This window comes from Melozone crissalis, unplaced genomic scaffold, assembly GCF_028551555.1.
Source record: "Melozone crissalis strain CALT ecotype California unplaced genomic scaffold, PUWL_Pcris_2 ptg000254l_1, whole genome shotgun sequence".
Taxonomy (NCBI): domain Eukaryota; kingdom Metazoa; phylum Chordata; class Aves; order Passeriformes; family Passerellidae; genus Melozone; species Melozone crissalis.
In genome coordinates this window covers 738,636-1,023,098 of record NW_026536012.1, presented here as the reverse complement: position 1 = coordinate 1,023,098, position 284,463 = coordinate 738,636, and the positions used below count along the sequence as shown (strand labels likewise).

Genomic DNA, 284,463 nt, shown 5'->3' with positions numbered 1-284,463 from the left:
GTGGATGCTTTGTACAAGAGGGTCATGATAGATAAAAATGGTAATGGGCACTGTAGTGCCATAATCAAAGTCTAATTGTCTCATTAATTAAGAACAATATTCGGTTATGTATTGGGTCCTGAAGTGATTATGACTCAAATGCCTACTAGAACTCATGGATTTATCCTCTGCCTTGCAGTCTGCAGCCAAGCAAAGCCTTTGGTGGAGGTCAAACAGTTCAATTGCTCTCTAGCATGCAGTTGAACTTTGGGCATGAATAATCCCAGCCTCCGGGCAGGGACACCTCCACGCTCCCCAAATGCTCCTGCAGTGCCAGAGTCCTGCACTGGGGATGAGCAGAGGAGGCACCTCGGGGTCCTGGGGCACTGGATGCTCATTGACCCACCAGGGGCTCACAGGGCAAACAGCCCCAGGTCTCCTTCCCCTCCCCTTTTACACCAATCTCATCCTCACATGTCTCCTGCCAAACTTGAGCCACTGCTAACAGTGGCTGGTCTGGGGTAATTAGATCAAGATTCGAGCAATTTGCTCTAGGGTCTGATCTCAGACCATCCTTCACACATGTCTGTGTTAGATCTGTCTTTAAATTATAATGTAATGAGCTTGGCAGCGCTATTAATAATCCAGCAAATCATGGCAGAGTGTGGTTTGATTTCATTGCTGTAATGCGTGCAATTGAAGGCAAGGAGGTGATTGCCACAAGTTTCTGCCCTGTTTAATCATAAGAATCAAATAGGAGGATATATGAGCTTCTAAAATTAAAAATACTTGAGCTCCTTTACAGCAATAAAATGGATTTAACACTGGAACTTTAATAATTTATTTTGAGGTGGCACAACTTTGTAAAATATCATTAGGGTCCTACCTTTGGGGGTTATTTTATTTAAACGCTGTCGTTTCTGGTTTTAATAAATGAGCATTTACCTCCCTCCATGTGGGTGAGATGGGCTGGGGCCACCTCCCTGCAGGCAGGAGAAGGGGCTGGGTTGGCATTTTCTGTGTTTTAGTGGGGTTTCCTCTGCTGCAGGGTGACAGGGGAGAGAGGAACAAAGAGAATAAAGCCTCAGCTCCATGGTTGTGGGGCTGCCCCACACTCAGGGGCAGTGGGGTGAGTGCCCAGGGAAGGAGCAGGCAGGATGGGACAGTGGAGGAGGCTCAAGGAAAGGTGTGGGGCACAGAATTGGGCATCACCCACAGGTTCCCACAGGTCCCCCTCAGCCCCACCAAAACACAGAAGATGTCAATCCAGCCCTTTGTCTCACACGCTGTATTCTGCAGACAGAGAGGAAACATAAATGACATTGATTCTTCTTTCCTTGCTTTACTTTCATTTAAAAATTAAAAAGGTGTGAAGTTTCATTGAATTTCAGCTTCCTGGAGCTGCTGAGCAGACACTACCCTTTCACAATCTGTGTGTTTCAGCCTGTATCCACATTGTTGCTGCAGACCCAATCCTGCTTCCAAGTCCTTTTGGAGCACGCCCATTTCTCACTGCTTTTCTTCTAATAAAAATGTCAGAAAAGAGAAATAGAACAGGAGCAGAAATGTTCTTGGCTCTATCGTCTGTGCAGAACAAATGTAAATTGTAGAGCAAGGGTTTGGATGCAGCGGAAGGCAGGATGGAGCTGGCTCCTGTGGGTGCTGAGCAGTGGATCGGGGCTGGGAGGGTGCCTGGGCTGGGAACCCCGGCAGGAGGAGCCGCCCCAGGTCAGAGAGGATGGGAGGGACGGTCACTGGGCAATGCCCTGCTTCCAGGGATCCCCAGCGCTCAGGAAGGGCACCCAGCCCTCCCCGCCTCCCTGGGCCATTCCAGGCTCTGCAATCCCCAACATCTCCTGAGCAGTGGGAGCACACAAACACCAGCGTAAGAGAGCTTGTTGTTTCCCTCTTCTCACATACAGGGATAAATATAGATTCGCTGAGGGTGAGAGACAGCAAATTAAAATTCTGAAGAAAATGTTTCTTTGCAAGTTCTGCAGCTCATTGCAATGAGAAAGCAGCGAGGGTTTCCAGGACCAGAGGGAGGATTCTGGGACAGACAGGGCCAGGAGCAGCTCAGGAGCCAGGGCTGGTGGGGGAACAGAAAACTGTTCCCTGAGGCAGTTCTGGGCCAGAGCAGGGGGCAACCAGCAGTGACCCTCCCCTCTGAGGGCTGAGGGGCCTGGGCTACACCGGGGTCCAGCTGGCACCACTGCCGGCTCACAGCCCTGGGTGGGCATGGAGAGAGCCTGGCAGGGTTCAGGTGGCACCACTGCCGGCTCACAGCCCTGGGTGGGCATGGGCAGAGCCTGACAGGGTTCAGGTGGCACCACTGCCGGCTCACAGCCCTGGGTGGGCATGGGCAGAGCCTGGCAGGGTTCAGGTGGCACCACTGCCGGCTCACAGCCCTGGGTGGGCATGGGCAGAGCCTGACAGGGTCTGGGTGGCACCACTGCTGGCTCACAGCCCTGGGTGGGCATGGGCAGAGCCTGACAGGGTCCGGCTGGCATCACTGCCGGCTCACAGCCCTGGGTGGGCATGGGCAGAGCCTGACAGGGTTCAGGTGGCACCACTGCCGGCTCACAGCCCTGGGTGGGCATGGGCAGAGCCTGACAGGGTCCGGGTGGCACCACTGCCGGCTCACAGCCCTGGGTGGGCATGGGCAGAGCCTGACAGGGTCCAGCTGGCATCACTGCCGGCTCACAGCCCTGGGTGGGCATGGGCAGAGCCTGACAGGGTTCAGGTGGCACCACTGCCGGCTCACAGCCCTGGGTGGGCATGGGCAGAGCCTGACACACACACAGGGAGCTTTCAGCTGCATCCCCGCTCTGCTTTTATCTTACCTTTGATCAGGCAGCCAGTGAAAAGATAACTTGGTCTTTCACAGCTTGACCTGAATCGGCAAGACTGGCAGGAGTAAACATCTCCTGCTTCCCCCCCGAACAATTTGATATGCGGCTCTGAGACAGGCTAAAAAAAGAACCCTTTCATCTTCGTTTCCTGGAGTCATTTTTTTATCATATTCTAAATTCATAGATAAAACCCCAGGCAATTTTATTGGATTAAGGATGACCACAAACATCACAGAGTGTCTCCCCACGACATTAATATGCTCGTAATTGATATATTCGCTCTGCGCCTTCCTCCTGAGGTTGAGATCACTGTCGTTGCCCTGGCGCAGTCTATCTCCTCAGATCTCCCTCCACACACATGGGCACAGGTGTGTGCTTATCTCCAGAGCCAAAATCCAGCAGAACACTGAATTATTCTGCCTACCCGGGGACAAATCTGCCCGCAGTGCTGCGTTCCCTGATTGCTTTCCTGGAAAAGCAAGAGGTGGCCCCAGTCCAGGTACCCAGGAGGGTGTGAGAGCCCAGCCCAGGTGAGCAGGAGGTGTGAGAGCCCCAGCCCAGGTGAGCAGGAGGTGTGAGAGCCCCAGCCCTGGAGCATTTTTCTGACAGTGCCAGACTCCTTGTCTACCCAAAATGGTCCCTTAAAGGCCAGTGGTCTCCTGCCCAGCTAAAAGAGTCACGCCCAGTCCTCTGAAAATAAATAAATTGACTATCTGGGGCAAAAGTAAAACCCTGGATAAAAGGGAAAGTATGATAAAAAGGAGGAAAGTGATAAAAAAAGCATGACAAAAATAATATTATAAAATCAGGATAAGAAGTTCTTAATTCAACTCTACCAGGCAGGAGGTGGATCTAATTTTCACTTTAAATAGGCTCTGGCTCTAGGTTTTATTCTGCTGTTTAAGAACAAGGATAATTACTAGGGGAGCCTGTAGTAAGTGTGACACTCCTGCAGGATGAGGAATCACCCTGCAGCTGGCTCTGGACAGCCTGGATCCATGGGCCAAGGCCAGCTGTGTGATGTCCAGCAAGGCCAAGTGCCGGGTCCTGTGTCACAAGAACCCTGTGGAATGCTCCAGGTTTGGAGCAGCAGGAAAGGACTCAGGGTGCTGGTCGACAGGAGCTGTATATCAGCCCAGGTGTGCGCAGGTGGGCAAGAAGGCCATTGGCACCTGTACCAGCCACAGTGTGGTCACTGCACCAGGGCAGGTGGTATCCCTTGTGCTGGCACTGGTGGGGCAGTGCTGGGGCAGTGCTGGGGTCAGTTCTGGGGCAGGTCTGGATCAATTCTGGGTCAGTTTTGGGTCAGTTCTGGATCAGTTGTGGGTCAGTTCTGGGTCTGTTCTGGGGCATTTCTGGATCAGCTCTGGGTCAGTTCTGGATCAGCTCTGGGGTCAGTTCTGGGGTCAGTTCTGGGTCAGCTCTGGGTCAGTTCTGGATCAGTTCTTCTCAGGACAAGAAGGACGCTGAGGGGCTGGAGCATGTCCAGGGCAGGGAACAGGGCTGGCAAGGGCTGGAGCCCCACTCTCAATCCGGAGTTCCTCAGGACGGACAGGAACACCTTGGCCACAAGGAGACTCCGGGTCCTTGTTTGCCGTCCCCGAGCAGGGATGGATCTGGGGATTAATCACAGTGCCCTCCTCCCTTGTCAGCTGTGGAAACAAGGCCTGGGGGGAGGGAGGGAAGGGCTCCGTGCTGACCTTTGCTGGTAATTAATCACCAAGTGTGAGAATCTGTTTGCTCACAGCCTGGAACAGGGTTTGCAAATGATCACCCAGAGATAGGCTCAGGGCTTGGGGGTTTTATTCCTCCTTTTTTTGCTCGGTAACAATTTTCCTGCCCAGCTCTGGAAGCTGAAATTGCATTTGACTCGAGCTTCTTGGATCTTCACAGCACAGAAAACCAAAGAAAATTAAAGGACAGTGATTTTTACATAATTTCATTCATACTAAGAATTTCCAATTAGGAAGGCATAAATTGATCCTCTTTGCTTTAATATCTTGGGCTTTTTTCCCCTGCACAGATAACAGCTGAGTTTTAATTCATTTTAATTCTATTACCATCCATAACGCCATGCACTGTGATAAGTATCTCTCCTGTACACAAATGCCTTTGAGAACTACCCATCAAGTACTTATTTAACCTCATTGTCGAGGGAATAATGGCATTTCCTGGATGTGTTTATTTTGCCTCATTTGTGGAGCAAATTAACTTTTTTACAGAAACTCACCGGTGTCTTTTTCTCCACTGACATTGTTCCCAGCAAGGCTCCACTTTCTGGCTCGTGTTCCCTAAAGGTTCCCTACATCTCTGTTAGTGCAGCACTCAGTGCGTGCAACCAGACTTTTATTCTCAGCATTGTTATTAAATATGATTGCAATGTGACACAACTTTCACTGAGATGGGTGGGATCGAGTTCTTACAGGAACCGCAGCATATTTAAATTATGATGTGGATGAAAATTTGGTCTTTCAGAAAAGAAAGGCCAAGCTGTTACACAGAAACATGTGCTGCATTGTATATGCTGCATAATACTAAAGAGAATAAAGGATCTTTTTATCGTTGTTATCCAACTCCTCACGAGGGCCTTTGCGGGGAAAATTATGTAAGTGAATCCAAAGTGCTCTAAAAACTCCTTCAGTGAGATGGATATTTTTTGCTGTGGGAATAAAGCTGCTGCAGTCGATCATAATTACAGACTTGCTGGAAACAAAACCCAGTTTCTCAGGGAAGGCACATTGTGGCAGGGCTTGGAGTCCTCTGGGCTGCAGGAGGGCAGCACCCACAGCTGAGCAGCTGGGATTATTGGCACCACTCTGTGCCCAAGGGTCCTGGGCAGTGTCCTGGGGGCCTGGCACTGACCAGCTGTGGCACTGACCAGCTGTGGCACTGACCAGATGTGGCACTGCCAGTGACCACCAGACTCCCATCTGAGGCACTGCCCCTTCAGCTGGGACAGGAGAGAACTGAGATCTGAGCAGAAATGGGAAGAACCAGGAACCTGACCAGGAATGGAGAGAACTGGGATCTGAGCATTCCCTCACAGCCAGCAAAGTTTGTGCTGCTGTTTGGGGAGCTTGTCACCCTCTGTGTGATTAATGCCTTGCAATCACAGCACTGGCCTTTCCTGCCTGCCACAGGAGCTGACGACAGCAAATCAGTTAATTATAGGCCTAATTAAAATATTAATGTGCTCTGTATTGGCAGTGGTGCGCTTGTGTTTTGTCTCCCCCGTTATTGCCCCTGGGCCATGTGCAGCCCCCAAATCCTCTGGGTGCCACCGACAGCCCCTGGGAGCTCAGGGCTGGGGCAGACACACCTGGGCATGGCTCACACAGAGGTTGGGAAAGGACATTGTCCCCACAGAGCTGGAATTTGCAGAATTAGCCCCCTGTGAGCTCAGGAATCCAGAGATGGGGCAGACACACCTGGCCATGGCTCACACAGGGATTGGGACCTGCTGGGAAGGGACATTGTCCCCACAGAGCTGGAATTTGCAGTTTGGCTGGTGGGATAAAAAGTTCCCCTCTGGGATTTGGGCTGGGAAGAGAAAAGTGTTGCCAATGAAAAGCAGATTGCAGCTGTGCCCCAGATGACACCCATGAAGGCTGCAGGCAGGGGAAGGGAAGCAGCACGAGTGCACTGCTGGAGCAGCCACAATGCACACACTGGGGCTGAGCCCACTGGCAGCTCCCTGGGATGAGAGAGCTCATAGAAATGGAGGGATGGGCCATCTGTGAGGGCTCATCCTGGAGACCAAACCCCTGAGCTTGGCCTTGGCACAGGAGGGGTCCCAGGGGCTGGTGCTGGAGCTGGACTCGGCGATGCTCAGCTCTCCCATGATTCTGTGATTCTGTGGTGGTGCTGTTCCTTTATCTCAGCTTCCTCTCCGTGTTCTCACCCAGGGAAGTGACCAGCAGGAGCTGGATTCAGTTACCCTCAGCTCTCCCATCATTCTGAGATTCTGTGGTGGTGCTGTTCCTTTATCTCAGCTTCCTCTCCGTGTTCTCACCCAGGGAAGTGACTGGCAGGTAGGTAAGAAGGAGCCCCACCGTTCTGCAATGTGTGTTCTCACCTCTTTTGTTTCCCTTCCCACTCTCCCTCGCTCCTCACACTGAGTGGGCTTTTCCCCCTTTCCATTTAAAATGTAAAAGTTTGAGAAGTTGTTTTCCTGCAAATAATTAATCATGTTCATGCATTCCTGGGTCTTCACCTCTTGTCACAGAAAAAACAAAATGGAAAATATAACCATATGGAGGAGGCAGTAATAACAGCATAAAATACCGCTGACCTCTTCATGCCTTCACTTGAAATTAGCATTTATTTTTTTCCTTGTTTGATGCTCTGTCATTACAGGCTATGTGTGTGTTTTAGTTTTTTCATTAATAAACATGGCAATTTAACAAGCAGGTTAATGGCGGTTTTAATGAGAGAGAATATTAATTGGACAGGCTGGGGGGATCTTGGGGCAGCTGCAGCTTTTTCCTTTGAATCCCGCTCACCCCATCCCTGAAAATACCCAGCATATGTGCCAGGGGCTGGGGGTTGTTTCCATGTTGACAGTTAATGCCCACAGCTTGTACTATTTTGTTTCGTTTCACAGAGCCTCTTGCACAAATGGGGTTTTGGGCTGCCCCAGCCTGGGATTTGCACATTGCCAAATCTTCAAAGGTTTGCATAAACAGGAGCCTTGCTCTGGGTAAGGCAGACAATGCAGCCATCTGCCTTTCTTCTGCAGCCAAATGGAAATCACAGGAACTGTGGGGCTTGTCAGTTAAAGCAGAGCCCTGGGTCCCTCTCCTCTCCCTCTCCTGTCCGGAACAGGGGTCAGAGGTGGCTTTGGGGACAGGGCTCAGTGTTGGGACAGAGCTCAGTGGTGGCTTTGGGGACAGGGGTCAGAGGTGGCTTTGGGGACAGGGGTCAGAGGTGGCTTTGGGGACAGGGCTCAGTGTTGGGGCAGGGGTCAGAGGTGGCTTTGGGGACAGGGGTCAGAGGTGGCTTTGGGGACAGGGGTCAGCGGTGGGACAGGGGTCAGTGGTGGCCCTGGCAGTGCTGGGGGATATTTGTACTCCATGGGGGCAGTTCCAAAATGAACAATTTCCTGGTTCCTCGATTCTCTGTTGGCTCAGTGTGAGCCAGGGCAGGGCGTGGGACAGTGACCGCTTGGAGCAGGCGAGCTCAGGGCTGGGGCTGTGTCTGTCTGTCCCTGTCTGTGGTCCTGCTGCTCCACAGACACCTCGGGCTCCTTCTCTGCCTCTCTCCTTGTGCCCCTTGTCTTACCCTGGCCCTGGCTGCATCCCTGCTCCACGCTGGTCCCTAAAGGGGACAACCCCTGCCTTGCTTTGCACCAGTTCACTCCAGAAAGCTCTGTGTTCAAATGGAAATAAAACCAAACCCCTCCCTCCACAGCAGATTTATGGAGCTGTTTGCTTTCCAGGGGTGCTGAACAGACAGCAACAAGTCAGACCTACATGGAGATACTCCTGCAGAAAACGAGCTTTCTGCAGTGGAACAGGGAATCACCATCTCCTAAAAGCAGCGTGCAAAATGAGCAGATTTATGGTGATTGTGTGATAACAGCGCACAGTTTACTCTGTACAGCGGTTTTACAATATTGCCCTAATGCTGCCATCAGCATGCCACAGCCCCTGATGGGCTCCCCGGCTCTCCATGAATCTCCCAGGGCTAATAGAGCTGGGGCTGGAGATTCACCACACACAGCAATTCCTGGGGAGGGCTGGTTCATTATCCCAGGATTGCTGTGCACGGGAAACACCCAGGGCCTGTGTGCACAATTCCTGTCACCACACAGGGGACGTGGAGAGGCCACGGCCTCCTCCCCTCTCCCCATCATTACCTGATTGTCAGTTCTTGGTGTGCTACTCCAGCAGGTGCCTTGTGCTGGCAGCTCACCCAGACACGGACTGCATCATTGCTGAGATATCAGGACTCTTCAAATCATTAATAACAACAATAATAATACTGTATATATATATATATTATTATATATATAATTATACATATCAGGATATCAGATAGCAGGACTCTTCAAATCATTAATAACAAGAATAATACAATATATATATTATAATATATATAATTATATATCAGGACTCTTAAAATAATTAATATCAAGAATTAGACAATATATATAATATATATAATTATATGTATCAGGACATCAGATATCAGGACTCTTAAAATAATTAATAACAAGAATAATACAATATAAATGATAATATAGAATTATATATAACAATAGAGAATGGTTGATAATGATAATGATAATGATAATGATGATAATGATGATGATGATGAATGATGATGATGATGATGATGATGATGATGATAATAATAATAATAATAATAATAATAGCAGCTATCTCCAGGTCCTCTCATTCCCACTCACGGTGCCAGTGCTGCTGGGTGAGCAGGCCCCACCTGAGTTTAACCCCACCTGCACTGAGCACCTGCAGCCCTGGGCACTTCAGGGAGGCAGAACTGCCTGGTTTTGTTATCCCCAGCTCCCCTGCTGCCTGTGGCCACTGCCTGTGCCCACGTCCAGTCCCACTGGTCTGGTGTGGACAGGGTTCTGCAGCCCTGGCACAGAGAGCTGTGGCTGCCCTGGACCCCTGGAATTGTCCCCGGCCAGGCTGGATGGGGCTGGAGCAGCCTGGGACAGTGGGAGGGGTCCCTCCCATGGCAGGGGTGGGATGGGATGAGATCTAAGGTCTGTTTCAATCCCAACCATTGCAGGGTTCATGGCATGCTCCTCCACGTGAAGAGCTCTTGAGTGCAGCAGCAGGGCACCTGCCTGCAATCAGGTCATCTCCCAGGTGTTGTGAGACAAGGGAATCTTTCTTTTCCATCACCCAAGTGTTTGTGCTGACATTTTGCTGTGAAATACAGAGAAAATTATGTAATGAAACAGTAAATAATGCAAAGTCTTCTGAATTCATCCAAAGCAGATCTATTTCACTTCAGCCTAACCCAGGTTTTCTCATTTGCTTTCAGAGCTGGAAAAACCCTCCAGTTTGCTGCAGACCACTTCAGATGTGTTCCTGTTTCCCACCTGTGCTGAAGATGGTCTCTGTAGCACCCTACACATCTCCCAGGCAACCCAGCCCTGCGAGGGAAGTGTGGAGAGGGAAACAGGAGCTGGCTTCTCCAGGACCGTTCACAGCAGCCCATTGTGGGAATTTACAAAATTCGAGGGAAAATCAGAGGGTTTTAGGAAAAGCTGCAAAAGGCAGGTTTCAGAGGCAGCAGAACTGTGATTGGAGCTAAGCAGCAGGCATGAGATTGGTCAGCAGAAAAATTATTTAAACTGTAGAAAAGCAAGGGCAAATAGAACAATGGTCTGTGTATTAACGCTCGGCTAGAATAAGTCTCTAAGCTGCAGAAAGTTTATCTAGCAAGATATTAGGGAGGTTAAAGCTTAATAATGGAGCTCTGTGCATTGTGTTTTAAGGCTCACAAGCAGGTATTGTATTTGAAATAAGCAGCCTTGTTTAACCAAAGGTACCTGTGCTTATAGTGGTTGGATAGAACTACTGTCAATACACAATATATACTATACAGATACAAGTACTGTCAGTGTGCTTTTGCTCTGTGTGATTGGTCAAGAAGCTTATAAAGTGAGTTGTGACATTGAGTTCTGTGCCTGCTGCCTGGGATGTGAGCTGCTGGCATCTTCCCGTTGTCATAGCCATGGAATGAGGCTGATGCTGGAAAATCCAACAGATCAAGGCACGTTCCTCAGCAGCCCCGTCTTGTTCACGACATCAGCCCATGGCTAAGGGGGTCCTTCTCCCCCTGCAGGTGCCCACCCACAGCCAACACCTGGGACTCTGCCCCAGCAGAGCCAGGGAGCCTGGCAGGGCACCCAGGGACCTCAGAGCAGCCAAAACTCCTGTGGAGACACAACCCTGCCGTGGTGGGGAAAGGCACTGCCAAAAGGAGCTGGCTTTCCTTTGAGCAGGGGTTCCAGTGGGACTGTCTCCGCAATCCCTGTTTTAATCCAGGAGAGGATCCCCTTCAAAGCCTGGCTGTCTCCTGAGCTCCAGAATCAAAGCAGACTCACCATTTCGGCTGATCAGAAGGCAAGGAAGCAGCTTCAAGTGAAATGCCCAGAAAATTAGATTAATCAGAGGTGATAAGAATCAAGTGAGACGATTCTGCAGTGTGAATCCGAATGAAAATTGTGCGATAACAGATAAGGTATTCCAATGGCAATATCTGATTAAAATAAACAAGTTATTATTTTCACAATAATTTGTTTGGCGCTGTCACATCATGCTCTGAATGAGGAAAGACAAAAGCAGCTTTGTGATCTAATTACTTTAAAAAATCCTATTAGCAGAACAATTTGATCCAACCCTTTTGGAGATGTCCCTGTTTAGAGCATTCATTCCTATGACAACTGAACCCTTTCTTAAATGTTTCAATTATTTTGGGGCAGGAAATCTTTTGAAGGTGATGTTCTGCTATGGTATGAAAAAAGTCTGGCAACAGCTTAGGAGAAAAATAAAGTTCATAAAATCCTCTGTAAATGGCTCTGAGTCTGGGACAAAACATGCCCAATATTCCTGCAGGTCACAGTTAGAAAATATGATAAATGTTAGGTTGATAAAAACATAGTTTTAACAAAATATCATGTGGAAATGTGGTTTAGGGCACTGCCAGGTAGCAAATAATGTTTAATTACTTATTTCTTGAATACATGCAAATTAAAGATGTCTAGCATTTTCTATTCTTACCATTTTTCTCTTAACACTTCCACGGATAGATATTCCATTGGAAATCCACAATATGATGCTTGAACACTTTATTTTGAGGATCTCTGAAGTAAAAGTTCAATTTTCGGCTGGAGATTAATCATGTCGACTCTTTTTTCCCCCAGAAAGACAGGAGAAAAGGCCAAAGCAACAAAACGTAATTTCCAGCCCTTTAAATACAAATCCTGAAGCTCATCAGCTTCGCAAAGAGGGGCCATAAAATGAGGAGAGCCTCAAGGTCAGCGAGCCCGGGCGCTCCCCCAGCAGTGCCACCCTGCCCAGGTGCCCATTGTCACACCCAGATGCTCCCAGCTGAGCGTGGTGGGGCACAGGGAGGGACAGAGACAGCTCCAGCACCCTGTTCTCCCTGGATTTGCATTCAGCTGGGGAGATCGGGCCCGTAGAAATGAAAAATAAAAAAGCCACATTTGTTCTTCAAAGCAGAGAAGGGCTTGTGAAGAAAAAAACCATAAAATGAGTGGTGAAAATGCCCGTAAAATGACCAGGGAAATTCCAGAACCTATTAGGGAAAATGTACCAAGATGATAAATTAATCTTTGTGAGCATGTCACTACGTGCTGCTTTTATTGTGAGGCTGAGGAGGGACTTTGGAGCTGTGTTTGGGAATTCAAAAAACACCAGTGACTGACCCCTCTGCCCTGTGAGCCCTGAGTGTGGGGCAGAGCCTGTGCCAGCCCTGTGGGGCACATCTGGCCCCTCTGCAGCTCTCAGGGGAGCAGCAGGAGCCTGCCCAGCTGTGCTCCAGCTGTAATTGCTGTTTGAGGAGCCTGCCCTGGCTGCTATCATAGCTCCTCTCACAGCCCCTGCACTGGACCTGCTTGCCTTGGACACTGAGGGGTCTCTCCCCTCACCTTTGGCTTTTATGGCATGGATAATTTGCCAAGAATTCCCCCTAGATGCCACATTCAAATGCAGGAAATGTGCTGTTATTTAGAAGAGCCTGCTTGCCCAGGGTGAGTGTGGCACAGTGCAGACACAGCTGGTCAGGCTGCTGTGGCAGCTCCCGTTCCCTGGGCACACAGCTCTTTGAACAAGGGTGGAAAACCAAGGGGAGAAGAGGAGGTCGGCTCGTGGGGGCTGCTCTGGCCATGGAGTCCATGAGTTCCACACGTACCTAGTGCGATGGGACCCCCACACCCCCCTGAGGGGCTGAGGGATGGGCTGAGGGCCAGGGGGCAGCCCCAGCAGTGCACATCCCTGCGCCTCCTGTGAGCCCTGCAGCCCTGAAGCAGCACCAGCAGCAGCAGCAGCCTCTGCTCTCCCCCTCTGTGGCTGAGAGCGCAGCTCCAACCCCGCTGGCTGCCCTGTGCTGGGGAGATGGGCCCGGGTGAATCCCTGCTGCAGCGCCAGGACCAGCTCTGAGCACTCACTTTTGCCAGATTAGGTTGATTTACAATGTGCTTTAATGAAGTGTGTTGCTATGGTGAGGCTGGTTTCAAGGGTGTCTGTTTAAAAAAAAACCAGCAGACGAGTAAATTGCCCAAATCAGATCAATAAGGAGCCCGTTTCCAGCACTGCAGCGTTGTTTTTGCCAGTTTGGGCTCAGCTGAAGGAGGGGCAGCCCTGCTTGCAGCAGGAGATGAGGTGCTGGGGTCAGCAGTGGGCCAGGCCAGGCTGCAGCAGTTTGGGGCCATGAGGATCCTGCCTGGTGTCCTTCCAGCCCAGCGCCCCAATTCCTGCTCCCAGGGCTGCTCTCAGTGTGCTCACCCTGTGCCAGGGCCAGGGGCCGCCTGACCCAGGGGTGGCACCTTGCACGTTCCTCACTGACCCTCCTGAGGCTCCCTGGGCCCATTCCTGGAGCTGCCCAGGCCCCTCTGGATGTGCCCATGGCCCTCTCTGGATGTGCCCATGGCCCTCTGACCATTCCCAGGACCCTCTGGATGTGCCCAGGACGTTCTGGATGTGCCCACAGCCCCCCGGCCGTGCCCAGGGCCTCTGGCTGTGACTGTCCCAGCAATTCCTCACCCACAAACAGCCCAGCCACCAAATCCCTCCGTCTGGAGTTCCCAGGGAAGGGAGCTGAGCAGGCCTGTGTTACAGCCCTGGAGAGGCCCAGAGATGGCATCTGGAGCTCTCCCCTTGCCCACTGCTGGTGTCACTCCATCCCAGAAGGCCACCAGGTCCGGGGTGCCTTAATTAACTTTGCTGTTGTGTACCTTGATTAGATTACTTTTCTGCCTCTGGGCTACTTCTCCCACTCTACAGCCTCCTTAAAATGCGGTTGCAGAGCTTACGCTAAACCATCCAGCATAATGGAAATTGGTTTTAACAGTTTCTCTGGAGCTTTATAACACCTTCCTCGCTGCACCTGATGCAGGCAGAGGAGAAATGAGACAAATGCAGGCAAATCTGGGTGTGGGCAGCCCCCTCCCTGACCCCTGGGAGATGGGAATGGGAATGGGGGCTGGACAGGTGGGCAGGAGCTGCACCTGGATGGGAGACAGAGATACAGAGCAGGCAGGTGTCTCCCTGCCACGGCCCACATTAGCTTGATAAAAAACAAAAAACAAAACAAAAAAAATCCAAAAACAAAAAACAAAACAAACAAACAAACAAAAAACCCAAAAAAGACCAAAAAAACCCCAACAAAACAAAACAAAAAACCCCCAAAAAAACAAAACAAAAAAAACCCGAAAAACTAAACCGAAACAAAAAACCCCCCAAAGCAAAACAAAAACAACCCCAAAACAAAAACGCCCAAAAAAACCAAACCAAACCCAAACAAAAAAACCCCAAACAAAAAACCAAAAAAAGGAAAATATTTGATTCAGTGTTCAAACTTCCAGCAGACCTTTGTCACCTGGTCAAACTAATCATAGAGGTCAGGATTTTGCAACATAAAAGAGCAAATATCAATGTCAGGGAAAAGGAAGGAAGGAAGGAAGGAAGGAAGGAAGGAAGGAAGGAAGGAAGGAAGGAAGGAAGGAAGGAAGGAAGGAAGGAAGGAAAACCCATCACCCAGCACTGTCTGCAATTCCAGCAGGTGCAATTGAAAATCCCACTGAGGCATTTGCTACCCTGACAATATAATTTCTCACTTTTTGGTCACAAGCTCCATCTAATTCACTCTGGCTGGGGCTGGCAGGCAGCACACCATGGCAGGACTGTTTCCAGCTGTGTCCTTCATGCTTTTTTCCCATGCTCCACTGAAGGGCTCAGACTGTTTTTTCCCTCTTGTGTTTTCTTGCATAGTGGAACCATTATAACAGAGCAGGTACCCCTTCCCTGGGTACCCCTTCCCTGGGCTCCCCACCCCAGCCCTGCACATCACACACATCCTGGGAGCATCCCGTGGTCTGTAAAGTGAGCACAACAAAGAAAAAACAATTTTAAATAAATTATAAATCCCCAAAAGTGAGTATTTGTTCAGAGTGAGAAAACAAGAGCTGGTGAATGGAGGTGTTGAAGCTCAGGAGCACAGCTGAGAGCAGGAGCTGCTTCAGAAAACTGACGTGGAGAGACAATACAGGAGTGAAAATCTGGAAACTACAGATTTGGGTCAACAAATCTCAAGTTCAGTAAGAGAGCTGGGTTTCCATAAAGCACCGTGATTCCTCCACTTAGGGATAATAATCTACATTGTTCTTAAAAGGCAGGATGTCAGCAGCACAAACCAAATAATAGACCCTTCTTAGACAGCGAGAGGATAATGGCTCCCAAGACAAAAGGAGAATTTATTTATCATAAAATACTCTTGAGAATCAGGCAGTCACCTGGTGTTTAATGCAGACATTGCAGACCCAAAGGAATTTTGCTTGAGTGTGACAGGGAGTGGGAAAGGTTTCTGTCTCATGAAAATTCATTGAAAATTACAATAATGCTGCTGGGAAGGCAACGGCATCCAGCGGGAAGGGAGGCACTGCCTCATCCATATGGATCCCCTGTGCTGAGGGCTCAGTTGTGCCCTGCTGATGGTCCCATCCCATCCAGGGCCCATGAGGAGATGGAGACCAGGGAGCAGCCCCGTGTGGGCTGGGGGGTGCTGAGCCCCCAGGATGGACCCACCCAGTGCAGGGAGCCCCATCGCCATCAGAGCACCCACAGGGGCTGTGCTGGGAGCGTCCTGGCTGCAGGGACCATGGGTGGGGCCCTTTGCTGCAGGACAGTCCCCCAGGAACTCTGCAGGCTGAAATGCCTTGGCGCTCTGTCACAGACAGCTTCTATGGAAAATCCTTTCCTTGGGATTGTTCCTCCTGAGAAGCTGGGAGGCCTCAGGAACAAAATGCAAACAATGGTTATCTGCTGCTGTGGGATGCAACAGGTGCATCTGGGATTGGTCTCATGTGGGTGTTTCTAATTCATGGCCAATCACAGTCAGCTGGCTTGGACAGAGAGCAGAGCCACAAACCTTTGTTATCATTCCTTCCTATTCTATTCTTAGCCAGCCTTCTGATGAAATCCTTTCTTCTATTCTTTTAGTATAGTTTTAATGGAATATATACCATAAAATAATCAGTCTTCTGGAACATGGAGTCAGATCCTTGTCTCTTCCCTCACCCAAGAGCCCTGTGAGCACCATCACAGTGCTTCTCCTCGATGTGCCCAGTGGGCAGCAGGGTCCTGCATCCCTGGACATCCCTGGACATCCCAGGGACTCTCAGTGGTCACTGTGGGGTGGCAGCAGGAAGCCTCCAAGAGCAGATCATCAATACCAATAAATCAGGATTGGAAAAACAGCGTGCACGTGCTGCACCCATTTCATAGGCCAATGATTTCCACTTTTGAGATGCCCATAGTGTTTGATTTGCTGTCTTTTCAGGAAAGCAGACAGGAAGGTAGGGTGCTGCTGCCATCACCCCTGCCCTGCATCACCCACACAGAGCACAGCACCAGGAAGGACATTCAAGAGCACTCCTGTTCTTCTGTCTGTTGGTTCTTTTCCTGCATTTCTTCTCAAAAGACTTGTTTATACCTGGCTTTTCTGATCAGATACAGGAAACAATGATCTATTATTTACCAATCAATCTAAACCTGTATTTGCAGGTTCTGTTGAATTCCTGGCTTTGCTCCTACCTTGAGAGAATTCCAAACACCAGCTGTGCACCTAAAGCACAATCCAGGCAGCGCTGCTGCCACGCAGCCACTGCTGATCCCTGCTGACCATTTCTGACCACTGCTGACCACTGCTGACCACTGCTGACCACTGGGCCCCTTGCCTCCCCCATGGCTGGGAAAGCAGCAGGATGTCTGCTGTGGCCTTTGTCCCTGGCCTAGTGCCACTGCTGCTGTCCCCTCTTCCTCCCACCTTGTGTCTCCTGCTCCTCTTTGTGTCACCAGAAATGTGTCACTGGCCCTTCCTGATGTCCCCATGGTACACAGTGCCAATGAGCAACAGGGCCGCAAAACTGGCCTTTTGGAGGTAATTGCTGTTTCCTCTCGAGAGGATGGACACGTGCAGAAAGGAAGGACATTCACCAAAGCTGTGTGTGCATCTCCCCACCTCACACAACCCCCTAGGTAGGTTTATTTCTTTCTGCCTTTTTAAATGAAAAAAGTGGCATATTCTACTGTGTGAAATCAGTACATATGTATATAATACATAAAGGAAAACAAAACCGGAAGGGCTGCACTGCAGATGTTGAGTAAAGCCAACCACTAACCAAACACCCCCCAAAGATGCAGTGATTGACAGTGAGAAGCACCAGCATCGTCTGATTTCTTGGCAAAGGGGGCCAATGTCCAGGAGTGGAGTCCTCCAAGCAGAGGGTTGGCCCAGCTGTGCAGCAGCTGGAGGCAGCCCCAGCTGGGCACCGGCCCCACTCAGAATCTGTCTGGTGCATGGACGCCGATAATCGATACGGATCAATAAGGATCAATACGGATCAGCACGAGGGTGCAGGGAGCTCTCAGCGCCAATGCCCAGGCATTATCCTGTCCATAAAATCCTTCCTTGTGCCCAGGAGTTTCTGTTCCACACCCGTTGTGTCTGCAAGGAGCTCCAGCCTGAGCACACAGTGGTGAGCAGCTGTGATTGCCTTCAGTGCAGCCAGCCCACCCCACAGCAGCACACAGAATAAAGGGTTGGCAAGGGGAGCCCTGACCTCCCCCTGCTCTCCAAACTCCCACCAGCGCTCTGCACTGCTTCCAAAGCACACCCTGAGCTTAGAATTCACGGTGTGTGCAGAGGCAGCGAACCCACCACCACTCAACGGCACAAATCAGCAAACACTGTGATGCATTATCAAATTAAAGATCAGAAATTGAAACGTTTCTTGTAAAGTATGATCCTCGCCTTGATCTGTGCGTTCGGAAAAATCAATAAAATAATGTGCAACAACCATGCAAGGTTTCTTTTAATGACTTGCGTCTTCATAAATACCATATTCATTACAGACCTCCATCAAAATATATTATCTGCACTTGCCCACGCTGCCGCTCCTTGATTGGAAAGCTTCACCTTGCTACGGCATGAAAAATGGATAAGAATGGAATGGAATACAAAAGGGCCACTTATTATTTGTCAGCTAGCAGTGTTTGCCCTTTTAAAGCAGATATCAAAATTTGAAATGTGATCTTGGAGCAGCAGCAGGTTTTTCCTGGAGTGCCCGTGGCAGCGTGGGGAGGTGAGGAGCCCTCGGACAGCGCCGGATTAATGTCAGAAACACCACGGCTGAGCTGGAGCGAGGAACACACTGAGGAACACAGTGAGGAACACAGTGAGGAACACACTGAGGAACACATTGAGGAACACAGTGAGGAACACAGTGAGGAACACACTGAGGAACACACTGAGGAACACAGTGAGGAACACAGTGAGGAACACACTGAGGAACACACTGAGGAACACAGTGAGGAACACAGTGAGGAACACACTGAGGAACACACTGAGGAACACATTGAGGAACACACTGAGGAACACAGTGAGGAACACAGTGAGGAACACAGTGAGGAACGCAGTGAGGAACACACTGAGGAACACACTGAGGAACACAGTGAGGAACACAGTGAGGAACACATTGAGGAACACACTGAGGAACACAGTGAGGAACACAGTGAGGAACACAGTGAGGAACACAGTGAGGAACACACTGAGGAACACAGTGAGGAACACAGTGAGGAACACACTGAGGAACACAGTGAGGAACACAGTGAGGAACACACTGAGGAACACACTGAGGAACACAGTGAGGAACACAATGAGGAACACATTGAGGAACACAGTGAGGAACGCAGTGAGGAACACACTGAGGAACGCAGTGATGAACACAGTGAGGAACACAGTGAGGAACACACTGAGGAACACAGTGAGGAACACAGTGAGGAACACACTGAGGAACACACTGAGGAACACAGTGAGGAACACATTGAAGAACACAGTGAGGAACACAGTGAGGAACACATTGAGGAACACACTGAGGAACACAGTGAGGAACACAGTGAGGAACACATTGAAGAACACATTGAGGAACACAGTGAGGAACACAGTGAGGAACACACTGAGGAACACAGTGAGGAACACAGTGAGGAACACAGTGAGGAACACACTGAGGAACACAGTGAGGAACACAGTGAGGAACACATTGAAGAACACAGTGAGGAACACAGTGAGGAACACAGTGAGGAACACACTGAGGAACACAGTGAGGAACACATTGAGGAACACAGTGAGGAACACACTGAGGAACACACTGAGGAACACATTGAGGAACACAGTGAGGAACACACTGAGGAACACAGTGAGGAACACAGTGAGGAACACACTGAGGAACACAGTGAGGAACACAGTGAGGAACACAGTGAGGAACGCAGTGAGGAACACAATGAGGAACACACTGAGGAACACACTGAGGAACACAGTGAGGAACACATTGAGGAACACACTGAGGAACACAGTGAGGAACACAGTGAGGAACACAGTGAGGAACACACTGAGGAACACATTGAAGAACACAGTGAGGAACACAGTGAGGAACACAGTGAGGAACACAGTGAGGAACACACTGAGGAACACAGTGAGGAACACATTGAAGAACACAGTGAGGAACACAGTGAGGAACACATTGAGGAACACACTGAGGAACACAGTGAGGAACACATTGAAGAACACATTGAGGAACACAGTGAGGAACACAGTGAGGAACACACTGAGGAACACAGTGAGGAACACATTGAGGAACACAGTGAGGAACACAGTGAGGAACACACTGAGGAACACAGTGAGGAACACAGTGAGGAACACATTGAAGAACACAGTGAGGAACACAGTGAGGAACACAGTGAGGAACACACTGAGGAACACAGTGAGGAACACATTGAGGAACACAGTGAGGAACACACTGAGGAACACACTGAGGAACACATTGAGGAACACAGTGAGGAACACACTGAGGAACACAGTGAGGAACGCAGTGAGGAGCACATTGAGGAACACAGTGAGGAACGCACTGAGGAACACAGTGAGGAACGCAGTGAGGAGCACATTGAGGAACACAGTGAGGAACACAGTGAGGAACACAGTGAGGAACACGTCTGCAGGAGCCAATGCCAGCGGGGCAATCAATGCTTCCCCAGAGCTCTAAAGGTGCGGGGACAGTCACTCTGCATTGCACACTCTGCGCGTTTGTGTGTCACTGGAGAGAGCCACAGCACGGCGGCTGGGATGGGACAGATGGGCTGGGAGGGACGGGGCTGTGCTCAGGGTCCCCACCATGGGAGCCCTGATCAATCCCATCACTGGGAATCTGGGGACTCCAGGGCAGAGCTTGCAGGGCTTGCTGCAAGGGGGCTCCTCCCTGCCGAGCTGCGGCTCCTCGTGCAGGTGATGGATCTCCGGGTTGTTTTCACGTTGTGCACAAGGTGTTTGTGCCTGGAGCCCTTCCTGCTCTCCTGGCACCTGGAACCAGCCCTGTGTCCTGGCTCCCTGCTGCTGTTGGTTTATTTATTTATTCACCCCATCCTTGCCCCGAAATAAACTCTCCCTGTTTGCTTACCTGGAAATCATCTGACTCTGTCTTTCTCTCCTTGATCCGTGAGCACAAACACTGGGAGCCCTAATTTCTTCAAGATATTTACCAAAAGATTTAATAATGATTGGATTGGATTTATTGTAGAGAGAGATGGCTTTTTTTATCTCAAACGGTACCAAGACCCTTCTCCCCAGCTGCCGAAGCCAATTGATCCAATATTAAATTCCACAAAATGAGCAAACTGCCAATATCGCTATGTACAAAACCCCAACTGCCCTCCCGAAATATTAGCAGCTAATTAAAATTAAACATTATTGCTACCCACATAGCGTCACTGCCTTCATCAGGAAGGTCCTTTGGGGACATTCCCCCTCCTCCCTGCCTAGGGGATGGGCTGTTTTGTGTGGAGGAGGAAAACACCCAATTTATGTTAGAGATGGAGTCACCGTGTGGCAGCTGAGCCCCACAAGGCCCGGCTGAGCTCTCTGACCCTGACCTTCACTTTGTGCCCCACGGGGATGGGATGGGCTGGGCTCTCCTCACAAGCCCTGCTGGGGTTCCCTGAGAAGCCACAACCTGCTGCTTCCCTCTGTTCCTCATCCCAGGGAGCGGAATTTAGATGTACAAATGTGAGGCTGGCCATGTGCAAGGAACGCTGTGGTGCAAATTCAGCAGGAATTGCCCAGCCCAGCCTCCAGCCTGGCTCTGTGTGAGCCCATGAGCCCTGCATGGAGCTGCTCCTGGGGCAGGTCAGCTGCAGGAGAGGGTGGGCAGCACCCACACACACCCTGGACCTGCTGCACATCGCCCTGACACCTGCCCAGACCTTTTCCAAAGCGGTTTTCGAACATCTGAACAAGTCTGTGAAAAGGAAAATGCAAATAAACAGAGTTGGTTTTTTTTTTTTTCCAAGGCGTTGAAGGGGATTAGTGAGAGTCCCACCCTCTCTGCTCCCATTTGCATTCGGTGTTCCGACAGCACTTGACTCTGAAATCATTCCAGTAAAGCGGAAAATTAATATTCTAATATGCCTGCTTCTCCAGCAGCTCCAAATAAGTAAAGTGGAAGTAGTAAAGAAAGTGTTTTAGCATTTACTCTGGGAATGAATATTTATTGTAACTTGCCCTCAGCCACCTGCCCATCCTGTCCCTGCTCGCTGGCAGGAGCCCCAGCAGGAATTATTTCCATGTTGTTTATCCAAGAGTGGAACAGCTCCTTTCTGAGAGGCCTTTGATTGGCTTTTAGAGAGGGTTCTGCTCAGGTAATTGTGGTCACTGGCCAGGATGGCAGGGGGCAGACCCGTGGCTGTCCCAGAGCGTGGGGCTGTGGGCACGGGGGGGGCCTGGGGGTCCCCAAAGCTGCACCTGGGCAGGGCAGGGGGCACTGACAGACAGGTGAGGGGTGCATTCTGGGCCGTGATGGAATCAGGGATCCATTCTGTGCTGTGCTGGAATCAGGGATCCATTCTGTGCTGTGATTGAATTAGGGACCCATTCTGTGCCATGGGATCCATTCCCTGCTCTGCTGGAATTAGGGATCCACACTGTATTCTGCTGGAATTAGGGATCCATTCATTGCCATGATGGAATTAGGGATCCATTCTGTATTGGAATCAGGGATCTGTTCCCTGCTCTGCTGGAATTAGGGATCCATTCTGTGCTCTGTTGGAATTAGAGATCTATGCTGTACTCTGCTGGAATCAGGGATCCATTCATTGTCATGATGGAATTAGGGATCCATTCTTTGCTAGAATTAGGGATCCATTCTGTGCTCTGCTGGAATTAGGGATCCATTCCCTCCTCTGCTGCAATCAGGGATCCGTTCCCTGCTCTGATGGAATTAGGGATCCATTCTGTGCCATGCTGGAATTAGGGATCATTCCCCACTGTCAGGATGCTGAAATTGTGATGCCATGCCCACTGGTTTTTTTAGTGCAGAGAGAGAACTTTACAGTAAAAATTGAGGTTCCGGGACTGTCTGGCTGACCTGCCTTCAGCCCCAAACATCCCCAGCTGGCCCCAGGCAGTGCCTGCTTGTGGCCGACACCAGCTCAGGACATAACACCTGCACTCTCAGGTATGTTATCATCAAAACATAACCTACAAAATCCCAGCGTTGTGACAACATTAAGTAATTATGGCTTATTCCCATTTTTTCCCTATTTTTGTGCCTGCAGTCTGTGATGACTGAATATACAGGAGGAGTGAATCACTCATTTCCAAGTATAAAACTTGCATACTGTAAGCCTGAATTATTCATATTATTCCTGGCCAGCCCTACCGCTATTTACATTCTTGATACTGAAAAATATTCTTCAAAGAGGAGTTTTAGCAATTAAAATTTAAAGATGGAGTTTGACAATGCCGGCGATTGAACCAAAAGTTCAGGGTGTGACAGGTGTCAGGTGGGGCACAGTTTTCTGGAGTGAATTTAGCCCAAAGTTTAATGCTCTTTTGGGTTTTGTTGGGTTTTTTTTTTGTTTTGGTTTTTTTTCTTTATTTTTGGGGGGGTTTTTTTTGTTTTTATTTGTTTTTTGGTTTTTGGTTTTTTGGGGTTTTTTTGTGGGTTTTTTTGTGGGTTTTTTGTTTGTTTGTTTGTTTTTATTTTTTGTTTGTTTGTTGGTGTTTTTTGTTGTTGTTTTGGGGTGGTTTTTTGGTTTTTTGGGGTTTTTGGGGTTTTTTTGGGGTTTTTTTTGTTTGTTTTGGTTTTTTGTTTTTGTTTTTGTTTGGTTTTTCCGTGTTTGTTTTTGTTTTGTTTTGGTTTTTTTTGTTGTTGTTGTTGTTTTGAGGTTTTTTTGGTTTTGGGGGTTTTTTGTTTGTTTGTTTTGTTTGGGGTTTTTTGTGGGTTTTTTTTTGGTTTTTTTTGTTTGTTTGTTTTTGTTGGGTTTTTTTTTGTTTGTGGTTGGTTTTTTGTTGGTTTTTTTGTTTGTTTGTTTGTTTTTTGTTTGTTTGTTTTGTTTGGGGTTTTTTGTGGGTTTTTTTTTGGTTTTGTTTGTTTGTTTGTTTTTGTTGGTTTTTTTTTGTTTGTTTGTGGTTGGTTTTTTGTTGGTTTTTTTTTTTTTTTGTTTGTTTGTTTTTTGTTTTTTGTTTTTTTAATTTTCCCTGGTATTCTCCTGAGCTGGAAGCCAAGCAGTCTCCGTGCAGCACACAGAGGGTGTTTTGGCAGCTGTGGGCATCCCTGGGTGGCAGAGCCCACAGCCCCGCATGTGCCGCGCGTGGGAAGCTGCAAACGCGCCCCTGCCTTTCCTGCTCTCCTGCTTTCCCACCCAAACAGACTCCTCTGCCTCCCCACCTGCCCATCACCAGCAGGCGTTTGCTGCTCAGGCGTTTTTACATCTCCATCACACTGTTAAGAAACACTGAAACCTCTCTATTTAAATTGCTCTGGTGGAGTACAACGCATTAATCATAAATATTTTGTAAAATCCGTCCCTTTTTTTGGGCACATCTCAGCAGTGCCTTAGTGACATCCTTTCCAGGGAACTTTAATGTGTGTTCCTATGAAGGCATAAATAGAGGGGAGAAATCTGGGTGAGTTTCGCTCCGTGTCTCCCGCTCGATGGGAACGATCCCGGGAGGTTTCCCCAGCCCGGCTGGCGATTTTGGGCTGGCTCCCATCTCGGGACACGATGGGGCTGGCTCCCATCTCGGGACACGGTGGGGCTGGCTCCCATCTCGGGACACGGTGGGGCTGGCTCCCATCTCGGGACACGATGGGGCTGGCTCCCATCTCGGGACACGGTGGGGCTGGCTCCCATCTCGGGACACGGTGGGGCTGGCTCCCATCTCGGGACATGACGGGGCTGGCTCCCATCTCGGGACATGACGGGGCTGGCTCCCATCTCGGGACACGGTGGGGCTGGCTCCCATGTCGGGACATGACGGGGCTGGCTCCCATCTCGGGACACGGTGGGGCTGGCTCCCATGTCGGGACATGACGGGGCTGGCTCCCATCTCGGGACACGACGGGGCTGGCTCCCATCTCGGGACACGGTGGGGCTGGCTCCCATCTCGGGACACGGTGGGGCTGTGCCGGCAATAATGAATAATGAATGGCAGGGAGCGCTCCCGCTCCGAGCGCAGCCCGCCCATGGAGCATTCCGCTCCGCCGCACGGGAACAGCCAGGTGTAATTTTAATTCATTTTCTGCCATTTTATCCTTTCCGCCGGATCGTTCGCAGCCCACCGCTTCCCTCCCCCTGCTCGGGCTGCTGGCGCCGCTCTGCAGCCCCGGGGAATCGGGAATCGCTGGGCCAGGCCGCGGCAGGGCACCAAAAACCTCGATGCTGATTGTCCTGGATTGTCAGCACCCATTGTTTGGTGTGACTCGTTCAACGCCTCACAGCAGGGGCGTGAAACGACATTTACCTCCCATCACCGCAGGGCACGGACTGCATCCCTGCGAGCCTCATCCCTCCATCCCTGGGAACAGCATCCCTCCATCCCTGGGATCAATATCCCTGGGATCAGCATCCCTCCATCCCTTCGTCCCTCCATCCCTGGGATCAGCATCCCTCCATCCCCGGGAACAGCATCCATCCTTAGGATCAATATCCCTGCATCCCTGGGATCAACATCCCTCCATCCCCGGGATCAACATCCCTTTATCCTTGGGATCAGCATCCCTCCATCCCCGGGAACAGCATCCATCCTTAGGATCAATATCCCTGCATCCCTGGGATCAACATCCCTCCATTCCTGGGAGCAGCATCCCTCCATCTCCCCATCCCTCCATCCCTCCATCCCTCCATTCCCCCATCCCCAGGAGCAGCATCCCTCCCTCCAAACCCATCCTTGTCCCCCAGGGCAGAGCTCCCCCAGCACACAGAGACAGAGACTCCCCAGCCTGGAAAATGGCTTTTTCCCCCCAAAAAAGTCACCAGCTATTCCCTTTCCTTCAAGTGGTATCAAAGGTTTTATTTTGGCATGGGGCATTTCCTCAGAGTGAGGACATTTCTGAAAGGCAGCCCTTCCTTCCCAGGAAATAATCCAGGTTTTGGCAAGCTGCATTGCAGAGCATCCGTGGCCTTTATGCACAAAGCCTTGGGGATGACAAGTCCCCGTGGAGAAGCCAGGGCTGGAAATTTCCAGCAGAGCTGGGGGAAGAGAGAGGTTTTTGTGCTTGTGAGTTTCTGAGGCACTTTGACAGACCCTAAGTTGGAGAGCTGAACTTTGTTTTCTTTCTATAATACCAACAGTGAAAGAACAAAAAACTAAAACAAAAAAAAAATTCCAGTCTCCAAGTCTTCAGAACTATTCTTTAGCCAGTAACAGTGGGAGTTGTGCACTGAGGTGGAGAATAGGGGGTGATCTTACAGTACATTTTAAATAGCTTCTGAAACACAGGCAACCCTAATTAACATTTTATGGTACTGGAATTATAACAAGAAAAGCAATTTAGTCTGTGAAACTCTATTTGTAACAATGGCAATGATAAACAAAGGGAGAAAACGTTCAGGGAAGAGCAGAAGATGAAATGGAGAAGAAGTAAAGGTGGAGGAGATGCAGCTCCAGCAGTTAATAAGTGACTGAAAGAGATATTTTTGGAGAATGATGGAGACACAGTAAAACCAAACGACCAGTGAAGAAGCTGGGCAAGTGGGGAATGCCTCCCTCTCTGAGCTGTTTCTCCGGAGCAATGCTTTAATTCAGGTCTGCTCCCTCCTAATCTTCACACACACTGAAACAGCTCCAGGAGCAGCAATGCAAGGAAACCAAAGCAGCTCTAATCCTCTGCTCTCTCAGTTCACGAGCAGCCCTGCATCAGCCTTGGAGCCGCAGGGCTCGCTGCAAAGCTTTCCTTCATTGGCTCTGAGCAGCTCCAGGGGCACCAGGGCCCTCCAGAGCCAGGGAATTGCATCCAAACAGGATCCCTGCATCCAAACAATTGCATCCAAACAGGATCCCTGCATCCAAATATCTGCATCCAAACAGGGATCCCTGCATCCAAACAATTGCATCCAAACAGGATCCCTGCATCCAAATATCTGCATCCAAACAGGGATCCCTGCATCCAAACAATTGCATCCAAACAGGATCCCTGCATCCAAATATCTGCATCCAAACAGGGATCCCTGCATCCAAATATCTGCATCCAAACAGGGATCCCTGCATCCAAACAATTGCATCCAAACAGGGATCCCTGCATCCAAACAATTGCATCCAAACAGGGATCCCTGCATCCAAACAATTGCATCCAAACAGGATCCCTGCATCCAAACAATTGCATCCAAACAATGCATCCAAACAGGGACCCCTGCATCCAAACAATTGCATCCAAACAATGCATCCAAACAGGGATCCCTGCATCCAAACCATTGCATCCAAACAGGGATCCCTGCCTCCGGCAGGGCTGGGAGAGGCTGCCCAGGGCTGCAGGGACCACAGCAGCCAGCACAGGGAGCCACAGCAGCTGCACGTCAATTCTTCAACCCCAAGAGGCACGAATTATGCTACCCAAACACATTTTCTTTTTACTTTGTTGGGGTTTTTTTGTTTTGTTTTGTTTTTTGTTTGATTTTTTTTCTGTGAGCGTGGCTTCAATTCCTTTTGCTCTCAGGCTCCGCTGTCCTGAATTTTTTGTCACCTGATGGCTGGACTGCAAAAAGAAAAGTGAGGATTCTTACACAGATTTTGGGACATTTCAGTTCAGTTTTAAGAATACACTGAGATAAGCTACTGGCTTGGCAGCCTTGCAACAGCAGCACAGAAAGGCAAGGAGTTATTGCAGAGCTCTATTTCAGGGGGGCCAAAATGCTCTCAGTGGGGTACAGAGAGAACAGGGCACCTGCAATAGGAGGGTCTGTCTCACAGTCTGATCTTATGGGAGCATGGGAATGAGCTGAGCTCTAGGGTCTGTCCCACCCAAACCATTCTGGGGTTCTGTGAGTCCCTCTGATGGGAACGCTGAAAGGCACAGATCCCAGCTTTTATTTTATTTTATTTTATTTTATTTTATTTTATTTTATTTTATTTTATTTTATTTTATTTTAATGTTGCAGATCCCTGCCCTCCACGGCAGGGCTGTGATCAATGGGAGCAGCTGGCCAGAGGAAGGGCTGGCTGGCCCAGTGCAGATGGATGGTGATGATGATGGTGATGGTGATGGTGATGGTGATGGTGATGGTGATGGTGATGGTGATGGAGCTGGGCTGGCACAGAGCTGCAGGGTTCATTCAAGTGATGCCTGCCTGCCCCATGCATCATCTCCAGCTACAAAACTACAGCACTCTTTAATAAATATTTTGCCTCTAATGTCGTGGTGCGAGGAGATTTATGCCCTGATTAGTTCTTTCATCGTGTTTGCTGAAGGAGCTCCTGTTTGCAGAGCCCCTGACGGAGCTGCAGGGACGCAAACTGTGCCAGGCGCGCCAGGGCTCTGTCCCCAGCAGCCACCAGCTGTGTCCCCCAGCGTCCCCCAGTGCCACAGGGCCTGGGACCCCTCCCCGGGACACTGGGGGGACAGGGGCCCTTCCCTGTGCTCAGCACAGGCGTTTCTAACACGCTGCTCCCGGTTCTGCCTCTGTCACCCAGGGAGCAGACACCGTGTTTGCTGTCTTAGACGTAATTAAATAGCAAATGCTGCACCTCGTTAGAGGACGCGAGGCAGGGGCCATGCTTGTGACACGGTGTGGAAGATGAAAGGATTTATTATCAGCATCTTTAAATGCACTATCACATTTTGAGTTTTTTTTAAAAATCCTAAATAACAGAAATAGTTTCAAGTTCCCACAAAGAGGCATCGTGGTGCTCAAACTGTAGGGACACCAATGAATTAAAATCAGTTTGCTGATCGCTTTGCTCGCCCTCAGCTCAGTTCTCCTCCCACGCTGCTTCTTCCACAGTGATGTTTGCTTCTAGAGCTATTCCAGAGTGGGAACAGGGGTGGTGGTGCCTGTTTTGTGGGAGCAGGGGGTTGTGGCACCCCTGCATTATGGGACAGAGCTGACAGGGTAAATCCCGTGCCTTTCCTTGTTTCTATTTTTTTGTTGGGTTGTTTTTTTTCTGTGAGCGTGGCTTCAATTCCTTTTGCTCTCAGGCTCCTCCGCTGTCCTGAATTTTTTGTCACCTGATGGCTGGACTGCAAAAGGAAAAGTGAGGACTCTTACACAGATTTTGGGACATTTCTCTCAGCAAGCTCCTCTGAAGTGCAGGGAGCCGCTCTGATAAGGAAACTGCCTGATAGCAGGGGAGCTGCAGCCTCAGATCCTCGGGCAAAGCCACCTCTGATTCCCCATCCCCGCGTTTCAGCAGGACACGGCTCTGGGAAGCACCAAAAGCCTCCAGCTCCATCGCTCAGAGCAGAACATCTGCCCCAAAATCACCCTGGATCTGATGTCCCACCCTGGAGAGGGTTTGGTGCTCTGGGGGCCAATTACTGAGCATCTCAGGCTTCCTTCAGTGACCATTGATTTTCCCCTCTAATTTGCATCTATAGAATAACGTTTGTCGGCGCAAACGCAGGGAAAATAAGAAATTGGGGGTATTTTTAGTTTGCCTAACGAGGCACCACAGGCATGATGAGAGCTCTGAACACGGCAGTAATCACAGGTTAATGATCTCATCCTCACCGGCGGGTTAATCACGCAGACAAATAGCAAGGCAAATCCTGGAATATTTATTCACTGCTGGAACAGTGGAAGAGACACAGAGTTGGCTTCCCAGAATGCTGCGTTCAAAATAAAGCCTGCCATCAAGGTGCCTTTTGGTTGGGTTCTATGATTCCTGTTTTACTGTGGAATTGGTATCTTAAAAGATTCCTATTTATTGTTTTGTAGGTTGGAAATTAATTTACATCTGTTACTGCAAAGAAGTCCCCATTGGTGAGGCGCTTGCTAGGTAAAGGTTATTTGTAATGACCAAATTTGTCACTGTTTGGGATCTCATAAAGGTCACCGTGGAAGGTTTTCTCTTGCTTTAAATAAAAATCTGTATTTTAAAAAGAAATGCGCTTAACTTTCATTTCATAGAAATATCAAACCTGTTTGCACTATAATTTACTTTTGGAGCTCTTGACATTTACGCAGCTGCCTGTCTTTGGAGAACAATCTCTTGATTTGGCTGGGAGTGCTCGCAGGGAAACAGGGAGGGACGGGAATGGAGAGTGCCCAGGGACCCTGCCCTGGCCCAGGGGCACCACCCGGGCACAGCCGGGGCACAGGGTGGGCACTGCCCTGCTGGGAACTGCCACGGGCGCAGGGCTGGCACTGCCACCCGGGCACAGCCGGGGCACAGGGCGGGCACTGCCCTGCTGGGAACTGCCACGGGCACAGGGCTGGCACTGCCACCCGGGCACAGCCGGGGCGCAGGGCGGGCACTGCCATGGTGGGCACAGCCGGGGCGCAGGACGGGCACTGCCCTGCTGGGAACTGCCACGGGCACAGGACTGGCACTGCCACCCGGGCACAGCCGGGGCACAGGGCGGGCACTGCCCTGCTGGGAACTGCCACGGGCACAGGACTGGCACTGCCACCCGGGCACAGCCGGGGCACAGGGCGGGCACTGCCCTGCTGGGAACTGCCACGGGCACAGGGCTGGCACTGCCACCCGGGCACAGCCGGGGCACAGGGTGGGCACTGCCCTGCTGGGAACTGCCACGGGCACAGGGCGGGCACTGCCATGGTGGGCACAGCCGGGGCACAGGGCTGGCACTGCCACCCGGGCACAGCCGGGGCACAGGGCGGGCACTGCCCTGCTGGGAACTGCCACGGGCACAGGGCTGGCACTGCCACCCGGGCACAGCCACGGGCACAGGGCGGGTACTGCCATGGTGGGCACAGCCGGGGCACAGGGCTGGCACTGCCATGGTGGGCACAGCCGGGGCGCAGGGCTGGCACTGCCACCCGGGCACAGCCGGGGCACAGGGCGGGCACTGCCATGGTGGGCACAGCCGGGGCGCAGGGCGGGCACTGCCATGGTGGGCACAGCCGGGGCACAGGGCGGGCACTGCCACCCGGGCACAGCCGGGGCACAGGGCGGGCACTGCCATGGTGGGCACAGCCGGGGCACAGGGCGGGCACTGCCCTGCTGGGAACTGCCACGGGCACAGGGCTGGCACTGCCACCCGGGCACAGTCACGGGCACAGGGTGGGCACTGCCCTGCTGGGAACTGCCACGGGCACAGGGCTGGCACTGCCATGGTGGGCACAGCCGGGGCACAGGGTGGGCACTGCCCTGCTGGGAACTGCCACGGGCACAGGGCTGGCACTGCCCTCTGGGAGCTGGCAGTGCCACCCAGCAGCTGGAAGAGGGGTGGGAAGCCTGGAAAGCCTCGTGGGCATTGCACCCAGGGAGCAGCAGCTTCTGTCCCTCTGCCTGTACAGCATCACCGGCTGCTCACACACACACAGCCTGTGCCCAGGGACATCCCTGGCAGGGACAGCGGCCACTGGCACCTCCTGATGCCTGGCAAGGAGCCCTTGGGCCAGGGGGGATGGTAAATCCTGAATTTCTTTTCCTTGCAGACACAAAACCCCACAGGTTGTACCAGCGAGAGCTCAACCCTCTGCAGGTTATCCCACTGTTTGCTCCTTTCCTTATCCAGCTGCTGGGGTCCATTTAAAGTGCAGCTTTTTGGGGTAACCAAGGGCTTTACAGCAGATGGAGCATTTCATTTCACTTTATTTGCAGGCCATCTCTGTCTCAGCAGGACACTCAGACCATTTGGGGGGCCTTGCTTTGGGCACTCCTGGTACCAGAGCTGGGTGCCTTGGGGACACAGCATCCCACAGAGGGGACAGGAGCAGCCCTGGGGAGGGCACTGAGCTGCTCTGGGTGGGAAGGGATTCCTCTCCCTCTGTGGGGTGAGTTATTTCTTGGGGAACCTGGGTCCTTCAGGCTGCCTGTGGGGTTCAGGGTTGGATGTGCCAGGGCTCAAACCCCATCACCCGTGTGGGACTGCCCAGGTCACTCACCCCACAGTCCTGTCAGGGCCAAGGAGGCAGCTGAGTTAATGGAGAATTATTGAAATGGCAAAGGCAGCAGAGAGAACGGGATCAGTCCAGTTAATGCCAGACACACCTGTGTGAGGTCTCCATTTGCTAACGAGGGGGGAACAGAAGGGTTCCGTCACCACCTGCACCTTCAGTGCCAAAACTCCAGTGCGTTTGGGAAGGGAGCTGGGAGCAGCTGCTGGTTAACCCTTGCAGGGCTGTGTGCTCAGGCTCTGCTCCTGCCCTGCTCTCCAGGCTGTGCTGAGCTGCTGCTGCTGCCTGGACGGGCACAGAACACTGTGCTGCCCTTCACATCTGCAGAGAATGGGCTGGAAAGGGCAGCAGGACGGGCATGGGCTGTGCCTGGCCCTGGCCCTGTCCCTGGCCCTGTCCCTGTCTCTGTCCCTGACACGGCCAGCAGCCTTGGCCCCAGGTGGAGCCCCCAGCCCAGGTGAAAATCAGCAATCCAGGTGAAAATCAGCAATCCAGGTGAAAATCAGCATCCCAGGTGGAGCTCCCAGCCCCAGGTGGGGCCCCTTCCCAGCCCAGGTGTTGTGCATTATCAGGAGCACTCCCTGCCCCAGCCCTGCTCTGCTCCTCAGCTCTCTGCCCCAAACCCGAGTCAGCTGTGGGTCATTAGGGCTGATTGGAGAGGCCATAAATTGGCTGTGGGGAGGGCTGGGGGCAGGAGCTCTCTGTGACTGGGGGAAGTGTGGGGTGTGCTGTGTGCTCCAGACATCTGCAGGGTGAGTACTGTGTCTTCTTATTTGTTAATTTGTGGTTTGCCAGAGTGATGAGGGGGCTCAGAAGGATTCTGATAAATGTTTTAATTGCTCTTTCCTTGCTTAAAAGAAACCTTTGTCACTGTGCGTGCATGAAAGGTGTCAGTACAATGACAACCATTGTCTGGGTTTGAGGTTGTGTTTTGGGCTATAACTGTGTTTTATGAACACGTGGGGCTGTGTGTGCTGGCTGCAGCCCTGCTCTCTTTGCTGCAGAGTTTGTGAAGCAATGGCACCTTCCTGTCCTGGTTTAACCCTGTGAGGGAGGGATTGGTCTGAGTTTGGGTGATGCAATGCTGGGAAGTGGCACACAAGGTGCTGTAATCTCAGTTCAGCCTTTGCCAGTGTCCCAAAGGATAAATGAGGATTGTGGAGCACACGGAGCAGGCAAAGGGAGCTCCAGCCTGTTGTTATCAGTGGCTGAGGGAGCTCAGGGAAAGCAGGGCCAGCCTGGGCGTGGGGATTAAACAGAGGCAGATTTTGTGCTCGTACTGCCATTGCCTCAAGCCATATTAGATTCGTGTGCTTTGATAAAAATGGCTTTGCTGGTTTGTTTTAATGTTTACTGGCGTGAGTAAAATCCCCCAAGCTCTGTGCAGAATTTCTGTGTGAGCGTGAGCTGGGATGCTCTGAATTTCCGTGTGAGGCTGAGTTGGGATGCTTTGAGTTTCCATGCGAGCTCAGGGTGCTGGGATGCTCTGACTTTCTGCCCCACTCAGTGTGAGTGTGTTCCTGCAGCTCTTGCCCTGCCCATAAGAGGCTCTGAGATTTGGGTTCTAACCAGGCACCCAGAAACTTCTTATAAACATAATTCTTCAGCAAACAAACCAATGCAGGCTCTCGGCTCTAAAGTCTGCGTGTGTGTCTCTGTAATGTACATCTTGTGTGTTTGTGTGCATTAAAATCACAGCCCCGAAGCTGTTCAGGCGCTCGGGAATTCCAATATAAATATTTATCGAGAATTTCTCTGCTTTGAGGTGAAGCACGAGACAGCTCCTGCTGCATCCTGCCTTGCATGTGCTTTTATTTTGTTGTACACGAGTTGTTGAGCAGAACTTTGTGTTTGCAGCTGTGGAATGCTGTTTGGGAAGGTGGAAAAATACTGTTGACAGAGAGGGAAGGGATGGATGGGATATTGGGAATTGGGAATTGTTCCAGGCAGGGTGGGATGGGATATTGGGAATTAGTAATTGTTACTGGGAGATTGGGAATTAGAAATTGTTCCTGGCAGGGTGGGGCTGCCCTGGAATAGAATGTGCTGAGGAGAGGGAGAGCAGAGCCCAAGCCCCTGCGTGTCACCAGGCTGTTCCCCTGAGCTCCTCCATGCACAAAAAGCAGCAATTTTAATGCCATGCAGCAGGGCCATCAAATGCTGAGTGCATTATCCCCCCCACCCTTCTAAATGGATGTGAAAATCTGGTCGGTTCATAACCACCAAGCTACAGCTGCAAAAAAAGTCCTGACAAGTTTGTAATGACATCCTCAATCTAATAATTGCAGGAACAAAGCCAATAAAAAAGGGGCTTGTCATTGTTTTGAACAACACAAATTTAATATACTGGGAATTAAAGTTTGAGCTTAATGAGAAAAAGTAATTTAGATGTAAACAACTGGTCTGAGTCAAAAGCCTGGGGATTTCTGCAGGCCATTATGCAGCACAGAGTGCTTTTAGAGCTGGCTGGGCTGTCAGAGGCTTTCCTGCATCTTCAGGCTGTGAGTGCCCCAGCATGGGCAGGGGAGATCAGCCTGGGCTGGGCACGTGGGGCATGGGAATGGCACAGGGACAGGGGGACACACAGATGATGGGACAGGGACACACAGCTGGTGTGATGGGGACACACAGGGACACAGAGCTGGTCCATCCCCACCTCCCAGATTCATGACCAGCAGCCTGACCCAGCTCATCCAGGGCCTCTTTGCTCTCCTTCCTCTCAGTCCAGCAGTTTGTTCATCCCTCTATCTCATTATTTTAGAACAGGAAGTTTAGGGGAAATGATGAGCTAATTATAGCTCTGCTTCGCATCTCCATCTTGAGACTGTTACGCTCAGGAATAAGAGTGTCAAAATTATGTTGAAGGATGAGAATGTGTCACAGGAAAAGAGCTCTTCCTCGCACACTTTTTATATAAAATGTGTGTTTCCTAAGTCATCGTTCTGGCTGAGAAAATGATTCCTTAATGCTTTGCCTCAAGGGGAAATAAGTGAAGGTTTATGGGTGAGGCAATGACAAAAGCCTGGGTGCCAGGGTGGGATGAGTTGTTTCATCAATGCAGAAATTCCTCAATGCAGGAGTGGCCACCAAAAGCCCTTGAAGGAATGGCTGCAGGAAGGAAGGCACAAAAATGTTGTGTTGGGAGTTAAATGAGCTGGTGGTCAGGGTGGGCTCTTCTCCATGGGCACAGTTAGTGGGGCCAGGGGACTCTGCCTGGTTCCTGGGTGCTGACAGTTCTATTCCTTGGTATGGAGGCGTTCTCCTCATCTGCTCAGTGGTTTGCGTGTTAGAGTGGAATCCAGGGAAGAGTTTCTCAGAGATCTTATGTTCAGAGCCAGTTAACCTTTTATTGCAGTGTTTGGGCACACATGCTCAGCTGGGAGGTGGGCTGGGATGGGTGCTGTGTGGTGGTTTGTGTTAGAGCCTAACTGAGAGATGTGAGACTGCTGGTGTCTATCCAAAATGCAGTTTATTGTATCCAAAATGCAGTTTATGGTCTCCAAGACGTTCCAGCAGTCCAGGGTGACAGAGCTGTGCCTACAGCTGTCAGCTCCAGCTGCAGGCAGGCCTGGAGACCCTTTGTGCATTCTATACTTTTCTTTTGGTTCCAATGCATTCTATACTTTTCTTCTGGTTGCATTGTATTCTATACTTTTCTTTGGTTACAATCCATTATACACTTTTCCTTGCTGAGCACCTTCATACAGCAGAACCAATCTATACCTTCACTTTTACCTACAGCCCATCATAACTACTGTAATTTCCATATTCATGTTACTGTTCTCCAGTCACTAACAGTCAGTACATCACAGTTTAAGCTAGAAGTTGGTTTTCAGTTTTCCTGCAGTGGAAAATTCGGAGACCTTTTTTCTGCTTGCCACATTTGCTGCCTTGTTTGCCTGTGCTGTCTGCTATCTTCTTGTTTGGGGTGGGTTTATCCTTTGCTCTAAGCCATAAAAACCTTTCTAACTAACACACCCTTTGGCTGCTTGGTTATCCAGTGAGACTGGCTCAGCAATTCTTTTCTTCTATATCAAAACCTGCTTCCATCACTATTCCTTCATTTATCGATCTTTCTGCCAAGCACACACGTCTGTGAGACTTTCCTGCCAAACTTTCATCCTTCCCAACAGGCTTGGGTTGGGAGGGAGCTCAAATCCCACCCTAAAGTGCCCCCCAGCCATGGCAGGGACCCCTCCCGCTGTCCCAGGTGCTCCGGCCCCACTGCCCGCCCTGGCCTTGGGTGGGAGCTCACCGCTTGTCTGAGCTCGTAGTGGAGTTTGGTTTGTCCTCTCCATGAAATGTCTGAGTGTTTGTAACTCCTCCTCCTGCAAACCGAGCACTTGACCAAGAGTGGGTCAGTTCCTCTAAACTTCTGCTGGTATTCGAGAGAATAGCACTGGGTTGCATAAACTTTGCATGATAAACACTGGGAATGAGCCTGGAGTCACCTGGTCTTGCCCTAAGGCACAAGTACAATGAGGCTGATGTGGTGTCTCTTAAAGAGCTCCAGACACTCCAGAAAACCCTTCAGCCCTGATCCTTGCGGTTCCTGCTGCTCAAGGGGGCTTGGCAAGGCAGGGATGTGATTTGGCACTTTTCTGTACTCTCGGGGCTGGTTTTGTAAATATTTCTTTGGTATAAAACACTTACAATTTGCACCCATTATCAGTGTTCTCTGCAAATCCATATCTGCTATTCATCTCTGCTGGGGTAATTCCCACACTGCTGCGGGGAGCCCGGGGCTCCAATTCCCGTTTTTATGTTTATGCGTTGCTGTATGGCTTTCCAGCCGCATGTTTTTATGGAAGTGGAATAAATAGGTACAGCTGAGAGCTCTAAATACTTGAAAGGCTGAAGTACCTGACTCCTGCTCTGGTGAGAGCAGCTTCTGCCTGAGTAAATGCATTTTGTTCTCCGGGCTGTGGCAGAGGAGGAGAGGGGCTAACACCCTGAAACTGCTGCATAATGCACAGGGGACACCACTCAGGATGGCTTTGGGCTGCTTCCAAGGTAAAGTGCTGCAAAAAGAGGCTTTTATGGCTCCATCCCCGGCCCAGACACCGCCTGGAGCTCTCTGAGAGGGTTCCCAGGCTGCCAGCAGGGCTGAAGGCAGAGCCAGCGGGAGCTGTGCTAGTCCAGGGGGAGGGAGAGAGCCCAAAGCACCCTCGGAGCCCTGGGAGGGCTGCCCGGGACAGGCAGAGCCTGTGAGGCATTCCTGTTGAAGGGTGCTCCTGAGCCCCTGCCCTCCTCTGAATGGGTGTGGGACACGGGCAGGGCTGGGGAGGGCACGGCTCCTTCCTCTGCTGGGAAAATGGGGCTGCAGCTCAGATCCTGCCCCTGTGACAGGGACAGGGCCCAGGCAGCTGGGCCAGGGGGGTTCAGGTGGGTTTGGGGACAGGTTCTTCCCCAGAGGGTGCTGGCACTGCCCAGATCCCCGGGGAATGGGCACGGCCCTGAGGCTGCCAGAGCAGCTCCAGGGGGTTTGGGCAGCCAGGGATGCCCAGGGTGGGATTTGGGGTGTGTGCAGGGCCAGGGGCTGGATCCATGATCCTTGCATGCATCCTCATGGGCTGGGTGTTTCTCAGGTTGTTTTCCCAACTCAGGATGTTTTCTATATCTCTCTTTTTTCTTTTTTTTTTTTATTTTTTTTATTTTTTTTTTAATGTAGTGATAACAAACTTATTCAAATCAGTTCCAGGGAACAATTGCAGCAATCCATCGCTCATGTTGTAAGGTGGGGCTTTGGCAACCTTGGGTTTGGTGCTCTCGGCCTTCAGCCAGGCAGAAAAGGCTCTTGCACAATTCCTTTGCACCCACCTGCCAAAAGGATGATGAATAAACAACCCCAGTCTTTTAAATTGCGTCTATTTGTGTGGGGCTGCCCTGTGGTTAGTGCCCAGCTCCATCCTTCTCCTGCTGCAGTGCCTTGCAGGGAGTGGGGTAAATCCAAAGGGATTCAGGTCCACCCTTTAAATACCCTTGTGTGCCCCAAAACAAGGAGTGGGAGCTGTTGGCAGGTTCCCTTCTGCATCTGCATCACCAACACTGGCACTGCAGCAAAGTTTAAAATACAACCAGCACCCAGGTGTGATGGTGTTCACAGGGGTTCTTGGATGAGGAAAGATGAGGATCTGACTCCATGTTTCAGAAGGCTGGTTTATTTTTTTATGATATATTTTATATTAAAACTATACTAAAAGAATAGAAGAAAGTATTTCATCAGAAGGCTGGCTAAGAATAGAAAACGAAAGAATGATAACAAAGGTTTGTGGCTCAGCTCTCTGTGTGAGCCAGCTGACTGTGATTGGCCATTAATTAGAAACAACCCCATGAGCCCAATCCCAGGTGCACCTGTTGCATTCCACAGCAGCAGATAACCATTGCTTGCATTTTGTCCCTGAGGCCTCCCAGCTTCTCAGGAGGAAAACTCCTAAGGAAAGGATTTTCATAAAAAGATGTCTGCGACACAGATGTTCTCCTCATCTGCTCAGTTGGTTTATATGTTAGAATGGAGTATAGGGAAGAGTTTCTTAAAGTTCCAGGAGGCAGGGCTGGCCTCTCCCTGTCACTATAGGACACGAAATAAAATAACACAGACACTGCAATCTCCAAGGTAAAAAGAAGGTTTAATTTCTGACTCCAGCATTTATAGATTTCCAAAAGTGACAGTGGATTGGTGACAGTGCCACCTCTCCAATGATGCTGGACAAACCAACAGCCCATCAGATTTCTTTTCTTCTATAAAAGAATGCAAAACAATCAGTTATTTAGGGAAAAGTGTGTGAAAATCTTCGTTACAAGAATGCAAACATCAGAAGGCTTGGAAGGACTTGTGGCGTCTCCCCAGCACTGGGGGTGCTCAGCACTGTCTCTGACGGGACAGGTGTCCCTCCTTGTGTTTGGGGACACTGCAGAGCCAGGAGGGGATGGTGCCTGAATGGTTTGGGCTGTTCTCACAGGCGGATCATGAAAATAATCTCATTTGTGGGAGGCTGGGCCCTGCAGCTCAGCCGGGGCCTGCTCAGGGTGTGAGGATGCTGATCTCAGTGCCCTCCTCCCCAGCCTGCAAGAGGAACAAACTCCTCTGTGATTGCAAGGTTTGTGTGATAAAAGCACTCCTGTTGCTGTTTCAGTGCAGTTTCTGTGGGAAAGCTCTTTGTTCTGCACCATCCTGAAACGTGTGGAGGAGCCCCAGCAGCCTCAGCCCTCCTCCCCTGTCTGAGGGGTTTGCTCAGTGCAGGGGGAGATGAACAAAGGGGTTTGAAAAAGTGATTGGGGATGGGGGAGTTGTTTCTTGTTATCCCAGCATCACTGGTCAGAAGGAATTTTCCTCCTTCGTTAGAGCTGCTCCAGATGCTGAAAGAGGCCACAGGTGAGGGACTCGGTGTGTGCTGCTGGGCCAGAGACTGGAGCCCAAGGTGGGCAAAAGGACCAAAACTGGGACTTTAATTTGATTCGTTGTTTTAATGGTCACGCTACTTCTTTTGAAATCCAAGTATGAAAATAAGCCATTCCAAAATCATTATTTAATAGGAAAAGCAAACATCATTTTTCTTGTAACATCTTCCACCCTCGTGCGGCAGCTTTGACTTTAATCTTGCTATTTTCCAGCAGTTGTGAGAATGGTGTGAGGAGTGCAGCAAGCACCTCAGATCTCTGCTCAGGTTAAACTCAATTTTCAGGCAGGAGTGGTGTGAAATACCTGCAGTCCCAAGCCTCTCCTTCCCGTGTGTTCATTTTAGAGCTGATTTGTGCTGAGTTTAATCGTTGTGATGAGCCCATCCCTGCTCCTGAAGGTCAGGCGCAGCAGCTGTGTGACAAAACAGGGCCCATAATTATAGTGAGGGCTTTGCACACTCTGCAAACACAAAACCAGCTCTGGGTGTGTTTCACAAGGGCCCTGGTGCTTCCAGAGGCAGCCACAGCTCCGTGGGTAACTCTGCGTAACCCGGGAGCGTGGGCTTGTTCAGCCACCTCCTCATCATCGTTCACTTATCCAGCAAACTTCGACTTATCTTGGATTTAATGACTCGGGAGCAATCAGGATAATCTGCATCTTTGGCATAGAGAAATGAAGATGAGAGTTTTTTCTTTTTTTATTTTAAATCCAGGGCGTGTTCTCAGCGGTGTACCTGAGGTGTTTGTGGTTCCCCTCTCCCTGCAGCTGAGATGAGGCAGGTGTGGTGTGCATTTGGCAGGATCTCACCTGTCAGGGTGCAATCCTGGGCTGGGCTGGCTTGGGGGACCCCAAACCCACCCAGTGCCACCCCTGCCACAGCAGGGACACCTCCCCTGGCCCTGGGCAGTGCCAGCCAGCCCCACAGCTCGGGGTGGTTTCAGTGGTGGGATATCCACCCCCAGGCACGAGAGTGTTTAGTGCAACCAACACCACCTCTTCAGAGGGTCCGTGAAGTAATAAATTGCATTAATCCCAGGCTGTTATGACACTTGGAAGTGCCCTGCAATTACTCATGCTGTTAATTGACTGCGAGGAGTGTGCTTTGGCAATCAGTTACCAGCACGTGCCCACTGCTGGAGAGGGCAGGCAGTGAGCTGTGCTGATGGGACAGAGGAGAGGGGAGCGGGGTCGCCCTGGGCTGGCAGCACAAGGAGCCCCAAGGAGACACTGCAGGGTGAAGGCTGCTCCTCATCCTCCTCCTGAGTGCCTGCATGGGGTCTGGGGGGTGACCATGCTCACAGGGGTCTCAATTGGGGATCTGACTCCATGTTTCAGAAGGCTGATTTATTATTTTATGATATATTAAATTTTTGTATTAAATATAATTTCTTATATTAAAAGAAAATTTATATATTAAAACTAGACCAAAAGAAATAGAAGAACAGGATTTCATCAGAAAGCTAGCAAAGAAAAGAATGGTAACAAAACCTTGTGGCTGCTCACAGCCTGGACACAGGTGGCTGTCACTGGTCATCAAATAAAAATAATTCACATAATGGGTAAGCAATTCTCCAGATCGCATTCCAGAGCAGCAAAACATGGAGAGGCTGAAGCTTCCCAGCTTCTCAAGAGAAAAGATCCTAAGAAAAGTATTTTACAGCAAATATGTGTGTGCCACCCTTGCTCAGGGCTGTGCTCACAGTGCCACAGCCATGGGGACACTTTGATGTCTGCACCAGTGATTAATGGCTGTAACCTCTGCTTTAAAGTGCAAAGGCAATTAAATAAATCTTTTTATGCTTGCTCCCTTTCCTATGAACCAATAGATGTAAGAGTGTCTCCAAAGCCTTATTTATCTTGCATTAAATCAGCTGTAATTGTAAAAATATTCCCGGGCATCTGTGATCCAAATGCTGCTGCTGCTGGTTTGATCCTTTCCAGCGCCAGGCTCTGCCAGGCTCAGCTTTTCTCCTGAGCCCTGCTGGCCCTGGGAGTGACCATTACCCAAAAACTGCAGAACGGGACAGAGGGAAGCATGAAATGTGCTGTTTATGTGGCGATTTTAAGGCCTCATGAAATGAGATGTAATTAGTGTGGGCTGTTGATCCAAGGTGTGAGGCTGGCGTTGAGGCCCTCCTGGTTTAGGGCACACGGTGCTGCCCCCAGGGCAGATGTGCCAGACTCCAGAGAGGCTGGAAAAGCCCCCCCAGAGCCAGCCCAGCAGCTCCAGCCCTGCTCTGTGTCCCCGCTGGACGGCTCCTCTTCATGTCCCAGCCCTGGGCTGGACCCCCAAGTTAAATGGTTTGCATTGTGCACAGTATCAGCTCTTTTCAGAAATGTCCCATTAAAAATTACAGGTTGTTTTAACCCTCTCTGGGCCACAGTCTAGGAAGGATGGACATTGAGTTTGCTGCATCGTTCTCCTCTGAGATGTCCATGGCTCTGAAATGAGTTCAGGCACCACAAGCCCCTGGAGATCAGGACTGGTGCTGCTATTGAAAATAATACCACTCATATGTTTATTTTAGGGGAAAATGTTCTGAAATAAGAGATATCCAGCTCAATTTAGGTTGTGGTGGTAACTGACTTTCTTCTGTGGCACCCACAAATTGAAGCACTGCAGGTTTTATGGGGATGAGACACAAACTGGGGCCTTGAGGAGAAAGCTGGTGGGTTTATCTCATGGAAGGCTTTGAGCAGAGGTTGCTCCCCACCTCTCTGCCTGCCCACAGCACTTTGGGCAGCAGGTTTGGGTTTCTGGGCTCCAGGGCAGAGGCTGCAGGCTGGAATAGAGATCCACAATTTAATGTGCTCAGTGAACACCTTCAGATGTCCCAGGAATGAGGTTATTGGGTTATTGCTTCTGCCTCTCCTGGCAGTGCTCTCCAGTGCAGGCATGTGGGAAGCTCAGTGAATGAATTACAGAAAAACCTCTCACATTTGTGTGGGCTGGCTCACCAAATGCTTCATTTCTGTACTAGCAAAACCACTTTGTTTCCATGAAAAACCCTCCAGCCCTGCTCAGCTGGGAGCTCCATGGGCTTGGTGTGGAGCAGGTGATGAGCAAGTATTTCATGGGTAATGGTTTAATCAATTTAGGATGAATAAAGCATGTCAGTGGAACTTACACCCCTGTGCACCACTGAAAGTTGCTCAAACCCTCCCACAGGTGAGGAGGTGACCTGGCTATGGGAAAATGCTCCTAATTCAAAGAGAACTGTTTGGGACAGTCAGAAGGGAGCCCTGTGGCTGTGCAGGGACAGTGATTGCTTGGCCAGGTGCAGTTTTGGACTTGTGGCCCTGAGAACCTGAACCCCCTTCTCCCGAGTTTGTGGGACTGGAGGGGCTCAGAAAACAAGAGAGGAAAATAAATCCCATCAGCAGGAGCCCCGTGCTGCCCTGGGGGAGCATCCTGGGGGTTGGTGATGGGGTAAATGGGGCTGGAACAGCCCAGGGGCTGCTGCAGAGCTGCCCCAGCTTCCCTGCAGCTGCTGACACCCAGGGAGCTCACTGGGTTGTGCTGCCCTGGCAGTCCCTGCATGGGAGAGAGTGTCCACAGGGTGCTTCGAAATGGCTTTGCTTTGCTGCTGGCATGGAGCTTTGATCATTATTTTTTTAATCAAAATATCAGGTAACTTTTAGTGTTTGTGGCCTCTGAGTGCTGCCAGAGAGGGCTGTGAATGGCAGGGCTGGTTGGGAATGGTGTCACTGAGCCAGGCCCAGAGAGGGCTGGGTCTGGGTGGGTTTGCTCTGGGGTGATGGGATGCTGTCTCACAGCTTCAGCAGCGGTGCTGGGCACAGAGGGCTGAGCTGCAGCACTGGGGATGGCCTGTGCCATCTCCCCATGTTTAATTTGCATGACAGCATGCCAAGATATCTGTGATTTGGCTGTGGCTTTTTAACACGTAGGTTATTCACTGGGACCATGAATTCAGCTGCAAACCCAGGGACGGCTGGTTCCTTTGGGCTCCCCTGGGAGCTTGACCTGCCCTTGGCATTGTCACCTGTGGCAGCTCAGCCCGGGCTCCCAGCACAGCAAAATCCCAAAATGGAGCTGAGGGGAATGCCAGGGCCTTGCAGCAGCCCCTCTGCCCTGCTCTGCACCCCGGGCAGGCTGGAGCTGTGGAGGGGTGGGAGGGTCCCCAGCATGAGGGCAGAGATGAGAATTGTACTCCATGTTTCAGAGGGCTGATTCATTATTTTATGATATGATATGATATTAAAAGGAAACGATATATTAAAATTGTACTAAAGAAAGAGAAAGGAGCCATCAGAAGGCTAGAAAAGAATGAAGAATAAAATCTTGCTCAAATCCATCTCAGGCTGCTGAAGCTTTTCCCTCCAAAGCTGATGTGAACTAAAAGCCTACTTTAGCTGTCTAAGGCTAAATTACATTTGGTGATCCAGATAAAATCTTTTGTCTCTTTAAACCAATTTTGGGAAATAAATAATACTTATCTATTGCTAGGTGGGGGTTTTTTTCCCCAGTTTGCTGCTGTTAGATGTGTTTTCCCTGAAAATCCTGGAGGATGCTCAGCGATTCTCCTGATTGTTTAACACTCTCGTTAAAAGCTTTTGGTTTTATAAAAGGGAAAATGAAGGTAATATTGCAAACAGGGTAATGGGAAAGGGGATAATAACAGGAAAGGAAAAGGAATGATAATAAAGTCTTGTGACTGGCCAGACAGTCTGAGCCAGCTGGCTGTGATTGGCCATTAATTAGAAACAATCAATACGAGCCAATCACAGATGCACCTGTTGCATTCCACAGATAATCATTGTCTGTGCTTCTCAGGAGAAAAATCCTGGAAAAAGGATTTTTCATAGAATATATGGCTACAATATTGAACACAGAAGATGATTTATGGTATTGTAATGGGAACTTTGCTCTCTTACCCTCTTTCTCTCTCATCTTCTTTACTTCTTTTGGGGCTTGCCCCGAGCTGTGTCTGTTGACATTCTTGTAGCAAACTTTCTCACACACTCTGTGTAAATAACTCATTGTTCTGCATTCTTTCATAGAAGAAATCTGATGGACTGTTGGTTTGTGCAGTGCCATTGGAGAGGTGGCACTGTCACCCTCCAATCCACTGTCACTTTTGGAAATCTATAAATGTTGGAGTCAGGAAATAAACTTCAATTTTCTTCACCTTGAGAGCAGCAGTGTGTGCTCATGCTGTTTTGTGTCCTACAGTGACAGGATCAGGAGCAAACAAAAGCAGGTTTGCACCTGCTCAGACAAATGTGGGTCATCACAAACCTGGTGCTCCTCACCCACGTGGGGAGAAACAAGACAGCACAACCCAGCCAGGAATGCAGGGCAATAAATCAGGGAGCAAATCACTCATTGGCTCCTCTTTGGAATGGGCTTTATTAAGAATGGCTTTTAATCTTGCTCTTGATAAGGAAAAGTAATGGCAGCTGTATATTATGTGTGCTGCCCAAAACCCAGATTTAGAGGGCACGGAGAGGGGGGAGCCCGTGGTAGCTGATATTTTCTGTCCAGTGCTTGTCCTGGTGCTGCTGGCAATCAGGCCCAATTGCTGCCTCCGTGGCTGGAGGGATGCTCTGGGGAGAGCAGCAGTCTGTGCTCTGTGCCATCCCTGGGCTGTACTGGGTACCCCGGGTAAAGCTCACCCTGGTTCCTCCTGCAGGTCGCTGTCAGCCAGCCTTGGCCTGCGTTTTCCATGGGTTTTGTACAAAATCCTGCTGCTTTGTTCTATTTCAGCATCTCCCCCCCGAGGCTGCTGTGTAGGGCAGCATTTGAACGCCAATGTGAATGGTGAGAATTAGCAGCTGTGCTCTTGCTCTGCTCCCTGGGTGTGGCAGGAAAGCAGATTGTCCTCGGCTCAGAGTGCTGCTCAAGCTTCCATGTCTTCAGCTGCTCTCGTTTGTCTGCTGTGTTAATTTTCTGTGCCCAAAGACCCAGCTTATGTTCTCATGGATCATTTCTGGGGCTGTTCCTGCGCTGCTTTGGGTCAGTAACCCCTCTTGGGTCCATCAGGAGTGGCCTGTTTGGGGTTGGTGAGGTCTGTGCCAGGTTCCCTTTGTGATTATTTTTGCTGGGCAGTATTAAACACGGGATAAAATCTGTGTGAAGCCACCCCAAAGGCACAGCTGCTGTGGCAGCCCTGGTGTGACCAAACCTGCTCAGCTCAGCAGCTCTGCAGGTGCTCCAGGCTCTAACATGGGACACAGCAATTGCTTTTCCAAGGGATTTGGTTTCTTTCCCCCCCTAATTAAAATAATTAAGTGGTATTTAATTGTAAGCCTTCATCTGTGTCTTTGTTCCATCTCATTAAGTGATTTGTTTGGATTATCACACTTGTTTCCACCTTGTGGAGCAGGAGCAGCCCCAACTCCTCTGCCATGGCAGGGACACCTTCTCCTGTCCCAGGTACTACAAACCCTGTCCAGCCTGGCCCTGGGCACTGCCAGGGATGCAGGGGCAGCCACAGCTGCTCTGGGCACCTGGGCCAGGGCTGCCCACCCTGCCAGGGAAGAGTTTATTCGTAATATCCAATCTAAACCTACTCTTTTTCAGTTTGTAGTCATTCCCCCTTGTCCTGTCACTACATGTTCTTGTGAATTTTATCCTCATGAAGAGAACCATGCTTTAAAATTCAGTGTCAGCATGGATTATGGCTTCACCAGTGAGCAAACAGCCCAATAAAGACCTGGCTGTTGTTGCACTGGTAACAGAGCAGGATGAGAGGGTCTGGAAATAAGCCTTTATATGGGTCTGATTTCAGTATACCTTGAAAAACTCCTCCTATGACAGCAAAGAGTTTCCAGCAAGAATGAAATGAATTTTTTAAATGAATTCTGGCATTTGAAAAAATTTCCTTAAAAGTTCTCCTTTTGGGCCATTATTTCTATGTCATATTGCATAAGCTTGCACTTCTCAATTTGTAAAAAAGAAATTACTTTCCAGGTGTCCATAGTTCAAATCTCTAGTAAAATCATGATACATTTATATTAAATAAACATTGATATCAATATGATTATTTTATTTTAATTGGATATTAAGAGTTTATCACCCTGGTTTGCTTTGCTGCTGTTTGGGGCTGCCCATTGAGGAGAAAATCACGAGCAGTGGGTCCAAGGCCATTCCAGGCTCTCCAGGTATCAGATTCACTGCCCAGCGCTTCCCAGGTGCTCCCAGCTGTTATTGATGACCGCTTGGAATCACACAAATAAAATGTGGGCAGGTAACAGAGGTTTCACTGGGACTCAGGTGTTTTCTTGGAGGCAGCTCCCTTAAAAAGCAGCTTTTGATGGTTGCCGCCATTGCAGGTGCTGTGTGCTCACAGGGAGGGTCCTTTGGCATCCTGGTGCTTTCCAGTGCATTCCACCTCTCTCCCTGTTGTTCCCCCCGTTTTCCTGTGCTGGGGACAATGCTGTGAGCCAAGCCATGCTCGGGGATGTCCCTCACACGTGTTGCTGCTTTTCAGGCTGGAGTTGTGGCTAAAAGAGGAAAAAAATCATCTCTGTGTTTATATGCATAGCTCTTTCTGCTGTTTTAGAGGATCAGGGGTTTTTCAGGCCTCACATTGTGTTTGGAAAAGATGAGGCTGAAGCACCTGCTGAAGGCTCAGAAGGAGCTGAGGGCTCCCAGCAAGCCTGCTGGAATTAAGAATAGCTTAAATGATGGAGTCAGGGTTAGAGACAAAGACAATTTTCCACGCAGTCTGTCCAAGTTCTTTGCAGGAAGCGGGAAAATGATAATTCTAGGTTTTTATCTCCCTGGTTGATTGGCTGTTCCTCCTGAAACAGTTCTGGCACTGAGTGGCTGCGCCTTGTTTGCTCCCCAGGACCCCAAGGCTCAGGTTTTTGGATGGGTATTTCACATTTGCTGCACCTGTGCTGCTGCTTTTGGAGCACCTCCCCAGCCAAGATGTATTTAAAGGATTATTGATGGAGCCCTGGTGACCTTTCCTGTGGTTTGCTGATGTGTTTATCTGGCTGAGAAATGGAGCCAGCATTGGATTTCCCCCATCTCTTCCACCATGGATCAGAGTCGTGGGATGGTTTGGGAGGGGCCTTAAATAAATCCCATCCAGTGCCACCCCTGCCATGGCAGGGACACCTTCCCCTGTCCCAAGGGCTCCAAACCCAATGCCCAGCCTGGCCCTGGGCACTGCAGGGATGCAGGGCAGCCACAGCTGCTCTGGCAGGTGACACGCACGGAAATGGGCGAATCCAAGTGTAAAAAACTCTCTGCGATGGATCGTGAACAAAGGCAGCTGGGGAAAGGACACGTCCTGATCCGCTCAGTCTCGTTCCCATCAGAGTTCATCTGCTGAGAAGGACTTGGAAGATGAATGTCACAGGAGAAGTGCAACAACTCCCAGGGCTTTGAATGATCAAAGGCTCCCTTGAAAAGCCTCTTGTCAACTCTTGACGCCGTGGCACAACTCTTCATGTCAGTCCTGAAGGAAAAACAAAATAGAGCTGATTTTTGGAGATGCAAGCAGAATCATCCATATCCAGTAGGTAGGAACACAGCTGCTTATTAGGAGGGGTTTTTTTCCCCCTAAAATGTCTTTTAAGTGTCTGGTTACAGTGTTATGGCTGCAGGCAACACGGGATCTGCACATATTGCATTGCCTCTGGCTAGCAAATGTTTCTGGGGTTTGTAATATTTTAAGCAGGTAGCACGGAGCGAGGCTGCGAGTCGATCTGGCTACAGCCAATCAATTATTCACAGTGCACTCCCAGCAAAATCATTTAAAGGAAAACTCTCCTGCCAGTCACTAACAGGCGTGCACACAAAGAAATGATGTCTGTAGCAAAAATAAGCAGCTTACAGTGTGATTGCCAATAAAAAAATCAAACCTAGCTCACTAGAAAGAACTCCACCTGCTTGCTAAAAAATCTGTCCGTTGAATATGTTTTTAATAAGGCGATGGATTTGATGACTCAGAGCTGTGGCTTGGAAGGAGTTTGAGTTCCAGCTGACCCAGGCTCTGCATCTGAATTTGGCCAAGGTAAGCGTTTTGCCATGGCCAGAGTGGGCCTGGGCAAAATGCTGCTCCTGTGGAGGGGTCCCAAAGGACCCTGGAGCCCCTCTCACCCCACCCTGCTGCCACGGGCAGGTCCCCTCCACCCCAAACCCCTCTGGGCTCTGTGCTCTTGATTTATTAAAAAAATATGGATATTGATCTAGTACCGATATCCAACTGTGACGGACAAAAACTCTCTAAGAGTTTAAAGCTAGAAACTGTATGTTTGTGAGATAGCTCCCAAATACACACTGCAATTTACAGGTGATTACAAAGCCCTTTTATTTACACAAATATCGAATACCTGAAATACAAATAGATATTGATAATTTTGGTACATCCCATTCCCAATATGGATATTGATCTGGTACAGATATCCAAAAACTCTCTAAGTTTAAAGTTAGAAAGTGAATGTTTATTGTGGGATAGCTCCCAAATACACACCCCAATTTACAGGTGATTAGAGTCCTTTTATCTGTACAGGTATTGAATACCCAAAATACAAACGCATATTCATAACTTTGGTACATCCCATTCCCAATATGGATATTGATCCAGTACCAATATCCTAAAACTCCCTAACAGTTTAGAGTTAGAAAGTGTTTGTTTATTGTGGGATAACTCCCAAACACACACTGCCATTTACAGGTGATTACAGAGCCCTTTTATCTATACAAGTATTGAATACCCAAAATACAAATACATATTCATAACTTTGGTACATCCCATTGCTTCGTATGGTAATTAGTTCAAAAGCCATTAAGCATGCCTGGTTTGTTCCTCAAAATGAGTCGGTGGTCCCTTTCATGGGGAGGGGTCCCAAAATGAGGAAGTAAATGAAGTCTTCCTTGTTCTGACCTTTTTAACTTTTCAATGCAAACGTGACAAATGGACCCTTGGTAGAACTCCCATTCCCATCTCCAATTGATTTCAGAACAGAGGAGGCCACAATTGTCTTACGTTCCTAAAAACAATTGTCTGATGTTCCTAAAAGCTATTTATCAGTTTATATATTCTTCATTAGAAACCCAGCTAACCAAACATTGTGCTGACAAGCAATCAATTATTAGTTAACCGCTAACTCTTGACTTCATCAAGGCCCACCCATTTATTTTAATTAACTCAAATACAGCTTATCTCTAACTAAAATCTTAGCTCCTCGAAAAATCTCTAAATTCCTTGAAGTTTGTCTCACTTTTTATTTATCTGTATGTTATTAATATCTTCTATGCTGTTTTCCCTGGTGTAGTTGCAGATTTTTCTCTTTTTTTCTCTGCAAAGATTCTCTGCATTCCCCAAAGGAATGTGACCCCTGTGCTGTTCCTGGGAAGGGCTCTCCTGTCCCTGGTGAAAATACTCAAATACAGGGAGGGTTTTGCCCAAATCAGCCAAGATCTGTGTGGGACTGTAGCCAGGAGGGGTCCCTGATCCCCAGGGGTTATTTGTGGGGTCAGAGATAAAATTACAGCTCCATATTTCAGATATAATTACAAAAAATTATATAATTACGTTTCCTTTCACTTTATTTATTGGATATTCTGGCAATGAAAATACCATCAATCAAACTGCTGAACTGAATATGGATTTGGGCTTAATTCCCCTGGTTTTAGTTTTCCTCACTGGGATCCTTCCTGAGTAAGGTGGTTCATAGTTTATTTCCATCCTTTCCCAGCTTTTCCTGAAATAACCAAAACCGCCGGATCAGATTCTTTATTACTTCTTTCTTTTAGTGAGACTTTTTTTCCTGTGTAAGTTCTCCGCCGAAAGAAAGGAAATAACTTGTCATTTAGTTTAATAAAGGGTGGATTTATTTTCTGCCACTTAATCATGTTTGAAGCGCACGTCGATGTCAAAGATCAAAATCTTTCAGGAGGTTGGGGGGGGAGAATAATCCATTTTGAGCTTCCCCTGTCAAACACTCCTACCCCGTGGGCCCTCATGAAATGTGAATTTGATGGGAACTGAGTGGCACCTGGAGAGGCAGGAGCAGCCTCCCCTGGCTCCAGGGGCTGGGCATTGATCCCTGCAGGATCAGGGGCTGATTGCTCAGATCTGGGCTTCAGCAAACAGCTTCACCTCTTCTGCACCAGGGAAACATCCCCTTGCTGCCAGCCCCACGCTAATCAATTTTTAAAAAAATTTTTAAAGTGGTTTTTTTTCTCTTTAGATGCCTAGTGCAAGACAAGAAAGGGACAGCTGGAGCATAAAGCCAGCAGCAGATAATGTTGGCAGTGTGGAAGAAAACCCCATTCACAGGTTCATAACGCAGCCCTGCCAATGAGCCAGCAGCCAGAACACCTCATTCAGGTGCAGAACAGAATGAAATAAATAAAGCGGTGCTTGTGCTGGGAGCTGATAACCTGCAGGAGGGATGGCACTGCCCTGGCCCCTCTGTGCCCGGTGCCACTGTGCCCCCAGGGTGACACACTGCACCTCCTGTGGCCTCGCCCTCCCAACTGCTCCAGTCTCTTTTTTACTTAAATTATTACTTTTTTTTTTTTCCCGTACGTGCCATTAAAATTTGTAATGATCTTCATCAAAATGTCAGTTTTTGTTAGAAATCATTTTCCCTAAAAGGGCAAGCCACCTCTATTTTATGCTGGAGCTGCCTCGTGCTCATGTAAATCGTTCCCATTGATTTACCCTCGGTGCTCCTTGGAAAAAGAGATTTTATTTTCTGAGTCTCTGTAACCCCGACTGCTGGGCAGTGTGGCTGGGTTTGTATTTCATAAATATACTGCAGGGATTATTTTGTGCTAAGGGTCAGCTACATATCCACAAATGGCAGATTTAAATGTCTCAAACGTGGCTGAGATTTATCCAGCTGAAATATTAAACAGCTAAATTTCAGCTTTTAGCTGGAATAATGGGGAAAATCAGAGGCCTGGGTTTGTGCTGGCCATAAACATCAGTGAGACCTTTTCTTCTTGTTTCCTGTTGCTTTGCTTTGGTATTTATATTTGCCTTTTCTAAAGTAGTGCAGCACCCTATATTAAGGGTTGACAACTTAATTATATGTGATTGATCTGCTTATTTTGAGTGAGTTGTTAGCAGAATGCAAATGGCAAGCGTTGTTCTTTGCCTGTGTTTGCTGTCTGTGAGGAGGGGCAGGGCAGGGAGGTGGCTCCTGCAGGGACAGCCAGCCCGGAGTGACACTGGGGGACATTTGGGTGGGAAAAGCCCTTTGGGAGCATTGTGACCCAGCCCACAGCAACCCTGCCTTTGCATCAATCAGAACTGATGGGCACCTGGACCAGCCCACAGCAACCCTGCCTTTGCATCAATCAGAACTGATGGGCACCTGGACCTTTCAGCCGGGGTGGGTCAGCACTGGGGCTCCATGTGGGAGATGGCTTGCTCCAAACTGCTGGGACTGATTGCTGGCAAATGATGGGAATTGGAGCGTCAGTTCCCAGTTCCTGCTCGGGCAGAGCCACTTCCCAGCACTGCTGGGGTTTGTTTCCTGCAGGGGTCAAACGCTGCTGGCAGTGCTTGCACTTGCTCATTCTTGTGCACAGATAAACCACAATTGGTTCTGGGGTTTCAATTAAGCATTGAAATTATGTCCCAGATTACTTCAAATCATCTCTTTTGTGTAATTTAAAATGTTTTTTCCTTGTTGATGTGTCAGACGCAAATATTTCACCCTTGTGCATGTTCACCAGTAGAATATCTCTGCCTCTACACCCAAGAGTTACATTGCTGCTTCAAGTGTATCAAGATTCCTTGCTTTATTACTTTATTATTTGCTTGATTGTTTTTATTGCTTTATCCTTGATTAGACTTGGTTTGGACTCAATTCTGGACTCAGCACACCTGCATATCAGAGTTAACTCTTTGTGCTGGAAATTCTGTCCTGATGCTTTCCAGAATCTCTGGCCATGACAGCCAGGAGCTCTTTCTGAGAGCCACAGAGGTGAATGCTGAATGTGAGTCTCCCTTCTCATTTAAATCCATAAATCTTTGGTTAAAAACCCCAAGGTGCAGCTGCTCCAGTGTGTGCCTGTGCTGGTGGGACCTGCAGCTCTGAGTGCTGGGCCATGGCAGGGGGGCTTGGACTGAAAATAGACACCAAAAAATGGAAAAACATAAATAATGATGGCACAGACTGGTTCAAGCACTGAAAGATCTGCCTTGGCAATTGCAAGCTTAAAGGGGAAGGTGATTTGATGATTATTGCCCACCAGGACCTCTGTGAAAAGATTTCTGTGGGCATCACAGTTTCTGGTGGAAAGGTGTGACAGGAGCAGGCCAGAAGACATCCCAGAGAGTTTTGGGCATGTCACACCTACCTAGGGACACCTCAGATTCTCAGACCCAGCTGTTTTTGAATTATTTACAATGCAGATTTAATGTCTTTGTTGGCCACAGCCTGTGACTCAGCGTTTCAGGGCTGAATTCTGGTGGCTGATCAAGGACAGGCTCGTGGTGCACGATTTCTCTCCAGTGGGGCACTAATGGAGTGTCCCTGGTTCCTTAATCTCACCATGTGATAGCAGCAAATTCTCATGCAGACCTTTGTGTCCAGCCTGGCTGGAGTCACCCAGGGGCTGCAGAGCTCTCCAGGGTGGGTGGGCACAAAACCAAAACAGGGCTGGGGCCAGCAGCCTCACTGGCTTAAAAACCAGGAATTAATCCTGCTGAAGGGTAATAAATAGACTTGTGCTTGATGCAAAACGTATTTTCATGCTAAGATCAGGCTTTTCATTGATATTTCAGTTTGAAAAAATAGTAATTAAAAAAATTCTAGGTAAGTCACCAGATGTTTGCTTTTGGGGCGATAATATCTGACTGACTCATTTAACATTGCTCTGATTTGGATTAGTATTTAAAAAGTGCAAATGAGTGTTCCCTGGGCAGGCCTTAGAGCTGATCTTTGAGCAGGTTTTGGAATGCCTAAAAATCAGGATTGTAAGTGGATGTTGGAAGGTTTCTCTTGCAAATGCAGCCTTGGAAGCAGATGACTCTGTCCCTGCCAGCCCCAGCCGTGTCTCTGCTGCAGGGGAAGGAGAATTGCTGGGGCTGGGTCTCTCCATCAGCGCAGGGACGTGTTTGTGTGTGCACAACACTTCATGTCCCAGAAACCACGAGTGTGTGCAGCAGCAAGGAGTGCTTCCCCGAGCAGCTGAGCTTATTTTAGAAATCTATCATCTCCCGGCAGACTGAGGGTCATCTCGTGCAGTTATTCAATTTATTTGACAGGTACAGGCTCTTTTTCAAATGCCACTCTGAGGATGGAGTGGGAATATTCAAACCTTGAGCTGCGTGGCGTTGCTCTGAGATGGGGGAGATAAATCACATTCTGAAGTGGTTGGTTTGTGTTTTTCCTGCTGTTCCACCTCCTCTCACACCAACCTTTCTGTGTTTGGGAGGATAATTGGTCTGTGATAATGTGACTGCGAAAATCCATTTCTGTCCTTGGCCAGGAGCATGGCTAAAGCTGACTTTATTTTTGTTTATTCACCCTTTTTCACTTATAATGGCCAAGCTTGGCGGACCTTTGGCTCTGCACAGCTCCTGACAGGAGGGGACAGCCAGGGGAGAGTCAGGGAGCAGGGACAGGAGGAGAGGGAACAGCCCTGAGTTGTGTTGGGGGAGAATTGGGCCGGACACCAGCAGGAATTTCCCCATGGAAAGGGGATCAGGGATTGGAACTGCCCAGGGACATTTGGAGCGCCCATCCCTGGAGGTGTCCCAGGAATTCCTGGTGGTGGCACTCAGATCTCTGGGCTGGGGACAGGGTGGGCATCGGGCACAGCTTGGTGTCAATGATCCTGCAGGGCTTTTCCAGCCTCACTGGGATCCTGCCTGCATTCTCATTTTTGGCTCCAGAAGCACAGGTGCCTTTCCCTTCCCAGCCCTGCGAGCGGCAGAGATGGATTTTGGGAGCAGGGATGAACCTCTCTCTGCTCTGCTCTCTGCCCAGCTCTCGCTGCTTCCCCAGCCCCTGTTGTTAGTCAAAGGAAATGACTGATATGCAAATGCTGTTTCCTATAAACTCCAGCAGTGCTGTGATTCCAGCATCAATTATGGAAGTGCTATAAGGCACGGCTCTGCAGCATCGCTCCGAGAGTTACAAAGGCACTGTCTGGAGATTCCTCAGGTTTTTAATCTCAGCACCCTAGGAGGAAACATGCAGTCCACACAGCCTCCCCACCTGATATTTTATTAATGAGATTAAATGAGTAAGTAAATTATACATGTAAATCAAACAGAAAACAGAACGGGATAATATGAAGTCAGCACATTAATCAATTTATCAGCTTGGTTTGTTTGATGTGCTGTGATCAGCGATCTTTGTACCCTCCAACCACTGTGCTGCATACCAAAACTAAAGAGCAAAAACCCCTCACCCCCTTCAAAAACTCCCTTCACATCAGGCAGACATTCCAGAACCATCTGGAATGTGCTCTGGGATGAGCTGGGACTGTCACAGACATCTTTCATGGAAAATTCTTTCCTTAGGATTGTTCCTCCTGAGAAGCTGGGAGGCCTCAGGAACAAAATGCAAACAATGGTTATCTGCTGCTGTGGGATGCAACAGGTGCATCTGTGATTGGTCTCATGGGGTTGTTTCTAATTAATGGCCAATCACAGTCAGCTGGCTCGGACAGAGAGCCGAGACACAAACCTTTGTTATTGTTCCTTATTATTCTATTCTTAGCTGGCCTTCTGATGAAATCCCTTCTTCTATTCTTTTAGTATAGTTTTAATGCAATATATATAATAAAATAATCAATCAGTCTTCTGGAACACGGAGTCAGATCCTCGTCTCTTCCCTCATCCAAAAACCCCTGTGAACACCATCACACTGGGACCACTGTGGGCACTTGCAGCCTCAGCCCTGCTGGGATTCCGGGATTTGACTGGGGTAGGATCTCAGTGTTCCAGGAAATCATGCTCTTTTTGGGGTGCTTTAAAAGGAAAAACCCAGGGGTGCTGTGACAATGTGCTGGAGATGACTTTGTCCCAAGGGCAGGAGTGTGTCACAGCCCAGGACAGAAAATATTCTTGTTTTCCCTTGTTGGGATGGGATGCCCTGGGGGCAGTGCTGAGGGCAGGGGAGGCTGTGCCCGGCTCTCAGCAGAAGGAGCTGGGCCTGGCTGTGCTGCTGCCCTGCCTGGCTCTGCCAGCCCTGTCCCCTCCTGCCCTGGTGGGTGCGGGATGCTTGGATAAACTGCTCCCTGGTGAGTAAATGAAACCCTGCCGGGCAGGGCTGAGCTGGGATTCACACATTGCTCACACTTGTAAAGCTCTGACACAGCACTAAACTGAGTGCGTGAGGGATCCCCACCAGGACACTGTAAATGTGGAATGACTTGGTTAGGAAGTTCTTTAAAATCCATCAGTTTTGGTAAGGACTGTTCTGCACCTCTCTGGGCACTGGAGGAACCACTGTGGTTTGGGATACACTGCATGTGTGTGTTGTAGGGAGCCTTGGAAAGCTGTTGGTGCCCTTTTCCTATTGTTTGGAGAGCATTTCTTTTAGGCAGTTCACCCCTCTCATACGGGAAGTGGTTTGGGTTGGCTCCAGGGTGCAGAGTTGCAAACTGCTGCAATTCCCTACCCTGCGGCCCCAACAGGGAGGAGGTTTGCCCACCACAGAACAGCCACCAGCACCAGATGTTGTTTCTGGGGCAGCAGGATGCTCAGCTGCTGTCACTCCCTGCCTCTTTCCCTGCATTTGCTCAAAGCCAGCCCTTGGCCAGGGCAGGGATTGTCCCCCTGTGCTGGGACACCTCCAGTGCTGGGGTCAGTTCTGGGCCAAGACAGACCCTGAAGGGCTGGAGAGTGTCCAGGGAAGGGAATGGAGTTGGGCAGGGGCTGCAGAATCCCTGAGGAGCTGGGCAGGGGCTGCAGAATCCCTGAGGGAGCTGGGCAGGGGCTGCAGAATCCCTGAGGAGCTGGGCAGGGGCTGCAGAATCCCTGAGGGGCTGGGCAGGGGCTCAGCCTGGAGCAAAGGAGGCTCAGGGGCCCTTGTGGCTCTGCACAGCTCCTGACAGGAGGGGACAGCCGGGGGACAGTCAGGGAACAGGGACAGGAGGAGAGGGAATGGCCTGGAGGAAGGGTCAGGGTGGACATCAGCAGGAATTTCCCCATGGAAAGGGGGGTCAGGCCTTGGAAGGGGCTGCCCAGGGAGGGTTGGAGTGCCCATCCCTGGAGGTGTCCCGGGAATCCCTGGAGGTGGCACTCAGAGCCCTGGGCTGGTGACAAAGTGGGCATTGGGCACAGCTGGGACCCGGTGACCTTGGAGGGCTTTTCCAAGAGGAACAATTCTGAGATTCTTTGCTCAGCAAACCCCTCCCTCTCCTCTGGATCAGAGAACAGCTCCTTTGAGCAGCGAGTCCCCCGGGCTCCCAGCCTGGGGGCTGAGTGCTGGTGCCGTTTCAGCCCGGAACTCCCGGTGGATGTTTTCAAACCACGCCCGCTCGCACCTCCTAAAATAGGGAGCGGTGGGCTGGGGGAGCTGACAGCTCTCCCTGCCTTTGGCACCAATATTAGCGAGCTGCTGCCGTTTGGCAATTATTTTCATCCCGCTCCATATGGTGAGGAAACTGTTTTCATCCTCACATAGCAGTGCAGCCTTGCTGTGCACCCTGTGCTGGGTGCAGGGCGTCCCTGCTGCAGCCACAGCCCTGCTGTGCTCCTGCCAGGACCTGGCCTGGGCTCCAGGGCTGTTCTGGGTCAGGGCAGCGTGTCCCTGCTGCTCTTGGGGGGGGAAAGCTGTTTGGGGAGGTGCTGGGGCAGCACTGCTGGTTCTGAGGCCTCTGTCAAGGCTAAAGGGGGAATTGTTCACCATTTCTCCATGGAAAGGGTGGTTGGACATTGGCTGACCAGGGCAGTGCTGCACTGATTGCCCTGGAAGGTGACCAAGGAAGGCCTGGATGTGGCACTCTGGGCTGGTGACAGGTTGGGGACCAGCCCCAGGCTGGACTCACTGGTCTGGAGCTCCTTCCTCAGTGATTCTGTGAATTTGGGTTTCCCCTGGGTGTGCTGGGCCTTGCTGCTCAGAAGGAGCTGGCTGCCAGGGCAGGGCTGGGTGCCACCCCAGAGGGGTTCAAAGGCCATGTGCACATGGCACCTGGGGACATGGGGCAGAGTGGCACTTACTTGGGGACGTGGGGCAGTGGTGGCACCTGGGGACCTGGGGCAATGTGGCGCTTACCTGGGGATGTGGGGCAGTAGTGGCACTTACCTGTGGGCATGGGGCAGTGCTGGGACATGGGGACGTGGGGCAATGGTGGGACGTGGGGCAGTGGTGGCACTTGGGGACGTGGGCCAGTGCTGGGATGTGGGGCAGTGGTGGCACTGGGGACGCAGGGCAGTGTGACCATGGCAGTGCCGGAATGGTGGGATCCATGGTCTCGGGGTTTCCCACCCTGAGGGATGTGAGTGATGGGCACGAGGTGGGAGCAGCTCTGCCTCCTGTTTCAGCACAGGCCGTGTGGCACCAGTGCCATCCTCCCAGGCAGGACAGAGCACGGTGACATTCCCAGGGCTGGAGCACAGTAATTAGAGCCTGTGCTTTATAAACAGGCACCCCTGGGCCTGTTCCTCCTGCGAGAGCTCCTTGTTATCCGTGTGCTCTGTGCCTGCTGCGGGCTGAGCTGCTCTGCGGCCTTGTCCTGTCAGGCTGAAACCTCGAACCAGACCCTCAGATCTGTGCCAGTGAGGAGCTGGTTCTGTCAGGCTGAATCCTCGAACCAGACCCCTCAGATCTGTCCCTCTAAAACCTCGAACCAGGCCCTCAGATCTGTCACTGTGAAACCTCGAACCAGGCCCTCAGATCTGTGCCCGTGAGGAGTTGGTTCTGTCAGGCTGAAACCTTGAACCACCCCTCAGACCTGTGAGGCTGAAACCTTGAACTAGGCCCTCAGATCTGTCCCTCTGAAACCTCGAACTAGACCCTCAGATCTGCCAGTGAGGAGCTGGTTCTGTCACTGTGAAACCTCGAACCAGGCCCCCAGATCTGTACCAGTGATGAGCTGATCCTGAGCTGGGAGAATTCCTGCTTACAGCTGGAGCTGCCAGCCTGGATGGGAGCACAGCAGGGCTCCCCTGGGGTTGGGAGTATGGGAAATAATTCCCTATTTCACTGCACACGTGGTTGTGTCATAGATTATGCAGGAAATGGAAAGTGCGTTTTATGGAGATTTTGGCATTTGCTTTCAATCCTGTTAGCAAGAAACCCCACCTTTGTGTCAGGAATGCTGAAGTCATTGGTGACAGAGACACTTAAAAGGAAATTTCTGTTGATTCCTTTGCTTGACAAAATCACTGTTTTCATTTTTCACATGTAAGAGATTAAAATAATAATAAGGAATATGAAAAAGGAGACAGATAAAAACTTTCCTTTTAAAATGCCAGGGTGCTGGGTCTGTGTTTTCAGAGCTTTAACCTGTGACTTATCTGCATCTTCCACCCCTTTCCCAAATGGAATTTTCAGGGAGTGCTTTTGAAAAGCCTTTTCAGGCTCTGACTGATGATCCAGTGGGATTGGCCTGGGTGAGCTCTTTTCCATAACTTCTGCAGAACCATCAGAAGTTGCTCTTTGAAAATTAAAGATGACAAATTATTAGGGTGCCCTGGGTTGTTTGTGTAAATTTTGGGCAGCTTGAGACTCTTTTGAAGAACACTGAGTGCTGGCCAGGTGCTCCTTGGAAGGGTTTGTGCTGCAGCACAGGAGGAAAGTGTTGTCCTCATTTCTGTGGTGTTTTTGCTCCAGGAGAAAAAAACAAAATGCAGCTGTATTAGAGATTATTACCTGAGAGTTCCAAGGCCAGTTGGAATTATTACCTTTTTCCTTCCCTCAAAGATATTAAAATAATATTTAAAAACTAGTTTCACCTCCAGGAGCACTTTATTGATTTCCTCTACGATTCTACTGCTCTTTGGTCATTGTGGAAACATTTAAACCTCCCAAAGTTTCTGCGAATTTGGACGTAAGCCACAACTCTTCAAATTCTGTGTAGTGTGGGTGGTTTTTTGGATTTGTTTGTTTGTTTGGTGGTTGTTGTTGTTGCTGTGTCCCCTCCCATTCCTGTCACCTCATCTGGGACCTCAAAGCCCAGGCAGGGACAGGTGTCCCATGTGGCAGGGACACCTCCCACTGTCCCAGGCTGCTCCCAGCCCCAGTGTCCAACCTGGCCTTGGGCACTGCCAGGGATCCAGGGGCAGCCACAGCTGTGTCCTGGCGGGATGGACACTGTCCTGGCGGGATGGACACTGTCCCAGTACTCGGTGCTATGTCCTGGCAGGATGGACACTGTCCTGGAGGGATGGACACTGTCCCAGTACTCGATGCTATGTCCTGGCAGGATGGACACTGTCCTGGAGGGATGGACACTGTCCTGGCAGGATGGACACTGTCCCAGTGCTTGGTGCTGTGTCCTGGTGGGATGGACACAGTCCTGGTGGGATGGACACTGTCCTGGCGGGATGGACACTGTCCTGGCGGGATGGACACTGTCCCAGTGCTTGGTGCTGTGTCCTGGCAGGATGGACACTGTCCTGGCGGGATGGACACTGTCCCAGTGCTTGGTGCTGTGTCCTGGCAGGATGGACACTGTCCTGGAGGGATGGACACTGTCCTGGCAAGATGGACACTGTCCTGGAGGGATGGACACTGTCCCAGCGAGATGGACACTGTCCTGGAGGGATGGACACTGTCCCAGTGGGATGGACACTGTCCTGGCAGGATGGACACTGTCCCAGTGCTTGGTGCTGTGTCCTGGCCGGATGGACACTGTCCTGGAGGGATGGACACTGTCCTGGAGGGATGGACACTGTCCTGGCAGGATGGACACTGTCCCAGTGCTTGGTGCTGTGTCCTGGCCGGATGGACACTGTCCTGGAGGGATGGACACTGTCCTGGCAGGATGGACACTGTCCCAGTGCTTGGTGCTGTGTCCTGGCAGGATGGACACTGTCCTGGAGGGATGGACACTGTCCTGGCAAGATGGACACTGTACCAGTGGGATGGACACTGTCCCAGTGGGATGGACACTGTACCAGTGGGATGGACACTGTCCTGGAGGGATGGACACTGTGACCAGTGCTCTGCCCCCAGGCAGGTGCCAGCGCAGGGGCACGCTGCCTCTGTTGCTGTGCCCTGTTCCCCTGTGCCGTGCTGGCTGTGGGACACAGACCCAAAGCACTCATTCTCCTGGAGTTTATTTTAGTCATCCAACTCCCATCTTGTGTCGCCAGCGGGAGGGAACGGGTGCAGGAGAGTTAAACACACAGAAGGAAACGAAGCAAAAAGCCAAGTGTGAAGTCTGGGAATCAGTCTTGAGTATTTGTGCAAACTGTTGAACGAATACTTGCAAACAACAACTAAATTTAGCTTTTTGAAATGGTTCTAAACAAAAACATGCAGCTGAATTACAGGGAATTATCATATGGCGTTAGCAGGGCTGGGTTGGGGGGCCTGGTGCTAAAGCAGCCAAACGCAGTCAGGGGAGCTGGAGGTGCCTGCCTGCCCACGGGAGTGCTCACTTGCCAGCCCCGTGCCCTGTGCAAAGGGCAGGGACAGCCTGGCATGGGGCAGCAGCACTGGGCACTGTCCCCTGTGCTGGCACTGCTGGGGGACACTGGGCTCAATGGGCTGGGAGGGCTGTTCCAACCTCAGGCATTCTGTGAAACCCTTTTTCTATGTGTGCACACATCTGGTGGCAGATTTTCCCTCTTTTATTCTTTATTTCTCCCCCCCATTACAATTCTCCCCGGGCTTGGGGAGGAGGTGGGGCAGGTTCAGATGAAAGAATTCAGTCTCCAGACCAGCCCTGACGGGCACAACTGCTCTGGCCCCTGACCTGCTCGTTTTCCCATTGATCTACAAATAACATTAAAGGCAAGATAGGAATCTAAAAATGAACGAAACAAAACAAAAAGCTTCATCTTTGCTACCGTTGATTGAGATTTATAGGATCTTTTGCAAGGTGATTAAATGGTGCTGGGGAGAGATGCCTTTTGTCCTGCTCATTCAAAGAGGAGCAAATGATTTGATTGTTCGCTAAGGTCAAGCGAGAGGAACATCACTGGACTCATTAAAGGCTCAGAGCTCTCCCTGAAACGAGATGTGCATGTTACACCCTGGATGGTCTGAGCACTGGGCGAACCAGAACACCCAAAGGGCTCCTCACACGTGACAGCTGTGTGAAGCTTGTCACATCCAGGCCCCAAATCCATGCTCTGGATGGGGTCTGCAGGGATTTGGGGTTTGCTCTGGGTGGGATTTGCCCAGAGATCAGGGTGGTGTTCCCCCAACGTCTGTGCAAGAGCACTGACGAGCACAAGCCTTGGTAAAGAAGTGGATGCGCTCGGCAGGTGTGTGATGAGCTGTTCCAGTGTGCAGGTCTGGTGGAGGAGGAACCATGTTCCACTCAGGATTTCTGCTCTGAGAGACCAGAATCCATTCTGAGGGATCAGAGCTCTCATGGGATGCACCCCTTTTTGTTAAGGAGTTGTTGTGTAAATGGAATTATCTCGTTGGGTGCATCCCACGGTGGGATGGAAGGAAGAGCAGAAAGCCCTGAGGAGCAGCTGTGGGGTTTTGCTGCTCCCCTTGCCTTGTCACAGCCCTTGTCTGGGTTCCTGAAGCCCTTCAGGACCCTTCCCTTTCCAGCTGCATGCTGTGGGGTGTGTTTGGTTGTTCCCTGGAGAGGCCCTGGGGAGTGATTGTGAATCTCTGAGTGGGTGGGTGGTGGTGCAGGCTGAGGGGTGGGACAGCTCCCCCTCTGTGAACACCTCAGTGAGGGTGAGGCCACTGATATCCTGTGTGTCAGTTCCAAATGCGTGCAGCTTTCCCAGCGATATTTTGGCACTTAGTGCTCCATGGTGCCAGCGAGCAGCTCCTGTGCCATGCTCTGCGGGCTGGGCACTGCAGGCTGTGGCACGGGAGTGTCACTGGGCACTTGTGTCTGCTCTCAAAGGAGCTCTGTGCCCTCCCTGCCACCCCGGGGAGCCAGCCCCGCTCTCCCCCTCTCCTGCCTCACCAAGGAGACTCTGCAGCCTCGCTGCTGCAGGAGAAAGGGAAGAATTCCCTTTTGTGCACGCTCGGGTTTCTCCTGGCAGCTGGGAGCATCTAATGGGATGTGGTAATGGAGGGAGCAGCTTCCAGGAACGGGGATGGGGCTTCCCGAAAGAGGCAGCCTGATTGTTACAGACCTGCTCTAACTGGAACGTTCTGCTCCCCAGTCCTGATGCAAACCGTGGGCAGGGGAGGAGGGCACGCAGGGCCACGCACGCCCTGGCAGGGCATGAGAGGGAGATGGGCAGGGACAGTGGCACAACTGGGACATTGTGTGGGCCAGATGCGCCTGAATCACTCTGGAACAGCCCCAGTGCAGCGTTCCTGCAATTCCTGTTCCACAGCAGCCCTTGTGCAACCCCTCTGGAGCCTCAGAGAGAGGAGTTCCTGCAGGGACCGGGCTGAGCAGGCAGGGTGCCCCCCCGGGTCTGGTGTGGGTGCTGAACAGGGCAGTGCCCAGCCTGGAATGTTTACCTGGAAAAGGGGACAGAGGGTGAACAAGGGCAGCAAACAGAACAGAACCCCCTGCTCTGCGTGCCTGCACAGCCTGCCAGGGCTCTGTGTGTGCTGGGGAGGACCCCAGGGGAAAAGAGGCCGCTCATTCCTGGCTGTCTGCAGCGAGTGCGGCTGCCAGGGGGTTTTGTGCTTTTTTGAAGGGCTCGAGGTGTCCCGGTAGAATTTTAGAAATAATCTGTCGGTGGATTTATGTTCCTTGGGGAAAGGCTCCTCATGGCCTGGTGGAATCTGTCAGGCAGGGTCTCCAGATGCCCTCCCTGCTGGAATCCTGGGCAGAAATGTGGGTGGTTTGTCCCTCCTTGGTGTGAAGGTCTCTGGCTGTCCCGGTGGAATTTTGGGAAATAATCTGTCAACGGATTTTTGCTCCTTGGCAAAGGCTTCTCAACATCCTGGAAGAATCTTTCAGTGGATTTTAGGTCCTTGGCAAAGGTCTGGTAGAATTGTGGGAAATAACAGAGCAGTGGGTTTTTAGCTCCTTGGTGAAGATCTCTGAATGTCTTAGGTCAATTCTAGGAAATAATCTGCTGGTGATTTTTCTTTCTCCTTGGTAAAGGTCTCTGGCTTTCCTGGTAGAATTTGGGGAAATAACCTGCCAGTGGTTTATTTGCTCTTTGGAGAAGGTCTGTAGCCCAGAATCTTTTTTTCTAGGTAGAATATTAGGAAGTGAAAGTACCAGAGTGGGCAGCCCTCCGTTCCAGAAAGGTCTGGAGCTTCCAGCGTGTCCCGGGGGCCGCTGGCCGGAGCCGCCGGTGCCGTTCCCGGCGCTGCCGCGGGCGCTCCGGCTCCTGGCAAGGCGGCCGGTTTTCACTGCGTGCTCCGGGGGGGCGGATCGCGGGGGGCTGGGGCCGCGGGGAGGGCGGAGCGGGGAGCCCGGCAAAGAGGGCCGAGCATCCTCTGCCGCCGGGCCGGTTGCCAAGGCGACGGCTGCGTGGCAACGGGCTGGCAGCGGGGACCGCCCGCCGCCGAGCGGAGCGGAGCCGAGCCGTGCCGAGCGGAGCCGAGCCGAGCCGAACCGAGCGGAGCCGTGCCGTGCCGAGCCGAGCGGAGCCGAGCCGTGCCGAGCGGAGCCGAGCGGAGCGGAGCCGAGCCGCGCCGTGCCGAGCGGAGCCGAGTCGTGCCGTACCGAGCCGAGCCGAGCCGAGCGGAGCGGGCGCGCTGCCCTCCGCCCGCGCTGGATGCTGCGGCGGCCGCCCGGGAGCAGCCGCGCTCCGCCGCCCGCCGCCAGCGCAGCCCGGGCCGCCCTCGCCGGCAGCAGCAGCAGCAGCAGCGCTCGCCCGCTCCCCGGGGCCGGCGCGGAGCGGAGATGCTGCCGCCGCCGCGGGGCTCCCGCCGGTGGCTGGCCATCGCGCTGCTCGGCCTCTGCTGGTTCCTGCCTCCCGGGAGATTGGCCGCGCCGGGCGGAGACTTCCCGGGCTCTGCCGTGGACAACCTGGTGGTCAGGAAAGGGGACACGGCCGTGCTGAGGTAGGAGGCGGCCGCGGGCGGGCGGGATGCGCTGCCGCAGCGTCCATCCATCCATCCATCCATCCATCCATCCATCCATCCGTCCATCCCGGGCTGCCCGGGGAGGCTCCGGCCGAGCCCCTGCCTGGCGGGGATGCTGCGGCCCGGGGGTGCCCCGGAATGCAGGAACTCGTCCCCAGAGCCGGCCGGTACCCGCAGCCCTGAGCCCCGGGCCGCCCGCCGGCTCCCGGCGCGGTTCGTTCCGCGCTTTGCCCTTTTCCACTCTATTGAGAAGCCCTGGCTGTTGCTGGAAGTTTAGGAATGGGCTGTTGGGGTGAAATGATGCAGTTTTGGCTTCCGGGGCTCTGCAGAGCGAGCAGCGCGGGGCTGTGGCACGGAGAGGACGATTAAGCCCTGCCAGGAGCATTACCATCGGCATTATTTATTTTGATACACAGTTCTATATTTCCCAACGATCGGAGCGCTGGCTCCGTGCCACGAGGAGGTTTTGTGCTTGCCGTGGCTCCGTTCCTGCCTCTCCTAATGGACCCCGCGCTCCCGGATCTCCTGTCTCTTGACTGGAGCAACATTTGTTTACCGGCACTCAGACACCACAATCCACTCGAACCTTTCCTCCTGGTTTGTGTTCAACAATCCTCTGCCCTGATTTAATTACCCCCAGCCCCCACTCCAACTTTTTATCCGTGTGTTGTACTTTGCCTTGATCTACTACGGTTCAAACCCCCATTTTCTCCCTCTCTGGAATACGGTTGAAGCTCCTGGCTGGTGAGAAATCTGATTTAATTAGCAGCACTTCTCAGCTATGAAGTCTCTGGCCGTATTGTTTTTTGCTGGGCTGCCACGGAAATCTCCAGGTTGCAATGCATTTTATCCATAAGCATTTTTAGTGGTCCAGGAGTCTGCTGTAAAATGCTGCGTGAGGCATTTTCGGTAGGGATTTGGAAGCGTTTTTAGGCTGCTCCTGTTGTAGTAGCTCCTGAAAATACAGTAGATGTCTATGTAGGGCAGCTGACAAGTGGTTTTTATGTGTACCTCAATTATCCTCTGTATTTTGAGACGTGCTCAGGTCCTCGTGCTTTCCGTGGCACAAATGGAGAATCAGAGGAAATAATAATTAAAAAGCGGTTTATTTGTACCGTTGCAGGGAAGGTAACTCGGTGGGTTCTCAGGCTGTCGAGGCACACTCAGGCACCATTAAACACTGTTAGTACCCAGATCCGTTCCAAAGTGCCTTTTTAGGGACGGCTGCGATTGCTCCAAGGCGGGCTGGGCTGGAGCCCATCCCGGCTGCCAGGCCTGTCCGCAGCTCGCTGGGGTTACATAAACGGGACGGAGCTGGGGCTGGAGCATCCCCGGGGAGGGCCGGGCTGCGTTCCTGCCGAGGCTGCTGCGGGAGCGCCGGCAGCGCTGCCGAGCCCCGAGCGGGGCGCTGGGATGCGGGAATGTCCGTGCTTCGGTGGGGTGGGGGAATGTCCGTGCTTCCGTGGGATGGGGGAATGTCCGTGCTTCCGTGGGATGGGGGAATGTCTGTGCTGTAATGGGATGGGGGAATGTCTGCGATTCGGTGGGATGGGGGAATATCCGTGCTGTAATGGGATGCGGGAATGTCCGTGCTTCGGTGGGACGCTGGAATGTCTGTGCTGCGGGGCGGTGGGACGCTGGAATTCTGTGCTGCAGCTGGGTCTGCTCCCCGTGCCCTCTGGGCATCTCCTCCCATTCCCTTTGCCCCCTGACCATCTCCTCTCCTTCCCGTGCCCCCTGACCATCTCCTCTCCTTCCCTGTGCCCCCTGACCATCTCCTCTCGCTCCCGTGCCCTCGGCAGGCTCGCTTTGATCGGGGTTATTCTGCTTTGAGAGGGGAAATGCGGGATGGCAGCGTGAGCAGCACCCAGGCTCTCCTGCCCTCTTCTCCTCTGGGTGTCCCTGGCTGCGGTCTGTGAACGTACCCCAAAGCACATTACAGTGGTTGCCCTAGCTGCTGGAGTATCGGGAACCGGCTCTTGTTTGAGCTCCAGGGCTGGAGATGCCGTTCGGGGCTGCAGGAACCATTCGGGGGCTGGAGATGCCGTTCGGGGCTGCAGGAACCATTCGGGGGCAGGAGATGCCGTTCGGGGCTGCAGGAGAGTTCGCTCCCGCAGCTCGGAGCTGCCCGAGCCCAGCCGTGCCCGCTCCGCCGTTCGGGGTCCCGGCAGCATGGCCGGGACTCCCCGGGCCAGCACGGGCTGGTTCCCCCTCCCTGCTCGGGGCTCAGCCTCCCTGTGCCACATCCACCACATTTACCCTAAAATTCACCACCCGTCCGTGGGTGCGAGGGCCGCAGCTCCCGCTCTGAGCTCCCGCGGGGACACGGGCGGCACTCCCCGGCTCCGAGGCGGCATTTCCAGCCCGAGGGTCATCTCCGGGCTGGGCCGGAGCCGGGCCGAGCCGGGCCTGGGGCTGCCCTCGCTGGGACACACGGCCCGGGGCTCCGGCTGCAGCTGGGCACATCTGCCCGTGCCCCGAGGGTGGGAGCACAGGGACAAACTTCCACCCCAGAGTCTCGTTCGGTGCCGATGTGCCAGGGGAGAAGGCACAGAGCCCCTCGGGATGGGCCCAGGCCAGGCTGAGCTGGTCCCGGCCCCAGCTCTCACACCGGGGTTCCATTTTCTGCCCGAAGATGGGGAGTAAAGGCTCCCTGGGCTGCTGGGCTCTCCAGGAGAAGCCTCTGTGTGCTAACACTGTAAAAAAGTTCAGCTCCCTCATTTTAGATGGCTAATTCATATCTCAGAGTAATCATTCCATTTTGCATCGAGCACACAGGGTTTTCGTGAGGATCATTCCCTCCCTGTCCCCGTGCTCCTGGAGCGTGGCTCCCTGGCTGCTGCTGCTGCTGCCCAGCCAGACCCCAGCCCTCACCCATGGCCCCGGGGGTGGTGCCCTCCCCACCCTGTGTCAGGCTGTGGGGGGGCCGGATGGTGCCCAGGTGGCACAGGGACTGTCCCCAGGTGGCACAGGGATACTGGGATTGTCCTCAAGTGGCACAGGTGGCACAGGGTGCTGGGATTGTCCCCAGGTGCCCAGGTGGCACAGGGTGCTGGGACTGTCCCCAGGTGGCACAGGGTGCTGGGATTGTCCCCAGGTGCCCAGGTGGCACAGGGTGCTGGGATTGTCCCCAGGTGGCAGAGGGTGCTGGGATTGTCCTGTGGTGCCCAGGTGGCACAGGGATACTGGGATTGTCCCCAGGTGACACAGGGTGCTGGGATTGTCCTGTGGTGCCCAGGTGGCACAGGGATACTGGGATTGTCCCCAGGTGACACAGGGTGCTGGGATTGTCCTGTGGTGCCCAGGTGACACAGGATACTGGGACTGTCCCCAGGTGGCACAGGGATACTGGGACTCTCCCTGGCCTCCCAGGCCAGCACTCCAGCAGCAGCAGTCACAGTGCCCACGTGTCCCTTCCCCAGGCTCTGACAGAAGAGAAGGTTTGCCCAGGCTGTCACTGGGCACCTGTTTTGGTGCAGAAGCCCCTCAGCACAGGATTTTAAAGGAAACCCCTCCTTAGCTGAGGAGCTGTGCTGTGATGAGTTATTTCTGCAGCCTCAGTAATTAAAGCTGCTCCCCTTTGTTTGGTTCCAATGGGTGATGGATCCCCGCAGCCCCAACTGTTTTTGTCTGTTGGAGTTAGGAGAAATTCTGTCAGCAACACAGTTGTTTTGCATGGCAGAACAATTCTGGGAAGGCGCTGATTTTCAGCAGTAGAATTCCATCCTGCATCCTTTCTGCATTCTTCCCAGGCAGCTGGTTAAGATTTTATGAGAACACACGAGGAAGGAGAGCGAGTTCTGAAGCCGTGGTTTTATTAAAAGAATAAATTGCTGCGTTGTGCACTGGTAGGAGTTCAGGAAGCAGGCTGGGTGTTCAGAACCAGAACCAGGCTTTGCTGTGGTCTCCCCAGGAGAGGGATCACGCTGTGCCCCATCACCCTGTGCCCCATCACCCTGTGCCCCATCACCCTGTTCTCCATCACCATGTGCTCCATCACCCCGTGCCCCCTCACCCTGTTCTCCTGCTCATCTGTCTCACTGACGGCACAAGGGGCAATTTCGGAAGAGGAGTGGTTTAAGAGAGGTGACAAATGCAGGGGAGCCAGCAGGGCCAGCCCTGTCACCTCCCGTGTCCCCTCCCTCCCTGCCTGAGCAGGGCTGGTACCCAGGGGAAACAGAGCCCCCCTCCAGCTGTTTCGGGGGCTGCTCCCCCTTCCTGCCAGGTGGAGGGGGATGTGGGGAGGGCAGGGAGAGCCCACCTGGGCACGGCAGCAGGAGGCATTGGGAAAAGCAGGAATCGCCCTTTTCCCGAGCTGGAGCTGCCCCAGGCAGGGCCAGCAGACCCCGCCTGCACTTTGGAACTCATATCCCCCCTTGGAGATCAGAACGTGCACGGCTGAAGATGATCAAAAGTGTTTTTCTAGCGAGTAAAGGTTTTTATTGTGTGTTTTGTTTTCCTCAAAGCTCCCGGGTAATGAAGCCAAGTGTGAGTGAGAGTACCTTTATAGTACCTGTGCGTTGTGCCAGCGCAGCAAATTGGGCTTTGGAGGCTGTCATGGCTTTTAAAGAAGCACGAGATCTTTTCAGCAGTGTGTGGTTCTCGAGGAGTTTGGGATGGTGTGCTCACAGTTTGGGCCCAGAGCCCTGCCTGGGCTTCCTCAGCCTCCAGGGGCTCAAACCAAAATCTCAGCATTAAGGTCAGCACCCAGGATTTACCCTGAGAGCTCTGGGCATCCTGCCCGAGCTGTGCATCCCATGGATCCCATGGAAACCCAAGGTCCTGGGAACAGCCAGATCTCAGGTGGGAATGGCTGGGGAGCCTGTGGGGCTGGGGCACCTCTGCCAGGCAGACCTTGCACCCAAAGCTGAGCAGCTCTCAGGAGGATGGGGGTGCCTAATTCATATTTAAATTAAATTTCTGAGGGGCCAGTGACTGTTGGAGATTGGGATTCACCAGTTTTGCCTTCTTTTCCAAGAAGAGCCATCCTTAATAGCTCAGGTCCCTTGCCCAAGGAGTGATGGTGTCCTGGGAAAGGTGTGACTTTGGGTCTGACTCCCACCCAGTGTCATTTGTGTTACTGAGAACCAGCATTTGGAAAGGAGCTCTGCAGCAGGAGGCGAGCAAGTGGGCGGTGAGTCCATGCAGCAATTGAAATTTTGGGATACTCTAATTTTTGGGTGCATCCCAGTCCCCCCAGTGCCTGTCCAGGGCATGGCTGTGAGCACAGGCACTGTTAGAGTGTAATAAATATAGTAAATATATATAAATAGTAAATATTTATAATATTTATTTATATTATAATAAATATAAATAAATAGTCTGTGCAGAGTGTAACAAATACAAAAGTCCCCTTCTTTCCTTTATGATTTCTAAAGGTTCATTTCTTGACTTCCATCCCCTTGATATTCTGGTGCAATTTGGGTCATAAATCCTTCGGCTCCGTGGGGTTTCATTGCTGAAATGTGACCGTGGGACCTGCAGGCCCCTGTGCACACCCCGGTAGATGAAGTTGTTGTTTGCATAAGAATTTCCTCTTCCCAATCCCTGCCAATTATTAAACAAGCACATTATGGCACTTGCCTCTTGTCTGCGCGGCAATAATAAATAAATTCAGCGCAAATTAAAATAATTTATCATTTTAAATGATGGCGAATGCTTCAGCTGCTCTGCAGAGGAACTAACAAAACAAGGAGTCAGTAAGGGATGCAAACTGGGATTTGTTCCAAGGGGCCGTTGTGTTGAGGAGCAAACAGAGCCTGAATGGCTTTCTCCTTGTCACCGAGTGTGACGGGCGGCTGATGTCCCAGGGCAGGGATCCTGGGCAGGTCAGCCTGGCCTGGGAGCTGCCCCATCGCCTGTCCTGCAGTAATTGTGCTGTCCCCTGGCTCCAAGGGGAGCTGGAGCTGCAGCATGGCCAGGCCGGGGTGCTGAACATGGCAGCTGACGCGGGGTGAGTGGCTCAGGGCATGGAGCTGTGACAGCGCTCAGCACCAGCTGTGCGTGACCCCCGATGCCATCTGCCATGGGATCAGAGCCCCCCTCCCCAAATCCCCTGGGCAGGGCTGCTGGGGGCAGGGCTGGGCTCTGAGCACTGACCAAGGGGCTGGAACTGCCCCTGTGAGCCCCAGTGCTGGTGCCAGCAGGGGACTGGGGGGGCCAATGCCTCCTGAGTCTCTGCCCCTGCTTTTCCAACCCTGCACCTGCCAGCTCTGAGTGCCCACGGGCACACCTGGTGTCCCTGGAGCACCCCCTGGTCCATGGCCTGGCTGGGTGCCCTCCCTCTGCTGCCGAGCTCACTCACAGGGCCCGGGGGTGTGACGGTGCTCACAGGGGTCTCAGACTGGGGAAGAGACGAGGATCTGACTCCATGGTTCAGAAGGCTGATTTATTATTTTATGATATATATTACATTAAAACTATACTAAAAGAATAGAAGAAGGGATTTCATCAGAAGGTTGGCTAAGAATAGAATAGGAAGAAATGATAACAAAGGTTTGTGGCTCAGCTCTCTGTGTGAGCCAGCTGACTGTGATTGGCCATTAATTAGAAACACCCACATGAGACCAATCCCAGATGCACCTGTTGCATCCCACAGCAGCAGATAACCATTGTTTGCATTTTGTTCCTGAGGCCTCTCAGCCTCTCGGGAGGAGAAACCCTAAGGAAAGGATTTTCCATAGAAGATGTCTGTGACACAGGTGGGGTTGCAGAGAGCTGGGGCTGAGCAGGGAGTGCAGTGCTCACCCATGGGCTCAGTGAGGCTGAGCAGGGAGTGCAGTGCTCACCCATGGGCTCAGTGGGGTGAGGGCTGAGCAGAGGGTGCAGTGCTCACCCATGGGCTCAGTGAGGCTGAGCAGAGGGTGCAGTGCTCACTCACCCATGGGCTCAGTGAGGCTGAGCAGGGAGTGCAGTGCTCACCCATGGGCTCAGTGAGGCTGAGCAGGGAGTGCAGTGCTCACCCATGGGCTCAGTGAGGCTGAGCAGGGGGTGCAGTGCTCACCCATGGGCTCAGTGAGGCTGAGCAGGGAGTGCAGTGCTCACCCATGGGCTCAGTGAGGCTGAGCAGGGAGTGCAGTGCTCACCCATGGGCTCAGTGGGGTGAGGGCTGAGCAGAGGGTGCAGTGCTCACCCATGGGCTCAGTGAGGCTGAGCAGAGGGTGCAGTGCTCACCCATGGGCTCAGTGAGGCTGAGCAGGGAGTGCAGTGCTCACCCATGGGCTCAGTGAGGCTGAGCAGGGAGTGCAGTGCTCACCCATGGGCTCAGTGGGGTGAGGGCTGAGCAGAGGGTGCAGTGCTCACCCATGGGCTCAGTGAGGCTGAGCAGAGGGTGCAGTGCTCACTCACCCATGGGCTCAGTGAGGCTGAGCAGAGGGTGCAGTGCTCACTCACCCATGGGCTCAGTGAGGCTGAGCAGGGAGTGCAGTGCTCACCCATGGGCTCAATGAGGGCTGAGCAGGGGGTGCAGTGCTCACCCATGGGCTCAGTGAGGCTGAGCAGGGGGTGCAGTGCTCACCCATGGGCTCAGTGGGGTGAGGGCTGAGCAGAGGGTGCAGTGCTCACCCATGGGCTCAGTGAGGCTGAGCAGGGAGTGCAGTGCTCACCCATGGGCTCAGTGAGGCTGAGCAGGGAGTGCAGTGCTCACCCATGGGCTCAGTGAGGCTGAGCAGGGAGTGCAGTGCTCACCCATGGGCTCAGTGAGGCTGAGCAGGGAGTGCAGTGCTCACCCATGGGCTCAGTGGGGTGAGGGCTGAGCAGGGAGTGCAGTGCTCACCCATGGGCTCAGTGGGGCGATCTCTGGGTGCTCAGAGCTCCTTCCAGCCCAGACCCCTCTAGCAGAGACCCCTCTGGGCAGGTTCTGTGCAGCTTTGCTGCTGTGCCCATGGGCCAGGGCAGGGCTGGGCAGGGACTGTGCCCCAGCTCCAGGTGCAGAGCCCAGGCCACATCCAAGGCAGAAGGGGCAGCAGCAAATCTGTTATGAAAGTGGCCTAATTATAACGAGCAGCTTTCCCCCTGGCTGGAACAAGTGGACTAGAAAATTGTACTAGACTTTTCATTCAGAGACTATTAAAGAGCAGAGGAAGGGAGAACAAAATATAGCTTTTGTCACAGCTCTTTTTTTTTTTTCTTTTTTTCTTTTTTTTTTTTTTTATAAAGTCCTGCACACGATCAGAAATTAGCTTCAAATTAATTTAATTATGGTATTTAGTATTTGGTTTGTGATTTTTTTTTATTTTAACCTGCATAAACCCCCTTGGTGTTACATTTCTGGTGGCCCCAGGGAGGGGAGAGCTCAGGCTGGGGGCAGAGGGGATCCAGGGCATCCTGCAGGAACAGGGGCTGGAGCAGGGCAGGTTTGCATTGGGCATTGGGAAGAAATTCTTCAACCCAAAGAAGTGTTTGGTTCTCTGGGTTTCACACAAACTCAGGTTTAGTGACCTCCTCCAGCTTTGGTTTCTTGGAGTGGGTTTGGTTTCTGCACCCACAGTTCCAAGCATCAGCCCAGGATATTTACCCTGAACTGTTCTCAATGGGGTGCTGGGTTCCCCCATGATTTATTCTTTACTCTGAGCTGTTCTCAATGGGGTGCTGGGTTCCCCCATGATTTATTGGAGCTCTGCTGACCAGATCAACCCTCCAAACACCTCTGGGGCTCCATGGACACCTCCTGAGTGTCCCCTTCCCCTTTCTGCATTCCTGGCTCCTGGCCTGGCTCTGCCCTGAGTCACAGCCACCTCAGCCCACAGAGATAAAGAAATGCACTGAGTCATCCTTAACCTTCCATTCCACTCTTTAATCTGCATTAGTACCTCAAAACAATATCCCTTCTGAGCCCTCCCTCAGCTAATCTTGCGAGAGGAAAACGGATTTGGACATGTATAAAACATGGAAAGTCACAGAACCAAAAAAGTGGATGAAATTCACAGCAATCAAGCTTTTCAAGGCAGCCAGCCCAGAACCATCACACTGGAATTAAAAATAAATTTGGCTACAGGAAATCATCTCCTGCTCTGCTCCCCTCAGTGGGCTGGTGTAGGAGGGCAGGAGGCACAGAGCCCGAGGCTGGGGGAGCTCGCAGGGCTGGGTGCAGTGCCAGGCACACACAGCAGTGCCCAGGGCACAGGGGGAGCTCAGCAGGGCTGGGTGCAGTGCCAGGCACAGAGAGCAGTGCCCAGGGCACAGGGGGAGCTCAGCAGGGCTGGGTGCAGTGCCAGGCACACACAGCAGTGCCCAGGGCACAGGGGGAGCTCAGCAGGGCTGGGTGCAGTGCCGGGCACAGAGAGCAGTGCCCAGGGCACAGGGGGAGCTCAGCAGGGCTGGGTGCAGTGCCAGGCACAGAGAGCAGTGCCCAGGGCACAGGGGGAGCTCAGCAGGGCTGGGTGCAGTGCCAGGCACAGAGAGCAGTGCCCAGGGCACAGGGGGAGCTCAGCAGGGCTGGGTGCAGTGCCAGGCACACACAGCAGTGCCCAGGGCACAGGGGGAGCTCAGCAGGGCTGGGTGCAGTGCCGGGCACAGAGAGCAGTGCCCAGGGCACAGGGGGAGCTCAGCAGGGCTGGGTGCAGTGCCAGGCACAGAGAGCAGTGCCCAGGGCACAGGGGGAGCTCAGCAGGGCTGGGTGCAGTGCCGGGCACACACAGCAGTGCCCAGGGCACAGGGGGAGCTCAGCAGGGCTGGGTGCAGTGCCAGGCACAGAGAGCAGTGCCCAGGGCACAGGGGGAGCTCAGCAGGGCTGGGTGCAGTGCCGGGCACAGAGAGCAGTGCCCAGGGCACAGGGGGAGCTCGCAGGGCTGGGTGCAGTGCCGGGCACACACAGCAGTGCCCAGGGCACAGGGGGAGCTCAGCAGGGCTGGGTGCAGTGCCAGGCACAGAGAGCAGTGCCCAGGGCACAGGGGGAGCTCAGCAGGGCTGGGTGCAGTGCCAGGCACAGAGAGCAGTGCCCAGGGCACAAGGGGAGCTCAGCAGGGCTGGGTGCAGTGCCGGGCACACACAGCAGTGCCCAGGGCACAGGGGGAGCTCAGCAGGGCTGGGTGCAGTGCCAGGCACACACAGCAGTGCCCAGGGCACAGGGGGAGCTCAGCAGGGCTGGGTGCAGTGCCAGGCACAGAGAGCAGTGCCCAGGGCACAAGGGGAGCTCAGCAGGGCTGGGTGCAGTGCCAGGCACACACAGCAGTGCCCAGGGCACAAGGGGAGCTCAGCAGGGCTGGGTGCAGTGCCAGGCACACACAGCAGTGCCCAGGGCACAAGGGGAGCTCAGCAGGGCTGGGTGCAGTGCCAGGCACACACAGCAGTGCCCAGGGCACAGGGGGAGCTCAGCAGGGCTGGGTGCAGTGCCGGGCACAGAGAGCAGTGCCCAGGGCACAGGGGGAGCTCAGCAGGGCTGGGTGCAGTGCCAGGCACACACAGCAGTGCCCAGGGCACAAGGGGAGCTCAGCAGGGCTGGGTGCAGTGCCAGGCACACACAGCAGTGCCCAGGGCACAAGGGGAGCTCAGCAGGGCTGGGTGCAGTGCCAGGCACACACAGCAGTGCCCAGGGCACAAGGGGAGCTCAGCAGGGCTGGGTGCAGTGCCAGGCACACACAGCAGTGCCCAGGGCACAGGGGGAGCTCAGCAGGGCTGGGTGCAGTGCCGGGCACAGAGAGCAGTGCCCAGGGCACAAGGGGAGCTCGCAGGACTGGGTGCAGTGCCAGGCACAGAGAGCAGTGCCCAGGGTGCAGCCCCAAGAACACAGCAGTGCCCAGGCTGGGCTCCCAGCTGGAATGGAGTCCTGTGGGCTGGGAGAGACAGGAGGGAGGGACAGAGACACTGCTGGGGACAGGAGACAGCCATGGGGACAGGGGCACTGCTGGGCAACAGGTTGGGTGTGGAAGAAAACAGGCTGGAACAGAATTCCCAGATTTGCTGTGGCTGCCCCTGGATCCCTGGCAGTGCCCAAGGCCAGGCTGGACATTGGGGTTTGAAGCACCTGGGACAGGGGAAGGTGTCCCTGCCATGGCAGGGCTTTGGAATGAGATGAGATTTCAAGTCCCTGCCAACCCAAACCAGTCTGTGCATTTCTCCCCCGTAAGAATTCTGTGCTTGTAGAATTGTTTTGTTTGTTTGGGTTGGGTTTGTTTTGGTTTGCTGTTACTTTTCCCTTTTGTTTAGCTCTGTTTTGGGTGGCGTGTTCTGCTCTGGCAGCTGCTGCAGCATCCCAGACTCTGTGATTTGCTGGGGATGTTGGCCCAGGCTGCCCCAGCCTGGTGTGGCGCTTCCCTCCCAGCAGAATCCACACTCTGACCCTGTTCTGGGGGAGCTTTTTAACATTCCTGGGCCTCAACAAAACAGAGACTGTTCCTGTTGTTCTTCCAAAAGCATTTTCACCAGTAAGAAATTCTTTAAATAGTCCTCACAGAGTGAGGCTGCTAATTTGCATGACAGCTTGATTAAACGTAACCTGCTTCCACACTTAATTTATTTTGAAACTGCCCAACGTTTTCATTCCATGCCATTAATTTTACATTAGTAGACTGGCTTGATTATTTAAGAAGGAAGGTAATTTTATCATCTTCGTTGGTGTAAGTTCAAACCCATACTGAAAAATGGTCTGAAAGTGGTTATAAATAACAAAAGCCTTTGCTCCACATAAAGATCTGTTGGACCTGGTGGTGTGATGCGGAAGGAAATGAAGATTTAGGTGCTTTAGTGATCATCTTTGGCTTCAGCAGCGCTTGGCTCCGTGTGGCAATGTCTATTCTGAGCGTGTGGGTTTGGGGACCCAGAAAGGGAATGTTTGAGGGTGCCTCTTGCACAGGTGCTCCATTTTCCCCAGGAAGTGGTATTTTTAGGGAAATGCAGTCTCAGAGGCCCGGCAGAGCTGTGGCACTTCCCCCTTGCAGGATCTGCTCCAGGAACGGGCACAGCTCTTTGCTTTCAGGATGCTGGGGAGCCTCACATTGTGCCAAGCCCTGCAGAAAAGGGCCCAGGCAAGATCCCCTAAAACTCATTTCTACTCTAATTTAATCAGCTTCTCTTTCCAGGGCAAGACTAGTACAGAAACAGAATATTTCCGATTTCTTGCAAAACTGGAGCCTAAACTAAAAATTATTTAGGTTATCGACCATCTGTTCTCAAAGGATGGTTTCATGAATATGGCTGGGAATGCAATTTTTAGGTAAAGCTCATGAAATTCCTCCTTTTTTTCCAATTTTTTTGTTCCCTTTTGAACATTCCTATTACCCCACACTTTTGCCCGGCAGGCAGGTTCTGGATCCTTCTGGATCCCCTTGGTTACTCCCTCATTTCCTCTCTCTCTGCTCTTGCAAACTCAGCTCGCAGTCTCCGTGAGGGTGGCACAGAGATGTTTTCTATTTCAGGTTTGCAAACTGGAACGTTCACTTTACCTGCTGAGCTGTCCCTGTAGATTCCTACCAAGGAGCTGACTAAAAGAGAATAAAATCCCTTCTGTCTCATTTAATCCCCAGGAAATGACTCTTCTGCCTTGGGCACCTCCCTGGGCAGCTGTGCCAAGGCCTGAGCACCTTTCCAGGGGGAAATTCCTGCTGGCACTTTCAGGGATGAGAGGAAAGGGAGATTGCAAAGAGGAAGCTGCTCAAAGGGACATCCCAATAAGCTGGGTCTGTTTTAAAGCCAGGATTTATGCTGGGCCTAAGTCAACAGCAGGGCAAAGATCCAGAGGTGCGCACAGCTGGGCATGGAGGAGAACCCAAAGCTTTGCTGATGTGGAAACGTGCTGGGACCTGCTTTCCCAAAGCTGCTGGCAGAGCAGAAAGGGGCAGAGCAGGGACAGAAATATTGTGTGGGAAATAAAGAATGTTTACGGGCAGAAGCTTCAGGAGCCCTGGCTAATTAGCCTGGCAGAGCGGCATTAGGCACCCTCATTGTGCTGGAGAATGTTTTAATGTCAGAAACCTCCCAAAACCCAATCTTGGCAAAAAACCCACAGTGCAAACTAATGACTAAAAGCTGAAAGTGAACAATTCCAACTTGACTGTGAAGGGAGGGTTTTAGAGGCAATTAGCTGCTGCAATCAGCTCTCAGAGCAGCGCAGGGCTCCTCATCTCTCAGGGCTGGCTGCCTCTGCAGAAGGTACCTGGGGCCCTTTGCTGGGCTGGATGGTGTCAGGAAGGGGTTTCTTGGGCACAGGGAAGGGAGAAATTCCTTTTTCCCAGGGCAGAGGGGTGCAGGACTGTGCTGAAGCCCAGCTGGTATCACAGCAGAGAACAACCACGGGCTCTTGTGAGGGTTTGCTGGATCCAGAACTTTGTTTCTGAGTGTTAGTGGGTGTGATTGTACAATTAATTCTGTTCTTTAAATACATTAAATTGTTATTTGATTTGAATGCTAAAAATCTGATTTCTTTAGTGACCCAAATTAAAACTGTTGTGTGTAGGGATGTGATTGGGAATGTTCTAATGCAGGTATGGGAAAAATGCAAAGCCTGTTCAAGGGAGGCTTGAGCTCTGCCTTGTCACTGTCACCCTGTGGCACGGGGCTGCAGAGGGCAGCTGAGCTGGTGCCAGCTCCTGGGGGAGCCAGCTCCGAGCATTGCTGTGCCTCTCCCCACAGTCATTCAGGAAACAATCCGCTCCCGCGTCCTCTGCTCACAAAGCCATAAATCTGAGCTATAAGCAAGCAGTCCAATTTAACAGTCAATTTTATCTGCAGATGGTGAGCGTCAGGGCTTTGAGGAGCAGTGATTTCTGTCAGCAGCAGGGAACGCTGCCCCTGTCCTGGTGGGTGCTGCTGCTCCGTGCTGCACGGGCTGGCAGGTCCCTGCTGATTGCACTGGGGACAATGGGGAGGGAGAGCAGCAGCACTAAACTGCATTAAAGGCTGGAGCACAGGGTGCCCAGGGCAGATCCCTGGCACTGCCCCAGGCCAGGCTGGACACTGGGGCTGGAGCACCTGGGACAGGGGCACGTGGTGCGACTGGATGAGCTTCTCCATGTTTTCTCATTTCTCCATATGTACTTACTTCTCCATACCTTCTCATTTCTCCATACCTTCTCATTTCTCCATTCTTTCTCATGTCTCCATGTTTTCTCATTTCTCCGTGTTTCTCATTTCTCCATGTCTATTTTCTCACGTCTCCATGTTTTCTCTGGGAGCTCTCAGGAGGTTTCAGACAAGGCTCCAAGGGCCTGGGGTGGGCGCCAGATGCGTGTGGGTCCTGCCAGGCTCCCAGGGGTGTTCCAGGGTGATGGGAATCTGCCCGCCTAGGTTTAATGAAGATATCCCCATCTTTGGGATCTAATTTACTGACTGTCACTGTTCATGAAATCTCTGCCAGTAAAACTCGGGGTCTGACACTGCCAGGGACAGACAGAATCCATTTCAGGTGAGCACAGAAATTCAGCCTGTGAGGTACCTGTGACTGTCACAGGTGAAAATCTCTGCTAATGAACTGTGTATTAGTGGGAGACAGGAAGAGAACTCCCTCGGTCTCTTAATTTACTTTGAATAATTCATCAGCTCGCACTCCTCACCCATGGCAGCCGTGGGTAAATCCCACTCTGGAGCTGCTAATTAAAGTTGCAGGATGAAGGGAAGCTACTAATGAGATGCGAGACAAGTCCTCCAACAATGCAGAGGCACTTGTAGGCACACCAAGTTTATTGTTGGCTCTCACAGGAGGGCAGGGAGCGCTGAGGAATTCACAGCAGGGCTGGATCACTGCACAGCTCCTGACAGGAGGGAGAGGGACAGGAGCACGGGGAACAGCTCAGGCTGGGCCAGGGGAGGGTCTGGGTGGACATCAGCAGGAATTTCCCCATGGAAAGGGGGTCAGGGCTTGGAACTGCCCAGGGAGGGTTGGAGTGCCCATCCTGGAGGTGGCACTGAATGCTCCGGGCTGGGGACAAGGTGGAAGTTGGGCACAGCTGGGACTCCATGGCCTGGGAGGGTTCTCCCAACCTCAAGGATCCTAACAGGAGCAGGAATTACCTGTGGCACCAGGATGGGTCCTTAGCTGTCATCCAAACACATGGAGATGGAAAACAGTGCAGTATTTCACATTTTTATTATATATAAAAGAATAGAGACAATAAATCTGTGTGGACTTTACCAGACACTTTTATGGATAAATACACTGCTAAAATATCACCTCTGTACCAGGTCATGTTTTATAGGTTATAGCAAACCCTTGTTACCTGAGTGAGGGTCTGGGTGTGCCATGTGGTCAAGGGTGTGGACCTCAGGGAATGAAAAACACAGCAACAGCTTTGCATGGTAGAAATTAATATTTCTGCTCTTTGCTTCTACAATGTAGGATGTCGAAATTGAATGTGTGTGCAGAGTACACAAAATTGCCTTTTTGTGGTTGGTGTTGTCTGGTTTGCTCACTACACAGAAATTTGTGATGTTGCAACACATTTAAATGTGTTTTCTGCTGGTTGGGAATGAGATATCCAGAGATCTGTGTGGGGACATGGAAAGGGACAAAAATACACTTTTAATGATTATTTTCAATGTGCAAATTGCAGCTTGCTGCTCAGAAAAAATCAGCTGAGTTCAAGCACTTTATCTTACTCAAGAAAATATCTCCCAGAGAAACAGAGCAGCAGAGCCCCCCTGAGCCCGGGCCAGGAGGGTGAGAAACCCTGGGAAAACTCTTCTGGAACAGCTGCTTTCCTGTGCAAACAGGGAAACGCTAACTGCACCTTCCTAATACAGCAAACTGAGCTGGAGCTGAAACACACATGGCTGCGATTTAAAATGCAAGCCACCTCTGCAAATCAATAGGAGCTCTATAAAAAGGGTTCAAAACGATGATGCAAATGAGCGCTGAGGTGCAGTATTCCTGTCAGGCACAACACACTGATCCCTGCCACTCACAGGCTGCTGCTGTCTGTTTGTGCCCTGTGACAGAGCCAGGGCTGGGAGGGGAGGCAGCTCCCAGCTGGGACCCAGCACAGAGCTTGGTTAAAGCTCTGGCAAAGCCTTAGCAGCAGCAGGGTCCTCTGGGTGTCCCGTGGGTGTCCTGAGGGTGTCCTGAGGGCGCCCTGACGGTGTCCTCTGGGTGTCCTCTGGGTGTCCTGACGGTGTCCTCTGGGTGTCCTCTGGGTGTCCCAAGGGTGCCCTGGTGCCAGGGGAGCTGCTGGAACCCCCCTCCTGCAGCCCGTGTGGGGTTTGCAGCTTTGAATGAGAAAGCGGAGCTTCCTCGTTATACACAGTGACAAATAATCTGCGCAAGGACTCATTAGCAGAAAGTGTAATTATTGCATCTTGCATTGAAAATTGCTTAAACCTCTATTCTTGACAAATAAAGCAGCTGACCCTTGATTAAAGGAGATGATGGGTGTGAGTAATTAAGGCCACACTAAATGTAATACATCTTCAAAGCAGCCCTGTGCAATTTGTCTTCTCGTGCCTCTTTTGAAAGCTTCCCTTGCTTGTTTGAGGCTGTTCCTCCAAGGATTCTGAGTAACTGAATTATTTTGCTGGTTGGCGAATTGGAAAATAATTTCCTACCCTTGATTATAAAAGTTCTGGGAAGCACTTGGGCTTCTTCACGGCATGAGAAATCCACTTAGTGGCAGAACAACTGCCATTTGAAAAAAGTGTTCCCTGGGAGGTGTTGGAGAGGAAGGTGAGCATAGTTTCTATTTTAACCTTATGTTATAACTTAGAACTGTATTTAACACACTACTTAAGAAAATTAACGCAGCATAACTTTCTAACACAACACATATAACATACATTTTAATATTTGTGAAAAGCCAATCATAAAATACACATTTTCCACACACTGCAATGCTTTTGCTTTTACAACACATATTTTTTTGTGTAGTACGGAACCTTGGCTTTCCATTTGGTAATTTAAATCTGCACAGGTCACAGAACCATTGGAGGGCTCATCTTTTCCTGATCTGAAATGGTTCTCTTGCTGTAAATCAACTACACATCAATGTGTTTGTGTTCATGAATTAATTAATTTCTCTCACAGTGATATAAAATCAGTGTTCCATAATCAGTCTTCTGCCGTTCTGGAGGCTGCCGTGGTGGAATCTTGATGCCGTGGAAATCCCAAGGGCACAGGACTCTGCCATCAGATTCTATAAGCAGTGAAAATCTTTTTCCTCAGATTAGAAATCCAAAGGCTTTCAGATTAAAGGAAAAGGAAATTTTTCCCTGTCCCTGTCATCCGGGAATGCCCAGGAGCTGGATGTACCTCACGTGTGGACAGGACACAACACAAATGCCAGACCTGGAACCACGGAACTGTCCAATCTGCTGAGCTGACAGGACGCAGCAGGGCCCAGAACTCCTCCTGCTTTCTCTGGCACAAGCAGGAATGGAGCGCTGCAGCCTGGCTGGAGAGGGGCAGACCTTGCCATGGGCAGGGCAGAGCTGCAGCTGGTGCCAGCAGAGCCAGGATCTGCTGCTCCAGCCACTGCCAGGGGAGTGTGAACCACGCCAAGGGCTGCAACAGCAGCTGGTTTGTGCCCAGGGCCAAAGCCGGGCAAGGGATGGCTCAGGAGGTGGGAGTTCAGTCCCAGGAGGCTCCAGAGAGCTGCTCCAGCTTCCCAGGGTGACCCATCTTGGATGGGAAAACAGACCTGAGGTCCCTGTTACCTTTTCCTGATGAGATCTCACTCATTCAGTGCTTTATGAGGAACACAAGGCAGGGTGGGTGCCTGTGCTGTGAGGGACCCCCTGCGACTGGATTTATATAGTAGAGGTGGCCTTTGAGTCCTAGTAAAATATCAGTGTTGTACCTGAATATCTGTGTACAGGCCTTGCCCCGGTGTGTCCCGGTGGTTCTTGATGGGCTGCAGCTGTGCCGTCCCTCACTGGGCTGCAGCTGTGCCGTCCCTCACTGGGCTGCAGCTGCCATGTCCCTCACTGGGCTGCAGCTGTGCTGTCCCTCACTGGGCTGCAGCTGTGCTGTCCCTCACTGGGCTGCAACTGCCATGTCCCTCACTGGGCTGCAGCTGTGCCGTCCTTCACTGGGCTGCAGCTGTGCTGTCCCTCACTGGGCTGCAGCTGCGCTGTCCTTCACTGGGCTGCAGCTGCCATGTCCTTCACTGGGCTGCAGCTGTGCCGTCCCTCACTGGGCTGCAGCTGCGCTGTCCTTCACTGGGCTGCAGCTGCCATGTCCCTCACTGGGCTGCAGCTGTGCCGTCCTTCACTGGGCTGCAGCTGTGCTGTCCCTCACTGGGCTGCAGCTGCCATGTCCCTCACTGGGCTGCAGCTGCGCTGTCCCTCACTGGGCTGCAGCTGTGCTGTCCCTCACTGGGCTGCAGCTGCCATGTCCCTCACTGGGCTGCAGCTGCCATGTCCTTCACTGGGCTGCAGCTGTGCTGTCCCTCACTGGGCTGCAGCTGTGCTGTCCTTCACTGGGCTGCAGCTGCCATGTCCCTCACTGGGCTGCAGCTGTGCTGTCCCTCACTGGGCTGCAGCTGTGCTGTCCTTCACTGGGCTGCAGCTGTGCTGTCCCTCACTGGGCTGCAGCTGTGCCGTCCCTCACTGGGCTGCAGCTGCCATGTCCCTCACTGGGCTGCAGCTGTGCTGTCCCTCACTGGGCTGCAGCTGCCATGTCCCTCACTGGGCTGCAACTGTGCTGTCCCTCACTGGGCTGCAGCTGTGCTGTCCCTCACTGGGCTGCAGCTGCGCTGTCCTTCACTGGGCTGCAACTGTGCTGTCCCTCACTGGGCTGCAGCTGCGCTGTCCTTCACTGGGCTGCAGCTGCCATGTCCTTCACTGGGCTGCAGCTGCCATGTCCTTCACTGGGCTGCAGCTGTGCTGTCCCTCACTGGGCTGCAGCTGTGCCGTCCTTCACTGGGCTGCAGCTGTGCTGTCCCTCACTGGGCTGCAGCTGCCATGTCCCTCACTGGGCTGCAACTGTGCTGTCCCTCACTGGGCTGCAGCTGTGCTGTCCTTCACTGGGCTGCAGCTGCCATGTCCCTCACTGGGCTGCAGCTGCGCTGTCCCTCACTGGGCTGCAGCTGTGCTGTCCCTCACTGGGCTGCAACTGCCATGTCCCTCACTGGGCTGCAGCTGTGCTGTCCTTCACTGGGCTGCAGCTGCCATGTCCCTCACTGGGCTGCAGCTGTGCTGTCCCTCACTGGGCTGCAGCTGCCATGTCCCTCACTGGGCTGCAGCTGTGCTGTCCTTCACTGGGCTGCAGCTGCCATGTCCCTCACTGGGCTGCAGCTGTGCTGTCCCTCACTGGGCTGCAACTGTGCTGTCCTTCACTGGGCTGCAACTGTGCTGTCCCTCACTGGGCTGCAGCTGCGCTGTCCCTCACTGGGCTGCAGCTGTGCCGTCCCTCACTGGGCTGCAGCTGCCATGTCCCTCACTGGGCTGCAGCTGCCATGTCCCTCACTGGGCTGCAGCTGTGCTGTCCTTCACTGGGCTGCAGCTGTGCCGTCCCTCACTGGGCTGCAGCTGCCATGTCCCTCACTGGGCTGCAGCTGCCATGTCCCTCACTGGGCTGCAGCTGCGCTGTCCCTCACTGGGCTGCAGCTGTGCCGTCCCTCACTGGGCTGCAGCTGCCATGTCCCTCACTGGGCTGCAGCTGTGCTGTCCCTCACTGGGCTGCAGCTGTGCCGTCCCTCACTGGGCTGCAGCTGTGCTGTCCTTCACTGGGCTGCAGCTGCCATGTCCCTCACTGGGCTGCAGCTGTGCCGTCCCTCACTGGGCTGCAGCTGCCATGTCCCTCACTGGGCTGCAGCTGCCATGTCCCTCACTGGGCTGCAGCTGGTGAGGATAACTGGGATAAAAGGGCTGGGTTGGCCAGTCAGGGACAGCCTGGAAGGAGCTCTGACTGAGAAGGAACCACATGCAGAAAAAGGAGTCTGTGCTGTGAAGGTCTGCAGCCGTAAGAAAACACTGAGAGAAGGTACGGGGCTCTAGAAACCTAATAACAACAGTATGGGACTCAATATGAATACAACAGATTTACATCCCTTCAGCTGCCCCAGCCTGGCTGCCCCTGACTCTCCCTCCTGTGCTCCTGCACAAAGTAGGGCCTCACTCCAGAGCAGCTTCCAGAGGAAGACAGACACCTCTTCTCTTCCTGAGAGTTGTCTCAGTGACTAATTTGTGCTATTTCGGTGATAAATTAGTCAATATTGCTGAGGAGCCACGTCTTAAATCCTGTTTTTGTTTCCTTGGGCCCTTCAGGAGTCATTTTTAGTCTGGCCACAAATGTTGTCTGCAGAAAAAAACTGCCAGCAGTGAGGCTGGCCCTGGAACGTGTCTGTGCTTTCCTTGCCACCTGAATTTTCCATTTCCTTCCCACAAATGAGAGTGAAGTTTGGTAACACAAGTGGGAGTTGTGACTTCTATCAGAATTAGAGAATAGATTCACCTGGTTCTTTTCATCTGAGCCCAAAGGCAGGCTCTGCACATCCGAGTTCCCATCTCCTGCTCTAATTTCCCAGGCAATCTCAGCAATCTGGAGCAAGTGTGGTTTTATTTAAGGTGGGTGCTGCTGACATGTCCATAAACACTCCCCAAAGCTCTCACCCAGCCCCGTGATTGCTTTGTGTGAGCAACAGGCAGAGAATAAATATGAAGAGCAGGACTTTGAGGCAACTTAATAAAGCTGCACTGCTGTCAATGCAGCAAGGGCAATTTCAGTGGTTTAGAAGGAGAATGAGTGTAAAATATGAGTGAGGCTGTGCTGCCAGCGTGGGACAGGCTGCAGGCAGAGATGGATGTGAGCTGAGCTCGGGGGTCTGCCATCCCCAGTTCTCCACCCATGCGCTCATTTATTTTCATTTAATGTGTCTTAATACCAGCATTTGGATCTGCCTGCAGTTTGAACTGCATTATCTGCATAGCAATGCCTGGGTGGCGGCTGAGAGTCCTCAGAGATGTTCGTGAATCTGGAGACAGATTTATTATTCCTGTTAGTGTCACAGGACCCCAGACTGGTTGGGTTGGGAGGGACCTGGAAGCTGATCCCATTGCTCTGTTCCATGGCAGGGACTCCTCCCAATGCCCAGCCTGGCCTTGGGCACTGCCAGGGATCCAGGGTCAGCCACAGCTGCTCTGGGAATTCTATTCCAGAGAATAGAACAACTCCCAGTTGCCAGGGACCAATTCCCAATATCCCATCCATGCCTGCCCTCCAGCCATTGCCCATGTCCTGTGTGATTGTGACCCTGAGGTGTTTGTGCCTGGCTTGGCTTTAGCCTTGCTGTGAGCAAGGTGCCATGGGGAGCTGTCACTGTGAGGTTTCCAGAGAACCCCACACCTCCTTGCTTTGGTAAACCAAATTATTCCTCTCATGATGTGAATGAGATCCATGGGCTGCAGGAAAAGAGGAGTGGGGTTTAATTCCCCCCTTGGAATTGCAGGGTGCTGTCAGTGCCTGCTCCAGCTCGCTCTGCACTAGCAATGAGAACAGCTCTGCACGGCTGAGAAGGCCTCTCCTGTCACTGAGAGGAGCCCTCCTGGGCTGTGGGGGCTGTGGCAGAGCAGAGCTGCAGCCAGGAGGAGGAGGAGTGTGACGGTGCTCACAGGGGTCTTGTGTTGAGGGAAGAGACGAGGATCTGACTCCACGTTGCAGAAGGCTGATTGATTATTTTATGATATATATTACACTAAAATCATACTAAAAGAATAGAAGAAAAGGTTTCATCAGAAGGCTGGCTAAGCTAAGAATAGAAAGGAAAGAATGATAACAAGGGCAGCTGTCTCAGACATCCTATAGAGGGACAAACCATCTTACAGAAGGGGAATAACCCATCTTACAGAGGTACAAACCATCTTGTAGAGGCACAAGAATCCATGAGAGAGGCACAGAAGCCTTGGCCAGAGCCCTCCCCAGCCCTGGGGTGTTGTCTGGGTGGGAACAGGGTGAATGGAGCCCTGGGATGGGCAGTGTTTCTGGGAAAAGCCTGAGCTTTGGTGGATTTTCCAGAAGCGCTCACAAATAGTTTCAGTGTGCGCAGCGCTTCCTCTGACCCCTGCCGTGGTTACCCTTGGATCGTCTGCTTTCCTGGCAGGACACTCCAAACCCCACAAGGTTTGACATCAGCAGCTCCAGTTGGTTTCCAGCACACGCTCAAATCAGCTTTTCCTTCGTGATCACTGGCCTGGAGGAGCTGTGCTGATACCTGGCTGCAGGGGTGTGTTGGGGTTACTGAGTTTTAATGCACTTAATTCAGGACTACAAAGCACTCAGTGATCAACTCTCTGGAATTGTTTTTCTCAGCTGACAAATATTTCTCTGTATTTTAGAAGAAGTTAAGTGTCTTTTATTTTCGCCTTTACTTGAAGCATGATTTAAAAAAGAAAAAAATGGTGGATTGTGGAATGAAGGCAAGAAAGAAGATTTTTTTCTCTCCTCTTCTTCTCAAAATACGATTTTTTTTTTGTTTAACTTTGTTTCCCAGCTGAACACTTTGGGAGATTTAGAAGCATTTTTGATGCAGCGTGGTAGCGAGCAGCGTTATCAGCAAATGGCCTGTTGCTTCAGCATCAATATCATCCCTGCAGCAGCACCTGTGTCTGCAGGAGGGGAGCAGCTGCTGGGCTGGGAGCGCAAATGAAACCTTGATGGATTCACAGCCGGTTCCCATTCCCGTTCCCATTCCCTCTGTGCTGCTCTGGCTCAGCCCCAGTGCCAGGGACAGCCAGGCTGGGCTGGGAGACGCAGAGCCCCCCTGGATTTGTGCGCGGGTTTCTGTGCTGTGAATGGAGCGCGAGGCTGCAGTGAGATGGATTTGCGTCCTGGGCAGTGGGGACAAGGATGGAGGGACAGGACACGGAATGGCTCCCAGTGCCAGAGGGCAGGGCTGGATGGGACATTGGGAATTGGGAATTGTTCCTGGGGAGAGCTGGGATGGAATTCCCAGTGCAGCTGTGGGGAAACACTGCCCTCGATGGCTCTGCAGCCTTGTGCTCCCTGCTCAAACCCCCAGATCCATTCTGACAGGCTCTGATATGAGCAAATGTGGCCAAAGAGATTTTTCCTCATTGGGGCAATGCCTCATGCCTTTTCTGTTGCTTTTATAGCTTGCTCTGAGAAGATTGAGATGTTTTATTCCTACTCCATTAGAAAATAAAACACTGGTGCAAACAAAATGTTAGTTTGAGAAACAACGTGTGAGAAATCAGCTGTGATTGCACCGTGGTGGAAAATCTTCCTGTTTTATTGAGACATAATCAGTGTGGATCAGTTCTGCTGGGAAGAGCAAGCTGCTGTGATCAGAGCAGCCCAGGGAGCTACAGCCAAAGGGAAAATGTGTGTGCAAAGGCTGCTCACCCTGCCCAGAAACTCACCCACATGCGACCTCACATCTGCCTGATAGGGACTTAGAAAATGTTCTCCTTTGAATCCCTTCTCTGCAATTCCCATAAACCTGGGGAGTGCAGAGATTTCCTATTCCAGTCACTTACCCCTCCAGCATTAATGGAGAAACCTCGGCCAGAATTCTTTTCTCATTATGCATTCCTCAAAAACACAAACCCCAAACCCACAACTGAAGAGCTTTTTCTTCCTGAGTCCAAGTGTGTCAGTTCCAAATTCATGGGATCGTTGCAGGTGGAAAGGTTTGTTCCTCCTGACAGCTGTCAGCTTCACTGGGGATGCAAATTAATATTGAAGGGCAACAAATGAATGGCAGGAGAAATCTTGAAAATCTCCTCAGCCCGAGACATTCGGGTGCAGACTTTTAATGCACTAAAATATGAATTGCAAGTAGGCAAATTACTGGGGGATTCAGAGGGTTGGTTTGTGAGGGGAAGGAGCAGATCCCTCTGACAGGCCCAGAGCAGACAAAGCAAAGCATTTCAGAGCTGGACAAACAGACAAACAGAATATGGGGGCACTTGTGCAGTTCAGTGGAGAAAATCGAATTTCTGTCTTTATCACTCAGTTGTTGCTTGCATCTTTCCACAGCTAAATTATTTCACAAATATTGGCCTCTCCTGTTTGACGAGAGGAAACAGCCTCATATTGTGCCAGGGAAGGCATGGTCACATTCACCTTCTCTTTTTTTTTGGCTGTGAATTTTTAATTCTTGCCCCAGCATCCCTGGGAGAAGTTGCATTTGTCAGAGTATTGGTTGTAAAGATTTACTTCTCTTGGAGTGCTTGGTACTTTGTGCTATAAACCTCAGGACTGGAGAGCAGCACAGGAAAATTTGGGCTGAGTAATTTTTCCGGATCAATAAATGCATCCGTGAGCAGAAGGGGCTGGAGGCTGAGCCCTCATCCATCACCGGCCCTGGAACCCAGTCAGGCCCAGAGCTTTGTCATCCCAGCCCTGGCGCTGGGCACAGCGCTGCTCTTGCTCACAGAAAATGAATTTATTGACAGCTGGGCCAGGATCGATGACAGCCCGGCTCTTCCTTGGGCAGGAGTTTTCCTGTTGGTGAGCAAGGAAAGGCTGGGGCTGGCAGCTGGAGCAGGGATTGGTGCAGGGACAGCCCAGCCTGGAGCAGGGCAGGGATTTGTGCAGAGACAGCCCTGGGCACCTGGCAGATCCATAGCTCCAGGGCCAGCACACCAGAGAGTTTCCATTGCACGCTGTGTGGAGCAGACCAATAAATAATTAATAATTAATAGCAAACAACAGGAAAGGTTCCTGCCCACTGCCAGCCCCTGGAGCTGTCCCTGGCTATTCCCACACACCAGCTCCCTGTCCCAGCTTCCCAGTGGGGCTGGGGGCAGGATATTGCACTGGGGCAGGAATTTCTGCTTCTGTTCTCCAAAAGAGATCCATTTGCAAGAGGTCAGTTCCACACAGCATTCCCTGAGCGACCTGTTTAGCTTTTCCTGATGCATTTCTTCCTGATATATTTTTATATAGTTGCATTTTTAGGTGTAACTCTTGATTTGCTTCTGGTCAACAACACTCCCTTCTCAGTGCTGGTTATCTTTTATGTGTCATAGAGTGAATCAATTATAGCAGGGGAAAAACCTCTTGGAATGCAGTTTGTGCATGTGTTTGTCACAGCGATCTGTTTAGTGAGACACAATTAAATCAAGGGAAATCTAATGGGATAGAAAATCAGACCTCCCCAAGGGAACTGCTTTGGTTTCTTGGAAGCTCAACAGGAACATGTGTGTGACTAATCCCAAGGGTTTAGAAATAAATAAAAATAAAGTTATTGCTGCTCCCATGGGAAGGGGCTGCCAGGGCAGTGGGGCAGTCACTGTCCCTGCAGGTGCTCAGAAAATGTGTGCCATTTTATGGGGTGTTCTATGGATGTTTTATGGGGTGTTCTATAGAGTGTTCCATGAGTGTTCTGTAGGGTGTTCTATGGGGTGTTTTGTGGGGCACATCTCTCCAGCAGGGCCTGGCTGATACCCCCACAGCCCCAGCAGGATGGAGAGCCCACCCCAGGGATGTGCTGGGCTGCCAGGAAAGGTTTGATTTTTCCCCTGCATCTCCTGGTGCTTTAGCACTGAACTTCTGGGAAACCGAGAACCTGGTGGTCAGGTCATTGCCTTCCTGCAGCAGACAGGAATGTTCCCATCCCTTGGAACTGGAATGTTCCCATCCCTTGGAACTGGAATGTTCCAATCCCCTGGAACATTCCCATCCCCTGGAATGGCCCTGCAATCCCTGCGGGAAGGGCCCAGCTCCGATCACATTGTGTATGCAAATCAGGTAATTAGTCAGTAGCTCACACAATTGCACATTTTGCATGGGTAATTCTGCAGACCGGGCCTCAGGTGCGGAGTGCTCATCGTTTTCCACACGTGCCACTCATTGATTTATTTCCATGCCTCTTTTCACACCCAGATCTCTGTGTGCCCTGAGCAGCAGAAGCTCCCGTCCCTTGGAAAGGCAGGGCTGTGCTGGATTGCAATTTCCCAGGGGAGGGGAGAACAGTTCTCTTCATTTTCACTCCATAGTTTGTTTATAATGGGAATCCGCTCTTGGTAGAATATTTGCAATAAAAAGCTTTGAAATTGATTAAATGCCTGAGGTTCCTCTTGGCCATTAACCAAAGCTGGCAGCCATTTATTGCTCTGAGCAGAGCAGGCAGCAGAGATAATCCCCTCAATGTAATCAGTCCCTGCAAGCGAATGAAGTGTAAACAGCAGCGGGGTGATGTCAAAGTTCGGGATTTTGGGAATGATGTAGGAATATCACATTACCAGCACCAGGAGCTTTCCTGCAGCCCTGGGACACTGGCACCTTCCCTGGGCTCCCCAGGAAGCATCACCCACACCCCAGAGTGCCCAGTTCCTGTCCGGCTGTGGATAAAAATGCATTTCTGGAACACGCACCTGAGTTCATTTTGCATTGGAGCTCGGGGTTTTTCTAGGCCACCTCTTACTCTGAATATTATCCCTCTGCAGTCTCTGCCTGTGTACAGTAGACCTAATTAGTCAGATCTCAATCAGCTCCAGCCCGGGTTTAATGAGGGCTCCTTTGAAGCTGCATCCTTAGGGCTGAGGCAGTTCTCTGTCCCCTCCTTGGGAGAGCTGCTCCACTTCTCCTGCCAGCGTTTGTTCTCTGCCATCCCGAGGCTGCTGATGCTTGGCCAGGACCCTGGGCTGGGGACTGGGGTCTGCTGTGGGAGGTCAGACCCTCCAGTGGTGTCCTGGGGACCATGGTGGGGTTATGGGGTGGAGATTGTCCATGACAGGAGTTCCTTCTGCTCCCAGCACCTGCAGCAGCCCCAGAGCTGCAGCTCCTGTGGTGAGCCCAGCCCTGCAGGAGCCCCTGGGGGCTGAGATCCCAATCCCCGCAGCACAGGGTGTGTGGGGTGAGCCTGGTGGGATGAGATCCCAATCCCCGCAGCACAGGGTCTGTGGGGTGGCCCTGGTGGGATGAGATCCCGATCCCCTCAGCACAGGGTCTGTGGGGTGAGCCTGGTGGGATGAGATCCCGATCCTCGCAGCACAGGGTCTGTGGGGTGGCCCTGGTGTGTCACCCTGTTCTCCTAAAGTTCTTCTAAGCCTTCTGTTGTTTACATTTTTGTAATGGAGTTTCTCACGCACTTTTCATGTAAATGATGATTGTTTCTGCATTCCTTTCTGGAGGAGGAGAGAATTGATGGACTGTTAGTTTGACTAGCGGAGAAGTGACAATTTCATCTTCCAATCCAGGATCACTTTTGGAATTCTATGACTATCAGGGTCCAGAAACAAACTGCCCTTTTTTTGCCCTGGACATCTCAGAGTGCGAGTGTCATTCCTTTCATGCCATATTGCAGCACCGGTGGGCTGAGATCCCAATCCCTTCAGCACAGGGTGTGTGTGGGGTGTCCCTGGCCCTGCAGGAGTGCCCAGGCTTGCAGGGATGTTGTGGGGCCTGTTTTGGCTCTCAGGGATGTTTTGGGCCCGTTTTAGGTCACAGGGATGTTCCGGGGCCTGTTTTGGGTCACAGGGATGTTCCGGGGCCTGTTGTGGCTCACAGGGATGTTGTGGGGCCTGTTGTGGCTCTCAGGGGTGTTCTGGGGGCTGTTGTGGCTCACAGGGATATTTTGGGGCCTGTTTTGGTCACAGGGATGTTTTAGGGCCTGTTTTGGTCACAGGGATGTTTTAGGGCCTGTTGTGGCTCTCAGGGATGTTCTGGGGGCTGTTGTGGCTCACAGGGATGTTGTGGGGCCTGTTGTGGCTCTCAGGGGTGTTCTGGGGCCTGTTTTGGCTCTCAGGGGTGTTCTGGGGCCTGTTTTGGCTCACAGGGATGTTGTGGGGCCTGTTTTGGTCACAGGGATGTTGTGGGGCCTGTTTTGGTCACAGGGATGTTGTGGGGCCTGTTTTGGTCACAGGGGTGTTCTGGGGCCTGTTTTGGGTCACAGGGATGTTCTGGGGGCTGTTATGGCTCACAGGGATGTTGTGGGGCCTGTTGTGGCTCTCAGGGGTGTTCTGGGGGCTGTTATGGCTCACAGGGATATTTTGGGGCCTGTTTTGGTCACAGGGATGTTTTAGGGCCTGTTGTGGCTCACAGGGATGTTGTGGGGCCTGTTTTGGCTCTCAGGGGTGTTCTGGGGGCTGTTGTGGCTCACAGGGATGTTGTGGGGCCTGTTTTGGTCACAGGGATGTTGTGGGGCCATGCTGGGAGAGCAGGGCTGGGCTCAGGCTGGGACCAGGGGTCCCTCCCTGGCAGGGGCTGACAGGGGCTGAAGGGCTCGGGGTGTCCCCAGGCCAGGAGCTGCCTCTGCTCCTGGCAGGGCTCTGCTCTGCCTGCTGCCTTCTGCTCTGGGCTCTGCCATGCAACAGCCCGGCCCTGGGACACGAGTTTCCAGAATTCATCTTTTGCTGATCCTCTCCTTGCCAAACACATGCCTCCCTTCAGACCTGAGTGCTGGCTGGCAGCATGGATATTGTCCTGGAGCTTTAGAGATGGCAAACGTGTGGGTTCCAGGTCCAGGAGATCCTTGGGAAAGCTTCAGAGGTGCTTGTCTGAGAAATTAAAGTCATCACCTGGAAAGGACAATATTTACAGTATCTCTCTGCTTCCATTTCACAGCCTCAGTGTAAATCCTGACTTCCACACAAATTTATTATTTACCTTTGTCGCTGGAGACCTTGTCTGGAGTTATTTATCATATATGTTGTGTGTGATTATATTTCAACTTCAAATTACCACTGGCAGACACGACCATGCCCTGGCATCTCTCTTTATTACACTTTGTGCTCAGCAATTCATTTTGCCTGATGGAGCCAGGGTGTCACACGGGCAGGTTCCATGATTTATTGCCGTGCTTCCAGACTTTTTGTCTTGAGCCTCCACCTGTTCCCCAGCTGTTATTGGAGCATGTGTCTCACTTTGGGAGGCTTGGAGCTGTGTCTAATGCAATTCCTCTCTGTAATCCCACTGATTACGTGGGGCTCTGTAATCAGCACTAGAAATCTCCTGCTCCTCTCCCTTGCTCTGGGTGTGTGTACAGCCCACAGCAGATTGCAAATGCTGCCTGCTCTGCTCAGCTGGGACATCAAAGCAAACTCTGATTTAAGCCCAGGTAGCTCAGAGGTCAAAACCAACAGCAGTGAAACGTGCAGGAACCAGTGAGCAGTGGCACTGTGGGATCAGGGAATCCCAGGCTGGGCTGGGCTGGGAGGGACCCTAAACCCACCTGGTGAGATCCATTTGTTCAAGGGCATCCACTTTATTTGGGGTATAATGCTAAAACTGGACTGTGTCTAGTTGTTCTTCCTAATTCAGCCTGTGGCATGTTCAAGGAATTGTTCATAACAGGAAGATTTTCTTCCCTCTCCAAGTGTTTCATAATTCTGATAGCATCAGCTCCTGTACAGCCAAACTGCCACATTTGTGCCTTCAGTGAACAGCTGGCACCACACCAGTGGCACACCTCAGGGTTGCTGCCACGCCTGACCAAAAGCTGATGGAGTTTTCTCCAGGGGTTTCTGCTGCTTGTCCCTGTGATGCCAGGGTGGGGTTTTTCAGGTCAGGGCTGACTGTGCAACAAGAGGCAAGAATCTGCTTTGCCATGAGGACTCTCCACCATCCCAGGCTGCAGTAACTGCGTTGGGATTTTGGTGTTTGGGTTCCACAATGGGGAATGGAAGGACTGGGGCAAGATGACCCTTAAGGTCCCCAGCCTTCACTCTGGGATCAGGCTGTATAACAGTAATGTTAATTATTTTCAGCCACACAGTCTGTAAAAGAGCAGAGGGTTCCCAGCCAGTTTTGTGTCTGTGCAGCAGCAGGGCTGGGCAGGGGCTGCTCCACTTTGGGATTCGTTTCTGTGGGTCCCGTCCTGGACATGGGGTTGGGGTGTGGGGAGGGATTTGGGCTGAGCCTCAGCCCTCCTCAGCAGTGCTTGGCCTTGAGGCAATGCTGGCTTCACTCACATTTGGGGAAATGGGCTCAAAGGCAGATTTTGGGCCCATTTCTGCTGGAAATTTGCACCAAAAAATGGCATTTTCCACTGGGCAGTAAATGGCATTTGGTCCCCTTTTAGGGTTGTTCCTAGTGCCATGTGTTTCTTTTAGGATGGTTCCTATGGCCAGGTGTTTCCTTTAGGACCATTTCTAGTTCCAGATGTTTCCTTTAGGATCAATCCTGGTGCCAGGTGTTTCTTTTAGGATTGATCCTAGTCCCAGGTGTTTCCTTTAGGATCATTCTTAGTGCCAGGTGTTTCCTTTAGGATCATTTCAATGGCCAGATGTTTCCTTTAGGATCGTTTCAGGGCCAGGTGTTTCCCACAGATCATTTCCATGGCCAGGTGTCTCCTTTAGAATCTAGTGCCTAGTGCCAGGTTTGATTGCCCCAGTAGCATTCCCGGGCTCTGCCAGGTGGATTTTGGGGCAGGCAGGGACAGAACCCAGAGCACCCACCCCGTCCCAAGGATCCGAGCACCGCGGCTGCTCTGGAAGAGTCAGAGCTCCCTCTGCTTGCAGGCAATTAGCGCCGGCGTTAATTGCACTGGCACCCAAGGACAGGGCTGGATCTGCATGTCCCTGCAAACCGGGCTGTGTGTGCTGCTTGGGATGGAGTGTGGGCAGGAAGGTCTCCAGTACGGGTGAGGGCTTCCAGTGAATCTGAAACAGAGGAAAATTCCTCTCCTTCCCTGTGATTTCTTCGTTCATGTCCTTATCTCTTAGTAATAGAAATTATATTACTGTGAGAGACAACTATCCATCTATAACATTACTTATCATTTTAGATATATGTGTACATACGTATACAATAATAATACAGTGATGCAAATAATATTAAATGAATTAAAAAGCAATATATTGCTTCAGTCAATTTAAATTGGCAGGTTTAAACTTGAATCTGGTATGAATCCCTGGCTTTGCTGATACGGTGTTTAACACCAGCTCGGGGTACTGGCCCAGATTTCCCAAGTCAGGGATTCTTTTTCCATCTCCGAGGAGAAGAGGGAAATATCATGTGGAAACAACCTTGTTGCAGCAGATTGGAGCTGCCTGGTGCATTACACTTATGAGAGGAGCCTTTCTGGGGTTTAATTGCACAAAGGCCGGGCGCTGTCACTCTGTGCTGGGTGCAGGGGCTCCTCTGCATGGCTGTGCCAGTAAAGGGCAGTACCTGGGCAGGGATTGCACAATTGGCAGGGCAGGCACAGCCATTCCCCTGGTTCACACAGCTCTGCAAAGGTGTTTTTGTGATAAGCACAGGTTTGTTCAGAGGGCTGGGGCTCTGGGAGTGCCCATGGGGCCATTGCCTGCAAACAGCATCCCAGGGGATGGAGGATGGAAGAGCAGGTGCTCCCAGAGCTGGGAATGCCCCAGGAGAGCCCTGCAGAGGGATCAGAGCAGCCAGGAGCTGCAGGTGAGAATGGCTGAGTTCACTTGTTCTGCTAAGCCTGAGAGCAGGGCGTAAGGAAAGCGCCTGTGTGCACAGCCACAGCCTGTCCCTGGCTGCAGAGAGGGTGCTGGAAATGAGGATATTGCTCTCCTCCTGCCCTTCCCCACCCAGGGCTGCTTGGGGCTGCCTGCAGCTCCAGAGATGCTGCTCTGTGGAACAGTTGTTCTCTGGCAGACAAAGCAGGTCCCTTGTTATGACATAAAACCCCAGCACAGATAAAACAAAAAAACCCGCAAACACACAAAAAACCGCAGCAAAAGTCAACAAACAGAGAAACAACCAACCAATATCAAACCCAGCAAGCAAACAAGAAATAAAGGCAGGGAGACAGAGGAAAAGGCTCCCAGGTGTGTTGTCAGCAGGAGGGGGATGCAGCCCCTCCTGCTCCTGCCTGTGGCAGGGGATGGTGGCTGTGGTAATTCCGATTAGCATCATCTGCACCCTCATCCCACAGCATCGGAGCACTCCTGGCACAGCATTACCCCAAAGGATACCCTTGGGAACTGGGAAGCCAGACTGCATTTAACTGGAGGCAAACTGCTGTCCCTGGGCTGGGGCTGGTGGGCTCCTGGTATTTTGGGGGGTGGAGGCTCTGTGTGCACTGGGGAAGGAAAGGAGCAGCAGTAAATGAGGGAAATTCCGAGAAAATTCCTTCTTCCAGGCTTAGGAAGTGAGTGCCAGGGAGTTAAACGCATCCTTGGTCTTCCAGCACGCAGCAGTGAGGCTGTGGAACGCTGTGGAACACGGATGTGGGGTGTGTGTGAGCTGAATGGGAATGTCCTGGAGCAGCTGAGGCCAGCAGCCTGCCCTGGCACCGAGCTGAGGGGACACCCAAGTGCTGGGAGGCAGCGCTTCCCTCCCCATCGCAATGCAGCTCAGGATTCAACAAAACAGCAGCACGGGGTGGGAGAGCTGCTCCCACTGCAGAGGGGCACAGGGACTGCCCACAGCCCTCACCAGAGTGTGCAATGCCTGCTCATATCCATATTTATAATGGCTATCAAATGCCTAGTTGGTAACCAAATTCACCTAACCTCAGTGTGGTGGTCGGTCAATTAATGAGGTTATATCTCATCTGCACTGAGAGGTGTTGAAATGGGGGAAAGGAAAGGAAAGGAAAGGAAAGGAAAGGAAAGGAAAGGAAAGGAAAGGAAAGGAAAGGAAAGGAAAGGGAAAGGGAAAGGGAAAGGGAAAGGGAAGGAAAAGGAAAGGGAAAGGAAAGGTTAACAGAAACCTGTGTCCTGCACCTGTTGCTGTCCATAAGTTTTTGAATATTCAGCTGTGTGGCCACAGTGAGTGAGGACTGGGGGGATGCTCATAGGAGCAGCAATAAACCTCCAAAACAGAATAAACTTCCCAAACCATTCCAATTAGAAACAGGTACTCATACTGGTTTGGTTTAACTTGGTTTCTCCGGTCTGAAATACTTGCAGTGCTGCTGGAAACCAGTTATTTGATTTACCTGTGCCTTTTAGCCATCTGCAGAAGCTGATGTACATCAGAGCTGCAAAGGGAAGTCTCTTGGAATGCTGTTTAATTTCCAGCTGGCCGCTGTGGGCAGGGGGAGGATGCAGGGAGGGTTCTCCTCTGCTCTGCTGGGCTCCAAGGCTTTCCAAAGAGCCCGGGAAGGTGCAGGACACAGCTCCTTCCATAACTTCATTGCACCGAACCACTGAGGCCTCGAGTCAGCAAAGCAGGGAATAACCACAGTGCCAGTGGCCTTTTCTATAGCCAGGGCAGTGTCTGCCTCTCTGGGCACCCTGTGCCGGGGCCTTCCTTCCCAAAATCCCAGCCAAACCCACTGCCATTTGAAAGTCACCCCTCCTTGCATCTGCCAGTTTCCTCTTCTCTTAATGGGTGAAATAATAAATATAAGTTTGTGTGAGTGGTGGTGGCCACTGGTATTTGCTGCACAAGCAAAGATTCCTGGAAAAAATCTTAAATGTCGTCAATGGACATCCCTGAGCTTTCTGAGGAGAAAAAAGCCCGATTTTTAGGCCGGTTTAATTGTTCTCTGAGTGGTTGTTAGTGAAGAGGTAATTCAGGCTGAGCTGGAGGAGGCTGAGCACAGAGCAGTTATTTGCCATGGTTACCCCGGCCTGAATGAAGGGACAATTATTCCGAGAGGGGCTGGAGATCCTGCTTGCTCTGCCCTCCTTCACAAGTGCTTTTCCCACTCCTTTTGCCAGCAGCCAAAAAGGCAATTCGGTGCATTTATCCAATTTTAGAGCACGGTGTTTGTAATTAAAGAGTTTGCTGCCGGCCCAGGCTGGGGGTGAGGGGTGCCAGGAGGTGCTGGAGGCTGGCATGGAAAATCCCAGTGCTTCCCAGCCCCAGGCCTGCAGGAAGGGCTGCTCTGATCCCGTGTGTCCCAACCATCCAGGGATCCCCTAAATCCTGTCCCCAACCTGTATTCAATTACTGGTTTGCACATGTTGGTCCCATCAATTTGGGGATCCCCCAAATCCTGTCCCTAACCTATATTTAATTACTGGTTTGCACATGCTGGTCCCATCAATTTGGGGATCCCACAAATCCTGTACCCAACCTGTATTCAATTACTGGTTTGCACATGTTGGTCCCATCAGTTTGGGGATCCCCTAAATCCTGTCCCTAACCTATATTTAATTACTGGTTTGCACATGCTGGTCCCATCAATTTGAGGATCCCCTTAATCCTGTACCTAACCTGAATTCTCTTAGTGTTTGCATATGTTGGTCCCATCAATTTGGGGATCCCCTTAATCCTGTACCCCACCTGTATCCTCTGTGTTCTGCACATGTTGGTCCCATCATTCATTTTAATAGTTGTGAAAAGCCAATCATAAAATACACATTTTTCACAGGATGAAACACTTAACACCAAGGAGAGCAGGGCCAAGGGCAGGGCTGGCCTGGCAGGGCTGGGAATGGCTGGACTCGATGCTCTGAGAGGGCTTTTCCATCCTGTGTGATTCTGGGCTTCTGTGCTTGTTCTTGGGCTCTTCCTCAGGCTGGTCTGAGGTTTGCAGCCCCCAGCACCAGCTGCTGTGTTTGAGGCCTCCCTCTTTGTGCCCTTCCCCATGGAATCCTGCTGTCTTCTCCTGGAGGAGCAGGCTCCTGTTCCTCACACCTCCAGCCCAGCCTGGAATTCCTGCTCTCCTCTGTCTGCCTCTCCCTCCCTGCTCCTCTCCCATTCCCAGTCCAGTGCCTGGAGCTCCTGGGAAGGGCAGAGCCAGCTCTGGGTGCTCCCGGCTGTGCTGGGAGAGGCTCAGGGCATGCAATGATCCATGAAAGCTCTCCTGGGGCACTTTGCCACTGAACACAGAGCCTTCAATTTGGGCAGAGGCTCCACAGAATTTACCTTCCTCTTGTCTCGCACCCGTGTTCAATAGAATGGGTTTGATCAGGGTCACTGCACAGAGAGAAATAAAAGGAGCTTATTTTTCTGAAAGAGGAAAAATTAAATTCATTGTGTAGGAGCAGGTAAGGGGCAGGATTTCAAAGGAGCTGCTCCCCTTGGTGACTCCTCCTCTTCCTTCTGTGCATGTTCTAGTCAGAAACAGAGAAAAGGAAGATGAATTTGTCAAGCAAATCTGAATTATTGGGTTCTGTGTTCTCTCAGACAACAGGAACTCAATGGTTTAATGCTGTAATTAAGTGCTGTTCTTGTCCTTTGGTTTTTCCCAAGTGCCCAGGCCGCTCCTGTTACAAAATGCTCTGAGACAGAACCGCGTAAAACATTAGAATGGGTGGTGACTTCTGCTTGGCTTTTATCTTTGAGAAGTTTAGCTTTAATATTTAACAATATTTTAATATTTAATAGATGTGGAGCTGTTCCTGCAGCTCGTTCTGCTGGCCCCTCCGGTGCTGTGCTGAGCAGCTGCCCAGCTAATGGCATTGTTAGGATGGTTGATGGTTCGTTGTTGGGCTGTTACTGATGGGGCTGTCTGGGGGCAGAGCAGGCAGGGCCCCCAGGCTGCTCCTGCTTCCCAAAGCTCCTCCTCAGCCTCCTCTGACAGGTCTGGGCTTCTGACAAAAGGTGTGAACCAAAACGGGGCTGTTCTGTCCTGGCTTATCAAAGGTCACTGATGAAACAGCCTCCTGGGGAACCTGGAGCTGTGTGTGGGGATAATTCCTGTCTGGAAAACCAGGGAATCCCAGCCTGGTTTGGGCTAGAAAGGACCTTAAAACTCACTTATTCCACCCCTGCCATGGCAGGGACACCTCCCACTGTCCCAGGTGCTCCAGCCCCAGTGTCCAGCCTGGCCTTGGGCACTGCCAGGGATCCAGGGGCAGCCACAGCAAATCTGGGAATTCTATTCCAGGGCCTGCCCACCCTGCCAGGAACAATTCCCAATTCCCAATATCCCATTCATCCCTGCCCTCTGGCAGTGGGAGTAATTTCCCCCTTGCAGGAAGGATCAGGGCTTGTTCTCCTGGTTCTCTTGTTCTGGTTTTCCTGGTTCTCCTTGTTTTCCTTGATCTCTTGTTCTTCTTGTCCTCTTGTTCTCCCGGTGTTCCCTGAGCTGGGTTCCCTCCTGTGCAGAGCTGCCCATGGAGCTCTGCCAGCTCCTCCTGCCTGGGGAAAGCCCAGGCACTTCCCCACAAGCCAGAGCTCTGGCACAGTAAAGGCATTATCAGCAGTTTGTGGCAGGGTTTCTCAGGTGTTTGTGGGGTCAGGGGCTGCCCTTCTGTGGCCCAAGGGCTTTTGGCTGGGGAGGGGCTGCTCTGCAGCTGCTGGGGTTTGTGTGGCAGACTCACGGATAAAAGGAATTATGCACTGCAGAAATCATCCCCCAACACTCCTGGCTGTTTCACCCCTTCCCAGAGGATCTCCCTGAGCTCCTGCCCTGCTCCCTTCCCCCTGCTCTGTGGCTGGAGGCTCAGGGAGCTGTGAGGGATCACTCCTCCTGAGCCAGGCTGGTTTAAAATGGCACCCCCAGGATTTAGAGCGCGTTCCTGGCTGCACCCTACTGCTTCATGGGTGGTGCAGACAAAAATCTTCCATTCTGGAAGTGGCACAGCCACCAGCCATTTAAATATCATTTACTGGGAGGAACTCCAGGAGTGAGCTCCATCTGACAGTTCCAGGCTTAACTCATTTCAAGCAGTTTAAGCCTATATTCTATTCCCCAGATATGGAATATAGAACTAATTTCAACTGATTTCAAATAGTTTAAGCATCTATTTTAATCCCCAGGTGTGGCAAAGAGAGAAAACTACAAACAGTTGTTATTTAAAATGCAATTGAAAATAAAGCTAAAATAATAGTAATGACAGTAATGTTCAGTTTTATAAGAATTATGTGCATAATAGCACAATAAATCTTCAATTTTAGAGAGTTTGCTCTTATTTTCTGATTTAAGATTATTGATGCTTTTTTGGAATAACACATGTCTTGGACTGACATAGGCAAGTGCAAGCAGAGAAGTGCACAGGAGAGCGCAGAGAAGACACAAGATAATGGCAATGAAAATCACAATTATTGGAGGCTCTCCTGCCCCTTCCCAGCTCTGGGCACAGACACACCAGGGGTGGCTCCTCCCCAGTGTTTCCCTCTGCAGATTCCCTGTGCTTCTCCTCTCCAAAATATGAAATGGTTTTCCTCCTTGACTGGTAACAAGCCATTCTCAAATCTCCCTTACAGTCAATTAAATTCATTAATTAAAAGCAGATAAAGATCAGCGAGTAAAGGCTGAGCTAATATATGCCTAATATATTGTTGTATCATGCTTTGTCAAACATACCAGTAATTGCTCGTTTAATTTATTCAGCATTACTGATTTAAATATCTTTCTGGACGTTTTGGAGTCAGTTGTCATTTGCTTAATGTCTGCTGGTTGCATATCAAAATGTCACTTTATTATTTCAATACATTATCTATGACTTTGGTTTCCTTAAAGCCTCTAATTGCTGTGACAGTGCTCACAGAAACACAGGCCTGATCTGAGAATTATCTCAATCTTAATGTGAGCAGGCAGCTCCCCTTGCCAGGAGGGTTTATTTCTGTGTCACCTTTGCATAACTGCAGTGTCGTGGGGACTGTTGTACCCTGGCAGGGCTGCACAAGGCAGGGCAGTCCTGCAGGAATTCAGCTGCCAGCTCCCACCAAGCTGAGCTGCCCTGAGGAGTTGGGTGTTTGGAGGATTTGTGTTTGCAGGGTTGGCTGTTTGAGGGGTTGGGTGTTTGGAGGATTTGTGCTTGCAGAGTTGGGTGTTTCAGGTTGACTGTTTGAGGGATTTGGTGTTTGGAGGATTTCTTTCAGTCGTCATGAAACCTGAAAGCGAAGAGAATTGCACTGGCACCCCTGAATGATAATGATCTGAAAAGTTTTAATTAAATGTATAAACTGGGGGGATAGCTGCCTGGTGCTGGAAGAACCAGAGAACTCCACAATGGCTTGGGCTCACAGGGACCTCACACCCACCCAGTGCCACCCTGCCATGGCAGGGACACCTCCCACTGTCCCAATGTCCAGCCTGGCCTTGGGCACTGCCAGGGCTCCAGGGACAGCCACAGCTGCTCTGGGAATCCCATCCCAGTCCCTCCCCACCTTCCCAGGAACAATTCCCAATTCCCAATGTCCCATCCAGCCCTGCCCCTGGCAGTGGGAGCCATTCCCTGGGTCCTGTCCCTCCATCCCTCGTTGTTGTCTCAAATGCCAGATCTCATCCCAGCCTCAGAACAGATCCACCAAAAACCCAGCTCGTGACAAAAAACTTTACCTAAAATGTTAAAACAATTATTTTTGGAGGATACAAAAGTAAAAAAAGGGATGAAATATTTGGTGAAATGTCAATTTCTAAAGGTCTGCAGACAAATCAATGGCTGGAGCTCAGCAGTTCAGTGGAGGAGCCAGTGGTGGGCAGACTCAGAGGGCAGCTTCAGGACAGCAGTCAATCTAAATTCCATATCCCCTCCTAGGTTTTCATAGAAGGATTTGATTATAAAACTCCATCCAGAGGTTGTGGAAACTGTGTGTGTACAGATACAGAAATGGATGCACAAATTGTATTTCCTGTGCTTGGTCCCTGCTGCTTTGCATGGGTATCCAGCACTGATTTTAGCCCATCAGCTTCCCTGCCTGGGGTTTGTAGAGCTCTGTGAAGCCCTCAGAATAGCAGAATAGCTGGTAGGAGTTGTCAGGCACAGCAAAATATTTCAGCAGTTGGAACTAATTAACTATTGAAGAGGGGGTTTGTTAACAGTCAATGGTGGTGCTTTATTCATGCTCAAATTTTTAAGATAGTATTTTTTTTCCAAGGCCCACACAAATGTAGATAAAGCAGTTACCAATAACTGGTACAGGAACAGTTTGGACGGCTGTCAGTTTGGATGGAATGCCATATGCCCGCTCAGCTGCTCGTGTAATCCTCTCTAGCTCTCAGAATTTACTGCCCTGAGAAATGGGCTTGGCTTGGGTTTTACTGGCCACAGGAGCACTTGGGAGAGGAGCAGTGGTGTTAAGGGACTGTCCCAAGAACATGTGTTTTTCCACAAAAGTTTATGAGAGAAAAAGAAGAATTTTGCCATTAAAAGGAGTCTGTGGTGGTGAGGGAAGCACTGGAAATAAGCCCCAGCTCAGGTGACCCCCTGAGCACCAGTGCCACAAGGGAACCTACAGGAAAGCTGGATATTTCCTGTGATGCATTCAGGTTCTGGACAAATCCAAGTCTTATCCAAATGGATAACATTTTGGATGAAATCTTGGGGAAAGGTTCAGAAGGGATGACAAGTAACTAAACCCCTAAACCCAGATTGTGCCATGGTTCCTGTGCTTGGACCCCATTAACCTCAGCAACTTCCATTTGTTCTTTGACATTTTCAAGTCACTTCTAAGCTTCTGATTAGCAACACTGGGCTTTAGAGAAGGAACCAGTGAGATCAGTGCTCTGTCCGTGCTGAGGGAAGTGTGATTGGCCCCAGAGGGGGAATGAGGGAGCACCAACAGGGCAGGAGCACAGCCAGGGTCCCTGCCCAGCTATCCCAGCCCGTGCTGGGGGCAGCTCAGCTGGGACAGGGGCACTGAGACCCTGGCAATGGCAGGGTGTGATGGACAGAGCTGGGACGTGGCAGTTCCTGCTGCCCTGGGCACATATGTGACAATTTGTGCTGTCCTGGGCTCAGGTGTGACAGTTCCTGCTGTTCTGGGCACAGGTGTGACAGTTCCTGCAATGCTGGGCACAGGTGTGACAGTTCCTGCTGCCCTGGGCTCAGGTGTGACAGTTCCTGCTGTTCTGGGCACAGGTGTGACAGTTCCTGCAATGCTGGGCACAGGTGTGACAGTTCCTGCTGCCCTGGGCTCAGGTGTGACAGTTCCTGCTGTTCTGGGCACAGGTGTGACAGTTCCTGCAGTGCTGGGCTCAGGTGTGACAGTTCCTGCTCTCCTGGGCACAGGTGTGACAGTTCCTGCTGCCCTGGGCACAGGTGTGACAGTTCCTGCAGTGCTCGGCTCAGGTGTGACAGTTCCTGCTGCCCTGGGCACAGGTGTGACAGTTCCTGCAGTGCTGGGCTCAGGTGTGACAGTTCCTGCTGTTCTGGGCACAGGTGTGACAGTTCCTGCTGCCCTGGGCAGAGGTGTGACAGTTCCTGCAGTGCTGGGCTCAGGTGTGACAGTTCCTGCAGTGCTGGGCACAGGTGTGACAGTTCCTGCTGCCCTGGGCACAGATGGGACAGTTCCTGCTGCCCTGAGCACAGGTGTGACAGTTCCTGCTGCCCTGGGCACAGATGGGACAGTTCCTGCTGCCCTGGGCACAGGTGTGACAGTTCCTGCTGCCCTGGGCATAGATGGGACAGTTCCTGCAGTGCTGGGCACAGGTGTGACAGTTCCTGCTCTCCTGGGCACAGGTGTGACAGTTCCTGCAGTGCTGGGCTCAGGTGTGACAGTTCCTGCTGCCCTGGGCACAGATGGGACAGTTCCTGCTGCCCTGGGCTCAGGTGTGACAGTTCCTGCTGCCCTGGGCACAGGTGTGACAGTTCCTGCAGTGCTGGGCACAGATGGGACAGTTCCTGCTGCCCTGGGCACAGGTGTGACAGTTCCTGCTCTCCTGGGCACAGGTGTGACAGTTCCTGCTGTTCTGGGCTCAGGTGTGACAGTTCCTGCAGTGCTGGGCACAGGTGTGACAGTTCCTGCTGTTCTGGGCACAGGTGTGACAGTTCCTGCTGCCCTGGGCACAGATGTGACAGTTCCTGCAGTGCTGGGCTCAGGTGTGACAATGTCTGCATTCCTGGGCACAGGTGTGACAGTTCCTGCTGCCCTGGGCACAGGTGTGACAGTTCCTGCAGTGCTGGGCACAGGTGTGACAGTTCCTGCTGTTCTGGGCACAGGTGTGACAGTTCCTGCAGTGCTGGGCTCAGGTGTGACAGTTCCTGCAGTGCTGGGCTCAGGTGTGACAATGTCTGCATTCCTGGGCACAGGTGTGACAGTTCCTGCTGCCCTGGGCACAGATGGGACAGTTCCTGCAGTGCTGGGCACAGGTGTGACAGTTCCTGCTCTCCTGGGCACAGGTGTGACAGTTCCTGCAGTGCTGGGCTCAGGTGTGACAGTTCCTGCTGCCCTGGGCAGAGGTGTGACAGTTCCTGCAGTGCTGGGCACAGGTGTGACAGTTCCTGCTGCCCTGGGCACAGGTGTGACAGTTCCTGCTCTCCTGGGCACAGGTGTGACAGTTCCTGCTGCCCTGGGCACAGATGGGACAGTTCCTGCTGCCCTGGGCACAGGTGTGACAGTTCCTGCTGCCCTGGGCAGAGGTGTGACAGTTCCTGCAGTGCTGGGCACAGGTGTGACAGTTCCTGCTGCCCTGGGCACAGGTGTGACAGTTCCTGCTCTCCTGGGCACAGGTGTGACAGTTCCTGCTGCCCTGGGCACAGATGGGACAATGTCTGCAGTGCTGGGCACGGAGCAGTCCTGCAGCCAGGGCTGAGCCACCGTGGCTTGTTTTGCCATCCCAGTGATTGATAGCTGCCCCTTGGACCCTGATTTTAATGTCTGGGAGGTGCATTACCCCCAAGGTCACCCTCACCCTGAAGGGTTGCTCGCAGAGTATTTTATTTTTCTCCTTCACCATTGCTTGTCTTAATCTGTTTCCTATTAAACCCAAGCATACCCCCTCCCCTGTCTCTTTTCCTTTGAAATTGGCAGTGAACTACCACTGGAAAAATAAGAACATTCAGACATCGGCTTGGAAGTGTGAACGCTTTGTTCTCTCCGCTGCAAACACAGCATTTGTGTTATTTTTGTTCTAATTCTCACTCCACTCCTATTAAGGAGCAATTTCAGCACATTCACTTCACGTTGCTGCCAATTTTCGTGGCATTTCAAAGAAGCAACAAACAGGTGCAGGCCTTGCAGGAGTCAGTGCAGTTGGCTCGTGGCTTAAATTGGTTTCATGGAGTTCTACATATTTTTGGGAATTCTGCTGGTGGATTTGGAGAGTCATCCTTCCGCCCCATGGGGAGCGTGTCCTGTGCAGGGCCGGGCTCCCACTGTGCTCAGCATCGGGCTGCTCATGGCTGGGTGAGAAGTGATTTCCTGAGGATGGGTTTGGAGTGGGCAGCCAAAGGCACTCGGCCACCTCCATCCCCTGTCAGGGATGCATTTCACCAGTAAAGGCTCATTTCAGGCCAGGTGGGGCCCTTCGTCCTCTGCTCCTTCCTCCTTCCATTGGAACACTCTCAGTTTCTTCCTTGTGATCATTCTCACCCTCTTTTCCGTGGGATTTTCCCATTGGGAAGAGATGCTTCAGTCTGGGAATGATGGGATCAGGAGGTGCTGGGGTCAGGAGGGGCTGGGATCAGGAGATGCTGGGATCAGGAGGGGCTGGGATCAGGAGCAGGACCAAACACTGCCAGGAGCTGGCTGCTGTTTCCCTACTAAAAGTACCATATAATGCAGAAATTCCTTCCACAAATCACAGCAGGGTTTCTGTAGATATTCTGGGGTGTGTTTGGGTTAGGCCATCCCATCCTGGCCAGATAAAACCAGATGTGGACTGGTGAAATCACAGAATCCCTGAGGCTGGAGGAGTCCCCCCAGAGCACGGAGTGCAAGCTGTGGCTGATCCCCAGCAGGTCACCAGCCCAGAGCCTAGAGCGCCACATCCACTGCCCTGGCCACATTCCAGAGTGAGGAAAGTGCAGTCCATGGGCTGAAAGGAAAGTGCAGCCCATGGGTGTCAGTCACTGCCCTGAGCAGGTGGAGGATCCCAAACATTGCATCCTGCTCAGGGGCTGCCCCCAAGCCCAGAGTGGCTGTGGAGCTCCTTCCCTGGAGTGAACATCTGCTGGGTTAACCACAGAGACACTGAAGTTTGGCATTTCGGGTGAAACCACATGGAAGAATTAAAGGTTTAATCCAAATATGAAGAATGGAGTTTATTTTGCCAGGATAGTTTTCAGCGTAATTGGCTAAATGGCTTTTCTTCAGTGCTTCATGGGGTCAAATGCTGCATGAAGTGTTTCCAAGGGCTGATTTCTAAATTAATCACTCTTGATGGAAAATATGCCATTTGTATAACACATTTTGGTGTGTTACACTGAAACAACAAGACACTGCGTGAGTGTGACTAGTGGGGAGCGCATTTTGGGGCCACCAAAGCCACTCCTTGTAGGACTCATGGTTCTGGCATTCCAGAGGACAAAAGTGTCCCTGTGTCCCAAGCCTGGCAGTGCAGCAGGGCTGACCTTTGATGTGGGGAGCTCCTGGTGCTGCAGGGAGATCACTCCACAGCTTCATCTTTATGTCCCTCTTTTCAAAGCAGGGCCAAATCCTTCCCTTTTGTCTTTGAAGTGCTTTTAGAGAGATCTGAGCTTAAAAACTAGCGGAAATCTCCTCCCTACAAAGGCTTTCAGTGTCTGATGTCCTCATCTGATCCCTTCAGAAATGACATCCCCACCTTGCAGAGGGGCAGCCAAGGGCACGGGGGCCTCACTTTGGGGAGCAAACTTCAGAGAAAGGAGAAGGGCATGAAGAAATGAGCTTATCATGGACATGCACAGGTCTTTGGGAAAGCAAATACCGGGTTTGATTTTACACAAATCCTGCCCTCGGCCTCACAGGTGGAAACACGCAGACGGATTGGTGGTGTGGAGTGCAGAAATCCATGGTATGCAGTGAGAAGTGATGGAAATGTGACAGCCCAGATCCTGGCAGAGGGGTGGGGTGGGACGCTGGGGGAGCTTAGAGCCAGCTGGAAAACAGAGGGGAGATAATTTTTACATTCAATATTATTTATATTATGATATAATATAAATATAATATTATAAATATAAAAATATAATATTATATTTGTATTGTGATATAATATAAATATAATATTATAAGTATAATAACATATATTACTTTTCCATTCAATATTATTTCTATTATAATAGAACATAAATATAATATTATAAATATAATAAAATATAATATTATTTTTTACATTCAATATTAAGTGAGGACTACTCTTTCCGGGGAGGAAAAGAGAACAGATAAAAGCAAGTGCAGGGCAGCAGGAGGACGCTGCAGGAAAAGGTGCAGGAGGGCAGCGGCCCCAGCACCTGGAGGAGTTTCTGTGGGGCTGTGCAGAGATCTCCCTCAGCCCTGAGCTGTCACAGCCCCAGCTCCTGGAAGCACTGGGGGATTCATCCCCAGCCAGGCAAATTCCTGAGATTGCCTTGGATCCATTTCCGTCAGGGAACATGCTCAGACCTGGCCCAGACCAGGCAATTATGCTAATGAGGGACGTGAGAAACTAATTTCAGACATAAATAATGTATTATTGACCATAAGATTTCCCTCAAGCTTCCATTTCATTCCTTCTTCATCACTTTGCTGCCGAGGCAAATTAGCCTTGTGGAAGGGATCATTTGGGTCCCTTTGGGATGCTGGGCTCTGCCAGGAATGAGTCAGTGCCACCTTCCCAGCAACTCCAGGCATAACTGGAGGGAGATAAAGCTCTGGACAAATGGCTCTGTCCTCGGTGGGAAGGGGATGAGCTCCCACAGTGCCTGCAGAGCTGCAGCCCCAGCTCGTGCCTTTTCCACAGCTCCTTCCTCAGGGAGGGACCTGAGGCAGGCCTGTCCCGTGGGAATGGGCCCAGGGTGTGCCAGAGGAAATAACAGAATTGCCAGGGGAAATAACTGAATTACCAGGGGAAATAACTGAATTACCAGGGAATGTGTGGCCAGCACCTGGAAACTGGAAATCATGTGCCCTGGACTGTGTGAATGCTTCTTTTCCATGCAGGAATCCCATCTTTAATTAGCCAAAAAGGAGCGTGCACACGCCCCACCATGGTTTTGTTGCTATAAAGATGCTTTTGGGGCTGTACTGCAGTGTTTTCTGTGAGGTTTCTCGGGATAGGAAATGAATGCTCCCTTCTCACTCAGCATTTGTGGATGCCCATCGATTCCCTGCTGGAAAGGAGAGGAACCCTGTGATGCCTCCCCAGGGGCACAGGGGAGAAGGCTCTGGAGGAGCTTCCCTCTGCCAGGGCAGGGCAGCTCAGTGCCCCCTTGTAGGAGTGACAGGGGTAGGACGGTGGGGATGGACGGAGAGCAGAGATCTCTGAGGGCAGGTCAGGAACTTGGGGTTTATTGCAGAGGGCCTGGGTGCAGGGCCCTGCTGGGATTTGGGGTTCATTGCAATGGGCCTGGGTGCAGGGCCCTGCTGGGATTTGGGGTTCATTGCAATGGGCCTGGGTGCAGGGCCCTGCTGGGATTTGGGGTTCATTGCAGAGGGCCTGGGTGCAGGGCCCTGCTGGGATTTGGGGTTCATTGCAGAGGGCCTGGGTGCAGGGCCCTGCTGGGATTTGGGGTTCATTGCAAAGGGCCTGGGTGCAGGGCCCTGCTGGGATTTGGGGTTCATTGCAAAGGGCCTGGGTGCAGGGCCCTGCTGGGATTTGGGGTTCATTGCAGAGGGCCTGGGTGCAGGGCCCTGCTGGGATTTGGGGTTCATTGCAGAGGGCCTGGGTGCAGGGCCCTGCTGGGATTTGGGGTTTATTGCAGAGGGCCTGGGTGCAGGGCCCTGCTGGGATTTGGGGTTTATTGCAGAGGGCCTGGGTGCAGGGCCCTGCTGGGATTTGGGGTTTATTGCAAAGGGCCTGGGTGCAGGGCCCTGCTGGGATTTGGGGTTCATTGCAAAGGGCCTGGGTGCAGGGCCCTGCTGGGATTTGGGGTTCATTGCAATGGGCCTGGGTGCAGGGCCCTGCTGGGATTTGGGGTTCATTGCAAAGGGCCTGGGTGCAGGGCCCTGCTGGGATTTGGGGTTTATTGCAAAGGGCCTGGGTGCAGGGCCCTGCTGGGATTTGGGGTTCATTGCAAAGGGCCTGGGTGCAGGGCCCTGCTGGGATTTGGGGTTCATTGCAAAGGGCCTGGGTGCAGGGCCCTGATGGGAGCTGCAGCCACAGCTCAGAGCAGGGCTGAGAGAAGAGAGGGGCAGAGAGGGTGAGGGGGTAAGAGGGTAAAAGGGTGAGAGAGTAAAAGCATAAGAGAGTAAAGGGGTAAGAGCGTAAAAGGCAGGAGCAAAGAGACAAGAGGTAAGAGTAAGAGCTAAGAGAGCAAAGTTCCCGTTACAATACCATAAATCATCATCTCTGTTGAATATTCTGATTCTCACTCACCAATCCAGTACAAGATACAAATCCTATAGCATTTCCATACAGCCTATAAGAATCACTACATCACCACACTGTGTTACATTTTAAACCCTAAAATCTCCTCTTTGGGCCCCTCTGCCAAGCTGTAGGGTCTGCTCTGACCCTTGGGCCTGTCTGCAAGCAGAGGGTGTTGTTCCATCAAAAGGGGATTACCTTCAGCCAGCCACACCATTGTTTTCCAGTTGTTCAGTAACTGAGGGATCTCAAAGCTTGCTTTCATTTCAATCTCACTTACAGTTTCCATACTCTCACAACCTTTTGCCAGACAATCATATTGATAAGGCTTTCCTGTTTCACCTTCCCCAACACCCCTGAACAGGAAACCTCAGTGCACAGTGAAGTGTGGGAATGGAGGAGCGCGGTCCTTGCTGTTCAGGGGTTATGGGATAAAAGCCTCTGTGTGCTGGGTGCAGTGCTCACCCCTCACTCATGCTGCAGGCCCTGCACACCAGCAGGGACATAAATCTGGTGCAGTTTTAGTTGGAGGCAGTGAGTGATCTCTGGTTTGATCTCAGGAGTGAGGAGCAGCCTGGATTGGCAGTGCAGGCTTTGTTAGTTCTGAGCTGATGAGCACCAAGCACGCCCCTGCTGCATTCTCTGGGTCATTAGGATTATATTCTGTTTTTTGCTAATAATTGTAATTGCAGAAGTACACAGACAAAGGACTAATTACTTCAGACCATCAGGCAGACAGAACGCACTCAGGGCTGGGTTTGCCTTTCCAGCAGCCTGTGCAATTCCATCCCATGAAGTGCCTGATGGACCCATCAGGGTATGGCACCACCTTAGAGAGCCCAGGGCTAGAGGGGGCTCAGTCCTGGCCTAGACCACCTGAATTCCAGAGGCTCCTGGAGTAAAAGAGCCTTTGTTATCCCCCTGGGGCCCAGGCTGTGTGCCCTGCTCCCAGAGAGCCAGCTCAGCTCATGGATCCCATCTCACCCTGCATTCCTGAGTCCTGTCAGTCATTAAACCCTGGGATATCCTGAGCTGTACAGACCCCAAAGATCTCCCAGCCCAGCCCCTGCCCCTGCACAGACCCCAAATCCCACCCTGGGCATCTCTGGCATCACTGGCAGTGCTGCCCAAACCCCCCTGGAGCTGCTCTGGCAGCCTCAGGGCTGTGCCCATTCCATGGGGATCTGGGCAGTGCCAGCACCCTCTGGGATGAACCTGTCCTGATCCCCCTGGTTAAACCCCACCACCATGCTGAATATTCCAGCAGGAGGACTGGGAGCACAAGCTCTGTGTTGGATCACTCCAGGTTTCCTTCCTGCCGTGGTGGCTTCAAGCAGAACTCACCTGGGTTCTTCAGGGACCCTCCCAGATCAAGGATTCAGGGTTGGTGTCACATTCCTGCACCTGAAGAATATTTCAGCTTTTATTGACTGCCTGAAACTTCTGCTCATGTTCTGGAAAGACTTTTGCCAGTCTTTTGGAATGGTTTGCTAATTCCTCCCTGCCTAACCGGTCACTAGAGGTATGACCAGGGTAAACTGCACCAGGATAATTCCCAAAGGTGATGATAATTCACCCCAGATCCTGCAGGTCTGGCTGGGAATCAGCCTGTCGGCCCCCCAGGCTCTGAAGCTCAGGGGCTGGGATCTGTGCATTTGAAATCAAAGCTTTGCAGTGCTAGAAATGTCATTCCAATCTCCTCTTTTTTGATATTTTCTTTAGGAAAGAATTCCATTCAAACAGAAATGTTCCAGAGAACAAGAATGAAATGTCATCTTTTATATCTTTTAAAGCCCTGTATTGTGAGCTTGTAATACAGCCAGTACAACCCTTCAGAGGCAGAGAGCTGCTGCACATCAGAGTTTTGTCCTGGAACATTGGATACTGTCTTCCCCAAATGTCACCCTTTGTGCACTCGGGCTGGGCCGGGCAGGAAACGTGGAAGGGCTGAATTAATATTTCATTTGATGTTCCTGGTAATTACAACCAGGATTAATTCCTCCAGCCTGAGAGCAGGTTCTGGGCATTCTGGGCACTGTAAATTATTGATTTGTGAGTGGCAGAAGGAGCATGGCTGAACCAGAATCCAGACTGGTGTGGGCTGAGGGGGACCTCAAATCCCAGCCAGTGCCATGGCAGGGACACCTCCCACTGTCCCAGGGTGTCCCAGTGTCCAGCCTGGCCTTGGGCACTGCCAGGGATCCAGGGGCAGCCACAGCTGCTCTGGGCACCTGTGCTAGGGCTTCAGCACAGAATGCCTGAATCACAGTGTAGGGGCATCAGGGGGTAGCACAGTGGGGATGGACGGAGAGCAGAGATCTCTGCAGCCAGGACTGGAACTTGGCATTTATTGCACAGGGCCTGGGTGCAGGGCCCTGCTGGGAGCCACAGCTTAGAGCAGGACTGAGAGAAGAGAGGGGGAGAGAGGATGAGAGGGTGAGAGAGTAAAAGGGTAAGAGAGCGAGGTTCTCATTCCAATACCATAAATCTTTTTCTGTGTTGAATATTCTGATTCTCACTAACCACTCTAGTACAAGATACAAATCCTACAGCATTTCCATACAGCCTATAACAATCACTACATCACCACACTGTGTTACATTTTAAACCCTAAAAACTCCTCTTTGGGCCCCTCTGCCAAGCTGTAGGGTCTGCTCTGACCCTTGGGCCTGTCTGCAAGCAGAGGGTGTTGTTCCATCAAAGGGGGATTACCTTCAGCTGGCCACACCATTGTTTTCCCATTGTTCAGTAACTGGGGTATCTCAAAGCTTGCTTTCATTTCAATCTCACTTACAGTTTCCATATTCTCACAATCTTTTGCCAGACAATCATATTGATAAGGCTGTCCTGTTCCATCTTCCCCAGCACCCTGCCAGCCTTGCACACCCTGGCACACCCTGGCACACACCTGGCACACACCCTGCCAGTCTGGCACACCCTGGCACACCTGCAGCAGCCCCAGCTCTGCACACCCTCAGCACAGCAGCATCTGCAGAGCAAGCAGGAAAGGCTCAATTTGCCCCAAATCCTCCTGCTCCAGTCACAGCTCAGAGCTGCAGCTCTTTGGGGAGCACCGTGGGCACAGGGAAAGCTGCAATATGAAACACAGCCATTACAAGGGAAATTTCAATTTTGCCAGGGCTGGAAAGCGGCATTAAGCTGTAATTAAAAAGTTATTGCAAACCTCCACGAGGCTCCAATTCCATTTAATGGCTGCAGCTCTCTGTCCATCATCAGGATGAGCCACTTCAGGGGGACACAAACCTGGATTTTGCCTGTTTAATGCTGGGTGTAATTATAATTTGCTCATTTCCATCCCACAAGTGGAAATTATACAAAACTGGAATATTTACATTTTATGCACTGAAGTTCTGCTTCAAATCAGGAGATGACCCAACTTGTGCAGGCCTGCAAATTAATTTTAAAAAAAAGTAATTACGCTGTTGAAGCCAAAAATGAAACCCACACCTGCTGAGTACAAACCCAAATACACAGAACTTAGTGGGAGCATTTTTTATTTATTTATTTATTCCTAACAGCATTGCAGCGATGTTAGAAAAAACTGTCAGAACCTTTTACATGGCAGATCTGTGAAAAGCTTTACAAAATTAAGTTATATCTGTATATAATATAAAATCAATGGAACTGTTTAGAAAATCAGAGGTACCACTGTGAGGACAAAAAACTAATCAGAAATAAAACCTTTTGTTTAGCTTAAATTAGAAAATACAACTCTTGGGCAGATGTTTGCATTTGTGTTTTTATGCACCCTTTTCCTGCCATGGCTTTCCAAGGCACAGAACTGGAATGGGATTGGGATTGGTGGGAAGGGCAGAGTTTGGGATGTTTGTGGAAGCAGGAGGTTTGCCAGGAGCAGGGTTTCACATTCCACATCTTCATTGCTCAGCTCAGCACGTCTCAGAGGCAGCTCCTCCTCTGGAATTTACAAACTCAGATAAAAGTACCCAAAGGCCAACGTGCTTGAGTGAAAGATGCTCACGTGCACGGGCAGGGTTGTGCAGCTGGAGTTTCTCCTGCCCTGTTTTGGTTTTGGTTTTGTTTTTCAGTGGTGCTGCAGAAGGGTTTGCATTCAGCCCTCCTCACCTGGGCAGAGCACGGTGTCAGGAATCCAGCACTGATACTCACTGTTATTTTATTCCTGTGTAAATTCTGAATCACAAAACAAACACTTTGGAATTCAACATCAATCTTTAAATGTGGCAGAGGAACCCAAGCTGTAATTTTTCCCCCAGGTGAAAACCCATCAGCACAATAACAGAGTGCAGGGTTTGGCTGTGCTGGGGATGCTGGGATCTCTCACTGCCACCAGGAAAGATTGAAAACTGCAAAATTCTTTCCTTTTCCTTTTCCTTTTCCTTTTCCTTTTCCTTTTCCTTTTCCTTTTCCTTTTCCTTTTCCTTTTCTTCCCTTCTGCCGCAGAACAAAAGGCAGGAGAGGGGAAACACCCCAGCTGGGCCAGGGGAGCTCAGCTTGGGTGCTGGGTGCAGGGACACCAATCCCTGGATGTGGCAGTGGGGACACGGGGCACTGGTGGCCTTGGCAGCGCCAGGGACCCCATGGGCTCAATGGGGTTTGCCAGCCTGGGCCATTCTGGGATTCGGGCACTCAGCTGAAGTCTAACAGCCAGCAAAGGTTTCATTTCCCCAGGTGCTGGAGTTTTCCAAGCTGGTATTTCCAGGATTCTTTGTGAGCGCTCACCGTTCATGTATAACCCCTCTGGTGCTCAGTGAGGGTCTCCTTTCCCTTTGTGGTGACACCTGGCTGTCTCAGGGAGCTCCAGGTGTCCCATTCCTGGTCATCCCCAGCCATCCCTGCCCATTCCTGCTCACTCCTGCCTGTCCCTGCCTGTCCCTGCCCTTTCCTGCCCATTCCAGCTCTGGCAATGGCATTTCCCACATAACCAGGGGAGCAGAGAGGTGCTGCTGCTGCTGCTGTGGGTTTGTCAATAGTCTCCCATCCACGGCTTTGTGTTTAATAGGCTTTGATGGACTTTTCTTCCATTAATTTGTCTAATTGCCTTTCAAATCCATTTATGCGTCTGGCTCCCACGGCATCCTGTGGTAATGAGTTCCACACTTTAATTATGCACTATGTGAAAAATTACTTTCTTTTCTTTGTTTTGCACCCACTCTCTAATTATTTTCTGACAAGCCTTTGTTCCTGCGTTTTTAGAAACAACAAATAATCGTTGGCCACTTCACACTTGTGCTGCCACCGTGGTTCTCTCTGCTGCTCCTCCTGCCTGAGCTGAGCTGGGTTCAGTGTTCTTGGATCAGAACCTGCTCTCCCTGGGCTTCGAGACCTGGCATAGGTGCCCAGAGCAGCTGTGGCTTCCCTGCATCCCTGGCAGTGCCCAAGGCCAGGTTGGACACTGGGACAGTGGGAGGTGTCCCTGCCATGGCAGGGGTGGCACTGGGTGGGATTTGAGCTCCACCCCAGACCAAACCTGTGTGGGATGCTGGGATCCCATCACTCCACCATTCTCGTCATATTCTCCATACCTTCTATAGGTCTCCTGACCCTTTATTGAGGCAGGATGCCAGAGATGCAGGCTGCCTGTCCATACCAGGAGTGTCCCTGTCCATCAGGGAGTCTCCCTGTCCATGCCGGCTGTGTCTCTGTCCATCAGGGACTGTCCCTGTCCATCAGGGCGTGTCCCTGTCCATGCAAGATACCTTTCAAATTTGATGATTCTCTGGTTTTATCATCTGTAACATCTCCCTGTGTTCCCCTAGCTCTGACAGAAGCCACACAGATCTTTGAGGTTTGTGCTCTGCATCAGAGGGCAGTGGGGTGGAGCTGCCCTGGCTGTCCCTGTGAGCACCACTGGGGCTGCAGCCTTGAGCCCCTGGAGCTGGGAGGGTGGCCCAGCGCCCTGATCCCATTTCCTGATCCCATTTCCATTCCCATTTCTGTGGGCTGGAGCTGTCTCAGCTGCACAACACAGCCAGAGGTGACAGCCTGGGGGGCAAGGGGTTAACTGGTGACAGCCTGGAGGGTGGAGGGTTAACTGGGCTGGGCCCTGTTCCCAGGCAGGCAGCTGTAAATACCACATTTATGAAAGCTGGCTGTAAATAATGCAGATATCTCATGAAGTGTTCCAGGCAGGCAGCAGGACGTGGGCTCACTCGGGGACATTACAGGCTGAGTTAGAGGGTGATGGTGTTCTGGCTCCCATAATAAAACTCCCCTGGCAGGGTTAGGACAGGACAGCCTGGGGGTCTCAGCCCTGCCTTGTGTGGCCTCCCTGGCTCTGTTCCTGCCTGACAGAGCTCTTCTGCACCAGGCTGAGCTCATCCAGCAGCCTTTGGAGAGAGGAGTGTCGCAGACAGCTTTTATGGAAAATCCTTTCCTTAGGGTTGTTCCTCCTGAGAAGCTGGGAGGCCTCAGGAACAAAATGCAAACAATGGTTATCTGCTGCTGTGGAATGCAACAGGTGCATCTGGGATTGGTCTCATGTGGTTGTTTCTGATTAATGGCCAATCACAGTCAGCTGGCTCAGACAGAGAGGCGAGCCACAAGCCTTTGTGATCATTCTATTCAAGTCAATTCTATTCTATTCTATTCTATTCTATTCTATTCTATTCTTAGCTTAGCTAGCCTTCTGATGAAATCCTTTCTTCTATTATTTTAGTATGGTTTTAATGTAATATATATCATAAAATAATCAATCAGCCTTCTGAACCATGGAGTCACATCCTCATCTCTCCCCTCACCCAAGAACCCTGTGAACACGGTCACAGAGGAGGAGGCAGGATGAGCAACAGTGCTTCCCATCCTTTCCCCCACCCTTTGTTCCCAGCCTCTCTCCTCACAGCTGACAGGTGCCCTGGTCATTTCCAGCTCTGTGCCTCGAAACCCACAGCTTCAGAAGGGCTCTGGGATTGTTAGGGCTCAATTAGTAACAAATAATTAGTGAAGCAAACCCAGCTCCAGATCCTAATCAATACCACGACCTCTCTGCCCCGTCCCTGCAGAGGGATGGGGTTCCCTCCTCCTCTTCTCCTAATCTGGGCTTTAATCCTGGGCCAGGGTTTGATCCTAATGAGATTAGAGCCTGGCAGGGCTGCAGTGTGTAACACCCAGGCAAGTCCTGTAACCATGGTTTCCTTCACGTGCTCTCCTCAGCACGGAGGGATGTGTGTGCAGGAGGCTGCATGGGGCTCTGTCCGTGCTTCCATCTGCAAACCCTGATGGAGACAGGGCCACAGCCCCAAAGCCACAGCCCAGGGCCAGCAGGAGCCCTGGGATGTGTGTGCAGGAGGCTGCATGGGGCTCTGTCCGTGCTTCCATCTGCAAACCCTGATGGAGACAGGGCCACAGCCCCAAAGCCACAGCCCAGGGCCAGCAGGAGCCCTGGGATGTGTGTGCAGGAGGCTGCATGGGGCTCTGTCCGTGCTTCCTTGTGCAATCCCTGCTGGGGACAGAGCCAGAGCCCCAAAGCCACAGCCCAGGGCCAGCAGGAGCCCTGGAGGGGCAGCCTGAGCTGTGTCTGCCCATCCAGACACACCTGGGAGCCTTGGCTGTGCACCTGCAGAGTGTGTGCTCACCGGGCTGGGGCCACCTCTCACACTGCTCTGGGGGGCTCAGGGTCCCTCTCACACAGCCCTGGGGGGCTCAGGGGGGCTCTGGATCCCCTCTTACACAGCTCTGAGTGAGTTGGGAGCCCTGGCCCCCTGAGCTGGCTGGCACAGGGTGCCCAGGTCCCAGCCATGGATCCCTGGCAGTGCCCAAGGCCAGGCGGGACATGGGACAGAGGGAGGTGTCCCTGCCATGGCAGGGTGGCACTGGCTGGGATTTGGGGGATTTGTGGGATGTGCTGTGGGGGTTCCCAGAGCTGCCTGGGGCTCCCTGAATGCCAGGGGCTGGAAGGGGCACTGGGGATGGGCAGGGCAGGCAGGGCAGGGAGCCCTGGCATGGGGAGTGCTGGATCTGGGCGTTCCCCCGGGGCAGCCCCTCGAGGGGCTGAGGGACACAGGGGACACCTTGGGGGTCACCATGGGCTGGGGGTCTGTGCAGGGCCCCACCACCCCTGAGGGTGCCTCCATGATTCTTCCTAATCCAATCAAGTTATTTGCATAACTACCCAATTTCCAGTGTTCTATTTGCATTAGAATACGGGAATAAATATGCAGAAATAAAAGTTATGTTCAAAGAAAATGAAGGCAGCAACGATCCCTTCCCAGCGTTCCAAAGCAATTAAAAAGTTAGACACATGTATGGCTGCTTTTCCATACAAGAACTGTCTGAAAGACCTTCAAAATCTATTTAAATTCTGGCTTGTGTATTATATTAGTTCATTATAAAGCCTTTTAGTTAATTCACTTTATCCTTAAAGGCTTAAAATTCTAATTAAATTTTATATCATACCCCACATTCATTAATATATTCCTTTAAAAGCGTTTATAATTCATTGTCTTTATCACTTTTACAATTAAAATCGTTACTCTAGTTTGGATCTCAGGAACAGGCAGCAGCTGCCTCTGCAAGCAGTGCTGAAAAGGCACAGAGGAGCTCATCTGAACTTTTGTGTTTGCTCCCTGTGTGCCAGTGCTGCCTGCAGGGGTGGCACTGACCCACCAGGGGTCTGTCCCTTCCTGCAGGGACATGTCACACACATCTTTTATGGAAAATCCTTTCCTTAGGGTTTCTCCTCCTGAGAGGCTGAGAGGCCTCAGGAACAAAATGCAAGCAATGGTTATCTGCTGCTGTGGAATGCAACAGGTGCATCTGGGATTGGTCTCATGTGGTTGTTTGTAATTCATGGCCAATCACAGTCAGCTGGCTCGGACCGAGAGCTGAGACACAAACCTTTGTTACCATTCCTTCCTATTCTATTCTTAGCTAGCCTTCTGATGAAATCCTTTCTTCTATTCTTTTAGTATAGTTTTGATATAATATATACCATAAAATAATAAATCAGCCTTCTGGAACATGGAGTCAGATCGTCGTCTCTTCCGTCACCGAAGAACCCCTGTGAACACCATCACAGGGACACCCCTGCCCTGCCAGTGCTGCCATTCCCAAAGCCATGGGGCACTGGCAGCAGGCAGCTGATGGATGTTCCAGGGAAACAGATGATTGAGAGGATTATTCTGCAAACCTGCTCTTTGCCTGACCATTCTGCAGTGGGTGCACTCACAGGGAGCTCTGCCCTGTCTGGTTATGGCTCCACAGCTGCTCAGGCCCTGGCCAGGACTCCATTTGCATTATTAATGTGTTTTTAACAAATGATCTATAAGGAGCAAGCTGTGACTATCGAGCACAATTACCACTCAAATGAGAGTTTTAATATTGCAGCATCTGCTGCTCTTGCCAGTGGCCAGCTCACAGCCTCCCAGCAAGGCGGATCTGTGCAGCCACCAGGGTTCCTGAGCTGGGAACTCTGGGGCAAAGCGAGGAAGGATGTGCAAGTCTTTTGTTGGGTAGAGAAACAAATCCCAGATTAACTGGGTAAATTTAAATGCAGAAGGTTCTGGGCCAGCTGAAAATATTCTGGGTTTAACTGTGGAATTCAGAAGCACAGCCAAGGCTGGGACATTTGTGTCCCTGTCCTGCAGGGATGAGAGGGAACAGGGATTTGCCATCCACAGCCTCCAGGCTCTACCAGGAGCCTCTCCCAGCTGGGTTCCTCATCCTCATCCTCATCCTCCCATTTCCCACAGGAGCTGGGTTCCTCACTCACACTTCTCTGAGCCACCAGAGCTTCAAAGCTGTTTTCTTCCGCAGATCTATCGAGGCAACGCTTTCAGTGCTTGCTCCAGAATCTGGTTTCCCAGAACCCCAGAACCCCAGAGTGGGTTGGACTGGAAGGGACCCCAAATCCCACCCAGTGCCACCCCTGCCATGGCAGTGCCACCTTCCCCTGTCCCAGGTGCTCCCAGCCCCAGTGTCCAGGGACACTGCCAGGGATGCAGGGGCAGCCCCAGCTTCCCTGGGCACCCTGTTTGTAATTATATCAATAATCATAACTGCAATTCCTAGACTGGAGCTGAAGGGACCACCCTGAGCCCACCTGGAATCTCCTCCTGTCAGGGTAAGGATGCAGGTGCTGGCCCCACCTTCCCTCTCAGCCTGCAATGAGTCACTGCAGAGCCCAGGGCTGTGTTTTTACCCTTCATTTTCTCCCAGATTTTGTTTGGGTTTGTTGTAGGTTTTAGCTGTCATCAACCCCTCAGTTGTATAACCCTTTTCCCAGGCTTTTTTGTTATTTTCTCCTTTGCTGCATTAGGATGCAATTATGTACTTCAGCTAATTGCCAGTTACTTAGTGTCAAAATGCATAATGTGTCTGAAATGTCCTCGCCTTCCCTGTCAGGATCCTGTGCAGAGCAGGAACAAATACAAGCTATTACTCTTGTCAAGAATTTACCTGAAAATGCTTTTTTTTCCTGCTCCATCACATTTTTGGGTGCAGCGTTGTGATTGCAGGCATTTAAAATGTATCAACTTTCTATTTACAAATGATTAGTTCTTGAGGCAGTTTTCGTGCAGGACTTATTTACTCAGAATTATAAATTCACATTTGGTTTGGCACGGGCTTGGGGCTGATAAATCTGGAAACGTTTTTACAGACTAATGTAACTGGACAGCAGCAAGTGCCAGAAAGCATTAGGAAAATGGAAATCTGCTTCACAGCTGAATTTACCCTCTTAGAGACACCGAATGCATTTGAATATTTTATCTCAGATATGTGTGAGGTGGTTGGGAAAAGGTTTAAATTTTAAAAATGGCATAATTAATGGCAGAGCTAATAATGGCACACCTGGCTGAGGCGTGTTTGCTGCTATAAAAGGAGCTTTTTCTGTTCACATTGGCAGACTGCCGGGTTTCTCTTTCAGAGCTCTTAAGTCACATCACTTTTGGCACATGAGAATTATTTTTAAAAGAAAATTAGAAAGATCCAGAGTCAACGTGCAGGCAAGGGAACACTGGAGGAGGGGGCTTGGGGCAGTGTGAGCCTCAGAGAGGCAGTGGGGCTCCACCAGGCAGGTTTTGGTGTCTTTTCTGGAGAAGAAACAGTCCCCCAGTGAAAATAATCTGTTTACTTCTGTGGCTTAAAGAAAAGTTACTGGAAATCTCCAGAATCTGGCATTGCACAGCTTTTTGCATCTGAGCTGCCAGGTCATGAAAAGTTTAACGAGCAGCTTACCTAAACCCATGAACCAAAGGAAAAGCACAGGGGTAGGGATTGTGCCCCAACCCTCCCTCACTCAGCTGTGCAGCATTCGCTGATCTGGGTGGTGTCTGTGTGAGGAAACAATCACAAATTGTATAGGCAAACCTATGGCTCCGTGCTGGAGCTGCTGTGGAAAGGGATCATTCATTGAAATGCTGAGAGGAGCCGTCCCTCGGGAGATTCTGGGGCTCCATGGCCAGGGGAGTGAGGGCAGCCAGGCAGTAAATCACACACCACGCCGAGTTCTTCCTGCCGTGGCATTTGCAACCCCACAAAATCACAAACTGTCACCAGGCGAGCCCAGGACAGGCTCTGTGTCAGGGCCAGGAGAGGAGCGGTTAGTGAAAATGTCAGGAAAATTAATGCACAAACAGCAGAGGTTCATGTCCAAAAAGGAGACAGAGGAGTCCTGTAACTTTATTCCAATAAAGGGAGAGGCCATGGGGCATTCCCTGGGATCTGTCAGATTTTTGGAGGATGCAGCCTCCTTTCTATCCCAATTTCCAGCCACATTTCCCTTCTCTCTTTCCCCATTTCTGAGGTACTTGAGAGCTACAGACTTCTCAAATTCCTGATACCAGAGATTTTCCCTCTGATGTAGAACCCTCCTTTTTCATTTTTAATTCTTACAGAATTTAGGGGGTTTTCCCCATTGCTGATGTACTTGAGAGGTTCAGACTCCCCAGAACCCCTGATCCCAAAGATTCCCCTCTAATGTATAACTCTTCCTTTTAATTTTTAATTCTTACTGAATTTAGGGGGTTTTCTTCCCCATTGTTTCTTTCATCTCTCAGTGTCTAATTTCGTATCAGCAAACCTAAAGTTTATTTGTAAAAGCAAATATCTTTTTCAATTCATCAATCAGTGGAACCTTTCCCATTGTTTCTTTTATCTCCCAGTGCTGGTTTCATGTACCAGCAGAGCCACAGATTGTTTGGACAGACAAATCCACCATTCCTCTCAAAAATCAGCCCAAAAGAGAAACCCCCAGAGCCTGCACAAATGGGTAACTCACTGCAGATTGGGATTTTCCCACTGGGTTTGAGCAGAGGGCTGGGAATCACAGGGACAACAGCTCATCCATCCCTTATCCATGTGGGAGAAGGTTAATTGCTGAGAAATGTGCTTTCCTCCCCATTCATATCCTGGGGTTTACAGGGAGAGCCTGGCCTCTGAGCAAATCCCTGATAATTACCAGTGCCACAATATCTGAATGTGAAATTCAACCTTCATCATTTGCTAAATAACTCCAGATTCCTCCACTTGAATCTGCCTTAGGGAAGCTTGAACGAATACAGCTTTTCCCTTAATTTTCCTGAAACATCCTTTTCTTTAAGGGATATGAGCTTCCTGCTCACCCAGGTTACCTCGTGAAAATGAGATGAAAGCACTCCAGGGTGCATTATGCAAATATGATTTGTACAGAGCCATTCCCTTGGGAACCAAGTCCAAAAAGCCTCTGAAGTGACAGAAGCCTCCTCAGCACTTGGCTTTTCCAGCCCTGCCATCACCTGGTGGCTGGATCCTGTCACAGCAGGACCCTCTCAGCTATTTCACTAATTCCCCTGATTAATCTCCACAAAATTTGTTTGCAACTGCAAAACGCTTGCTGCAAACTCAGAGCACTTCAAAATTTGCTAAATATGCACAGGATGTGCCGGCCTGCTCCCTGGGAGCCTCTTCAGCTGGGGTTTGTCACTCTTGGGGCACCTTGGACGGGGAATTCTGTGGGGCTGTGGCAGGAGGCTGCAAGGAGAAGGGCTTGGTGGTGAAAACCAGGAGTTTTTAGGTTGTTAGCTGGCAAGGAGAAAGGGTCTGCTGCCTAAAACCAGGAAGTTTTAGGTCATTAGATGGCAAGGAGAAATGGTTTGGTGGTCAAACCCAGGAATTTTTAGGCTGTTAGCTGGCAAGGAAAAAGGGGTTGGTGCCTGAAACCAGGATTTTTAGGTAGTTAGCTGTCACGGAGGAAGGGTTTGGTGGCTAAAACCAGGAGTTTTTAGGTAGGGCTGCTGGCAAGAAAAAGGGATTTGGTACCTAAAGCCAGGAGTTTTATGTTATTAGCTGGCAAGGAGAAATGGTTTGGTGCCTGAAACCAGGATTTTTAGGTCATTAGCTGGCAAGGAGAAGGGTTTGGTGGCTCAAACCAGGATTTTTATGCCATTATCTGACGTTCCAGAGGGGAATGGTGCCAGCAGGGCCTGCAGAGCTGCAGGGGCCCCCAGGTCCATCAGGGAGTGCCAGGGAGGGATGAGCAGCACAGGGATTTGGGTAAAGGCATGTGGGGAGGACCAGTGCAAAGCTTGACAAGAATTAAGATAAGTGTTCTTAGTGTGGTACTCCTGAATTTGGATCTTAATTATGAATTCTGAGTGTCCGCTAAATGAAAGAAAACCATAGGCAATGGTTAAACACCGTAAAACAGTGCAGAGGTTGGAAAATGGCCTCTCTGATTTCTCCTCTCTGTTTTTCCTCCTTCTCTGTGTTTTCTCCTCTCTGTCTGGTCCTATTCTGTGACATTGGTGCAGTTTTTGCAGAGGAAAGTTTGGGATGTGCTGGTGCTCTCTGAGAACTGGGAAATTGCAGTTGTAATTATTTGTCAAGGGCAGCCAGCGTCTCAGCAATGTGCTGCTCTGTGTTTCGTAGGCTGCAATGGAAATAAATAAACGGGGCTGAGAGCTCAAATGAGTGCCTGCACAGTGGGCAGCAGCACTTCAAATGCTTGGGAGCACGAGGAGGCTGGAACGTGTTCCAGCAGCATATTGAACAACGGGAACCTCATCTGGAGCCTCGCAGCCAATGCTGTTTGCCTCCCCTCGGCCCTAATTAAGATTGACAAGGTTATCCAGAGCAGGAGAACAAATATTACAGGAATTGGAGATGTGTTGACACACGACTAAAGAACTACATGAAATTAAATTTCCAGACAGGAAATATGAGCGCAATTAAGACAAGGCTACTTGAGGAAATGCAGGGAATATTCGTGCAGGATTTCTCGGGCTTTGAGCTCTTGGGCTGATTTTGTGCCATTTTCACAGAATCCTGGAATGGTTTGGGTTGGAATGGACCTCAAAGCCACCCATTCCCACCCCTGCCGTGGCAGGGACACCTCCCACTGTCCCAGGTGCTCCCAGTGTCCAGCCTGGCCTTGGGCACTGCCAGGGATCCAGGGGCAGCCACAGCTGCTCTGGGAATTCCATCCCAGCCCTTCCCCACCCTCCCAGGGAACAGTTCCCAATTCCCAGTATCCCATCCATCCCTGCCCTGGCAGTGGGATCCATCCCCTCTTGTCCCCTGTGAACAGATTCTTTCCATCTGTCCTGTAGCTCCTTCAGGTCCTGGAAGGCCACAGTTGGGTCACCCTGGAGTTTCTCTTCTCCAGTTGTTGGAGGAAAGTCTTTAACACTTATTCTGGCATAAAAGTAAAATACCAGGACTGGCACAGGGTGCCCAGAGCAGCTGTGGCTGCCCCTGGAGCCCTGGCAGTGCCCAAGGCCACGATGGACATTGGGACACCCTGGGACAGTGGGAGGTGTCCCTGCCATGAGAATGGAATGAGCTTTAAGGTCCTTTTCAACCCAAACTATTCCATGATTTAACCTAAAACAAAAGTTTGCAGCTGTTTGGTGTAAATGTGATTTTTCATGTGTGTTTTGTTTGACGTAAATAAATATGAATTTGTCGTGTGTTTTCCAGTGTGGTTTCAGGGCATGGTTCCCACCTGTTAACACACCCAGCATCCTTCCACACCTCACACAGAGATTATCAATAATCAGCGATCGATACAGTTTACAAAAGTCTGTTCTGAAGGGAAATTGCTGCATTTCAAAGAATGTGATTCTATCTTCCCCTCTCTTCTCCAAGCAAAATGAACAGCCAACTTACTTTGAACACGAATAAGGAGACGGGGCATGCTTTCTTCAAAGGGGTAACATAAAGAGAAAAGAGAATTCCCACTGGTTGCTGCTATTAAAAAGCTGTTTATAGGTGAAGTGCTCAAGCAAAGGGCTCCAGAGCAGCCCCCTGGTGCACGGGGTTGGGCAAACATTGTCAGTGCCCGAGGCAGTGCAGGAGGGGGAACGGCCTGGGAAGGGACTCCGGGCACCAAGGGCTTTCCCAGGAGTGATGAAACCTGTGACACACAGACTGAGGCACTTTGGGCAGGCAGAGAGGGGGCTTGGTGATCGCTGATTGCTTAGCAGCTCAGTGTGTGAGTACTCAGTGTTTAGGGGCTCAATCTTTGTGTGCTCAATGTTTGTTTCAGTGCTCAATGTTTGCATGCTCAATGTTTGTGTGCTCAATATTTAAGTGCTCAAGGATTGTTTACGTGCTCAAGGACTTTTTATGTGCTCAATATTTAGGTGTTCAGTGTTTAGGTGCTCAATGTGTGCTTAATGTTTGTTTGTGTGCTCAATGATTGTTTAGGTGCTCAAGGATTTTTTATGTGCTCAATATCTAGGTGTTCAGTGTTTAGGTGCTCAACTTTTGCGTGCTTAATGTTTGTTTAAGGGCTCAATAATTGTTTAGGTGCTCAAGGATTATTTAAGTGCTCAATATTTAGGTGCTCAATATTTAAGTGCTCAATGTTTGTTTAGGTGTTCTATGTTTAAGTGCTGAATGTTTGGGTGCTCATTGATTGTTTTAGTGCTCAATGATTGTTTAAGGGGTCAATGATTGTTTAAGTGCTTTATGTTTAAGTGCTCCATATGCAAGTGCCCAGTGTTTGTGTAGGTGCTCAATGTTTGGGTGCTCACTGGGTGTTCAACATTGTTTAAGTGCTCAGTGTTTGTTTAAGTGCTCAATGATTTTTTAGGTGCTCAGAGTTTAAGTGCTCAGTGTTAGTTTGGGTCAATGATTGTTCAGGTGCTCAATAATTGTTTAAGAGCTCAGTGTTTCAGTGTTCAATGTTTGTTTGGGTGCTCAGTGTTTGTTTGGGTGCTCAGTGTTGGGTGTTCAATGATTGTTAAAGAGCTCCATGTTTGCTTAGGTGCTCAGGGATTTTTTAAGTGCCCAATGTTTGTTTAGGTGCTCAGCGTTTGTTTGGGTGTTCAGTGTTTAAGTGCCCAATGTTAGTTTGGGTGTTCAAGGATTGTTTAAGTGCTCAATGTTCAAGTGCTGTAGTGTTTGTTTGGGTGTTCAAGAATTGTTTAAGAGGCCAGTGTTTGTTTGGGTGGTCAGTCAGGACTGTTCCTTTAGAAAGGCACCTGGTGAAGGTTTCTTTGGGTAGTCCAGGAATGTTAGTTTGTGTTTGTTTGGGTTGTCCAGGGATGTCTGTTTGGGTTGTGCACTCAGTCTTTGTTTGGGTTGCGGGTGGAATGTTGCCTGGGAAGGTCGTTCCTCCTCCCCTGAGCGCAGCCCCCAGACCCCTGTGCTGGCATTGCCGTTTGTCTCAGGCAGCACTGGGGGTGTTCAATATCAGTCAGAGGGAACTGAAACTCCCCATTTGGGTCCCCCCTCCTCGAAAGGCTGGGCCGGGTGACTCTCGAGGGGTGTGAGGGGCTCAGGACAGTGCTGGGACACAGAGGCGCCCACGGCTGAGCCCTGGCCCTGCCTGGTGGGCAGGGAGAGCTCGGTGAGCTGCTCCCCTCCATGGGACCCCTCCCCATCCATCCCGGGACCCCTCCCCATCCATCCCCAGGACCCCTCCCCATCCATCCCAGGACCCCTCCCCATCCATCCCTGAGACCCCTCCCCATCCATCCCAGGACCCCTCCCCATCCATCCCTGAGACCCCTCCCCATCCATCCTGGGACCCCTCCCCATCCATGCCCAGAACCCCTCTCCATCCATTCCCAGGCCCCCTCTCCACCCAGCCCAGGACCCCTCCCCAGTGCTGCCCTGCCGGGCTGGTCCAGGGGGGCTCCTTCCCTCCTTCCCACCAGGATCTGCCCCCCAGGAGCTGCTCAATAGTGTTGTTATTAATGCATTAGTCTGGAGCAGGCAGCTGGGAGGTTCATCCAAAAATCTGACTGTTGCTGGCAAACACAGCCCCAGCCATCTGTGCCAAGGCCCTGTGTTTACATCATCCGTCCACAACCAGTTCCTGCTCTTGTAAATCAAGAGATCATTGTGATTCTCCTGAAAGATTCATTGTGGCGAGAGACTGCAGCACAATTAAATTTGCCTTCTTTTATTATTTATCACTAATATTCCAACCAGTGGCATATCAACAAAGTAAATGTTCCCAGAGATAAGCCCAGATGAAATCATGGATCAGCCCTGGTGGAAGGGAGACAAATGGAGTCATTTAGTCATCAGTTTGGGCAGGAATTCTATTTCATGGGAGCCTTTGGTGTTTGGAAATTTTGTTTTCATTCCGCCGGGGGCTGGAGATCGCTTCTGAAATATTCTGGCAAAAATGGAATTGCGAAAGTGCCAGCAGCACTGTGTGACAGATTGTTATCTAGTGACCCGCTGGGGGGACACTCGTGGGGAACGTGCTCTGCCTGCCAGAGAGCAGGGATGTGCCATGGATCACCTGCCTGTGGAGCCGAGCCAGCCTGGGCCTGGGGGCAGGAGCTGCTCCTGCCCTGCCTGGGGCTGATTTCCATGGGCTGGAGGGGCAGCACGGGGGTCTCACAGCTCATATTGCTGGGGAGAGGCTGCTGCCTGTACAGAGAGGTGGGCTTTGTACACACCAACGCCTCACACAGCTCCAGAACCTCTCATTCCGCCCCTGCTCTGAACCTCTCCCTACTCCTGGGGGTGTGTGATGGTGTTCACAGGGGGTTTTGAATGAGGGAAGAGACAAGGATCTGACTCCATGGTTCAGAAGGCTGATTTATTATTTTATGATATATATTACATTAAAACTATACTAAAAGAATAGAAGAAAAAGTTCTCATCAGAAGGCTGGCTAAGAATAGAAAAGAATGAATAACAAAGGTTTGTGGCTTGGACAGAGAGTCCGAGCCAGCTGACTGTGATTGGCCATTAATTAGAAACAACCACATGAGACCAATCCCAGATGCACCTGTTGCATTCCACAGCAGCAGATAACCATTGTTTGCATTTTGTTCCCGAGGCCTCCCAGCTTCTCAGGAGGAGAAACCCTAAGGAAAGGATTTTCCATAAAAGTTGTCTGTGACAGGGGTGATTTCCATGGGCTGGAGGGGCAGCACGGGGGTCCCATCACATCCTCTGGGAGCGGTGACACAGCAGCACCCCTGAATGGAAGTGTTTGGGTGGGACTGGCACTCCTCTGGGCTGTTCTCAGCCAGCTTTGGAGGTCTCTGCACCAGGAGCTGCTTGGTCAGACGTGTGGTACCTCTGGGGCTGGTTATTTATTTATAAACCTGCTGTCTCTGCTATAAAAAGCTTTGCAATAGCCCAGTAATAAATGCATTCATCACCGCATCTGCCGTAATCACTGCAGCTCCTGAGCTGCTATTTGGCTCTCATTAGCTGCAACTCCCATTCACCTATAATTTTGGAGAACACACAATTATGTGTTATCACTCCTTCAAGTGATTACTACACTGGATGTTTTTAAGATAATGGCGTGGAACACGCCGTGATGAATTGCACCTCTCCAGGTAGCTTTGTTTCTGTCATTAACTCTATTATTTTATTTAAACCAGCCCGGAGGAGCTGTGGGGCAGGGCTGCCATCACCTGCTCGGGGAAGGGCCCCAGGTCAAGGCTGATCCGATAAAGGACACGGCCCAGCACACAATTATCTCCCTGCTGCCTGTCCTCCCCACTCTCACTGCAGATATTATTATGAGGAGACTGAAAACCCAACCTGTTTGCTAAAACCCCTCAGCAACACGCTGGGATATTGGAAATTTGGGAAGCAACAGGAAATGTTTTCTCTTTCTCCAGACTTTTGCCTTGCTTTGGTCTCAGAGCTTATTCTTGCTCTTTTTTTCCCTTTAATTTTGTTTCAATGTTGTGTGGTAAAAAAGAGTCAGGAAAACCTCTGACATTGGTGGTCTTATAAAATAAACATACTCAACTCCCAAATTTACCAAGACCCTTTCCCTGAGGAAAAGTGCAAAACCAAAAGGCAAAGCCAGGTCATGAATTGTTTCCTTACCTCTCTGCATTGGTAATGCCTTCTTTGTAATCTCTGCAAGTCAGTGTTTCTCTATCATAAATCTCCAGGAATTAATAAATATCAAAAGCAACAGCCAGCCCTTTTTTAATATTTCAAATAATGTGATGAATTTGGGAGTTACTCTCTGAAGCTGGAACCAGGGCTCTCACACCTACAGTGGTGTGGGATATTGTTTCTGCGCCTTCAAACAGAAAACAATGTGGGCTCCCATGAAGGAAGTGATTAATGACTGAAAATCCTGAGCTTTACACTGCAGTGTTTGGTCCATTTTAGTATGAAAAATACATCTGTGAAAGGGAGGGGGGAAATAATTTTGTATAGTTAAAACCAAATGAATTTATTGCAGTCGTGGCAGCAGCGTTTTCTCGGTCCTTGCCGTGGGGAAAAATCCAATTTCTGGTGGCAGGAGGGAAACTCCCACTAAGGGCATGGCCGGGGTGCTGTGCCAGGAACCCCTGGGAATGTGGGAACCCCTGGGAATGTGGAAAGCCCAGGAAAATGGGATTTCTCCCATTGGATGGACTGGCAGGTGCTGAGGGTGGAGGCACAGAGATTAAAGGGCACACGGCATCGGCTGTAGGGAAATTGCACTCCCAATCCTGCAGAGGAGCAAACACTTTGCTCTTAGTTACTAATATTGGGCTGGTTCTCTGCTGGGAGAGGCTCAGATGGAGGGGTTAATCCCTGGTTATCTGCAGACAGATTTCCTGCTGGGGCATCCCAAGGCAGATGGGATTATGAGCCAGCCCAGCAGCTGCCCAGTGTCCCTATGTTGGTGTCCCCTGTCCCACCCATGGCAATCTGAGGTCCCTGGCCAGTGAGCAACCCCTGGGGGCTCTGGGAGCAGTGCTGCAGGAGCAGGAGGGGTTAATGATGCTATAATTACTCAGGAGCAGAATTACGGGCTTGGAGCTACAGCTAATGTGAGAAAGTAAATTCTGAATGCAGAAGAAAAAGGATCAATAAAGTAAATAAATTTAAACTGAAGGGAGGTAGGGTTAGACTGGAGATTAGGGACAAATCCTTCCCTGGCAGGGTGGGCAGCCCTGGCACAGGTGCCCAGAGCAGCCCTGGATCCCTGGCAGTGCCCAAGGGCAGGCTGGACAATGGGACAGCGGGAGTGTCCCTGCCATGGCAGGGTGGGAATGGATGGGGTTTATTTGAGGTCCATTCCAATCCAAACCATTGCAGAAATCGGAGATTTTTCTCCTCCCAAGCACTGCCCAACGCCTTCCATCTGCAGCCCAGGCCCCTTGGACACAGGATGTCTTCCATTCCTGGGGTTTCTGGAGCAGGACCAGGCTGGGGAGCATTCCAGGCAATTCCAGGCAATTCCAGGCAATTCCAGGCAATTCCAAGAAATTCTAGGTAATTCCAGGCAATTCCAGGCCATTCCTGTCCTTCAGGGCAGCCAGGTGGGATCCCAGCCCGTGGATGCTCCTGGAGCAGAGCCCCTGTGCAGTTTTAATTAAGCAAGTGCAAGAGCTGTTTTTCACAAAGATTAATGGATCTCTGTTTTAATTATGGTGGAATAATAGACTAGAGAGCTGGGAAAGTGGGAGGCATTAAAAAAAAGAGGATTAAAAACTTGAGGGAAGCTGGGTGAGACTGTATTTTTCCGTACTTACAAATTACAGAAGATCATCCCCATTAATAATGATTGGAAAAATAATAAAGTGCCCTCAGCCGTGTATGACAGTTAACATTAAAATCTATTTTTTATGCTTGTTGTGTGGGGAATTTCTGATTACAATCATCAGTTAAAAAAGAAACTGTGCTTCTTTCCAATCTTCCAAATTTAAATACAGAAGAATTCTCTTCTGAGTTCAGCTATGGTTTCATCAATACTTTTCCAAGCCATGGCAAGGTAAAAAGAGCAAAAGTCAATTTTATTTAGTGACTGTTATGCTTACTTTAGTTGTGCTGCAGCGCTATCATTAATTGCTAAAAATAATTGGTTCTATGCATAGATTTTGAAAATTACATTGCAGGAAATGCTGCTGGGATGTACAGGGAGTTTAATAGGAACAGAATTCAGGGAAAGGGAGGAAAAGGAAAAGAGAGGAAAGGGGAAGAGAGGAAAGGCAAAAGCCAGGGAAGACCTCTGATATTTGCAGTTTTTACTGTTGCTCATCCTTTTAATGAATGATTTCCCAGAGATTGCTGTAGGAAGGGTTTTATTGTTATTATTTTTGCTAAAGCTCCTCATGCTCTGCTGGAATCCCTGCCCTGCCCTGGGCAGGAGAAGCACAGTGGCACACAAATTGTATGGGGAAAAACTGCTCTTCTTTGGGAAATTGTAAAGGTTTGGGATGAAAGGAAAAGGAAAAGGAAAAGGAAAAGGAAAAGGAAAAGGAAAAGGAAAAGGAAGGCTTCCCTTTAACAGTAAAACCCCTGGATTTCCCCTGTTTCTGCTCCCCTGCAGAAATGCATGGCAGGCTGTGCTGTTCAGAGCTCAGTGGCAGGAGGTGAGCTCTGTGTCCTGCAGGAGAGCTCTGGGCAGTGACAGGGACTCCAGGCCTGCGAGGGGATTTACAAACAGCCAGGGATTAATTCTGTTAGCTTGGAAAACATTTCTGAGATGAATCATCTGATTGCTGCTTCCGTGGGGTAAATATGCACTTTATCCATCACATCCCACGTGGGTGCTGGGGAAGCACAGGGTATTGGCTGTGCTGGGGCTGCAAACTGTCACAGACAACTGTTATGAAAAATCCTTTCCTTAAGTTAAGAATAGAATGATAACAAAGGTTTGTGGCTCAGCTCTCTGTCCGAGCCAGCTGACTGTGATTGGCCATTAATTAGAAACAACCACATGAGCCCAATCCCAGATGCACCTGTTGCATTCCACAGCAGCAGATAACCATTGCTTGCATTTTGTTCCTGAGGCCTCCCAGCTTCTCAGGAGGAGAAACCCTAAGGAAAGGATTTTCCATAAAAGATGTCTGTGACACCACCCTGAGATCCTGGAGGTCTTTTCCAGCCCCAGTAATTCTGTGAATTCTTTTCTGATTTTTCTTCTTTCCTGGCAAGCCACACAGAGGGCAGGGAGTTGGTGGAGTGGTGGAGCTGGGTTTTTGTGCTGGGAGAGGAGGAGGAGGAGGCTGCTTTTCTCTCCTTGGGGAAGAATTCACAGAGCTGAGGTTTCCCTCCAAGGTTTGGATGTGCGAGTGTGAATAAACAGTGGGAGAGTGAAATTAATGGAGTGGTAAATGCTCACTGAACCACAGGCTACCTGCAGAAATGCTGATTTGTAATTCCTGGAGTCCCAGGGTGGTTTGGGGTGGGAAGGACCCTAAATCTGCTGCCACTGCAGCCCAGCCCCGGGCAGGGACAGCTCCCTGCTCAGCTGTGCTGGATGGACTGCATCCAGCTGCTGCAGAAAGCCTCTGGGAAAGGAACACGTGCTAGAAAAACCTCCCTGAATTGGGGCTTTCTGTGCCTCTCCCACCCCGCTGTTCATTAGAATCGAGTTCAAAACGCTCTCAGGACTTTGAAAGAGGCTCCTTGCCTTCCCTGGATGGGACCAGGCCCTGCACAGCTCCTCCTGCAGGGATGCCAACCTCAAAGTGCCACTTCCCGGTGACATCCCAATTCTCTGCTCTATAAATGGGGATATTTTAGCCCTCAGAACCCTTTCAGATTTAATGTTGAGATCATTAATTAAATGAATGGTTATTCTCTTGCTTTGTTTCTGAACCATTTCAGCCTGATGTTTCCAGTTCCTTATTCCTGAATGGAATGTCATTTTCCACTTAAACAATACTGCCAGATGCTTAAGGCACCAAATCACCATTTTCTCCCTCCAGTTTCTATGGTTGTGCTATTTTAATGTTTCATCAAAGGGATGAGCTCTATTGCATTCTCTTCTTCTCTTAGATTTCCTTCATGTAGAAAGCTCTTTATGAAATAAAAATGTCCCATTAGTCTGTTGCACTTTGTATTATCCTCCTTCCCACCTTCCTCCAGCTTTTAAAACTGTTTCAAAGCCTTAAATTCCAAGGTGGGCATGGGTGGGGGGTGAGTCTAAAATTTGCCTAATTCGTTCTCCACGTTTCCCAAAGAGTTGTTAACTTGTGGAGGGAAATGCAGATTTCCTGGTGCCACAGCATCACTTCCCGATGGCTGCTGGCTCTGCAGCTCCCTGCTCTCAGCCCTGTGCAGCTTCTCCTGGCCCTTATTCCACTGGCTGCTCTGCCTTTTCCCACGTGCTGGCTCTGGGAAATGGAGCACGGTGCTGTTGGGCCAGGCTTAGACATCCTCAAGCCCCAAGGCAGGCTCAGGCTCCTCAACATCTCGTGGAATAAAGCTGCTCATAACTCTCCTCCCTGTCCTGGGACCCCTCACTGCAGCCCCTGAGGGAGAGGGGCTCCTGGGATAATGGGATGGGGTAATGGGGTGGGATAATGGGGTGGGATGGGGTAATGGGGTGGGATAACGGGATGGGGTAATGGGATGGATTAATGGGGTGGGGTAATGGGATGGGGTAATAGGATGGATTAATGGGGTAATGGGATGGGCTGCCAGGTCCCTTCTCACCCAACCCATTGGGGAATTCTGGGGTTCTGTGGCCCCTCTGAAAAGAAGCTGTTTTGGGTTCTCTGGTGTCCAGATCATTTTTCCTGGAGAAGTCTCTTGGTTCCTGAGCTCAGCAGCACAAGGGGCTGTGCCTCAGGAGCGGGGCAGGAATTTTCTGTGCAGCACACGGTGCTGCTGACCCTCAGGGCTGAGGCTGCAGGACAGAGGGCTGGAATAATAACTGAGGCTTTCCTCCCAGTGCTCCAGCAGCAGAGCAGGGCAGGCAGATACCCCTGTGGCTCCTGTGTCTGTAGGCTGGGCTGTGGGGTTTAGGCTGGCTCTGAGCTAACAGCGATCCCCGGTGTGGGGTTTATCCTCTGATAAACCCCAGCTGTGCTCAGCCCCAACGCAGCAGCGAGCGGCACCGGGCAGCTCCCCCAGCCCCGCGCTCAGGGTTTCCCTTCTCCCCAGGTGCTACCTGGAAGATGGAGCCTCCAAGGGGGCCTGGCTGAACCGCTCCAGCATCATCTTCGCAGGCGGCGACAAGTGGTCGGTGGATCCGCGCGTGTCCATTGCCACGGCCAACCGCCGCGAGTACAGCCTGCAGATCCAGGACGTGGACGTGACCGACGACGGCCCCTACACCTGCTCCGTGCAGACCCAGCACACGCCCAGGACCATGCAGGTGCACCTCACCGTGCAAGGTAGGCCGGCACTGCCCTGGCGTTATAGGCTTTGGGGGTTTTTTGTTGGTTTTTTTTGGGTTTAGTTGAGTTTTATTTTCAGAAGGTTAATTAATTACTTTATTATACTATATTATTCTATATTATATTACACTGTATTATATTACATCATATACACTATATTATATTACACGTTACATCTAAACTGAATCTGCCAAGCACTCAGCTCTGCACACAACTGCACAGCATCTCATGACTGTCAGTGACAGTCCCAACACACACACCTGGACCTGACAGGCCAAGGAAACAAAGCACCATCACTCTGGGAAAACAATCTCCACATTGCATTCTACTTTTGCCAAACACAGGCACAGCAAATAAGAATTGTGTTTTCTTTCTCTGAGGTTCAGAGAATGCGAAACCCAGAAATATTCCAGGGAAGAATTGTGCCTTGCTTTTCTCTGTGAAGAGAAATATGGTGACATGGCATGGCAAACTGCAACCCCTTCAGAGTCCCCCTTTCCTTTCCTTTCCTTTCCTTTCCTTTCCTTTCCTTTCCTTTCCTTTCCTTTCCTTTCCTTTCCTTTCCTTTCCTTTCCTTCCCTTCCCTTCCCTTCCCTTCCCTTCCCTTCCCTTCCCTTTCCCTTTCCCCTTCCCTTCCCTGTCAGTTTTCACATGGATTTAATATTTATTGCATTGTTCCAGGGTGAACAATTCTTGGTTTTGATTGTCTTCCTAATAATTAATGCCCCCATGCAAGGGCTAAAAAAACAAGTTGGAAATTAATTGCGTGTATAAAATATATCAACAGGAGCTTAAAATTAATTAGGCTAACTACAAGCATATAGAGAAATAATAACTCAATAGTTAAAAATATGCATAATTATTAAGCAATTGCATTTATATCTTCAGAAATGCAAAGTATAACCTAAGGCTTTAACTTATTAGTCTTTGGTGCAATCATCATTAACATTTTCTTTTGCATTTTTATGAGTAATAAAGCAATGAATATAGAGGAGAAGAATTGAGCTGACAATCCCTATTAATCCATGTGGCACATGGAAATCCCTCAGAAATAACGGGGTGAGCCACCTCTCACACCAATTGTCCTTAGCCACAGGAATCCTGCGGGAATCCTGCGGGAATGTTGGGCTGGAGCTCTGAGCTCAGCGTGTGTGCTTTATTAAAATATCGTGGAGTCATTTCTGTGACCCTGGGGAGTGGCCTCAGGACCCTCAGGCTCGGTTTGGGGCACGTGCAGGGACACAGGGACAGGGACAGAGCAGAGGGAACAGCTCAGGCTGGGCCAGGGCAGCTCGGGGTGGGCACAGCAGGAATTTCCCCATGGAAAGGGGGTCAGGAACTGCCCAGGGAGGCTTGGAGAGCCCATCCCTGCAGGTGGCACCTGGAGGTGGCACTCAGAGCTCTGGCTGGGGACAGGGTGGGGATCAGTGCTCTGGGAGGGCTGATCCTGCATCCCTCAGTGCCTGCCTTTGTGCAGGGACACCCTGACACCCACTTGTGATCCCAGTGGGACCCCGAGGCCACTGCTGGGAGGGACTGGGACGGCCCCTTCTGCTCCAGAGGGCTAAATCCTGGGAGCACACAGGGAGCTGTCAGGGGGGGACACAGGGAGTTATTAGGGGATGACACAGGGAGTTATCCTGGGATCACACAGGGAGTTATCCTGGGATCACACTGGAGTTATCCCAGGATCACACAGGAGTTATCCTGGGATCACACAGGAGTTATCCCAGGATCACACAGGAGTTATCCCAGGATCATACAGGAGTTATCCTGGGATCACACAGGGAGTTATCCTGGGATCACACTGGAGTTATCCCAGGATCACACAGGAGTTATCCTGGGATCACACTGGAGTTATCCCAGGATCACACAGGGAGTTATCCCAGGATCACACAGGAGTTATCCCAGGATCACACAGGGAGTTATCCCGGGATCACACTGGAGTTATCCCGGGATCACACAGGGAGTTATCCTGGGATCACACAATGAGTTATCCCAGGATCACACAGGAGTTATCCTGGGATCACACTGGAGTTATCCTGGGATCACACAGGGAGTTATCCCAGGATCACACAATGAGTTATCCCAGGATCACACAGGGAGTTATCCCGGGATCACACTGGAGTTATCCCGGGATCATACTGGAGTTATCCCAGGATCACACAGGGAGTTATCCCGGGATCACACAGGGAGTTATCCCAGGATCACACAGGGAGTTATCCTGGGATCACACAGGAGTTATCCCGGGATCATACAGGAGTTATCCTGGGATCACACAATGAGTTATCCCAGGATCACACAGGGAGTTATCCCGGGATCACACTGGAGTTATCCTGGGATCACACTGGAGTTATCCCAGGATCATACAGGAGTTATCCCGGGATCACACTGGAGTTATCCCAGGATCACACAGGGAGTTATCCTGGGATCATACAGGAGTTATCCTGGGATCACACAGGAGTTATCCCAGGATCACACAGGAGTTATCCTGGGATCACACAGGAGTTATCCCGGGATCACACTGGAGTTATCCTGGGATCACACAGGAGTTATCCTGGGATCACACAGGAGTTATCCCAGGATCATACAGGAGTTATCCTGGGATCACACTGGAGTTATCCCAGGATCACACAATGAGTTATCCCAGGATCACACAGGAGTTATCCTGGGATCATACAGGAGTTATCCCAGGATCACACTGGAGTTATCCCAGGATCACACAGGGAGTTATCCCGGGATCACACTGGAGTTATCCCGGGATCATACAGGAGTTATCCCGGGATCACACAGGAGTTATCCTGGGAGCACCTTTAGGTTTCCCTGAAAGTTCTTCCCCAGCTGGGTATCTGGAGATTAGGAACAGCCTCAGCTTTGGGCAGAAATGAGTGAGGACAAAGCAAAACTGCTCCCAAATCTAGTTCCAAAGCCAGCACAGCACCTGAAGGACACCAGCAGGTACAGGCTTGGCCAGTGTTACTCACTGCAGTTACTCCTTTTTGTAGCAGGGAAATTAACTGAGGTTTTTGATAGAAAAGAAAATAGAACTTGTGTCTTCAGCCCACATTTACATCTGTGAAGGAAAAAACACATGAAAGAGAGTAAGATAATCCAGTTAACTTAATTTGAGTGACCTTATTAAAAAGAAGTGAGAATTCTGAAATAATTAATTGAAAGTTTCGATGGCAGCAGTTTGTAATCAGCTCAATCTCCCTCCGGTTTGGGACAGCAGGGACACAGTTCAGAGACACCCCAGCCCCAAAAGGGACACAGGAACACAGAGCAGGGCTCAGAGGGACCCCAGCCCCAAAAGGGACACAGAGCAGGGCTCAGAGGGACCCCAGACCCAAACAGGGACACAGAGCAGGGCTCAGAGGGACCCCAGCCCCAAAAGGGACACAGGAACACAGAGCAGGGCTCAGAGGGACCCCAGCCCCAAAAGGGACACAGAGCAGGGCTCAGAGGGACCCCAGACCCAAAAGGGACACAGGGACACAGGGCAGGGCTTAGAGGGACCCCAGACCCAAAAGGGACACAGGGACACAGGGCAGGGCTTAGAGGGACCCCAGACCCAAACAGGAACACAGAGCAGGGCTCAGAGGGACCCCAGACCCAAAAGGGACACAGGGACACAGGGCAGGGCTCAGAGGGACCCCAGACCCAAACAGGGACACAGGGCCACAGGGCAGGGCTCAGAGACCCCAGCCCCAGCCCAGCTCCATGCTGCCCTCCCAGCTCCCCCTCAGCCTGCAGGAATCTGCTCCCGACACGGGAGCTGTAAATAATTCAGTTATCCTTGGAAATGCCTTTTACAGATTCAGTCAGGAACCACAACCTCGGGTTTTTATTTAAACATGTATAATGTTCCCAAAGTAATACTCTAGGCCCTTTTTCTGTTTAATAAACCCCCTTAATGTCCCCTAAATATTAATGTATTGATTTAGTCTTTGCAATGTTTGCAAAGTCTAATTTGTTTCCTCAGCCGGGCCAAGAGGGACTTGCATTTGAAGCTAACGAGATAAATCTTCCCCAAATTTATTTAAAGTGGGACAAAATAAATATGCAAAAGACTTTAAAATCATCTAACAACCACTTCCCAGCTAAAACTGACAATCCATTACTCTTTTAAATTGCCAGCACTCGAGCAGGGTGTCAGTTCCCTTTATAAAATTAACTTGCTGGTGCCAGCCGCCGTTATCATCCTGTCCCTGCTCAGCACGGGGAGAAGAAGACTTGGAAAAACATTTATGGGGAGGGGAGGCAGCCACGGGAGCTTGCTGTGTGATGGAGACCCCCAAAGGGTCCCTGTCCCTGTCCCTGTCCCACCAGCAGCATCCCTGCCTTGCATTGCTGCTCCCACTCCCTTTAAGGTGCCAGCAGTGGCTGATCCCAGAGCTCTCTGCAGGATTTGTGCTCCACATCTGACACTGGCAGGGGGGGTTATTTACAGACCACGAACAGGACAGGGCTGCTGGGAATGTGCCTTGAGCTGTTGGATTTTCCAGCACCAGCCTCATTCCATGGCTATGACAACGGGAAGATGCCAGCAGCTCACATCCCAGGCAGCAGACACAGAACTCAATGTCACAACTCACTTTATAAGCTTCTTGACCAATCACACAGAGCAAAAGCACATTGACAGTATTTGTATCTGTATAGTATATATTGTGTATTGACAGTAGTTCTATCCAATCACCATAAGCACAGGTACCTTTGGTTAAACAATGCTGCTTATTTCAAATACAATACCTGCTTGTGAGCCTTAAAACACAACGCACAGAGCTCCATTATTAAGTGTGACAGTGCTCACAGGGGTCTTAGGAGGTGGGAAGAGACGAGGATCTGACTCCATGTTTCAGAGGGCTGATTTATTATTTTATGATATATATTATATTAAAACTATACTAAAAGAATAGAAGAAAGGATTTCATCAGAAGGCTGGCTAAGAATAGGAAGGAATGATAACAAAGGTTTGTGGCTCGGCTCTGTGTCCGAGCCAGCTGACTGTGATTGGCCATTAATTAGAAACAACCACATGAGCCCAATCCCAGATGCACCTGTTGCATTCCACAGCAGCAGATAGCCATTGCTTGCATTTTGTTCCTGAGGCCTCCCAGCTTCTCAGGAGGAACAATCCTAAGGAAAGGATTTTCCATAAAATGCCTGCAACAGCAGACTCCTGGCACCTACAGCCCGTGCTGCTGCTCCTCTCCAGGCTCAGGGATGTGCAGGGAGTTTGTCTGTTCCTGCCTTTAAACTCCTGTCAGCCTGAGAGATGGGATTGTTCCCCTGAGCAGTGCAGGGCCCTGATTGATGCTGCTGGTGCCAGCTGTGCCTCAGCAAAGCCAGCTGTAGGATTTGTTCTGAGGAGCTGGTGCTATGGGATGGTTCTGCACGTTTATGGAGAGAATGCGAGGGCCAGGAAAGCAGGGACTGTTTAGGAGGTCTGTGCTCTTAGTGGCACTAAATAGGCTGAAACCCAGTAGTAGGTGTCACCTGAAGTGACATCTGGTGTGGAGCTCCCTCCCAGAGCTGGCTGAGCATGGCCAGGCTGGAGTGCCCCGCTCTGCTGAGCAGCTCATTCACAAACCACAAACAGCAGAGGGGCAGGGAGCTCCCTGGGACATGCAGAGGAAAGAGCAGAAATGCACAGACCTGAAGCACTTTAACAACCTGGGACTGAGCCAGGGAAAATGAACGTTTGGGCTCAGAGCCTGTGCTGGAAAACAGGGAGCAGTGTCCTGGAAAGGTTCTGGGAGTGCACAGCAGCCTCAGTCCAGCCCCTCAGGATTTACCTGCTGGGAAAGAGGGGCTGGGGACAGAGCTGTGCATTGCAAAGGTGATTTCTGAAACTGGAAACAACAGCAGTGCATCTTCCCTCTAAACCCCACCTCAAGTGTGAGGATGCCATTGTTCCATTGGGATTTACTCCATGGCACATGTTGGATTCATGAGCTGGGAACTCAGAGAAGAGAAACGTTCAGTGCTCTGAGCTGGGATTGTGGCTCTGGAGAAGCACCAGGGGTGGGATGGCTCTGGCTCAGCAGCCTCTCCTCACACTCCACACACAAGGAGCATTTCCTCGTGTTCTGCATCACTCCTTATTCCCAAACCCCCAGGCTTCATTTCCATTCCATAGCCTCAGAGAGGGTGAAGGGAGGAGGCTGACAATATCTGATATTTGCAAGCAGCCAACTCCACCAGTTGGAAGGAGCAGAACCAAATGCCTGTCTTTAAAAAGAATGTATGGAGCTAATTTAGGAAAACTTCTGGAGACGACTGAAAAAACAACTGAGAAGTAAAGTGGCAGATTCATCCTGCAGGATTGAATTGTGAGGAATTTGACAGGCAGCTTTAAAGGGCTGGGATTGAATGTTTCCTGCCTGGAAAATCTCCATTTGAAGGAGTGGGTCTTTGATTGTACAGCTTTCCTGGAGCTGTGAAGAAAACTTCGGTTGTCCATCTAAATCCTCCAGGGAAGCAAATCCCATGGTTCCCTTCCCTGACAGGGGTGCAGGGACACAGGAGGGGACAGGGAACAGGGACAGGACAGGGGAAAAGGGCCCCAGGCTGGGCCAGGGGAGGTTGGAGATGCTGTCCTGGTTGGAACAGACAGGTGTCTGCTAAGGGAGGCAGGAGCTTCCCTCAAAATGGAAAATGTAAACCCCCTCCCTTTGAGTTATTATAATTTTGAAATAAGGGGCTCAGGCAAAGATATGGGAGCAGGAATAACAGGTCCTTATTAGGGAAAAAATAAAAATAAAATGAAAATGCAGAAATACGAAACAAACCTGCCAGAGTGAGAGCAGGAGCTGCCCCCTGTGTGTCAGGGTGGTGGCACAGCCCCATCCCATGGGGGCTCAGCCCTCCTGGATGGGCCTAGGCTCCCTCTGGGAATGCAGGGAAAGGCTGTTTCTGTTGTCCCAAAGCTCAGATTGTACCCAGGTAGGAATGCTTGGCTCCTCCCCTGGGCGGAGCATCTCCCCATGGGATGATGGGATTGGATCAGCCATGCAGGGACACTCACTGGCCTTCAACAGCAGATAATTAATAATTAATGGCCCATGAGCAGCAGAGATCTCCTGAAGGGAGGGTTGGCTGTGGGAGAGATAAAGAAAGCTGCCCAATGAACAGAGACAACTGCCCCACCTCTGACAGATGGGGATGGAACACACACCCCAGCCACATCCTGCATTTCCAGCCTCAGAGAGTTGGAGATCAGGAGAAGTTCTGCCTGGAAGGGCTGTCCAGCCCTGGCACAGCTGCCCAGGGCAGGGCTGAGTGCCCAAGCCAGGAGGGGTTGCAAAGCTGGGTGCATGTGGCACTTGGGGATGTGGCTGGGGTGGCCTTGGCAGTGCTGGGGAATGGTTGGACTCCATGGTCTGGGAGGGCTTTTCCAACATGAAGGACTCTGTGATTCCCTGATTTTCTCTGCCTTTTGCTGGGTGCCTGAGACTGATGTTGTTTCCTTTGATCCCAGCCCTGTAACATTCCGTGCTGGTTTCTGGGAGCAGAGCTTGCAGGGAGATGTTCTGAGGAGTTTCCTCACAGGAGCCTCACAATGCAAACCCTGAGACTGAAATTACTGGGGCTCCATTTCCTGCACGGTGTCATTTGTGAGGCAGGAACGAGGATAATAAATAGCACAAGATCTTTAGCTCCAGACGAGGAAACGACAGCAAAATCAAACCACACGGCATTGATTCGTAATACAATCCCGTAATATGACTCCAACTCCTATTATACCCACTTATCACAGGTCTTTTATCCCAGCTATTCAGATAAAAGCTCGGGAATTTGTGCAGGCAGCACGGCACAGCCCCATGGGTGAATTTTGAATGCTGTGCTCAAGGAGATGCACGCACAGAATCTCTTCTTCCCTTCTTTTACTGCAGGTTTTGGCATCTTTTTTTTTCTTCTTTTTTTTTTTCTTTTTTTTTTTCACCTGATGTTTTGAGCATTTCTCCCTTCAGGTTAATATGTTCATTTATAAGGAAAGGATTAAACAGAAATCTCACGAGAGAGACGTGAACTTGAATGTGAGTGTGCAGATTTGAATGGATAAAGAGGCACTTGAGGAGCTGGATAAAACCAGAGCGTTCCTAAGCCTCTGATTCCAAACCTGCCTCAAGGCCAGCAGCGCTGAAGACACTACAGCGAGCAGAATAAACAGCTAAAAATTGCTTACTTATAAAAAGCTTTGTAATACCAAAGGCTCAAGTAGAGAATTGTAAGTGAGTTATTCTGTTGACCCCCGTGGATTACTTGTTTTGTTGTCTCTAGGATTCAGAAATGTTCTTATTTTATTTAGACTGAAATTTTAATCATCCCCACTTTGCATTTAAAATATGATATTATTTCCCCTTCTATCATCTGTAAGAGAAAATGGGGAAATTTCCTTAATAGTTGGCAGATTAGCTTTGTTATGTAAAACAGATCCTGGCAAAAGGAATTATAATTAACACAAGCGTTCCATTACACAGTGAAAGGGTTGGTTTAAAGTCTTTCTGTTCCAAACACTTCAAAGCAGAGGCTTTGTTTTGTGCTCCCACTGAATTGGAGGTAGTTAGCACGCCCAAATATTTTGCCCATAAATATTCCCGAATCGCTGGATGTGATAACAGCAATCTCTGAGTGAACTCTCCTCAGCCCAGGTTTGCGGCTTGAGAGCTATGGCAAATCATTTCCTTCACAACCCTGCTCAGCACAGGTACCCAGAGCCCTTTAGGAACAAGAAATCATTCCTTGCTCAAAGCTCCCATTGATTTATGGAAACAAGCTCACTCACAGGGTGGGCAACAACCTCCAGCACACATCCTGGCATCCCTGAGATCCTGTGGGAATCATTATCTATGTGCTGCGTGGTTTCCACTTCCTCACAGACGCGTTTCCATTGCCTTTATTATTTGGGGGAAGTTTTGGGAACAATGTGATTGAGGCTGTGATGTCCCAGCACAGAGAATTGAGATTTTTATTTATTTATTTATTCATTCATTCATTTATTAATTTCTGGGTGCCCAGGCCATGGTGCCCCAGAACGGAGAATAGGTATTTATTTATTTATTTATTCATTCATTTCTTCATTTACTAATTTCTGTGTGGCGCCGTGATGCCTCAGCACAGAGAATAGAGATTTTTATTTATTTATTCATTCATTCATTGACTAATTTCTGGGTGCCCAGGCTGTGGTGCCCCGGCATAGAGAATAGATATTTTTTTTATTTATTTATTCACTTACTAGTTTCTGGGTGCCCAGGCCGTGATGCCCCAGCACAGAGAATAGAGATTTTATTTGTTTGTTTATTTATTTCTTTATTTATTCACTCACTTATTAATTTCTGGGCGCCCAGGCCATGATGCCCCAGCACAAAGAATAGAGATTTTATTTATTTATTCATTTATTAATTTGTGGGTGTTGAGGCTGTGGTGCCCCAGCACAGAAAATAGAGATTTTTATTTATTCATTCATTCATTCATTGATTTCTGGCTGCTGAGGCCATGGTGCCCTGGTGCAGAGAATTGAGATTTTATTTATTTATTTGTTTGTTTGTTTGTTTATTCATCTATTAATTTGTGCCCAGGCCGTGATGCCCCAGCACAGAGAATAGAGATTTTATTTATTTATTCATTTATTAATTTGTGGGTGTTGAGGCCGTGGTTTCCCAGCACAGAGAATAGAGATATTTATTTATTTATTTATTTATTTATTTATTTATTTATGCATTCATTTATTAATTTGTGGGTGCCCAGTCTGTGATGCCCCGGCACAGAGAATAAAGATTCTACTTGTTTGTTTGTTTATTTATTTATTAATTTATTAATTTGTGGGTGCCCAGGCCATGGTGCCCCGGCACAGAGAATAGAGATTTTATTTATTTATTTATTTATTTATGTATTTATTTATTTATTTATTTATTTATTTTTATTTATTTATTTCTGGGTGCCCCCTGGCACAGAGAAACCCCTGCTGTTGGTCTCCCCTCCAATGGACAGAACTGCTCTGCAGGACCAGGGCAGGGGCATTACCTGGGCACCGAGCCCCTAATTAAGCAGAGTCATTAACTGGGCACCAAGCCCCTAATTAGGCAGGGTCATTAGCTGGGCCCTGAGCCTCTAGTTAAGCAGGGTTTGCAGTGCTTAGCGCTGGCTGCCAGTGATCCTCCTGCAGATTTGATTTATCCCTCGTTACTGGAGTCCCCAGTCCCCAGGGTAATTTATACCCAGTAATTTATACCCGGTAATTTATACCTGGTGCTTTATACCCCGTAATTTATACCCCGTAATTTATACCCACCCGTTATAATTTATACCTGGTGGTTTATACCCGGTAATTCACAGGGGCAGGATCCGTGCCCGTTTTCACACGCCCGGATTTGTGCCAGCAGGGACATCCCAGGTGCCCGTGGGGCTGGGTCTGCCATTCCAGGCTGGATCATCCTCTGATAATCAGGGCATGGTTTTCTCCTGGTTAGTCCAGCACACCCTGCGAGGGAGCTGCTGCTCTCTCTGCACCTCCCCTGGGCCATCACCCGCGGGCAGGCCGCTAAAATCCCAATTTACCGGGATTTAACGGCACAATGCCCTGCAAAGTGCCGCAGAGCCATCCCATCAGCATCTCAGGGCTGGGTGGGTCCCTCTGGGGAAGAAATGGAACACAACCCGTTTTCCTGCAGAGAGATAAGGGCAGAATTCTGTGCCCTGTCTCTGGCCAGGCATCCCAAACTGCTGGGCAGGCAGCAGGGCTATGGCAATTCACTGCTAACTGTCTGTAGAATATGAATATTAATAACACCATTAATCCCCATTAATCCCAGCAGTTCCCATGCCACTGCAGTGTCAGGAAGATTAAATCACACCACTCCCCACGCGTTTCCGTGGGATGGGGGCAGCTCTGCGGCAGCTCAAGAGGAGGAATTAATAATGTGGAAAGCAATTCCAGGTTTCAGTGTTAGATAATCATTACTAATTTCTAGGCTTTGTGGTGAGAACAAAAATAAATACTGAATAAATTTGTATCCGCTGACTTAATCCAGGGAAGGAGCCTATCCTCCCTTGGACTGATGGAGGAGTGGAAACTTGCTCAGGATATATGTTAAAGACATCTTTTATGAAAAATCGTTTTTTTAGGATTTTTCCTCCTGAGAAGCTGGGAGGCCTCAGGAACAAAATGCAAACAATGGTTATCTGCTGCTGTGGAATGCAACAGGTGCATCTGGGATTGGTCTGTGTTGGTTGTTTCTAATTAATGGCCAATCACAGTCAGCTGGCTCGGACAGAGAGTCCAAGCCACAAACCTTTGTTATCATTCTTTGCTACTCTATTGTTGGCCAGCCTTCTGATGAAACCCTTTCTTCTATTCTTTTAGTACAGTTTTAATGTAATATATATCATAAAATAATAAATCAGCCTTCTGAACCATGGAGTCAGATCCTCGTCTCTTCCCAATCTCCCCAGTCCCTCTGCAGCTCTCCTGGAGCCCCTTCAGGCCCTGCCAGGGGCTCTGAGCTCTCCCTGGCTCCTTCTCCTCTCCAGGTGAGCCCCCCCAGGTGTCCCAGCCTGGCTCCAGCCCTGCAGCAGCTCCGTGGTGCAATTCCCTGAGGATTGGAGTCTGTGGTCCCTGGGGGTCCCTTTTAGCTCTGACTGTTCTGTGGGGCTGTGCTCCAGAGAGAGCTGGGGCTGAGAGGGAAGGACCAGGAACTGCTTTTCACACCAGAGCAAAACGCTTAAGATGGGGAGTAAGCAGAGCCATATGGTTGGGATGCAGAGAAGGGGGAGTGATGCAGCCAGAGAACTGTCAAGGGAAATTATTTTAATAACTATCTTGGGAATACGATGTAAATCTGTCATTCAGGCTCGCTGGAGAGAGACTGAACCTGTAGAGTTCTCCAAAAGGAAAAATGCAGAGTTACAAGAAATCATCTCAAATCATTACAGCTCTTTTATTTAGTTCCTGTGACAGCATGAGCAGCAACAGGTATATCACTGTTTACCTGTCACAACCCTCTAATATTCTCATTTTGCCTGTAAGGAGCAGTGATGAGGTTTTACCTCTAATTTTCCAGTCTAGAACTCTTTCCTTGGTACTTCTTGTGCGGCAGGAATCCTTCAGTGAAAATCCCTTTGCCCACGTACGTTGGAATTTGTGTTTAAAAGATGCACATCCCTATTTGAGTGTACAAACTCCATCCTTTGGGACAGGGACAGGGGCAGGGGTGGCTGGAGCTGGGCCAGGGGAGGTTTAGGTTGGATTTTAGTGAAGGGTTCTTCCCTAAATATCCTGGGATATTCCCAGGACAGAGGACTGGAACTGATGGCTGGGACTGATGATCCAACCCAGGATATTCCACAATTCCATGGGTTTCTGACTCCAGACTTGCACAGCCCCTTCAGCAGCCCCTGCACGCCCTGGGTGCAGCTCTTCCTTTGTCTGCAAGGATAAAGAAAGGGAAATCCAGGTTTATTTTGAATTATTACATTTTATTGCTTTTCTGGCTGAGCAAACAGCGGCGCTCTCGCTGCTGGCTGGAAATCGAACCTGGCAGGATTTAGGTTGGGCTGGAAAGGGGAGCAGAGGGGGTTTAAGGGGATAATGTGTGTGTGTCCTTGTGTAATAACAGCAGCTCTTTGACACCTTCAGGAGGAGCAGGGCCAGGGTGGCCTGGGGGTGCTGGAGGTGTTTGCTGGGATCCCTGTGCTGGGATATTTATGGGGTTTTGCTGCTTTTTCATTGGCCTCTTTCACTCTGCAGCTCCTTGAGGAGCTTCCTGGGACCAGAAGCTTTTGGAGATGTTCAAGCTGGTTTATTCGGATTTATCCAGGCTCTGTTCAACTGACCGGTGTTCATCCTGTCCCACCCAGCTGTCCCTTTCTTACCCTGGGCAAGCTCTTCTCGTCTTGCCTTAGTGTATAAACTGAGTCCAGGGGAGCACTGATTTTACCAGATAAAATCTTGTATTATTTCAACCTTTGACTGTTTCCATAGTTCTGACCATTCCTCTCCAGCCCCATCCAAGCTGGCCTTGGGCATTCCAGGGGCAGCCACAGCTTCTCTGGGCAGCCTGTGCCAGTGTCCATGAAACCATTCACAGCCTCCCTTTTTTGCTGGTGCTGGCTGGAGAGCCATCCCCGCATCCCTGCCTTTCCAGAGCCCAGGAAACCATTCACAGCCTCCCCTCTGTGCTGGTACTGGTTGAAAACCCATCCCTGCCTTCCCAGAGCCCAGTCCCAGCCCTGGGCATTAATGAGCCCCAGCGATGGGGCCCTGCCCAGCCAGCAATCAGTGCCCAGCTGGGAGGGCTTTGGCTCCAGCCACCAGGAGGTTGCTTTTTTTTATCGTTATTTTTGCCCTTTATGGCTTTTTGGCTCCATTTCCATGATTAAACAGTTGGCAGAGCTTTGATTGCAGAGTGCTGCTCGCTGGAAGGGGCTCGTGGAGCGTCTGAAAGCTTTTCCAGGGAGTGGGAAAGGCTGAGCTGCACCTCCTGCTCCTCGTGCTCTGGGCTCCTGGAGCGTCCCACTGGGACAGACGGACTGCCCAGGGGTGGGGACAGATGGACATCCCAGGAGTGGGGACAGACGGACTGCCCAGGGGTGGGGACAGATGGACATCCCAGGAGTGGGGACAGACGGACATCCCAGAGTGTCCCACAGGAACAGATGGACATCCCAGGAGTCTCCTGAACATCCCAGGGGTGTCCCACTGGGACAGATGGACATCCCAGAGTGTCCCATAGGGACAGATGAACATCCCAGCAGTGTCCCACTGGGGCAGAAGGACATCCCTGCTGTGTCCCACTGGGACAGATGGACATCCTAGGAATGGGGACAGACAGACATTCCAGGAATGTCCTAGTGGGACGGCTGAGCTGCCCTGGCAGAGGAAGGGTGGAGAGGCACAACCCACACACTCAGGTCCCACCCCAGTGGTGCAGAATTCCCAAACAGGATCATTCCTTTTCCACTCACACCCTGGCAATATCTCAGATTGGTCTCAGGTAAGCTGAGCACAGCAAACAGGTGGAGACAGAGTTCTGAACAGCAATGATACCCCATGAATTTACAGAGATGCTGGTGACTGCCATGGATCTCGAGGAGGGAGAACATTCCTCCCCAACTAAGGGAAGTGCCACTTGTGTGAGTCCTTGTGTCACGCCTCGGCTGAATTGGAAATAATTCCTCGCTGGCAGGAATTGGAAATAAATGAAGGCTGCAGATGAAACCATTTCTCTTCCCAGCCCACCCATCATTTATTTCCTCAGCCCCACTTTGCCAAAGCTGCCGTGTTTGAGACAAATTGTGTTTAATTAGGAGGAGGTGGAGACCTTTAGGCAACGCTCTTCAATCAAAGTGCCTCGAGGAACTAATCATGGAAATGCAAGAGCAGAAGGGCTGGGAGCTGTCCCCGCTGGTGACTGATTGTCAGAGGGGAGGGCTCCTGCTGCAAAAGCTCTCCTCATTTAAACCCATGCTCAGCACACTCTGGAAATGCTGTTTGTGGTGGGGGCATTGCACTGCTCCGTAAATATTGAGCTCATCTGAGTATGGAATGAAAAAAAATATATAAAAAGTATGAAAAACAGAGCAATCTTCAGTAAGTATTGATAAAAAATGTTACTTCCCTAAAAAGCACAATTATCTTTTTTTATGATCAATACTTAGGATGCAAGATGTTCAACCACACAAAGGAGTTTGCTGGAAATAATTTTGGAGATGTTTAGGGTTGGTTTTAGTTTGAAATCAGGGATTTGGGGTGTGGCATTCAGTGTCCAGGGGATCAGTGCTGTTTCCAGGGCTGAGGATGGAAACAGTGCCTGGGTTTGCCAGGCAGGTGAGGATTTATTTTAGCAGGGATGGAGGGACAGGACACAGGGAATGGCCCCCAGTGCCAGAGGGCAGGGATGGGTGGGAATTGATTGAGGAATTCATTGGGGAATAAATTGTGGAATTGATTGTGGAATTCATTGTGGAATTCATTGTGGAACTGTGGAATTGTGGAATTCATTATGGAATTCATTGTGGAATTGTGGAATTCATTGTGGAATTCCCTGTGGAATTAATTGAGGAATTGTGAAATTAATTTTGGAACTGGTCTGGGCAGCTCCTGCTGCTGCCAAGGATGGGCTGCTGGAGGGGACTGATCGGGGAATTCATTGGGGAATTGTGGAATTCATTGTGGAATTGTGACATTTATTGTGGAACTGTGGAATTCACTTGTGGAATTGTGGAATTGGGAGGCTGTCAGCCCAGCCACGACCTCCTGAGTCACATCCCTGACTAAAATATCCATCCCCCCTCCCAGCACACTGGGCTGCATTGAGGAGGGGTCTCCACCTGCCTTAACCCTGTGAATCCTGGAGCCAGGTGAGCCCAGGTCCCTCTGAGCCTTCCTTTCCCCTGGCTGAGCATCCCTGGTTCCCTCAGCCTCCTCCTGCAGCTGCTCCCCAGCCTGTGGCCACACACCCTGTCCAAAAAGGGAAGGTTTTGATTAAAAACATTGCGCAAAAAGGGAAGGGTTTGCTTTAAAACATTAACATTAACATTAATGTTTTAATTTAACATTAAAAAAGGAAAAGCCAAATGACTGCAAAGCACTCTCCATGCTGGACTCCCGCACCAAATTTCCTTGGGAGTTTAATTCCTCTCTCCCCCTTGTTTATTATCTCGTTTCTCTGGCCTTCTGTTAATCCATTTTCTGAATAAATGTTTATTTGCTGCTTTATTTAATTTTTCCCCTGACCTTCTCAGCTCCACGTGATCTGGGTGGGAGGCATGAGCTGCTGAAGTGAGGAGTAGCTCTGTGATGAGTTTAATGTGCACTCCAGGCTCAGCAGAGCAGATTTTAAATGCCAAATCTGCTCCTAGATCAGAGTCTTCAGAGGTGTGGGAAGAAACACGGATGCAAAACAAACATTTTTAAATTCCTAATAAATATTAACATTACATTGTGATGCCGCACACATATTGGAGGCATAATTAATAAATTCCGCAGATTTCAGTGATCTGAATGTAATGATCCCTATCAGGCAGTAAATAGCAGAAAAATTAGCAGCATACTGATACAGCAGAAATCCTGATTTGTCTCAAACTGCGAGGCTCCAGAAATGCAGTGGGAGCCAATTTCCATCCCTGGCAGGACGGTGTTCCTGGGAAATCACTGCCAATAATAACATCCACGGTTTGCCATCAGCCCCAGATCAGACTGCATCGCTTGTGTCATCTGACAGGATTACACTGGGCAGCAGGGCTGCAGCTCCCTGCCTGTTTGGGGGTTATTTTAATTAATGGACCTCGCAGATCCGTCCCTTGTCTAATTCTGCTTTGGAAATGCATCAGTGCTGTGACCTGCTCAGTGTCACTGTAACGAGACTTACAGACATCCTCAACGAGCTCTGATTTAATTTCCTCTCTGTAAAGCCCAGATTAAAGGAGAGCCCAGTCAATTAGGAATGGAACAAAGCTCGTCCTTAAGAGGAAATCACTTAATCTGCACTCTGTAAGTCTGGAAAATTCTGCACCTTCTACCATGTCACAGCTCCAATCTCCCCTCAGAAAGACTGGAAGGTTCCTGGTGGGAAACCCCAGAATGCAGCAAAAGCCTGCACAGTTCTTGTGGGTCAGATCTCTGTGGCTTCAGCAAAACCTATGGAGAGAAAGCCCCAGCTGGACACACTTGGGTTAGGGGAATGGAGGAGCCCCAAAGCAGGAGGAAACAACACAATAAATGTGCTTTAGTCCTCTCTGTGAGCAGCTCCGATCCTCCAGGTGCACACAGAGCAGCTGGAACAGCATCATTAATTTTTAAAAGCACCAGAAAAACTCAATTTTGTCTCCTTTGCGAACTGCCAGGAGCAAGCTCAGCCTTCCCTTGAGCAGGAGCATCCATCTTCCAGGAGCTCTCTGCACACACAGAGGGAAATGCTGCTCTGCACACACAGAGGGAAATGCTGCTTTTGCCTGTGGGGTCTGGTACGCAGGGGAGGCTCTGCAGTGTCCCTTGGGCCCTGTGTGTGCTGTGACCTGCTGGTGGCCCCTGTGACGCTGTTCACGGGGGTTCTTGCATTGGGGAAGAGACGAGGATCTGACTCCATGGTTCAGAAGGCTGATTTATTATTTTATGATATTTATTACATTAAAACTGTACTAAAAGAATAGAAGAAAAGGTTTCATCAGAAGGCTAGCTAAGAGTAGAATAAGAAAGAATGATAACAAAGGCTCTGTTTTGGACTCTCTGTCCTAGCCAGCTGACTGTGATTGGCCATTAATTAGAAACAACCCCATGAGCCCAATCCCAGATGCACCTGTTGCATTCCACAGCAGCAGATAACCATTGCTTGCATTTTGTTCCTGAGGCCTCCCAGCTTCTCAGGAGGGAAAACCCTAAGGAAAGGATTTTCCATAACACATGTCTGCTGGTGGCCCCAGCCCCCTGACAGCCCTGTCCCTCTCGTTGCAGTGTCCCCCAAGATATTCCGGATCTCCAGCGACATCGTGGTCAACGAGGGCAGCAACGTCACCCTGGTGTGCCTGGCCACGGGGAAACCAGAGCCCTCCATCTCCTGGAGACACATCTCCCCCTCTGGTGAGTGCCTGGGCACAGGGACAGGGACACCAGGGCTGTGCCACCCCTGTGCCCTGAGCGAGCCTGGGCTGGGGCTGGCAGGGCTGGGATGGTGCCTTGGGGGGCTCCTGGAGCAGAGCTGGGCAGGAATTAAGTTGGGATTTATTAAAGGCATTCACAGGACACACCTTGGGTAGTGCAAGAGCCTGGCCATGGCTCTACACCAAGATGGACCCTGAGTCACAAGTTTTCACACTTTATAAGTTTTGGTCCATTTCCCTGTTGGGGTTAATTGTCCAATTCCACGTCCAGGTTCTGCAGTCCCGCCCTCCCAGTTTCTCTCCTCCATTCCCTGCTGTTTGCACTTTTTGGGGCTGGAGCTGCAGCAATGCCCTTGGTTCTGGGCTGGAAAAGGATTGTTCTGTGGGACTGAACTGAGAGGAAAACTTGCTAACATTTATATGGAGTTCAGAGTTGTACACCAATGCAGTGCAGAGTCTGGAAAACATGAAAGCTCAAGCTGAAGGCATCACCACAGCACAGGGATGAGGACATAGCATCCTAAATATGGATGTATGTCCCTACATGTGTTGTAATCACAGTCATGGATCAAACAATTCCAGTTAAAATCCCAGCTAGGATGAAATGAAGAGCACACAGGGCTCCCTAGAGATGGGAAATTAGTGTTAAACACAGGAACAGGCCATGCAGTAGGTTTGGTTTATTCTCATTTCTTCCACTGCTACAGGGTGGGATTTTGGGGTGTCAGAGGTGGGATTTATGGTCCTGGTTGGTCCCTCCCTCAGGAAATTCCATGGTACAGTTTTTCAGAATGGTTTTGCTGAACAAATTAAATTATGTGTGTGTAAATTGTGAACAAAATGGCAACTGAGAGCATCCCTGCTGTTGGATATTTCCATGCATCCCTTTGGCTCCTCGTAGCACACTGAAAGGAAAGGTCTGGCCGATGTCAGGGCCACTGCAGCTGCTCCCTGTGAGCAGAGCAGGGCCCTGGGGAGATCCCTGCCCTGGCAATGAGGATTTTGTGCTGCCCAGCTCTGTCCCAGGCCCTGCCTCTGTCACTGGGACTCTGCAGTCAGAGCTGTGCAGACAGGGATTGCTCTGCTCCCCAGCCTGTGTAAATCCTGTAATTGCAGACCAGAAGGGTTCCGTGGGCTGCCACAGCCTCTCATCATCCCGAGGAACAGTTGGCTTTACAAAGCAAGATCTGGGAAAAAACCCTCACTTCTGACCTTTAAAACAATGACAATGAATTCGGCCTGAAGTGTCCGTCAAGGGACTAGAGGAAAAATTCAGTTGTAGCAGAAAATGGATTTTAACTAAATGTCAAATAAAATTTTATTGGAAGCCCTGGTGATACTTTGGATTAATGGCTTAAAGCGTTTGAGTGGCTGCAGGAAGGAGCTGGGGTGATGCTCCTGGAGAGGGAGGAGAGAAAAGGAGAATTTTTGCACTCAGGCTGCAGCAGGGGCCGAGGGGGAGCAGAGCATCCTCATCTGGAGCTCAGGCAAAATAAATAAATGCAGAGGTGGCACCCGGGGACACGGCCTGGGGGGGGATCCAGGGGCTCAGAGGCACTTCCCAACCCAAATGAACCTGTGGAGATTAATGCGGGGACTCAGGAGGGCTGGCAGTGACCCCCTGGATGTGCTCCTTGCTCCCAGCCCCATCCAGCCCCACTCTGGACATTTCCACCATCCCAGACCTGGGGTTCTGTGCCCTGGGGATGCACAGACACAGCAGGGGCTGGGGAGGGAGAGCACAGGCTGCAAAGGGCTCAGAAACCTTGTCGGATGTGAAGGGAGCAAGCCCAGTGCTCACTGTAAATCAAAGTGACTCCGACGAGGGGGAGAGAATGATGAGGAGACTCCATGGGTATTTTAGAAGGCTAATTAATTACTTTATTATACTATACTATGTACATTTCATCTAATCTGGGTCTGCCCAGCACTCACTCTGCTCACACTACACAGAATCTCCCAACACACACACACAGCTGGCCCTGATAGCCAAGGAAATAAAACACGACCACTGGATAAACAACCTCCACATTGCATTCTGCTTTGGCACAACACAGTGATAAGAACTGTGTTTTCCCTTTCTCTGAGAACGTGAATCTCAGAAATGCTTGGGAAGAGCTGTGCCTTGCTCTTCTCTGTGAAGAGAAATGTGGCAGCAAGGGCTGGCAGGGGCTGTGGTGTGCCCAGAGGAGGTTCAGTGCCCCGGGCACACAGGTACAGGTGTGCACAGGTGTACACACACCACAGGTGCACCACAGCCCTCCCAGCAAACCCAGCCTGGCTCCACCAAGCCAGGAGAAATCAGAGAGCCCCGTGGTGTTGGTATTCTGCCCGCAGCTCCTCTCCTCCCTCAGCCTCATCTGCACTTGCTAATTCCTGCCCGTTCTGGCTGTAATTCCCAGCGGCACTAATGAGGCTCCCGGGCAGGCAGCGCATCTCCCATCCAGCACTAAATTATATTAACCAAGCATATTTAGAATATTCTCAAATTGTTTGTCAAAGCTGCTGCTAAAAGATAAGGAACTGAAATCTCTGAATACAAATGACTCAATGTAGACTAATTCCAGGATATGATCGTGATTTACATCAACACAGCCTCGACTCGCATGAGGTCGGATTCAATTTTTCTGAACAAGAGATAAATTGGACCTTTCGTAGGAATAAAAATAAAATGCATTTCAAGGTGATTTTTAAACTTAGTCCGTAAATTATTGGCCCGGAATCTTTATTGTGCATGTTTAACTTGCAGTCATTATGTAAATGCTGGCGTTCTATAAATATTCATTACACAGCCCCATTATGTAAATCCAGCAAATCTCCCCACTCAGCGTAACAGCGTCGGGCTGCGGGTTGTAATCTCCAAATCTGTATTGTTGAAATGTCACCCGAATAAATTGCAGGTATTACTTATTTTGTTCTGACATTTCCCAGCAAAGTGCAGCGTCGATAGTTTGGCAATGGAGGCAGAATGTTAAAGGACGAAGCTCTGTCCCACCAATGCACTGCTGCTGTTCGAGGGAGGATTGAGCAAAGCCTCCCCGAACCCCGAGCAGCAAACCCGGCCCTGTCAGAGCCCCCTGCCCCTGGCAGAGAGGAGAGGGCTCTGCTGGAGTGCCAGCGCTTCAAACCTGCATCTGCAGCCTGCAAATCCCCAGCTGACAGGAATTATTATCGGATTTCCAGGGCTTTGCCCGTGTACAAAGGGCCAACCCTTCAAATGCTCCCTCTCCTGCTTACAGATGGCTTTAAAGCTGGAAGTTTTAGAAGGAAGTTTCTGGCTTGGTTCTTTTTTCTTGCTGACTCCCAAGCAGGGAGCAGGTATTGCTGGGGAGGATGTTGGCGTTGTTTTCCCCCAGTGCAGAGCAATTGTGCGCTGTGGGTCTCTGAGCGGAGAGGAGCTGCTCTGCCCCCTTTAAAATATTAACAATAAATGAGTATTTTAATTTAACATTAAAAAGGAAAAATGTTAGGCACGTGGGCACACCTTTGGAGGAAGCTCTGGTCAGCTGGAGGCATGGATGAGCAATATTCCCTGGAAAACACCCAAAACCTGCATTCCCTGGGACATGGGATTGTGATGGTGTTCACAGGGGTGCCAGGATGAGGGGAGAGACAAGGATCTGACTCCATGTTTCAGAAAGCTGGTTGATTATTTTATGATATATATTACATTAAAACTATACTAAAAGAATAGAAGAAGGGATTTCATCAGAAGGCTGGCTAAGAATAGAATAGGAAGGAATGATAACAAAGGTTTGTGTCTCAGCTCTCTGTGTGAGCCAGCTGACTGTGATTGGCCATTAATTAGAAACAACCCCATGAGCCCAATCCCAGATGCACCTGTTGCATCCCACAGCAGCAGATAACTATTGCTTGCATTTTGTTCCTGAGGCCTCTCAGGAGGAACAATCCTAGGGAAAGGATTTTCCATAAAGGCTGTCTGTGCCAGTGGGATGGCTCAGGTGGCCTTGGCTCCCCCAGCAGCCCTTGCTGGGAGCAGTGACATTCATGGGGCTCTGCTGGTGGCCTGCCTGGGTCAGTCCCTCTGCAGCCTCTCGGGGAGCTCAGGGTTTTTATGAGTGTTTGATAAGAATTTCATGGCCCGCTGGTTATCCTGGAGGGATTGTTCAGCTGGTGAAGGCACAGCTTGTCATTAAATCAATGGTGCCTGCTATCAAACACGGGCATTAATTAACAGCTTAAAGACAGCAGAGCCCCCAGTGGACACGGCTGGGTGGGATCCCTCCCTTTGCCTTTGGATCAGCAATAAAATCTCTCCCAACACGACCTCCCAAGCCACAGCTCTGTGCGGAAAAGGCCGCGTCCTCTGGGCTCAGTTGTGGGGATTTTGGCCTTTTCCTTTTAACAGGACTGCTAGGTACCGGCCTCGGGAGGGTTGGTATCAGGCTCCAATTTAGTGACATCCAGAGCCACTGCTCTGGTGAGGTGACATTCCCCTGCAGCTGGGGTGTCCCTCAGAAAGGGCCCTTTCTACCTGGACATTGCAGACCTTTGAGCATCCCTTCAGGAACAATTAAAGGCATTCCTATAAATCCTCTGCCCTTCTTGAAATCCTTTACAGAATTCTCTTTAAAATACACTTGTCAGGAGAAGAATACTCCACCTAAGATGGTCAAATAATTGGGGCTTTGTGGAGCAACGGAGGGACAAGAGTGAGATCAAAATCTTAGTGAGACACAAACTAAAACTGCCCAAAAGCGTGGCGCAGAAACAAGCAGGATCTTTTTCTTTTTGACAGTTTTATGATAAATGGGAAGCATTTCTTGCTTTCCAATAAAAGCAGATGAACTCATTAATAACTAATAGAATGCAATGAAAATGAGAGTTTTAAATGCAGGCTGAGCTTATTCCCACAGATATCAGCTCATTTTTACCTGAGAAATGTTGCACTTTTGAAGGAGCAGCGTGTGGGTCTCAGGAGATATGTCCAGAGCTCCAATTATCAGAGCCAGCCCAACGTTTCCCCTCTTTCCAGAGGCAGCCAAGCCCAGGCTTGTGCAGAGGCACCAATAATTCACCCCTTGATAGCCAGGATGTAACAGCTCTGCCTCGTCCCTGCTGCCCTCGTGGGTTGCTCCCCAAGGCACAGTTATTAACAGCCAATTAAAGGCTTTCAGGCTGGGAAAACACTTCCAGCAAGGCTTTTAAACCCTCAGACCTATAATTTCCAGCACCTGTGGTGGTGGCTGCTGCGAGAGCAGTGCTGCAGTAATGACGGCACTGATCTTTTTGGGGTTTGTGGTGTGGTGAGCGCCTTGTGAGGAACCCAAACCTGAAAATTGGCCATGGAGAGGCTGTGAGCACAGCTGGGAGCAGGAGCAGCTCCAGGTGAGGGACAACAAACACTCCCTGCCAGGTGGGAACAGCAGGGAAGGCTGGGGAAGGACCTGTGCCCCGAGTCAGGGCGGACAGATGTGTTCTGGAACAATTCCCAGTGGGTTCCAGTGTCCCTGGAGCTGGGTCAGTGTTCTGGAACAATTCCTGATGGGTTCCAGTGTTCCTGGAGCTGGGTCACTGTTCTGGAACCATTCCTGATGGGTTCCAGTGTTCCTGGAGCTGGGTCAGTGTTCTGGAACAATTCCCAGTGGGTTCCAGTGTCCCTGGAGCTGGGTCAGTGTTCTGGAACAATTCCTGATGGGTTCCAGTGTTCCTGGAGCTGGGTCACTGTTCTGGAACCATTCCCAGTGGGTTCCAGTGTTCCTGGAACAATTCCTGATGGGTTCCAGTGTCCCTGGAGCTGGGTCACTGTTCTGGAACCATTCCTGATGGGTTCCAGTGTTCCTGGAACAATTTCTGATGGTTCCAGTGTCCCTGGAGCTGGGTCACTGTTCTGGAACCATTCCTGATGGGTTCCATTTGAGCTGGGTCAGCGTTCCTGGCTGGGAACAATTCCCAGTGGGTTCCAGGGCACGGAGCAGGCACACACACCAATGTTTCTGTGTGGTTCTCTGTCCTCTCCCAGCAGGGAGATCTCTGCCTGTCCTGAGAATCACTCAGGGACTGTCCTTATTCCTGTGTGACACCCAGATCCTCTGGGTCTTGTGGACAAGGAGAGCTGCTAATTACTGGATCTAGTTAATTGTTGGCTGGGATCAGCTGCCCCAGGGGTGGCTTTGGTCCCTGCAGCTGGCCCTGGGCTGGCTTTGCTCCACCCTGCAGGGCAGGCTGGGCTCTGCAAACCATCAGGGATGCTGAGCTTTGGAGGCAGGGACGGTGCAGTGCTGGGCTGGTTTGGAGGTGATTCGGAGTTATCGTGTGCGCCCTGCCACAGCAGGGACACCTCCCCCTGTCCCAGGGTGCTCCAAGGCCTGTCCAGCCTGGCCTGTGACACTTCTGGGGCAGCCAGCTCTGTTCTGTGGCACCCATCAGGTACAAATTACCCTGGTGTGTCTCAGGGCTGTTGAGTTTCTCTGTGGAGCTGGGTCAGGAGAGAGCCTCTGGCCAGCCCCAGGAGCTTGGGGTGCCACCTGCCCTTGGAGCTGGGGCTGCTGCAGTGGCCGAGCGTGTCAAACTCTGGCTGCTGTGCAGATGCTGGGTTTCAGGGGCTGTGTGCCCAGCCTGCAGTAATCTCCTCCTGTGGCTATCTCATTGCAGCCAAGCCCTTTGAGAGCGGGCAGTACCTGGACATCTACGGCATCACCAGGGACCAGGCCGGGGAGTACGAGTGCAGCGCGGAGAACGACGTCTCGGTGCCGGACGTGAGGAAAGTCAAAGTCACAGTCAACTGTAAGTGCTGCCGTGGGTTATTGCCTCTGTGGTGCACAAGGAGAGGCTGCAGCAGGCTGGAGCTGCTGGCCTGGTCGCAGCGGCTGAGGGGGCTCTGCTCTGTCACCTGGCTGCCACCAAGCGAGACTGTCACTCTGGGTGATGATCCAAGCAGCTGCTGGGGGCTGCTCTGGGTGTTGGGCTGAGCCCTTCTGGTTTCTCTTGTTGTGGTGATGCTGTGAGCGATGTGAGGTGATGAGAAGCTCTGCCTGGGTCCCTGGGTGGGGCCTGACCTCCATGGAGTGTGAGCTGCTCCCCGAGGAGGGACAGAGGGACCCTGCTGTGGGGACCTGCTGGGTGCTGGTGCCACCAGCAGCTCTGACCTGCTGGGATCTCCACACCAGGGAGGTGCTCCCAGCCTGGGTCTGAGTCTGATCGAGCACTCAGCATGATATGAAAAGTTCTTTTTCCCTCCAACTTGTGAGAACACTCAGGCACGACGATGTGAATGCTTTCTCTTGTTTGTTCTAACAGTTTTCTTTGGTTAACCTCAATTACCCAGTGTGTGATTTGTTTCTGGTTTTGGAGTCGCTATGGAACTTTATTGGTCACAAATGTGAGATGTCAGCGTTGTGTCCGCCCCAGAGGCCCCATCCCAGCTGCTGTGGCAGCAAAGCCCCTCATGCCCCGTCACTGTGGGGCCACTGCTGTCAGCTGGGCATTCCCTGCTGCCCACACTGCTCTGGTTCATGGGGCCAGGGCTCCTGGGGCACGGGGGACAGTGCAGTGGCACTTCTGGAGGAGCTGGATGGTGCTCCTTGGGCACCAATGCAGTGGCACTTCATTTTCACAACAAACTGGTAAGAGCAAGGCTCTCCCCCCAGAAATTCCATCCTTTTATTTGGTGCCTGTGGATGTGGGTCAGTGGTGGCTTTGGCAGTGCTGGGGGAAGCTTGGGCTTGATGCCTGCGGGGCTTTTCCAGCCTAAATGGTTCTGTGAGTTCTTTTCCTCTGCTGCTGCTCTCACCCACTCCTGGTGCCATTCTGTGACTGTATTCCTGGTGCCAGTCCATTATTGTATTCCTGGTGCCATTCTGTGACTCTGTTCCTGGTGCCAGTCCATGATGGCGCTCCTGGTGCCATTCAATTATTGTACTCCTGGTGCCAGTTCATGGCTCCACTCCTGGTGCCATTCCATGACTATTCCTGGTGCCATTCCATGACTGCATTCCTGGTGCCACCCAGGGCTCCCCTCCTGCTGCTGTTGGCACCTGGATGTTCATGGCACACAGAGGCTGCTCAGTCGCCCAGGCAGGGACACAAATGCCCGGGTGTAAATGAGTCTGTGAATTTCAGGTTTCTGGGCTGGGCAGCTCCCAGCCCTGCACAAACACGGAGCTCCTGGCACACGTGGGGGCTCTAATGGCTTACAGGGGGTTCATTACACTGCTCCATACACCAGCAGCTGCATTTTCTACTCAGTTTGTGTCTGCCCTCCCTAATTTCCCTTGGAAAAAGGGTGGCCTGAGAATCTGCCTGAATCCCAAATGTCTGGGGAGGCAGAAAAGGAGAGGAGCCATTGGAGCTGCTGGTTGGTGCTGAAGGAATGCTCCACCAAATCAAGTTAAAATAGATAAGATGTAATCCAATTTCGTTGCACAAGTAAATCCTATTAGCATTTTCCATTACATTTTGCAAAGCAAATACTGATTTATAGATTATAATATTGAACCCTGCTTTGAATGAACCAGTGTGTGGATTTAATGTGTCATCTGAAAGCTGGTCTGAAACTCTCCAGGTGCTACTGTCACTGTGCTCGTTCTCTCCTGCTCTATTACTGTCATGCTTGAAAAATATCAAAGGCAGCTGCTAAATCCTAGAATTTCCACTAGAGCTGAGGCCACAGCGAGGGGATGAGGAATGGGATGTGTGCCTCAGGAAACTAGCATTTATTTGCATTTATTTCAAAGTGTCAGCTGCCTAAATAAATAGAAAATGTGGGTTTACAGCGGAGCGGCATTGCAGAATTCCCTTTTGTTAGGATAATCCATGTTAAGGGTCAGTTTGCCTGTAATTGTACCTTGGACAGCTCTGTTGCAGCTGGAGCTGTCAGACTTGACTGAATCAAGATCCAGTGGTGGCTTTGGGGAGGGAGAGGACATTTTTGAGCTCATTGCTGGGTGGTTTTGTGCAGTTTTCAGGGTACATTTTCCATCTCCCTGGGTGATTCTGGGGTCCTCAGCTGTGGCTGTGTGTCCCTGAGCCCTGCCCAGCAGAGCAGGTGGGAGCAGAGCAGAGCAGGGCTTGGCACAGCCCGTGCCCACCTGAAGGCACTCTGAGCCCAGCTGCAGTGCTGGGCTGCCCCAGTCCATCCCTGGCATCCTGCTGGCCAAGCTGCTCTCCTCACGGTGCTGCAGGTGCTCTGACACCGCTGTCACAGCATTTCCAGGGCTGTGCCTGGCACTCCCTGCCTGCCTGGGACAGCTTCACCCTGGCAGAGCTGTGCTGCCTGCCCAGGACTCACCTGCAGCCCTGCATTTGCTTCATGCGGCCTTTTAGGGAGTTTCTGAAGCTCATTGGGCTGATTTAGCTCTAATCAGTTTGGTTTATGCAGGTGTTCACTGCGTTGTTCTTGCCTTGTCCCAACCTGGGGCACAAACCAAAGGGTTGGGGTCACTGGGTTGGTGAAATCCTGTCTTTGGAGTGATTCTGGAAATGCTCTCAGGAAAAGCTTGTGGGGGTGTTCCGTGCAGGGCTCAGGGCTGACCATGATCCCATGGATCCCTCAGCTCAGCAGATTCTGTGATTTAGCCCTTCCCTTTTCATGCACGTGCTTTGTGTCCAGCAAATCACCTCAGTCTGGGTTTTGGGAGCTTTATTCCCCAACATTATCGGGTTTTCCTGTGCCTCTGGAGCCTGGGGCTGTGTGCTGGGAGCAGGTTCCACATTCCCTGGGATGTCCCAGCCCTTCCAGGGGCTCTCAGCCAGCCCAGTGGGGTTTGGGGGTCTGCTACAGAGGCAGGTCCTGAGTCCTTCCCGTGGGATGCTTGGATTGATCAGGGATTTCTCTGGGATGCTTGGATCGATCAGGGATTTCTCTGGGATGCTTTGATCGATCAGGGATTTCTCTGGGGTGCTTTGATCAGGGATTTCTCTGGGATACTTTGATCAGGAATTTCTCTGGGATAGTTTGATCAGGAATTTCCATGGGTTACTTTGATCAGGAATTCCTCTGGGATAGTTTGATCAGGAATTTCCATGGGTTACTTTGATCAGGAATTTCTCTGGGATTGTTTGATCAGGAATTTCTCTGGGATGCTTTGATCAGGGATTTTTCTGGGATAGCTTGGTCAGGAATTTCTCTGGGATTGTTTGATCAGGAATTTCCCTGGGTTACTTTGATCAGGAATTTCTCTGGGATTGTTTGATCAGGAATTTCTCTGGGATGCTTTGATCAGGAATTTCCCTGGGATGCTTTGATAAAGAATTTCTCTGGGATGCTTTGATAAGGCATTTCTGGCAGTGGGGTTTTTCTGGTGCAGGGATGTGTGAGTTCTCGTTAGGAATTTTAAGTGGGGTGTTTGTTTTCGCTTGGCCAGGCCGGGCTGTGCTGAACAGCTCCCCTCATTAGCATTTCTCCCCTCATTAGCATTTCTCCCCTCATTAGCATTTCTTCGAAGGCTCCTCGCTGTTGCTATGGTGCTTTGCATAACATTATGGATAATGCTGCGATTTTACTTTGAAATCAGACATCCCGTACGAGCCACGCCGGCCTAATTAAATCTGTAACCTTAAATCTCCTGGGGAAAAGCCCTGCAGGACCTGGGGCTTGCTGGGCTGCCAGTGCCTTGGACATGGCACTGAGACTTTGCCCAGGAGCTGTGCCCCATTCCTGACCCGGGATCAGCATTTCCTGGGCAGGGTCTGGAGTTTGGATCCAAGGAGGAAAATTGCCTCGGTTAAATTATTAAGTGTGAAGGCAAAGCCCACATATTTTCTGGAGGTCTCAGTCCTCCTCTGCTTTGGCACCAAGTATAAAATTGCTCAGAGCAATTTAATTTCAATTCCCACTTTAATAAAAGAGAGGGGAGGAGTAGGAGGCTTCTCTTGAAGCAGAAATCAAGAACTCTGATTCTTTCTGGTTTTAACGGCTCCTGATTTGCTGCTCCATGTTTATATCCCCAATTTTGGGGTTTGGGGTTAAGGTCAGCCCTGGCTTTAGGAGCCAGGCCTCACTGCCAGGGGCTTTGCTGCTTCCCCAGGTCTCAGGTGGCATTCCAGAGGGGAATGAGTGGCACTGGGGGCACTGAGTGGCACTGGGGGCTCCTGGCACCATGGCTGGCTCTCTCCATGGAGCAGTGGGGTTCAGTGCCCAGTGGGGTTTGCCCTGCTCTGGGGTGTGTGGGTGCTGCTGGGCACATCCCCAGGCACCAGCCCTGCCCCTGCCCGTGCCAGCTGTGCCAGGGCTCGGCCCCAGCCTGCCCTGGGTGCCACCAGGCTCTGGGGTGCTGTGGGAAGGCAGCTGAGAGGGCTGGCCCCTGTGTTTGGGGTTCTGTCCCCACTGCTGCAGCCCTGGGGAATGCAGTGCCCTCCCTGCTGCTCCTCCCAGCCAAAAACATCTGCAGGAGGGCACAGCTGGGCTGGGCTGCTGCTCTGAGCAGGGACAGGGGTGGCTCCTGCATGGGACAGTGCCAACCTGGTGGCACATTGCTGGGGACAGGGATGGCTCCTGCATGGGACAGTGGCACTATGGCCAGGCTGGAATGGCTGTAGCTATGGAAGTTCTGTGGCTGTGCAGGTGTTTTTGGGATGGCTGTGGCTGTGCAGGTTCTCCTGTGGCTGTGCAGGCTCTCCTGTGGCTGTGCAGGTGTTTTTGGGAGGGCTGTGGCTGTGCAGGTTCTCCTGTGGCTGTGCGGGCTCTCCTGTGGCTGTGCAGGTGTTTTTGGGAGGGCTGTGGCTGTGCGGGCTCTCCTGTGGCTGTGCAGGTGTTTTTGGGAGGGCTGTGGCTGTGCAGGTGTTTTTGGGAGGGCTGTGGCTGTGCAGGCTCTCCTGTGGCTGTGCAGGTGTTTTTGGGAGGGCTGTGGCTGTGCAGGTTCTCCTGTGGCTGTGCAGGCTCTCCTGTGGCTGTGCAGGTGTTTTTGGGAGGGCTGTGGCTGTGCAGGTGTTTTTGGGAGGGCTGTGGCTGTGCAGGTTCTCCTGTGGCTGTGCAGGCTCTCCTGTGGCTGTGCAGGTGTTTTTGGGAGGGCTGTGGCTGTGCAGGCTCTCCTGGAAGGCTGTGAGTTCTCCTCTCAGCCCAGCCCAGCTGCTGGCTGGCTCACTCCTGCTCCACAGCACCCTGGTTGTGCAGATGGGTCCCTGTGCAGCTGCTCCACCCTGAGGGCTCTCCCATTGGAGACCCTGCTGCAGTTAGAGAGTGTGGGGACACCTTCCCTGCAGCACAGCCCGCCCAGCTGGAGCAGGGAAGCACCAGGGGCTGTGTCTGAGGGCTCAGGGTGGGAGCGCTGAGCTGCCCCCTGGGCTGAGGGAGGGGAGGGGGCAGCACAGCCCTGGGGGAAATTCAGATTGTGATTTAAATCAAGGCCAGCAGAGCTGGGTCTGGCTGCAGCCCCAGTCAAAGGCTGCCAGCAAAATATTTCAGGTGAAACCAGTGCAAACAACAGGCTTGGGTTGTTGGTTTTTTACATAAGATAAAGGTCTTTGGAGAATTCCTGCAATCCTGTAAATTGGAGGTTTTGTTCATGCACGATGTCATCAGTTGAAGTTTTTATTTTTTCTTTTTGGTTTTGGGGTTTTGTCTTGTTATTTTTGGTCACCATTAGGACTAAATTGTTATTTAGCTCATTTGCAAGCTGGCCTCATTGCTGAGAACCTATGTGAGCTGTGTGATGTGCTATCTCATAGCAACACAATGAAAAACAGCTCACACCAATTGGATGAGAACTGCTCTGGCAATTAAAGTCACCTCAACTGCTTGGTGAGGAGCAATGCTGCTGCTTTGAAGAAAACATTTCCCTCAACTGGTGGGAAAGGAAGTGTCCTATAAAGCAGTGTTTGCCATTTAATGTCCTTCAGGTGCTTTTATTAACATTTCAGGAGTCAGATTAAAACAGTCATTCAGGTTGGGGACTGGAGTGCAGTTTGGCTCTTGAATTCCCATTGATTTCTTTGGGGGGGATGGTTTGTGCAGGGGTTCTGCCAGCTCTGGGTGGCTCCTGCAGGCCCCTGCCCATCCCTGCAGACCCCTGCCCATCCCTGGAGATCCCTGCAGACCCCTGCCCATCCCTGCTCGTGTGGCAGGGCTGCTGCTGTCCCTGCTGGCCAGGGGCACGGTGCTGGCACAGCTCCTCGCAGGGGCTTGGCAGTGCCACAGGAGCTGCAGGGCCAGGGCTCAGATCTCCTGGAACGTAAGGAGATGGTTTGCACCTGCCTGAGAAACCTCTGCTGCTCTGCCAGGAGGTGTTGGTTGGGAGCCAGCGGTGCCAGGGTGGGACAGGTGTGCCAGGACAGTGAGTGCTGCTGTCCCCAGGGTGGGACAGGTGTGCAGGGACAGTGAGTGCTGCTGTCCCCAGGGTGGGACAGGTGTGCCAGGACAGTGAGTGCTGCTGTCCCCAGGGTGGGACAGGTGTGCAGGGACAGTGAGTGCTGCTGTCCCCAGGGTGGGACAGGTGTGCAGGGACAGCGAGTGCTGCTGTCCCCAGGGTGGGACAGGTGTGCAGGGACAGCGAGTGCTGCTGTCCCCAGGGTGGGACAGGTGTGCAGGGACAGCGAGTGCTGCTGTCCCCAGGGTGGGACAGGTGTGCAGGGACAGTGAGTGCTGCTGTCCCCAGGGTGGGACAGGTGTGCAGGGACAGTGAGTGCTGCTGTCCCCAGGGTGCCAGGACATTTGATGCCTTGAGAGCATCACCATCCCAAAGTTACAGGACAGAGTTACAGGAACAAAGTAGGGATGTATTAAAAGGCTTTCAAAGGACACACCTTGGGCAGTGCAAGAGCCCAGCCAGGGCTACACTCAGGATGGACCCTGGGTCATGAGTTTTCACCCTTTTACAAGTTTTCATCCATTTCCATATTGTAGTTAATTGTCCAATTCCAGCTCCAGGTTCTGCAGTCCCACCCTCCCAGTTGCTCTCCCCCATTCCCTGTTTGCACTTTTGGGGCTGGAGCTGCAGTGGTGCCCTTGGTTCTGGGCTGGAAAAGGATTGTTCTGTGGGACTGAGGAGGGGAAAGGAAAGGATGGTTCTGTGACACTGAGCTGTGAGGAGAGCTGCTGGCATTTACATGGAGTTCAGAGTCACACACCAATGCCGTGCAGAGACTGGGAAATGTGAAACACTGCAAAGGCAGCTGGGGCAGGGTGGTTTGGGTTGGGTATCAGGGAATGTTCCCCATGGAAAGGGGCGTCAGGCACTGGCAGAGGTTTGCTGTGCCCATCTCTGGAGGTGCCCTCAGAGCCCTGGGCTGGGGACAGGGCACAGCTGGGACTCGGTGACTTTGGAGATCATTCCCCACCTGGTTCTGTGAGAAGATGGAGCAGCCATGAGACACTGCCCCAAAATGGGTGGGAAATACTGTAATCAGTGTACTGCTGGGTTTTACAAAGACACCTTGTGAAGCTTTCAGGCCGTTGCTGGTGAAAGAATGGCACCAGCCCCTGGATCTGTGGGCAGGACAATGCATAGAAAAGGGTTTTTGGGAGGTTTTATCTGCTGTCCTGCCCTTGCTGCCACTTTTAAGCCAAAGGAAGGTTCCAGTGGGGCTCTGGACACCTCTGTACATCCGAGTCTGCTGGAGCCCCTCCTGGGGCAGCAGGAATGTGCTCCTGTGATGGTGTTCACAGGGGTCTGAGGATGAGGGGAGAAACGAGGATCTGACTCCATGGTTCAGAAGGCTGATTTATTATTTTATGATATATGTTACATTAAAACTATACTAAAAGAACAGAAGAAAAGGTTTCATCAGAAGGCTAGCTAAGAATAGAATAGCAAAGAATGATAACAAAAGTTTGTGGCTCGGCTCTCTGTCCGAGCCAGCTGACTGTGATTGGCCATTAATTAGAAACAACCAACACAGACCAATCCCAGATGCACCTGTTGCATTCCACAGCAGCAGATAACCATTGTTTGCATTTTGTTCCTGAGGCCTCTCAGCCCCTCAGGAGGAACAATCCTAAGGAAAGGATTTTCCATAACAGATGTGTGTGCCAGTGCTCCCCCCGGGGCTTTGGCCCCCCGAAGGCTCTGTGTGCAGCTCCCCCCATCCCAGAGGTGCTGGGGTCCCATCTGGGGGTCCCATTTGGGGCTGTGGAGCCCCCAGGGCTGGGCAGGGGCTCCCTGGCAGCCAGCCCTGCCTGCAGCAGGTGGGATCGGTGCCTTTCCCCCTGCCAGCCCCGGCTCCAGGTGATGCCACTTTAACCACCAGTGAAAATACAGCTCTGGAAATTGAGCCTTTAATGGAAATGAGTCATCTCCAAAGAGCTGCTGCGCTGGAAGCAGCAATTTGGAGCAGAGCTGTGTTAGACTCCGGGCTAGAGCCAAAATTAATGGAGAGCTCTCCAGCTTCCAGGAGTGTTCCCCTGCCCAGATCACTCTCCAGCAAAAAACAATTACTTAAAATATTTCCTAATAGTCAACAGAGTGCAGAGCAATATTTCTGCCTGTGATTGCATTGTGCCTGGCTGCTGTGGGGGCAGGCTGAGGGCTCCTGTCCCTTGCAGAGCTTTGAGGTGATGGTCAGAGGGGTCTGAGAGCAGCTGCTGGGGCCACAAAAAGCCAGGCCTGAGCAGTGTCAGCCCAGTGCAACTCCCCATCCCTTGATATTTTATTTTTCATGGGTTTTTTTATCCCAGTAATTGCAGTTTGAAATGGCTCTGCACTAGGTATGTGCTGTAAAGACATTATTACAGCCTGATTTTTCCTGGGGTTCAAGTACCTGCTGTGGTGGCAAAGGTGTGGTGGAGGCAGCAGATGGGAGCCACGGGGGCTTTGAGAAGTCCCCTCTTGCTTTTGTGGTTTAAAACAAAGCTGTGCTAAGAATAGGAAGGAATGATAACAAAGGTTTGTGTCTCGGCTCTCTGTCCAAGCCAGCTGACTGTGATTGGCCATTAATTAGAAACAACCACATGAGCCCAATCCCAGATGCACCTGTTGCATTCCACAGCAGCAGATAACCATTGTTTGCATTTTGTTCCTGGGGCCTCCCAGCTTCTCAGGAGGAACAATCCTAAGGAAAGGATTTTCCATAAAAGCTGTCTGTGACACCCACAGACCCTAACCAGAGTGAAATCCTTCCTGCTCTCAGAGAGCCCCTGAGGCTGTGGCCGTGTCCCTGTCACCTCCCTGTCCCTGTCACCTCCCTGCAGAGCTGGGGAGGGCAGCCCAGCCCTCCCTCTATGCAAACTGAACTCCTTTTAATACAGAGCGAGAGCTTCGAGACCTTTCATGGCTCCCTCTCATTCTTCATGAGCTACATATGTACATCAGCTCCAACACTCTGTCAGGGAACAGGGGTTTTCAATCAAAAAGACTGTCAGGAAAGCTGATTCACTAACAAGAAAGCTGTCAAGCTGTGACAGCTGCTGTCTTTGCAACCCCAAACAATCTGTTCAGTGCTAACTGTGACTTATGCTTGCATTTATTATCGGCAGTAATGAGTGCTGGCCTCGGCAGCAGCGCCGGGCTCACCTGGCTGCTGGGATGCAATCTCAGCGAGCTGGATGGGAGCCCTGTGCTGCACAAAGCTCTGCCTCTGCTCCTGAGCTCTACCCAAACCCCAGTGCAGCCCTGTCCCTGCTGCTGTAGCTCAGCGTGGGTCTGGGGGTTCCACCACTGCTCTGAGATAACGAGGGTGGGATTCTTCATTTCCCCCTTCGTGCTCAGTAATGGATTTCAGTTTAAACACAATGTGTTTATCCACAGAAACCAGTGAAGAAATTTGGGCTGGTGCTTATTATCCCAGCACCTCAGAGACCCCAAAATTCCCAGGAAGGGAAGGGAAGATCCTGAGGGCTTAGGCAGGTGCTGCTGTCCAGGTGTCAGAACTCACCCTGACAGCTTCTAAAATGAGAAAAGAGCGAGAGCACCTTGACATGTCCCTCAAGCAAAGTCTTCCAGCTCTGTATCTCCATCCCCAGCTCTGCCTTGCTGCAGCTCTGGCTGCTTGCTGCCAGCCTGGCCATGGCAGAGCGGGGCCGGAGCTGGTTCCTCCTCCCTGCCGTGCTGCACGCTCAGTGCTGCATCCCATCCCAGCAAATCCCCTCCTGCAGCTCTGCTGGGCCCAATTCCCTCTGTCCCCTGCACCTGGGGAGCTCCAGCTGGGCCCAGGGCTGCCTGGCCCTGCAGCAGGAGGTTTGCTGTGCGTAACCAGTGTGTGGGGCACCTCTGGGAGCCCCATGCTCACTGTGACCCCAGGTGTGATCCCAATGAATCCATCAGGGAGCTGCAGGGTGGGCTCAGGTGTGTGCTGCTGGCTGTGCTGGGTTTGGGGGGCACAGCCAGGCCCCAGCTGGGTGTTTGGGGCTGGGGGACCCAGCAGGGTCCCTGTCCCAGGAAGGTGCCCTGGGCTGGTTTGTGCCATGGCAGGGGCACTGTGCAGGGTGACCCCAGCAGGGTCCCTATGCCCAGGAAGGTGCCCCTGGGGTGGTTTGGCCGTGGGGCTGCAGCAGGGCTCTGCCTGCATTCCCCCCCTACCCTCAGGGACTTGGCTCCTTGCTTCCCAACTTTCTTTGCTTGGAAAGCCACCAGCTTGCTGCAGTTCATCTTCTCAGCTTTGCTGCCAAAGATGCTCTCAGTAATTCCTGGAAGCCGTTGGAGTCCATTGCTTGTACCTTCCCCGGAGGGAAGGAGGGAGGGAAGCAGCGAGGCAGGGCCTGGTGTGGGTTCCCAGCCAGGCCCAGGGCCAGCTCTCCCTGCAGGCTGGCACGGCTCTGTGCCACTGTCCTGTCCTGTCCCTGCCCCTCAGTGCCACCCTGATGTTTTCCACCCCACATACCAATCACCATGGGTTATGAGCTTTGTGCTCAGCACCTCAGAGAGGTTTCCTGTCCAAACCCAGAAATGCCTCAGCAGGCAGGGATTTGGGGGCTCCAGTGCAATCCATGAGCTGGACTGAGGGAGGAGATGTGACAACCCTGTGACATCCCTGTGACATCCCAGATCCCACCAGGGAATGCCTGAGGCTGCTCTCTCCTGAGGGGATGCCACAATTGCTCAATTAATCCATGAGGCGATGGCACCATTGTTCAATTAATCCATGAGGGGATGGCACCATTGCTCAATTAATCCACCTTGAAAGTACAGGGCTGGTAAAGGGAAGGCCTGGGTGGGAAAGGCAAAGCTGAAGGAAGGCACATTTAGATATTGGGGACATAGGAAGGGATTCCTGGCTGGGATGGCATTCCCAGAGCAGCTGTGGCTGTCCCTGGATCCCTGGCAGTGCCCAAGGCCAGGCTGGACATTGGGAGGTGTCCTTGTGTCCTGGGGTGACAGGAGGGGCCCTCCTTTGCAGATTCTTTAACAAATTTGCCCTAAACCAGGACGCCTTGCCATGGCAGGGGTGACACTGGATGGGATTTAAGCTCCCTCCTGTCGGATGAGAGACTGAGATCCCACACCCTCCCAACCCAAACCAGCCTGGCATTCAGCAAAAAGCTCAAAAGAGCCCCTGTGTTCCATCCAGAACTGAATTCTTCCCCCCATCTCCTGTGTTTGCATGTACAATGTATGGAAATGTGTGTGTCAGGATGGCAGCGAGTCCAGATGCTGATAAGTGATGGAGAAAAGCTGGAATAAATCAGCCTGCAACTTGCTGAGCCCAGTGGTTGTTCCAGCCGTGTCTCTCCAATGTTTCTGCACGGCAGAGAAGGTTCTGACACGAGGAGCCATTATGGAACCACTCCATTAATCTGGGCAGAGGGAGGGCTGCTGCGCTGAATAAATTAGAAAAATTAAATAATCCAGAGTGTTGAAAGCCCATCTTAATTATTTAAAGTACAAGTAACGCTGTCTGGCTTGTTACTGCGTTGGTAAAACACTCGGAGGGTGCGTATACAGAAAAGAATATATTTGAATATCACTGATATCTGTTCTTATGAGCACAAAACACATCTCAGAAAACCTGCTCTCTTACCTGGAATTTTTTATCTTAACACCCTGGAAAGCAATTTCACTAACAAAAGATGGCATTAGGATGCCAAATTAAAAGCTGATGAAAACAGGGAAAATAAAAGATCTTTTTTTTTTCTTGACATTTACAATTAATGCCACAGAAATGTTGGTTTAATCAGACAATATGGGGGCTCACAAAGGTGAAATTGGAAGTTTCCAGCCCTGAATGCTCATGTAAAAGTTAATAAATTCAGCTCATAATCATTATGCACATGCTAGTTATAATAATTTACTGTCCATACCAAATCTTTATAAGCATTGTAATTAAATATAAAATGCACATTAGAATTATAATGAGTAATTAGGGCAACATAACTAATGTGCCCAAAAGTCCCGAAGCTCATTAAAATGTTAAAAGAGGAAACCTGCTGGGGCTGGGGCTGGAGCATTCCCTGTGCCCGGGAATGCCACGGGTCTGACCCTTCCTTTAGACACTTGGAAACACAATGGAAATAGTTGGGATGGAGACCATGTCCAACAGGTCTTTGGGCTGGTTTTGATTGCATGGCCTGGGAATGCCATGGGTCCAACTCTTCCTTTAGACATTTGGAGGCACAATGGAAGTAGTTGGGATGGAGACCATGTCCAACAGGTTTCTGGGCTGATTTTGGTTTCATGGCCCAGGAATGCCATGGGTCTAACTCTTCCTTTAGACCCTTGGAGCCACAATGGAGGTGTTGGGATGGGACCAGGTCCAACAGGTCTTTGGGCTGGTTTTGAGGGCCAGGTCCGACAGGTTTCTGGGCCGGTTTTGATTGCTTGGGCTGGGATTGCCATGGGTTTAACTCTTCTTTTAAGCACTTGGAAGCACAATGGAAATAGTTGGGATGGGGCCAGCTCCAACAGGTTTCTGGGCTAATTTTAGGGACCAGGTCCAAGAGGTCTTTGGGCTGGTTTTGGGGACCATGTCCAACAGGTCTTTGGGCTGGTTTGGAGCAGAACCTCAGGGGTTAAGTTTGGGTTTCCATGAGAAGGTGTTGGGGAGATGCAGAGTGAGAAGCAGGGACTGATTGGGTTGGGAGAGACTCTAAATCCCATCTCATCCCACTCCTGGCATGACAGGGACCCCGTCCATAGCCCAGGTCCTGTTCAGCCTGGTCTGGGCACTGCTGTGTATGGGGTGACACCTGTGTGGGGTGACACCTGTGTGTGTCCCAGGTGTGACACCAAGCCCTTGGGGACACCTGGCACCAGCTCTGGGGCGTGCTGAGCCCAGCTCTCCTCCCTGCTGTCAGAGCCCAGAGCACCATGGGTTTGATTATGACCCATGGAGCAAGTTACCAGCCTTGTATGAGGACCTGAAAGCCACAGAAGCTTAAGTAGTGTAATAACAAATTATCACTGGGTGAAAAAGTAGATTTTGGGGTTTTTAGAATAGGGGTTTTGGGGACAAGATGGAGGGACTTGGGTGTGTCCAGCCTTTCTTCTTCTTCTTCTCTACCTCCATTTTCTGCAGTAATGTTGGCACTTTTGGATTGGTTTAGAGTAGAAGCTCAATGTCTAACATAGGTGATTGGAAAATTTGTAATTACAAATATGTTACACATAGTTTTTTGTATAAAGAGATAACACCACTCCGGGGGCAGGCAGAGTGCCTAGAACTGTCCTGCTGGACGGACCTCAGCAGGGCAGGAGAAAAATTTTCGTATATAAGATACAATAAACAACTCTGAGAGCGAGAAATGAAGAACTCCAACTCATTCTTCAACGTGCAGGCTGAAACAGAGACTGTTCATGTGTCTCAGGGCTGCAATAAACTGCCACCTCCGAGCCCCTGCTGTGGGGTGCACAGATCTGTGTTTTGGGGACAGTAAATGTGAGCTGTGGCCAGCAGCAGTCCCTGCCTGCCGTGTCCCAGGGACAGACAGATGTGCAGGACATGGGGATGCTCTGCACGGCTCCAGCCCCCACCCCAAAAGCCCTTCCCAGCAAGGCACTTACAGCCCGCGGGGAAATCGCTACCCAGCAGTTCCTGTAACTCATTTCCAAGGCAGGAATTGGGCTTGGTTTGAAGTGCCCTGCTCGGCAGGGATGAGCCACAGGAGGGGATTGAACAAGGAGCCACTGTGGGGACAGAAACCTCCGGATCTGAGTCACAGGAGCCGGCGCTGCCGACAGACACGGATAATCGCATTTTCCCTCTGTCATTTTATTTAACCGTTATTTAGCGGACCCAGAAATGACAAATGCATTTTAAATTATTAGTTTTACGCCAGGTTTGCTTGTTACGATCCCTGTTAGGTTTTATTGCGGTGTCTCTCTCGGCCGTTGATTTGTCTGGGTAACGCTGCCCTGGGAGCTGTGGGGGGGCTGGCACCCCTTCCCTCCTCCTGCAGCCTCCCTCAGCCTTCCTCCCTCCTCCTGCAGCCTCCCTCAGCTCTCCCTCCCTCCCTCAGCCTTCTTCCCTCCTGCTGCTGCCCATCTCTGAGCCAGGGTGTGATTTCCTCGCTGCTGTTTATTGCTGTTTGTGCTGGGTGCCAGCAGGAATCCATCCCTCCTCTCACACCTGCCAAGGAGATGCTCCAGCTGTGGGGTGTGAGGGAGGGCTGGAGCTGGGGTCTCGCTGCTCCCACTCCTCCCTTCGGCCCCAGCTGCTCTTTAACCACATTTCTGCTCCCGGTGTTTGTGTCTGCCCGTGCAGGGCAGCCCTGGGCAGGTGAGCAGCAGGTCTGGGCTGTGGGGTCTCACCTGCAGCTGCTCAGGCTTGCAGGGCTGATGGATTTCTGGCTCCTTAATTAGAGCTTCAGGAGCACAGCTGCACCCCACAGTTTGTCTTTGGAGTAAAAGCCATAAAATAAGCTGACAGTGATAAATCCAGGAGATGGTGGCTCCAGCAATCTCCGCTTTGTGTTTCCATGCCTGTACTAACCAGGGATTTCCTGGAGCAGGGAACATTGATTTCCATTCTTGTTCCGAACAAACAGGAGCTGAAATCCTCCTCAAAGGGAGATCTGAGAAAATTTCCTCCTCAGAAGTTTCCCAGTAGTTTCCAAGCCAGCAGCAGAGCCTGGGATTGTTATTTGGAGCTGGGCTGCAGCTGGCATCCCCATCCCAGCTGCCCATGAAGCAGCAGAAAGCTGCAGGGCTTTATGCACCAGCTCATCCTGAAACACATTGTCAGGGATGTTCTGCCTTTGTGTAAAGAACAGCCAGCCAAGCAAGACAGAAATATCCCCAAAACAGCAAGGGGAAGGTGAGCAGGCCCGGGGGAAGCAGCAAGGTGGTGCCTCTGAGGAGCAGGGGCTTGGGACGTGACTCAGGCCTTCCTCATCTCTTATTTGCTCCTCCAGGGGTCACATCTTTGACACAGCCTGGGGAAGGAGTGGGAATGTTTCACGTGTCCCTGTTGGTTTTATGGAGTAACAAAGACTATCTGTATTTCTTCTTGTGCAGATTATGAAGGAGTCATGCAAATTGCTTATACATGTATTATCCCCTTCAATCGTTGATGTTCCCGGGTGAAAGCTAATGGATTTATGGATTGGTTTGCTGCAATCATTGCATGAGGAGGCTGGAGGCAAGGGCAGAGAGGCAGATGAGGGAGGATGGAGGAGGGAGCAGCAGCCCCGCTTTAGCCCCAGGTGAAACTCCCCCTCCAGTTTGGTTAAAAGCAGGGGTTGTGCTGAGGGCTGTGTTTGCTGTCCCTGGCCATGGCAGCTGTCTTCCCAGCAGATTCCCTTCCTGCAGAGAGGGACAGACCCTGCTGGAGGGGACACTGGCTGTCACTGCCCTGCAGGGTCACAGGAAACATCCCCACCTGTGCCATTGACCACCGCCCAAGGAATGGCTAACGCAGGGGGATTTGGGCACGTGAGCCTTTGCAGAGCTGGTGTGGGCACTGCCAGGGTAAAGCACACAAAGGAAAATCCCTCAGAAGGGTCTGGGATGATCCACAGAGGATTTGGCAATGCAGAAGGCAGTGCAAAGGACAGGGATGCAGAGATAAGGCTGCACAAGGGCTTAGCGGTGCTCAGTCGTTGAGTGTTTCAGATTTACAAAGCGATTAGTGGGGTAACAAATCAGTTTACTGTAATTACAGCAATGCTCAGCTACAGAGCTGAGATAGCTGCACTGATCCATAATCGACTCACACTCAGGTAAAACCTGGTGTGCACCTGTTTCCAGGTGTGGAAATAGCCTCTCCAAAACTCCTTGTGCTTCAGGGAGACTTTTCTATCCCATCCCATCCCATCCCATTATCCTATCCCATCCCATCCTATCCCATCCCATCCCATCCCATCCCATCCCATCCCATCCCATTATCCCATCCTATTCCATCCCATCCCATTATCCCATCCCATCCCTTGGGGTTTGCACCTGGAGGAGGTGGGGATGGGTAGGGGTCACTCAACACTGCTGCTCTGGGGCTGATGATGCTTCCTGTGGCCACCACCAAGCTCCATCCAAGCTCCATCCAAGCTCCTGGGCTTCTTCCCAGCTTTTCTGAGAGCTCCTGGCTGGCCAGGCTCGGCTGGGGTGGTCCCAGGACCCCTCAGCACTCAGTGGTTCAGCTCCAGGATCTGGGCTGGGGGAGCAGCACCACACAACGTGAGGGGAGCAGAGCGAGGCAGGCAGAGCTCCAGGGGCCCATAAACACCTTAAAGCAACATCTGGAGAGCTGCTCGGGAAAAAATAAACAGATTTTTATTTATAAGTGATGTGGTTTGGTTTTTACGGCGTTTTGATGATGCACATAAATTATTGTTTAAAACCAGAGGACGTAAAAAGTTCCAGGAGGAGGCAGTTGTTGCCTTTGATAATCTCTTTCCTGAGGAATTTGCTGTGTTTTATTTTCAGCTGGCGGTTCCTTCTATTGGCAACTGGAAAATCTCACAATTGCTTTTCATCTTTATTTGTGTCTGTAGTTCTAAGCTCAAAAAGTTTATTCCTATTTACAGTGTTTACTATTTAAAAAGACAAAATGCGCTTACTGAAACAACTCCACGTGCGGCGGAATGATGGGAAAGTCACTTTTCTCTGATATTTGTGGTTGGCTCATCACTTTGGAGGTTCACTGTGTTAGTTTGAGACCTCAGAGGTTTGGGGGTGCGTGCAGCTGATGCAGGAGATCAGGGACCTGTCAGTGACAGGGTGCCCCAGTGCTGGGGGATGCTGTGCCTTTCCCAGTGCTCAGGATTTAAACACTGATGGCTAATTAAAGAGTGCTGTGGGCTGTGTTGGGGGACTGAACACAGCTTTTTGCAGGACTGCATTGCTGTGTCTCCACATCTCAGCTGGGTTCCCACACCAGGCACACACAGCAGGATGAGCAGTGTGGGATGAGCAGAGCAGGATGTGCAGTGTGGGATGTGCAGAGTGGGATGTGCAGGATGAGATGCGCAGTGTGGGATGTGCAGTGTGGGTTGTGCAGAGTGGGTTGTGCAGAGTGGTTTCCCACACCAGGCACGTGGAGCAGGATATGCAGTGTGAGATGTGTAGTGTGGGATGTGCAATGTGCACCAGAGCAGGATGAGCAGTGTGGGATGTGCAATGTGGGATGTGCAGTGCGTACCAGAGCAGGATGTGCAGTGTGGGATGTGCAGTGTCTACCAGGCACACACAGCAGGAAATGCAGTGTGGGATGTGCAGTGTGCACCAGAGCAGAATGAGCAGTGTGGGATGTGTAGAGTGGGTTCCCACACCAGGCACACACAGCAGGATGAGCAGTGTGGGATGTGCAGAGTGGGATGAGCAGTGTGGGATGTGCAATGTGCACCAGAGCAGGATGTTCAGTGTGGGATGTGCAGTGTGCACCAGAGCAGGACATGCAGTGTGGGATGTGCAGTGCGGGATGTGCAGTGTGGGATGTGCAGTGTGTACCAGGCACATACAGCAGGACATGCAGTGTGAGATGTGCAGTGTGGGATGTGCAGAGTGGGATGAGCAGAGTGGGATGTGCAGTGTGGGATGTGCAGTGTGGGATGTGCAGTGTGGGATGTACAGTGCGGGATGTGCAGTGCGGGATGTGCAGTGTGGGATGTGCAGTGCGGGATGTGCAGTGTGGGATGTGCAGTGTGTACCAGGCACATACAGCAGGACATGCAGCGTGGGATGTGCAGTGTGGGATGTGCAGTGTGGGATGTACAGTGCGGGATGTGCAGTGCGGGATGTGCAGTGTGGGATGTGCAGTGCGGGATGTGCAGTGTGTACCAGGCACATACAGCAGGACATGCAGTGTGGGATGTTTTCCCTCTGTGGCTGCACTCAGTGCTGGAACGTGCCTCAAGCTGGAGCGAAGCCCCTGGAGGGGCCGAGAGGAGCAGCGGCGTTGGGTGACCTGCCTGTCCAGATGCCAATGTCCATCTCTTTCACAATTCTTATTTTGCAGTTGTCCCCACAATTCAGGAACTTAAATCCAGCGGTGTGATGCTTGGAGGGAACGGCCTGATCCGGTGCGAAGGTGCAGGAGTGCCTGCCCCGGACTTTGTGTGGTACAAAGGAGAGAGGAAGTAAGTAGCCCCTGCTCGCCCATCCCGCGTGTGCCAGGGCTGCTGCCAGGCTGGGGCTGCCCGGGGTGCCCATTCCAGCACCTTCCCAGCCCCAGCAGCAGTGTTTGGAGCTTGGAGCTTGTACCAGTGTGCCTGGTACACACTGCTTGGGGCTGCTGGAGCTGCCCCGTGGCTCCTGTTGTGGCACAGGGGAAATGGCACAGCCCGACATCCAAAGGCAGCTCATTAAACAGGGAGGTGTTTGCTTTCCAGCAGGACATTTTACAGCTCTGGGCCTTTGCAGGAGCTCGATTCTCTTGGGCTCACAGGCTGCAGAGGCAGGTGGATATTGTCCCTTGGAGCTGGGGAGCTTCAGGAATTTCCCAGCCTCCAAGCGCTGGGTTTGTCAGCTCGAACATCCCATTAAACCTGGAGCTGGCAGGAGAATATTAATGACCCTTTTTCACAGAAAGCCATCTGTCAGCTCCCTCCTCAGCTGCTCCCCTCCTGCAGCACGAGCTGCTGTCCTCCTCCCTCTGCTGAGCCATGGCATCCCGCCGTGTCCTGCAGCTCCTCTTCAGCTGATCTTCCCTGTAAGGACAGGAGTGTTTCTGTGTGCTGGTGAGATCCATCTGCACCCCATTTCCATGGCTGTGTTGCTGCGCCCATCCCGGGGCCATTGCAGCACACACACCCTTTCTGAGGGAGTATTTCAGAGCAGGTTTGGGCACTCCAGGTTCAGTTAGCATCTCCCAGCATGCTGATCACCTCTCTGTTTGTAGCTCAGCCCTGCTGAGCACATCCATGGCAGCAGCAGGAAAGGCTGAGCAGAGCATTTCAGGACACCCAGGTGTGCATTTCAGGACAGCCAGGCTGAGCATTGCAGGATATACAGGCTGAGCATTTCAGGGCACCCAGGCTGAATATTTCAGGACAGCCAGGCTGTGCATTTCAGGGCACCCAGGTGTGCATTTCAGGGCACTCAGCCTGGGCATTTCAGGGCACCCAGGCTGTGCATTTCAGGGCACCCAGGCTGTGCCTCTGCTCCTGTGCTGGTGCAGTTTCACCTCTGCAGGAAATCTCTGTGCTGCTGGCTCTTGCTGCTCAAATCCTGGGTTCCATCTAGTGCTCCAGCCTTTCAGGAGCTGGGCTCTGGGGATCCTTGGGGTCCCTTCCAGCTCAGGGCATCCTGTGAGCTCCTGCTGGGGATCTCTGAGCCCCATCCCTTGCAGGAAAGGGGAAAATACCCAGTGTCACTATAGGACACAAAAAACCCACAAGTGCACACCACTGTTCTCAAGGTAAAAAAGGGGAGTTTATTTTCTGACTCCAACATTTATAGATTCCCAAAAGTGACAGTGGATTGGAGGGTGACCGTGCCACCTCCCCAATGACACTGGACAAACCAACAGTCCATCAAATTTCTCCTCCTCCATAAAGGAATGCAAAACAATGAGTTATTTACAGAAAGTGTGTGAGAAAGTTCACAACAAGAATATAAACATCAGAAGGTTTAGAAAATCTTTAAAAACCAGGGTGACAGCCCAGATGTGGTTCTTTGCTGGCTTTGGATCCAGTGTCTCCCTCTGCCTCTGGGTGATGGGCCCTGGCCAGCTCAGGATGGACCTTGGCTAGCTCAGCATGAGCCATGGCCAGCTCAGGCACTGCTTTCAGCTCTCAGAGAGCATCTCCATTACCCTGCAGATAATTTCCAGCTGTGCTCCACGGCTGAATTTGCTCCCTGGGAGTGCACACCCTGCTGGATTCCCGGCTAACACAATAGAGAGGATCCCATTTTTGTCAGATACTCTTGGGCTGGGACTCCTCTTTGTTAGAAATCTGGATGGATTGCTCAATAAATTAGCAGTGGGAGTTAGCCCTGCAATCGTAAGTGTGTGTGCAGTGTCTGAAACAAGGCTTTTGGGGGTGGAAATTGCATTGTTGTTACTGAGATTGATGTGAATCCAAAAGCACCATTCCCAGGCTCCAGGGATCACCTCATCATAAAATACCCATTAAAGCTAAACACAGAGGCAGTAACAGACTGCACTGAGTTAAAGTTATTGCTCTTTGAGGCAGGGAGGGCTGGTTCTGCTAATCACTGCCTTCCCAGGAGCTCTGCTCAGCAAATTCCCACAGGAGCTGGTGCACAGGGTGGGGAGAGCTGGAGAAAATTTGGGGGAGAAGTTAATGAATCATCTCAAAACTGTCCTAGAAACATCACATGGTTGGGTTGGAGGGGATCTTGAAGTTGATTCCATTCCAACCCCCTTCCTCTGTGCCAGGGGGCTCCAGGGTGGATCCAGGGGCACTTCCAGGGTTGGGTGTCAGGAATGTGTGTGGCTCTGGACATTGCTGGGGATCCCCTGTGCAGAGCACCATGGCTTCAGTGAGCCAGCTCTGAACCCAGGCTGTGTGCCGGGCTTGCAGGAATTGGAGCTCAGACATTAAACAGCCACAGGGAAGAAGCCCAGAAGTCACCTAAATGAAATATTAAAGTATTCATTCCCTTTTCCCTCTCAAAGCAAACAAGGCTTACGTGTGGAATGACAAAGCTCGTTATCATGGTTCCATCAATTACAGCACGGCGCAGGTGCTCTGGGATGGAGGCAGAGGCAGGGCCTGGGGCTGGCACTGGGGGAGCTGGGGATGCCAGGGGTCCATCCTGCAGTGAGGAGGGGCTGGCACTGCCCTGGGTACACAGGGCACGGGGAAGGGGCGTGCAGGGCGGCTGCACACACACAGAGAGCTGCTGTGCACACCCAGAACATTATTGTACACCCCAGAGTGCTGTTGTGCCCACCCAGAGTCTGTTGTGCACACCCAGAGTGCTGCTGTGCACACCCAGAGTGCTGCTGTGCACACACAGAACATTATTGTACACCCCAGAGTGCTGTTGTACACTCCCGGGACACTGTTGTGCACACCCAGAGTGCTGCTGTGCACACCCAGAACATTATTGTACACCCCAGAGTGCTGTTGTACACTCCCGGGACACTGTTGTGCACACCCAGAGTGCTGCTGTGCACACCCAGAACACTGTTGCACACCCCTCAGGATGCTGTTGCAGCCTGGCAGTCACTGGGTGAGGCCCAGCAATAAATGATTACATAATAAACGCTCATATAATAAATGATTATACAATAAATGATAAATGTGAGCTCGGTGCTGAGCGTGGCCAAGCCGCGCACGGAGCAGCAAATTCCCCAGGAACAGTTCCTGCTCCTCCAGCTGCACACAGACACCCTGGGCAGCCCCTGCTCTGGGAATTGTGTGCTCATCCATCTGCATCCCTGCCCACTTCTGTGTGCTCCAGGATCCCAGCCCTGGGCCCCAGTGCCAGCCCCGTGCCAGCAGGGCTGCAGGGGACAGTAGGGACAGTGACAGGGGAAGGGCCCCGAGCTGGCACCCCTGGGCAGCCCGGGGGCACCAGGTCACAGCAGGCAGGCACTGTCACTTGTTTGAGGCAGATGTCCCCTGGGACAGGGCATGGTGACAGCAAAGAGGCTCTGCAATCCCATTTCTCTGTGTTTCATGCCCACGGGGTGTGGCACGTCCTGTCCCCAGCCCTGGGCTGGAGGAGCAGGGTCCTTCACAGCAGCACCACCTGCCCAGGGAGCAGAAATCCCCGTGTGAGCAGCACCTGCAGGGCCCTGATGGAACAGGGGCACCCCATGGCAATGAGCAGTGCTCACTCCACAGCCTGCACAAGGGCAATTAATGACAGATTTGCCAGGGTTTGCAGACAGAACGGTGGAAGATGGCACTAATTCCCAGGATATATGATTATATCCTTCAATATAGCCGACAAAAATTGCATTCTTAATCCAAAACTCTGCTCCTTGTGGGAAATGGAAGGAATTATGAGTAATAACTGTGGCGAGTTTTTAATAACACGGTTCCCCTTCTCGTCTCCTTGTTTGATCAGACGTGGCTTGCCTAGGACAACATCATTGAATGGGTTCTCCTGCTTTGTCCTGGTGCCCAGCAGTGCTCCTGGCACGGCTTTGGGAGCAGTATCCACACACCTGCATTTTCCCTGTGACTTTGGGGTGGGCAGCTCCAAGCTGGGTGAGAAGAGCCCTGATTTGGCTTTTTTCTGTGCTTCATTACCTGCTGCTGCCCAGGCTGCTGCCTCAGCAATGCTGCTGGAGCATTTTGTCCCTAATTGCAAGCCTCATTTGCAGCTGTGGAGCCCCATAAACAAAACCACGGCCACAATCCTGGCTCCTAATCCTCACCAGCCAGAGCTGTGACAGCACACAGCAACCTCCAGAGCCTGAAAAGACCCCCTTGAAATGACTCTCTTAGAAAGGCTTACCAGGACCCTTTCTGCCCCAGGGGGGTATTTCAATTCCCAGTTGGCTTTGCCCAGTTTAAAACCCAAGTTCTGCATGCAGGGTTTGTGTCCCTGCTCCTGCAGGCAGGAAGGGCTGTGGGTGTTTCTCTTCTCTCAGCTGCAGGGCATTGAGGCAGCACGGTTCCCCTCGCACCCCAGCCCCAGGGCTCCCCAAAGTGCCAGCAATTGTGCTCAGCACAGCTCACAAAGAGCTCACCGTGCTCCCGGGGCTGGCTGTGAAACCAGGAAAGAAAAGAGAGCTGTGAATAAAAAATAAAATAAAATAAATCTTGGTTGTGGTATATGAGTTATAGACATTTTCTTTTTGCTTTCTAGACTGATCAATGGTCAACAAGGAATCACTATTAAAAATTATAGTACAAGATCCCTTCTTACTGTTACCAATGTGACAGAAGAGCACTTTGGCAACTATACTTGTGTCGCTGCCAACAAGCTAGGGACGACCAATGCCAGCCTGCCTCTCAACCGTAAGTAACGGGGACGTGGGGCCAGAGCTCTGCTTGCTTCCTGCCAGCCCCGAGGCTCCCACAGCCACAGGAGCAGAGTGTTTGTTCCCCCCGAGCACCTGGAGGTGCCCCTGTGCCCGTCGGGGCTCGGCGTGCCGCGAGTTCTGAGCGTGGGGTCTGAGAGTGGGGTCTGTAATTGGGGTCTGTGCTGGGGTTTGGGGCATCAGGGGCTGCGGCAGCAATCCCAGCTAACCCTCCCTGCCGTGGTGGTGCACAATGGGCACAGGCACAGCTTCCTGTGATCCTGTGATCCTGTGATCCTGTGATTCTGTGATCCTGTGATCCTGTGATCCTGTGATTCTGCTATTCTGTGATTCTGTGACTCTGGTTCCTGCTCCCAGCAGCAGCTCCAGATCCCAATGGGGGCACTGCCAACAGGGGCAGAGATTTCCCAGCACATTCCCAGGGGCAGCCTGAGCTGCGGAGCTGGGCAGTGCCAGGGCTCTGTCCCACCTGGCTCTGGCAGTAGGTGCAGAGGCACAATGGGCACAGGCACAGCTTCCTGTGATTCTGTGGTTCTGTGATCCTGTGATTCTGTGATCCTGTGATTCTGCAATTCTGCTATTCTGTGATCCTGTGATTCTGTGATCCTGTGATCCTGTGATTCTGCAATTGTGCTATTCTGTGATCCTGCGATTCCTTGATCCTGTAATTCGGTGATTCGGTGATTCCCAGGGGCAGCCTGAGCTGCAGAGCTGGGCAGTGCCAGGGCTCTGTCCCACCTGGCTCTGGCAGTGGGTGCAGGCAGAGCAGTCTCTTGGAGAAGACAATGAGCAGTGTGAGAGGTGATGGATGCTCGGCGTGGAGGCTGCCCCAAAGGGCCCCAAGGTGCTGCTGGGGAGGGATTTTTGTCTCTGCCTTTATAGCATTTCAGTGCTGCTGGGTGTTCAGCCATCTGCTGCTGGGTCCAAAGGTGTTCCTGGTGCAGCTCTGGTGCTGCTCTCTTGTTCTGATGGTGATAAAAGAGAGACAAAACTCCTACACTTAAATATATTCCTCACCGCGTGGAAATGCAGAGTAGCTCAAATCCCACAATTATTGCCTTCCTGCCATGAAATTTCCTCCTGAACCTGCTCCCCATATGATGAGTGTTGTCAGAGGTTCTGAATTCCTGCAGGAGAGATGTAGCAGGCACAAAATAACAGGGAGCCTTTGCTGCCATTTATTTCATATTTGAGGGATCATTACCAAAGCGGGAACGACGTTACACTTATTTTAAACAGAAAATGCGAGTGAAAACAAAGGAATATTAAGGCAGAAGGAGCTGGAATTTGGTGTATTTGCAATTCAGAGCAGGTAGAGGGAAGGTCTGGCTTCATTTGAACAGAGCAGAGCTGAATCTGTCTCTGAGCTGCTGCCAGGGTTTTTTCCATCTTAAATTGTAAGGTGCCTTGTAGCCACCCTTACAAAGCACTTTGAGAGGCAGAGGTTGAAAATGTCACAGAAGTGCCAAGTGCACCGGTACAAATCATAAAAATAGATGTTCTCCATCATGAAAGAAAGGGGAGGTGGGAAGCAGAATGGTCTGAGAGAAAATTCTGGAAATCTGGGTCTGCTCCTGACCTCGGGAGGGAAATGGGGGAGTGTTGGCTCAGAGGTCTGACTCAAAGAGCAAGCTGAAATGTCTTATTTTATACTGTGGTTGCTTTAATCCTAAAGGTGGTGATCTGGATCTTGGTTGCGAGTGAGGATCATTTGGTGAAGTGTTTCCTTTGCTTACAATTTACATTAGTATTATCTAGAAGCATTATCCCTTTAAAAAAAAGACAAAAATAAAGTAACAATAATTCTCTGGGTAGCAACTTGCTAAGCATGGACTCCTTAATCCCCGAGTGAGAATGCTGTGCTGTGAAACTCTTGCATTTCATTTAGCTGGCAGGGAGAGTGGCCATATGTGCAGGTTCAGGTGTGTGTGAGGGAGCTCTGCAGCACTCAGGAACCAAATGTGGGCTCAGGGCAGCTCCATTTGCTACTGGAGAGTAGCAAATGGAATAGAACTGCTGCCCCATTGCAGGGCCTGGGGCTGCTCTGGGGCCACACGGTCTGAGTGAGGTTCTTTACAAAACCTGGCAATCCACAGGAAGCATCCTTTCCTAACAGCTGCCAGAGAAATTGCTTTTTCCATGGCTGGTTCTGTGATCCAGAGGTGTTCCTGATGTCCAGGTTCACACAGAATCCTTGCATGTACTGCCAATAACTAGGAAAAATGTAAATAGTTGTGAGAATCTGCCCAAGACGTCAGGAGTGACATTGGGAAGGAGAAGGAGAGGGATCTGGTGATATTTTCTGTGCTGATTCCATCACACAAGGACTCCACTGAGCCAGCAGCTGCCTGTGCCCTCCTGGCTGGTGGCACACGTGTGGAATCTCGTCTCCACACTGCGGAGGCACCACACCATGCCCTCAATTTCCATGTGCTGCTTGCCTTGTGAGCTGGCATGAGGAGGAGAGCTCTCGGGGTTTCTGTTAGAGTCTCTCTTTCCCACCCTGAGATCAAGGAAGGAGCCAGGATTCTCTGGCTGTGGTTTTCAAGGTTGTTTATTCTCTGTTACCTATAACAATCTTTCTCTGACCTGCTGAAGTCTGTCTAGCAAGTTGGTCCATGGCACACTGATCACCCCATAGGCAGTGTTATTTTCTTGTACTAAAAACTACATGTACATTATTTACAATAATTTTCCAGTACCTATCACCTATGAGACACTGTGTTTCTACTCTAAACCAATCCAAAAAATGCCACCATCACCTGTCACTGTAGGATACCAAACAACACGAGCACACACCACTGCTCTCAAGGTAAAAAAGGGAAGTTTATTTCCTGACTCCGACATTTATAGATTTCCAAAAGTGACAGTGGATTGGAGGGTGACCGTGCCACCGCTCCAATGACACTGGACAAACCTTCTGCTCAGTCTTGGCTCCACAGCTTTGCCTGGCCCACCAAATCTGACATTTCTGGAGAGAAATGCACTCTCCAGGGAAATTCCCTTTGTGTCCACAGCTTCTGCTGTTGTCCAATTACCTAAGAAAGATTTTGCTATTTTATCTCTCAAATACCAGCCTGGAAAGCAAATCAAATTTCAATTTGCATAGTTCTGTCTCAGCCAGGAGGGCTGGTCTGCATCAGAAAATATAATAGGAAGAGTGTCTGTAGGTATATATATATATATATATATTTATAAGCTTAAATGAAAATTCCTGCTCTCATTAGGAGCCTGCTGGAGTCAGTCAGAGGACAGATATTGATTTAGCAAGGTTTGGGTGCAGCCCAGGGTCTCCAAGAGCCATCAGTGTGCAGAGAACTGGAGCCCTGCAGATCATTGTCCCTTCACCCCTCCCTGGGCGCTGTCCTGAGCTCATGTGGCTGTTTCTAATTAATGGCCAATCACAGCTGGTTTGGACTCTTTGTCTGAGCTACAAACCTTTGTTATCATTCCTTCCTATTCTGAGGGCACCCAGTTGTGACCGCGTTCACAGGGGTGCCAGGATGAGGGAAGAGACGAGGATCTGACCCCATGGTTCAGAAGGCTGAGTTATTGGGGTTTTTTATATATATTACATTAAAACTACACTAAAAAAATAGAAGAAAGGATTTCATCAGGAGGCTGGCTAAGAATAGAATAGGAAGGAATGATAACAAAGGTTTGTGGCTCGGCTCTGTGTCCGAGCCAGCTGACTGTGATTGGCCATTAATTAGAAACACCCACATGAGCCCAATCCCAGATGCACCTGTTGCATTCCACAGCAGCAGATAACCATTGCTTGCATTTTGTTCCCGAGGCCTCCCTGCTCCTCAGGAGGAAAAATCCTAAGGAAAGGGTTTTCCATAAAATGTCATAACTACACATGCACTCCACAGTGAAATGCTCCTGGAGTCCAACAAGCTGGTGAGAATTCAGAGCAGCAGGGCTGTGAATGCACAGAAAGCTCAGAGACCCAGGGCATTGATGGAGCGCTGCTGTTCCAATGGAAAACAGCTCTGAGAGCGGCCAGCCAGCCCCAGAATTCCCAGATTCCGGCATTCCCAGCCAGGAAAACCTCCCTGCCCTCCCTGTGCCCTGGAACAGCAGCTCAGCTGAGCCTGAGCCCCTGGCAGGGCTGCTCCAGAGCACATTGCTGCAACTCTGCACCTTGGATTCATCCATTCCAGACAATGAGATGAATGGCCAAATCCCCCATTTGTGCAAGTCATAACAATTCTGTTAAACGCTGGGGTTGAGCTCCTTCCATATGGATGCCAACTGCTGCTCCAGGTAACAATTACCGAGAGTTATGGAGGAATTTTCTCTAAATCCATTTTCCAGCTTGAGCTTTATTATGAATTATATGACAATAAGTGACTGAGATGGGATGAGGCAGAAATAACCCGTTTGAGCAAGGCCAGGAACGCGAGTTTCTCCTTGACGTGTAGAGGAAATTTAAAGGCCTGGGAGTGGATCAGAGAAAAATCAAACAAAAATCAATGACAAGCCACAGGGTCTTTGCTGTGGGTTTTTGCTGAAGTTGTTCCAATGCTCTGGTTTGTTCAATTTGCGTTTATATGTGCAAATTGTGCAGTTACCCACAGCTCACAGGGTTCAGACTCCTCTTTTTGCCCACCTGGTTAAATCAGAGGTGTTGAGGCGTGGCTAAATCTTCATCTCAATTATCAGTTAGTTATTATAAAATCCTTGAATATCCTGGGTGGGGAGGGACCACAGCGATCCCTGACCCAGCTCCTGGCCGTGCACACACCCGACAACACAACTCCCCCTGCCCCTGAGAGTGTGCTCCAAGCAATGATTAAAACATTCCATGGAATTTAAAATTTAAAATTTATTTTTAAACATTCCATGGAATTTAATCCCCTGCCTGTGCCCCCTCAGGGTGAGAGGCACCCATGGGCAGAGCTCGCTGCACCTCGAGTTCCTTCTCAGAGCACAAAACCTCACAGGAAATTTTTAAAAAATTGAAAATCCAAAGAATACCTTGTGTAACAAATGCTGTAAATAGCACTATAAATAATGATATAGATTTATTGCACGGTCTGGAACACAAACTGGCCTCAAAACGTGGGGAGGAGGCTCAGAAAGGGGAGACAGGAACAGAGGAGGGAACAGCCCCCAGGTAAGGCACTGAAGGCAATTCCTGTCTCTCCTGGGCAGGAAAAGTGGGTTATTGCAATATTGGTGGGGGTGCATCAGGAAGTTTTCTCATAAGCCAGGCCCAGGAGAGAGTCACTCACACTGATCAGAGGCCAATCCTCCACCCAGTGCAAAGCCCTCCTTCATTAGAGGGTTATTAAGTGTAGAACTTATTTTCATATCCAGTTGTTGAGCAAAGCTCAATATCTATGAATTAGATATTGATCAGGGATAGCCCGAGTTTTCAGAGAGATCAGAAAATAGATTTTAAACCCACGACTTCAGTATTCAAGCAAATAATATAACAGGTTGGAAAATGCCAGAACTGAAATAATTTCCCAGACAAATTCTGGGCTAATTGACAAAAGCATTTGTTTAAACCCAAACATTTACCTGTAAAATTTGTGTGCTTCTACTGAGTCAGGTGTTTGTAATTTGGGGATTACCAGAAAATGCAGAGAGATGGTGATTCCAGAGCTTCACTGCCCTTCCCTGGGAGCTGCTGTGAGCTCTGGGCACTCGGGGAGCTGAATGAAGGGAGAAAGGGGAAAAAAATAAATCCTTTTTAATTTTTTTTTTTTTTTTGGCTGCAAGAAAGCTAAAAATATCTTCAGAGCTTTAAAAAACAAGAGGTTTTCAGCGAGCCCACACTAGAAGCACTAATTAACCTCTGTGCTGAACCACAGAGGTAACAAAATGCTGAGGTGCCTCAACGAGCCTCGAAAATCAAGAGCTCAATTACTGCTGGCCTTAATTCCTCCTCCAGGTTTATGTGTGGAGATTTGGACTGGGTTTGCAATAATAAATTGAGCGTAAAAGCTTTCTCTTCTCGGGGCTCTTCCAGGCCTCTGGCATCAGAGGCTTTGATTTGTGATATCAGAACTATTCACTGAAAAATGCCTGTAATGAATTTTTCAGAAACTTCCTCTTTTTCCCCCACATATCTCAAGTAACAAAGCTGATTTCCTGACTTTTAAATGTCCTGCATGAAGCACCTAGAGAAATAACTTGAATTTTACTGTGGGAAGCACCTAGAGAAATAACTTGAGTTTTACCATGGGAGAAGGTGGAATTCCTGTAGAGACCATTTCTTATAAATCACCCTGATATTCAGATTTTTAGGCTTGGCAATATTTGGATTTACTGACTTTATTAAAAAATAAAACACAAGCATGAGAACGGGATTTAAATTTAAATCATTTAAATTCTGTTAATTTATTCAGTTAAAATTATATTCCAAGGGAAGGAAGAGAAATTTTAAATTGCTGGGGATGTGAGGAAGGAAGGAGCAAATCTCACGGAGGGGCTGCACCCTATGACGATGTAGCAGCTTTAATTTAGGCAATAAATGGTCCATTTTTCGCCAGCCCTTTTTCTGAGGCTGGTGCTGAGCTGTCCAGGGTGCTGCAGGTACGTGAGGAAATGCCAGCAGGAATGGGAAATCTGAGCCAGGATCAAACTGTGGCTTATCTGAATCAAAGGGACATAAATGTGGGTTTTGTTGGGTTATTTTGTTGGGGTTTTTAAAATGTAATTTTACAGACAGAGGTAGTTCTGTGCATTTCTTCATCTTCTCCATCAAGGTAATTGAATTTCTTCATCTCAATCAAGCGCAGAGTTTAAAAAATCGCCTCCTGTTAGTATCAGAGCAGGATGTTGTATGAAGGATGCCTGGTTCCAAGCTGTGCCTTTGCAAGCCCTGAGGGTTTCCCCAGGCCTGGTTCCGAGCAGGCTCTGCCCATCCCTGCTCTGTTTCCAGGAGAGCTGTGCCAGGGGAGGCACTAAAACCCACACCAGGGTTCACTGCTGGGCTCCTCTCTGCCCCCTGCCCTGCTGCACTGCAACTGGAAATGAAAAATTGAAAATACAAAGAATACCTTGTGTAACAAATGGGAGGAAGACAAGAAGTGCTGTAAGTAGCACTATAAATAATGATATAGATTTATTGCACGGTCTGGAACACAAACTGGCCTCAAAACGTGGGGAGGAGGCTCAGAAAGGGGAGACAGGAACGGAGGAGGGAACAGCCCCCAGGTAAGGCACTGAAGGCAATTCCTGTCTCTCCTGGGCAGGAAAAGTGGGTTATTGCAATATTGGTGGGGGTGCATCAGGAAGTTTTCTCATAAGCCAGGCCCAGGAGAGAGTCACTCACACTGATCAGAGGCCAATCCTCCACCCAGTGCAAAGCCCTCCTTCATTAGAGGGTTATTAAGTGCAGAACTTATTTTCATATCCAGTTGTTGAGCAAAGCCCAGGGGGCTTTACAAATGAATTAGATATTGATCAGTGATATCCCGAGTTTTCAGAGAGATCAGAAAATAGACTTTAAATGCACAGGGGACAGCCAGGGACAGCCAGGGCTGAGGGCCCTCTCCCTGGGGCTCCTCTCCAGGCTGAGCAGCCCCAGCTCCCTCAGCCTTTCCTGGGCACCGAGATGCTCCAGGCCCTTGCTCAGCTCCAGGAGCTCTTGCCCTGCTGTGCTGAGGGACAGAGCTGGGCACAGCACCCAGAGGTGTCCCCAGGGCTGGGCACAGCACCCAGAGGTGTCCCCAGGGATGGGCACAGCACCCAGAGGTTTCCCCAGAGCTGGGCGCAGCACTCAGAGGTGTCCCCAGGGATGGGCATACAACAGGATAATCTGCTCCTTCTTAAACTCTAACTCCATCTTAATTAATCTCCTTTCACAGAAATTGTAGTCATTTCATGAATCTCATCATGACATGGGCACATCTCCCGTGTAATTTATAGAGATTGTAATGATTCATTTGATAGGCATTGTCTGTGGATTTCGGCTCGTCAGGGATCAGCAGAGCTATAATTACACAGTAATTACTAAATAAGTTATTCACAAATTGCTGTGCCAGTGAAAGCAAATAGCAGAGCACTTGAAGAGTTTCCAGTTCTGGGCACGTGTTCGGCCCATGCAGGGAGTGTGGGGCTGGGGCATGAGGTGTTGGGAATCCATAGAAAATGAGGGAGAGCTGCTGAATCCACAGAAAATGAGGGAGACAGGGCTGGGAGTCCATGGATCTCATGTCTGGGACACTGATCAGTGATGCCCTGAGGAGCTGGAGCAGAAGCTAGATGGAATTACGAGGAATAAATTGGACATTTATGGAAGGGCCTCCAAAGGCCTCGCCCTGGCAGTGCCCAAGCCACAGCCATGGCTCTGCCTGGATGGCTCCAAGATGGGAGCAAAAGAGGCCATGAAATCTCATATTTTATAAGTTTTAGTCCGTTTGCATGCAGGAGCCAACTGTCCAATTAATAGCTTCAAATGATGAAGTTTCACCCTCCTTGCCTTCCTGCCTGCTGTTGTTTATGCTTTGGGCCTGAAGCCTGAAGAGATTGTCCTTGAGTCTCCAGCTGGAGCAGGACTGTTTTGTGAAAAGATCCTAGTGACATTAATATAAAGCTAAAAGCTGCACACCAAAACAAGAAAACTTAAACTCCAAGGTATCAGTTTCTCCACTTTTGGCAGAATTGTTCCCTGACAGGGTGGGCAGGGGCTGGGATGGAATTCCCAGATTTGCTGTGGCTGCCCCTGGATCCCTGGCAGTGCCCAAGGCCAGGCTGGATGGGTTTGGAGCACCTGGGACAGTGGGAGGTGTCCCTGCCATGGCAGGGGTGGGATTGTTAGCGTTCAGAAACACACAATCACATAAGCGATTATATGAGGTACTTTTTATTAAGAGCTCTGGGAATCGGGGTATTACCCAAATCTGATTCCTACCATACATCCAAGATGAACGTGTTTTTATACTCTATCGTTATATAACTTTCATGTTAATTATTATTAATAATTATTATTAATAATTATTAATAATTATGATAATAATAATTATTAATTATAATCTATTGTATACATAGATTTCAGCTAAACATAGCCCCCCTTAAATTTCCAACATAGTTTCTCATGATTCTTCTTATGGTTATATAATAACTATATTTAACTACTAAACAATCATCACATCTAACAATTATATATTTTATCGCGCTGCTTACGCAGGTGCAGTGATCTGAGAAAACACAAAGCCCAACATTTTCAGAGTCTGTCTTTAACATTTCCCAGGGCTCCACTGTCAGAATGGACGGGATTGGAGTCCCTCCAGCCCCCGGTGAGCTGCTGGGTCACCTGTGCAGGTGGGCTTGGCTCTGCGGCTCCCTGCCCTGCCCTGGGCAGTGACACACGAGTGCCTGTGCCACCTGCCCTCACGGGTGTGCCCTGCTGCAGCAGCTCCGGTGGGTTTTGTGCCGTGTTCGTCTCCAGAAGTACGCCGACAGTTGTGCGGATTTGGAGAGTGACCTCTGAGAACAGGAATATCATTGCTGGGAGTCACAGCAGTGCTAATCATATGTTTCTGAGCAGGAAAAATGCTAGCAGATTTCCAGGTCTGCATTATTCATGAGCTTCCATTTATCCATATGAATGAAAGACCGAGCTCAAAGGACACGGCCAACTTTGTCACTTTCTCCTCATTCTGTTATGGTCTCAACAGCTGTAAAAATCATTAAAGCAGCAGTTTTCCCTGGAAAAATGTGAAATGGTGAATGAGGACCAGTGAGCAAATATTGTTTATCATTTAGAACAGCGTACCTTGAATAACCAAATAAAAGCATTGTCTTTCATGTCCCTTTGGTGATGCAGACACATCCCAATGTGTGAAATTCAGTGGTTTTCTCTCTTCCTGACCTGCTCTCGTTTAGGTTTTCTCTGAGTTGTGCCTCTCCAGGCACACCAAGGTGGGGTGCAAGTGCTGGGGGTCCTTCTGAAACCTGTAAAGATCTCGCTGCTCACACTTATTTCTCAAATCTGACTAAATCCGTGGATAATTTAGTAGATTTTTTTTCTTTCTGTGTTGCGCGTTTCATTTTTCATGGTTTGGTGGTAAATACTGATGCAAAAGTGCCCTCACATTAGTGGGGATATTTTTGTGATACTGAAAAAGTAGCCTGCAAATGAATGGCTGCTTTTGCCAGCATCCATTTGCTGAGGACAGCGTTCCCTGATTTATTCATTTATTCAAAATACAGGCAGTCCTGCGAAAGGTAAAGCCTTGAACATATACCAGTGTCTTATAGATGTGAAATTGTTGTGAGAGTGAGGAAGGAAACTGCATATTTTTACTGCCAAGAGAATCAAATGTGTGACCTTTAATTAAAATATTATTTTGAATGTTTTAATTAAAATATAAATTTGTCTGTTGCTGGTTCAAACACACACATAACACCACCCCTCAAATTTAAATTAAATTTAATTTAATTTAACTAAATTAGATTAAAATAAATTAATTTTTTCCCTATAAAATCTTTCATCCTACATAAAACATGACGGTTCACTCTGGAACTCATTAAAAGATAAATAAATAAAAAAGCTTTTAGTAGACTGGAGCATTAAAACAATGTGCTTAGTATCTTTCTCTGCCTTTCCATAAAGAAATCAAATTCCATCTGAATTTAAGTCAAATTTGAAATTCTTCCCATTGTGCTGCCAGGTGAGAACAAGTCTGGGACTTGGGGCTGGAATCCACAAACCTGGAGGCTCTTAAAAATTGCCTTCCATTGGACTTCTTTTACAACAGGGCACAAAAAGCTGTCAATAATGTGGTTTTCTGCAGCCTTAGAAATATTTGAATATTTATTGAGAAGCCCCTGCTATCAGGCAAAACAATCAGCCGGAGGTGTAGAGGATGGAGTGAGAAAACTCCCTGGCAATTTCAGCCCTCAAACTTCAAGTTCACAATTATTATTTTTTTAACGTCTCACCGGTGTAGCGCTATTAAATATTTATCATGCTGTAATAAAAGAATAAACCATTTAAATAAAATAAACCATTACGAGGCAATTAAGGTGTAATAACTCAAACCAGCAGAAAAGCTCTAATTGTAATTGCAAAATATTAAGGGTGAGAGAAAGACACAGAATAAATTAAGGTCACGTCTCTGCCCCATCCACTCAGAGTTTCCATCCCAAAGATTTATTATGAAGTGTTTTTCCATTTTTCGTGGTACTCCAACAGGCTCTGGCTTCCCTGGGCTTAAAGACCTCGATTTCACAATAAATCATTAATCTTTAACAAAGCTGATGAAGCCTGGGGGAGATTAGCTTAAATAAACCCAGTTAATTATCAGAGGTCATAAATGGAAGCAGTTATGAGCATTTTTTTAATTAACTAATGAGTTGGTATTTAACAGCCAGTTGTGTTTTGGTCCAGCTATTGATTCCTCCAAGTCGAAATATCAAAGTCAAACAATTGCACCGACGCAGATGGAAATGAAAGAAGCTTTTTGCATTCTCCAGCTGGGAAACGTTCCCCTTGGGACCCTCCCAGGGATCCCACCCTGGGCACCCCGGGGCTGTGGCAGGCGGGGAAGGCGCCCGTTCCCTGGGCAGTGCCAGAGCCAGGAGCTCACCTGGTGCCCACCCTGAACCTGCCCTGACACATCCCTGAGGGTGGCAGAGACCACAGTCGCCAGTGAGGGGCCGCAGAAAGCACCGGAACATTCCAGAGCCCCTGGTCCTTGGGAAACAGGTTGGGTTTTCTGCCACTGAAACAGGGAAGAATTCATTACACTGAGAATCCATTGCAGCATCGCTTTTTTGTTCCCCAAGCCAGAAGTTAGGCGTGGCTTTACTCACAGTAAAGCGCATTTTTCACTTTTAAAACCTGGTGTTCCCCTAGCAGCTTTAATTGCTCCAAACACAAGTTTGATTTTGGACCAGCTGCAGAGTGATAAAATAAGGTGCCACTGTAACAAAAAGTGGGATGTTGGTAGCTTTGACTCTAGACCTGTCCCAGGGATGGGCTTGGTGCTGAGCTGGGGCTGGGAGGGGGCTCCAGGGAAATGGAAAAGGGAACAGGCCTTTGGAATGGGAATGGAATTGGGATGGGATGGGATGGGATGGAATGGGATGGGATGGGATGGGATGGGATGGGATGGGATGGGATGGGATGGAATGGAATGGAATGGAGTGGAATGGAATGGAATGGAATGGAATGGAGTGGAATGGAATGGAAAAGAATGAGATGGGATGGGAATGGAATGGGAATGGAATGGGAATGGGTAGATGGGATGGGAAGGAGCTGTGATGCCCTGGGCAGTGCCAGGGCTGCTCATGCCATCTGCTCCTGGCATGGATGTCTCTGGGGCATGGCTCTCCTCTCCTGGCACAGGCTGAGATCACTGCTGTGCCCTTTGCTGAGCTCCCCTGCTCTCTGGGGGATGAGTTTTGGGTTTTGCCATGGACAGGAGCTGGGGGCAGTGCTCTGCTCCCTCAGTAATCCCTGCCCAAATTTCCTCCTCTCAGGAGCCAGGGTTTGTTCCAGGAGCTCCAAGGAGGAGCAGAGTGAGCACAGCCAGGCTGCAGAGGTGCACATCCCCACCTTAGTTCTGGAGGAATCTGCCCTGAATTTGTTCCCTTTGCTGTGCAAACAGGGGCTGAGGAATCGCTGCCTTCCTAACCACATACAAGGATTCTTGCTGGGCAAATAATTACAAGCAATTGGCCCCTGGTAAAATGAAGTCAGGGTTTATTTACTTGCTTGTTTTTACCTGCCTGTATCCCCTAATAGCTCCTTGCAGCTCATATTTTTCCCAAGCCCTGGATGTCAGGAAGCTGCAGCTGTGGGTCCTGCCCTCCTGGAGCACGTCTGTAATTCTCAGCCCCGCTGTCCTCCCCTGCCTGGGAATTTACTGTTGTTTTGACAATTTTATGTGCAAACATATTTAAATCCCTCTGACCTCAGCCTCCTGAGCTGATTGAATTTTGCTTTAACTTTGGTCTGGCAATTTCCATTCCCATGTTTTTATGCAGAGTGCCGGGGTTTCAGCTTGTGATAAAGCTGAGACAAAAATAGGTTTGGGTCCTGAATTCCTGTGTGTGAGCAGAGGGGCTCTCGTTTCTCTCGGGGCACCTCATTCCCTCACTGTGTGGTTGGGTGGGCATGGTGGTGTTTTAACTTGCACTTTATGGTCTGAGGTCTCTGCCAGCCTTGGTGATTGTGCAGTCTCTGGGGGCAGGGAGTGCCTCCCTCAGGTTTGCTTTGGTGGTTCCCTCCCTGTTCTGGCTTTCCCAGACAGGGCCTGTTTGCAGCCAATTCCTTTTATTCCCTGTAATTTGCCTCCTTGCGCTCCCTTTCAGGGGATGGTGTCCCACTCTGATAAGAGGTTTTGTCTGCCAGCTCTTTCCTGCCGTTCCTTTATGATAGGAATTTCTGGATACAATCTCCGTGCCTTTGGTGAAAGGCAGTGCTGAACGTCCTTGACATTTAACCTCACCTCCCTGGCCAGCTGTCTGCAGTGCTTACGCTCTCCAGAGGTTTCCCTTCTGAGGATTAGAGCTGCAGCTGCAAATCCCCGGCGTTTATTCTCCCTCTGCATTTAAACCCTCTCAGCTGCTGCCTGTCTGGGTCATTTCCAGCGTGAGATCCGGCTCACCACCCCCAAACAAAACTGATTTTAAGGAGCACAGCAGCCTTTGCTGCTTCTCATGGCACGGTGCTGGGGATTCCTGCACCCACGTTTCCCAGCAGGGCTGGGCTGCCACACCAGCACCAATGCCAGAGCATTTCCCTGGTGCCCCGGGGCAGGTTTAGTTTGGATGTGAGGGAAAATTCCTTCCCTGAGGAGTTCAGGCCAGGAAGTGTGACGGTGTTCACAGGGGTCTTGGGATGAGGGAAGAGATGGGGATCTGACTTTATATTTCAGAAGGCTTGATTTATTATTTTATTATATATATTACATTAAAACTATACTAAAAGAATAGAAGAAAAGGTTTCATCTCAGAAGGCTGGCTAAGCTAAGAATAGAATAGCAAAGAATGATAACAAAGGTTTGTGGCTCAGACAGAGAGTCCGAGCCAGCTGACTGTGATTGGCCATTAATTAGAAACAACCACATGAGACCAATCCCAGATGCACCTGTTGCATTCCACAGCAGCAGATAACCATTGCTTGCATTTTGTTCCTGAGGCCTCCCAGCTTCTCAGGAGGAACAATCCTAAGGAAAGGATTTTCATGAAAAGATATCTGTGACAGAAGTCAATCAGGAGCTTTGGGCATTGGTGCATTTAGAGCTGGGCAGAAATCCCCGGTTCTCCACGTGTGTCTGGCAGCCAGGGATGCTGTGCCAGTATCCCCATGCCCAGAACATTCCTGGTTTTGAGTTTTTGAACCCAGCCTGACCTAAAGCTCTGCTCTGAAGCAGTGAGCTGGGTTTGGCTGTGCTGGGTTTGGCTATTCTGGGTTTGGCTATTCTGGGTTTGGCCATGCTGGGTTTGGCCATGCTGGGTTTGGCTGTGCTGGGTTTGGCTGTGCTGGGTTTGGCCATGCTGGGTTTGGCCATGCTGGGTTTGGCTGTGCTGGGTTTGGCTATTCTGGGTTTGGCCATGCTGGGTTTGGCCATGCTGGGTTTGGCCATGCTGGGTTTGGCTGTGCTGTGCCCAGCGGAGGTGGCTCTGCAGGGCACCCAGCTCCTGCACACGCAGCCCCAGCTCTGCCAGGGCACAGCAGCAGCTGCTCCTCCAGACCCCCAAGGTTCAGCTCCAGGAGAACTTGTGAGCCACAGGAATGGCACACAAACTCCTGGCTTTCCATTAGACTTGCAGATCCCTTCTCCACAAGCACCCCTGGAAATCTGAGCAGTCCTGGCGCCGCAGGATGGGGTCCCAGGAAAGCACAGTGCAGACAGTGCCACTCTTGCCCACGCATCCCTGCCTCCCCGTGCTCCCGAGGAGTCGTTAACAAATTTTAATTTGAATGAACCAGCCTAGCGTGCTCCTGCAGAACCAGCTGGTTTTGTTTTCTCTCCATAGACCTGAACATTTTCATGAATAAAGATTTGCAAAGAGTTTCAGAACTTGAAACTAGAAATAGATCCGTCTCTCCAATGCCTTGATCTAATAATGTGTTTAAAAATGAGATTTTTTTGCAAGAATAATACGTGAAATCACCGCCCTCGCTTCCAGCCTCAGTGCTGGCAGGAATCTGTGACTTTATGCTACCTTAAGCACCTATAATTAAGTCTAGATCTGATGTTTCCCGGGGAGACACGATCCCAGCACAACCCCTGCTGGTTTGGGTAGGGTATTTGCTTTTTAATGAAGTATTGTACTGACTGGGTGTGTTAATTTGCCTGATTGTTGGAAAGAATGGTGTTCATCTGCAGCAAGAGGAACTTTCCCAGGAAGCCACAGTCATGAGGATGACTCCTAAATTCTCAAGAAAAAGATGCTGTTAACCTAAGGTAGCCAGAAAAATAACTTTTGTCATCATTGCAAGACACATTTGAGCCAGTTTGGGAATTATCCATGAGGAGCAGGCTGTAATTGCTCAGAACATGAAGGTTTGGGAGAAGTTGAGGAGAATTAAATCAAATTATTGTCACACTTTTAAAACAGCCATTAAAATACAAAATCAATGAAATCTTGATAGGTTTTTGCTTTCTCTGAGTCTCTTGTTGGACCCCAATTCCTGTTTCTCCTGCTGAAGGCAGGGTTGGTCTGTGCAGGGGCACAGCCTCCTTTCCCAGGGGAGCATTTTGGGGTGGGAGCATTTGGTGAGTTTCCCTTTTCCCTGGTGCTGAGTTTTCCTTTTTCCTCGTGCTGAGTTTCTCTTTTCCTCATGTTGAATTTCTCTTTTTCTCGTGTTGAATTTCCCTTTTCCCTCATGTTGAATTTCCCTTTTGCCTTCATTTTGAGTTTTCCTTGTGTTGAGTTTCCCTTTTTCCCTGGGCTGTTTCCCTTTTTCCCTCATGTTGAATTTCCCTTTTTGCCTCATGCTGACTGATGTGGGATATCAGGGACAGACCCATCTGTCCACAGCATTTCCACTGCCCCTGCTCTGGGGTGGGAAACCTGAAACCCTTTTCATGCTGAAGGAGTCGCCAACTTCATGGATTTTAATGCCAATTAAAAGTGTAACACAGCTCAAATTCCATTTCACTTTTGAGACGTGCTTTGGGTTCATCAGCACCCACGGTGTGTTTGTCAAGGTGCTGAGTAATTGGCTTTAAGGTTGGAAACATTCATCTGCATTAGCACAAGTTTAGCAGCTGGCTAAAGAAACTTCATAACTTTTTATTTGGGGAAATATTTGTCTGCTATTTCTCTTGGACTCGTGTTTGCACAGTATTAACCTGAAAAGCAATTTTAGGTGGAAAAAAAACCCCTCAGAATTGGCCAGGAGCTGGTGTGTGCTCAGCCATTCCCTGCACATCCCTGCTTGTCAACTCGCTCTCATTTTTTTTCATTAGTTTCTTGTTATAGTCAAGATATGGTCAATGATCTTTTGAGCTTGGTAATTTTGTTAAACCTTTTTTATGAGCAGTATTGAATTGCTGCATTGAGATGGGAGCTTGCTTCCGTGCAAGATTAATTGGGACCGCTATTTCATTTTGCATAGCGCTATTCAAAGCTAATAAAAAGGCCCAGAATAATGAATTCTAAAGTCAAATTATAATGAAAAGCCACAGGTGATTGTTTCATTAGGCTGGATGCAGGAGAACTGTGTCTTCTCTTAACTTTGCCTGTTTGTATTGGTTGCCCTGGGGGAAGTAAACAACTTCCAAATGGGTTTGATGTTTCTGAGAAATGTTCTCTTCTGGAAAGACTTCAATAATTAAAAAGATGTGCCTTCTTAAAAGTTCACCCAAGCACAAAACTATTGCCTTAAAACATTCTTTGTTCAAAACTGTTGCCCTGACTGATATTCACGGGAGGAAATTGCCCGCGCCGGAGCGAGCACAGCCCTTCCCTCAGCCAGGTGTCAGTGGCTCCCTGGAGGATGCTTTGGAGCTGGAGGGCCCAGGGCAGCCAGCCTGGCTGGTGTGCTGGTGCTGGTGCTGGTGGTGTGCCCAGACGTGGGTGAGAGCAGGGCTGGCTGCAGCTCCGGCACAGAGCTCTGTCCAGCCCCACGCCAGGTTAAACTGTGCTGTCTCTTGCATGACTGTTTGCTGTCTCATTCTGTACTTGTCTTCCATGTGTGATTAACTCCCAAATGTTCTCTTTTTTTTTTTTTTTTTTCTTTTTTTTTCCTTTTCCCTTTTTGTAGAAATTATTGAGCCTACTACCTCTAGTCGTGTGTCAAGCCCAGGTCAGTATCCCCCGAGGAGGGTCGGTGCCCCATTGCCATCGGTGCCCGGGGCTGGCCCGGGCCGCTGTGTCGTGGTAGTGCTGGGCTGTCCCTGTCGTTGTGCTTCCATTGGTGTGTCTCCCCGCAGCCCTTGTGTCCTGTCCTCTTTCTCCCTGTTTGGAGCAGCTCTCCCATCGCTGTCCCTGCCACGGTGTGTCCCGGTGGGGCTGTGCAGGGCACTGCTCCGTGTCGGCAATCCCCTGCTCTGGAACCACCTCACCCCCCGAGTCCTCGCTGGTGTTGTGGCCCATGTGGATGTTGGTTTGAGGATGTGCAGATTTCTCGCTGTCTCGTCTCTGACTGGCCGTGGGACGGAGCCAGGAGCTGTTGGGAGGTGTTTGCACTGCCAGTGCCTGGAGGGGTTATGGGAGCTGAACCCTCTGTGTGCCTGGAGGGTGTTCACAGCTCCTGAGGGCTCCTGCTGCATCCCCGTTCTCTCCTATCGCTGCAGGACGCCCTCAGTGGAGCTGGTCACAGAATTCTGGAATGGTTTGGGTTGGGAGGGACCCTAAATCCCACCCAGTGCCACCCTGCCATGGCAGGGACACCTCCCACTGTCCCAGGTGCTCCAGCCTGGCCTTGGGCACTGCCAGGGATCCAGGGGCAGCCACAGGTGCTCTGGGCACCCTGTGCCAGGGCCTGCCCACCCTGCCAGGGAACAATTCCTTCCCAATATCCCATCTGGGAGACAAAAACAAGCAGAATTTTCCTCTGGCAAAACCTTCACCAGATGTGCGCTTTTATTTCCTAACTGAGATTAGAAGATTGGGAGGGCTGTGCCAGAAAGCCACAGCAGTGAGGTGATTAAACCAAGTGGGGCAGGTTAAACCAAGGGCTGCAGAAGGAAAGGCAGGCACGGGTGATTCCAGCACCCCCAGACCTACAGGAGCAGCAAGACAAGTGTTTAAATCCGCAGAGCTTTAATTAAAGAGCTGAGGGAGGGCAAGCTCCGGTGTCACTCTGGGGGCAGAGGTCCTGCCTCCCTGCCCTCCCAGGGAGCTTCCCAAAGCTCTCCATCCCCTCTAGGGCAGAGACTGTCCCCTGTCTCCATCTCTAGGGCAGAGTCTGTGCCCTGTCTCCATCTCTAGGGCAGAGACTGTGCCCTGTCTCCATCTCTAGGGCAGAGACTGTCCCCTGTCTCCATCCCCTCTAGGGCAGAGTCTGTGCCCTGTCTCCATCTCTAGGGCAGAGATTGTCCCCTGTCTCCATCTCTAGGGCAGAGACTGTCCCCTGTCTCCATCTCTAGGGCAGAGTCTGTGCCCTGTCTCCATCTCTAGGGCAGAGACTGTGCCCTGTCTCCATCTCTAGGGCAGAGACTGTCCCCTGTCTCCATCCCCTCTAGGGCAGAGTCTGTGCCCTGTCTCCATCTCTAGGGCAGAGTCTGTGCCCTGTCTCCATCTCTAGGGCAGAGACTGTCCCCTGTCTCCATCTCTAGGGCAGAGTCTGTGCCCTGTCTCCATCCCCTCTAGGGCAGAGACTGTGCCCTGTCTCCATGTCCTCTAGGGCAGAGATTGTCCCCTGTCTCCATCCCCTCTAGGGCAGAGTCTGTGCCCTGTCTCCATCTCTAGGGCAGAGACTGTCCCCTGTCTCCATCTCTAGGGCAGAGTCTGTGCCCTGTCTCCATCCCCTCTAGGGCAGAGACTGTGCCCTGTCTCCATGTCCTCTAGGGCAGAGATTGTCCCCTGTCTCCATCCCCTCTAGGGCAGAGTCTGTGCCCTGTCTCCATCTCTAGGGCAGAGACTGTCCCCTGTCTCCATCTCTAGGGCAGAGTCTGTGCCCTGTCTCCATCTCTAGGGAAGAGTCTGTGCCCTGTCTCCATCTCTAGGGCAGAGATTGTCCTGTGCCTGCAGCCAGAGCCGCAGCAAAACCTCTGCACGGCATCTCCATCCAAACCCACGGCATGGGAGAGGGGACTGGGCTGCAGAAAGCTGATAGTGCCTGCAATAAAGGTCCCTGTCCTTGGGATTTTCCACAGTTGCTTTGGAGTGCCAAGCAGTTGGAAAAAAGCTGGGGAATTATTTTTTGAGTCAAGAGAGGCTGAGAAGAAGGAAAGGGTCGCCGCTGTGTCGGTCGTGCCAAGCGGCGATAGGAGAGCCCCACTCTGGTGTTGGGTTTGTAATTCCTGAAAAAGGGCTCTCAGACTGATCCTGTTCCAGCTCTGTCCAGAGAAAGGAGGGATAATGCCGGGTGGATGCAGCTGGAATGGGCTCCAGTAGCATTTCTGGGTGTGATCTCCATAAGTGAGTGCTCCAACAGAGTCACAGTCGTTCCTCATTTTCAAAAGCTGCTGTTCAAGTAACGCAGCTTTGAGAAGTGTTTAAATTCTTGTCTGCAGAAATTTGCACCAAATGAGCAAAATTATGTGTATTTCTGCGAGCAGCATGGAGATGGGGGGGTGGAAAGGAATAGAGGCCTTTAATAATGATCCCTCTCTTAATTCTGAAAGCTCAGTGCTAAATAGAGAGGGCCTTTTACAGACATGAAATTGAGAATATGAAAACCTCTGAACACAATAGTGGAAAAATCTAGGAGTCATTTAAGTTGCAATAGTTATAAACTACATGAGCAAATCCAACTTTAAATTACCAAGGAAAGCACTGAGCTCAGTTTGCAGTTGAAAACCAACATCTGTTCTGCTGAAAGACAACAGAAAAGGGGAGGAGGGTTTAAAGACAGTTCTCAAAATGGTTGCAAATTTATTATTGAGTCTTTCCTCCTGGAAATCAGCCCTGGTAGCAGCAGTGACATTGCAATGAACTGTTCTGTTTGCCTTCCATAATTAAATAACACTGTGATAGTCCCTCTACTCGGCTAATTTTAGCCTGGTAAATAGCTGGAAAATGCCAGCACTATTGTAACCAAGTTGTTCAGCTGCAGAGGCAACGAGAACCTTCCCAGAGTGCTGGGAACTGAGTCCCTCATGTGTGCAGCACCAGCAGTGGAGGCAGCACGTTGGGCTGGGAGATGGAGGCAGGAAACCTGGGTTCTCTGTCCACAGCTGCTTATGACTGTAAAATTAGGTTTATCATAAATAAGAGAATGGTTTGGGCTGGAAGGGGCCTTAAAACCATCTCGTTCCACCCCTGCCATGAGCAGGGCCAACGTTTCTGGCTTTGCTCAAATCCTCCCGGGAGGTTTTGGCCAGGAGCCCCCTGGGTCTGCCTGCCCTGCTTCCCTCGTGCAGGAATACCAACCATGGATGATCCATAGGAACTCATTTTAGCCTTGTGTCACATCAGTCACAAACCAGAGCATCAGCTCCTTCCTGCTCACTCAGGGCTGTGCAGCTAATTAGCTAATTACCACCATCCTTCAGCTCTTGAGCGCAGCTTCAGGGGATGTGCTGTGCTCCCGGAGAAGGCTCTGCTGCCGCAGGACACAGACCCTCGCTGGGGTTTCAGAGCTGAGCCAGAGCCCCCCAAAGGGAGGCAGTGTGTGGCTGCAGGGGGTGAGGGACACCCTGGGGGCCAAGGCTCCCCAGAAATGCAGGAAACTCCTGACAGGACGCTCAGTGTCCCATCAGCACTGCCTGAGTCCCCAGGGTCATCCTCGAGGACCAGCCTGGGGAGTGACTCTCTGAGGAACCTGCAGCAGCCCTGCAGAACTTTCAGCATCTCCCCAGTTCCCAACAGGGCACAGAGCACTTAGGACATTTTTAATTCATGCTAAGCAGCGCCGTGTTGGAGAGCCCTGGTGACACATTTGCGCCTTTCCCTGCTGGAGCCCCTTTCCACACGTTTGGGGATTTACTCTCCTAATTTGGAGCGACAGTGCTTCAAGAATGTAGAATTAGCTGCAGAAAGTTACGAAATTGGGGCCACGGTCGGTATCTGTGTTGTCAGCCAGCACCAGGAGCTGCAGCTCCTTACAAATCTTCCCTCCTTCAGCATAATTAGTTCACAGGTGGTGTCTTGGAAAGCCTTTGAAGATGTTGCTGAATTCTTAACGCTGACTAAACAAGTAACTGTGACAGGTCAGGGAGAATAATTGAGGAATCTTCTTTAATTAATGATTTCACATCTTATGAGGCACTTTTATAAAAATTGGAGTGGGAGAGAGAAGGACCTTAAGTTATTTAATTTTCCCAGGAACAAAAGCGTGTGTTTAAATGAGCACTTGGGCAGGTTGGACAACTCCTTGAACCCCCGTTGTTTCTCCCTGCTCTGCCTTTCTGCATATCTAACACATTTAATACGCCAGGATACCAAATAATACCTCATTTCAAGCAGGCTCTGTTTGTTCCATGGGAAACCTGCCAACCCCTCCAGTTTTTCTCCTCTTATGCAGTCGCAAATCCCATTTAAATCAATCAGTGGTTTTGTGTAAGGAGAATCCGCAGGGCTGGACTCTGAATTTCGGGGTTTGCAGTGCTCTTTCCTGCCATTATTTCTGTCTGTTGGTGAGGAAAGCAGCGTGTTCCTGCAGCTGGGGGGCTCTGCATGGCAGCAGGAGATGCTGGTGCAGCACCCCTGGAGGAGGGAAGGGCCTGGGGCAAGAGGCAGGGCCAGCTGGGTTCCGCTGCCAAAGCCCAGCTGCTCTTCCCTCTCCCTGCTCCTGCAATTCCTTCCAAACACTAAAGGGCTCTGAAAAGGTGATCCACATTTTGGGCAGCAGATCCTGGATCGTGGCAAACTTAACTTCTAAATCCTGTTAGGAGCAGATGTGTGACGGTGGTCACAGGGGTTCTTGGATGAGGGAAGAGACGAGGATCTGACTCCATGGTTCAGAAGGGTTGATTTATTATTTTATGATATATATTACATTAAAACTATACTAAAATAATAGAAGAAAAGGATTTCATCAGAAGGCTGGCTAAGAATAGAATAGCCAAGAATGATAACAAAGGTTTGTGGCTCGGGCTCTCTGTCTGAGTTAGTTGACTGTGATTGGCCATTAATTAGAAACAAGCACATGAACCCAATCCCAGATGCACCTGTTGCATTCCACAGCAGCAGATAACCATTGTTTGCATTTTGTCCCTGAGGCCTCTCAGCCTCTCGGGAGGAAAAACCCTAAGGAAAGGATTTTCCATAAAAGATGTCTGTGACAGATGTGTGTTTGCTCCAAGAGCTTTTGATGCTTGGTGGCCGCTTTGGTGCCCCCAAATCCCCCTCCTGGGATCCCATCCCCATCAGCTGCTGGGAATCACCCTCCAGCACCCAGCCCCAGAGCACCAGAGGTTCTCCTCTCCCAGTAACAGACACAGAACTGATACAGGGCTACCAGGCCTTGCTGTGAGTAGTTTGGCATCAAACGGGTGAATATCTCGAAAATATCAATATATTACACCTCCTTGTTAGTCAGCTGACAGCTCTGTGTTCAGAGCACATCGTGGGCATTGCTGCTGCATGCCAGAGCCCAGGCAGGTGTGAAATTCAGGCAAAGCTGGTGTCTGCATGCAGCCAGCTCCGTGCACCTGCACCGTTAATTCTGGGTTTCTGTGGCCCAGCCACACTGGGAATTATCTCCTGGGGGAAATAGCTGCCTTCCAGTGCTGCAGTCACCTGCTGCTTCAAGCAGGTGAACTCTGTGCTTGTGAATCTTCCCGGGAAGGCACATCCTCCCAGTGAATGTGTGGAATTGGGTAAACATTCCTGTTTAAGCTGAACGAGCGTCTCGGGGTGTGCTCAGTGACATTCAGCGTGCTCAGAGCCTGCATCATCATTCCAGCAGAATGTTTGAACACACTAAATCGTATTATTCACTGCTTGCTGAAGAGATGCATTATTTAATATCAAGAGAGCTGCTTTCTATCAGCTGAAAAATAGGACTAGAACTAGGTCGTTTTTAGTCCATTGATTCCCACTCTCTAAGCCGGCATGTAAAATACAAGAACGTTTTTTTCCTGATGCTGTATTGCCTACAAGCCTTCTGTCAGTGGGGATTTCAATATTAATGAGTTTTCCCTCGAATATGAGAAGCCCACTTAGGAGAAGAAGCTGCTCTGAGAATCCTGAATATTTTACAATATCACACATCGATCAGTTGGCTGGAATTTCACATCTTAACCAAGGAGTGCTTCTGAGAGATGCCAGGAAAGCAGAGCAGGGCCAGGTGTGAAATGGCTCCTGGAGGCTGTGAGAAGGGTGGAGGATGTGGAGGCTGGGGAGATGCTCAGCCTCCTGCTGCTGCTTTCTCCCACTCGTGTGTTTGCAGTGCCAGAGGTGAACCAGGAGCTTCCTCCCATCTTTCAGTGAGATTCTCAGCATCCAGGGATCCTGTCCTTGCTGCTGGGTGTGTGTCAGTGCCCAGATCAATTCCTGGTTCTGTCAGGTGTGTGCTGTGTGTGAACCAGGAGGTTCCTCCCATCCCTGAGGCAGTTCTCAGCATCCAGGGATCCTGTTCTTGCTGCTTTGTGTGTGTCAGTGTCCAGATCAATTCCTGGTTCTGTCAGGTGTGTGTTGTGCGTGAACCAGGAGGTTCCTCCCATCCCTGAAGGATCCTTTCCTTAGGACTTTTTCTCCTGAGAAGCTGAGAGAAAATGTAAACAATGGTTATCTGCTGCTGTGGAATGCAACAGGTGCATCTGTGATTGGGCTCATGTGGTTGTTTCTAATTAATGGCCAATCACAGCCCAACTAGCTTAGACACAGAGCCTGAGCCACAAGCCTTTGTTATCATTCTTGGCTATTCTATTCTTAGGCAGCCTGCTGATGAAATCGTTTCTTCTGTTATTTTAGTATGGTTTTAATGTAATATATATCATAAAATAATAAATCAACCCTTCTGAACCATGGAGTCAGATCCTCGTCTCTTCCCCAATCCAAGAACCCCTGAGAGCACCGTCACAGCTGTGCCCATTCCCTGGGCATCTGGGCAGTGCCAGCACCCTCTGGGGATGAACCTGTCCCTAAACCCACCCTAAACCCACCCTAAACCCACCCTAAACCCCCTGGCCAGCTGCAGCTGCTCCCCTGTTCTTTAAACCACCTATTTACACCTTCCCCAGACTGAGACAGGCCCCAGCTCTGACTGAGAGAAGACAAGCAGGAGATTCCAGAATGTGATTCACCAGCAGGAAGAGAGCAGTCCGTGTTTTTATTTATCACAGAAGGATATGTTTTAAGTGAAGGTTTGATCAGCCAGAACTGGCTGACTACAGGAGTTGTACAGGAATAAATATGCATATATCCATCTTGATGAGATGGGTGCCCATGTGCAGGGATTTGAAATGTACATAGAGCTGAGGATCCAGAACCTCAGGGAGGGCCCAGCTCCGTGTGGAACTCGGAGGAGCCTGCAGCTACAGCTGGCAGGGAAGGATCTGACAAACTTGGGTTGTTGAGGGAGGGAAGGCTTGGGGGATTAGGGGACTTGTCAGAAAAAGCCTGTTTGAAAACTCCATGAATATGTCAGTTTTAAAGAAATTCAAATAAAGGCCTGTTGAGTTTTGAGTGGGAAAAAAAATAGGTTGGCTTCCTTCCAGGCTCCCCATCTCATTCCAGGCAACACTTCTTCTTTTTTTGTCTTTTCCCTGTCTGAATTTCGCACCAAATGGAAATTTCAGTTCCATGCCAGCTGCGTTTAGAGTATCTGTGCAACATGGACATTTTGATGGAGTTGCCAACAATATTTCCAGCCAGGATGGAAAACAACATCCCAGGATGACACAGGATCAGCCATTTCCTCCCTCTGAACCTGGTGTTTCAGAGCTGCATCTTTTCCTTCCCCTCACTACAAACAATTGCAAGGCCCATCCTGCTGAGGTGGAGTTTAAGCTGGGTTTTGTCCTCCTTTAAACTTTCCAGATGAGCTCTTAACGTGTCACCAGGCAGCCTTGGAAGGCTGAGTGTGGGTTTTTCCAGGAGGCTCTCTGGGTTAAAGAAAGCAGCACCAAAATCTGTAGGATTTGTGTTGTAGCTGAGCCAGGCCTGCATCCTTGAGGAGCAGGGTGGGAGCAGTTCAAGCAGCAGCTCTGAACAATTAAAGAAATACTCTTTTATCACTGGCACCTGCTCCTGCTTGTGGTTTTCAGGAAGCCCAGATTTCAACCGAGCCTCTGAATCCACAGAACAGTGTGGAGCCATCTGATTAAAATTTTAAAGATGCTTTTCATTAAGACGGAAGCTGTGCACAACATTTTCCCGTTTCCAGCTGCTGAGTCAGGCGGCTCCATAAGAAAGAGCTGCTGGCATGAGGCAGAGCAAGATGAGCTCAGTGAGGGGGTGGCAGCCTGCTCCACACTGGGCCAGGTCCTGGGGTGGCACTGGGTGGCACTGGGTGACGCTGGGTGACACTGGGTGGCACTGGGTGGCGCTGGGTGGCGCTGGGTGGTGCTGGGTTGCACTGGGACAGCCAGCAGCGCCTGTCACTGCACACTCAGGGCTGAAATTATTGACCTTGGCCCTTTTTGTGCCCCTCATGTGGAGGTCCATGGCTGAGCTCTGTGTTTCTCTGTCCATCATGCCCCTGTCTGTGCAGTGAGCGTTGTCACTCACCCTTCCTCTGTCCCTGATGGCTCTGCAGTGTCTGTCCCCCACTCAGAGGGAGCTCTCTGCAAGGCCAGGCAGCTCAGAGAACAGCTGGCCTTGGGAAGCTCAGGAGGAACAAACAGGGTGTGGATTTTGGAATGGGAAAACAGGGAGAGATGTGAATAACCCAGAGCAGAAAGCTCTGCCCAGAGAGACCCTGCAGGAACGAGCAGTGCCTGCCTGGAAGGACCCCAAAGCTGCTCTGCCCTTCCCTCCCATGCTGTACAGCCCCATTCCGTGCCCAATTCCCCAGAACCACAGAATATCCTGGGCTGGAAGGGACCCACAGGACCAGTCCAGCTGCCAGCAGAAGGAGCAGAGTTTTACAGAGAGGTGGAAATCAAATCCCACCCTGCTCAATGCAGGCTAGCACTGTCCAATTCCCAGGCAGGTGCTGGACAAACCTGAAGGGTTTTAGTGCTTAGGGGTTCTACATGGCACAAACTAGGAAAAACAGATTGGTTTTGAGGCAGAATGTGTCTTCCTGCACGTGTCTCCAAGGCTATCAGAGCCAGTTTGAGGCATCCATCTCTGTCCCAAAAGCACCAAGATACTGCACTAATTGACAGAGATTTTCAAAGGCATGGCTCTTAGCAGAACCTGCATGCGTAAAGCTCCCAGCCAGCTTTGAGAAATCTCAGCTGTTGGGGGTTTTTTCCTCTCTTCTGTGTAATAACATATGCAAAGCTGAGCCATAATGTCTCCAAAATCCTCAGGATTAAGCTGAAAAGCGAGTGGGGAAGGCTGGGCCATGAAAAGCTTCCTGATGCAAAATCCCCCAGCAGCAGGAAAAGCTGCAGAGCAGCAGCAGGCAGGAAGGGTGGGGGGCTCTGAAGAGGCACCCCCAGCAGAAATCCCAACCCCAAATGGCTCTGGAAGGGAGGGGATCATTCCCTGTCCCCCACAGGCAGCTGCAAGAGCTCAGAGTCCTCCCGATGGCGAATCAGCTCCGGCTGCAATCCCAGATAACTCATCCCAGGGAGCAGGGATTGGGGGAAAATGGAACCACAGAATGGCCTGGGTTGGGAGGGACATTAAATAAATCCCATCCATTCCCACCCCTGCCGTGGCAGGGACACCTTCCACTGTCCCAAATGCTCCCAGCCCCAGTGTCCAGCCTGGCCTTGGGCACTACCAGGGATCCAGGGGCAGCCACAGCTGCTCTGGGCACCTGTGCCAGGCCTGCCCATCCTAACAAAAGGATCCCTCAGCGGGGTCAGTGCTGGGAGATGGATCCCTAACCTGGAGCCTCCAGCTGCAGGTGACAAAGGCTAGGTTCAGAGTGACAAATCACTGAATCCCTCCATTAAAAGGTGCAGGCACTGAACCCCGTGTGCCCCACAGCTCTGGAGGGTCAGCTGGGAGGAGGAGGAGGAGGCAGGGATGATGGCTCCCAGCCTGGCACCTGGGCACTGCCATTGCTGAGCACCTGGGCATTGGCATCCCTGAGCACCTGGGCACTCCTGAGGACCTGGGCATTGCTGAGCACCTGGGCACTGCTGTTCCTGAGCACCTGGGCACTCCTGCACTCCTGCCATGTGAGAGCCCCGTGCTGGCTGCAGCCCAGCCTGGCTCGGGGAAGATCTCAATCAAGTTGAAAAGTAGCAACAATTTTGCCGGGGCAGTGTTTGAACACTGTGGAGCGCCATGAATAGTTAATGTCACGTCAGGGGCTGCAGACAAACGCTGCTGGCTCTGAGGAGCCAATAGCTCAGGCTGCTGTGAGTGATGCTTGTTCCCTGCACACACAGCCCTGTGGAAATTGCAATCATCCCTCATGAGGGGCTCCGTGCTGCTCACTGCAGCCCAGGAGGGGTGGCATCTGCCTGGCTGCTGCTCTGGCAATGGCCAGGCAGCCTGCTGTGCCCTCCCTGCTGCTGCTGGGCACACACAGTTGTGCAGAAATGGCTCTGGGGAGCCCAGGTGCATCCCTGTGTGGAGGGGACCCTCCCTGTGCCCCTCAGTTTGTGCCTGTCGCCAAGGACAGGGCAGCCCTGGGAGCTGGCACAGCTCTCAGTCACCCAATCCCAAATCCAGCGGGTTGGAAAAGCCCCCCCAAAGTCCAGTCCCTGACCCATCCCCACCCTGTGCCCACCCAGAGCTCTGAGTGCCACCTCCAGGTGACACCTCCAGGATGGGCACTCCAACCCTCCCCGGGCAGTTCCAGTGCCTGACCCCCTTTCCATGGGGAAATTCCTGCTGGGGTGTGATGGTGTTCAAGGGGGTCTCAGGATGAGGGGAGAGACGAGGATCTGACCCCATGGTTCAGAAGGCTGGTTTATTATTTTATGATATATATTATATTAAAACTATACTAAAATAATAGAAGAAAGGATTTCATCAGAAGGCTGGCTAAGAATAGAATAGCAAAGAATGATAACAAAGGTTTGTGGCTCAGCTCTCTGTGTGAGCCAGCTGACTGTGATTGGCCATTAATTAGAAACACCCACATGAGACCAATCCCAGATGCACCTGTTGCATCCCACAGCAGCAGATAACCATTGCTTGCATTTTGTTCCTGAGGCCTCCCAGCTTCTCAGGAGGAGAAACCCTAAGGAAAGGATTTTCCATAAAAGATGTCTGTGACACTGTGCCCACCCTGAGCTCCCCTGAGGCTGTTAGGATGCAAGGAGCTGCTGTAACTTCTGAAATCAGCAAACAGTTGGACTTGGTTGTTTATTTCATCCCCCACCTTATTCTAATTAAACACTACTGATGATTAATTCCTTGGCTATATGGGCACAGTTTGGGGATAAATTTCCATGGGTTATGGGCTTTTAATATTCCTATAAAAAGAGAGGAATGCATGCACTATGCAGAGATGTGACCAAGAGGAACCCACCAGAAATGCTTAAAAAAAACAACAGAAATCCAAATAAACCCCACATCTTAGAAATCATCTGCCAGGCACCTCAGTGGAAGATTTGCTGAAAGGCTACCAGCACTTCCAGCCAAAAACTTCCTTCCTCATCCACCCAAAAAGGGACAGAAATCATGTTCCGACCTGCCTAGCTCCACATCCTTTGTCAAGAGCACAAGAATGATGTGGAAACCGTGCAGAAACTGGAAAGCTCAGTGTAAAAAATTATCGTTCACGCTGCTGTATGACATTGCCTCAACACAGCAGAACCAACAAAGTCTCCCTGATATATGAGAACTATCAGAGATTGCCACTGAACACGGAGATTTAATGTGCTGCTTAATTCAAGAGCTTATTTACAATCTCACACGTCATTTGGAGAAAAATGGCTCTGACAACCAATCATTTAAAATATAGGAAGGATGTTTAACAAAAGGTCAGAAGTACAAATATTTTACATATTAACTACTAATAAATTCATTTCCTCTCAAAGTTAGGAGGATCAGCAAATGTCTCCAAAGCCATTTGCAATATTTCAGCACAAGGCCCAACCTCTAATTACCAATGTAAGTTGTAAATAATTGTCAAGCATGCAGATGAGCCAAAAATTCTCTCAAATTAAAGTAATTAGCTCCCAAGTCAAATTTTTCTGTCACATTAAAACGCTTTTCCTTGTCTCCAGTGTGACACTTACAAATGAGAGCCACATTGTCAGGGAAGCAGTTATTGTAGGCTGCCAGAATGATGCCTGAGGAACCTGAGCTTCCCAGCAGTGCAGGTTTTCCCTTTTTTCTGTGCTGCTCACCCCACGTGGGAGTGGGGAATTTTTTTATCCAGCAATTTATCCAGCTGGAACCCTGGCGGGTGGCTCCAAAGCTTCCTTGGTGTGGGAATTTTCCTTGTGGAGATCCTCAGGGCTTGGCTCTTCCTGCTCCTCCTTCCCTGAGGAACCTTCCAGAACTTCTGGGATGGGACACAGGGATGGGGGAAAGGGAATGGGCGTGGGAATGGGAATGGGAAACAGAATGGGAATGGGATGGGGATGGGAATGGGGATGGGGATGGGAATGGGGATGGAAATGAGCAGTTTGCTCCTCCCAGTGCTTTCTCTGGCACCTTCATGGTTTATTCTCAATGTCCTCTCAACCAAAGCTGTGTTTGCCCCATCCAGTGGAGGATCCTGAGCCGTTTTCCTGTTTAATTTTGGATTCCCAGGCAGGACCCAGAGTCAGGCTTGGTTTCCATTTAACTTCAGGCTAAACAAGGTTGGGTTTGCTGCAGGTGAACCCAAAATCAGGGCAGGTGTGGGGGAGGATGGAGTCCCAGCCTTGAGCACGTGCCATCCCAAGCCAGCTGTGTGCAGAGGGCTGCACAGAGCCCTGAAACAGCACAGGACTGGCCTGAGCCCTTCCAGAGATCCCTTCCTGTGGCTGTTCCCCCAACAGTTGTTGCTATCCCACTTTTCCCAGGCAAGCCAGCAGGGTTTAGACTCAGACATCCAGGCTGGATGTGTGGTTTGCTTTGCCCTGGGTGTGCCAAGAGCAGTAAATGTGGAGGATTCTTCCAAGGGGAGAAACAGGCTGAGCCTCACCCAGCACCTCATTCATTAGGGCTGGAGTCAGGAAAGGCCCGCCCCGAGGGTGCTGGCACTGCCCGGGCTCCCAGGGAACGGGCACACTCCCAAACCTGCCCCAGGAGTGTTTGGGCAGGGCAGGAAGGGCCAGGGGCCAGGATTTGGGACTGTGGGTGATGGGTGTGCTCCTGCTGCCCAGAGCCAGCGAGCCCCTCTCCCTTGGCTGATTCCTGCCTTCTCTTTGCTGGTTAAAAGGGCATGAGGTGGTGATTCCACGGGTCCAGCCCAGGGCTGGGGTGGATCTCCTCTGTCTGACCAAGCCAGCTCCTCCTCAGGGCTGTTCCCATCTGTGAAAAACGCCTATCACTTGTTTTTAAACATTTAAAAGTTTAATAGTAATAAAACAGTTATAAAAATAGTAATACAATTAGAGTAATAACAATTTGGACAATTAGGATTAGGACAATATGAGACAATAGAGACAAAGAGTTACAGATATCTGGGTACCTTTTCTGGGCAGCAGGAACCCGAAAAAGGACACCTGTTAACAGAGGATTAACCCTTAAAAACAACAGCCTGTTGTATATTCATACACCTCATACATGATGCATAAATTCCATTCAAACACAGGATTCTGTCTGGGCTGTGTCAGCTTCTTCCTCCAAATCCTAACAGCACCTTCAAGGCGGGAAGAAGTTTGTTTCTTCTGATAATGGAGCAATAAATTCTCTTTCTCTGACAGATTTAGGTGTCCTGTGGCTGCTATCTCAGAGAGAGTCCTTTCTTTAAAAAAGTGTCTTACATAGCAGTTTCTATTTTAACATTTTGTTCTAACCCAAAACTATATTTAACACACTACTTAAGAGAATTAACACAGCATAACTTTCTAACACAGCCCATATAATATTCATTTTAATATTTGTGAAAAGCCAATCATGAAATACACATTTTTCACACATCTGTCACTCCAGAGCTCCCCAGGGATGTTCCATCCATCATTCCAGAGCTCCTCAGGGATGTTCCATTTCCCCAACACCACTGCACTCCTCAGCCACACAAAGAAATGGGACACGGCTGCAGTATCAAGGATGATATATAAAGCCAAATTTCCCTCTGTTCCCTCACAGTAATTTCCCCATAAATACTCCTGGGGGCCGTGAAGTTCCTTGCAGCAGGATGGGAGTCCATCAGGGCTGTGCTATTTCATCCTGCTCAGCTCTCCGTGCTTCATTCATCCCAGGCAGGCATCACAGGGACTCTGTGCCCTGCACTATTTCAGGGAAGGTGCTTCTCTTTGATACCTCCAGCTTTATCTGTGTGTGCACAAAACTGCACTGAAACACACCTGAGCAGAGAGTGAAGGCTGAAAATGGGGGGTGTTTCACTAAAGCTTGTCCTGCCCTGTCACTGTCACCACTGCTCTGATCCTGGCACACACAGGGACACCCACAGGATCCTGCAATGGTTTGCGATGGAAAGGACCTTAAAGCCCATCCCATGCCACCCTTGCCATGGCAGGGACACCTCCCACTGTCCCAGGGTGTCCCAGTGTCCAGCCTGGCCTTGGGCACTGCCAGGGATCCAGGGGCAGCCACAGCTGCTCTGGGCACCCTGTGCCAGGGCCTGCCCACCCTGCCAGGGAACAAATTCCTTCCCAAAATCCCATCTAAATCTACCCATTTTCAATTTAAAGCCATTCCCTGTGTGCTGTCCCTCCATCCTTGTCCCCAGCCCCTCTCAGCTCTCCTGGAGCCCCTTCAGGCCCTGCCAGGGGCTCTGAGCTCTCCCTGGATCCTTCTCCTCTCCAGGACTGAGCAGGAACCACAGAGGGACCAGAGACTGCAGGGATTTTTAGTGAGGAACCACTCAGTGCTCTTGAGCAGTTGGTGAATTGGGAAATTCTTTGTTCCAGAGGTGATTTGAGACCCTCATCCCCCTCTGTGCCCCGAGCCCCATCCCAGCCCTGCTGTCCCTCTGTGCCAGGGCTGGCAGCCCTCATGGAGCAGCTCTGCTTTGAGCCACACCACCCTCACCAGCAAAAGCGATCTGACTTTGAAATCTCCAGGGCTGGGTGTATTTTTAGCAGTGTGAAATGAGTCTGTGGCTGTTTGCAGTGTTTAGCATGAGTTATTTCTTGGGGAAAGGTGACTCTGGCTGCTGTGGAGGGCGGGCAGGGGGTGTGGGTCTCCCTTTGCCTCCCCCAGCCAGGGAGCCCCAGTTCCAGGCAGAGATCCCCACAATCCAGGGTTACACAGCTGGTGGCCATGGTTACCGTGTGTTTGTTCCTTTCAACCTGTAAATATCATATTTTACATTTTACCTCAGTCAAAATCAGCACCAGGATCGGTTTTGCATTGGACACAGGGCACATCCCAAGTGGGGTCTTCATGACTGGAACAAGAAATGCCTCTGTCTCATTTTCTGTGCGTACACAAACACAGGCTGGGATAATATTTCACTTTAAGGCATTGCTGGTGGCACGTCTCGAGTGTTTAAATTACTAAACTTTCAGATTTTAGCACAGCAAACAGCTGATTTTTACTTATGCAGTCCTAGTAATCATATTCTAGCCCTTGTTTTCCCATTTTAAGACTCACAAAATGCTTTTTTATTCATTTAAATTTGAAATAAGGACAAATCAGCATTTCATCTCCCAGCTCCTGCCCTGCCAGCAGCCCTGTGTGAATGCTGATGGACAGGCCCTGATAACAGCCCTCTCTTATCAACCCCATCACTCTTCTGGGGCTCATCTCCTGGATCTTCCTGCCAGCACTCCCATCCCAGAGGATGATAAAGCCCCTCAGTTAAGCACCTGGCACTTCCAGTTTTATCCTGCCCAGCCCTGGCTTATCCCTGGGCAGAGCCAGCTCTTGGATAACTCCTGCAATATTCCGTGTCCTTCCTCAAGGATTTGCTGAGAGATTTGTCTGAGCAGTGCTGAGCTCTGCCTGACAGATAATGCACAAAGCAAGGTTTGCCTGCAGCCCCACCACGCAGGGATGGGCTGAGCCAATCTGTGCCCTGGGCTGGGGCAGCTCCTGGGGAGGATGCTGTGGGACAGGGATGCTCACAGGACATTCCTGCCAGAATCCTCATCCCTGCAGCTTCCAGCCCTGCCCCGGGCAGCTGGGCCAGGCTGGGCAGCCTTTCCAGGGAGGAATGTTCCCTAAAATCCTACCCAGAGCTGATCCAGAACTGACCCAGTGCTGATCCAGAACTGACCTAGAGCTGATCCAGAGCTGACCCCAGAACTGACCCCAGAACTGACCCAGAGCTGATCTAGAACTGACCGAGAACTGACCTCAGAGCTGACCCAGAACTGACCCAGAACTGATCCAGAACTGACCTAGAACTGACCCCAGAGCTGACCCCAGAACTGACCCAGAACTGACCCAGAGCTGATCTAGAACTGGCCGAGAACTGACCTCAGAGCTGACCCCAGAACTGACCCAGAGCTGACCCAGAACTGACCCAGAACTGATCCAGAACTGACCTAGAACTGACCCCAGAGCTGACCCCAGAACTGGCCCAGAGCTGGGAGTGCCCAGAGCTGACCCGAGCACAGGAGGGATGTTTTGAAGCAGGCCAGGCCAGAGGAACAGGGGGCTGGAGAGAACCTCCATGCCCACATGCCTGCTCCAGAGGCATTTCCACATTTCTGAAACTCCCAGCCTTCTCCAGGTGCTGCCGTGGTGGCCAAGGCTCTGTTTAGCTCCAGCCTCCACCTGGAATTCAGAGTGATCCATTTGCCTCACTGCTGCCTCTCCCACCCAGTGCAGCTCCCCAGCCTCAGCATGATTGCATTTGCATGCTACTAAACAAATCCCCTGATCCATTTTCAGACAAGGCTTCCAGTTGTGCTCTCCCAAGGCCAAGCTTTGCCCTGGCCTCCAAGGAGGTTTCTGTGCTGCCCATTCCCCTGGCCATGGGAGCTGGTTCCAGCTCTGCAGGACCCTGTGCCCATCACCACTGCTGCTCCCTGACAGACTGTCCCCCTCCTCCTGCACAGCCATAAATCCTCCAGCAGCTTCAAGTGGAACAAAATGTAGAGATGTTATCCCCAGGCCTCGCCCCAGCCTTCTGAGGCCCATTATCTCCCCATCTTTTCTTCTAAAAGAACCTTATTTGACAGCCTAGCCTTTCTCATCTTTCTTTTTGCCTTACTGCTCTGACCTTGAGCTAGTTTATTCCTTCCCTCTCTGTATGTTTTAAACGTTGCACCAAAAAATCCAGTTTATTAAGGCTTTCCTTTAGTAAATGATTAACCTGAATATGGTTAAATGAAATGCTTATTAACATCTCCCTGCATAATCCATTTAACAGAATTAGTCTTGCTTATTCAGACAACCTAAAGGGGTCTCTGCTTTTGTCTACACAGCATCAGCATTAAAGCTTATAATTATTTCTGGTTAATGCAGCCCTTGGTGCTAGGAAATGCTGGTTTGTGTGTTCCAGCATAGCACTTCTCCTAATCTCTTGTATTAATTAGAGATACTGATATAATATCACTTTGTTCCTTTCTGTTCAGCACCAGGAGAGATGTCTGAATATAATCCTATCTGTGCTAAGGGTGTCTTAAATATTTCCACGAGTGCTGGCTGGTGTAAAACATTAGGATTAGGTCCAGTAATCCCTAAATTGGAAGAAAGGAGAGCTCACAAAGGCACGTGGGCACGCGAGGTGTGCCTGGCACTGGGGTGGTGCCATGGCCAGGCAGGGATTTCTCCTCACCCTGAGGGGACATTGAAGGTCCCCTCCAACCTCAGTTTCCACCCCAGCCTGTGTGGGTCCCTTCCCAGCCCTGATGATGCTCTATGTGTGCCCCCATTCCCTTTCCCTTTCCCAGAGGGATGCAGCCACTCTGCCTCTGAGCAAAATTTGACTTACACAGCAGCACAAAAGTAAATTATTGCCCCTCAGTGGCTGCAGCTGACATTTTAAACTCACTGTGCCCTGTAAATCTTGGATCATTTGGTATTTCAGACGTCAGGCTGCTCGTGGAGCTTGTTTTAATCTTTTCCTGGATAGAAATTCACTTTCTTCTCAGGCATTTCAAGGTGTCACCCCCACGGGCTCTGAATTTGCAGCACCAGATCATAAAGTCATGGAATTGTTTAGGTTAGAAAAGCCCTCCCAGACCAGGGAGTCCAACCATGGCCAGCACTGCCAGGGCCACCCTGAGCTGTGTCCCCAAGTGTCACATGCACTTTGAGATGCCCCTGGGGATGGGGAGCTGTGAAAAACACCAATCACTTGTTTGTAAAATTGTAAAAGTTTAATAGTAATAAAGTGGTTATAAAGATAGTAATACAATTAGAGTAATAATAGTTTGGACAATTTGGATTAGGACAGTGCGAGACAATAGAGACAAAGAGTTATGGACAGTCCAGGTACCTCTTTCTGGGCAGCACAAGCTGGAAAAAGGACCCAGGTTAACAGAGGATTAACCCTTAAAAGCAACAGCCTGTTGCATATTCATACCCCTCATACATGGTGCATAAATTCCATTCAAACACAGGATTCTGTCTGGGCAGTGTCAGCTTCTTCCTCTGAATCCTGACAGCACCTTCAAGGTGGGAAGAAGTTCATTTCTTCTGATAATGGGGCAATAAATTCTCTTTCTCTGAAAGATTCAGGTGTCCTGTGGCTGCTATCAGTGTGAGTCCTTTCTTTAAAAAGGTATCCTACATAGCATCATTTCTATTTTAACATTTTGTATAACCTAAACCTATATTTACCACACTACTTAAGAGAATTAATACGGCATAGCTTTCTAACACAACACATATAACTTCATTTTAATATTTGCAAAAAGCCAATCGTAAAATACGCATTTTTCACAGGAACCCAAACCTCCCTGGGCACTGTGCCAGGGCTGGGCAGCCTTTCCCTGGAGAAACTCCTGAAGCCCATCCTGACCCTCTCTGGACACAGCTCTCCTTCCCTGTGGCACCCAAACCTTCTGAAATCAGCTCTGTGTCACGCTGGGGATGGGGCCTGTGGAAATGCCCAGCATGGCTGCAGGTGTAATCACAGACTCTAATAATTCCAGCTTTTATTTAAAGCCCAATCACACATTCCTCCACCATTGCCTCCCTGCATAAATATTAAGACTGGGAGCTCGTGTGTGTGTGTGTGTGTGTGAAACAATGGCATGGTAATATTTCAGCAGGGGAAAAAAAGGCAGCTGGTTTATGCTGCTCTCAAACATTTAAACCTTCTCATTTTCCCCTAAACTGAGGGCTTAGTCTGACACTTTTGGAACCATCCTGTAGTGCTTTGAAAAATACCAAGTCCAAGAACAAAGTGACCTTGCATGGCCTTGCACAGGAAAGCAAGGACTGCTCGGTCCTTACCAAATAATTACCCAGAGTAGATCAAGGACTGAGCAGGCCATGCTAAGAGTCTTTAAATTTTAAAGGTGTGTTTGTTTTAAAAGTTTATACATCAGCACAAAGCTATGAAATTTTATTAATATCCAGCAACAGCAATTTGCTTGGCCAGCAATGAATTCAGGGAGCCACAGGAAAAATTAATCAAAATTCTGAGGGGGAGAAGAAAAAATCTGCAGGAGATTATTAATTTTTAAGGATTTTTAAGAGTCTAAGCCAATATTTTAAACTATGTGTCATCCAGTAGGCCTCGTGTGACATCATAATTGATAATTAAGCTTCTCCAGCTTTGCTTCTCCTTCAGGTTTCTTTTCCATCCAATTCTCCTGCTTAGGCAGCTTTGAGAGCTGAAACTTTTCTATTATCTCCCAAGCCAGTGCATTTTTCCCCCATTAACTCCCCTCTTGCCTTTGTGCAGAAACAATCCATGTATGATTTAATAAGCCCTGGAAAGACAGAGCTGGTTCATATGCAGGAAATCAGATTTACATAATTTTCCGCTGGCTTTTATTGCTACTGTAGTTCAAATTATCCTTAAGTTGGGGAAACTCTCTTCATAGCATAAAATGTAACAGCACCTGTGTTATGCTTCAGCTTCCCCACCCAGCCCTCGTAATAAATTAAAGGTTGATTTGTCATCCTGACTTAGCACAGAAAGTCCTTTTGGAATGAGAGGAGAGGAAGGGCCCTGGCCTGCAGTTAGTCACAGTCATCAGTCACCAAACTAAGCTTCAACACCAAGTTTAATCTTGTTTTGTTTTGGGTTTATTACCTGAGCCTTTCTGCACGGGGGGAAAGCAGAGGATTTGGGGTTGTGTCACACTCTCTGCGCCAAGTGAAATGTCACACACTGCAAGTGGAGCTGCAGGGGGCTGTACAGAAACCAAGGGGATGCTGGTGGTTGGGATTTGATCCAGGATTTGGGCTGAGCAAGGCTCAGGAGTGGAGGCTGCATGCTGGGAAAGCAAACAGGATTTGGTGCAGGGTTGAGGGAGCAGCTCCTTGTGCTCCCCTTCCAAGGGCAAAGCCATGGGTTTCACAGGATCCTGGCATGGGTTGGGTTGGGAAGGACCTCAAACCCACCCAGTGCCACCCCTGCCATGGCAGGGACACCTCCCACTGTCCCAGGTGCTCCAGCCCCAGTGTCCAGCCTGGCCTTGGGCACTGCCAGGGATCCAGGGGCAGCCACAGCAAATCTGGGAATTCCATCCCAGCCCCTGCCCACCCTGCCAGGAACAATTCCTGCCCAATATCCCATCTAAATCAACTCTCATCGAGCTTAATGCCATTCCCCTTGTCCTGTCAGGACAGGGTTTCTGCCAGGTGCATCCCCGAGGCACAGCTGGGACACTCCCAGTCCCAGGGACCAGCTCCTCCCTTGCTCCTCAGCACTGATTTCTTTCTCTTTGCACTTTGTGCGCATTTACCTAGGAATTCGAGAAGGGCTTTGTGGTAAACAAATAAATACAATTTCTTCCAAATGAGTATTAATGTCTTTAGCTGAGCACCATTGTCAAACTCTGGCTTCTGGAGTTGGGCAGAAAATGAGCTGTTTCCCACGAGGGCTTCATCCAGGCCCCTTTCATTGATTGCACTGCAGATCTTCATGCTCAGTAACCTAAAAATGGATCGATTATTCAGCTGGTTAAAGAGGAAGCAATCCCATTTCCAAGTGCTTGCCTTGAAATCAATTCCAGCTGCTGGAGCGAGCGGGGCTGTTCCCTGGGCAGGGTGGCAGCAGGGCTGGGTGTGCTCACAGCCTTCATCTGCTGCCCAGAGCAATCCTGCTGCTGCCCTGAGAGGGGAAAAATCCTTACCCATGGAGAAGGGCGGAATGTGGGCGTCTGAGAGAGGGAATTGCCACTGACCCCTGTGCTTGCCTTGCAGCTCCCAGCACAGCCCAGTACGGCATCACCGGGCACGCCGAGGTGCTCTTCTCCTGCTGGTCCCTGGTGCTGACGCTCTCCTCCCTCAGCAGCATATTCTACCTGAAGAACATCCTTCTGCACTAAATGTAAAGACCCATAAAAGGCTTTTAAGGATTCTCTGAAAGTGCTGATGACTGGATCCAATCTGGTAGAGTTTGTTAAAAGCGGCGTGGGATATAATCAGTGCTTACATGGGGATGATCGCCTTCTGTAGAATTGCTCATTATGTAAATACTTTAATTCGACTCCTTTTTTTTGATTAGCTGCATTACCTTGTGGAGCAGTACACATTGTCCTTTTTTAAGACGTGAGAACTCTGAAATTACTTTTAGAGGATATTAATTGTGATTTCATGTTTGTAATCGACAAGTTTTCAGAAGCATTCAGTCATGGTCTGCTGACTCGCAGACTGTAGTTTACAAAAAAAAGGATATTGCAGTAAAAATGTGCTTCTTTAAGGCTGCAATACAAACATTCAGTTCCCTCCTCAACTAGCATTCTATCCAAACTTACACAAAAAACATTCGTTCTTTTTTGAGTAAAAAAAAAAAAAATCTCAAATAATATTGCCTTCAAAATACTTCTTCAAAATATTACACATATCTAGATTTTCTTCTAGCATGATATTCAGGTTTCAAGAATGAGCCTTGTACTATAACTGCGTTGCGCAGTACCGCTTTTGTTCTCTTCCCTCCTTCCTGCCAGTTCAGCATGGTTGTGCCTTCATGAAACACGACTTTCCTCTTCCTCTCCAAGCGGTCTGGAATGTGTTCTGGGAAATGCTGGAGCATCCTTTGGAGCGTAGGAGATGTCTGGGTGAGGCCAGAGGAGCCCGGGCTCCCAGGAAAGGCTCCTGTCCCCCTGCAGGAGCTGCTCCAGGGCAGGGCTCAGCTCAAGGGCAGCACCAGCTCCTTCCTGTCCCTCCCTCCACCACCACTGAGCAGTAGGTGACCTCTGTAAAAACGACATTTCCCGTTAGGAAACAGAGCTCCAACGATTTTGTGGCACCTTTTGAATGTCGGAATGTTCCCCCCAAAGCCAAATTCCCACCTGGCTGCAAATGTCAGGACCGTCCCTTTTGTATTGCTGGCAAAGCCGACGTGAATTGGTATTTTTCTTGCACTCAATTTTGTACTGGTTTGGCTGATTTAGCAATGATAAAGGATGCTTTGAACCATGAGACACCTGCAAATCCCTGGAGTATCAATTTTCTATCTCCACATATCCGTGTGGCAGCAGCGAGGCTGCTCCTGCTGGGGGCACGTGGCTGTGCTTGGGGAGCCACCTGGGCAGGCAGGGCTTGGGGGGCTGCTCCCCTGGCCAGGGCTGTCCCTCCAGCCCCACACACCATCCCATGGAGGGGACCCTGCTGGCACACCCTGAGGGATCAGCCCAGCAATCCTGTGCAATGGTGCTCCATCCTTCACAGCCCCGCACGGCGCTGGTGTGAAGTGCTGCTCACACAGAGCTGCCACCTGTGCCGCTCACTGGGGTGGCCGTGGCCAGCAGCCCTTGGGCACCACATCCCCTGGTGGCCCCAAGAGCTCCTGACCTGCTCACCAACAACTACTGACAGCAGGAATAACAAAATCCTTATCACAGAATCCTGGGCTGGGCTGGGAGGGACAGAGCCCATCCCATCCCACCCCTGCCAGGGACAGGCGCAGGAACATCTCCACTATCCCAGGGACAGGGACACCTCCACTATCCCAGGGACACCTCCACTACCCCAGGCTGCTCCCAGCCCCATCCAGCCTGGCCTTGGGTGGGCAGCACCACTTTCACTGTGATCAATACTCCCAGGCTCTGAGTTTGAGCTCCAGCAGGTGGCTGGAATTTCCCAGTTCCCCACTTTTCCTGCTCACAGCAGGTGCTGGCAGTGAGCAGCCCCAGCTTTGGGAATACTCAGCAGTCCCAAAATCCCCATTTTTCCAGCAAGAAGGGCTGGGAGCTCGCTGGGCTCAGTGTGAGCTGTCCCAGGCCAGTGCACAGGCAGGAGGTGCAGTGCCTCTGCTGTCCCTGCTGAGAGAACAGAGATGTTCACTCCAACAGATGGCAATAAAACACCCTGGGTCACTCTGCATGTGGTCAGTGACAGGCTGCATTATTTCTCTTATGATTTACAGCCGTGTGCCAAGCAGTTGCTGTTATCAGAAATGTGGCATTTTTTAAAACCTGGAATAACATGAACAAACCCATTCTGCAAGGAAAGGGTACAAACTCACCTCAAATGAGTTTATCAGTCCTGATACCCCCATGTCTCTTGTATTGCAGCTTTAAAGTGCTCTATTTTAGAACCCATTGACTAGAAACAGTGGTGCTGCAGGAAGTCTTGTGTCAGTGCAGTTTTCTGAAGGGAGAAATGAGGCTATGGACAACCCCACCCATGTGTGTAAAACTGGGAGAGGGTTCTATGCTGTGGCTGGATCAAACCCTGCATTCCAGTGATTCCTGACATTTGGAACCTGATCTTTCCAGCAACAGAATAGAATGAGCAGCAGCTTGATTAAACATGAAAATCAGAACACTCAGTGAAGTGTTGAATGTTTGCATTCGCACCAGGGAGAGCCACTGGGTGGCACGGACGGGAGGTCCTGTCCCACGTTTGATTTTCACTTGGGGGGAACAGAAAAGAAAAAAAGAAAAAAAGAGAAAACCCCAAACAGAAAAGAAAAAAAAAAAAAAAAAGAAACCCCCAAACCCAGAGCAGCAGCAGCAGAACTGGGAGCTGTGCCTGGGTGCCAGGGGTGATTTTGTGAGGCAGGAGAGTGCTGGGGGTGTGAGGGGCTGAGGGGCTCTGCGGGGTTTGTGAGGGACAGGGGCTGAGGGGCCCTGCAGGGTTTGTGAGGGGCAGGTTTGTGAGGGGCCCTGCAGGGTTTGTGAGGGGCAGGCAGCTGAGGGGCTCTGCGGGGTTTGTGAGGGGCAGGTTTGTGAGGGGCAGGGAGCTGAGGGGCCCTGCAGGGTTTGTGAGGGGCAGGGAGCTGAGGGGCTCTGCAGGGTTTGTGAGGGGCAGGGAGCTGAGGGGCTCTGCGGGGTTTGTGAGGGGCAGGGAGCTGAGGGGCTCTGCAGGGTTTGTGAGGGGCAGGGAGCTGAGGGCTCTGCGGGGTTTGTGAGGGGCAGGTTTGTGAGGGGCCCTGCAGGGTTTGTGAGGGGCTCTGCAGGGTTTGTGAGGGGCAGGGAGCTGAGGGCTCTGCAGGGTTTGTGAGGGGCAGGTTTGTGAGGGGCTCTGCGGGGTTTGTGAGGGGCAGGGAGCTGAGGGCTCTGCAGGGTTTGTGAGGGGCAGGGGGCTGAGGGGCTCTGCAGGGTTTGTGAGGGGCAGGGGGCTGAGGGGCTCTGCAGGGTTTGTGAGGGGCAGGGAGCTGAGGGGCCCTGCAGGGTTTGGGCAGGCCTGGAGCCGCAGCAGAGGCCTCAGGCGGACACACCTGGCTGGGGTGAGCTGGGCTGGGGTCTGTGCTCCCAAAGAGGCAGCAGAGTGAGCACAGCCACTCCAGGGCTGCAGGATGGGTGCTCGGGGCTGGTTCCAGCCCCTCATTTTGGGGGCACTTTGGGCAGCTGTTGGAAGGTTTGTCCTGTGCTTCCCTGCTCTGTCTGCCGGCCAGGCCGGCTCTGTGCATTCCCTCCTTCCCAACACAAAAAGGCTCAGCTGAGCATTCCCAGCAGGCTGTTGGAGCCCCCAGGCTGGGAGGGCTCCTGTGCAGTGCCTCAGGGCTGTCCCCACACTGTGACACTGCTGTCACACGGCTGCTGGCCCTGGCACTGAGCTGACACTCAGCTGAGCGTGTCTCACAACTCAGAGTTGAACAAACGCAGCTTCTCAAGGGTTTGTGTCTTGGCAGGATCCTCCAGAGCCAGACAGCTTTTTTTAAACTTTTCAATAGGTTTTTTTTTAGAGTTGATGCTGTTTTTGAGATCCAGGAGTGTTAAACCCATCCCAGTGACAGCTGCTTTTTTTGCACATTTTCTGAGCAAGTGTTCAAAATAGACAATGGCAAATGTTCTGCTACCAAAACCTCCACAGAGCCCACAGAACTGTGTAATGAAGAATGTGTATACCAAAATATGTATTTACATGGATAAATATGCCTTAAAGACTAAATATGCATTTACTTCTAAGGCTGGATCAGCCTCGTGACCAGTCTGGAGGTAAATAATCCATATTTCACAGCTGCCATGGAGGGGGTGTTCTCTGGAGGAAAAAAAAAGAAAAGGGGAGGGTGGGGAAGCATTTCTTTTAAAAGAATCTTCAGTAGTTTTAAAATCCTTGCATGAAATGCCATGTGTGAGGAGAAGTGGGGAGAGGATGGAGTTGAGCCTGGCGCTCCAGCACTGCAGGGTTGGCTGTGGGGCTGGCAGGTGCCACTACAAACTGCTACATCCTCTCCCATGTGCCCCCACACACCCAAATCCCTCTGAGGGGGACAGAGTGAGGGGTCTGGGTGTTTCCCAGTCCCACAGGGCTGTGGAAATGGGGCCACCAACCCACAGCCTCTCCTGCTGCAGCTGGCAACACAGGAACCTGGGAAATGGGGAAATGTTGGCCAAAAAAGGGAATTTAAAACCCAGGAATTAAAAATTCTCCATTCTGCCTTAGTATGGGAGCAGAGGGATGAGTGCTGGCAGGGCAGGAGGAGCTGGCCCTGGGTTTGGCCAAGAGCAAGGGGGACATGGCAGGACAGGGACCCTGCCATGCTGGGGCTGGCTCCTGGTTTGTGCTGTGCCCTGAGCTCCAGGGGCAGGGCAGGGATTTGCTCTGCAGCCAGGAAAGTCCATAATCCCCCTGGAAACAGCCAGGGCAAGGCAGTGGCGCCGGGGCTGCTGGGGAAGGGATTCTCAGCAAATCCCCCTCTCGGAGCTCTGTGTGAGCAAGGCTTTGCTGGGGCACCTTCAGCGCTGTTTGCTCTGGCTCCTGATGCCTAATTCATGAAGGGCTCCCAGGCTCCTTCTTATTAGAAAATTCTCATGCTAAAAAACGCGGAGATCAGCATATTTGCCACCTCTCATAAGCTGAGCTCTCAGTCATTCATATTCCAGGGCAGAGGGAGCGTTCCTGTCAGCGGCAGGGTGAAAATCTGCATTAAGGGATGGGGAGGAGCAGTTCCAGCTGCTCTGTCCTTGGCTGGGATGGGCTGGGACAGGCCCTGGGGCTCTGCCTGGGGGCTCAGGGGGTGCAGACCAGCCCCAGTGCTGATCTGGGCTCCATCATCACCCCCAGAGTTATCCCCAGGGTTTCTCCAGTTTATCCCACAGCCATCAGGGGATGGGAACAATGTGACAGCCACCTGGGCTCCCTACCTGCACAAACCTGGGCTGGGTTCTCCCACAGGGGGCTCAGAACCCTCCAGGAGCAGCAGTGACAACCAGCCCAGCCCAAAGTGTCCCCAGGTTCCCAGCCCAGCATGGGGACAGCAGAAATGTCCCCTCTGCAGCAGCGAGGACAGCGAGGGGACAGCACAGTGCTGCTCCAGCCACAGGAGCTCCCCTCATCTGCCAGGGGCTGGAACACTCATCACCCCCATTTTCTTGTTTCCCAGCTCACAAGCTGCCTGCAGGGATGCTCTTTATTCTAGTCAGTATCCAGAGGGGGAAATCTGCTCCCTCCGTTTAGGATTCCTCAGCAAACCGAGCACAGCTGGCACAGACACCCTGTGATTTCCGTGCACAGCCATCAGCTGTCCCCCTCCAAGCCCCATTAGAGGCACGCTGGTCCCATTAATCCCCACGACAGGCACTTAAATGTGAGCCCCGGGTGAGAACAGCCCTCAGGCTGAGATGGAGCAGCAGCAGCCTGGTTTTCCAGCGGGTGGCTGAGGGTGGGATGGCAGGGCCAGTCTCCCCTCCCTCTGTTTTGTGGCTTTTTTGATATAAATCATCCTTTCCTCATTGGAGGGTGGGTAATTCTGGATGGAGGGGCAGCCTTTGAGGGATGCTCAGCATCTGGGATGTGTCCCTTCAGCTGGGGCCAGCAGGAGCTGCTCCATCCCACCAATAAGCCCAGTCCTTGCAGGAATTAGGGTTGGAGGAGGCAGCACGCTTCATTAGGCTGGCAAAGCCCTCAAACCTTGGAGGAGCTGCTTCTCCTCCTCCCGCGTTTCAGTGAGCTGCTAAAGTGCTGAGTTGTTCTTCCAGAGCATTTCAAATTCACTGCTCTTTCATTATCCTTGACCTTTTCACATGTTTTACCATAAGTGGGGGAAAAATTAACTTTGGAGTAAATTACTGCAAGTCCCTCCCCAAAAACATTTAAAAACAGAGCCTGGGAGGCTGGGACAGGGGAGCAATGGCTCTTGCTTGCCACTGTTTTCTGTGTAAAGAGGATTTAATGCCTGTTTGCCAAAAATTATGGATCCTAAATCCCTGTGGCTCATTTAGAAAAGACTTTTAGCAGCACAGGTGCACATATCCTCCCCTGTACATTGTGTTAGGAGTGGCAGAAAGACAAAGGGTGTGATGGGACAGGGCACCTTCCTGTGTGCTGCTCCTGAAGCCTTGCACTCTGGGGCTTGGTCCCTGGGTTTTTATCCCTGTCTCTTCATATCCATCTTTTGATCCCTGTCTCTTGGTCCCCATCTCTTGGTTCCTGGTCCCTGTCTCTTCATGGCCATCTCTTGGTCCCTGTCTCTTGATCCCATCTCTTGGTCCCCGTCTCTTGGGCCCCTTCTCTTGGCTCTCTTGTCTCTCCCATGTCTTAGCCCCCTTCTCTTGGTCCCTTTCTCTCCTTTCCCATCTCTTGGTCCCCATCTCTTGGTTCCTTTCTCTCTTTCCCATCTCTTGGTCCCTATCTCTTGGTCCCTTTCTCTTGGTCCCTATTTCTTGGTTCCTATTTCTTGGTCCCCAACTCTTGGTGCCCATCTCTTGGTGCCGCTCTCTCCCCAGAGGGGGATGGCAGGAGCAGGAAGAGGCTGCAGCCCAGGCTGGGCTCCCAGCCCATTCCCTGCACACTACAGAAGCCATCAGACCCAGACAATGGCAGAGACCCTCCTGGTGCTCGGGGGCTGAGCTCCCCCTTCTTCCCTGGCTCCCAGCTCCACCTGAACAGACACGCTGTCACACGGAGCAGCTGATGTCACATGGAGGGGCTGATGTCAAATGGAGGAGCTGATGTCACAAGGAACTGCTGATGTCACAGGGAACAGCTGACGTCACACGGAGGGGCTGATGTCACACAGGGACAGCTGATGTCACACAGAGGAGATGATGTCACACAGAGCTGCTGATGTCACAGAGCTACTGATGTCACAGAGAATGGTTGATGTCACAGAGAATGGTTGATGTCACACAGAGTATCTGATGTCATATGGAAGAGCTGATGTCACACAGAATGGCTGATGTCACAGAGAGAAGCTGATGTCACAGAGAACAACTGATGTCACACAGAGGGGCTGGTGTCACAGGGAACATCTGATGTCACACAGAACTGCAGATGTCACAGGGGCTGGGAGAGGCTCCCAAGCCTTGTCCCGCTCCCTGCTCTCCCCCAGCCCTGGTAGCTGTCCCCCAGCCCTGCTGAGTGTCCCCAGCCCCGGTGAGCCCTGCTCCATGCAGCCCCAGCAGCTCTGTGCAGAGCCCCGGCTATCAGAGCTCATTTCAGAATTAATTTCAGCGTTAATCACGCCGGGCTGCTCTCCCTGTGCGGGGAGGCACAGCACAGTGAGGGGCCCTGAGAGCTCTCCTGCCGCAGCACTTCTCTGCACGAGATTGCAGATCACACTCTTAATGCCTCGGGAAAATCACAGCTGAGGGCTTTGACCTTCTGCTGGAGCACAGCAGAGCACTCCAGCAAAGGTTAATGAGCACGAGCAGGGAGAGGGGATTGCTCACTGAGCACTCTGAGATGGGATGCAGCACACGCAGCAGGACAGGCTCCCCAGGGAAAGGAGAAAAGAGGAGAGCAGGATTTCCCAGAGGATGGGGGAACAGGGCTCCACTGCAGGCCTGGGCTTTGTTCTCAGCTGAGATCTCCACGGGACCTGGCTCTGAGCCTTCCAAGCGTGTTCATTTCTCTGAGAACTGTGATCCTGAGTTAAATTCCTCTCCCTGCCTCCTCATCCAGCTGGTGCTGGAGCAGAGCAATCCTTTTGCCATGTGGCGGAAGGTGTTAAGGTTGCTGCCAGGCTCTTCCCCTCCCATTTTTTTTGGACTGGTTTGGCCAGCCCAAAAAACAACCCAGCTTTTCCCCCATTGCAAAACTTCCTCCATTTCTAATCCTCTCCCACCCAAAATCATGGCATCACTGCTGTAAATGACAAAGCAGATAAATACTGGGGGAGACCTCAAATGAATGTCAAGAATTCGGGCTGCTCCAATTTAATAATCACTTTGTTGCATTCATTACCTCCGTCATCAAAGGCACTTCATCTGAATTTAATGCTCAGGCCTCTGGAAAAACCTGGGAGTTCTGACAAGTGCTTTAATATTCCAGCTGGTGACTGAGGGGCAAAGAGAGACTTGCACCAAAAACAGCCTTAGGGAAATGTTGGGATCAGCTCAGCTCTGCCCTTCCCCTTCTCCACCAGGGCATCTTCCTGCTTGTTCCCTCCATGGGATAAATTCCTGGGAATGACAGGGATAACGTCCTGTCCCAGTGTCCTTACAAACCCAACCTTGGGGTCCCTGCTCCCAGAGAAGGGGGGGCCTCTCCAGGGCCCAGCACCTCTCCCAGTCAATCAGAGATGCAAATGCACTCAGCAAAGTGCTCCTGCAGATGTTCTTAATTAAAGCAGCCCACCCCGAGCCCACACGGAGCCATCACCCCCCAAAACGCCTTCCTGCTCTCAGATGTTCCCAATCACTGCTGCAGGATCCTGCAGGAATATTATTTTTGTAGGAGTAAACCATTTGCTAAATAGGCCACCTGTTAAATAAACACTCCCACTCTCCAAATATTGTTATTTTGTTTTCCAGCCTATGCACAATCTGGATTTATTTTAGATGAAAAAAGATAATCACTAAAGCACAAAAACGCCCAAAAAACAGTATTTTGACTATTTGCAACTATCCATCTTGTGAGCACATCTGCTCCTTTGCAAGCTGGCAGAGCTGCTGCACTCAAAGAGATTCACAGCTCCTTATTCAGCCGGGAGCTGATGAATTTCCATCAGAGGCCTCGGCACTCTTCCCTTCTTTGTCACTTCTTCAAGCCTGAATTGCTCCCGCTCCCCAGCCTCCCTTTCCTGAGCTGCCTCTTCCCTCAGGGACAATCCCCCATCCAGCATGGCTTCAGCAAAGTGCCACAGGACAAGGGACAGGGTGTGCCTCCAGTTCTGCTATAAAATCACATTTTCTGAGCTTTCAAAGCCCACCTCAAGCTGTGCAGGAACATCCACGGCCCCTGGAGAGCAGCAGGGTGGGCATCCTCAGGAAAAGGGGGCTGGAATGGAATGGAATGGAATGGAATGGAATGGAATGGAATGGAGTGGGATATTTCCCTGGAAGGGATCTACAACAGCTGCAGGATTTAAAAACAGCACCACTGCCATCACAGCTGACACCCAGCCTCTTCTCCTTTGCAATCAATGGGATACATCCCATGAAGCCATGGAGCTGTTCAGGCTGGAAAAACCAGGATGCATCCCATGGAACCATGGAGCTGTTCAGGATGGAAAAACCAGGATGCATCCCATGGAACCATGGAGCTGTTCAGGATGGAAAAGCCAGGATGCATCCCATGGAACCATGGAGCTGTTCATAGTGAAAAGCCAGGATGCATCCCATGGAACCATGGAGCTGTTCAGGTCAGAAAAGCCAGGATACATCTCATGGAAACATGGAGTTATTCATATTGGAAAAGCCCTCTGAGATCCTCAAATGCAGCCATGCCCAGCACTGCCCAGGCCAGCACTGCTCTGTGTCCCCAAGTGCCACATGCCCAGGCTGTTCAATCCCCCAGGGATGGGCTCTCACCCCTGCCCTGGGCAGCTGTGCCAATGACATTTTCCATGGAAACTCTGCCAGCAGCCAAGCTGAAGGAGCCCTGCACAGCCTCAGTCCTTGCTGCCCCCTGTCCCCGGCCCCTGGAGCACAGCCCCATTCCCAGCCAGCTCCAGGAGCCCTTGGAGTGCAGACCTGGCAGGGTTACAGCCACCTCAGGGATTCCATTCCCACATCTGACACGAGAGCATCCCCTTGGCACACGGAGTGGCTGAGCCCACAGGCAGGGACATCCCTGGGGACAGCAGAAACCCTGGAAATGGGGCAGCAGGAGCTGGGAGGGAACATCTGAGAGCACAAACGTGGCCATGAGGAGCTCTGGCACTGGGAAAGTGCAGCAGCAGCAGGGCTGGGCCAGGCTGCTCTTCCCAGCCTTCATCCCCATGTGTCCCACAGCCTCTGTGCCCATCCCTGTGTCTCCCAAGCTGCTTCTCTCAGCCTTCATCCCTGTGTGTCCCACAGTTGCCCATCCCTGTGTTGCTGCAGTTCCCTGCCACACTCATCCTCTGGCCCTTTGGCAGTACCCTCAGCCCAGCCCCACACCTCTGGGGTTTCTGTGCTTGAGATGACCCCCAGGTATTAAAAAGTGTCTTTTTCCCCAGCCCCACACTCAAAGAAGTCGAGATTCCTCAGCTCTGCTTTTCAAGGTTGTTTATTTTCTCTTGTCTATTCCATTCTTTCTCTGACCTGCTGAGATCTGTCCAGCAGGTTGGTTTGTGGCACAGTCCCTGCCCTTGGGGTGGTGTTGGCTTTTCAAACCAAGAACTATGTGTACTTTATTTACAATAATTCTCCAATACCTATCACCTATGTTAGACAGTCTGTCTCTACTCTAAACCAATCCAGAAGTGTCACCATCACAGCAGGAGATGGAGGACAAGAAGGAGAAGAAGGACAGGACGTGCCCAGATTTCTCCATCTTGCCTCTTGAACCCCCATTCTAAATCCCCAAAATTCTACATTTTCACCCTGTGACAAATTAACTATTATTCTGTTCAAACTCTTGTGGCTTGTAACTCCTCACACAAAGTTGGTGATTGTTTCCATGGGTTAAAATCAAAGGCTCAGGTGTTTGTGACTCTGTGCCAAGGTCTCTGAGCCCCTGCCAGGGTCTGGAGCCATCCAGGGCAGCCAGAGCAATGTCCTGGGTTCTGACACACTCTCCAGGGTGGTTTTCCTTTCCCTCTGGCTGAGGGAGAGCTCTCCAGGCAAGGCTCACACCCCATCCTCACCCTGAACCCTGTCAATCCCATGCTCAGCCAGCTCCAGGCTCCCCTGCAGCCTCTGAACACTGAGCCCCAGCAGCCCACCAGACTTTTCCAACTGCTTCTGTGCTTTTTGACTCTGTCTTGGTTTGAAAAGGAAGTGAGTTTAATGTAGGTTCTTAAATAATTTCACAAATCCACTCGTTTCATTTCCGAGTGCAGCTCCCAAATTAATGGTGCGTGTAAATTGGGCAGCTAATCCCCCTCCCAGAAGAAAAATACAACCTTAAAAATTATCATAATGCTTCTCATTTTTGGTGCTGTGCTGCAAACGTGTTTAAGATGTTTTAATAAATGAGAGGCCTTAATTAGAGCAGAGTGAGCCCTACAGTGCCCCTCCACATAAAATACACATGTGCAGCATGAGAGAAGGGAGAGTTGGGTCCTTTCAAGGCAGACCCTTTCCTGAACCCTCCATCTCAGCCTTCTCCATAAAGAAATCCAGGGTCCCTTTCATTCAAAGCAAAGACTTTAAATTCCTGCACCCATCTCAGGGCAGTATTAAATATTAAAGCCAGATATTAAATTTTCAAGGGACCTAAATTAAACCGGAGGCATTCAAAAATAAGTGTTGCTGAATATTTAATGGCAAAGATTTCGTAATTAACTTTAGAAATCTCTCACACCCAGGCAGAGAGGAGCTGCCCAGTGGAATGTGACCATCCCAGTGACATTCCAGAGGGCTGCAGCAGGTGCTCCCCTGAAAGATTCGAGTTCCTTGGGCTCTGTGGAATTCCTGTGGCTTCCCAAGGAAGCCTTGCCAGTCCTCCTCCTTCCCAAAATCAAAACCATCTAGTGGAAAAATCAACCTCACCCGGAAATTAGATTTGCACTTAGACAAATTATGCATCTGGTGGAATTCTTTCCTAAAAGTGAAGAATTCATTTTTAAGGACAGGAGCCCTATTTTGTGTAAAGCAATGCTCGCTGTAGGACTGTAACACACAGAATTATTTCAGCTTTCAACATGTCTCAAGCAGGGTGAAGTGGTTTGTGAGGAACGTGTGGCACAAACCGCATTTCCAGGATAAAACTGATCCCCGGAGCACCCCAGCAGCCCCATCCTCCTGCAGGGCTCCCTGGGGCTGCTCTCCCGGCCCAGGCTGATCAGGAGATCTCGGTTGTGGCTCCTTCAGCCTCCAGTGTGCTCAGAAAGGCTCCTGGAATTCTGAGGGAGGAACCCAGGTCAGCCATAAAATCACGTTTCCTGAGCTTCCAAAGCCCACATGGAGATGAAGCCCAAGCCCAAATGGAGCTGGGGTTTGGAGCAGCTTTTCCCCCATCTTTCAGGATATCTAGAATATGGTCAGGGCATCTGGAATATATTCAGGATATGCTGCCCGAATATGATCCAGTGACATCACCTGTGAGCTAACTGTTCTTTTACAAATGGGCTTTGCCTGGTGGAGCCAGAGCTGTGAGACACATCCCACCCCAACCTCGGTGAAAGATTAGGGCAAGGACAGAACATGGAATATCCCAGACTGGTTTGGGTTGGGAGGGACCTTAAATCCCCTCCAGTGCCACCCTGCCATGGCAGGGACACCTCCCACTGTCCCAGGGTGTCCCAGTGTCCAGCCTGGCCTTGGGCACTGCCAGGGATCCAGGGGCAGCCACAGCTGCTCTGGGAACTCCATCCCACCCTGCCAGACAGAGATTTCTCCCCAGTTTCCCATCCCAACCCCTCCTTCAGCTGCAGTGCCCCACAATTCAAGCACAGCCCATCTCTGAGAGCCTGCAGCTCTCCATTCTCCCTCTGCCCTGGCAGAGTTTGGGATTTTCCCTCCTGTTTTCCATCAGGGAGCCGGGGGTGGGACACAGCCCCACCCTGAGCACCAACCCCTCTGGTCCTGGGCTGTAAGAGCCTGAATGAGGGATGTGGGACTCCAGGTGCTCTTCAAAATGCAGTTTATTGTATACAAAATGCAGTTGATTGTATACAAAATGCAGTTTATTGTATACAAGGCATTCCAGCAGTCCAGGGTGACAGAGCCTGTGCCTACAGCTGTCAGAGACCTTTAGTTTAGGTTCCAATGCATTCTATACTTTTCTTTTGGTTACAATGCATTATTTACTTTTCTTTGCTGAGCACCTTCATACAGCAGAATCAATCTATACCTTAACTGTTATCTCTAGTCCATCATAACTACTGTAATTACCATATTCATGTCACTGTTCTCCAATCACTCAAAGTCAGTACATTACAGTTTAAGCCACAAGTTGTTTTTCAGTTTTCCAGCAGTGGAAAATTCTGAGACCTTTTTCCTACTTGCCACATTTGCTGCCTTGTTTGCCTGTGCTCTCTTTCTGCTTGGTAAAAACATCTTCATGTTTGGGGTGGGTTTATGCTTTGCTCTAAGCCATAAAAACCTTTCTAACTAACACACCCTTTGGCTCCTTGGTTATCCAGTGAGACTGGCTCAGCAATTCTTTTTTTCCTCCTCTATCAAAACTTGCTTCCATCTCTATTCCTTCTTCAGACTCTACATTTAGAAATTTTTCTGCCGAGCACACATATCTGTGAGACTTTCTTGTCAAGCTTTCATCATTTTCATCCTTCCCTGCACAGGGGCACCTTGCTGGGGTGTGAATCCCTCTGCTCACTAGGAAAGGTGTGCAGAGCACACCTGGGGCACACCTGGGGCACACCTGGGGCACACCCACCTGCTCCCGCCCCACAGCATCCCTCCCCTGAGCACAGGGCTGGGGCCAGCACCACCTCCCCAGACAACCCCAAGGAATCAATAAATAACCCCCAAACACCCAGCTCAGCGCTGAGCAGCCCACACACAGCAACACCTGAATGCTGCAGCACAGATCAGAGCCAAAAATAGCCCAGGAAAACAAAAATACTCACAGACAAGTAATGAAAGTGTGGTTTTGAGGTGATTTATTAGGGATTATGAGGCAGTGCTGGCTTTGTGCTGAGCTGTGAGCAGTGAAATTGGAATAAACACAATAATCTCACTGTGTTAATAACTCACCCCAACTCCCCTGGATGTTTCACAGGGGAAACAGGGACAGGATCTGGAGGATCAGTTTTGTTAAAATCTTTATTTCACCAGGAAAAGCAGTGAGCGGGGCAGGGTGGGGAGGAGGCAGCTCCACCTGTGCAGGGCAGCCCCGGGAAAGGGAGAAACCAGGCAAAGGCATTCCTGGGGGGAAAACTGCAAATCAGGACAGGGAAATGGGCACTGTTTGCACAGCTGAGGGAACCAAGAGCCCTTTCCCCCTTCCCTGTGCAGGCTGATCCCTGCCTGGCACACCAAGGGCAGTCTGGAGCTCTCCAGGGAGCCCACAGTGCCCAATGGCAGGGCCTGGCTCAGGGGTTTGAAATAGGAAAATAAAATAAAATAAAATAAAATAAAATAAAATAAACCTCTGTCTCTGCCCACCATCCATTCCATGCTGCTGCAATTCTACAGATCAGGTGGCCAGTGCCCAAACAATTCAATATTCCTAAGCTGCTCCCTTTTCATTTTAGAATCCCAGACTGGGCTGGGTTTGGAGGGACCCTAAATCCACCCAGGGCTTTGGAGGGACCCTAAATCCCACCATTCCAGGCTGCTCCAAGCCCATCCAGCCTGGCCCTGCCTCTGCTTGCAGAGATGTCCACACTCCCTGGGAGCTCCTCCAGGGCATGGAAATGGGGAAGTGGGAAAATGGGAAAATAATGGGGAAATGGGGAAATCCCATCCAGGGCAGGAAAATGGGGAAATGGGGAAAAGGGGAAATGGGGAAATGGGGTGCAGGGCTGTCCATGGGACATCAGCATTGGCTCAGCACCTCCCAGTTCTGCACTTCTGCATCCCCCCAATGACCATGCCATCATATTGCCTTGGGAAAGCTCAATCAGGGCCCATTTACAGGAGGCTGATAAATGAAAACCTGTGTTTCCCACTCATTTCCATCCCCAAAGTGCCAAAAAGCCCCTTGGCAGAAGCGCAGCGTTCTTTTCCTGCAGAATGAAGGGCTGAGGTGAATCCAGCCCAAAGCCATCCTCTCAGAAACAACCTGCCAGGTCTGACACGTGTGCTCTGAGAGGCAGCCACCCACAGCCATCAATGCTCTTATTAAAATAAACACAGCATCAGAGAGGTTCAGCCCTCGGTGCTTTAAACAAAGCAAACCCTGCTGGGTCTGTGTAGCTGAGAGGGAGGGCTGGCCCTGGCTGTTGACTTATGAATTTCCATTTTCATTCATGGCAAATATTGGCCTCCCCTTCTCATTCCCTGCAGAAAGTGAGGCAGAACCATTAAATGAAATAAGGGAAAGAATGAAATCAGCCTGCAAATGGAGGGGGTTTGACTGGGGCCCACAGTGAAGAAAGCCAGGTAATCCTAAACAATTCCAGAATATTTCCATAGCTGAGTCAGTGCCACACCAGTGATCCAAGGAAAGCAAGGACACATGGAATGCTCAGTCACAAATATAAAAAACTTCAGATATGCTCCAGCCTCTAAAGAATATCCCACACACGCACCTTAACTGTAAAAAAATAAATTATTGAATTTCCCAAAGGTCAGATTAGTTAAATAAATTTATTCTGATTTTATTAATGATGGGGCTGAAGGAAACTCAGCCACCAGAGCCAACCCTTAATAAGCTGCAGGTCTGTGAGCTGAGGGGGGGTGAGAGCCACAAACACTCCTGGGTTTATCCCAGACAATCCCACACACCAGGGAAAGGCAAAGCCAAGCCCCAGCCCTGTGGGAGCACGGGCAGCTCCCTCACAGGTGAATTCTTGCCTGAACTCATAATAAATCCAGGAGTAATCACAAAATCATGGAATGCTTTGTGTTGGGAGGGGCCTTAAAGCCCACCCAGCTCCTCTCCCCTGCTCCTCCCGCTGTCCCAGGTGCTCCCATTCCAAATCCCAGCCTGGCCTTGGGCACTGCCAGGGATGCAGGGCAGCCACAGCTGCTCTGGATCATCAGCCTGGAAGTGTTTCTGTAAAATGTGCAATTCTCAGCATTCCAGAGCCATCATTCCATCACATTCCGGGCGATGCCCACCGCCCATCCCTGCCAGAATCCCTCTTCCAGCGCCACATGCAGCAGTCTGTTTGGAAGGATCACATCCTGCATTTGTCTGCTGGCTTGTTTACAGCTGACAGCAGCACAAGCCAAGCGAATCCAAGGAAATCAAATCCCTGGCAGTGCCCTGCTCACCCCTGCACTGCTGCAGACATCTATTCCCACAGCTGGGGCCGCTCCAACTGCATCAAATTCCACTCAAACCCCATCAGCCGGCAGCAGCCGTGCAGAAACACATCCCAGGGCTCCTGGCAGGGCTGCAGGAGCAGGGCCGGCTCCCACCGGGGGCACCTGGGGCTGGGAATTCCTCACCAGCCCAGCCAGGGCCGGGAGCTGGTTCTGTGGGTGCCCATCCCTCTGTCAGCCCCGCAATCCAGCACGGGGGCTGGCTCCAGGGAGCTGCATCCTCACTCCAGGGAGGGTTTGATCCTCTTTCTAGGGAGGGTTTGATCCTCACTCCAGGGAGGGTTTGATCCTCTTTCTAGGGAGGGTTTGATCCTCATTCCAGGTGGTGTCTGATCCTCACTCCCAAGGAGGGTTTGATCCTTGCTTATAAGGAGGATTTGATCCTGACTCCAGTAAGGATTTGATCCTCCCTCACTCCCAGTGAGGATTTAATCCTTCCTCCAGTAAGCATTTGATCCTCTCTCACAGGGAGGGTCTGACCGTCATTCCCAGTAAGGATTTTATCCTTGTTCCCATTAAAGATTTGATCTCATTCCCAGTAAGGATCTGATCCTCATTCCCAGCGAGGATTTGATCCTCCCTTGTTCCCATTAAGGATATGATCCTCATCCCCATTAAGGATTAGGTCCTCATTCCCATTGAGGACCTGATCCTCATTCCCATTAAGGATTTGATCCTCATTCCCATTGAGGATCTGATCCTCATTCCCAGTGAGGATGTGGCTCCATAGGAGGAACCTGGGGGTGCAGAACCCCTGAGCTGCCCTGAGCTCCCCGAGGGACCCCGAGCCCCAGAGAGGACAAAGCCATTGCACCCAGTAAGTGCACAAACAACGGGAGGTGTTGAGCCCCTTTTCCCTCTGTTTCTGCCCAGGATTGTATTTTATTCCCAAATCAGGTTCAGATTGTACATTGTGTTACGATTAGCAAAGGATAATTATATATATATATACAAATATATATTTTACTCTTTTTTATTCATTTCTAAATGAGTCCCCTCGGGGTGCCAGGACACGGTGAGGATTTTCGTTTTTCACAAGCGGTTTACAGTAACTCGACTCAACGGATGCCTTATTCCTGAGGATGGCAGGAGGTTCTGGAAGAGGAACAAGCCCCTGTTCCAGGTCCTGGCAGGATGCCTGAGGCAGGGAGGGTGTTTCTGTGGGGAGCAGAGGGAGGAGCTGGGGTCTGAGAGGCGCCTTGGGACCCCCGGCTTGGGCTGACATTCCCAGATCCAGGCGCTGCTGAGCCCCCCGAGCCCTCAGAAGAGGCTGGTGCCTTTTGGGGGGTCTCAGGCCAAGGCAGATCGTTACAGGCCCAATGCTGCAGCACACAGAGTGTCTGTGCCCATGTCCCACAGATCTCCCTCCCTGCAATTCCATAAAATCCTCTTTAAAATACGCAGAGATTTTTCCAAAGCCACTCGTTGACTTCCCCTCACTGCTGTTCCACGGGCAGGGAGGAAAATCCCTTTCCCAGAAGTTTTTCCTTTGGTTAAGAGCAGAGCTTCTCCCCTCCAGGATTAAACCACGGTGACATTTCCTATTCCCTTTTCTTTGATCTGTCTCACCTGAGGCTGGCAGAGTCCCGAGCTCACCCCAGGTTCACTCCAGCCCTTAGGGTGAGTGCATTTATTGCTGCATCTGTTCTCCAAACTCCATGCCAAACCATTCAGTGGTTCCTGCAGGGCTCCCAGAGAGCCTCCTGCTGATCCAGAGCTGTTCCCACACCTCTTCCACCCCTCCTGGGTTTGTCCTGGTGGTTGGGGCACCCAGCACCACGGCCGGGCTCCACCGGCTCTGTGTGCCAGGGTTTCCCCTGGTTCCCCTGGATCCAGAGTTCCTCTGGGATCAGGGCAGCTTTGGGGTGACCCGCTGTGGTGTTGTGCCCCCAAACCCCCATCCCGGCACAGGAACATCCCGGGGGGGCTTTCCTGGCAGCTGAACCCCAGGAAGGGCCGCCAGAGCCGCGCTCGCCCCTGCCCAACCCGAAAATCCGCCAATCCGAAAAATCCGCTGACCCCAAAAATCCGCAAACCTCAAAAATCCGCCAACCCCAAAAATCCACTGACCCCAAAAATCCATCAACCCCAAAAATTCACTGACCTCAAAAAATCCACTGACCCCAAAAATCCGCCAACCCCAAAAATCCACTGATCCCAAAAATACATCAACCCCAAAAATCCACCGACCCCAAAAATCCACTAACTCCAAAAATCCACCAACCCTAAAAATCCACTGACCCCAAAAATCCACCAACCCCAAAAACCCACTGACCTCAAAAAATCCACCCACCCCAAAAATCTGACAATCCCAAAAATCCACGGACCCCAAAAATCCACTGACCCCAAAAATCCACCGATCCCAAAAATCCACCCACTCCAAAAATCCGCCAACCCCAAAAATCCACTTCAAAAATCCACTTACCCCAAAAATCTGCAACCCTGAAAATCCACCGAACCCAAAAACGCACCGACCCCAAAAATCAAATAACCCCAAAAATCCCTGACCCCAAAAATCCACCAACCCCAGCAGTGTGGAGCATGGGGCCCTGGGGCCTGGAGGAGCAGGGTTCCCGCAGCCACAGCCCTGGGACAGCCCCGAGTGTGTCCCGGGACAGCCCCGAGTGTGTCTCGCTTCGTGTGCTCTTGTGTGGGGTAGAGAAGGTGGCCCTGTCGTGTTGTTCGTGAGCTGTTCTTCCCCAGAGAGGTGTCCCATGTAAAATACGTCAGTGCAAAGTGTATATTTTATGTGAGAGGAAAATACATTTTAATAAAGGTAAAGCTTTGTTTAGCTGTAAAAAATGGCAACTGTTCAAGTGTACAGTAACTTCTTACTAATGTATGAAAATCTGTGATATTTTTGATTTGATTGTATTTGTATTGCCCAAATAAAACATTTTGGCTGTATTGTTCCTAACTCTTACCTTTCCTTTTTAAGGGGGGGAAGGGTATTTTTTTCACAATAATTGACTTTATTCAGGGAGAGAGAAAGAGGAATGACCAAATTTTCCACAGTAAATTACCAGCTGCCCTGAGCAAACATCGTCCCTCTTGTGCTGCAGCTCCTACAATGAATTCCTGGATGGATTTTCCCCGCACATTGCTGTTTATTGGCAAGAAAGGAACAATTCTTCAACTCAGGGTGAGCCCTCAAGGGCTCTGTGAGGGGAACCCTGCAGGGCTGAGCAGGAAGGGATGGTGGCATTTCAGACTTAGGGCAAAAGGGAGACAACTCCCACTGCCTGAGGGCAGGGATGGATGGGATGTTGGGCAGGAACTGTTCCCTGGGAGGGTGAGGAGGGGCTGCGATGGAATTCCAGATTTGCTGTGGCTGCCCCTGGATCCCCAGCATTCATTCCCAGAGCACAGAGGCACCTCCAGAGCATCTCCAGCATCCCGCGTTTCCATGGCAACCCTGCCGAGAAGCAGCTCCCTCCCGGATCGTCCCTGTGGCAGGAGAAGCGTGATGGGAAACGGGGCTGGGAAAGCGCTTCCATCTCCAAAGGGCCTGGGAACGCCTCGGGAACATTGGCACGATCCTGAACTGCTCCAGCTGCTGCTGACCCACGGCTGGGAGCCGGGAGGGGCACACGGGGCGGCCGGGAGCCGGGGCGGGAATATCCCGGGAATATCCCGGGAATATCCTGGGAATATCCTGGGAATATCCCGGGAGTATCCTGGGAGTATCCTGGGAATATCCTGGGAATATCCTGGAAATATCTTGGGAGCATCCCGGGAATATCCTGGGAGTATCCTGGGAATATCCTGAGAATATCCTGGGAATATCCCGGGAATGTCCCTCTGCCAGCACTGCTGGAGTGGGAGCTGTATCGGGAATATCCTGGGAATATCCCGGTGCCTGCCCTGCTGGAGCGGAAGCTGGGATCAGGAATATCCCGGGAATATCCTGGATTCCCTTTGCTTTTCCCAGAGCCCAGCCTGGATTCCCTGCCCTGCCCTGCCCTGCCCAGCAGAGCCTCCTCCCCGCCAGGAAGGAGAAACTCAGGGAATTTTAATCAGAGGGTTTCCATTCTGATCACTGCTGCCCTGCTCCGGCTTTATGGTTCCCATAAACCCTTAAAGAGAGTATCAGGCTGGATTTATTTTGATGGATTGCCCCTGCCCACTCTGTTGCATTTTAAGGTGCCTCATTACTGGGTGTTGGAGGATTTAATTTCTGAGCATGTGTAATAAACCTTGTACTCCGGCCACTTAATTGGCTCGGCAGTGCTGCTGTGCCTGGGTGCAAAGCCAATAAAGGGAGCACGGAAAAGGAGAATATGAGCAGCTCTGACTTTGTACAGATAAGCTCAGCAGACAGGCCACGCTTTAATTAATACATGAAGAACAAGGAACGCTGCCTTAAAGAGAGATTAAAGAATTCCTTGAGATTATTTATTTTTTAATTCATTTTTGTGTCCCACACTTGTTTAACCATCTGTGTCCCTTAGAGGATCTTCAGTTCTGAGTTCATGCACCCCTAGAAAAAGGCACTTTGCGCATTAAATTCTGGAGGAGTGCAAAGTGCCCCAGAACACTTTAATCATCACCTTTACCAGAGGATCCTCTCTAGTAATTATCCTTACTTAGATTTAAATACTTACTTGGGGTTAAACTGACCGAGAATTAAATTCATTGCTCAATTTCTCCCAGCACAGATCTTTGCAAACGGAATTCAAAAGGCTTTGAAAGGGTGGGGTTGGCTGCTCTGAGGGTCTCAGTGGGGATAACAAAAATGTGCTTGGGGTGCAGGGAGTTATACGGGGATCACATATAAATATTATACACGTATATATAAATTATAAACAGAACAGAATTTTGCTGCAAGATACATTTTTCTGGGCATTTTTGCTTCTTGCATATGGCAACTCCAGCGAGCACCTGGCTTGGCACTGGCAGCTCTTCCCTCCCAGGGCTGGGAACAGAGCTGGGAAGGGGATGGAAAATCCCTGAGGGAGCTGGGCAGGGGCTGCAGAATCCCTGAGGAGCTGGGCAGGGGCTGCTCCCCCTGGATGTGCCACAGGGCCCAGCTTCCCTTTGCTCCTGACAGGGCCTGGATGTGCCACAGGGCCCAGCCTCCCTTTGCTCCCAACAAACAACCCCTCTGGAACATGCATTCCCCTGCTTTCCCCACCTGCCAATGCCAGCAGGAATTTTAATGGGGTATTTGACTGCCTTGAACAAATGCAGGCTTCATTAGCTGTTATTTTTCCCGGCGATAGGCGCTGGTAAATCCCACACCAGACTCTTGCGACTGTGTCTAATAAATGTTGCCTCGAGGCCTGGTGCTGTCTTTAATAAGCACAAATCTTGCTGCTACGCTGCTTTCCTGGCCTTTCTTCCCAAACAGAAATCTCTGCTGCTGCTGCCTCGCACTCCCACCCTCCCTTTGTTGGCAGAAAGGAGCATTTCTTCCAAGGTTCTGAACGGAGATTGTTTTCTACACTTTAAAAAAAGAGACAAAAACAACACACAAAAAAGCCCTTTCTATTTATTTTTCTTAGGAAAAGCCAGTGACATTTGGAGCCTGGGGGAGCCCAGAACCATTCCATGCCTCTATGAACATACGGAGGAAGGAAATGCATCCTAATGTTGACTGCAATCATCTCCTACCCTCCCTGAACTTCCTTTATGCTCTTCCTTACATTTTATAAACCTTTTTTTGCCAAAACCCCGAAGCTGAAGGCCAAGGTCACCCAGGCAGCCCTTTCTCTGTGAGTGTGCTCCTCCCCAGTGAAAGTTATACCCAGGAAAATGTAATTTAATCACTGATGGGGACCCATAAAGCAAAGTCAGGCATTGTGGGTGCAGAGTTATTTATGGCCCTGGAGTGTCACTGAGTGCATCCATAAATCCAGGATGGATCCCCGGGGAAGGGGACAGCGCAGTAAATCCACAGCAGCACAGGTGGGGATGGCTCTGCCGTTCCTGTGGGCTGGAGACACCCACAGGGACCATGGATCCATCTCCTGGCCCTGCTCAGACCCCAGCCATCCCACCCTGTGTCAAACCCTCCTGATGGAGGGGCTCCCAAGCACCCCTCTGTAATTTCTGGGCGCAGGCAGCTCCTCTGCCTCTCCCCCTCTTGTCATTTCCATAGGATCCAGGCTGTTTTCCTGAATTTCAGCTGGGTTGTGCCACCGCTGCACGGGCTGGTCCTGGATGGGCAGGATCATCCCGGGAACACCTGGCAGTGCCATGTGCAGGTGAACAGTTCCTCCTGTGCACTTTGTGCCAGGCTGCAGAGGCACCAACAGCTCTGCGGGATCTGACCGTGGCTTGGCTTTCCCCCTCAGTTCTCCCAGTAAATCCCATTTGTTCCCACTCCCTGCCAGGGTGTGCTTCAGGGGCAGGAGCTGATTTACCCACCCTGAGAGAGCACAATAAATGTAAATAACCTGTAAATAATAACCCTGTGCTCCTCAGGAACCAGAACCTCACCAGCCGGGAGCACAGAACCAGGAACGGGCAGGGAGCGTGTTTGGTCCAGGGAGCTGAAGGTTCTGTGATCCAAATAAAGTTTATTGCTTAAACACAGCTTTGAGAGCTTTAAGGGAGAAAAAAAATGGAATTTTGTTCCCTCTCCCTCCTGCAGAGGATTAAGTTTTACATCCCAGGAATTGTCCAAGGAATAGCCAAGTAAAAATACAGGATTTGTGATTGCACTGGATCTCCTCAGGAAACAGCTCCCACAATTAAAAATTCCCGTTTTCCGCCCGGCTCCTCACTTTGGAGCATCCTTTCAGAGCATGGGTAGGTGCTCTTCCCCCCATTATCCCTTCCTTCCTTCTTTTATCGGTCCATTTTGGTCTGCCAATGTGAAATTCCTGTTTTTATCAGTGCAAGGCAGCCTTGCTGAGACGTGCTGGGTTCGGAGTGGGAGCGATAAACCCACGGAAACCCAGAGATAATGGCAGAATTTGCCTTCTGCATTTTTGTTCTTCGCCTTCTGCCAAGTTTGAAATGCAAATTGCAGGGACCTGTGGTGTAGTGCTTCAAGCCAAACAAATGCAGCTTCAAGTCAAAAACCTCCTAAAGAGCCAGGAGAGGCTCTGAGGATTCCCAGGCTGGGCTGGAGCTGGGAAATGCCACGGGAGGCACATTGCATCCAGAATGTGACGTGTCAGGACGATCCAGGCAGCAAATTAACTCCCAGGCTGGCTCTGGGACATTCACCTCAGGTGCCCGCTGCTCACTGGCCCTTTCTGCCCCTCATTGTGGTCCCTGCTCAGCCCCGATAAAATTCCTGCTGGTTTTGATACCCCGCATCTCGTTGTGTCCCAGCTGCCAGGCTGGGAACTCCCATCAGCTTTGGGAACCCAGCACATCCCTCTGGCTGCCCTGGAGGGCTCCAGCCCCTGCCCAGGGGGCTCAGAGACCTCGGCACAGAGCCCAGGGGCCTGTGCCTTTGACTGAGCCCTTGGAAAAAACAATTACCAACCTTGTGTGAAGGATTACAAGGCACAAAAGTTTCAGTAGAATGATAGTGAATTTATCACAGGGTGAAAAATCGATTTTTGGGGTTTTAGAATGGGAGTTCAGGGGGCAAGACTGAGGAATCTGGGCGTGTCCAGTACTTTCTCCTTCTTCTTCTTGGCCTCCATCTCCTGCTGTGATGGTGGCACTTTGGGATTGGTTTAGAGTAGAAGCTCAGTGTCTAACATAGGTGATGGGTATTGGGAAGTAATTGTAAGTAATTGTAAATAATAAATAATTGTAAGTAATGTACGTTGTAAGTAATGTACATAGTATAAAAAGACAACACCACACCAGGGCAGAGTGCCTCTGTCTGTCCTGCTGAGCGGACCTTGGCTGGACAGGAGAGAGAATTTTATAGATAAGGAACAATAAACAACCTTGAGAATGAGAATAGAAGAGCTCTGACTCCTTCTTCGAGCACCAGGCTGGGAAAAGAGAATTCCTGGAGGTGTCCCAGGAATCCCTGGAGGTGGCACCCAGAGCCCTGGGCTGGGGACAGGGTGCGTGGGGATCAGCCCCAGGCTGGGCTCGGTGACCCTGGCAGGGTTTCCCAGCCCAGGAGGTTCATTGGGGTTCTCTGGGGTTCTCTGGGGTTCTCTGGGGTTCTCTGCCTCTGGGGTCCTGCCCAGGGCAGGCAGTGACAGGGACAGGGGATCCTTTCCCTGCTGCTGCCAGGGACAGGCACCAAGGCCAGGCAATGACAGCCTTGGAACCAGAATTCACCTCCGGCTCCCAATGCCGGATTCTCTTTCAACACTGGGATGACACCGAGGTCAGAAGCCACCGCTTTTATTTGCAGCTGCCTCCTGTGCTCCTTTGGAGATGGAAGAGCTCAACCTTTCAGCTTCCCCCGCACCTCTGCGGTTCCGTCTCCTTTTCTGAGGATTGCTCAATGGTAACAAATCCGATTTCTCCTCGGCAGCCGGCGACGTTCTGCTTCTTAGAAATACTTAAGAAGAAAGGAATCATAAAATATTGAACGTATCACACAAGAGCTGCATGTAGGACTCCAGTCACTCTGAAATAGACTTATTTTTTTTTTCTCTCCTGAACAGAAACTCATAGTAAGGAACGAGAACATAAAAAGAGCAATAACAGATAACACGGAGCTGAAAAATTGTTTCTCTGAATATTAGAGGAATGTGCTTATGATAAATGATCCTTCCCTGGTATTGTCTGCCCCAGAAAAATCTGCCAAGGGCTGGCAAGTTAAATCCCAGCGTTCTCCTGCCCAGCTTTGAGAAGGGGATTCTGCAGCCCCTTCCCAGCTCCCTCAGGGATTCTGCAGCTCCATCCCCTGCCCTGGGCACTCTCCATCCCCTTCTCCATCCCCTCCACATCTCTCGTCCTGATGGTCCCAAAGTGCCCCCATTTTAACCCACTCAGCCCCTCCTGGAGCAGCCCCATTTTCAGGTTTTCCCAATCTCAGCAGCACAGAGGTCATTGGGAGGTGGAAATTCCTCTCCAGCAGCAACAAGAGCCCAGGAGAAGAAAACAAAATGCATGAAGCTGCAGACGAAGAAGAAATAGCGCTAAAAAGATCATCCAACTCTTCCCCCTTTCCTTCTCTCACTTCATAAATCACTTTGTTTATGTAAGGGAGAACAATAAAGCAGGCCAGATTTAGAAAACATTTTTTCCTGTCAACGAGCGGAATGATTGATGCTGTGCAAAACCAGTATCTAAGTAGGAAAAAAAAAGCTTTCAGGGATGATTTACTGAAACCCACCGAACAATTGGATTTGGATGCTGAAAAACAGCAACTCCTGAGACTAAATTAATTAATGAAATATTTGGGAATGGCCTTGAATAGTTAGAACTAAACAGAAGTGGGGAGGGGAGGGGGACTGCATGAGATTGTGCTCAATTCCAACCTACTCTCCACATTATAAAGGAAATTATTTAAGAATAACAATGCAGAATAACAATAACTTCTGTCGCCAAATATCTGGAGAAAGAAGAGGAGCCTTGAGCAGTGGAGCCTTACCAGGAGGCCTTGGTGGCCGTGTGACAAGGTGTGAGTGGCTCTGGGATGCCAGGTCCCTGCTGGCAGCTCTGGGGTCCCACAGTGTCCCACGGTGTCCCACAGTGTCCCAGTGCCCCCCGTTCTGCATCCCTGGGAAGGAGCTCAGGGATGGATGGAGAGGCTGCAGGGCGGCAGCACAGGGATTTCCCTCATCCAGGGAAGGGGAGAGGGACATTTCCCTCTCCTGGGATGGCTGTGGATGCTTGTTGTGAAAAATGCATGTATTTTATGATTGGCTTTTCGCAAATATGAAAATGAATGGTATATGTGTTGTGTTAGAAAGTTATGCTGTATTAATTCTCTTAAGTAGTGTGTTAAATAGAGTTTTAGGTTATAAAAATTGTTAAAATAGAAACTATGCTGTGTAGGATACTTATTTTAAAGAAAGGATTCACACTGAGATAGCAGTCACAGGACACCTGAATCTGTCAGAGAAAGAGAATTTATTGCTCCATTATCAGAAGAAATGAACTTCTTCTCCCTCGAAGGTGCTGTCAGGATTCAGAGGAAGAGGCTGACACTGCTCAGACAGAATTCTGTGTTTGAATGGAATTTATGCACCATGTATGAGGGATATGAATATGCAACAGACTGTTGCTTTTAAGGGTTAATCCTTTGTTAACAGTTTTTTTCAGGTTCGTGCTGCTTAGAAAAGGTACCTGGACATCTGTAACTCTTTGTCTCTATTGTCTCATATTGTCCTAATTTAAATTGTCCAAATTGTTATTACTCTAATTGTATTACTACTTTTATAACCATCCAATTACTATTAAATGGTTAAAATTTAAAAAACAGGTGATTGGTGTTTGTCACACTGTTACACTGGGATATTTGCCCTGGCCAGTCCCATGTAGAAACACGGGCCTGCCCGCTTGGCTGGGAATATTTTGGGAGCTGCCTGGCCCAAGATGAATTTTCTTCTCCACGCTCAGCTTTGAAGCCTTGGCAACACACAAACACTGCATTGATCACAGCCCTCTTCCACAGCTCTTGCCTGGCTGAAAATCTGTTCCATGGGTTAAACACCAACGGATTGAGAGCTCCTGTTTGTGACCCAAACCCCCCTGGGATGCTCCAGCAGCACGAGAGCAGCAGATCCACTCGCTCCCAGCAGGAACAACGTGGGCTCAGTGCATCCTGCTCCCTTTGGAATCAAACCCACACATCCTGTCTGAGGCTGGAAATGCAAGAGTGCCTGGGGGTGTGTGTTCTGTCAGCATCCATCAGAGGTGGGGCAGCGTCACAGACAGCTTCTATGGAAAATCCTTTCCTTAGGGTTTCTCCTCCTGAGAAGCTGGGAGGCCTCAGGAACAAAATGCAAACAATGGTTATCTGCTGCTGTGGAATGCAACAGGTGCATCTGGGATTGGGCTCATGGGGTTGTTTCTAATTAATGGCCAATCACAGTCAGCTGGCTCAGACAGAGAGCAGAGCCACAAACCTTTGTTATCATTCTTTGATATTCTATTCTTAGCTAGCCTTCTGATGAAATCCTTTCTTCTATCCTTTTAGTATAGTTTTAATATAATATATATCATAAAATAATAAACCAGCCTTCTGGAACATGGAGTCAGACCCTCGTCTCTTCCCTCACCCTGGGACCCCTGTGAGCACTGTCACAGAGCAGTTATCCTCTGTTCATTGGGCAGTTTTCTTCACCTCTTCCACAGCCAATCCTCCCTCCTGGACACCCCTTTCCAGGAGGAATTTCCCCAGAACCCAGCCTGACCCTCCCTGGCCCAGCCTGAGCCCTTTAGGGATGCCCCCAGACCCATTTGTCACCAGCTCCCCAGGAGTGACAGGCTTTTATCCCTCACTGAGGCTCTCAGAGCAGGATTTTGTGCTGCTTTCCACAAGATTTACACCCAGCCTCCATCTCTTGCAGGTAAAGAGGAATCACTGCACTTTCCCCTCGTAGCTGATGTGGGTGTTAATCTCCAGCAGCCTCCACGCTGAGCCCATCGCCTGCAGGCAGCAGCCCTAACGCAGAGCAGTGGCCCAGGAGCGCTGGAACCAAAACACACCGACAGTAATCCATCCCCCTCTGCTGCCATCCATCCCTGCTCTGCCAGCCCTGGGCTGGGTGAGGCGTTCCACGTCCTGCCTCTGAGCTGCAGCTTTTGTTTCCTATGCATCTCCCATTTCCAGGTTCACTCTCCTGACGTGGCTGAGAATGAAGCTTGAAATGCAGAGATTTCTCCCAGGCAGGATTTATGTGAGTTTGACTAAGACCCGGAGAATAATATCTACAGTTCCTCGAGGAGAAATGATTCTTAACTTCAATATTTTGCCTGAAGAACACTGAGCACTTCCCAGAAAACCATTCTAACAGAGAAATGCAACCCCCAGCAGAAATCTGTGGGTTTTGCTGGAAAATATTCCTGTTCCACTGCCCCACATAGCCAGGCAGCTCTGTGGAAAATCAATGCATGGCTGGAGCTGCTGCAATGGCACTGACACCCATGCACTGGGCAGGGGAAATAAAACAGCTGATCCTGGAAGGGAGGGGATGTGTCACAGACATCTTCTATGGAAAATCCTTTCCTTAGGAGTTTTCCCCCTGAGAAGCTGGGAGGCCTCAGGAACAAAATGCAAGCAATGGTTATCTGCTGCTGTGGAATGCAACAGGTGCATCTGGGATTGGTCTGTGTTGGTTGTTTCTAATTAATGGCCAATCACAGTCAGCTGGCTCGGACAGAGAGCCATGGCACATGATAATGATAACCTTTGTTATCATTATTTTCTATTCTTAGCCAGCCTTCTGATGAAACCTTTTCTTCTATTATTCTAGTATAGTTTTAATGTAATATATATCATAAAATAATCAATCAGCCTTCTGAACCATGGAGTCAGATCCTCGTCTCTTCCCTCATCCTGGCAGCCCTGTGAACACGGTCACAGGGATGTGGGTGATGTGCATGTCAGTGGGAAAACACAGATAAAGTACAGCAGCAGGGATACAAGCAGGTAAAGGGAATCAATGGGCATTCTGAGACATGTCCATAGCACAGGGCTCAGTTCAGAAAGTGGATTTAAGGCTGGCTGCACGCTCCAGAGATGTTTTAACTGGTGACATCTCAGAACCCCTGAATCCCAGACTGGTTTGGGTTGGGAGGGATCATAAATCCCATTCAGTGATGAGGAGGGATTTAATCCCACCCCTGCCATGGCAGGGACACCTCCCACTGTCCCAGGGTGTCCAGCCTGGCCTTGGGCACTGCCAGGATCCAGGGGCAGCCACAGCAAATCTGGGGATTCCATCCCAGCCCCTGCCCACCCTCCCAGCCCGGAATTCCTTCCCAAGAAGTTTCCTCTTGCATTCCTCACCCCTGGATCCCAACGCCGCCCTCGGCTTATGATAAATTTCCGTGCATTAATTAAACCCAGAGTCATTATTCATTTTAGCTCCTTCCCACGGATCCTGGGACGGTTTTTAATGAGCTCCTGAGCTGTGCAGGTGCAGTTTGGTTGCTCACCCACAGCACCAGCAGCACGGAGCAGCCTGGAGCAAGCAGCTCACACAGAGAAAGTGGATTTTGGATTTTCTCCTATGGGCAAGGGGGGTTGGCCAGGTTTGGGGCATTCAGGAGCCTTGGCTGTGCGGGTCCCTGCTGCTCTGTGCATTCCCACACCCACTGTGTGCAGCTCTCCCCACAGACCCTTCATCAGCCCTCACACAGCCCACAAACCCCAGAATTTATTTATCCATCCATTCCCACCAGTGCTGCTCGGCACCTCCTGCAAACAACATTTATTTTCATTTTTTAGCAGTTTCTCAGCAATGTAACATTTCCCAGGGTTAACACCACCAGCAGCAGCAACTGTAAATGCTGGTGGGGAGCCAGAGTTCAGCCCTTCTGCTTCAGCACATGGAATTTATTTCCCTGTTCCCAGCCCTGTCCTGCCCAGAATCACAGAGCTAATGGATTAGCAGGGCAGGAACAGCTAATTACTGGAACATCAATATCTCCATGCTTTGGAGGATCAGAGGTCACAGAGAAATAGATGTGGGTTTAAATCAAGGCTTTGATTGTGAGCTCATCCTAAAGAGTAATTAGCAGTGTGTGTTAGTGCATGCAACAACTGTTAATTATGGGCTGTGGGGACAAAACTTCTGCTCCAGCAGGAAACTTCAGCCCTGCAGCTCCTGGATTTGAGATCAGCTGGTCCTGACAGAATCACAGGATCATCCAGGTTGGAAAATTCCCTGTCCCAGCCCCAGTGTCCAGCCTGGCCTTGGGCACTGCAGGGATCCAGGGCAGCCACAGATCCCATGGAAGATTCCTCTGGAGGAAGCTCTGGTCACCTAGAAGTGTCTGGCACAAGTCAAGACACCCATTGATTTCCTCAGTAAATGAATCAGATCTGTGGAGTGCAAATTGATCCAGATATTGGGATTTTCCTATGTAAATGTCAGGACTCTACAAACAGCAATTAATGAAAGGCAGGGTGAGCATGGATGGGGGGTTGTAGGGACATTTTGGGGAAATAAACGGGAATATCAGGCATTGCTGTGCAGGGAGCTGCCCTGCTGGGAGCTCAGGCTCTGCCCGTGGCTCTGGGCAGGTGGGCAGGGAGCCCTGGAGCTGCTGGGGGAAAAGAGAGGGGAAATGGGAACTAAGGAAGAACAGGCCAAAAGAAAGACAGTAATCGTGAACAAGAACATTCCCATTGGAAATGGAACACGAAGAACTGCACAGGACAAGGTTTTTGTTCTGAGCATGAGATGAAACCTAAAATTACTCAAATCTTTACATTTCTATCAATGGCCTCAATACACTTTGCCATTTAATTGTATAAAGCCATCCCTTACAAGAGTATCTGTACTTTTTAAAATAAACCGTGCTTTTAATTTAAAAAACCCCTCAACATCCCATGAAAAGCTACAGATGGAGTTTGCATAGAGAGCTGTGTGAGTCCTCCCCCCACTGAACACGCCCTCAGCAGAGCCCTGCTGCACCTGCAGCTTTGCATCTCTGAATATTCATGGTCCAGCCCGGAGCAGGGGCTGGGGGCTGTCCCAGCGCGGGGAGGGGTCCCGGGCCTGGGGTCCCCCATCCCACCCAGCCCAGCTGGTCCCACTGCTCAGCCCAGGGGCTGTGGCCAGCGGGGGATCCCTCCTGGAGCAGGAGAGGCCCTGGGATGGGATTGCCAGAGCAGCTGGGGCTGCCCTGCATCCCTGGCAGTGCCCAGGCCAGGCTGGACACTGGGACACTGGGACAGTGGGAGGGGTCCCTGCCATGGCTGGGGGGCACTGGGTGGGATTTGGGGTCCCTCACACCCAAACCAGCCGTGACTCTGATTTTATGAGCTCCACCTCCTTGGCCTTCACTTGGAATTCTTGTATTGATTTTTTTTTTTAGTGGGAGCAAAACCAGAGCTCGCTGTGACCCTGCAGTGTTTGGATGGGGACAGCACCCCAGAGAATCCGGGGACACAAAGGATCCAGGGGGACCCAGAAGGATCCAGAGACCCAGAGGATTCAGGAACCCAGAGCATTCAGGAACCCAGAGGGATCTGGGGACCCAAAGGATCTGGGGATCCAGAGGATTCAGGAACCCTGAGAATCCAGGGACCCAGAGGATCCAGGGACCCAGATGGATCTGGGAACCCAGAGGATTCAGGAACCCAGAGCATCCAGGAACCCAGAGGATCCAGGAACCCAGAGGATTTGGGAACCCAGAGGATCCAGGAACCCAGAGGATTCAGGAACCCAGAGGATTCAGGAACCCAGAGCATCCAGGAACCCAGAGGATCCAGGGACTCTGGCCAAGCCCTGCCCAGCAGTGGTGCCTCTGCTGGGAGGCCACTCTGACACAAAGATAAATCTCCACGTGGCCATTTATTACAAATTCCAATGCAAACAGAGACAGGGGTTTTTATTTCTCCCTTCCGAGCATATGTAGAATTTTAACACAAGCGTTTTATTAAAATCAGAGCTATGAATCATTCATGGCCAACAAGTGACTCCCACTCGTTGGCTGAGTGACCCAGGCTTGGCTTCTCACTGACAACAAATAAAGCAGTGCCTAATGAGCCCAGACAGGTTGTTCTGAAGGCACGGGAGAAGCAAAATCAGGTGGATTTTTAGGATTCAAATAAAATGATATATTTTGTCAGCATCTCACTGGGTTGCGGGGGTTTTTTTCCTTTTTTGAATAATGAATGGAGTTGTTTTAAGGCAGTGCTGATGCTGGAGTGCCGGGTGAGGGATTCAATGGAGAGGCTGTCAGGGCTCTGCTGTTCCTCTGACAAGGCTGTCATGTCCCTGTGACACCTGATGGGCACAGCCACGGCTGCAAGATGGAATTGTCACTCTGCATTACCTGGCACCTGCAATTACCTGGGGAGAGGAGAGGAGAGGAGAGGAGAGGAGAGGAGAAGAGAAGAGAAGAGAAGAGAAGAGAAGAGAAGAGAAGAGAAGAGAAGAGAAGAGAAGAGAAGAGATAAGGAAAGGAAAGGAAAGGAAAGGAAAGGAAAGGAAAGGAAAGGAAAGGAAAGGAAAGGAAAGGAAAGGAAAGGAAAAAGGAAAGGTCTGGGTCCCTTCGGGGAGCTCGTTCAGGCGCACAGCTCCCATGGCAGAGGTTTCCCATCCCCTGGGCAATGGCCCGTCCCTGCGGTGCCCCAGCAGCAGCAGGACCCGGACCTGCCTTGCTGCTGGGCTCGGCTCTGCCATAACCACGGCAACGTGGGCTGGCAGCATCGGCGGAGCTGCGACACGGGCAGGAGGCACGGCCACACCCTGGGGGCTGGGCAGGGACCTGGGCATGGAGGGGAGCGGGGTCACACAGAGCCGGGGGACTGAGCCCACCTGGGGACAGAACTGCCCCGCCTGGGACATCCCGGGGTCCCTCCTGCACCCACCTCTGCCTCACCTGGGACATGCCGGGATCCCTCTGCCTCACCTGGGCATCACCTGGGACATCCCGGGGTCCCTCCTGCACCCACCTCTGCCTCACCTGGGACATGCCGGGATCCCTCTGCCTCACCTGGGCATCACCTGGGACATCCCGGGGTCCCTCCTGCACCCACCTCTGCCTCACCTGGGCATCTTCCAGGATCCCCCTGCCTCACCTGGCACCTCCTGGGATCCCTCCTGCCTCACCCAGGCTCTGCACCGTCCCCTTGTCACAGGTTTGGGCTGGGGATGTGATCAAACCTCGGGGCAGGGTGTGGTGGACACATGTCAGGAGGGTTTGGGAGCAGGTCTGTGCTGAGGAGGAGCTGAGCTGCCAGCCCCCAAACCCTCTGCAGGCTCCCCAGGGTGGGCTCTGGGCCTTGTGCTGGTGGCAAACAGCCTTGTGTGGCATTCCCAAATTCCCCAGGAGCCAGGAACACTCGGGGATCTCCCTGGGCATCCAGAGGATGGGGTGATGGAGCTCTAGGGGATGGAGCTCTAGGAATGACCCAGCAAACCATGGAGGACCCTCTGGGCTGCTCCCTCTCGGGGCTGCTCAGTTCCTTCAGCCAAATCCCCCCTCTTTGGTTGGTTGGTTGTTGTTTTATTTTGTTAGAACACAATTTGGAGAAGGAGCCAAATATTTCCTGTCAAGGAGATGCAAAAGCAGAGAGCAGCAGCAGCGAAATTCAGGTGTGGGGAGTCCCTTCAGCACCTAGAGGAGCCAAATTCTGCCCCAGAGTTTGGTGCAGGTCAACGCCTCCGACACGAACAGGGCTCAGAGCAATAATATTTGAGTTAAAATTACTGCAAAAACTTACTGCTGCAGTTTCTTCTGGGATTGTTCCTTACCCTTTAAATGTTCAGCTGGCACATTCCCATGGACTGGGATCCGTGTGAACAGACTGCAGCACTTGTTTGTGGAGGCACATTGCCAGGGGAAGAGATGCTCTGGCAAATACATCCCATTTACAAGAACAAAGTACAAAATTGTGGTTCAAATCGACAGCTGTGAAGGGGTTAATTGTTTCTGAGCCCGAGTCACACTTTGGTCGACTTCACACCAAATTTCAAGGAGTAAAGTGGAAACTGCAGGAGCGGCTGAAGCTGCAAAGCCTGGCAGGGAGCACTGCTGGTCCTGCCATGGGCAGGGGTGGAAAGCCAAAGGTGAGGAGCGTCTGAAGGCACAGAAACCTCCCCAGGAACAGCTGCAGCCTCCAGGGATGGACATTCCAGGTGGGAATTCCAGGAACTCCTGGTTAGTGGTGCTGTGAGCAAAGCAGGGCAGGAGCAGCACCCAGCACAGGTTAATCACAGCTTGATTTCCTTGACAACTACTCCCCAAATGATGAACCTTTTCCAACCTGCCTTTTACAATTATATATATTAGATCTTCTTCTTACCTGCCTCACCTTTACTCCTACACCTGCCCATTAAAGAAATTTGTGATCCAAACCAGGTCCTTTGAAGGACAGTAATTAACACTATTGTTTATCCTGCATCTCACCGCTGGGGTCCAAGCACACCTTTGAAATGTACAAATATTGGGTTTTCCATGTGTGTTTTTTGGGAACACACACTCAGGGAGCAGGTTTGGAGAACAGGATTCCCGCTTTTCCTGCTGGGAGTGGAAATGGTGCCCCTCAGCCCCATTCCCCAGCATCCCACAGGGGCTGGAACCCATCCCTGCCCACCTGCATTGGAATGCTGGAAGAGCCTTTTGTGCTCTCCAGGGACACTGGAATGCCAGAGTGTTGGGAAGGATGAAAGTTTGGCAAGAAAGTCTCACAGATATGTGTGCTTGGCAAAAAGATTTTGAATGTAGAGTCTGATGAAGGAATAGAGATGGAAGCAAGTTTTGATAGAGAAGAAAAGAATTGCTGAGCCAGTCTCACTGGATAACCAAGCAGCCAAAGGGTGTGTTAGTTAGAAAGGTTTTTATGGCTTAGAGCAAAGGATAAACCCACCCCAAACAAGAAGATAGCAGACAGCACAGGCAAACAAGGCAGCAAATGTGGCAAGCAGAAAAAAGGTCTCAGAATTTTCCACTGCAGGAAAACTGAAAACCAACTTCTAGCTTAAACTGTGATGTACTGACTGTTAGTGACTGGAGAACAGCAACATGAATATGGTAATTACAGTAGTTATGATGGGCTATAGATAATAGTTAAGGTATAGATTGGTTCTGCTGTATGAAGATGCTCAGCAAGGAAAAAGTATATAATGGATTGTAACCAAAAGAAAAGTATAGAATGCATTGGAACCAAAAGAAAAGTATAGAATGCATTGTAATCAAAGAAAAGTCTATAATGTACTGTAACCAAAAGAAAAATATAGAATGCACTGCAACCTAAACTAAGGATCTCCAGGCCTGCCTGCAGCTGGAGCTGACAGCTGTGGGCACAGCTCTGTCACCCACAACCCTGGGCTGCTGTGACATCTTGGGCACAATAAACTGCATTTTGGATACAATAAACTGCATTTTGGAGAGCAGCCTGGAGTCCAGCATCCCTCATTTCAGCTCTTACACCGGAGGAGGAGGCTTTGCTGTCCTCACGGAATGATCTGCACCATGCTGGAACAAATGAGGAGGTTTTGTGCTGTTTCTCCTGTCTGACAGCCTCCTCTGAGGGGAATCCTGCAGTCCTCTCCTGAAAGGCAGCCCAGAGGAGGGGAACAGAAGGAAAATGAGCGGAAAACAGCAAGAACCACAGAGCAGTTTCTTGGATAAGCTGGGAAGCACAGGCTGGTGTGGCTTGGGAGAGGCCTCAGTGACTTCTCCTGAAATGAGCAAAACTTGGCTTCATTTCATCTGGCCTTGAAGACTGAGATAAAAACCCAAACCCTGTGGCTGCAGGGGATCCTAGGCTGAGCTGCCAAGGCCAAGGGAACGGAGGGCAAACCCGGTTTGGATATTCCTGTCAGAGGAGTGAGGAGCATCCTGATCCCTGAGCGAGCCCAGCCCTGCGGCAGCTCCTGCCAGGGGGGATTTGCTGGAGAAAATCCCAGCTCTCCATCAAACCGAGGCTGCAGGAGGGCTCTGTCAGGGATGGAGGCAGGGGGGAACGTGCTGCTGCTGTTTGGGAGCAGGATTGATGAGATGTGATCCCCTCCTGCTGAAATCCTGTGTTATCCTGGGAGCAGGGGCTGGGCAGAGCAGAGCCCTGAGCTGAGCACACGGCCAGCTGGGAGGGCTCCTCTGGCACAGACATCATTTATGGAAAATCCTTTCCTTAGGATTGTTCCTCCTGAGAAGCTGGGAGGCCTCAGGAACAAAATGCAAACAATGGTTATCTGCTGCTGTGGAATGCAACAGGTGCATCTGGGATTGGGCTCATGGGGTTGTTTCTAATTAATGGCCAATCACAGTCAGCTGGCTCGGACTCTCTGTCTGAGACACAAACCTTTGTTATCATTCCTTCCTATTCTATCCTTAGCCAGCCTTCTGATGAAATCCTTTCTTCTATTATTTTAGTATGGTTTTAATGTAATATATGTCATAAAATAATAAATCAGCCTTCTGAACCATGGGGTCAGATCCTCGTCTCTTCCCTCATCCTGGGACCCCTGTGAACACCGACACAGGGATCCACATCCCCCTGGGAATCACCAGGGCCCTGGGCTGTGTGACACGGGTGTGACATGTGTGTGATGTGTGTGACACGGGTGTGACATGTGTGTGATGTGTGTGACACATGTGTGATGTGTGTGTGACGTGTGTGACACATGAGTGACATGTGATGTGTGTGACCCCTGTGTGCCCTGTGTTTGAGGACACCCTCCCCCACGGAACCAGGGCTCAGTGGACATTTGCCAGCTCTACCCTGACTAAAATACATTGAAATAATATTTCAGGTATTTCTGTTGTGATTCGATGTGAGCTCAGCCGGCTTGGATCGTTCCTTGATTATTAAATCAATGAATGCCGTGCAGGAACTGACTTCTGCATGGGTCACACATTGAAGGAGATCATTCCAAAACTCAACAGCTTGGGATCATCATGGAATCCAGGGTTGGATGGGGTTGGAGGGACCTCAGAGCCCATCCATGGCAGGGACATTTCCCACTGTCCCCAGTGTCCAGCCTGGCCTTGGGCACTGCCAGGAATCCAGGGGCAGCCACAGCAAATCTGAGAATTGTATTGCAGGGCCTGCCCACTCTCCCAGTAACAATTCCTAATTCCCAATATCCCATCCCACTCTCCCAGTAACAATCCCTCATTCCCAATATCCCATCCCACCCTGCCAGGGAGCAATTCCTGATTCCCAATCTCTGCTCCAAATCCAAACCTCACCCTTTGCTTGAAAACCTCCGCACCCAAAGGTGCCCCCAGACCAAAGCACGGCTGACCGGCTGTCCAGGGCACCCCACACCCCTCTGGGGTCCCACACCGAGCCCACCCAGCGCTGGGGGTGTCTCAGGGCTCTGTGGCCCCTGCAGAGGCCAGCACACCCCACATCCCACACCCTGCTTATCCCAGGAGCTCCCCCTGCTCCGTGCAGTGCCAGCAGCTCAGAGCAGGCCCACAGCTGGAAGCACCGCTCTCCTTTAACTCCCAGAGCTGAAATTATTATTATTATTGCATCTTGGAAGGCATCAACAGTGTATTAAGTGCTTCAAAGTGATACTTAAAGAGCAGGGAGCCCTGGGCTGCTGAGTGAAGAGCGCGGCGGAGGCAGCACCCCGGGAAGGGCTGGGAAGGGCTGCAGGCACCACCTGCCTTTAATTACCTGCCTTTGATCCTCCTGCCCTTCATGCCATTTAGTTTTTCTTCGGGAAACTGATTTCCAGGGCTCGCTGGTAGGAGCTGGAATGCCTAGAGCCGGGCCAATTAAACACTTTTCTGCACATTGATTCATTCTCAACTGCTCGCTTTCATTACGCTAAAATGATGGCTGATGTATTTCTCATTTACCGGGTTATTATCAATTCCTCAGCCTCGTCTGAAGGCCAAATGTGCTGTGATAGAAACAGGAATCCAATAAAGGTGTTCACAAGCTATTGGGATACGGGGGGAAGAGATTTAAATGGAGCTTTGTGGGAGGAACAGGGAAAAGAGGAGCAGCACAATGGAAATCCAAGAGCAAAGCTGCTTCTTCAGTAAAGGGAATACCCTGGACAGACAGAGGATTGTGTCTGGGAGCTCCAGGTCCCCCTTGTCCACCTGGGCTTTGATTTAGTCATAAATTTAAAGTTTGGGGTTATTTTTCAGTTCCCGGTTGGCTTTTAAGCTTTTATCAGAGCTGTGGCTGCCCTGGATCCCTGGCAGTGCCCAGGGCCAGGCTGGACACTGGGGCTGGGAACAAACTGGGACATGGGAGGTGTCCCTGCCATGGCAGGGGTGGCACTGGGTGGCATTTAATGTCCTTCCCAGCCCAAACTGCTCTGCAATGCCATTAAACTCCTAAATATTAGATGAGCAGAGTTCAGCAAATTTCCTTCCAACTTTCCTGCTCAGCCAACATTTTTTGGTACAGAGAAGAAGATCCCAGCAGAAGAATCCCTTCCATCCCTCATTGATTTACTCCCCAGGCTGGTTTGCTCTCCCTGGCACGGCACTTTCTGATGGATATTCCCTCTTCTATGAAAGGCTTTTCCCTAGAGGCACCCAGGAATGGATCAGCCCCAGGTTCTTCCCTCCCTGGAGCCCTCGGGAGCAGCTGGGTGGTGCCTGTGGGTCAGGAGCAGGCAGGGAATACTGGCAATATACCATGGCCAGAGGCAAAATTTAGTTACATTTCTTTCATAGGAAAGAGCTTTAAATAAGAAGAGATGATTAAAATGGATAAATGGCTTGCATTGGTATGGTAAAGAAGATAGTTTGTCTAGTTGGCTTAAACTGAGGTGGTTTTTAGCCAACTGTCTGGCAGCTCCTTTTCCATAGACTCTTTTTTTGTTGATTACCTAGGATTTTCAGCTGCATTGCATGAGCAAAATTAATAATAAGAATAAAATTAATACAAAGACTATATTAAAGAATATATATATAAAAAGAATGATAATAAGAATAACATTTATAGTTTTGCAGAATAAGACTAATAGCTTTGCAGAATAAAATGAATAGTTTTGCAGAATAAAACTAATAGCTTTGTGGAATAAAACAAATAGTTTTGCAGAATAAAACTGATCATTTTGCGGGATAAAATTAATAGTTTTGCTGCTGCTGCTGCATCCAACAGCTCCTGTCCTGTGCCAGGAGCAGCCCGAGGCCAGTCCATGCTCGGTGCCAGTGCCAGCCCCACACGGTGACACTGGTGGTGTTTCTTATTGATGGCTGATATTTAAACAGCCCATGGAAAAGCAGATTTTTCCGTTCCTCAAGTGCCACCTGCTGTACCGGCTGCAGCAGGACACGGAGTGGGGATCCCTCCAGCAGCCTCATTGCAGATTCCAGCCCTGGCAGCAGGAAAACACAGCCCTGTCCTCCCTGATTACCGGGGACATTCCCTAGGTGGGAATTTGCACGGCCCCCTGCCCGGGCGCCCCAGCTCTGCTTTACACTTGTATAAATAAACAGCAACAGCGCTGTCATCTCCTCATGGCCCTGAGAGGCAGTGATGGAAACCAGCTCCACAGGCAGATCCCAGATGATTTTTCCACAGGATGTGCCTGCAAGAAGGAGAGAGAGAATAAAAACTGCCATTTGCTGCAAACAAATACGCAGCAGGGATGTGGTTCGGGAATGCTGGGCCACCCAAGCACCGCAGATCCTGGCAGATCACACCCAGGCCAGGGAAAAGCAGGAAGGGAATATCAGAGATGGTCTGAAAGGAGATACTGAGGATGGGCACAGCCCTGGCACCCTGGGGACACCCAGGGCACAGAGGACAATGTCCCAGTGCTGGCACAGACCCACCCACAAACCATGGCGTGGTCATTAATCCAAATAAAAATATTTATTTAAATAACAGATTGACTCCAACACTCCCACACTGATTGTTATCCCAAAGATATTGGGACAGGTTCTTCCCCAGAGGGTGCTGGCACTGCCCAGATCCCCGGGGAATGGGCACGGCCCTGAGGCTGCCAGAGCAGCTCCAGGGGAGTTTGGGCAGCCAGGGATGCCCAGGGTGGGATTTGGGGTCTGTGCAGGGGCAGGGGCTGGGCTGGGAGATCTTTGGGGTCTGTACAGCTCAGGACATTCACTCACTGTGACTCTGTGACACCTGAGCACTCCCTGATCCATTGGGATGTCACTGGCACCGTACCCAAGGAGAGCCAGCCCAGCCCGGCCCGGTGTGTCTGTGGCATTGAGGGTTTAGGATTAGGGTGGGATTTGGGGTGTGTGCAGGGCCAGGGGCTGGATCAATGATCCTTGTGAGTCCCTCCAGCCCAGGACATTCCCTGACTGTGACTCTGTGACACCTGAGCACTCCCTGTCCCCTCGGGATGTCACTGGCACCGTGCCCAAGGAGAAGCAGCCCAGCCTGGCCTAGCATGTCTGTGGCAAGGAGGGTTTGCGGGGCGGCCGTTCGGAGCCCTCAGCAGCCGGGGCACTGCGGGGCTGCTCTGCTGGGAGGGACAGCCCAGAGCTCCCGTGAGGGACGGGCAGCTGTGAGACAGGGCACAGACAGACACACGGAACGGCTGGGAGCAGAGGAGATTAAACCCCTTAAATCCATCCCGTGCCATGGCAGGGACACCTCCCACTGTCCCAGGTGCTCCAGCCTGGCCTTGGGCACTGCCAGGGATCCAGGGGCAGCCACAGCTGCTCTGGGCACCTGTGCCAGGGCCTGCCCACCCTCATACAGCCCCATCCTGACCTGCTCCCGTTCCCTTTTCCCGTTCTCCTTTCCTGTTCTCTTTTCCATTTTCCTTTCCCATTCCCTTTTCCCTTTTTCTCTTTTCCCCTTTTCTCTTTCCCCTTTCCCTTTCCTTTTCCCTTTCCTTTTTTCTTTTTCTTTTTCTTTTTTTTTCTCTTTTTCTTTTTCTTTTTCTTTTTCTTTTTCTTTCTTTATCTTTTTTTCTTTTTCTTTTTCTTTCTTTTTCTTTTTTTCTTTTTCTCTTTTACCGCCCTCCGCCCTCCCCTCCGCCAGGGGGCGCCCGCGCCCCGCTCCCCCCCATCCTGCGGCCGAGGCGTCCGCGTCGCTGCCTGAGCGGAAGACGCGCGGGCGGGGCGGGGCAGGGCGCAGGCGCGCGGCCGGCAGCCCGCGCGGCGCAGGGCCCGGGTCCTGCGTGTGGCGGCGGCGCTCGGCCCGGCCCGGCTCGGCCCGAGATGGCGACCAAGAACTTCCGCGTGAGCGACGGCGACTGGATCTGCCCCGACAAGAAGTGAGGGCACGGCCGGGAGCGGGCCGGGCAGCGGGGCAGGCAGCGGGAGCGGGGCTCGGGGGGCACACGGGCCCGGTCTCACGGAGCCGGCTCTTGGTGTGGGACGGGGTCGGGGTAAATCGCGGCGCTCGGCTCCGGTGAGCCCCCGGCGCTGCGCGGGTTCCGGCCCCCGTTAATGCCGGCCCTCGTGCTCTGCTCCGTGCCCAGGTGCGGGAACGTGAACTTCGCCAGGAGGACGAGCTGTAACAGATGCGGCAGAGGTGAGTTCCCGGCTCACACACACCTCTTCCCCCCGTCTCCTTCTGCCCCGTAAAACTGCTCTAAAAATTCCTCTCGAACCCCAAACTGTTTGAGAAGTCCATTTATTTGTGTTTAAAAGAGCCTGAAACATTTCCAGTGAGTTCCGAGGCTGCCCTTTCAGGCGCTCTTGTGTCTCTCCCCGCAGAGAAGACGACGGAGGCCAAGATGATGAAGGCGGGGGGGACGGAGATCGGGAAGACGCTGGCCGAGAAGAGCCGGGGGCTGTTCAGCGCCAACGACTGGCAGTGCAAAACGTAGGCACCGACCCACGGCCGCTGCCTGTCCCTGGGAATTCCCTGTGCTGCCGGACAGCAGGGCTCCGGGCCACGGCCCCGGGCGTGCTCTGGGAGCAGCGCTCCTTGGCTGCACGTTAATTAATAGAGCAGCAGAAACGGCAGCACTGCCCAGCAGAGAGACCAGGTTTGCTAAGCTGGGACACTGCCCTGGTTTGGAGGGAATGTGGGGATGGCACTGCCACCCCCATGGCATTGGGAGGTGCTGCCTTCCCTGGCAGGGTGGGCAGGCCCTGGCACTGGTGCCCAGAGCAGCTGGGGCTGCCCCTGGATCCCTGGCAGTGCCCAAGGCCAGGCTGGACACTGGGACAGTGGGAGGTGTCCCTGCCATGGCAGGGTGGCACTGGGTGGGCTGTGATGTCCCTTCACACCCAGACCAGCTGTGGCTCTGGGATTCTGGGATGTGGCAATTCCAGCGAGCACCTGGCCCGGCACCAGCAGCTCTTCCCCTGCAGGGCAGGGAACAGAGCTGGGAAGGGGCTGGAGCCCCAGGAGAGGCTGAGGGAGCTGGGAAAGAGCCCTTCTGTGCAGCTGTGCTCCTGCCCATTGATTTGACATCTTCCCCACGTTTGTCCAGTGCTGTCACCTTCCCCAGTGCTGTGTCCCCACCCTTGTATTCCCAGACTGAAGTGTAACCTTTTAGCCCCAGTCTGAAGGATAACATTCCCAATCCAAGGATAACCTTTCATTCCCAGTCTGAAGGGTAAGGTTTTATTTCCATCTGAAGGGTAAGGTTTTATTCCCATCTGAAGGATGTTTAATCCCCAGTCTGAGGGATGTTTTATCCCCAGTCTGAAGGATAAGGTTTTGTTCCCAGTCTGAAGGGTAGGGTTTTATTCCCATCTGAAGGGTAAGGTTTTATCCCCAGTGTGAGGGATGCTTTATTCCCATCTGAAGGATGAGGGTTCCATGTCTGTGTCTCCCTGCAGCTGTGGCAATGTGAACTGGGCGCGGCGCTCGGAGTGTAACATGTGCAACACCCCCAAGTACGCCAAGCTGGAGGAGAGGACAGGTGAGCTGGGGGTGCCTGGGCGCTGGCACTGCTGGCAGAAAGGGCTCTGGGAATCAGAGTGGCATTCCTTGTGTTCCCTGGACTGGCACAGTTCATACAAGGGGCAGGTTCTTGGCCTCGGTGAGTTTCTGTGCTGGGGGAAGTGGTGGCTCCGAGTGGGAAATCAGCCTGAGCTGCCCCTGTGTTGGATTTTGATGTCAAGACTTTGGAAGCCATGTTTAATTAATCTGCAGAGGCCTCCTGTGGGCTGGCCACGCACAGATAAGGCTGTTATCTGCTCAGGAGGGCTGGGGCTCAGTTTCAGCTCTCCTGAGGGAACATGAGCCCAGAGGGAACTGGGGCAGGATCTCCTTACAGCTCCTGCACTCTCCCCTGTGCACCTGGGATCAGCCAGGGGATTCACTGCAGGACTGGAGCAGGGCAGGGAGTTGGGGCAAAGGGTGGAACTCCGAGGCACAGAAATAAAGGAGCCTGGAGAAGAGCACAGAGCTAGTTACTCAAAAGGAAAAACAATATTGCAGTATCGAGTATTGTGAAAATAGTAAAATGTATTAAATAATATAATCATATTTCATATAATGATTATAATTGTAAATAATATATCCATGTATTTATTACTTAAATAAGTTATTGAAGTACTTAGTACTTAATTAAGTTGATAAATACTTTTAGTGTTCCTAATCCATTATTTTAATTGGATTTGTGAGAAACTGCATTTAATAAACGTGCATGGGAACAATTCCTGTTCCTCCTGAGATCCTGTTACATCCTTGTGGCAGATTTGTGATCCCCTGAGGGTTTCCAGAGCCCCTGTGGAGGTTTCTGTGCTGCAGGCAGCTGAAGGCATTGTGTTGTTTTGCCCCTTTCTCAAGGCTATGGAGGAGGATTCAATGAGCGGGAGAACGTGGAGTACATAGAGCGGGAGGAGTCCGACGGGGAGTATGATGAGGTAAGGGAGGGCAGGGATTGCTCTGGGCAGACTCTTGTGGTGTGGTTTAAGGATATCCCATAAAATTGAAATGCAGAATGCTCACATTCCCATTCATCTCTGTAGAGGCTCATTGTCCCCAAGACGAGCATCTCTTTAAAAGTTCCTTGTTGCTAATTGATGTTCCATAGTGCTCCCCTTTCCCTTGGGGCAAGATCCTATTTAAAATTGATGATTATTTATTTTCTTATAGAAGTGTTATCAAAATTACAGTTGGTGATGTATTTGTGATTAAATCCTGCTCTAATCCTGGCACAAAATTCCTCAGTTTGGGCGCAAAAAGAAAAAGTACCGGGGGAAGCCAGTGGGCCCTGCCTCCATCCTGAAGGAAGTGGAAGATAAGGAGTCTGAGGGGGAGGATGAGGACGATGAGGATGAAGATCTCTCCAAGTATAAATTGGATGAGGTAGGATGGTTTGTTGTCTTGAAGCATTCTTTTAGTCATGATTTCAGGGCTGCCCAGAAGCAGAAGGGCTGGTCAGTGTTTTCAGCTGCCTTTAGAGCAGAACTCTGGCAGTAATGGTGCCCAGAGCTGCTGGAAGAGATGTGCACAAGCTCTGCTTTGTTCTAAATACCTGCACTCAAAAATGGGCAGTCTTAAATCATCAGTGACTAGCTGAGATCAGAACCCAGAACTCCAAGATGTTTATTTGGAACCTGGATGTGTGGTTACCATGTATAGCACGTGCTCTTGAGTTTTTCCTAGGCTTTTCAAACCACATCAAATTTTTTTTTTATAAAATGAAATAAAATATTCTGAGGGGTTTTTCCATCTTTTCTGAGCTATGTGAGTATCATTTATTGGATTTTCCACATCTTTGGGCAGCAGCCCGGCAGAGACGTGCAGATGGTGCTGTTTTACACAGCCATCACCAAACTTTGCATATGCGATCTGTCTCTGCAGAGTTGGGCTTTGCTTAGAGATTCTGAGGGTGAAAATTCATTTAAGTGGTAAAAATGTGTCTGTGTGCCCATTAACTCTATTAAATAACGGGGGGTTTGATTCAATACCAATTTTCAGTCACTCTTTACTGCTTAAAATTGTGGGGTCTCATTAACTTCCGCTCAGTTTCCAAAGGCCGGGTAGGATCAGGAGGTAAAGGCTGGAATAAGTAAAAACTGAAGGGGAGCTGAAAGCGTTGCCTGAGCGTGCTGTGTTGTGCCTGTGCAGGATGAGGATGAAGATGATGCTGACCTGTCCAAGTACAACCTGGATGCCAGTGAGGAGGAGGACACCAACAAGAAGAAGAAGGCGCCGAGGCGCAGCCGCTCCAAGTCCCGCTCCTCCCGCTCGCGCTCGTCCTCGCGCTCATCCTCTCACTCGAGCTCAAGGTCTAGGTCCAGGTAAACGGGTACAGGTCCAGGGTAACGCCAGGCAAAATGTCAGTATCTGACTTCCTTATTTACTTTGTTTCGTTGCCTTACAGTTGTGTGATGATGTGAATAACTCTCCCTTTACAGAGGTGGTGATGCTCTGCCTGAGCTGCAGCAGGGAGGCTCTCTGGGGCTTCTTTAGTGATTTAAGTTGATATTTAGTGAAATCCTTCAGAGAAATGGAATAATGTAATTTATTTTCAGGTTTTCAGGCTCGTTGGCCATGTGTGGTTCTGTTGTTGGACAGAGGGGGGCACTGCTGGAGAGGGAGGAGGTGGCAGAAGAGGCAGTGACAGTGCAGCCCAGGCAGATTCAGGGAAAGGACGCAGTGGGAATATCCTGGGAATAAAGACAAGAAACTTGAACTTGAGTTAATGGCAAGTAACAAAGTTTTAAATGCAATGACAATGTTGTCAGAACCTTCCTATCCCTGGAACAGTCCAAGGCCTGACTGGACAGGACTTGGAGCAGCCTGGTCTGGTGAAAGGTGTCCCTGCCCATGGAACAGCAAATTGAGATGAGCTTTAAGGTCCCTCCCAACACAAACCACTCTGGAATTCTCTAATAACACTGAGGGTTTATAGGGGACCTTACAAAGGTCTGCTGGGCAGGCTTATGCTCTCTCATTGCTATTTAAATTCAGTAATAAATGAACAGTTCAGTCAGTGCTTTGAAATTGGGTGATGTCAATATTGGAGCTTTTGAGCTGCCTTACAGCTCATGGCAGGAGGATCCTGATAATTCAGAACAAGCTCCCAGGGTCATTTATTAAATTCACATCTGTAAAGTTCAAGTTTCTTCTAATCTTGTCAGCTTCATCATTGCCCCTCTGTGCTCTCAGTGCTGTCACTGCCCAAATTCTGCAGCCCCAGCCTCTGGCTTGGCTTCTCCCCACCACTGTTGGCTCTTGCTCCTGCTGCCTCTTCTGTTCCTCAGCCTCCCCTGCTTCCCACTGCTCAGAGCAGTGTGAGTGCTTGGCTGGGAGGCTCCAAGGACACTCAACAACCTCACCTGCCCATAACTTAGGTCATTAATTCACAAATATTAACAGTGAAGTAGAAAGTAACATGTCCTAACTGAGATTTCAACTTCCTCTTGAACTTTTTGCTTTTAGCTACGGATAATTGGAAATATCAGTTGCCATTTGTGGATGCCTTTTTTGTGGGTTTTAAAAAGGTTTAAATGCAATTTCCTAGCTAGGAAATATTCATACTACTGTGTCCTGCACAGTAAAATGAGAAAGCTGTGGTAACAGTATAAACTCAGAGGCTGACAGCAAGTAGAATATATTTTACCTGAAAATGTTATTAGAATTTGTTTTCAATGCTTTTGTTTCCAGTGGTTGCTGGAGCGTGCTGCCATTGTTAAATTCCTCTTGTGGTTTGTGCTTTAGAGAAAATCCATCAGTGAAAAACTGGGAAATAATTGTGGCCAGTTGCAAGTTGTGTTGGATATGGCAGTATTTTAGCCCCAAATTAACCACTTAATTTATAATGCAGGGGAAAATCTTTATGAAAATTTGAAGATTATTACAAAGTGCTTGTGAGAACTGGCTGGGGGGAAATTGAACTGCCCAATCCTAATGCTCTCATCTGCTCTGCCTCTGAAGGAAACTGATGGGTTTCCAGTTAAGGCACAAATTAAAACATTGATTTCATTAAATAACGAACAGATAGGAAGTTATTTCTTTTTGCCAGATAACTGCAATCCCGTTTAATTGTTCTGCTTTGTTTTAGGAGCCATAATCTAAAGCTGCCTTTGTAATGTTTTTAATACCGTGTAGAAGTGTCTGGTTTTAAGTGTGCTGTGGTGATGCTGGGGGCAGGAGGGGATTGGCATTTTCAGACTCAGACTGTGTTGCTGCCTCGTGTCTGCTGCTCTCAGGAGCAGTAACTCTGCTAAATGCAAGTCAGACGCTGGAAAAAGATCTCCCGTGTTGTTGCAGGTCCCATTCCAGGAGTTCTTCCAGTTCCAGATCGAGATCCCGCTCCAGCTCCAGGGAACAGTCGCGGTCCCGTGGGTCCAAATCCAGGTGAATGAGGTACCGGCCTGTCCCTGCACAGACACAGGGCGCAGGCTGCAGCTGCTCTGGCCCCACCGTGAGGCTGTGCTGCTCAGACAGACATTAACTGCTTTTTGTCTTGGAAGTCAGCCCTGCTGGGTCTCTGCACCGGGTGTTGCCACCACAGCTGAGTTCACTGAGGAGCAGAGGTTTTGGTGCAAGAGTTAAGTCTGGCCTAAGCCGGACGAGCGGACGCCACCGAGCTGCAGTGGAGGAAGAAGGATTTCAGTGCATGGTTCCCTGCTGCAGGCATTTGGGTGCTTTTCCTGTTTCCACTGGGGCTGCTTGAGCTGGAGGATGTTAGAAATGCCACTGTCCTTCTTGTTTTGTGTCCAGTGAGAATTCTGCACCTTCGCGAGACAGGGCAGCCGTTCCTGTGTAAACCTGGGGGATCACAGGAACATGTTGGTAGGAAATGGTGGGAGAGGCTGAGAGCAGTCAGAGTGATTTGTGTAGAGCATCACTGAGCTGGGCAGGGCACAGGAGCCAAAGCACGTTTGAGATCTTGCACAGGCATTCCGTTGGCAGAACATTGCCTCTGTGATGGAATGAAGGGCTGTCCCTTCTCCATGCATGCAGAGAATCCCAAAATTCTAAATGAGGTTGGAAATGACAATCACAAATGGTGCCATCACCCCTTGGGAACAGGGACGTGCTGTGGATTATCCCGTGAGGGTCAGCGCAGGATGGAATTCGTGCTTTTGGGAAGAGGAAAGGTGTCCCTGTGCCCCACCAGAGGGGCACTGTGTTCCAAGAAATGCTCTTTAATATTCTGACTCTATTCTGAGAGGCTTTTTGCAGTATTTTGGTTGAGGAAGGTTTTAGTCTCTTCACAAATGTAGTGTGAGATCTGTAAATATAACAGCTGGATTTGTTACTGTTTGGTCAGATGAACATGCAGTGTGAAATGTCCATTAGGATAAAGTGAACCATAGTAAATCAGCTTTAGATCTCTGGTTTCCAGGTTATTCTGATGTGTGGATTTAACTGCTGAGGAAGGTCCTTACAGAGGCAACTTCCCAGCAGTTGCCAGTGCTTTTTTCCCAAAATGGCTCATTTTGGTGAAGGCTGGGGAGAGCTTTCCAAACCATTGGTGGCCCATTTACCAGGAAACACTACTTAGCAGAGTTTCTTAGGCAAGCTGCCCTGGCAGTAGCAGTGTTCTTGGCAGAGTAAGTATGGAAGCCTCTCATGTTTATTTTCCATACCCTTGGAGAAAACAGAGTAGTGAATGTTGATGAAAACTGTCTCTGCTTGTTCTGTCTTTGTGCCTTCTTCACGGTCCCAGAATTAAATGTGGTTTATTTCTCAATCAATAAAGATCCAGCTCCAGGTCCTACAGGGGGTCTTCCACCCCAAGGAAAAGATCTGGCTCCAGCTCTCGCTCCTCGTCTTCCCCCGAGAGAGGCAAGAAGCGAAGCCGCTCTAGATCCTCTTCCTCTGGTGATCGCAAAAAAAGGCGCTCGAGATCACGGTCACCCGAAAGGTTTGGGTTTATGTAGAATAAGAATGGCTGTATTGACATGTGTGATGGTTTATTGTAATTATCCAAGGACTGAGGTTCACTGGGAAGCTATTGAATCCGAGCAGTTACTCTCATAGTAAAAGTAGTTTCCTCACTTGCCCTACTCTTACTTTTGTTAACCCCTTTGTAATTGCTTTTTTTAATAACTTTCCCCCCTCCAATGAAAGTCCTCCTGGTAGGAGCATGTTCTGTATAAAGACCTGGCTCACCCTTCTTTCAGTGTGTGACAGTGTTAATGTGTTCATTAATGAATTATTTTCTTAAATACTGCATTGAAATAGAAACTGTATTCTACTCTCAGTATTAAACTTAGACTTTTAGTGTTAAATTAGATGCTTAAAGTTACTTGTATATTCTTGTAAGGCCCCCATGAGATATACTTGGCTTCCAGCTATGGTAGGATGCTGCTCAGAGTGGGTGCCAGGATGAATCTGAGCTCATTTCTGTGCATGCTTTCTCCATTTGTATCTTGCAGACGCCGCAGATCTTCCTCCGGATCTTCCCATTCTGGTTCCCGTACGAGTTCTAAAAAGAAATAATGTGTAAAAGCTCACACTTACAAAAACCCACCAAAATTCCAGTCAGTGCATGAGACATTTTTAAGAAGTTGGTGTCTTACTTGGTCAGAAGTGCTCAATCTGCTAGTAGAGGTGCATGTCTGTCCTGGCTTTCTGGCAAGCTGCAGCTTTGTTCATCCATCACCCAAACCCGCAGTAGCATTTTAAGCCATAAACTCCCCGGCAGAGGGGGAAGTTCTGTGGTGTGGGGGGTTTTGTTGTTTTTCAAGATCAGTTCCTCTGTTCCTGGCTCCCTCAGCTGGAGGAGCAGGTTGGGAATGCCCGGCACAGCTCTTTGTGCGAGGAGAGGCCGTGAGTTTTGCAGAGCAGGACGGAGCTCCCGTGGGACCACAGCAGGGGCAGGGCTGGGGGACCTGGGCCGGCAGCGGGGCCTCGGGCTGAGCAGTTTTTGTTTTGCCGCGTAGCAGTGCCAGTGCAGATGGACACCCCTCTCTAGCAGCTCAAACCCCCGGTCCATCATGATTCCAGAGGGAATTAGGCTCGTTCCTGGCGAGGGAGGATGTTTGCAGCCAGCACAGTGCTGTGGCTGTGGTGGCTTCCAGAGCCGGACTCCGGCATCCCTCCTTCCAAACGGAGCGGTTGGGATCTGCTCTTGGGCTGGAGGAGTGTGGAACTGGCTCCTTGGAATCAAGGGAAGCTTCTGCAGGCCGCCTGTAAAATTTCCTTTGGGGCTGACTAAAATTTTCAAGGTATCTTAATTTTATTTTTCTTTAAAAATGAGAATGAATAAACTGTGTAGAAAGTTCTGGCATCTTCAACGTCTTCTTCATCGATCATTCTTTTTCCCTTCAACATAATTTATGGCTTAAAATGCTTTATGGAATCCATTTGAGTACAAAACTTGGTCTCTCTTGAGCTCCGTTTGGTTAAGAAAGGTTTAAGTTTCTTCAGTGCCATCACAAGGTAAGTATGGTAAGGAAAACTCTTCTTCTTAAGCAAGCAAAGAGCAATATACCTTCATTTATTTCAGTAATAAAACTGCCAGATTTGCTGCTTGTTTTGATAAACTGCACAGAAACAAACGGAGCAAAATCGAAAAACTCCATTCTGCTTTATTTTTCTCTTTTTTTCCTTTTTTTTGAGCCATGTCTTTTGGACTGGTCTAGAAGCAAAATGTTTTTGGTGTAGAGGTATTTTGATAAATCTCTTTGCAGAAAAATGCAGTTTCTTTAATGCTTTCTTTTCTCTCTAATTCCCATGCTAAATGTGTGTAGGTTGCACAAGAGCAGGTTAGTCTGTAACTGTGCCTCTGACTTCAACGTCCAACTAAACTGTAAAACCAGATCAAGTAGACGCTCTGTTGTTAGCCTTGGGTTTTCTTGTGCTTTGTATTCCAATTGTTGCTGTACTTAACAGATGGGAGGTTTTAAAGTTAGCAACGGATAGGCCACAGGCAAAGGAGGAGGAGGATGATTCATTTGGCTTAGAGAACATGTAAGGCAAAATGATGCTGTAGACAAGTGTAAATAAAACCTGTGAGTCAACTGTGCTCGAGTGCTTTGTCTTGGGGCCACTCAGACTTCCCTGTCACCTGCACTGACCCTGATCCCTGTCACCTGCACTGACCCTCATCCTGTGAGTCAGCTCACCTGGCCCACAAAATTCCCACACGTTCACATCGTTGCAATCCTTTAAGTCTTAAAAATAATTTTTAATTTCAACAGCAAAAAACTTATAATGGGAATGAATATCTTGGGCTGGATGAGACTCACAGCGATCATTGATCCAGACCCCCCCAGCAATCCCACCCTGGGCATCCCTGGCAGCATCCAAACTCTCCCGGATCCTTGGCTGCCTCGGGGCCGTGCCCAGCACCCTTTGGGGGGAAGAACCTTTCCCAAAATCCACCCTGAGCTCCTCATGCCCAGCCTGGGGCCGTTCCCTCTGCTCCTGTCCCTGTTCCCTGGAGCAGAGCCCGACCCCCCCGGCTGTGCCCTCCTGGCAGGAGCTGTGCAGAGCCACAAGGGCCCCTGAGCCTCCTTTGCTCCAGGCTCAGCCCCTGCCCAGCTCCGTTCCCTGCCCAGCCCGGTTCCCGCTCCCTTCCCACGGGCTCTGCCCGCTCTCGCTCCCGCTCCGCCCCGGGGCGGGTCCCGCCCGTCCGTCCCTCACATAAAGCGGCGGCGGGGCGCTGCCGGCTCCGTGCCCTCTCCGTGCTCGCTGCGCGCGGGCTCTGCCGGCTCCGTGCCCGCTCCGTGCCCGCTCCATGCGGGCTCTGTCGGCTCCGGGATGAGCCCGTGGCAGCAGCGCCCGCCCAACGGCAGCGCGGCCGGCGGGCCGGGCCCGCGGGGGAACGGCACGGGCCGGGCGGAGCGCGGCAGCGCCGTGTCCGTGGCCATCCCGCTGACCATGATGCTGACGGGCGTCGCGGGCAATGCGCTGGCCATGCTGCTCGTGTCCCGCAGCTACCGCGCCAAGGGCAGCCGCAGGAAGCGCTCCTTCCTGCTGTGCATCGGCTCCCTGGCGCTCACCGACATGCTGGGCCAGCTGCTCACCAGCCCCGTCGTCATCTCCGTGTACCTGTCGGGCCGGCCCTGGGCGGCCATGGACCCCTCGGGCCGCCTCTGCGACTTCTTCGGCTTCAGCATGACGGTGTTCGGGCTGTGCCCGCTGCTGATCGCCAGCGCCATGGCGGTGGAGCGGGCGCTGGCCATCCGCGCCCCGCACTGGTACGCCAGCCACATGAGCCCGCGGGCCACCGAGCGCGGCCTGGCCGCCATCTGGGCCGCCGGCGTGGCCTTCGCGCTGCTGCCGCTGGCCGGGCTGGGCCGCTACGCGCTGCAGTGGCCCGGCACCTGGTGCTTCATCAGCACGGCCGGCGGCAGCGCCTTCGCCGCCGCCTTCGCCGCGCTGGGGCTGCTGTCCCTCGTGGTGACCGGCGCCTGCAACCTGGCCACCATCGAGGCGCTGGTGTCGCGCTGCCGAGCCAAGGCCGGCGCGCCTCAGCCCGGCTCGCGCTGGGGCCGCATCGCCACCGAGACGCTGCTGCAGCTGCTGGGCATCATGTGCGTGCTCTCGGCCTGCTGGGCACCGCTGCTGGTAGGTGAGCCCCCACCGGGGCTGCCCTCCGCGTCCTCGGGGGCGGGAGCGGCGCGGCCGGCACGGGGAGGCTCCGGGGGCATCCATGGACAGCGGGCACAGGGACAGTGGTGCAGAGCGTGGGACGGGTGTAGCAGAGGAGCTGGAGAGGCCCCAGAGGAGGACATCCATGGACAGCCCCTGGGGAGGACAGCAGGGACAGGGACAGGGGTGCAGAGCGTGGGACGGGTGTAGGAGAGGAGCTGGGAAAGGTCCCAGAGCGAGACATCCATGGACAGCCCCTGGGGAGGACAGCAGGGACAGGGACAGGGGTGCAGAGCATGGGACGGGTGTAGCACAGGAGCTGGGAGAGGCCCCAGAGGAGAGCCGAGTGCAGGGAAAGCAGCTGCAGGAACCGGAGACAAAAGGAGAAGAACAAGCTTCTTGTGCAGAGGAGAAAAGGGGGATGTGGCAGAGGCTCTGGGAGCAGGACGCTGCAGCCGGATGGGATTGAGGGGTTTTTGTTTGCTCCCACCTTGCAGCAAAACTGCTGTCAGTGTTTTATGGGAAAGTGCACAAGCCGTGACTTGTGAGTGCCTTGTGGCTGGCAGCCCGCTGTGTTTGATTTACAGCAGCCTTCAGGGCTTGTCCGGCCTGCTCTTTAAGGAACATTGCATTGCTTTCCACTATTTTATAATTCCTTCCTTCAGAACCCCTCCTCGTGATGCAGGAGTGGGGGAGGCAGAATGCACATCTCTGCTGAGTGGGACCAGGGCACCCGGGGGCTGGAATCCCAGAAGGCTGGGTTATTCTATCAAGGACTAGTGGGATTTTAGGAGAATTTGTTCTTGGGCTCTCTGAGCAGGATGGGCTGAAGCTGGTTGAGGAAATGCTGAGGTTATGTGAAAGGTTCTTTGTGGCTGGAGGAGTTTTCTTCATGTCCTGTCACCCCTGAGGGTTCCACCAGCCTTGCAGCATGAGAGGAGAGCCCTGAGGCGGGGGAGGCGTTCCCTCCTCCCTCATAACCAGGTAAACCAGTGAGGAAGCAGGGATTCCGCTTGGTGGTTTGGTGCCCTGGGCATTTCTGTGGTTTCAGAGGCAGGAGTGAAGCCACAGGCACGGGGGGTTCCAGCAGCACTTCCCTTCCCTCTGCGGCAGCAGCAACACTTGGAGGTGCGGAACTTCTTCTGTGGGGTTCTCACAATGCAGACTCATGGCTGCAGGGGTATTTTTACAAGTACACCTCCATTTTTATGCATAAATTTCCATTTACGTGCTCCCCAACTTGTTCTGCACACCCCTGAGGTGCACGTCAGGAATTAGAGACCAGACTTCTGGAGAAGTGAGCACAGAGAATGCAAAAGCCTTTTCAGTGAGAGCCAGCTCGTAGCAATCATTTAACCCGTAGCTGCAGCACTCAGCAGTTGTAAGAAACAGCTGAAATGGAAATCTGGCACTTTGCAGAGGAGGTTTTTTTGTTTCTGTGTTTTTTTTAAAGACATCTGAGTTTTGTAACTGAGAACTAATGGATCCTGGCAGCTGCTGCTGCGAGGTAAACAGCGCCCTCGCCACGCACGGTATTTTTAGAGCTGATCTGTTGATGGAAACGACAAAATCAAATGTGATTTAGGGGCGGAGGGAAAGCTCTGACATGTGGCTGTGCTCTGGAGGGCTCCTTGCCGTGTCTCTGCTGCCTTGGGAAGGAGGAGGGGAGGAGAGCAGGCAGGGCAGGAATCGTTCCCTTTTTCCAAGGGAGCACCTGGGAGAGCACCCCACTCCAGGGTGGCGGTGCTGGTTCCCAGTTCACACTGACCTGTTTCCTTTGGAGCCTGCGCTGACGGGACTCAGGGAATGGCTTCCCAGAGGGCAGGGTTAGAGTTAGAGGGGATGTTGGAAGGAATTCCTGGCACAGGGTGTCCACAGCAGCTGTGGCTGCCCTGGATCCCTGGCCAGGCTGGACATTGGGCTGGGAGCAGCCTGGGACAGTGGGAGGTGTCCCTGCCGTGGCACTGGGAGGGATTTAAGGTCCCTCCATTCCCAAACCAGTCTGGGATTCTGAGATAGCCCCTGAGCTGGAGGGAAGCAGACAAATGACCCCGAGGTGAAATGGAGCGAGCTGGATTTCACAGAAACGCCGCTGCAGCACAACCTGGAATTATAATAATAATAATTTTGGAGTTCCAGCTACAAAATTATTTCTTCCCAGAGTTGTTCCCGAGTTATTTAAAGCTAAAATGCTCAGAAGTTCTGCTGCTCTTCCTGTTAAAATACTTCTGCTCCTTATCCCTCCTGGCAGACAGAAATTACAGACGTATAAAACCACACTCATGATAACAGTAAAGTTTTGGCTGCTCTTGTTGAATAAATCCAATCATCAGCATTTTGAGCCAGATTTTTAATGGCATGAATTATGTTGACTATTCCACCTGATGTTGTTCCTCTGCCTTGTGCAGGCTTTTAATCCATTTAGAAGACCAATACGGGCCATGATAAACAACCTCTAATGATATCAAACAAACAAAATTTCCAGTAGAGCAGCTGTTGGCCCAACAACTACTCCAATAAAGGGATATTACGTAATAAAACCAGAAAAGAGCAGCAGTCGTGTGCTTGGGAACTGTATTTTTATTAGCCTGGTGGTTTTGGAGCTCCATCTGAAAAGAGATGGCAGAGTCTGGACAGGGCCAGTGTGTGAAGAGCCAGGGAAGCGGTCAGGCTCTGGCAGTGTGGGTCTGGTGCTCCAGTGGCTCCCCATGAGCTCTGGGTCTGTGTCCATGTTTGCACAAAGCTCTGCATCCCTGTTTTCACAAGGCTCTATCTGTGGCCACTTCGGTCAATGAAATGTCGTGGGTAGAATCCTCAGCTGCTTCTGTTTAAAGAAACAAAAACAATCCTGTGCTGTCCACGCTGCCCTGCCCTCCAGACTCAGCCCAGGCTTTCCAAGGTCAACACATGGTTATTGATCTGGCCCCCAGAATATCCCTTGGAGTGGAAAAATCCTCCCTGGAGCCTCTGCTCCCGGTCACCGCGGCTCCGGCTGTCCCTGCTGTGGGGACAGCAGCAGCCCAGTTGGGACCTTTGTGGTGACACAGCTCTGAGGAGCCTTCCTGTGGGATTGCAGGTTGCCTCTTTGCAAGGGCCGGGGCTGGCAGTGATTCCCAGCGGGTCTGCTCCCTCCGGCTGTTCCCAGCAGTTCTGAGACTGGCTGCTGCTTTGTCTGGGGCTGGAAGGGCTGGGACTGCTGGGCAGGGCTGGGTGCGCATCCATTTCTGTGGCACCGGGAGCACACAGAGCAGGATGGGCACTGGGAGCACACACAGAGCAGGATGGACAGACTGCCCCACTGGGAGCACACAGAGCAGGATGGACAGACTGCCCCACTGGGGGCACACAGAGCAGGATGGGCACTGGGAGCACACACAGAGCAGGATGGACAGACTGCCCCACTGGGGGCACACAGAGCAGGATGGGCAGACTGCCCCACTGGCAGCACACTCAGCAGGATGGACAGACAGCCCCACTGGGGGCACACTCAGCAGGATGGACAGACTGCCCCACTGGGGGCACACAGAGCAGGATGGGCACTGGGAGCACACACAGAGCAGGTTGGGCAGACTGCCCCACTGGGGGCACACACAGCACAATGGACAGACAGCCCCACTGGGAGCACACAGAGCACAATGGACAGACAGCCCCACTGGGGGCACACAGAGCAGGATGGGCACTGGGAGCACACACAGAGCAGGATGGACAGACTGCCCCACTGGGGGCACACACAGCACAATGGACAGACTGCCCCACTGGGGGCACACAGAGCAGGATGGGCAGACTGCCCCACTGGGAGCACACACAGCACAATGGACAGACTGCCCCACTGGGGGCACACACAGCACAATGGACAGCCCTGTTCCGCAGGGATCCCAGGCAGCAGGCTCACACAGCTGGGGCCTCCAGGTCATGTCCAGGAAAGATTTGTGAGCAGATAAAGGATCCATTCAGGAAAACCAGGTGTGCAGGAGCCCTCCCACAGAATCCCATACAGGCTGGGGTTGGGAGGGACCTTAAAGCTCATGCAGTTCCACGCATGACACCTTCCACCATCCGTGGCTGCCCCAAGCCCTGTCTGGAACACTTAAAGGAATGCAGGGGCAGCCCCAGGCTGCTCTGTGGTGACCTGCAGCCCTGACCGTGTCCCTTCCCCTGTCCCCCCTGTAGGTGACCATGCTGCGGATGGTGTCGGAGCCCGCGGCCGGGCCGTGCCGGGGCTGGCAGCGCTGGGAGCCGCGCCGGGAGTGCAACCTGCCGCTGACGGCCGTGCGCCTGGCCTCGCTCAACCAGATCCTGGACCCCTGGGTGTACCTGCTGCTGCGCCGCATCCTGCTGCGCAAGTGCCGCCAGGCCGCCAGCGCCGTGTCGCACTGCCCCAACGGCGCCGAGTGCAGGGACAGCCACACGGACAGGGCCCTCACCCTGTCCCGCGACATCCGCCACACCGCCGCCTGACCGACGCTGCACGATGGCCTGGGGACACCACAGCGGCCTGGGGACATCCCACAGCGGCCTGGGGACACCACTGCGGCCTGGGAGACATCCCACAGCGGCCTGGGGACACCACTGCGGCCTGGGGACACCACAGCGGCCTGATGGATGCTGCACAATGGTCTGGGGGACACTGCAGTGGCCTGGGGGACATCCCACAATGGCCAGGGAGACATCCTACAATGGCCTGAAGGAACACTCCACTGCATCCTGGGGGACATCCCACAGTGGCCTGAGGGACACTGCACAGCAGCCTGGGGGACACTGCAGTGGCCTAAGGGACATGCCACAATGGCCTGAGGGACACTCTACAGCAGCCTGAGGGACATTCTACAATGGCCCAAGGGGACATCGCACAATGGCCTGAGAGGACATCCCACAATGGTCTGAGGGGACATTCCCACAATGGCCTGAGGAAAATGTCCTGAGGGGACATTCCCTCCTGGGAATCTGCTCCGGGCTGGCACCCCCTCACCGTGTCACTGCTTGGACCCAGAGTGCCAAATTCTTCCTGCAGGGTGCCACAAGTGCTGGGATACAGCAGGACAGGACACTCCCTCCGTGGGCACTGGTGGCTGAGCTGCACAACGGGATGGGGACATCCCATGGTCCCTGCAGAACGAGATAAGGACATTCCACAGTCACTGCAGACAGCATGAGGACATCCCACAGTCACGGTCACTCCTGGCTGAGCTGCAGAATGGGATGAGGACATTCCCTGGTCACTGCAACAGGATGAGGATATTCCATGGCCACTGCCACTCGCAGCTGAGATGCTCAGTGGGAAGTCTTGTGGGCCTGAAATAGAGCCTGAGGGGGCTTCTCTTGCTTTAAGGTGGAAAAAAATTCTTTCCTGACAGCCAACAGATTCTAGAGAAGGAATTACTGAGGGGACTCACTCCTGAGAATGTTTAACACTAACATCTTCAGAGAGTCCTTCCTCCTCCTTTCTGGACGGGCAAAAGGAGACAGGGAGGAAAACCACAGGAATAAGGAAAAAAAAACGAAATTTGATTGGATTTCAGTGTCTTAAAGCTGAGCAGGGGTGGTGGCAGTGATGGAACACCCATCCCTTCCAGGAACTGAGGGCAGCACGAGTCTCCTGAGTCACAGATGTGTCCTGATAAGCACTCGCCCGTCCCCGTGTGGCAGCTGAGAGAGCTTGAGGAGGATTAGCACTGGGGCAAGGGGAGAAACCCCTGATAAATCCCTGTGGAATGCCCAGACAGGCTGGAATTGCTGGAATTGCTGCTTGCGCAGCACCCTCAGAGCTGCTGGGGCAGAGGGAGAGGGGCTGGAGCAGGCACTGCTGCTCATTCTCCGGGATCAGTGGCAGGGGCACCAGCAGCACAAATGCTGTGTGAGGAACGGGGATGGCACTGTGATCCTGCAGTGCCCCACTGAGCGCCCAGAGCAGCACCCAGAGAGTTCAGCTCCTCCAGAAACACAAATGTGGCGGCTCGGAGAGGTTTTAAACTGCGGCAGACTGGAAGCAGGGGGTGGCGGTGTGGGAATTTGTCAGGTCTTTTCCCAAAGAAACTTCCATGGTTTAGTTACAAAATCAGTTCCAATCCATTTGTGCCACATCTGAAGCTTTTTTTAAAAAAAAAGCTGTGTCTTAATGCATTTTCTTCACCCGTTTGGAGCTGACAGCCTCCCATGTCTCCTGTTTCGTGGCCTTCAGGGTGAAGTTAAATGCAAATACAATAAAATACAGCTGATATTCCACTGTGGCATTCAGGGGTCTTACAGGCAAATGAAGTCCTGCATCTGTGAGGAATTTCTTGCACAAAACTTTATTTTACTCTATTTAATTTGTTTATAAAAGTAACTCCTCAGCGAAGAATCTGTGCCATCATTTTTGTTCAGCATTGTCCGATTCCTGTCCACATAAATCTGATTTTATCCAGGTGATGTCTGAGTCCAGCCTAAAAGCCAAGGTTTAGCTTTAATTGAAGACCCAGCGTAAAACTAATGGATTAAATCCTTTTTTTAGTTAGAGTTGCTGGACCCTCCTCTATGCTGAGCTGCTCCTGGGTGTAACAACTACAGGTTCATCAGTGCTTCAGCTGCTGGGTGGTGCTTTAAGGGAAAATACGGGTTCTTCCTGCTTAAAAAAGCGCCTTGCTGGAGTCAGACTGCCTTGTTGGAACGATTTGGGGTTGGAAAAAGCCCGTGGTGTGCCGAGGATCCCTTTTGTTCCCTCTGTGTACTTTTCCTTTGGGAAAGAGCTCAGCAGAGGCGCTCACTTGTGAAATATGTCGGGATGACCTCAGCCGCCTGCTTCAGCCCTGGCCGGCACATTCCTGGCTCCCAAATTGTCTGGGATCAGGCTGGGATGGAGGGGAGCTCTGGGGGGAAGAGGCAATCCAGCCCTGTGCTCTGCTCCCTTATAGGAGGAGCAGGCTGCTGTGTCTCTGAGCACACGGATCCCGCATGGAAAACGGGAATGAGACATTGGGAAGGGTTCTCCAACAGACTCAGGGCAGCTGGTGCTTAATATGGGCTGGAGTGCTTTCACTCCAGTTCTCATCAAACAGTGCCTTTTGTCATGAATATTCAGTGTTTGGGGTGGGCACTTCTGTCCCTCCCTGCTGGGGTAAAGGGAAGGAAGCTACTTCATCAAAATGGGAAGGGATGGAGCCTTATCCAAGTGGGAAGGGATGGGAGCTTTACCCAAATGGGAAGGGATGGGAGCCTTATCCAAGTGGGAAGGGATGGGAGTTTCCTGTTTGTTTCCAGGAGAGGAGGAGTGGGAGCTGAGCCCTCCAGGCACGGCTCTGTGAGGGGCTGCCCTTCCTAGAGCTGTCCAAGGAGCTGAGGTGCCCCTGGGAGCTCCCATTCCCACGTTCACGGCACGGGAAGCTCTGTTTGAGGCGTGTTTCTTTAACGATGCCTTTGCAGCCTGCTCTCTCTGTGTTGTCCCTCCACTCGAGGCACTTTGGGAGCTGCAGGTACAGAGGATGCACCTGGAGATGATGGTGTGCCTGCAAGCCACCCGTGTGTGTCCCCAAGCTGAGCGTGTTGGACCAGGGAGGATAAAACCAGAGTGACCCTGGTGTGTGCTGGTTTCTGCAGGAGCTGCTGGGTGGGGCCAGAGCAGATCTTATCTGCCCAGTGATCCAGGAACTGCCTGTGGGAGCTGCTCTGCTGGGAATGCCAGCGCAGGGATCCATTGGGGGGCACAGCACCTGCACCCCAAACCAGCCAGGGATCCATTGGGGGGCACAGCACCTGCACCCCGACCCCACACCAGCCAGGGATCCATTGGGGAGCACAGCACCTGCACCCCGACCCCACACCAGCCAGGGATCCATGGGGAGCACAGCACCTGCACCCCAAACCAGCCCAGGGATCCATTGGGGGCACAGCACCTGCACCTGCACCCCAAACCAGCCAGGGATCCATTGGGGGCACAGCACCTGCACCCCAAACCAGCCCAGGGATCCATTGGGGGGCACAGCACCTGCACCCCAACCCCAAACCAGCCAGGGATCCATGGGGAGCACAGCACCTGCACCTGCACCCCAAACCAGCCAGGGATCCACTGGGAGCACAGCACCTGCACCCCAAACCAGCCCAGGGATCCATTGGGGGCACAGCACCTGCACCCCAAACCAGCCCAGGGATCCATGGGGAGCACAGCACCTGCACCTGCACCCCACACCAGCCCAGGGATCTATGGGGAGCACAGCACCTGCACCTGCACCTGCACCCCACACCAGCCAGGGATCCATGGGGAGCACAGCACCTGCACCCCAATCCCAAACCAGCTCAGGCTCTGCAGTATCCCAGCAGAGGTGGATCATCTGCAGCCCCCCTGCCGATGCTGTTCCCATGTTTTTATCCCTTTATTCCTATTATTTTACTGGTTTTTTGCATTTTGGAATTTAACAGGAAGTTTCTGAGCTCCTCGGGCAGGTTGACAAGGGGAGCAGCCCTGGGATGGGCGCCCCAGCCCAGCCCAGCCCAGCAGAATGGGAAATCCCTGATTGCCGCGGGGTCTGAACTAACACAGGAGTTCCAGGCAGGCAAATCCCAGAATCCCTGAGGCTGGAAAAGCCCTCCCAGACCACTGGGTCCAGCCTGTGAGCAATGCCCTGCTTGTCACCAGCCCAGAGCACTGAGTGCCACATCCAGGCCTTCCTGCGACCCCTCCAGGGATGGGGACTCTGCAAAATCCCAAATTAAATTTCCCAGGTGATGGCAGGAGCACCTCAGAGCCAGCTCCAGCCCCCACTGAACAGCTGGGTTTGAGTTTCCCTTTATCAGTTTGATCTCAGTTTTTTAAAAAATAAAACAACAAAAGGTTGTTTGAACCCTGTCAGAACCCGGGTTTGAAAATGAGCAGAGCACAGGAGAGCTGTGAGGGCAGAGCCAGAGCTGGGAGCACAAAAGGCAGATCTCTCTGATCTTCAGCAGCAGCAGCAGGAAGAGCCTGATCTGATGGGTTTGGTTGCCCAGAGACAGCAGAAAGCTCCCCAGAATTGTGTTAATTGTGCTGCCAGGACAAAGAGCTGCTTCAAGATGCACCAGGCTGTGCCCAGGGTTACAGGAGCCTTGCTGGGATCCCACAGCATCCCAGACTGGGCTGGGCTGGGAGGGAGCTCAAGTGCCAGCCAGTGCCACCCTGCCATGGCAGGGACACCTCCCACTGTCCCCAGTGTCCAGCCTGGCCTTGGGCACTGCAGGGATGCAGGGGCAGCCACAGCTGCTCTGGGAATGCTATTCCAGGGCCTCAAACCCTCACACGGAGGAATTCCTTCCCAGTCTCCCATCCATCCCTGTGCTTTCCAGGATCTCACCCTGCTCCAGGTCCTTCAAGGAGTTCCCACCCCATGCAGTCCCTTTTCTGGCACATTTCCCAGCCTTGCTGAGGGCTGCAGGCCTGGCCAGGTGTGCCCAGGCTGGGCCCTGCAGCTCCCCCAGGCTCGCTGGGCAGCGGCTCCACAGCTCAGGCTCTGCAGGCTCCTGTGGGCACCATGAACTGCAGCTTTTCCCTGCACAGCCTGGCTTACAAATTAACTCTGCTGCTGCTGCTGCTGCTGCACAGCTCAGCTGCCCCGGGCAGAAGGAAGCGTGGGCAGTGCCTGGGCAGCGCCTGGGCAGCACCTGGGCAGCGCCTGGGCAGTGCATGGGCAGTGCATGGGCAGTGCCTGGGCAGCGCCTGGGCAGCACCTGGGCAGTGCATGGGCAGCGCCTGGGCAGCGCCTGGGCAGCACCCGGGCAGCGCCTGGGCAGTGCATGGGCTGTGCCTGGGCAGTGCCTGGGCAGTGCCTGGGCAGTGCATGGGCAGTGCATGGGCAGCACCTGGGCAGCACCTGGGCAGCACCTGGGCAGTGCATGGGCAGTGCATGGGCTGTGCATGGGCAGCACCTGGGCAGTGCATGGGCTGTGCATGGGCAGTGCATGGGCTGTGCATGGGCAGCGCCTGGGCAGCGCCTGGGCAGCACCTGGGCAGCACCTGGGCAGTGCATGGGCTGTGCATGGGCAGCACCTGGGCAGTGCATGGGCAGTGCCTGGGCAGTGCCTGGGCAGCACCTGGGCAGTGCATGGGCTGTGCATGGGCAGTGCCTGGGCAGCGCCTGGGCAGCGCCTGGGCAGCACCTGGGCTGGGCATGGGCAGTGCTGGGAGGGTCTGTGCTGCTCCTGCTGCTGCAGCTCCATCCCAGCCCTGCATCCCAAGGACTTTCCCTGCTCCCTGTGGGCAGTTCTGCCCTTCCCAGCCCTGCTGCCATCCCCAGGGAGCCCTGGGTGTCCCCTGGGTGTCCCCCTGGATGTCCCCCTGTGTGTCCCCTGGGTGTCCCCCTGGATGTCCCCCTGGATGTCCCCCTGTGTGTCCCCTGGGTGTCCCCCTGGGTGTCCCCTGTGTGTCCCCTGGGTGTCCCCCTGGGTGTCCCCCTGGGTGTCCCCCTCCTGCTCCCTGCTGCACACACTGTCTGTCCTTAGCCAGACCCCAGGCAGGCCCTGGCTCCCTCCAGCTCTGCCTTCCCTCGCAGCATTTCGGGTTTTTCGGGGCTGAAGCCAAAAGGAGAATTAATCCCGAGCTGGGCCAGGCTTGTCAGCGAGACAGAGCAGCCTGAGCAGGGAGGGGGGAGCAGGAGCTGAGCCCCCCCTGGACTCCAGGGCACAGCATGAAAGGGCTGCTCTGAATACGAAATATGTCAAATATGCCCAAATGCGCTTTGTAAAAGACAATGTATTTATGTTCGGGGCTGCTTTGTTTGAAGAATCCATCATGGGCAGGGAGAGCAGCCCCGGTTATTTTTGTTCCTGTAAACACAGTGCTCGGACAGACCTTGCCCCCCCGTTTGCTCTGCCATGCATCCATCAGGACACGTCAGCTCAGCGTCTGTGAGGGCTCTGGGCTGGCAGATGAAAGGAGATGTCCATCCCCCTTGGAGTGCCTTGCAGTGCAGGGCGTCCTCCCAGCCCTCCGTGCTTTGTGTGACAGGTTGGACTGTGCCCGATGCCTTTGGAGCTCCCTGGCTCTGAGCAGGGACAAACACAGGCTGGAAACCCTCTGCCCACATTTGGGCACGGCTTTGTCCCGTCCTGGCCTCAGGGGGAGGTCAGAGTTGGGCAGTGCCACCAGGGAGCTGTGCCCAGGGAGCTGCACATCTCACCAGCATTCACCATGGCTGAGCCCCGTGCTCAGCTGCACATCCCAGGGAGCTGCACATCTCACCAGCACCCAGGGAGGGCTCGCTGAGCCAGGGGGCTGCACACGCTGGGGTTTGGGCTGGGGGTGCCCTGGCACAGAGCCCAACCACCCCAGGGCATCACCCTGCGAGGGGAATGCTCCAAACCCACCTGGATGCCAGCCTCCCTCCAGCCCTCCCCAGTACAGGCACTGGGGCTGGGAGGGATCTGCAACCTCTAAGGGACACAGCTTTAAACGTTCAAACCCAAAGGAACGGTCTGGGGACCTCTAAAGTGCACAACTTTAGGCATTCAAACCCAAAGGAAGGGTGTGGGGACCTGGAAATGCCACAACTTCAAACATTCAAACCCAAAGGGAGAGCCGGGGGACAAGGTGGGATGGTCCAAACTTGGGCTCAGTGATCCTGGAGGTCTCTTCCAACCCAGATAACCCAGTGATTCTGTGGCTCTTTCACTGACCAGCCGTGGCACACACGTGTCCCAGCTCTGTGCAGGACGTGTCCCCTGGCTCAGTGGAAGCCAGCAGGGCCCAGTGTCCCCTGGCTCAGTGGAAGCCAGCAGGGCTCAGTGGCCCAGAGCAGACCCAGCCCCGCTGCCCAGCTCCTC

The 284,463-nt window shown here is 51.1% G+C and overlaps 3 protein-coding genes across 4 annotated transcripts; all 3 read left to right on the top strand.

Annotated features, from left to right (window-relative positions):
- The first annotated feature begins 63,674 nt into the window (after positions 1-63,674).
- On the top strand, positions 63,675-222,952 carry NEGR1 (neuronal growth regulator 1). Of its 2 annotated transcripts, XM_054294542.1 has the most exons (7): positions 63,675-63,878; positions 133,931-134,163; positions 151,619-151,744; positions 158,380-158,511; positions 176,980-177,100; positions 181,755-181,906; positions 220,381-222,952. In XM_054294542.1, exons 1-7 carry the CDS (start codon positions 63,718-63,720, stop codon positions 220,503-220,505), a joined length of 1,050 nt encoding a protein of 349 aa, XP_054150517.1. In that variant the 5' UTR covers positions 63,675-63,717; the 3' UTR covers positions 220,506-222,952. The 2 variants fall into 2 exon arrangements, with proteins under 2 accessions (XP_054150517.1, XP_054150518.1); XM_054294543.1 differs by lacking the exons at positions 176,980-177,100; positions 181,755-181,906.
- A 38,441-nt stretch (positions 222,953-261,393) lies between these two features.
- Positions 261,394-271,129, top strand: ZRANB2 (zinc finger RANBP2-type containing 2). The gene is made up of 10 exons (XM_054294544.1): positions 261,394-261,508; positions 261,716-261,768; positions 261,954-262,062; positions 263,031-263,113; positions 263,986-264,062; positions 264,370-264,507; positions 265,273-265,445; positions 267,421-267,507; positions 268,859-269,023; positions 269,538-271,129. The coding sequence occupies exons 1-10, from the start codon at positions 261,453-261,455 to the stop codon at positions 269,599-269,601; spliced, it is 1,005 nt and encodes a 334-aa protein (XP_054150519.1). The 5' UTR covers positions 261,394-261,452; the 3' UTR covers positions 269,602-271,129.
- Positions 271,130-271,866: 737 nt separating this feature from the next.
- On the top strand, positions 271,867-277,158 carry PTGER3 (prostaglandin E receptor 3). The gene is made up of 2 exons (XM_054294540.1): positions 271,867-272,676; positions 276,871-277,158. The coding sequence occupies exons 1-2, from the start codon at positions 271,867-271,869 to the stop codon at positions 277,156-277,158; spliced, it is 1,098 nt and encodes a 365-aa protein (XP_054150515.1).
- Positions 277,159-284,463: the final 7,305 nt, after the last annotated feature.

Excerpts from the sequence above, each read along its gene's own strand:
- NEGR1 (XM_054294542.1), top strand. The coding sequence starts at position 63,718 with ATGCTGCCGCCGCCGCGGGGCTCCCGCCGGTGGCTGGCCATCGCGCTG. Across the intron at positions 134,164-151,618 it reads GGTGCACCTCACCGTGCAAG|TGTCCCCCAAGATATTCCGG; the intron begins GTAGGCCGGCAC and ends CTCTCGTTGCAG. Across the intron at positions 177,101-181,754 it reads TGGTACAAAGGAGAGAGGAA|ACTGATCAATGGTCAACAAG; the intron begins GTAAGTAGCCCC and ends TTTGCTTTCTAG.
- ZRANB2 (XM_054294544.1), top strand. The coding sequence starts at position 261,453 with ATGGCGACCAAGAACTTCCGCGTGAGCGACGGCGACTGGATCTGCCCC. Across the intron at positions 261,769-261,953 it reads CTGTAACAGATGCGGCAGAG|AGAAGACGACGGAGGCCAAG; the intron begins GTGAGTTCCCGG and ends CTCTCCCCGCAG. Across the intron at positions 264,508-265,272 it reads CCAAGTATAAATTGGATGAG|GATGAGGATGAAGATGATGC; the intron begins GTAGGATGGTTT and ends GTGCCTGTGCAG.
- PTGER3 (XM_054294540.1), top strand. The coding sequence starts at position 271,867 with ATGAGCCCGTGGCAGCAGCGCCCGCCCAACGGCAGCGCGGCCGGCGGG. Across the intron at positions 272,677-276,870 it reads CCTGCTGGGCACCGCTGCTG|GTGACCATGCTGCGGATGGT; the intron begins GTAGGTGAGCCC and ends TCCCCCCTGTAG.